The sequence below is a fragment of the Bos taurus genome, chromosome 10 (assembly GCF_002263795.3).
Source record: "Bos taurus isolate L1 Dominette 01449 registration number 42190680 breed Hereford chromosome 10, ARS-UCD2.0, whole genome shotgun sequence".
NCBI lineage: Eukaryota > Metazoa > Chordata > Mammalia > Artiodactyla > Bovidae > Bos > Bos taurus.
The window spans coordinates 81,243,202-81,488,441 of NC_037337.1; the positions used below are offsets into that span (position 1 = coordinate 81,243,202).

Consider the following 245,240-nt stretch of genomic DNA (forward strand, 5'->3'; position numbering starts at 1 on the left):
TCTCTGGGTTGGGAAGATCACCTGGAGAAGGAAATGAAACCCACTCCAGTATTCTTGCCTGGAAAATCCCATGGATGGAGGAACCTGGTAGGCTATAGTTCATGGGGTCGCAAAGAGTCAGACACGACTGAGTGACTTCACTTTCACTTTTCTTAACTAGACTCATAATATGTAGACCTGGGAAGGCCTTGGAGGAGCACTGAGGTTAACAGTGAGAGAAGCGGGCAGGTTGAAAGACAACGGGATAGTTGCTCTGTGGAGAATGCCATTTTAGGTATTACAATATAAACTTTTACAAAGGCTTGTAAAAGTTGATAAGAGTCAGAAAGTGGCTCGCCTAGGAGGGAGTGAGGAGGGGACGTTGAGTAAGCATGAGCATGAGGGAAACTTCTGGGGTGATGGAAATGCACTGCATCTTGCCTTGGGTGGTGGTGACTCTGTGTATCAGTTCAGTTCAGTCGCTGACTCTGTGTATACATTCATCAAATAAACTTCATCCAACAAATACTTAAGATGGGTACATTCTGTCATACTTTAATTATACCTCAATTTTTTACTTTTTACTTTGGCAAATTAATAAAGTTTATCTATAAAGTGATTTGACACTCAGGCTACCTATTTGCAGTGCTGGAGAAGACTCTTGAGAGTCTCTTGGACAGCAAGGAGATCAAACCAGTCAATCCTAAAGGAAATCAATCCTGAATACTCATTGGAAAGACTGATGCTGAAGCTGAAGCTCCAGTACTTTGGCCACCTGATTTGAAGAGCCGACTCACTGGAAAAGATCCTGATGCTGGCAAAGACTGAGGGCAAGAGGAGAAGGGGAAGACAGAGGATGAGACGGTTGGATGGCATCTCCAACTGGATGGACTGAGTTTGAGCAAACTCCACGAGATGATGACGGACAGGGAAGCCTGGCCTGCGGCAGTCCATGGGGTCTCAAAGAGTCTGACACACGACTTAGTGACTAAACAACTACCTATTAGCAAACCTCTGTTCCAATCGGACTTATTTATCTTACAAGTGAGGCATCAAGAACCCCTGAGGAGGAGGGTTTTCCCAAGAGCTCAGAAGAAACCTGCCTGCCCAGAGATGGCTGCGGCGCCCCGGCCAGGGGTAGGGAGACTGCAGCCTGGTTCAGCTGGCTGCCTCCCACCGCGCAGATTCGCTTCCCTGCGTTTGGAGCGGTGCCCATAGGCGGCGGTGCTAACAGAATCTCTCCGCGGGCGGTCCCCAGGGTTTGGACAGGCGTCTGCTCTCGTCTGAAAGTGAGACGATCACCTAGAGCCGCCGAGAGGAGCGGAAGTGGATGGAGCGCCAGGCCCCAGGGAGCACAGGCCAGCGCGCAGATAAATCACGGACACCAGCGGCACGGATCGTTCGGGATTGGCACTGAGTGCCAAATTCCAACGCCGGCAGCCAAGTTCTGGGAAGGGAAATCTGATCCGGATCGCGGCAGCGGTGGTGCAAAGTGAGACCCACCTGAGCCGGGCGGGGAGGGGCTGCCAGCCGTGATGGAGTCTCCTTTCCCGGCGGGAGCTCGGGCACCGGCCGAAGTCTCACCTGGCTCCCTGCCCTGCCCGAGGAGGTAAGAGGTCTCCGCTCTAAAGGAGAGAAAACTAAGGCTCACTGCCGCTTCCCCGAGCCTTGTAAGGACTGAGATGGGACTCCAAGCCCAATCGTCTGCTCTCCCGCATCCAAAACGAGTTTAAGGATCTGCAGGAGTGACTCCAAGCCCGTCACAAAGCAGACGTGTCCCCGGTTTCGATGTAGGCTCCCCACGCGAGAAGGAACCCGGGGAGAAATGAGCCCGCGGGGCGGGGGTGGGGAGCTGGGCTGGGTCCCGGGGCCAGGCTACCCGCCGGGACCTTCCGGACGCACTGAGCCCGGCCCTCCCGCCGGCGCCCGCACTGATTGGCGCTCGCGGCCGGCCTCCAGCCAGCTCACCTGCCCCTCCCAGCCAATCGGGGCCACCAGAATTGGGGCTGTCGCAGGGAGAGGGGGGTGATGCCGTTGACTGGAGGCTGAGCCTTCCTCCCCGCCGGGCCCGCCGCAGCCTGGAGCCCGAGCCGCAGGCTGCGCGCCCCCTCGTCCCTAGCAGCCGCGTTCCGGGACCCGCGCACTTGAATGCCGCAGCTCCCGGCCCGCGCCGCTCCGCGTCTCCGCCGGCTGGGACGCGCCCAGACGGCGCCCGCCGACGTCGCCTCCCCTCAGCCTCGCGCCGAGCCCGCCCTCGCCCAGAGCCCCGCGTCCCTGCCGGCCCCGGGGAGCGGGTGGGCCCGGCCGCGGGTAGCCCCGCCGAGGCAGGATGTTCACGTCCAAGTCCAACTCGGTGTCGCCCTCGCCGTCTCTGGAGCAGGCTGACTCGGACGCGCTAGACATCAGCACCAAGGTGCAGCTCTACGGTGTGCTGTGGAAGCGGTCTTTCGGGAGGCCGTCGGCCAAGTGGTCCCGGCGGTGAGTGCCCCTCCCGCGCCAAGTGAGGACCACCTGGGGAGGGAACCAGGGCCTAAGGACCCCCTACCGAACCCCTCACTGCCGTCCTGCGCCTGCCTTCCTTGTGACCTTGGCCTCGCCCCTTTTCGCTCTTCGGGGGCTTCTCCTGGAAGATGTGGATCCCAACCCTGGACCGGGTCATCCCTGCCCGAGGCTGGTCGAGCCGCTGAGTTCTCTGTGGAATGAATCTAAGTCGGGTTGGGGAGAGGGGGCGCGAGCAGAAGAGATCGTGGCCGTGGTTGGAGCCCAGTTGGGTCAGACTGGGCCGTACTCTGCAGCGGAGAAAGAAGCCCTGTCTTCAGCCAAACAGCCTCCCTGGGACCCCGCCCCCAATGCCATCATATTCATATCCCTCTGCCCCAGGCTTCTAGAAGTGGGCGTAGAGGTGGGGCATGGGTGTCCTCCCTTCCACCCCCCACTTCCACCCAAGCCCAACAACCTGGTACACGCAGGGAGGGAGCTTCTAAAAGGCACTGGCCAGGGGAGAGAGAAGGGCCTGGGAGAGTCTGGGTCCACCCCTGGAGGAGTCTTATTGGGAACTGGGGCTTCCCAGGTGGAAGCTGGGGCTTCTTTAGTTGTAAAGAACCTGCCTGCCAACGCAGGAGATTTAAGAGACTGAGTTGGATCCCTGGGTTGGGAAGATCCCCTGGAGGAGGGCATGGCAACTCACTCTAATTTTCTTGGCTGGGAAATCCCATGGATAGAGGAGCCTGGCAGGCTACAGTCCTTGGGGTCACAAAGAGTTGGAAAGGACTGAAGCGACTTAGCACGCACATGCAGTCATGTGTGTCTTTAAACTGGGCCTACAGAAGAGAGACTCCGGTGCTTCAGGCAGAGAAGCTGGGACAGAAAGGAGGGGCTCTTGGGGGTTGGGGGAAGGGAGATGGGGCAGGACTGAGCATGGATGGGTCCTGTCAGAAGGACTGATCCTGTGGAAGGGGTGGTGGGTAAGGTCAAAGCAGCCTGGGTCTTCAGCCTCAGCTTCCAGGTCCCAGCTCCAAGGCCACTCCTCAGAGGATGGTAGCTACTCATAACTGAGCCTGGAAGGTATTGGAGGAAGGGGGAGTTCACAGCCCTGAACTTGCAGGAATCTCCCAGTGCTGGTTTCAGGAGCAATGGGCCATCTTCTGGAAATTTTTCACCTTCAGGGCGATCTCAGCTCTGAGATTTGCTGTGTGATGGCCCCTGCCTGGAGGCATGACCCTGCCAGGAAACTAGGAGGGGGTCCAGATGCCCCATCCATCCCACCCTGTGCATCTGCCCCTGAGCACGGGGGCTCCCTTTGTGCCCAGGAACACAGTCCAGAGGGACATGGTTATAGTTGGTTTTGATGTTCTGTTTTGATGAATAATTTAATATGTCTACAGAACAAATGGAGCTGTGGATGCTGTTTCACATTTTACACACCTGGTTTCTGCTGGACTTCTCTTTGGGGTTTAATGGGGTGGTGGCTCCTTGAGTTCCTCCAAAGTTAAGCTTATCTCTGATCCCCTGAGGGGAGGCCTGGGGCAGCAGAGAAGCCATGTTGTGAGGGGTTTCCAGGGCTGTGTAATCTGAGCGGCAGCTCTCAAGCACCAGGAGCAGGCTTGTCTCTACCAAGGGCATCAAGTGGGTATGGGGAGGCAGCTTATAAATTCAAGAACCGTTAGCAGAATGCACCCCACCACCCCCTTCTACCTCAGTTGCTCCAGGCAGACAACTCCTCTGTTGGGTCTAGCTGCTGTCCTTGGTATTACCTTTGGGTCTTGTCCTCCAAGACGTCCCTTTCCATGCATTTTCACCTGACGGCATTCCTAGTAAGTGCTGGGGATCTGCAGCCCCCAGGTCTGTCCCCAGCGCCCCTCACCCACAGGTGTGGGGACTTGGCCACTGCATCTGCAGTTGATTCCAGGCCTGGGAGGCACTGGGGGCAAAAGTTCCCCAGCCAAAAGCACAGTGATGGAGCCCGGGAGCCTTGGAGAGCTGTAGCACCGCCCCCCCTCCGCCCCCCACCAAGAATCTCCACCAGTAGCTCCCACAGCCACTCAAAAAATCATCCAGCCCAAGTCAGAACAGTGTATACACTCTGCAAAGTCAAGTCCTCCAGCCCCCTTCCAAGGAGATTTTCATACTCTTGTTCCTTCATGGGAATTCTGGAGTTGCCCCTGTGCGAAGATTCCTCCTTCCCTGGGACTCAGGAAAGAGGTAACATTCCCTTGACCTCTCTAGGCCTCTGTCCATCCTCACAGATAAACACACACACACACGTGATTTAGCCTTGGATCAGCAACAGCCGGCCAGAGAGGGTCTGGAATGGGGCGGGGGGAGGCCTGATGCTAAGCTTAGCCCCTTCACTTCCCAGCAGGGCCCCTTGGGCCCCACTTACCTATCTGTGGCCTCTTTGGACTCCAGCTAATTAGCAGCCACAGGAAGGCCTGTGGAGGGGGTACTCAGGCCTGCCACCGCAGAGCCCTGCCATTAGAGCGATCGATACCATGGTTGAGGGGGGAAGCAGCTAAGAGGAGGGGGCCTGGAAAGGCTCCTGAGCTGCATAAATAACTCATGGGCAGGATGGGAGCGGCTGCGGCCGGCTGGGTTCTGTAAAGCCTCTTCTGCCCAGGGCCTGTCTCGGGGCCTGTGCCGCCAGCTCCTAGTGCCTGAGTAGCCCTTCCCTTCCCGGGGTGGGAAGATGCCCTTGAGCTGAAGGGCCAGCTTTTCTCCCCTATGAACAACAAAAAGAGAAAGGAATCCACAGAGTTTTTTAGCAGTAATCAGAGGATCTGGGAGGTGTCTAGAGGGTGACTCCTCCCCCTCACCTGTGAGCAGTGGAGACACAGGTGCTCAGAGACAAGTAGAACAGGAGTGAAGCCTCTCTGCCTGGGCCATTGTCAGCCACGCAGTGGCACTGGTCTAGCAGACAGGCCAGCTCTCTCCCAGGGCTTCATTCTTTTCCCAGCATTCCAGTTGTTGTTCAGTCGCGAAGTCACGTTCGACTCTGAGACCCCATGGACTGCAGCATGCCAGGCTTCCCTGTCCTTCACTGTCTCCCGGAGTTTGCTCAAACCCGTGTCCATTGAGCGGATGATGCCATCCCACCATCTCATCCTCTGTTGCCCACTTCTCCTCTTGCCCTCAGTCTTCTTTTCCAGCATCAGGGTCTTTTCCAATGAGTCGGCTCTTCGCATCAGGTGGCCAAAATATTGGAGTGTCAGCTTCAGCATCAGTCCTTCCAGTGAATATTCAGGGTTGATCTCCTTTAGGATTGACTGGTTTGATCTCTTTGCAGTCCAATCCACTCCCTAATCGCTCTCCACATCTCCCAAGGCTGGAGCCTCTGATGAGGAGGGCCCAGCTGACTCCTTCCTGCACCTGGGACATCTACACTCGTGTCCCCCCACCTCCCCCGGGTATAAGGTGACCGGTGGGCCCTGGGCATCAGCTGACTCCTGTGGAGCATCTGCGGGTCCTGCCTCAGGGAGCTGAGACTCATGGTGTCCACTAAGTGCCAGGGGAACCCTGGAGACGAGGGGGCCTTATTTCCCAAATCAGGTGTGGAAAGATGATCTGTGCAGCTGGTGTTCATCCCGCCAAAAGACTTGAGGAGACTTTCTTCCCACAGAGATTTGGGCCCGGGAGTTTCAGCCTTGGCTCTGAGCACCGCTTCCTGAAGGCGACACTGTGACACTGTCCCAGAGGGCTGGGGCGGGGAGAGCTGGCCCGTCCCCTCCACTCAGGCTCAGCCTCACTGCAGTGACACCAGGACTTGGTCTCGCTTCCTGGCTCAAATAGCCTTTCTCACGGCTGACTGGGAGGTGTCCCCCCAGCATGGCTGCAGCATTTCTGCCTGTTCTATCCCAGTCTGCAGGCCCCTCTTTTTTTTTTTATAATCAGCTTGCGCTTTCCCAACTTCTTTCAGAATGACTGTTTGGGTGGGCAGTGGCCAGGTGGCAGCTCAGGGTTCTCCCCAGATCCATCTAAGATGGTGGCATCAAAGTTGTTTTGAGTCCTTAGTTTAAGTATGATCTGGGTACAGTCTCCAGATCATAGCATAGCTATAAGATGAAATGGCACCCATTATGTCAGGCTTCACTGGGGTCACGTGACGATTTGCCTGGCCTGAAGTTAAATGAGTTGCTTATGCAAATAAGACATACTTCTCCCTCCCCACCCCCAGGAGCTGTCATTAGAGGGTACTGATGGGTTGTCTGAAAACAAGGGCCAGAACTCAAGCGGAACACTTTCAGGCGATTCACCTGCCTTACGTCCAAGACTTGGAAATATAAAGCAGTTTCTTTTGAGAGCAGTTGTGGCCCTGGTGGCAAGTGAACCCAGGCTCAGAGGCAGGTGCCCTGAGTTCCAGTCCCAGCTCTGCAGGTGACCAGCTCTGTGACCCAGGCCAAGGCACAGCTGCCTCACATCTCACTGGCTGGCAGTGTCTCATCCGTCAAATGGAAATGGATCCAATTGTGACGTTTACACTCTGTTCCATGGTGATTGTAACGGTGCCTTAACTCCACCACAGGGAGGCCGGGGGCAGAAGGTGGGTTCCACGGTCCCCTCCTACTTCTCCCAGTGCCTCTGCATTACTGCCTGCTTGGCATAGTAAGCTTGTCTTTACTATGTTGTTCAAAGAATTCTGCTAACTTGTTTTTTATTTTTTAAAATTGGAGTATAATTCCCAGGTGGCTCAAGTGGTAAAGAACCCACCTGCCAAAGCAGGAGACGCAAGAGATGTGGTTTGATCCCTGGGTTGGGAAGATCCCCAGGAGGAGGAAATGGCAACCCACTCCAGTATTCTTGCCTGAAAAATCCCATGGACAGAGGAGCCCGGTGGGCTACAGTCCATGGGGTCACAAAGTCAGACATGACTGAGTGAGCATGCACACAATTGCTTTATGATGTTGTGTTAGCTTCTGCTGTACAACAATGTGAATCAGCTATAGGTATACATATATCCCCTCTGCTAACATTTTTTGGAGCCCCTTGGACTTGGTGATCTTTGCATAAACCCTCACTTGTCATCACCCATGTACTTCACAGGCAGGATTTTTTGCTGTCCTGCCATTTCAGACCTAGAGCCAGACAAGTAGCAGAGGCCAGGGTGGGCATTCCCTGAGTGTACCAGGCTGCCCGGAATGAACAAAAAGGGATATGCACTGGGAGCTGTCATTTCTGCCACTTCTAAAAGGGACACTTCTGATAAGCCGTCCTTCCCTGGCTCTAGGATTTACTTGACTCTGCACCCCACACCCCCTTTCTCAGTGCCCGAGGAGCTCAGGGCTGAGGAAGCCTGGGTGCTGCTCCTGTTCTGGATGTTGGTGTCCCCAGGAAGAAGAGGCCGCCAGGCTGGGTGTCCTGCCTTCCTGGAACAGGTAACCCATGGCCTTTCACACTTCCACAGGCCAGGGTTTCTGCTGATCCCCAGGGGCTCTAAGTTCTTGTTTCCTTGTCTGTGGATGAACTGGCTGCCCAGCGTAGGTGCTCCTTGTTGCATTAGCAGATGTGGACTCTGGCTCCTTCCTCAGTCTCCCCCCACATCCCCACCGCCACACTGATGCACCAGCCTCCACACAAGCTTTCTGGGGGCCTTGTAGACTGTGTGAAAGGAAAGTAAGTGTTTAACTCTTTGCGACCCCATGGACTGTAGCCCACCAGGCTCCTCTGTCCATGGGATTCTCCAGACAAGTATACTGGAGTGGGTTGCCATTTCCTGCTTCAGCGTGAAGAGAAGGTTTGTCAAAGAGCAGGGTGGAGAGGTATTTAAATCCCAGAGGTGCAAGCACCTGGTTGGGTCAGTTCCCTGGTTTCCTGAGCCTTCCAGATACTGCATCTCACTACCACCAGGGCTGGGATTGTTCGCTGCTGTCTCTTGACCCTGTAGGGCCCAGGCTGTTGGATCTTCCCTGCATCCTCTCTTCTCTGCCCTCTTCCCTCACCCCACCTCCCTTCTGCCCTCCAGGATTCCCCCCACTCCAAGTTTCTCTCACTCTGTGATGCAACGCCCTTCCCAGCCCCTACACTCACACTTGGCTTTGCCCCTCCAAACCTTCGGAGCAGTGTAGATGGGCCTTGCTTTGCCAGGACCCATCCAACTTAGAAGGTACCTGTGGGTCTGCTGCTGCTACTGCTAAGTCGCTTCAGTCGTGTCCGACTCTGTGCGACCCCATAGACAGCAGCCTACCAGGCTCCCCTGTCCTTGGGATTCTCCAGGCAAGAACACTGGAGTGGGTTGCTATTTCCTTCTCCAATGCATGAAAGTGAAAAGTGAAAGTGAAGTTGCTCAGTCGTGTCCGACTCTAGCAACCCCATGGACTGCAGCCCACCAGGCTCCTCCGTCCATGGGATTTTCCAGGCAAAAGTACTGGAGGGGGTGCCATTGCCTTCTCTGACCTGTGGGTCTAAGTAGCCTTTTTTGCTTGCTTCCAGCTGGATCTACTGTGAGGCCCATGTTGACCATCACACTCTGCTTGAGCCCTTGTTGCCTTCAGGGCACTGAGGAGGGGAGTAAAGGTGGAAGCAAAGCTGAGGAAAACCTTCCTGGGCTCCCTGGTTCAGCTCGGACGGCACCTTGTCCGCCTTGCACCTCAGTTAGTGTCCTGGCCCTCGTGTCATCCCAGACTCTGCTCTCCCTCCCTTGTCTATTCAGCAAGCTCTGCTGACTTTTATCAGCAACAACCAAGAACTCTAATCTGCCCCTCTGCCCAGCTGTGGCACCCTCTGAGACACCTTCTCCATGTCTAAAACTGCAAGGTGACCTCACAAGGGCCCTTTTGAAGCCCACTGGCAGCTCCCGTCATCTGCCATAAGGGGCCCCACCTTCTCATAGGGACCACAAGCCCCACCCGTGTCTGGTCCTCACTGCTGTCTTTGACTTGAACTCACCTCTCACTCCCCTCCCCCACACCACTGCTCACCCCTCTGGCACTTAGCTGCCAGTGATACCTGGCGTGTTCTGATAGCCTTGAAACACAGTGTTCGTTGCATCTGCTGTGCCTTCTGTCTGAGATGCTTCTCCACTTCCCTCGTCCCCTAGACACTCCTATGCATCCTTCCAAACCCTGCTGAGTTGTCACCCCCTCTCGGAGAACATTCCGGGCTGGACACCCAAACGATTCATTCCTCACCCATCTGTCTTCCTGTTTCTCATACAAATTTACAAGGTGGCAGGGTACCCTGGTGCTTTACAATGTTCCCAGCTCCCCACTTGCCAGCTGTGTAACCTGGGGCATGCTACTTAACCTCTCTGTTCTCCGCTCATTTCATCTGGCTCATGTGAGGAGTAAATGGTTAACAACCATTCTGATGTTATTAAAACAGTGCCTGGCACAAAGGAGAAGCTGTAAAAGCATTGGCTGTGTTTTAAATTATTGATTTGTACAATCAGTGTTTGCCTGTAAGCTCCCTGAGGACAGGAAATCATCAAGCCCAGACTGTACCAGGAGATTCGCTCATGCTCTCTGACCTGAGCTGGCCAGGGGCTTGCAGTCACCTTGCAGAGAGAAGCTCTAAGAAGACAAATCACGATGCCAGGTCTGAAGCAGTAAGGAGAGCCAACAGTAGTGGTGAGAGGGGCTGGGCATCAGAGAACAGAGCAGCTGAGAACCTGAGCTCTGTCAGTGTGTTACCCAGCCAACTTTGCTTACCAGCAAGCCAGATGCTGAGCCACCCAGCTTTGCAGCAGAGATAAGGTTTATTCACGAGGCAGCCAAGTGAGGAGTCGGGAGAGTTAATCTCAAATCTGCCTCCCCAGAGGCAAGCAGCTTGGGGTATTTATGGTCTAAACAAGAAGGGAGTCTGAGGCATGGGGGGAGGTGACTGGAGGAAGGAGGTGAAGCAGTCTGTGTTCTGCACAGGCGCATCTGAGTTACATGCTTCTTTATGGAAGGCATGTGCAAATTCCAGGGAAGTCTGATATGGAGGGAACCTGGGCTGTGACGTCACCTGTGGGGCGAGCAGGTCTATTCTGTGCAGACTCTGATCAGATGTGTTGGGTCCTCCCAGTTTCACCCAGTTTGTTGTGTAACAAGCAGAGGGCTTTTAAACAAGCTCTTCCCTTATCTGGTGGTCTGTTAAGACAAGCTCAAGAATTTGCGTTAGTCACCAGTTTCTGTTACGGATTTTTCAGCCCATGGCTCATGCTTTCAGTCCTCCCCTATCTCTTGATTCAGTTCCTCAGCTTTGGCAGAAGAGGACCACATTCTGCTGATAAGGGTGGAAAGCCTTTGGAGAATTAGAGGAATGGAATTGTTTTGCGTTTGATTGCAAACATGGGACCATGTTTAGGATCTGGGTTTTTTTCCTCTTTTGAAGGCAGGTGCTTTAGTCTTTATGTTGAATAATCATCATATGAATTAGAGTTTGGGGCTTAAGAATACGTGGCAAAGAGCAAGTACAGGGTTTTACCAAGAAGGAGTATAAATCCTAGCCAGCTCACAGGAGAATGACAGTCTAGGGGACTTCCCTAGTCGTCCAGTGTTTAGGACTTTGCCTGCCACTGTAGGGGGTGAGGGTTCAAACCCTGGTTGGGGAGTTAGGTCCCACAAACCCTGGGGCCAAAACACCAAAACATGAAAAAACCAGAAGCAATATTGTAGCAAATAAAAGACTTTAAAAATGGTTCCATATCAAGAAAGAAAATCTTTAAAAAAAAAGACAGTTTAAGTAATCCCTCAGATATAGACCTAGTTCCTTACAGGATCCACGAGAAGATATTTCCTAAGAATCCAGGTTCTTCGGGTGACACTTGTTGGAGCCAAGTTGCATAATTTTTTCTCAGTAGGTTTTAACTTCCAACGTGGTGTTAGTATACACATAACATGAGCTACTGGCTGCCACACACGTGCTCCTTCTCTGCTGCAAACCTCGGCGTCTCAGCATTCGGCTTGCTGCACGTCAGGCTGACGAACCTGGTCTGGTAACAAGCCGGCAAACTGAATTCCCGGTCTGCCCCTTCCTAGCTGCTGAATCTCTCTGTGCCTCAGCTCCTTCACCAGTGAAGTGGAAATACAGCCCCAACTCTCAGAGTTGTCGTGAGAGATTAAATCAGATAATGTCAATAAAACACTTAGAAAAGTGAGCGTCTTGGTACCTGGTAAATTTTCCTTCATCTAGAGGTGAAATTCTTTAAGACCAGAGAGAAGACGCAGCCAGGGCAGACACAGACCCTTTACTCATGTACACGCTCTGGGCTTCACTGAAGCTTAGGACTAGACAGGGAGACCCCAGGGGCTAGGACTGGAGACCAAGCTTTGCCCAGGACTGAAGTTGGCCTGGGTAGAAGGGTGAGCTTTGGACAGGAGGGAGGGGCGGGTGCAGGAAAGGGCTGTGTATTTGGAGGACAGCGAGTTGGCCAGCTGGGCTGAAGCCAAGAGCTCTTGCCAGTAGTTTTTTGAGCACAAATGGGAAAGGAGGTCAGGGGAGGCAGTGGCAGACACTGAACCTAATAATAATAAATATTAGTAGTAGTAATAAAAGTAAATGTTTAAGGAACATTTACCATGTGTCACACAATGTTCAAAGACTTTATGTGAACAACTCTTTTCGTTATCCCAACAACCCTAAGAGATATATGTACTATTAGTGTTTTCAAGTTCCCCTGGGGGACCAGAGCCCTAGAGAGATCAGAGAACTTGCCCTGGTCACACAGCTGGTAAGTGGCAGAGTTCTGATGCTTGTCTACCCCAGCCTTGAAACCTACTGCCTTTGGCCCATCTGTTTCCTGCCCAGGTGATGGCCCAAAGGCCAAAGCAGCTTCTGAGGCAGTGTGGTATGGGAGTAGGAACAGAGGCTGTTGTCTGTGTTTCCAGTCCCAGGTCTACCTCTACCCTGGCTATATGACCTTGCATGTGTAGCTTCATCTCTTAGCCTCAGTTTCCTCATCTGTAAAATGGGAACAAAAAGCCCTACCTTCCAGGATTATTACATGGATCAAATGCTGATACCTAGGGCTTCCCTGGTGGCTCAGACAGTAAAGAATCTGCCTGCAATGCCAGAGACCGGGTTCAATATCTGGGTCAGGAAGATCCCTTAGAGAAGGTAATGGCAACCCACTCCAGTATTCTTGCCTGGAGAATTCCATGGACAGTGGAGCCTGGTGGGCTACAGTCTATGGGGTCGCAGAGTCGGACACAATTGACCAACTAACACTTTCATTTTTTCTTTCACATCCAGCATGGAAAGCAGCACATGAGAACAGCTAAACAACCAGTGTCTATCTCCAGCCCTTATTCAGTGAGCCCAACTCGGCAGGACTCAGAAGGAGGCAGCCCCTGGCTTGTGGTCAGAATGAGAACCCCGGGAGTAAGGGGATGTTGGAGGAAGGGGCAGGAAGAGGAAGCATCCTTCTGTGCAGGGCACTCTGACCTTGGGCCCCCACCTGCTGCAGAGAAGCTGAGAGTCATCGGCTGGAGCAGCGGGCAGGCACTGAGACAGGGTTACAAGCAAAGCCAGCCCTTTGGGTCCTCGAAGTGACCTTGCCAGATGTACCCTTTGTTGGACGATCCTCCTCCTTGCCAGCCAGGGAGTCACCCTCCTCCTCCAGATCCATGCCAGCTCCCTTCCCTTGATTCCCATCCCCACCCAAAGCAAACCAAGAGCAGCTGCAGCCAGACCAAGGCTTGGCATGCATGGCACGTGACCCTTCATGACCCCTGTAGCCATGGGAGCCCCTAGCTCTGCTGAAGTCTGGAACAAAGCATGCCCTGGACATCCGTCTTCCCCTGCCTCTCAGCGGGCACAGAGAGGAGGGCCGTGACATCCTACGTGGCAGACGGGTGTGGAGGACTTTTCATGCCTTCATCCCCTGGGTCCTTTCCTGTCCCTCCTGTGGCCCCAGCCCCGAAGGGATCCCATGCATGACCCCCTAGCCCTCCAGCAACGGTCTGTCCTCAGCCCAGCGGCTGGACTGAGCCTTCTGCCATGCAAATTGGATTGCATCGCTCCCCTCAGAACCCTCCAGTGCCTGTCCCTCCTACTCAGAGGAAAAATCAGCCTCTATCAACTAGCAGTCTGATTTTCAGCAGGTCATGTCACCTTTCTGCTTCATTTCTGCCCATAGAAAATGTAGACACCTGCCTCATAGGATAATAAAAGTGTTAGTCGCTCAGTCATTAACAACTCTTTGCAACCCCGTGGACTGTAGCCTGCCAGGCTCCTCTGTCCACAGAAATCTCCAGGCAAGAATACTGGAGTGGGTTGCCGTTTCCTCCTCCAAGGGATCTTCTCCACCCAAGGACTGAACCCAAGTCTCCCGCATTTCTGGCAGATTCTTTACTGTCTGAGCCACCAGGGAAGCCCTTATTGGATAATGCTGCTGCTACTGCTAAGTCACTTCAGTTGTGTCCGACTCTGTGCGACCCCATAGACACTGGAGTGGGTTGCCATTTCCTTCTCCAACGCATGAAAGTGAAAAGTGAAAGTGAAGTCGCTCAGTTGTGTCCGACTCTTCGCGATCCCATGGACTGCAGCCTACCAAGGCTCCTCAGTCCACGGAATTTTCCAGGCAAGACTACTGGAGTGGGGTGCCATTGCCTTCTCCAATTGTCGGATAATAGTGAGTGTTAAATGTATTAACAGAGGTAACTACTTGCAATAACATATTGCTTGGGGTAAGTGCTAAATAAACGTTAGCTTTATCATTAATGCTATTATAGTAGCCAACAGGGCCTTACACAATCTGCTTTCTACCTGGTTCCTTCTGCTGCAGCCACATTGCAGTTCCTTCCAGAACCAGGCACACTTCCCATTCCAGGGCCTTTGCACCTATGGCTCCTCTGCCTGGAACACTTACCTTTCCACAGATAATGCCTTCAGGCTCTCCTTGACCACTTTGTTTAATATCAAAACCTCGCCCACCCACCCCTCACCCCATCAATTCCCCTGGTTTATTTTCCTCTATAGCATTTATCAGCATCTGGTACTTTGCAAGTCTTTCTTTCTAACTTAGTTACTGTCTGCCTCCCCACTACACACACTCAAGTATAAACTCTATGGGAACAGGGATTTGTGTCTCTCTTGTCCACATCTCTGTCCCCGACACTCAGAACATTGCCTGGCACAGGTGGGAGTGCAGCGATTATTTATTGAACCAATGAACGTTTCTTCAGAGCAGCCCCAGGAGACAGGTACTCGAAGCCTCATTTTGTAGAGGAGCTTTGAAGGGAAGACCCTGCAAGGCTGGGAGCCTGCTGGAGGCTGTGGCTTGAGGGATATGGATTGTTTGCCTCCAGAGCCCTGTTCTCTCCCTGCCCGTGTGTCTAGTGACCATCTGTCTGCCACCCTCACCGAATCCCCGGTACAGTGCTTTGCTCTGAGTGAGGAGGAGTCTCTAGAAGTGTCACAAAGGCAAGGAAGTATTTATCTTGGTCAGCTCAGGCAAATACCGTAGCTTGAATAAACAATCTGTTACACTGTTAAACCCTTCTGCTCAACAACAGAAATTTATTTTCCTAGGAGGCTGAAAGTCTGAGATCAGGTGCTGACGTAAGCAGGTTCTTTCTGGGAAGGACTCTCTTCCTGGCTTGTCGATGGCTGCCTTCTCACTGTGTTCTAAAGGGGCCAAGTGGGAGAGCAAATGCTTCATCTTAATAGGATCGGATTGTGGCCCCACTTCTTGACCTCATGTAACCTTAACTACTATCTAAAGACTACTTCCAGGGACTGCCTTGGTAGTCCTGTGGTTAAGAGTCCACCTTTCCAATGCAGGGGCTGCAGATTTGATCCCTGGTTGGGATGGGAGAGCTAGGATCCCACATGCCTTGGGACCAAAAAACCAAAACATAAAACAGAAGCAATATTGTAGCAAATTCAATAGAAACTTTAAAAATGGTCCACATCAAAGAAAAATCTAAAAAAAAAATAAGACCCTGTCTCCAGATACGGTCACATTGGAGGTTAGGGCTTCAACTTATAAATCTGGGGGAATACAGTTCATTCCATAGCAGTATTTCAGTAACCACTGAAAGGGGAGGAGAAGGGTCTCTAAGAGGCGGTTCTGTGTCCCCTGCCTCCCATTTTCCTGTGGGTGACAGGACTGTGGAGATGTGCCACTCAGTCCAGTCCTGGCTCTTCTTCAAATTGGCAGAGTGATAAGCACAGTCTCATCTGATCCTCACAAGAACCAGACGAGGTCCATGTTATCACTCCCATTCTACAAGTGAATAAACTGAGGCTCAGAGAGGCAAGCTTACTTGGTCTAGCCCCTCCCCCTTCCCCCCCGACCCCAGGCTGAGAAATGACAGGTCTGTGTTCTTATCTACTCTATAAATTTCCTTTGAAACTGTCAGGGGACATCTCACTTGTCCCACAGGGCCGAAGGACCATGACAGGTCCTCCAGATAAGAGTGAGCACCCAGGGTGCGGCAGTGGTGCTAAGTGCCAAGTGCACAGCAGGTCAGCACGTACAGGAGCTGGTCTGGTCACCAGAGGGTGGGCATTCCTGGGAAAACTGTGCGGTCTCTTTCTCAGGATCGTGCAAGACAGAGTGAGGCGGGAGGCAGCGAGCTTAGTGTTCATGGGGCCAAGGGGCTAAAGGGCAGAAGTGGCAGGAAGGCTGAGAAAATGGGCAGGGGTCAGGTGCTGGGGGGCCCAGAACGTGCCTGCTGTTCTGCAGACAGTGGTATTCGTGTGTTCTTCCTCCACTGGAGGGTGGGGTTGGTGGCGGGGTGAATCGGCTTTAGCAGGAAGTCACCTCTGAGGTCCACAGCTGTCCTCAGTGTCTGGGTGGGCCGAGAGGGTCCATGCAAATAAAGAGCATGGGTGGGGTTGGGTGCAGAGCAAAGGACAGAGCTGAGCTCCTTTCCTGGGGGAGGTGAGACAGCAGCTGTCGGCAATCACAGCAACCCTCCCACTGTAGCTGTGGCCTCGGGAGGGTCCCCATGGCTGGTGGCACCTTCAGAGATTCACCAGCCCCTTTTCGAGTCCCTCCCAAGAGGGTGGGTCCAACCAGGGGTGTGCCGGTGAATGTTTAACCACTTGCTCTCTTGGGGGTGGGGTGGGGTGGAGCCCTTGATGTTTTGTAGCATTTGATGATTTCCATGGTGTAAATATTCCCACTCTGACTGATATCAGCTACTGGTATGATGTCACTGAACTCAGAGCAGGGGAGAGTCATGCTATTGGCCGTCATGAGCCCATCTGAGTGGTGTTTCTAGCTCCCCCTAGTCCCGTGGCTCCAACAGCAGCATTAGCAGCTGCCCCAGGAGGATGGAGCTACCACTCTGGGCTCTCAGGTCCAACTGGATCTTCTCCTGGTGTCTTATCTAGTCATCAGACCTGTGAGAGTCCCCTGGGTGGATGCAAGAGCTCCGCCTCTGGGCATCAAAGTCAGAAAGCACCAAGGGCCTAGAGATCCCAAAGTGAAAGTGTTAGTCACTCAGTCGTGTCTGACTCTTTGCAACCCCATGGACTGTAGCCCGCCAGGCTCCTCTGTCCATGGGATTCTCCAGGCGAGAATACTGGAGTGGGTAGTCATTCCATTCCCCAGGAGATTTTCCTGACCCCAGGGATCGAACCCACATCTCCTGCATTGGAGGTGGATTCCTTACTGTCTGAGCCACCAGGGAAGCCCTAAGTTAGCCCCAGGGCCCAGAAAGGAGGCCTTGGAACATCCAAGACCAAAGGCAATGCAGGTGTCACATGTAGGCTGCAGGCCTGGCCTCACCAGCCTGGTACCCACATGCCATTTGATTGCCAGTCTTCAAGACCACTTGTCAAAAGACCCACTTTGGAACTGTGGGTCCTCCAGCCCTTCTCCTGCCCCTCCTGGGGTAGACTCACAGGGCTGAAGGTACCTGAGGGGAAGGACCACAGATACCCCCCTGTGCCAAAGGGGGTGGCTCGGCGGCTGGAGGAGCCAGCTGTGGAGGCTGCCTGTGGGCCTCCCACTTCCGCTCGTCCACTGGCGTGAGGGTGGGCTGCCTGTTGGTGGGGGGCTGGCCAGCTGAGGACTTTGCCTGGATGTGGCACGTGAGTTGGCAAAGATGAGTCTGCACAGTGTCCTCGTGGGCTCCCCACGTGAGCACAGATACCCCAAGGGTGCTCTTGTCATCCCAAGAAACCTCACCCCTTCCCTCCTGTTTGCCCCTCCTCCCCACCACCCACTATAGGTTTTGCATCATCAAAGAGAGCTTCCTTCTTTACTACTCTGAGAGCGAAAAAAAGAGCTTTGAAACCAATAAATACTTCAATATCCATCCCAAGGTGAGGGGCCTCTCCCCAGGGCACAGTTGGGAGGTCCCAGTGGGAACAACAGGGGACGGTATCCTCTGAGGGGAGGGTGCTCTCCGGTGTCTTGCTCAGGTCCCACAGAGAGTCTTTGTCGTGGGGCGGAGGGCGGGGGGGGGGGGCGCACAAGCCACCCTGGCCCCCTCCCAGGCTGTGTCCCTCCTGTGTCCCTCTGGGAGAGTTCTGGTCTGGCTTCTAGCCTCAAGCCTTTAGCAACACCTGGATATTGGCTGAGGCTCCCAGAGGCCTTTGGTGACCTGGGCTGGGTGGGGAATGGGGGCCACTGTCCTGGTTCTTTCTCAGGGTGTCATCCCTCTGGGCGGCTGCCTGGTGGAGGCCAAAGAAGAGCCCAGCATGCCCTACGCCATGAAAATCTCCCACCAGGATTTCCACGTGAGTAAGGCTCTCTGCTTGGCCTGGGCTCCGCAGAAACAGAGCAGATTCCCTGGGACCCCAGGCTCCCTGGGGGCATCCCCTCCAGTGGGCTTGCCTGAGAAGAGTGTCAGTGACTTGGGGACATGGGTGAGAGCATGGAGCAGGCCTGCAGAGGCCGAGTGGTGGCTCCTGGAGTGGCTCCTCTCAGGCACACCTGTGTCTTCTCTTCCTGGCAGGGGACCATCTTGCTGGCCGCCGAGTCGGAGTTTGAGCAGACCCAGTGGCTGGAGATGCTGCAGGAGTCTGGGAAGGTGTAAGTGCACGTGGGCAGGAAGCGGGGGCAGCCTGACGGTCTGGAAGGGGAGAGTGTGGGCTAAGCCAACCCTGACCTCCCTGCCTCTCGACTGGGATCCTGGTGGGCATGGAGACACCCTGGGAGAGGGCAGGGTGGGAAGCACAGGGCTGGGGGGAGCTGGTTTGTGTGGGGAGTGGAGATGGACCAGATTTAGAGAATCTTTGGGGAGTCTTCTAAATAAGATTCGAGCAAAGTGAGCTTTGCTTGTTTAGAGTCACAGGTGGCATACGTAGACACCATTTGTCTCCTACTCTCGGGAGCAAATCCAGTGTCACTATTGAGAAGTTGGCAGCCTCCTGACACCCATCCCATCTCCCCAGCCCCTAAGTTATCCTAGCACAGACCAGTGGTTTGCCCAGGTACAGAAACCTCCAGCCCAACACAGCCCATTTGCACACAGACCCCTGTCTCAGCCCCTGCCTATTTGTGGTGGGCTGTGCTTTTGGTTCCACAGATGATTCTGAGTGGTGCCCTGGGCCAGGCCTTGTGGCAGGTGGTGGGCGTTCAGTGATCTAGAAAGCAGCCCAGGAAGCAATCTCTTTCCTGCTCCCAAAGTGCTATTGGCCCAACCTGTGGTGGCCCACTTTGCAGCCTGGGCCAGCCTCCGGGGACTGTAGTGGATCGATGCTGGTGGCTCGCCCAGAGTCACGGGGCCCAGGGTGGGTGCGGCTGGGATTCTGGGGAGAAAGGATGACGAGGACACACTCTGCACGTTCTCTTTCTCCTCCAGCCTTCTGTTTTAACAGTTGTGTGTGTCTTCCTCTTCTCTCCTGTTCCATCTGCCCTCCCTCCCCAGGACTTGGAAGAATGCCCAGCTGGGAGAAGCCATGATCAAGAGCCTGGAGGCCCAGGGGCTGCAGTTGGCCAAGGAGAAGCAGGAGTATTTAGGTTGGCTGAGGGATGGGCTGCAAACAGGCTCTCTGGTGATAGCATTTCAGGGCCAGGGGCTGCAGCCCAAGGTTTGGCGCAGGACTGAGGGAGCGTGTCTTGGGTAGGGGTTTAGCAGGCTCCAAGGAGCCGGAGACCAGCCCAGAGCCTGGGGGGCTATATGGCATGATACGAGTCCTCTGGGTTGGCATGACAGGAGGCAGGAGAGCCTAGTGGTTAGGAGCCTGAGCTCTGGACCCAGCTTTGTCATTTATCCATCAGCTGTGTGGATCTTTAGGCAGCTCATCTTAAGCCTCAGTTTCCTCACCCTTAAACTGGAGACAAAATTAGCCCCCAACTTTTAGAGGTGGTGGAAATGCCTAGAAACACCTGTGTCCGGTGTGCAGCAAGGGCCCCACAAATGGAGAGGATGTTGCCCCCAGACCCCAGTTCTCACCCCCAACCCTCTTTAAGGTTCTAGGCCTATGTGCCCCTGATTGGCTAGTGGTTGTTGTCCAATTGTTAAGTTGGGTCTGACGCTTTGAGACCTCGTGGGCAGCAGCATGCCATGGACTGCAGCACGCCAGTCTTCCCTGTACTTGATTGTCTCCTGGAGTTTGCTCAAACTCATGTCCATTGAGTAGGTGATGCCATGCAACCATCTCATCCTCTGTTGCCCCCTTCTCTTCCTACCCTCAATTCTTCCCAGCATCAGGGTCTTTTCCAATGAGATTAGCTGGTAGGCATGCTCTGTTTGAGAAAGAAGACAGTAAGTCTGGGAGGTTGGTCCTTTGCCTGCGACCCTCTCCCTTACTGCCTCCTTAAACTTGTGGGGACCAGAGCACTGACTCCCCCCTGCCTGCTCTAGACACCCTCTGCTCCCAGGACCTGCCTTACTTCACTAGCCAGACATCAGTGCAAAGGTTAACAGCACAATGGGGGTGCAGAGACGCACTTGAGCTTCAAAGATGAGATGTCTTTTTCTTGTGAATGTACAATGTGGGGTCATTGCCAGGAGAGGAGGGTAGCAGATCAGGCCAGCACAGAGTTTGCAGCCCCAGGAGCTGGCCCCTCCTGGCCCCTCAGTGGCCAACCCCGGCTGGCCTTGGGGCCAGCAGTGCCAACCTCATCCTTGGAAGGAGCTGGGGGCAATGGAGGCGTGACCCCTGAGGCAGTGACCCCTCAGGACTGGATCTGCAGTGAGCATCTTGTGAGAGTGTGTATGCTTGCTTTGGCAGACAAACTGATGGAAGAGACCGAAGAACTCTGCCTTCAGAGGGAGCAGAGAGAGGTAGGGGCACGTTGAGGCCACTCCCCACCGCCTCCCGCTCTGTGGGCCCTTTCACAGCCGCTGTGCGCTGACCCATGTTCCTAGCATTAGGGAAGGGTGTAGGGGAGACGGGTTCCTAGACAACCTGCTGGGAAATCAGATGGGCAGAGCAGGGAAGCCACTGAGATGACAGTGCTTGGGACTTGCTGTTGCTTTTTGACAAGAAGTGTGTTTCTCCTTACCAATCCCCAGGGAGGAAAGTCAAAAGAGTAGGTGTTCACTTTCTAAAGAAAGAGCCATTCAGAAATTTTATAAGCTGTGTCAGGAGGCAACGAGCTTCTTGTCACTACTGATATTCACAGGAGGATGAGGTGGCCTTTTTCATCCAGAGGGACTTCTGGCCCCATAAAGGTGACTGGGTTGGAAGATATCAGAGGTTCCTTCATCCTCTAAATGTTAACAGACAAGTTTTAAGGAGGCCAAGCATTGGCCGGAGGCAGCCTGTGGGGTGAAGGAGACCCTTGCCTCGTTTGAAGACTAGGGCTGCTGAAATCCACACTATTTGGGATCTCCATGAAACCCTGGGCCTTGCCTGTTCTGAGGAGCCTGTTCTGAGGGCAGGGTAGGGTAGTGGTTATCAGTGCTGACTTGGAGCCAGGCTGCCTGTGTCTGGATTGGACCTTCACTGCCTCTGACTGTGTGACCTTGGGCAAGTTACTCCGCCTCTCTGAACATTAATAGCCTTAAGTGAAAAATGGAGATAATAATAGAACCCATCTTATCAGGTATGTTTTGAGGATTAAGTGAGATGTGATATATAAAGTGCTTAGCACAGAGTACATGCTTAATGAACATATGTGTTCGTATTACAATCGTTAACTGTGAGTCCATCCTACAATTGAACTGCCCGAGGTCCAAGCCGCAGAGTGGCATGCCCCGGCACACCCACAGAAGGAGGGCCTGATTTAGTCCATTTCTCTTTGCCTGGTTCCTGTTGCTTATCTCTCCCAGGCAAGTTCAGGGCTGGGCTCAGTGCCTGCTTCTCTGACTTGATTCTCACAAACCTCTTGCCCTTCCCAACCACCCTCCCGGGGCTTGGGAACAGACTTGACAGTCAAGAAGCATATCACCGGGAAAAAAAAAAAAGAAGCAGCCTCACGGCGATGTTGCACCCTGAATACTGCTGGGGCCTTTCAGAGTACCTGAACTAGGATGGGCGCTCGATAATGCTGTGGAATGACTTAATATTTTTAATTCTTATAATTTTACATTGCATCTTGATTTTTAACCAGTAGGACAGTCCACCCTCATTTTTCTTCTTCCAAAATGTTATCAGATATTCTCACCCATTTTTTTGTTCCAGCTGGACTTCAGTGTCATTTTGTTAATTACAAAAACACAACCAACCAAACAGACAGAGAAGGAAATCTGAGGATTTTTATTAGGATCGCATGGATTTGAGGATTGGCGTGGTGACAGCATTGAGCCTTCTCCCCCCAGCTACATGTGGCCCCTAGGATCAGGCTCTCAAATGGGTCCCTCCTGTATTAGAGTGTGGGCATTTTCTTTTGACTGTTCTGTACATTTTGAGAAGTGAAACGGGGTAGATTGTCAGCAACTTAAAGGCAGGTAATTTAGGAAGCCAGGGGATGGGATGGAGTGACAGATACAGCCACTGGCAGGGGGAGACAGACTTATCCATCAGAGAGGCTAAATCTGGGGCAGCAGTCAGCCCGAGGAAAATTTAGACACTCTATCTAGGTCTTTAGCCAGGAAATGAGGCCAGCAGAGACCCACTGCTCACAGGCCTCGCTTAAAGCCCTAGCACGCTGAAGGAGAGAGGCCGGCCAGCTGTGAATTTCCTGGGTTTTAGGTACAAAATGTGAGTGAGACTCACTAGAGTCCAGCTGGTGCCCCGGTGAAGGCTGCCCCGGGGTGGCAGGAGGGAGAGGAGGGTGTTCAAGTTCACATTTCTGGGGCAGCTGTGTGCTCTAGATGGAGAATAGAACTCCCTGAGTCATGCTGTCCAGGGTTTCCCTCCCTTGCCTTGTTCATCTATATTATGGATCCACCTGCCCCCGTATCCTTTCCCATCTGCATCAGGTCACAGAGATGCTCTGGGAATGCCTTGCTTGGGCCACTTAGAAAGGCATGTGGTACCCTGGCCCAGTGATAAGTGGAAGATTCTCTGATCTTTAAGAGGTAGTTTGGCTTCAGAGGAGACGCAGGGTCTGGTACCAATCTATCACTAACTGTGTGACCGTGGGCACGTTTGCCTCCGTGTTGCTCCGGTAAGAGTGATGGCTATACCTGGCTGGCTCCCAGGTTGCTGTGGGGCTCATTGAAACAGAAGGCAGGGGGTGCTTTGTGGACCGGTAAGGCCTGGGCCGATGGGCGCTGTGTGATCGTGTAGCTCTGACATCCTCCGCGTGGTAGAAAGGGCCAGGAACTCAAGGGGCACGAGCTGAGAGTTCAAAAGGCACTGTCCTGGGCTCTTCTGCCCTGAGATCAAAAGATAATGCCTTTAGGACTTCCCCAGTAGTCCAGTAGTTAAGGTTCTGTGCTTTCATTGCAAAGGGCGTGGGTTCAATCCCTGGTCCGTGAAGTTCCGCCTGCCGCGTGGTGCAGACAAAAACAAAATAAAACAATGTTCTGCCTTTCTCCAGAAGACAATGCCCTTCCTTGGGCACAGGTCCCTCAGGTGTCCCTGGCTCCTTTGGGCATGGTCGCATCACTCTTATCCCCTGGGGGAGGGCAGCTGTCCTGCCTTCCCTCTTCTGATTGAACTGTGAGAGCTCAACCTTGCACGTGGGCAGGCACACGGGAAATCAGAAATGCACAGGACCCTTCAGGCAGGGTTCTTGCCTGTGGAGTGCTCCCAGTCAGAACTCAGACTCTTGGAGCTGGAAAGGACCTCTCCCTTTCAGGTGAGACTCTCAGGTGACCTCCCTGATGGGTGTTGATCGTGATTCTGCCACGGGCAGCTTAGGAGATGTCCTTTGCATTATTGTTCCATTATTTGAAAGCTCTACTTTCCTTGAAACTGGAATCTGCTTTCTACCGACTTCTTTCCAGCCTCATACTTTGGCAACTTAGTAAGTCCAACAGTCACTGACAGACGCATGATGTGGTGGATGAAGACTTGAGCTGCTGTGGGTCTTAGCTGACCGCAGCCTGTGGCAGGGGGCCTCAAAGACTCGTGCCGTCTTGGGCTGCATGAACAGGAGCTTCTAGCTGCTTCAGGCTTATAGACTGTGTGTGCCACTCCAGTCAGCATTCTTAGGCTACACTTGGACAGCATTTAAGAATCATCTGGATGAAATGGAAGATGGGAAAGAAGTCAGCATCCAGGAAGAAGATTCTCTTTCTTTTTGCTCTTTAATATAGACCTTTCTCCCATAATGGTAGAAATCATGCTTTTTGTAGAAAACTTAGAAAACGTGAAAAAGAAAACAAGTTTTACCTTTAACCCTACAACTCCACAGACAATTACTGTCAATTCAGCTTTTTTCTTTGTCTTTGTTCCTGTAGATTATTCTTATATATATTTTAAACCTAATAGGGTCATATTAGATACTCAGTTTTATGGGCTTTTTCATGATATCTTTCATTTTACCTTCATTAACACTATACCTTCAGCAATTTTCCATGTCATTCAATATTTTTTGAAAATATCAATTTTAATGACCAAGCACTGATTGTGATGTTCATTAATCTTCTACTTTTGGACATCTAGGCTGTTTTCACTATTATAAATTATGCCACAGTGAACATCTTTGTATATAAATCTTGGTCTACTTTTCTAATTATTTCCCTAGGATAAATTCCTATAGGTGGAATTACTGACTCAAAGGGCAAGAACTTTTAGACCTTCTGATGCATATGGCCAAACTGCTTTTTAAAAATATGTACCTATTGACACTCCCATCAGCAGTGTATGGACATTTCCATGGGGTTTTAATAATTTATTTTCTCTCATTTTCAATTATAAAAAGATACCACAGAGTAATAGTAAGTAAAGGGAAATATTTGCAAGTTGAGGTATTGGAAAAAGGGGTCTTTCCAGGCCAAGAGGCTGAGACCATGGGAGGGTGTCCTCCAGTCAGGTCCTATCTGATCTGTTCTGAAGCAGCAAAAGCCAGGTGCCCATAAGAGCCAAGTGCCCTTGTGACTTCTCAGGTCTAAGCCCAGGGATGCCTCCAGGCTGTAACAGCCCTGCCGCAGCAGGTAGAGGCCACCAGAGAGAGAGAGGAAATACGAATCTGAGGCCACATCAGTGTTTATCGTCATTCACAATACCATATGTCAGCTACTGAGAATGTATGAGAACAGAGGCTTTCCAACTTTTTGAAGCTCTGAACTCTTCTTGGATTAAAAAGAGGGAGGTCTACAAGAATAAAATTTTAAATATATTTATATTATGTCTGCATGTGGCTGTGTCTACTGCCATCACACACAACCCCAAAATATTAGTGGTATTGAAGGGCAAAGGTCTATTTCTCACTCAGCTACATGGCTCAGCCGGGGCTCTGCTCCATGCCTCCTCGCTTGGGGAACCCAGGCTCATGGAAGCTCCACTGTTAGCAGCAGCATTGGCTGACGTGGCAGGGAAGGGAACACAGCGTGTCACGCCCTGTCTGTAAAAGGCATCTGCTCGGAGGGACACACTTCTGTTCACGTTCCACTGGCCTCGGCCAGGCCCATAGGCCCCCACCAACTTTTACAGGTGGACTGTGGCCGTGCAGTGTTCCACGAGGACATCAGAGTCCTGTGAGCAGCCCCAGGGATGACCACTTATGAGCCACACCTAAAATGCCAGTAATAATTATAAGGGGAAAAAATAGCAACTTTTTGGGTAAAAAGCTTAGGGGTGAAGGACATAGGGTTTGGAATCGGACTCTTCCCTTTCCTTGGATTTTATTCCTTCTCTGATTCTCCTCAAGGCCAAGGGCAATTTCCCCCTATAGGCAGCGCCCAACCCCCCACCGACTTCCCTGGCGGGGTTTGCATTATCCTTGAGAACAAAGCCTCTGGGTGAAAAATGAGGGCGTAATTCAGAACTAGAAGATAAGAGAGAATGTGCATCTAGAAATAATATTCTCCCACAGAGTAATATGTGGAGGAACAAAGCAGTTGTCACAAAATGCTTCTAACCACCCTTGGCTTGACGTGTACCCACCAATACTACCTGTTACTGAACCCCAGGAATACAGGTCCCCTGGGGGAGCACCTGCTTGCTGGGAAAACACTTGTGCTTGCCAGCAGATTTGAAGGAACTGGTCCGGTTCCCTGGGTCAGCTAGTCCTGGGCTTTCTGCCTCACCTGTTCCCTTGGGGGTGAGTCCAGGGGAAGCTGCCACCAATGCTCATTGTTTCCTGGATGCCTTGAGAAAAAGTCTTTATTCTGTGACTTTGGGGTTGAGAATGGCTTTTCTTAGTCACTTTTAACAAATGCCACTCCAGAGATCTTGAATGGAAACGTACACCCACACATTTCACTCCAGGGCTTGGGGGTCAGCCAACACACCTTAGGTGCGAGTGACTGGAGCTGCCCAGCAAAGCGGACATCTAAAATTATCGTAGTCTGTTGTAGAATGCTCAGATGCTCAGCTGTGTCCAATTCTTTGCAACCCCATGGACTGTAGCCCACAAGGCTCCTCTGTCCATGGGATTTTCCAGGCAAGAATACTGGAATGGGTTGCCATTTCCTTCTCCAGGGGAGCTTCCCAACCCAGCGATTGAACCCATGTATCTTATATCTCCTGCATTAGCAGATTTTTTACCAAACATCCAGTCATAAGAGGGCTTCCCAGGTGATGCCAGTGGTAAAGAGCCCACCTGCCAATACAGGAGGCTAAGAGACACCAGTTCAATCCCTGGGTGGGGAAGATTCCCTGGAGGAGGGTATGGCAACCCACTCCAGGACTCTTGCCTGGAGAATCCCAGGGACAGAGGAGCCTGGCAGGTTACAGAGAGGTCTGACATGACCTAGGATGCATGCACGCCAGCCGTAAGAACTAATGTTGGGATAATTTCTAAACCCTGCCCTCAGCATGCTAAGTGTGTTTTTGTTTCTTTTTTTTTTTTTTAATTTTATTTTTAAACTATACATAATTGTATTAGTTTTGCCAAATAGCAAAATGAATCCATCACAGGTATACATGTGCTCCCCATCCTGAACCCTCCTCCCTCCTCCCTCCCCCTACCTGTTTCATTTTGTTTGTTGATTGTTAACATTTTTATTGAAGTATAGTTGATTTACAATGTTGTTTTAGTGTTGGGCATACAACAGAAGTGATTCAATTATATGTCTGTATATATATTCTTTTGTGAAGTGTTGTAAATGAGCCCAGCGCATCACAGATCTTGGTTTCACTGAGACTGTGTATCACTGAGTGGGATCAGGACTCCTCAGGGCTTAATTCTAAGTCTGGTACCGATTGTACTGAATCCCAGGGTGTCCTCTGGGTTAGAGCGGGGGTTCCTGACCCCATGGCTGCTTTGCTGTCTCTGACTCTTTTCTTCCTCTCTGATTCTCTCCAGGCTCTTGAGCGCCTGAACCAGGTGCTGGAGGCCGAGAAGCAGCAGTTTGAGGAGGTGGTACAGGAGCTGAGGATGGAGCAGGAACAGATCAAGAGGTGGCTGTGGTGCGCTGGTGGGGCGGGGGTAGGGAGAGGAGGGTGCGCCCAGGCTAGGACCTGTAGGACCTGTGTGTCCCGCCAGGCTGGTGAGGCCTCCCCCCAGGAGATCCTCACTGGTCAGTGACTTAGTTTGGACCCGTCCAGCGTCCTTTTTCTAGGCCCCCCAAAGCTCCAGGCCTTGAGGGGCCTAGAAAAAGCCATAGAGCCCACACCAAGGGGTCACTTCTGCCCAGGGGAGTGTGAGACATGGGCAGGTGCAACCAGACATCCCCACCGGCAGCGAGCCCCTCCTGCTGGGTCACACCGCCCTTACCCCAGGGCAGACAGGACAGGCTGGTCTGGAGGTGCCCCTGGCCAAGACCCGACCCAACATTCCCTGTCTTTTCTGCACAGTCTCTTCACGTTCTGGCTAATGATGCCTGTCCCTTGGGATTTTTTTTTTTTTAACTGTGTATGGTTTGCAAACCCAATTGTACATTATAATCATCTAAGAGGATTATTAGGGCTTCCCCCATGGTTCGGCAGGTAAAGAATCTGCCTGCAATGCAGGAGACATAGGAGACACAGGTTCAATCCCTGGGTCGGGAAGATCCCCTGGAGGAGCAAATGGCAACCCACTCCAGTATTCTTGCCTGAAAAAATCCCAAGGACAGAGGAGACTTGTGGACTAAGTTCATGGGGGTCGCAAGGAGTCAGACACAACTGAGCAAGGAAACAGCACACACAAGAGGATTACTAATAGAATCTGCTGAAAGTAGAACCCAGAAATCTATATTTTAAAAAGTTTTCCGGGTCATTCTGATGCAGTCGACCCATGAACTTGGAGACAACCGCTCTGGGTACTGTAGGTGGTTTTGGTTGTAGTCACCACCATCACCACTACTGATTATCAGTGATAACCCAGAAGGATATTTTTCTTGTAACACCCTTATAAAAGAAAGTCACTGGACATGTATTTTGGGGCAGAAGAAGCTCAGAGAAACTCACCAGCTAATAGCCAGCTAATTCTGGAAGTACCTGGAAGTAATACTTCCATAATTGTGCCAGATCCTGGAGTGGAAGATAAGTCTCCTCCCTTGAGGATGTGGTTGGGAAAACCAGACTCACACCCAGGAAATATCAACAATACTTCCCATAATGTGCAAACAGGTGCTCAGAGGTGTAGCACAGACTCCCTGTGTTATAGGAATTAAGATATATGTGTGATCCCTGTGGGCTTCAACAGGTTAGATTGAGATGGGCCTTGAGGGGTGGTAGGAGTTTGAAAACTGGGCAGAAAGGAAAAACATCCCAAGCAAGGGGAAGGGGACCCAGGCTTATTAAAATAGCAGCAAGGAGTTTGTCACCCCAGAGAAGGGCCTCAGCCACATCCCATGTCAAGGTGAGTAGGTTCTAGCAAGAGCTGTCCTGGGAAGACAGGGAGTGAGGTTTTCATTTCTCCAGCTCTCCTCTCTGCCCTTGGGGTGGCCTTGGATTTACTCTGACAGATTCCTGTGTACCTGGAGCAGGTGACTTCAGACTCACTTGGCCGGAATCTCCTTCATTCAGCCCAGGGCCCCTACAGCTGCTGGCAGGACCCAGCCATGTGAGGAGCTGGCCTTCAGAGAGCCCTCTGAGCCATACAGAGAAGTGTGGCGGAAGCCACAATGGGGCTGGGAGGGGTGGGCACTGCCATACCCTGCCTTGTGTCCCCACAGGGAGCTTGAGCTGACTGCAAGATGCCTCAAGGGCGTGGAGCAAGAGAAAAAGGAGCTAAGACACTTCACAGAGTCCTTACAGAAGACGCTGGAGGTGAGGGGCCCCTGGCGGGCTGGTTGCCTGGAAGGAGGCAGGGTGGTCGGTTGGGCCACATGATGCAGTTTTTTTCCAACAGTGTTTCTCTAGACGGTTATCTGCAAGGAAAACAGGGCCTGAAGGGGTGCTGATCTAAAGGGTCTCATCTCTGTGGACCATTGGGAACTCCAGCCAACACAGGAGGCCCAAAGCAGGACCCAGAAGGGCAAATTCAAGTTTGCCTTTATGGTGACTATGGCCTTAAGAAATCCACCGTCTTCAGTGCTTATATTTTTACACCAGATGGAGGATTGGTTAGGGAGGGGGGCAGGGTGACCCACCGCTTCCTTCCTGTGACTCATTCACTTAGCTGCTCCGGGGTGACATTGAGCAGGAGGGAAAATCCATTTGATTCCCCAGAAGTTGTGAGGGAGGAGGAGGTGGCATGTGCAAAGGAAAGAGTGCAAACACTTTAGCACGGCCAAGTGCCCACTCCCGTCCCAGCCTCTGCTCCCCTCCTGTCCCCTCTCCCCCTGCTGCCCCTCCCAGCACCATGATATCCCAACCCCAACTTCAGACCACTGACCACACGTGCCCCCAGGAAGCCATGCCTTTCATCCTCCCCATCTTTGCCCACACTGTTCCTTCTGCCCAGACTGTGCTCCACCCTCTTCTCTGCCTGGAGAACGCTCTCATCCTTCTGAGACTCAGCCCGAGTATCACCTTAGTCAAGCCTCCCTGACTGTTCTAGGGGAGGGATTTGCTCTGAGCTCTGGGCCCACAGCACTTAGTGCGTCTGTGAAAGCGCCTATCACGTGAGGTTGTGTTTTCCAATGGTGGGCATCACTAGATTGTGTCTTAAGGTCCCTCCAAGTCCAGTGCCTTGAGTGAGCCTGGCATGTTGTGGGGCATCCGTGATGGTTACAAAATTCAAGACTTGTAGACTGTGAGGTTTCTATTCTCCCTTGACCGATGGGGCTTTGTTAGGGGCGTCTTTCATGTGTTCATCTTTCCCTGTCCCACATCACAGGAGGTGGTTCTCATGGGTGGTTTCAACTCCAGAGTTTCTGAGTAGTACAAGATCCCCGTCTGATAAGTGGGGAGCATGTCTAAGTCTGCTCTTGGGCTGGTTCCTGTTAGGTGTTTTTCCCATGAGCCCAACACCCTCCCTCACTTGTCCCTGGAGGAACAAGCACCCAGAACCTCGAGGCGCCCTTGGGCCTTGGGTCCCCATTGTAGTAGGTGCCGTGTCCCCTGGAAGCCATGCTGGGCTTTTCCCTGACTCCCTCAATGGAGGAGTAGCCTTGCCTCAGTGGGAGGAGGGAGACTCTAGTTGACCTTTTCCCTCAAGGGATGAATGAAGACATTTCAAGTGTCCCTCAGAGGATTAAGTAAGAAGGGCCTCACTGGCCAGAACTGAAAGGCAGGTGAAGGCAGAGAACCTGACCTAGGCTGCTTCACTTCCTCTCCTTCCTCATGCCAGGAGCTCTCCATAGAGAAGAAGAAAACCCTAGAGATGCTGGAGGAGAATGAGAACCAGCTGCAGACGCTGGCCAATCAGAGCGAGCAGCCGCCTCCCAGCGGAGGTCTCCATAGCAACCTGAGGCAGATTGAGGAGAAGATGCAGCAGCTCTTGGAGGAGAAGCTCCTGGCGGAGAAGCGGTGAGGGAGCCCTGAAGGCCTGAGCCCACGGGGGTAGCTTTCCTTGAACCTGGGCCCTTGGGTTCCAGTTGGCCTTGATCTGATGGATCACTCCCTTTTGCCTAGCTCTCAGGTTCCCCACCAGGCAAGTGGGAAGCAATCCTTCACTATCCTAAGCTAACTTGAAATGATGTGAGTCATTAGGACTGTCTGATAGACAGGCTGAACAGGTCCTCCCAGCTGCTTTTTACTGATGAGAAGTCTGAGACTTGGAGGACCTTCCTGAGCTCACAGAACTAGCAAGACCTGAACCCAGGATTCCTTGCACTGACCAGGTCACTCCCATTACCATCGGGGTGGGGGGACAGGACCCAGCCCAGCTCTGGGGCTCACCAAGCAGGGTCTCTGGGTTTCTCTAGCCAGCTCCCTGCACAGGAGCCACCCTCTTACCGGATGCCCCATTGGCAAATGGGGCCCTGAGTGAGCGCCTCTCCCCGGGGGGCAGGATGAAGGAGAATGAGGAGCGGTCCAGGGCCCTGGAGGAGGAGCGGGAGTTCTACTCCAGCCAGTCCCAGGCACTGCAAAACTCGCTGCAGGAGCTGACGGTGGAGAAGCAGCAGGCTGAGCGTGAGCTCAAGGTGCTGGGTCACTGGGAGCGTTTGGTGCTCGGGGTGGGGGGCCCTCCCCTCCCCTGGAGTCTTACTTCCCTCACGTCCCTGCCCTCATCAGGCAACTTCCTGAATTATCCCTGCCAATCTGACCAGCCAGGCGTGGGCAGTGCAGCCACCCTGAGGCGAAGCCTGCCGCACATTGTGCGGCATCATTATAGACACCTGCCCAGTGCAGGGGCCAAGTCCAGGCCATCGGATGGAGGGCATAAGACACCAAGCAGAACGCGGTAGCTTCCATCCAAGTCTGGAGGCAAGAAAGCCCACTTGAGCCAGGGGTGATCAGAGAAGGCTCCCCGGGGACTGGCAGCTGCCCCCCCTCCCCTGCCCCAGGACCCACTTCCCTCTCCTCGCCCCTGCCCTCAGGCTGAGGTGAAGGTCCGCATGGACCTGGAGAGGCGTCTGCGGGAGGCAGAAGGGGCCTTGCGAAGCCTGGAACAAGGGCTCAACTCCAAGGTGCGGAACAAGGAGAAGGAGGAGAGGATGCGGGCTGACGTGAGCCACCTGAAGAGTAAGCCCTGCCCTCGGTACCAGCCCAGCCCCAGAGCTCTGCATGGCAGTCCAGGCCAGCGTGGATGGAGTTTCTGCTCCAGACGCCCCGCCTTCGGGCGTGCTCTTGGCGTGGCTGCCTTTGGCTCTTGGATCTGGGGCGGGGGTAGGGAAGCCTGTGTTTCTTCCCCCTTCAGCAGGTGACTCTGATCTTCCAAAGGATGGGGTCGGGGTATTTCCCTCTGGAGCCCACCAGGATCCTGGGAAGGGGAGGGGCAGCCGGGAAGGGAGGTTGCACTGGAACTGTGGCTGCAGGGTTCTTTGAAGAGTGTATCCGGAATGCGGAGCTGGAGGCCAAGATGCCGGTCATCATGAAGAACTCGGTGTACATCCACAAGGCGGCCACTCGCCGCATCAAGAGCTGCCGCTTCCACCGGCGCAGGTCCAGCACCTCCTGGAACGACGGTAGGTGTGGCAGCCCCTGGGCACCAGTGGGCGGGATGCTCACGGCTGTCAGTGACAATGGGCAGGAAGAAGGCAGGGTGGGGAGGTGGGGAGGCTGACCCAGCCCTGAAGTCAGACAGTGTGGCCTGAGCCCTTGTGGCCCCAGCCTTAGGCTTCCCCCAGGGTCACAGGAGCCCATGGACCAGCATGAGGAGGATGGGGAGCAGGGGGGTGGGGTGGGGCCCGGCTCGGGGTTGGGGACAGGGCTGTGTCCCAGTGGCGGGAAGGCTGTTCACGGCCAGGCCCCTGGGGCCACCATCTCCCCAGTGAAGCCGTCCCAGTCCTTTATGACCTCCCAGCTGGAAGCCAACAATATGGAGGAGCTGAAGGAGGTAGCCAAGCGGCTCAGCAGGGACCAGCGCTTCCGAGAGTCCATCTACCACATCATGGCCACGCAGCCTGGAGCCCCCTCTGCGCTTCCCCGGGGGGGAAAGTGATGGGCACCCCTCCCCTGGCCCCCCAAGGCCTTCCTCACTGGGGGCAGAGGCGTGGCAGGGGGAGGCCTAACTCCACCCAGTTCCTCTCTGCCAGTGCTCCACCTGGGGGTGGGCAGCCTCACCCTCAGAGGACAGGAGTGCCACCCCGTCCCCCTCACCCCAGATCCTACCCTTGCGTCCAGGCCAGGCCTGTGCAGGCTCAAGCTGGGTGCTGCCTGGTAAAGTGAAGGAGGGGCCTGATTGTGTGGAGAGACTTTTCTGACTAGGGGAATGGGGTGGGCAGGGCCCACGACCCTCTGTCAAGCGCCCTGTACCTCTCTGTGACTCTGCCACCCTCCTTGACCCTGGCTTCCCCAGGGTTTCCCAGCCCTCCTTTGGCTTTTGAAACCCTCTGTCAAGGCCCCTTCTGTCAACCACACTATGGGGGAGAGAAGAAAGGGGCCCGATGCGCTTCTGGGCTGGCAGCCCGCCACAGTCTCCATGGGCCCCTTTCCTGGGGGGCCCTGGCTGTAGGGCTGCTCGCTCACTCCCCTCCTCAGGTGAGCTCCCCCACCTGCAGCCTCAGCACCCTCGAGGAAGACTTGACTACTCCCCCACCCCCAAATCCCTCGCATATGTGTCCTGAGGGCCCTGGGCCGGAGCTGCGGCCAACAGCCATGCTGAAGTCTACCCCAGAGGACAGGAAGCAAGTCAGGGAGTGGAGGAAGGCAGCCGGGCTCCTGCAACATCCACTCCCAGTCAGGCGGGGAGGCGGCTCCCTTGGCCGCCGTGGTCCAGCTGGTCAGTGGGGTCCCGGAGGTCTCCCTCTCAGCTGCCCCCACTCGGATCACCTTGCCTCCTCCCTGCAGAAGCTTTACCCCATGCAACTGCCACTGCGAGCCCTGGAAGATGGGGTTTGGGCCTGTAAGAAGGCTTGCAGCCATTGGTTGGCCCAGTGTCATCAGGGGTGAAGCTGGAACATCCGTCTGCAGCTTTTGTGGGAGACACTGCCCTCCAGGGGGGCGCTGAGAAGTGCGTGTCCCTCATTCATGGACAGACCGTCTGCCCGGCATCCTCTCTGGCAGGGCCTTTTGTCCCAAACTGCCTGAGTCTGTTAGCCTCTCCCCAAAAGGAGTCCCCATGGGTCAGGGTGCTCAGGGATGCTGGTGGTATTGAAGGTGCTGATCCTCTGATGTTCGGAAAATGGAGCCGTTGGAGAGGTGGACAAATGGCTGCAGGGCAGGGGCCTGTGGCCTGCTTTGTGGGGAAAGGAATGTTACTGACTCAAAACACGGGCGTGTCTACTGCTAGGCCAGCCAAGGCCAGGAGGGCTGCCCTGCTCTGCGGTCAGGGCTGCCGGAGAAACGAACCTTAATGGTCCCTTCTCCGTGGTAGGCGGGCTTCAACCAGTCTCTTCCAAGCCTAGGTGCAAGAGGTGCAAGAGTTTCAGAGTCAACGCATCTGAAAGGCCTGAGTCTCCATGTAAAGCTTTAAACATGTAGGAACCTGCATAAACCTGGAACCCATTGATCCATCACGTATGCGAGATGGACTTTGAAATGAGGACGATTTATCAACCGAGATTACTATTTTATTCTTTGTTTTTAAAGACTCCAAATTAATAATGGTTTGCTCTTGGAGAGAGATTTTTCAAATGCACTTCCCTGCCTGGGCAATTAACCAGAGAAGAAAGTGCTTTTTCATGCATATTCACCAACCTCTAATTTCTTTCCTCCTTGCTCACTCTGTACTTTCCATGCCTCAGGCAAGTTTGGGTTTTCTTCAAACAACTGATCAATCCACAAGTATTTATTTGTTAAAAACTTACTCTGTACCTAGCACTGTATATAGAAAGAGAGTAACATCTCTTTGTGACAATATGTAGGGGTAAAAATTACTTACTGGAAATATATTGATCTGATTTTTTTTTTTTTTTTTTACAAAAAAAAAACCCTAATTCCTTGGTCAATTAAAAGCGTTTCCTGCAGTCACTCGCATTGTGGTAATTGCTAGAGAGATGTTGCCCCCTGCAGGCTGAATGTGGAATTACGGAACTGGCTGCTTGTGGCCATTTAAACCCACGTGTCCCTACTTATGGAGAAGGCAATGGCACCCTACTCCAGTACTCTTAACCTGGAAAATCCCATGGACGGGGGAGCCTGGTGGGCTGCAGTCCATGGGGTCGCTAAGAGTCGGACACGACTGAGCGACTTCACTTTCACTTTTCACTTTCATGCACTGGAGAAGGAAATGGCAACCCACTCCAGTTCTTGCGTGGAGAATCCCAGGGATGGGGGAGCCTGGTGGGCTGCTGTCTATGGGGTCCCACAGAGTCGGACACGACTTAAGCGACTTAGCAGCAGCAGCAGCAGCAGTCCCTACTTAGGAGGAAGGTTGCACGTCCAGGGAGTGGCTTCTTCAGATCAGATCAGATCAGATCAGTCGCTCAGTCGTGTCCGACTCTTTGCGACCCCATGAATCGCAGCACGCCAGGCCTCCCTGTCCATCACCAACTCCCGGAGTTCACTCAGACTCACGTCCATTGAGTCAGTGATGCCATCCAGCCATCTCATCCTTTGTCATCCCCTTCTCTTGCCCCCAATCCCTCCCAGCATCAGAGTCTTTTCCAATGAGTCAATTCTTCGCATGAGGTGGCCAAAGTACTGGAGTTTCAGCTTTAGCATCATTCCTTCCAAAGAAATCCCAGGGCTGATCTCCTTCAGAATGGACTGGTTGGATCTCCTTGCAGTCCAAGGGACTCTCAAGAGTCTTCTCCAACACCACAGTTCAAAAGCATCAATTCTTCGGCGCTCAGCCTTCTTCACAGTCCAACTCTCACATCCATACATGACCACAGGAAAAACCATAGCCTTGACTAGACGAACCTTTGTTGGCAAAGTATTGTCTTTGCTTTTGAATATGCTATCTAGGTTGGTCATAACTTTCCTTCCAAGGAGTAAGCGTCTTTTAATTTCATGGCTGCAGTCACCATCTGCAGTGATTTTGGAGCCCAGAAAAATAAAGACTGACACTGTGTCCACTGTTTCCCCATCTATTTCCCATGAAGTGATGGGACCGATGCCATGATCTTCGTTTTCTGAATGTTGAGCTTTAAGCCAACTTTTTCACTCTCCACTTTCACTTTCATCAAGAGGCTTTTTAGTTCCTCTTCACTTTCTGCCATAAGGGTGGTGTCATCTGCATATCTGAGGTTATTGATACTTCTCCCTGCAATCTTGATTCCAGCTTGTGTTTCTTCCAGTCCAGCGTTTCTCATGATGTACTCTGCATATAAGTTAAATAAGCAGGGTGACAGTACACAGCCTTGACGAACTCCCTTTCCTATTTGGAACCAGTCTGTTGTTCCATGTCCAGTTCTAACTGTTGCTTCCTGACCTGCATACAAATTTCTCAAGAGGCAGATCAGGTGGTCTGGTATTCCTATCTCTTTCAGAATTTTCCACAGTTGATTGTGATCCACACAGTCAAAGGCTTTGGCATAGTCAATAAAGCAGAAATAGATGCTTTTCTGGAACTCTCTTGCTTTTTCCATGATTCAGCGGATGTTCGCAATTTGATCTCGGGTTCCTCTGACTTTTCTAAAACCAGCTTGAACATCAGGAAGTTCATGGTTCATGTATTGCTGAAGCCTGGCTTGGAGAATTTTGAGCATTACTTTACTAGCGTGTGAGATGAGTGCAATTGTGCGGTAGTTTGAGCATTCTTGAGCATTGCCTTTCTTTGGGATTGGAATGAACACTGACCTTTTCCAGTCCTGTGGCCACTGCTGAGTTTTCCAAATTTGCTGGCATATTGAGTGCAGCACTTTCACAGCTTCTTAATAAGTAACAAAAATCTTTGTTCCCGCCATGAAGTCCTGGTCGTCGCTTTGTAACAAGGACTGTCAGCCGAATTTTCTTTTCTTTCTTTCTTCAGTCAGTTCAGTTCAGTTCAGTCGCTCAGTCGTGTCCGACTCTGTGACCCCATGAATTGCAGCACACCAGGCCTCTTGATTTTTATTTTTTGTAACACCAAAAACATTTTGTACTAGGGTATAGCTGATTAACAGGCTTCCCTGGTAGCTACCCACTCCAGTATTCATGGGCTTCCCTGATGGCTCAGATGGTAAAGAATCTACCTGCAAGGTGGGAGACCTGGGTTTGATCCCTGGGTTAGGAAGATTCCCCTGGGGGAGGGCATAGCAACCACTCCAGTATTCTTGCCTGGAGAATCCCTATGGACAGAAGAACCTGGCAGGCTGCAGTCTGTGGGGTCTCAAAGAGTCGGGCACAACTGAGTGACTAAGCACAGCACAGCACATAGCTGATTAGCAGTGTGGTAGTTTCGGGTGGACAGCGAAGGACTCAACCACACATATACATGTATCCATTCTCCCGCAAACCCCGCTCCCATCCAGGCTGTCAACCAGGTTTTCTTCTGACTTGAGCACGGACAGAAGGGACAGAGATGACTGCCCCCTTGGGAATAGCCTCAGGCGGGCAAAGGGTACCTAGTTTGATAATTTGCTCGTTTTGGTGTCCCTGCTGGAAATGGACCCTTTTACCTGCTCTGGTGAGGAGAGGTTTATGGTTTTGTTTTGCATCATGTAAGGGAAGGTGAGAAATGGTGATAACTGGATTCTCCTCCTATTTGATTTATTCCCTCACTGGGGATGGATGAGCTATCATCATAACCCTTTTTGAAATATAATTTTACTTATTTGTGTGTTTTTGGCTGGGCTGGGTCTTCGTTGCTGTGAGGGCTTTGGGCTCCTAGTTGCGGTGCACAGGTTTCCCATTTCAGTGGCTTCTCTTGCTGTGGAGCGTGGGTTCTAGGGTGCGTGGGCTTCAGTAATCGCAGCATGTGGGCTCAATAGTTGTGATTCTTGGGCTCTAGATCACAGACCCAATAGTTGTGGCACATGGGCCTGTTCCGTGGTATGTGGGATCTTCCCGAACCAGGGATCGAACCCATGTTTCCTGCACTGGCAAGCAGACTCTCCACCACTGAGCTACCAGGGAAGCCCCATCATAGCCCTTTATGTGTTGTTTCCCAGCATGTTTATTAATGACTCCCCCTTTTGCTGTTAAGGGCTTCCCTGATAGCTCAGTTAGTAAAGAATCTGCCTGCACTGCAGGAGACCCCAGTTCGATTCCTGGGTCGGGAAGATTCGCTGGAGAAGGCATAGGCTACCTACGCCAGGATTCTTGGACTTCTCTTGTGGCTTAGCTGGTAAAGAATCCACCTGCAATGTGGGAGACCTGGGTTCGATCCCTGGGTTGGGAAGATCCCCTGGAGAAGGGAAAGGCTACCCGTTCCAGTATTCTGGCCTGGAGAATTCCATGGAATGGGGTCTCAAACAGTTGGATGCGACTTTCACTTTTGCTGTTACACGTATCCCACTTTGGACGGTAATGCCATGGTCATCCTAGCTTTAGTGCTTTTCCCCAGGGAGATGTTAACAGGTGAGGCAAGAGACTTGTAAAACACCTGGGCTCTGACCCAGCCTCTGGGAAGGACCCACTGCCTGAATCACTGACAGCTCCTGGAGCCCCCGTGCTCCAGCCCTGGCCTTTGGGCAGCCCTGATTCACTGCAACTTCCCTGCCTGATCATCACGTGTCACCCAGAGATAAAGCCATGGGACACACAGCATGCTGGACTGCACCGAAACGTGGGTGGCAGTGGTAGGTAGAATTCACCACAAGGGGATGGAGTTTATTAAGACCTACCCCCAGGATCTGGGGGCTTGGAGTGCTTCCTGAACTTTGCCTGAACTTCTTTCACCCAGCAGGATGGAGAGGGAAACTCCTTTCTGGGTCAGAGAAGTTGGTAGCGATGAGTGGAAGCCCAGGTCTAGGGAAGGGAAGGGGAGATGAGAAATGCAGAGAGTCAGGACAGCCAAACCTGCAGTGTTATACCACAGCCATCCACACCCACGTGGCCGTTTGAAGAACCAATTTCTCCTAGTTACTTTGGATGTCTGGTAGTGGGCCTGTTTCCAAGTGGCAAGAATGAACAGATACCACTGTCTTTGAATGGATGTCATTCTTGGGCCCATGCATCCTATCTTGCCCAGCCCAGCATGACCTGGGCAGCCTGTGGGTGCTCAGGTACCATCCACGTGAGCCCACAGTGAACTGTGATGGTGAAACAGAAACTTGCTTAAGCCCAGGGTGTGTCAGATTTGGTCTAATTGGAAGGTAGTTAAGAAAATCAGAAAGAGAAAAACAAGTATCAGATAAGATCACTTATATGTGGAATCTAGAATAATGGTACAGGTGAATGTAATCACAAAGCAGAAATAGAGACACAGATGTAGAGAACAAATTTAATGGACACCAAGCGGGGAAGGGGGAAGGGGTGGGGGTGGTATGAACTGGGAGACTGGGGTTAACATACACTGCTGTGTGTAAAGTAGATAACAGATGAGAACCTACTGTATCGCTCAGGGAACTCTACTCAGTGCTCTGTTGTGACCTAAATGGGGAGGAAATCTAAAAAAGAGGGGCTGTATGTATACATATAGTTCCCTTGGAGAAGGGAATGGCTGCCCACTCCAGTATTCTTGCCTGGAAAATCCCCTGGACAGACAAGCCTGGCAGGCTACAGTCCATGGGGTCACAAAGAATCAGACACAACTGAGAAACTAACACTTCATTTCATAGCTGATTCACTTTGCTGTACAGCAGAAGCTAACACAACATTGTAAAGCAACTGTACTCCAATTAAAAAAAAAATTTAATACCACTAAACAAAGGAGCTCTCAGCAGTCCCTGGAGACCCTTGTGCTTCTGCCTTAAGCCAGGACAAAGCTTCTCAGACCCCTGGGATGCAGCAAAGGCTCTCCAAGCTCAGAAATCCTATGGCTTTAACTCTGGGGGGAAAGATGCTGAATTCTCCCACCCCACCCCTGGGAACAGAGGTGAAGCATGTGCTTTGCAAGGCTCTCGGAGAGGAATTAGTGATATCCTTTTGTTCTTGCCACTTGGAAACAGGCCCACTCCCAGACATCCAAAGCAACTAGGAGAAACTGGTTCTTCAAACGTCCACGTGGGTGTGGATGGCTGTGGTATAACCCTGCAGGTTTGGCTGTCCTGACTCTCTGCATTTCTCATCTCCCCTTCCCTTCCCTAGACCTGGGCTTCCACTCATCGCTACCAACTTCTCTGACCCAGAAAAGAGCTTCCTTCTCCATCCTGCTGGGTGAAAGAAGTTCAGGCAAAGTTCAGGAAGCACTCCAAGCCCCCAGATCCTGGGGGTAGGTCTTAATAAACTCCATCCCCTTGTGGTGAATTCTACCTACCACTGCCACCCACGTTTCGGTGCAGTCCAGCATGCTGTGTGTCCCATGGCTTTATCTCTGGGTGACACGTGATGATCAGGCAGGGAAGTTGCAGTGAATCAGGGCTGCCCAAAGGCCAGGGCTGGAGCACGGGGGCTCCAGGAGCTGTCCGGCAGTTGCAGAGGCAGCTCCGTGCATTTGGGGCTCATATTCTCTGCCTTGCTTGCCTTGGAGGATCTGACACCTCCCTCTGGACTGAGAGTCCTGTTATAAACAGACAACCTGCTCTGTTAGCCTGGCAAAAATTAGGACGGATGGGCCTTGGTGTGACACACAAGAAGAACCTTTCCTCTCGCAGAGCACAGCCCTCATCACAAGCACTGGGGGAGGAACTTGTCCAGCACTCTGCCTGCTGCTATCCAGGGCTTGGGAGCAGAATAGGGGCGGGGGGTGTTGTCTCACTGCTTACTGGCTCTGGAGCTTTTGATGTCACTATGCGAAATGTTTTTTGTATTTATGTATCTTTATTAGATAGGAGATAAAACTCAAATCTCATGAGGCTGCTCAGAGCCCTTGGAGGTTTTTTCTTTGTTAAAAGTAGGTACTAAAAAAACACAACAAAACTAAGATCATGGCTTCCAGTCCCATCACTTCATACCAAATAGAAGGGGAAAAAGTGGAAGCAGTGGCTGACTATTTTCTTGGGCTCCAAAATCACTGCAGAGGGCGACTGCAGCCATGAAATTAAAAGACACTTGTTCCTTGGAAGAAAAGCTATGACCAACCTAGACAGCATATTGAAAAACAGAGACATTACTTTGCCAACAAAGGTCCATATGATCAAAGCTATGGTTTTTCCAGAAGTCATGTACGGATGTGAGAGTTGGACTATTAAGAAAGCTGAGCACCAAAGAACTGATACTTTTGAATTGTGGTGCTGGAGATGACTCTTGAGTCCCTTGGACTGTAAGGAGATCAAACTAGTCAATCCTAAAGGAAATCAGTCCTGAATACTGATTGGAAGGACTGATGCGAAGGCTGAAGCTCCAATACTTTGGCTACCTGATGTGAGGAACTGACTCATTGGGAAAGACCCTGATGCTGGGAAAGATTGAAGGCAGCAAGAGAAGGGGACGGCAGAGGATGAGACGGTTAGATAGCATCACCTACTCAACGGACATGAATTTGAGCAAACTCTGGGAGATGGTGGAATACGGAAGAGCCTGGCATGCTGCAGTCCATGGGGTTGCAAAGAGTCAGACCTGACTTAGTGACTGAACAACAACGTTAAAAAATATTTACTTGGCCCCGGCCAGGTCTCAGCTGTGGCATGCAGGACACCTTTGGTCTTTGTTGCGGTGTGTAGGGTCTTTAATTGCAGCATGTGGACTCTTAGTCAAGGCATGTGGCATCTGGCTCCCTGACCAGGGGTCAAACCCAGGCCCCTTGCATTGGGAGCTCGGATTCTTACCCACTGGACCACCAGGCAGTCCCTCTCTTGCTATTTGAAATTCTATGATCTGAGAACTTGCAGCCTTGACATCAACGGAAACGTGGCCGCCACCGAAGGCCTGACCGAGGAGATGAAGTTCTCAGGGAGGACATTTCAGCTCAGGATGAACTTGGAACCATGCTGGTATCAGAAGGGATGAGAAGAGGAAGGATAATTGATTGATAAATCACCCCAAAGAGAAGGTCGCCACGACCAACTGCAGTCCCTTGGAAGGCTGTCCTGGGAAGGGAAAGATGTCAGTTCTCGTGTTCACCCTGCTGTCTGAGACCATCTGTCAGCATCATTTCTTCCCATCTTCATTCAACAAATATTTATTGTGATTCTAGTGCATAAAGCCAAGCACCTACCGTGCGCTTATTATCCCTATCACTTACTGTTTTTTTTAATTGTGGTAAAATATACAGAACATAAAAGTTACCATTTTAACCATTTTTAAGTGTATAGTTCAATAGTACATAGTGTATTGTTCAACAGTGTATATTCACACTGTTGTACAACCTGTCTTCAGAGCTCTTCATCTTGGAGAACTGAAACTCCACATCCCTCCTGTTTTGTGGATCTTAATTCCCTGACCAGGGCTTAAAACCATGCCCCCCGCCATGGCGGTATGACACCTTAATCGCTGGACTCCAGGGAAGTCCTTCATGCCCAGTAAACAACTCTCCACTTCCCCTCCCCACCAGCTTCTGGCAACCACCATTCTATCAACACTTTCTGTCTTTATGAATTTGATGACTTTAGTTACCTCGTATAACTTAATCATACAATATTTGTCTTTTTTGTGATGGCTTATTCCACTTAGTATAATGTCCTCAAGATCCATCCATGCTGTAGCATGTGTAGGAATTTTCTTCCTCCTTAAGGGCTTCCCTGATATCTCAGTTGGTAAATAATCTGCCTGCAAAGCAGGAGACCCTGGTTCAATTCCTGGATCGGGAAGATCCACTGGAGAAAGGATAGGCTACCTACTCCAGTGTTCTTGGGCTTCCCTTGTGACTCAGCTGGTAAACAATCCGCCTGCAATGAGGGAGACCTGGGTTCGACCCCTGGGTCGGGAAGATCCCCTGGAGAAGGGAACAGCTACCAACTCCAGTATTCTGGCCTGGAGAACTCCATGGACTGTACAGTCCTTGGAGTTGCAAAGGGTTGAACACGACTGAGTGACTTTCACTTTCACTTAAGGCTGAATAATATCTTATCCTACTTTTAAAAAGAAAAATAAAATGAAGCGGTATCTTATTTTTTCTGATAGATTGCTGGCCAGTGGTAAGGGCCCTGGCTGTCTTAAAGGATGAGAGTCATATCTAAGAGGAAGTTGTATGCCTATGCTTCCCTTTCTCCAGGTTTCTCCTCGTGGGGCCTTGTGTTGAGGGATGCCTTGGTGTTCACTTCCTCCGTATCCCCAGCAGGTGGCAGCATGCTCTGAGCTGGGCTGCAAAACCGGTGGGAAAGTGAATCAAGGCTCTCGGAGGGCTTTGTGACACTCCTGAGGTTCTGCATTATTGCTGTGAGTCTCCCAGCGGTTCTCCCCTTTAAGATATGAAACAAAAGTCTCTGCTTCAGCCATCATCTTTCGGCTCTGTTTTGTACCATCCACCTTCACACTGATTTATTTTTTGTTCTCACAATATCCCTCTCCTTGATTACAGAACACTGAACCTCAAGGTCACACAGCTTCTTTTTTTTTAAGATTTGAAAGAAAAAAAAAGGTTTGTTTGCTTATTTATTTATTTTTGGCTGCGCTGGGTCTTTGTTGCTGTGCATGGGTTTTCTCTAGTTGTGGTGAGCAGGGGCGATTTCATAGTTGCGGTTCAAGGGCTTCTCAGTGTGGTGGCTTCTTTTGTTGCAGAGGACAGGCTCTAGGCGTATGGGCTTCAGTAGCTGAGGTTCTCGGGCTTAGTTGCCTTGAAGCATGTGGGATCTTCTGGGAGCAGGGATTGAACCTGTGTCCCCTGCATCGGCAGGCAGATACTTAACCATTGGACCACCAGGAGTCCCACAAAGCTTCTAAGTGGAGTTTCAGGTAGTGGAGTTCATGGCTAATGTCCTTTCTAGCATATGTAAATATTAGTATGTAATTTTAGAATGTAAAATATTGTATGAATATGTAAATTTTTACATGTAAATTATTTTTAGTGAGTTTCCTCCCTCCTTTCTTTCCTTCAACAAGTATGCGGAGCTCTTCTATGTTCCATTTGAATGCAGAGTTCCAAAGAATAGCAAGGAGAGATAAGAGAGCCTTCCTCTGTGATCAATGCAAAGAAATAGAGGAAAACAATAGAATGGGAAAGACTAAAAATCTCTTCCAGAAAATTAGGGATACCAAGGGAACATTTCATGCAAAGATGGGCACAATATAAAGACAGAAATGATATGGACCTAATAGAAGCAGAAGATATTGAGAAGAGGTGCCAAGAATACACTGAACTATAAAAAAGATCTTCATGACCCAGATAATCACGATGGTGTGATCATCCACCTAGAGCCAGACATCGTGGAATGCGAAGTCAAGTGGGCCTTAGGAAGTATCACTATGAACAAAGCTAGTGGAGGTGACGGAATTCCAGTTGAGCTATTTCAAATCCTAAAAGATTGCACTCATCTCACACGCTAGCAAAGTAATGCTCAAAATTCTCCAAGCCAGGCTTCAACAGTACATGAAGCATGAACTTCCAAATGTTCAAGCTGGATTTAGAAAAGGCAGAGGAACCAGAGATTAAATTGCCAACATCTGCTGGATTATTGAAAAAGCAAGAGAATTCCAGAAAAACATCTACTGACCTGCCTCCTGAGAAATCTGTATGCAGGTCAAGATGCAACAGTTAGAACTGGACATGGAACAACAGACTGGTTCCAAATAGGAAAAGGAGTACGGCAAGGCTGTATATTGTCACCCTGCTTATTTAACTTATATGCAGAGTACATCATGAGAAACTCTGGACTGGAAGAAACACAAGTTGGAATCAAGATTGCCAGGAGAAATATCAAGAACCTCAGATATGCAGATGACACCACCCTTATGGCAGAAAGTGAAGAGGAACTAAAAAGCCTCTTGTTGAAAGTGAAAGTGGAGAGTGAAAAAGTTGGCTTAAAGCTCAACATTCAGAAAACGAAGATCATGGCATCTGGCCCCATCACTTCATGGGAAATAGATGGGGAAACAGTGGAAACAGTGTCAGACTTTATTTTTTGGGGCTCCAAAATCACTGTAGATGGTGACTGCAGCCATGAAATTAAAAGACTCCTTGGAAGAAAAATTATGACCAACCTAGCATATTCAAAAGCAGAGACATTACTTTGCCAACAAAGGTTCGTCTAGTCAAGGCTATGGTTTTTCCAGTGGTCATGTATGGATGTGAGAGTTGGACTGTGAAGAAGGCTGAGCGCCGAAGAATTGATGCCTTTGAACTGTGGTGTTGGAGAAGACTCTTGAGAGTCCCTTGGACTGCAAGGAGATCCAACCAGTCCATTCTGAAGGAGATCAGCCCTGGGATTTCTTTGGAAGGAATGATGCTAAAGCTGAAACTCCAGTACTTTGGCCACCTCATGCGAAGAGTTGACTCATTGGAAAAGACTGTGATGCTGGGAGGGATTGGGGTCAGGAGGAGAAGGGGATGACAGAGGATGAGATGGTTGGATGGCATCACCGATTTAATGGAAATGAGTTTGAGTAAGCTCCGGGAGTTGGTGATGGAAAGGGAGGCCTGGTGTGCTGCAGTCCATGGGGTCGCAAAAGAGTCAGACATGAGTGAGCAACTGAACTGAACTTCTATGTTCAGGGCCTCAAGAGTCTCTAGGAAGATATTTGCTGTCATAGGTTCTTGGGGGATTGACTCAGCTGCTTGGTAACTGACAGTCTCCCTAGAATCCTTCCTTTCTCAAAATCTGGCTTGTCCAGGGTAGCAGGCCCTGAGGGTCAGAACTTTTCATCCTGAGGGCTTGGCAAAGCAACCATGCCTTTTCTTGCTGCCTCTAACCATTTCCAGTCTGGCAGTCTCCTGACCTTCACCTTCCTTTACCCTCCCCTCCCCGTGGCCCTCCCACCCCCAGCCCAGTGTCCTCTGAAACAGAAATATTCTCTCCGGGAGGAGGCTGCTCATGGGAAGGTCCTGGGCTGAATCTAGAGGCCTGGGTGTTCCTGTAAAGCCAGTGATTAACACTGAGAGAGGGGCAAGCCAGCCGACCTCCCCTTGATTAAATGAGGGTGTGGAATTTGTTGTTGTTCAGTTGCTCAGTTGTGTTCGACTCTTTTCGACATCATGGACTGCAGCCCACCAGCTTCCCTGTCCTTCACAACCTCCCAGAGTTTGCTCAAACTCATGTCCTTTAGTGGATGATGCCATCCAACCATCTCTTCCTCTGTCGTCCCCTTCTCCTCCTGCCTTCAATCTTTCCCAGCATCAGGGTCTTTTCTAGTGAGTCAGCTCTTCACATCAGGTGGCCAAAGCATTGGAGCTTCAGCTTCAGCATCAGTGCTTCCAGTGAATATTCAGGGTGATTTCCTTTAGGATTGACTGGTTTGATCTCAGTTGTAGACCTATGCAAATTAAGACACAGAGAGGGAGGGGATTTCTTCAGATGAGGCAAGTAGAGGTGGATGGGTGGTGACTGGGAAGAATTCACTTGGAAAGAAGGAGGGCCCATCGGGACACTTCTGGTTGCTGTGACAGAACACACTGGCTTCAGAGGCTGGGAAGGACTCTGAGTCAGAGTATGAGTCACAGGATCCAGGGCTTAGGGCCTAGAACTGAGGACTCTTGTCACTGGGATGTTCGCTCTCTTCTCTGCTTATGTATTTGCTTCTATTGGTGTGTTGACCTCGCTCTCACTGCAAACATCTGGCTGGCCACTCCCAGCCCCAGCTTGGGAAGGAGGGTTACTTTCTTGACATTCCCTGTATTCATCCCAAGGAATGAATCGGTCCCCATGCTTACCACTTGGTTCAATCACTGCTGTGGGTGGGGAGAATTGGATCTGTGATTGGTCAGGCAATGCTGCTGCTGCTGCTAAGTCACTTCAGTCGTGTCTGACTCTGTGCGACCCCATAGACGGCAGCCCACCAGGCTCCCCCGTCCCTGGGATTCTCCAGGCAAGAACACTGGAGTGGGTTGCCGTTTCCTTCTCCAATGCATGAAAGTGAAAAGTGAAAGTGAAGTCACTCAGTCGTGTCCGACTCTTAGCGACCCCATGGACTGCAGCCCACCAGGCTCCTCCGTCCATGGGATTTTCCAGGCAAGAGTACTGGAGTGGGGTGCCATTGCCTTCTCTGGTCAGGCAATGCAATATATTATATATTTATATATTATATATTTATATTATATATATTCTATGTTATATATTATATTATATATATTATATATTAAATATAACATAATTTAGGAGGCGAGTGGAAACAATAAGTGCAGGGGACAGCGGCAGAGGAGTGTGTGTGGAGTGGGTTGTGGGTCTGTGTGTGTGTGTTGGGGAGGGTGTGGGTATGTGTGTGAACTACAGCCGGCTGGGACTGTTGCATCATGGGACAAGCATTGTTGACGAGTTGATGAGTAGCGGTAACAGCAGGACCACGTCTCTCTGGGCTCCGGAAGCCCGGGGTCAGCAGTGGTTGTCATGGCAACAGCCTGATGGGAATGTCTTAAGGAAAAGACTAAGGCTGGAATGTTTTGAATGGTATTTGCCTATAGATGAGCACCTCTCTTGCTAAGAGCCAAAGAAAGACCCACCCCAGCTACTTGGGTTGTCTCACTCTGAGTGGGGGAGGGCGGGATGGAGTTTGAGTTTCCCTCTGAGGCTGCAGGGGACAGGTGGCCCTAGTTCTGCCTGTTACAGGCTAACAAAGACGTGTGTTCTGCACTCTGAGAGCTCACAAGATGCAAATATGCTGTGATGAGGTGCCTGGGGCTGGTGAAATATCCTCCCATGTGGACTCCCCGATTCCAGCCTTCCTCCTCCGGCTGCTGCCCACGTAGTCTTTCTAGCAAGTAAATCCCATCAGGCTGCTTCTCTGCTTAAGTCCTGTGGTGGCCACTGATTCTTGATAGACTAAAGCTCAAGTACCTGAACTTGACATTCCTTGTCCTCATGATCTTGCCTTCTCTGGACTCTCTGCTTCACTGTCCCTCTCCTCCACTCACACTCCTTGCAAATCTGTATTCCCGGATGGCTTCATGCCTCAGTACCTTTGCATGTGCTGTGTGCTTGGACTATCTTCCTGCTTCCACTGGAGAACGTTAGCACCTTCTTTAAACAAGGTGGGTAAGGGCTCCTCCCATCTGCATGTCTCTCAGACTAGGAGAGCACCAGCCAAGAGGTTGAGCTTGAGCCTCTTGAGCCACACTTGTCCCTCTGGGTGCACGAGGCCGTGGCCAGGCCTGCCCAGCCCATCTGGCGACCCCTGGCCAGGTGGGACAGCTTTCCCTTTAGAGACAAGCAGACCCAAGATAAATTAAAAAACTCTCTCCTTAGGTTTTTTTGACCTTCAGAAAGGGGCCTCATCTTTTCACCTGACAAAGACTTGATGAACATCCCTTATGTATTAGACACTGTTCTAGACACTTGGATACACTGGTAAACAAAACAGACAAAAACCCCTGCCCTCAAGGAGCTTGTGTTCTAGCAGGGGAGACAGACAGTAAACAACAAATATAAGAAAACAGATAAATAATTTATTAAAAGGCACCGAGGGCTATGGTGAATAGGACAAGTTGAGCAAGGTAAGGGAGTCTGGGTGTCCCAGGAAGGGAGGGAGGGGAGGTTGCGATAGTAATAAAGAACCAGGATCAGTCGCTGCTGCTGCTGCTGCCAAGTCGCTTCAGTCGTGTCCGACTCTGTGCGACCCCAGAGACGGCAGCCCACCAGGCTCCCCCGTCCCTGGGATTCTCCAGGCAAGAACACTGGAGTGGGTTGCCATTTCCTTCTCCAATGCATGAAACTGAAAAGTGAAAGTGAAGTCGCTCAGTCGTGTCCGACTCTTAGCGACCCCATGGACTGCAGCCCACCAGGCTCCTCCGTCCATGGGGTTTTCCAGGCAACAGTACTGGAGTGGGGTGCCATTGCCTTCTCCACATAAGTTGGCTAAGGCAGCCATAACAAAATGCCCCAGACCTGGCGGCTTCAACCACAGAAATCTATTTCCCACTGCTCTGGAGCCTGGGAAGTCCAAGATGAAGGTGCAAACTAGGTTTCATTCTGAGGTCCCTTCTCTCTCCTTGTTGGTGGCTGCCATCTCCCTGTGTGCTCACATGACCTCTTCTTTGTGTGTGTGAGGAAAGAGAGCTCCAGGATCTCTTCCTATTTTTTTTTTTTTGACATCATTGTTCATGTATTATCTGCCATGGGGCATGTGGGCTCTTAGTTCCCTGATGGGAGATTGAACCCATGTCCCTTGCATTCGAAGCATTGAGTCTTAACCACTGGACCAACAGGCAAGTCCCTCTTCCTCTTTTTAAAAGGATACCAGCTCTATTGGAATAAGGTCCCATTCTCATCATATCACTTAATCTTTATTACCTCCTTATAAGCTACTGAAGCTGAAGCTCCAATACTTTGGCCACCTGATGCAAAGAGCCAACTCATTGGAAAAAGCCCCGAGGCTAGGAAAGATTGAAAGCAAAAGAAGGCAGCAGAGGATGAGATGGTTGGATAGCACCACTGACTCAATGGACATGAATTTGAGCAAACTCCAGGAGATAGTGAAGGACAGGGAAGCCTGGTGTGCTGCAGTTCATGGAGTCAAAAAGAGCTGGACATAATTTAGCAATGAACAACAATAAAGCTTCATTTCCAAATACTGTCACATTGAGTGTTCAGGCTTCAACATATGAATTCAGAGGGAGGGTGGGGAACACAATTCAGTCCAAAATGAGCCTTGCTGAGAAATCAAAATTTGAGGATGGGATTGTAGGAGGTGAGGGAATTGGAATATCTGGTGGGGAGGGCATTCCAGGCAATAGAATGGCTGCAGCAAAGAGCCTGGGGTGGGGATATGCCCACAAGTTAGAAGAATTGAAAGGCGGCCAGGGTGGCTGGGTTGGGTAAGCAGGGCACAGTAGTAGGAGATGAGGTTAAAGGGGTGATGGACCAGATCATGCAGGGTCTTGCGGACCACGTGAGGCTTTTCCTAGGCGAGAGATGGGAGCTGATTCTGCTTCCAAATCTCTGACCTTTAAAGTGAAAAGTATAAAAATCTGAGATGCGAGCCCAAAGTTTATATTCTGATCACCCTCTGGTTTCCAGTCTCCAGGAGCAGAGGTTCCCCTACCACCGTGCCCCGTTTTGTTCCAGGAGGGGCGTTGCCTGCCGCTCCCCCTCCCTGTGAGTCCCCTTGGCAGCCTCCCGCACCCCCATTCCCTGGCTTCCCTCCAGGTGACTTTTCTCACCTGCTCAGGCCAAAGGAGCGGCAGTCAGCCTTCCCAGCTGAGGGCAGTATACACTGGCCCGGGAGTGTGGCTCCACTCAGATCCCCAGGAAAGCAGCCCTCGGGAAAACAGTCTCACTCTTCCCCATGACTCAGCGCTGGGGATGCTCACGACTCATTTTTCTCACTCGCAGCAGAGACAAAGCCTTGGAGGCGTCACAGGATAATTAATAGTGAGAAAACTCCCAGAGATGCCCCACTTGTCCTCCCAGCAGCTTGGGAAAGAGACCATTAGGTCCTCTGCTGCTGATTAGTCAGTTGTGTCTGACTCTTGTGACCTCAAGGACTGTAGCCCACTAGGCTCCTCTGTCCATGGAAGGAAACTGGAAAAAAGTTGCTGTCTGCATAGACTGTAGAGGTAGAAACCAGGAGAGGCCAGAATGAGTCACCTTTTTGAAGGCTGGAAAGGAACCAAAGGAGAGGGATTATTCTTTATCTTGGGTCATCCTCCCCAACCCTTACTTCTCCCTTCGCAGCACCGTGTGGTCACCGGACACCCTCCTCCAGTTTCCCTCGACTCCCTGCAGAGGGTCCTTATCTTTCCTTCTACAGCTGAATGGATCTTTCTGCATTCAGTGAGATGCCATGTTTCACCTTCAGATCCACTCTGAGAATTCAAACACAGGGGAAAAAAAATCACTCTTCCACTCTTTGAATTTTGTGTTAATTATTTCTGAAATTCTGCCTCTCCCCACCCCCCGGAGTCCACCCACGAACAGGCTGGCAATATCGGCATAGAGCCTGGCACTCCCAATGCTTGTGGAATTGATTTCACTGCCAAGTGAGAAGGTCCACTTGAAGAGGTGACCCGAAAACAGTGATTCACCACGGCGTGGGAGTGGAGGGGAACCTGCTTCTGGGAGGGTAGGGTGTCAGCACGAGGACTGGGTGTCACAGAGCTTGCAAATACATCCAATATTCTAATATAATTTAAAATAATGATCACCATCCAGCATTTCTGGCCTTCTGACCACAGATAGTAGTAAAGCACACTGGAGTCTTTTTGGACCATGAGTTTAAAAATGTCAAGAATCAGAGCCCAAGAGATTGTTTGCTGGAACCTTCCTTGGCAGTGGGGATGAAGTCTCCCCTGAAGGATAGAGTTGGTCCTTGGGACAGTGACCACAATGCAACCAATCATGGAAAGAACTGCTGCTCCCTGGGGCTGGCAGCCTGGATGCGTGGGGCAGTTCTTAGGGGTTTGGCTCACTGTGAGTCTTATTAAGGAAACCCATGTCCAATGTGTGCACAACACCAGATAAATTGCATCTAACTTATTTTCTTGGTAGAAAAACATGGAGGACAGAAAAAGGAGAGGCAATAGACCGTCAGGAGAGTGAGGGTTCCCAAGATGCTCAGAGAGAAAGAGACTGTGGATAAGAAGGGCCCAACATGCAGTAGCCATGCAAGTGTGATGGAGTAACAGGTGATGGCCTGTGAGGCTGACCAATACCCACTGGTTTCACTCTTCTTACAAGGAAATCCTCTGGTCTCTCCCCAGGTCCCTTGAGTGGATGTGGGCTCTGTGCAAATGATGGGGGGCACTTTTCCAATGTAAAGAATGCATGCTCATCTGGACCAGGGGGCTGGCTGATGTGAACTTCTTTCCCATGGTGGATTAACTTCTGAAAGGGTTTTGGAACTGCTGAGTTAAGGACCAGAGTGGGAGTCCTGACGACTCCACCACAGGGTGGAGGATGCCAGGAGTCTGACTGGAGGGAGGTTGTGGGACTCAGATTCTAGAACAAGCATGCTAACTGCAGACAACCACCTATCTGCAGCAAAGAACCAGCACCAGGCAGTCTACCACCGAAGGGTGGTTCTGCATGGTATTGCCAGAGTACGTTCTGTTTCTGACAAGCATTTAGGTAACTGGCAGGCTGGGACTGTATTTCACACACAGTGTGCCCTTCCAGGGAACCTGAGGCAGCCGGAATGGGCTTGTTGCCCATCTGCACTCCAGGGAGAGCGTCCTGAAATGGGGACTGGTGGCTCCGCAATGATGGCCAGTATTGTGAGGCTCCTTGCTGTTGACAGCACGCCTTTACCTCCAGTGCCTCGGGCCCTAAAGAAACAGGGTGGTGCTTTTCCAGTTTCAGTTTTAAAGTTGAAGAAACAGAGATGAGAGAGTGCCAGGTTCAAGAGAAGTTTGAAATCTCACTCTGCCCAGCCCTGCCCATCCTCCCCTCTAGTCCCCAGGAATAGGATGTTACCAGGGGTGATCAAGGGCCTGGGGAGGCAGGCAGCGCTCTGGGCCTGCAGGATGGGCAGGGCGCCTCCTCTTGCCCTTCTCCATGCCTGGGACTTCTCTCCCTGAGTGAGCCTGAGAAATGTGGGTTGGACATGCTCTGTCTGGGTCTTGGACAGAAATTCTTGCTCATGTTTCCTTGAATGCTTTTCCTGGGACTCACCTTTCCTTGCTATGGGACTGTTAAGTAGTTTCAGGATTCAGAAGGAAAAAATAAGCTCCTTCAGTGAGCCCTCAGCCTAAAATAGGGAGTCTCTTACATAGGGCAGCCTGGTCCACCTGGACAAACGAGTTTCAGTACTCAAGAGTCTACATTTGTTTGCCCTGGGATAGGATAGGAATTTTTTTTTTTAATTCTATACACCTCATTTATTTAGAGTGAGAGGTGAACAGTAAAAAGTACATTTACTTAAAAAGCAAAAGAATGCCAAGATAGTAAGCTGAGATCCCACCCATGGTGGAAGTGGGAGGGTCTCTGGCCAGACACTGTCATCCTTATCCAGATAAAGTCACCCTGCTCAAACCACACATCAGTAACCCGCCCAAGGTCCCACCGCCATGATAAGTACAACCGGGGCTGAAATTCAGCCAGGTCTCCATCTTTTTCCTTCTATCTCTTCTAGTCTTGAGACAAAGCCAAGACAAAATGGGAGAATGTGGGATGGCCCTGCAGCCTTGGGCATTCTGGGAGGAGCTCTGCACACTTGGGGTCAAGGTTGGTTCCACGGTGGACAAGCTCCACACTCAGTTGTTACTCTCTTGCAGCTGCCCTGGGAGGCGTGTTGGCTTGGCACCACAACCTGACCACCTCTCTTCCCTCAGTGCCTGTTCCCCGCATGAGCTGAAGCCCTTGGGATCTTCTGAGACTGCTTGAAGGAGGAAATTTGTTCTATACCTAACTTTCCTTCCGCCTTGTTTCCCCCCTCCCCGTCCTCCTTCCTTTTATCTTCCTACTCTCCCTCCTCCCTCCCATGCATGCACTCAAATCTAAGCAGATGCATGCCTGCAGCATCCTATCTACTGTCTCCTGTAGGTTCAGAGGCTTCAGAAACTCAATACTTCCCCTGAGTCGAGAGCCATGCTGAATTATTCATAGGTCAAATCTGTTGCAAATTTCAAAGTGATTTTTTTTTCAAGGTTGTGGTTATGAGGCTGAGGGTGAAAGAATTAATGAATATGCCTAACTTTCAAGGAGGTCAGACATGCCCTCAGAAATCAGGTAGTGCAGGGTCTGTCTCATAAGGCCCTAGGACAAGCATACTGAAGAGAAATGCCCTGTGTAGTGATTCACAAAACCGTGGCCTTGGATAGATAGAACTCCGGACTCCCTGAACTCTTCAATCAGTGGACTGATGGATTAAACACACCAGAAGATAGCTGGGACTCACCCAACCTCTACACCTGTCTAGAATCCATCTCCCCCTCAGCTGGGACCATTCAGCAGGGGATCAGGGTACCCAGAGTTTTCTGAAGTTTTACCCAGAGGCACTGGTTGGGGGCAGTGAGCTCCCCAGCCCTGAAAGTGTTTGAGTTGGCCATGATGAACAAACACCAGGCATGTTGTTAGAGGGGCTCCTGCTTTGGGTAGTGTTGGACTAACTGTGGATGATTATTCAGAATTATCCTGTTGATCAGTTTGGGGGAAAAGATCATCCTTGTAACTGAGTGTCTTGAGATTCTAGAATGCAGTTACTAGGAATAATTTGATCTCAAAGCAGACTCTGATCATTGATTCTCAGACTCAGAAATGGTTGGCTTTATCTGATATTCTTTCTTGGATTTACCTGTCAACTGTTGCCAATACCCTCTCTGCCTCCTATTCTTCATTCATTCCTTACAGTGCCTTCACCATTGGGCACCATTCTGCCAGAGACTCCCGAAGTCCCCTATAGCCTCCCTGACCTTCTAGTGGCTTTACGTAGAGGAAGTGTAGCCTCATGGAGAGGTAAACAGGTCTGGAGTTGGGTGGACCTAGATCAGTATCTTGGCTTAACCTTTAAAGCTGTGTGACTTTGGGGAAATTACCTAACCTCTCTGACCTTCACTTTACGCTTCTGTAAAATTAGAATGGTAACACTTTTTATTTATATATAGAACTGTGAGGTTTAAATGAAATAATGTAGTTAATGTATTTAGTCTAGTGTATGGTACATCCTTTCCCAAGTCCGTTGTACTCTCTTTTGCCTCCTGCCCTTGACTATGATACATGCATAGACAGTTCTGTCCCCACTGTGACAGAGACTTCTAATTGTTCACTAGTGTCCATTCCCCCCTTCTTCCCTCTTAGTTTTAGCTTGATACATGGCAGCTTAGCCAGAGTCTATATTCTCCAGCCTCTTTTGCAGCCCAGAGTGACCATATGACTAAGTTATGGCCCGTGAGATGGAAGCAAAAGTGAGGTATGCAGCTCCTACAAGAAGAAATTGTCTTTTGTGTTCTCTCTTTTCCTGAAATGTGAAAACTGTGCTGGTGAGTTGGCTTTGATTATACACGTGAGGGAAATGCCCCAGAAGATGGCAGAGTAAGCAAGAAGGAAGCTGGGTCCTGGAGCATCTACCCAGCCTGGATCATCTGCCTGCCTATGGAATACCATGCAAGAGAAAAGCAAGCCTCCCCTCAGCCTTCTGCTCATCCCTCAGGCCTCAGCTTAGATCTCAGTTCTCTAGGAAGCTGTTTCTGCTGCTCCCAGGACCAGCTTTCACCCGTGTCCTCACTGAAGCACACACCACAGAGTCTTACAAAGATCTACTGGCTTATTTGTAACCCTCACCACCCTGGCAGTGCTTTAACGCAGGGACGGCAATCTCACACGCTCTCTGTTCTCGGGATCTGAAACACAGGAGGCACTCAGTGAGCGCTGATTAGATCAGCGGCAGGGCCACGCACCTGCAGACTGCCTTAGTTCTTCCCTGAAGGGACCTTCAACACTCCCACTGCTGAATCCCAAACAAAAGCTGAAGAACCAACCCCCATTCCTCTCTTCCTCCAAACATACTCAGGGCTTTCTTCCACAGTCCAGTAGTCCAGACCAGGCTCGGGAGAGTAGCACTCTCCCAGGGGATTGTTGACTATGGCCAGATGCAATCCAGTACTGGACCCAGTCCACGGGAGTACATTTCCACAAGAGTCCTGTTATCAGGAGAAAGTAAAAAGTGAAAGTGAAGTCGCTCAGTCGTGTCCAACTCTTTGCAACCCCATGGACTGTAGCCTATCAGGCTCCTCCGTCCATGGGATTTTCCAGGCAAGAGTGCTGGAGCAGATTGCCATTTCCTTCTCTAGGGGATCTTCCCGACCCAGGAATCAAACCTGGGTCTCCCGCATTGCAGGCAGACACTTTACCATCTGAACCACCAGGGAAGCCATGAGCTCCACCCCAATGTTAGACCTGGGAGTGTTTTGATTCCCTGATGGCTCAGACGGTAAAGAACTCACCTGTAATGTAGGAGACCTGAAGTTCAATCCCTGGGTTGAGAAGATCTCCTGGAGAAGGGACTGGTTACCCACTCTAGTATTCTTGCCTGGAGAATTCCATGGATAGATGAGCCTGGTGAGCTACAGTCCATGGGGTCATAAAGAATAGGACACGACTGAGCAACTAACACTAATAACCAACCCTCACTAGATTATCTTTGACTTGAAAGCCTGGGCAAAAAAATAGTCTTTTGGTAAAAATGGGAAAATCCATACATCAATTTTAATTAGAAAAGATATGCAAGCTCTTTTGTATTTGTTTTCAATTTATATACATCAATGAGGTCTGTTTACAAACCAGGAGCAGGGCAGTCCTGGTGGATTTCTTGTCACTGAATGCACCATCCAATGGTCCAAGGCCTTGGCAGCTGACTGAATGCAGAGGCTCTGGCCTCCTGCCAGCCTTTCCTTGAAGACATTTCCCAGGAGTGCTGGCCTTGGCAGCAGTTAGATGCTGTTGCTTTTCATTAGTGCTTCCTTGTCTTCTGCCAGACCTTTCTTTGGGGTACTCTATGTTGATGGCAGCTTTCATTGAGGTCTGTGAGTTCAAAAGATCACGGTTGGCCTGCCTCACTGTTCATCAGCCTCGGCTTTGGGGACCAAGCCCACGGCATCATCCAAATTTCCAAACATGCGGTATTGTGATCCCACAGCCCAGGAGGCTCAGAAATTGCGTCAGCTTTCCTGAGAGCTTGGTAGGTTTAGCGAGCCCCAGTCCTAAGAAGCTGAGTTTACCCCAGACCAGGGGGATGTATCATTTAGCCTAGAAAGAATGAGATTGGTGCTTTTGAGAAGAGGAGTACCACCTCAGAGTGGGGCTTTTAGTCTCAGCCACAACCTTGACCACAACAAGGAGATTATGGTGGTTTGAGCGTTCCTGGTGGAGAAGGCAATGGCACCCCACTCCAGTACTCTTGCCTGGAAAATCCCATGGACTGAGGAGCCTGGAAGGCTGCAGTCCATGGGGTTGCTGAGGGTCAGACATGACTGAGCGACTTCACTTTCAGTTTTCACTTTCCACTTTCATGCTTTGGAGAAAGAAATGGCAACCCACTCCAGTGTTATTGCTTGGAGAATCCCAGGGATGGGAGAGCCTGGTGGGCTGCTGTCTATGGGGTCACATGGAGTCAGACACGACTGAAGTGACTTAGCAGTAGCAGTAGCAGGCGTTCCTGGTGTTTGAGCCAGGATCTCACACACTTGTGGAGGGATACAAAGGGCTGAGCTTCCTCGGGTTCGGCCTCTGATGGGCCTTGTTCAGATATCCTCCCCAGTGGAGCACAGTGTGACGAGGGTGGGAGAGGAGGCCACTCTCAGATAAGCCATCAAGCGGAGTCCTCCAGGGCCTCCCCTGGGACTAGTTCGAGTTAGCTAATGTTGATCCTAGGACACTGTTTCAAAGTTCATGTTCACCTTACTTAAATGTGTTCAGGTGACAAGTCACGTGCAAATCATGAATCTTTTTGGTCTTAAACTTCAAAATGCTCAATACACTTTGGTTTTAAATGGCTACCATTTTCGACTACATTGTATTAACAATTTAGATATCCAGAAGCACCAAAGTCTTTTTCTTAAGAAAAACAGCATGGGTGGAGGTTGGCTTGTTTGTTCAGTTGCTCAATCATGTCTGACTCTTTGTGACCTGTGGACTGCAGCACACCAGTCCTGCCCACTCCTCCCCATCTTCCAGAGTTTGCCCAAGTTCACGTCCATTGAATCGGTGATGCCATCCAACCATCTCATCCTCTGTCACCCTCCTCTCCTTCTGCCTTCAATCTTTCCCAGCAACAGGGTCCTAAAATTAAGGCAGTTTATGCTTAATTTTGTCTGTGAATTGACAAGAATTAATTCAGCTTTGGGGGAGCTTAGTTGAGGGTCCACGACCCCACTCTAATGGACTGTTAGGGTCTGTGATTTGGGTTGAATACAGACACCTCCAGCCGGCCTCTCTATCCCTTCTAGCAGTTTCTTACTGAGAATGAGGCTAAGAGAAATAGTTCAGCTCATAGTTACCTCTGTTTCGACAGACCCCAACTTTTAGAAGCACCTACTTTAAAAAAAAATCAAACAATGAAATTAATCATAAAAGCAATTTATTGAGCTCACATTACTTGTCAGGCACTGTGCTATTCTCTCTTCACACTTTATCTCATGTAGCTCTTATGACACCTGAGACGTAGGTACCATTATTATGCCTGCTTTACAGATAAGGAAACTGAAGCTCAGAGAAATTATATAATTTGCTCAAGGTGATGCAAAGGCCAGGTTGTCTGTTCAGTTTTTTTATTTTTATTATTTATTTTTGGCTGTGCTGGGTCTTCATTGCTGGGCGTGGGCTTTCTCTAGTTGTGGTGAGAGGGGCTACTCTTCACTGTGGTGCTTGGGCTTCTCCCTGTGGGGGCTTCTCTTGTTGCAGAGCACTGGTTCTAGGTAGGTGCGCGGGCTGCAGTAATTGCAGCACAGGCTTACTTACCCCGTGGCATGTGGGATCTTCCCAGACCAGGGATTGAGCCTGTGTCCCCTGTATTATAAGGTGGATTCTTAACTACTGGACTACCAGGGAACACTGACCACAGTTTTGACCACTACATAATTTTGCAAAAAGTTTGATTATTGGGACTCCCTTTGTGGTACGGTGGATAGGAATCCAGCTGACTTGGCCTCCCTAGGCCCCAGCCACTGGGTCAACCAGTTGCGTTGGCCAACTTGGCCTTCCTGGGGAGGCAGCTGGTCTACCCGGCTGCCAGGCCTGCAGAGGGCAAGTAGGCCTGCCAATGCAAGGGACACGGATTCGAGCCCTGGTCTGGGAAGATCCTACATGCCAAGGAGCAGCTAAGCCCATGTGCTACAACTACTGAAACCCAGTCTCTAGAGCCCAAGCTCTGCAACAAGAGAAGACCGGGCACCACAAAGAAGAGCAGCCCTCACTCGCCACATCTAGAGAAAGCCCTCGTGCAGCAACAAAGACCCAGCACAGCCATCAATAAATAAACAAAAGAAGGCACCCTTAGTTAAAAATTTTTTAAAGGGCTGATTATTAATGAAATGGGCAGAAACCAGGTTCTTCCATTTCAGAAAGGGCTGTGTTTTATCACCCACCTCTGATGGTCCCAGAAAAATATTCCACAACCTTTGTGCTCATGGGTAGGGAAGGATCTGAATGGGAATTAGATAAAAGAAAACAACAAAATAGGTTGTCTGAATTTCTTTCTTGCCTGAGTCTGGTTTTGCAACTGTAAAGGTCCTTGTCACCCTTCAAGTTTGAAACTCCCCACATGGTGTATCTTTGGCTACAGCTTCTTCTACCAAGTGGATTTGGCAGAGCTGGCTTCATGGGGGTAGTTCTTGTGCGCCACCCGGGGCTCTGTGCTTTGAAGGGTCCTGTGCTTTTGGGCTGCTCTGCGATAGCTGTCTGGAAATGGTTTATGGTATTTTAATGAAAGGCTGTCCATTTCCAGTTTGCACTGGGCGCTGCCAGTTTTGTCACTGGTCCTAGAATTCAGGAGATAAAAATAATGTACTGTGGGACTTCCCTGGCTGACCCAGTGACTAGGACTCAGTGCTTCCACTTCAGGGGGGCTTGGGTTCAATCCCTGGTCAGGGAATCAAGATTCCACATGCCATGTGGTGAGGCCAGAAAAAAAAAAAAAGTACTATGACACAGAGTAGAGGAAGCTGTGAACTACCCCAGAGTCAAAGCTGACACTCCTGTGGCACCCCCTTGTCAACTCACTTTCTGTGACCATAGCAAGCAACCTGGAGGAGACAGCCACTCCCTGCCTTGCAGAGAGGGCTGATTTTGATATGGCAGAGCAGGAACTCAGCACTGTCTCCATCAGAAGAACGGAGGTGGAGGGAGTCCTGATGCTAATGAAAACCTCAGGAGGATGGGGGAAGGTGGCTCAAGGTTCCCTGAGTTTGGGTTTGCTTGGTGCCCTGACTGGCAGCCAATGGTCTGATTTCAATGCCTCGGACATAAACACGTCTTCTGACTCCAGACTGGAGTTCAGGGCCTTTGGCACCACCTGTTTTGCAGCCAAACGATCAAACTACCACACCACTGGAAAGGGCTCTGCTTAAACAGGTTGGGAAGGGGAACAGTGTGGGCAAGGTGGCTCCTTACTAAAAGCTACCCAAGGTCTGGGGGTCCCGCCTCTGGTTTAGCCATAAGGAAGCTAGTTTGAAGGGCGGAGTTGGGGAGGAGAATCAGTGCCATCCAGTTTGGTTCGTGTCTTCATCCTTGTTTCCAGCTCACAGATAAACCCCAGCTCGCTCCTCCGGCTTTCTCCCTTGTCTAATGCCCCCATATTTTTGATGACAAGCTCCACAAAGCTTTGCTGTGGCTTCTGGGTCTGGAGCAGCCATCTCTGCCGTGCCTGGCATTCTGCCCCAAGGTTAATGTCGTTCAATATTAGGGAGGGGAAGTAGAGCTTTTGGTTCTGAGGCTCTGGCCACTGTGGGATCAGCTAGGGCGGGGGGTGATTTGGGTCGGTGGAGGGAGACGACATCTATGAGACACACCATCTGGACAGCACTTGAGATGTATAAAGAATTTCTACAGTCACAAAACACTGGCAGCCCATTAAAAAACCCAGGTCCTCTCTTTGCCGGATTTCTCTCTTGTTGTTCAGCTGTAAAAGATCATTCAAGGAGAAAAGAAGTCCATGCTGCCCTGGACTATTGGCTTTGGAGCTAACATCAGGGTTTATGAATTATCATTGCAGGCATCTGGAGGCACGGGCTCGCCACTTCCTCAGAATCTGTGGAATGTTAACCCCAGACTGCAACACTGCTAAGGCAGATTTTAGCATCCCTGGCTGAGCAGTGCCAGCTCTCTGCCATCCTGCCCCCAGGGCAGTTCTCTGGCTGCTGCAAGCTGGCAGTCTCCTTGAGGCCCTGTGTTGTCATGGAGAAGGTTTTAGAAATATATCACTGGATTGCAGACGTTTTTCTGCCACCTGGAAATGAGTGGGCTTGTAGAAAAGCGACAATGGAGGGAGAGAAAGGGCTCTTGGAGGGCGGAGCTGGCGCCAGGGGAGCCGGCTGCAGCAGAGAACCGGGAGTCTGTACTGCTGTTTGCTGTTTGGTATTCTGGGCAGGCAGCAGTGTGCTGATCAACTCACTCCCTGCGGGACTCCTGGGAGCATGCAGTCAGCCACGAGGCTATAGCCTCTGCAGAAAAGTTTGCAGATTTTAAGAAAATGAACCGCCCTGCAGCCCAGTCTGATGGAGGGGACACCAAATGGACTCTCACTTAGAAATGCTGATGTAAATGTATGCTTCCTGCAGGCAGAAAAGCTGCCTTTGCCCATGCATGCCCGCAAGCTGCCCTTCACCTGTCTGTGCTGGCTCCTTAAGAGACATCTCTCTGCCTGAGACCTGGATGTCCCAGCCATCTGGGTTTCCATCAGGAACTTCCACCCCCAGTTCCTGCAGGGGCTTCAGACAGCCCATTTAGGGCACAAGTCACCCCACTGTTTGCTGCTTTATAGGTCAAAAAACAGTTGAATATAAGTAATTTCCTATTCAGCCAAATTGATAGCTTCAGGGCAAGCTAGCTCTTTCATTGGAATTAGATGATAAGAACATCAAAGAAAATCAGTGCTAGATTTTTCTCTTGCCTAATAAACATCATCAATTACTTTCTACATCGTTCTGAACTCTAGTGCTCTGTGTACATTTCAAGCCTTCACCTTCTAAATACTGTTACCCACCATGCCCTCAAAGTTACAAAGTGTACTGTCTCTTTTCCTTGAGTTTTGTTTACTTTTCCTGCTACTTGAGGTAGAGACTAGATCTGTTCTGGGCCCACGCAGAGAAGGTATATCTCAAAAGTACCTTCAAATGGATTCCAAGCATCTGTTAACTGGCTTAATCACTAGCACAAGAAATTAAATACATTCTTTTCTTAGAAGTTTTGGTGACTTTTGGAAAGCCCCTTAGAGACTTCTAGCCTACCATTTCCTTTGTAAATCTGACAGGTCTAGACTATGAACAAGTTTGAATTGGGACTATAGCTACTATCAGTACCTAGGACGCCTTAGGTACTTTCTCCTTTCTCCTCCCTGGACCTTGCTTTGGCTGCCTCAAGATAGCTCCAGTGGTAGGCCTCTTACTCCTTGACTGAGGCGTTGACTTATTTAGCTATGCTCAGATTCACGAGACATAGATCCCACCTGAATTTTTCTTTTCTTTTTTAAAATGTTTGTTTATTTGGCGGTGCTAGGTCTTCATTGGGGCATGCAGATTTAGTTCCCTGACCAGGGATTGAACCTGTGCCCCCCTCGCCCACATTAGGAGTACAAGTCTTAGCTATCAGACCACCAGGGAAGTCCCTAACCTTGGATTTTGCTGTCTCTGACTTCTTCCTAGTATTCTCCAACCTCTTTTTTAAATTTCCTTCCTTTTTTCTTCCACTCTCACTGCATCTTATCTTTGCTCGGACGTAATGATGCTCTCACTTATTTTAATGACCCTTCATAAATCAGCCCTTTCCTTTTCCAAAGAATCTCACTTTCCTCCCTCCCCGTCATTTATTTCCACTTATTTTAGTGGCTGCAGAAAGTGGGAGCCCAGGCAGAATTCTCCACCCACCCATGGCAACAGAAGCAGACCACGAAATGTAGGGCCAGAGCTTTTGACTGAGCCCAGATCAAACAATTAAACTCTTCCACGCCTATCATTCTTTTTCTGTAAATCTCAAGAGGCAGAAAAGGCTGGTCTAGTAAGGGACATGTGTACCAGTTGAAGTTAAGCCCATTTAAACTGAATTCTCTAAACCAGATTCTGCCCAACTAGCTGTGTGACCTTGGGGAAGTGACTTAAACTCGGTGCCTCAATTTTCTCATTTGTAAAGTGGGAATAATAATGTCCTTACCAGTTACAGCTTAAGTGAGGATTAAGTGATTAAAACAGTCAGCTGTCCAATGGAAGTGCTTAGCATGTTAGCAAATTGCTCCCTTTGGTTCCATGTTTTTCTTACCCTGAGGGTTCTCTTCAAACAAGCAGATATTCCTAGGAGGCACCTTCCGCCTACTCTAAGGTCCACTGTGGTCTCCCTCTAGGATATCTAGGGGCAGAAGAGAGGTGGCACTGCAGGGGAGCTCCCGGCAACTTGCCTCACTGGTGGTCCTCACCTTCTGATGCACAGTGTGAGCCAGCATGGCCTGCTCAGCATCTCTGTGCATTGATGTACATCCGGAGCGGGATGTGGATGTCTACAGATCCAGTCCTTCAGCTAACCTTCATGCAGCTGTGTGCAGGGCCAGGAAGCAGGGAAGGAGACAGGAGCATTTTCTGAGCCTTCTCAGACAATGTCATTTGTTGAGGATGAAGTGATGCTAATGCACACCCACCTCTCTCCTTCCTGGTCCAACATTGGTTTGCACAGCGAGTCCATCGGTGCTCTCCCAGGTTGGGCTTGTCCCAGACCCTCTTCTTCATGCTCCTGGGGCCATAGCAGAGCTGGCTGCACATCTCAGGATTCCTGCCCGGTGCCACACCTTGCAGAACCAGAGCACCCCAGAACAGCGGTTCTCCCACACCCTCTTCTACTTGGTTCTGCTAAAGATGCTATCAAAGCACTGGGTCCAACCAGGACAATACACCTTCCTTTACCCCAAGAAAGAGACGCAAATCCTAAAACAGTCTGTCATTTTAGTCATCAAGTCTTAAAGTAAAATTTCAAAACTTATCATCATACAACAATTTTATTGCCAAACATTTGGTAAACATGGTAATCCCCCCAACCCTAGACTACAACACGTTACTGGGGACCCATTTTTCCAAAGCCCCTTCCCCTGGAACGGCTGGAGGACTGCCACACAGCAAGGGGTGCATACCACTGCAAAGGGCTGCCAGCCAAGCCTGGGGTCCACCAGTCCCACCAGGCTGAAGTTCAACCTACCCCAGGCCTTCTTTCACTACCTTTCCAAGTTCAAAATAACAGAATCCACAAATTGAGTGCTATCTGCCAGGGACCGTGCCGCTTTCCAAGCATTTAACTCATTTAATAACTCCCTACCAAGTAGGATTTTTTGTCCCCATTTTACAGATGACAGGAGGAGCCTGTGGAATAGTAGGCGATAGTTTGAATAAGTCAACAAAGCTTGTTCCTTTGCCGAACGCTTTGCTTCGAAGGTATGGTAGCCACAATGAACTGGATTTTTAGAAGATACCAGTCATTCTGTCATGCTGAGATGTTCTGGATGTCAGTATTTTGGCATCCAAATTCCATTTCCCAGTCAGCTTCTCACAATAAGTAGGGGGAGAAGTGTAGTGGCAATATGAAAAGCCTTTGTCACCCACATGGCACAGTGATGGAATTGGGAACATGGACACCATGCTCACCAGCCAGAGACGGAAGCTGTCTTGGAGCTGGAGGTAGGTGGGATCAGTGGACCCCCACCAAGGGGCATCTCACTGTGCCCAGCGCTTACCCTTCTCTGAACGAATGAGATGGCTACAGAACCCCTCCCTCTGCAAGACTGCTGATGCTGGGGTGGGGAGGAGGATGTGTGTGGGCATGCACGTGTATACTCCAACACAGGAGTAGAGGTGGGCCATCTGACAGTCCTTGAGCTGCACAAGTGTCTGACACAAAAACACGCCATCAATCCTGCACTAGTGGAGAGGAGAGAGGCACGAGCACTTCAACATGGCAGTTAATTTAAAAATCACTTTGGGGGGAAAAATCATTTTGGGGACTTCCCTCGCAGTCGAGTGGGTAAGACACCACGCTCCCAATGCAGGGGACCTGGGTTTGATCCCTGATCAGGGAACTAGATTCCATATGTCCCAGCGAAGACCTGGCAGAGCCAAATAAATAAATAAAAATATTTTTAAAAAATCACTTCAGACTAGTTTTTTGTGCTCAAGTGGGACATGATGGTGTTTGATGCATCAGCAAGTTAACAATACTGTAAACAGTGATTACCAGTGTTCCTCAGAAAGAAACCACCCTCCACCTCTATATCCTAACACCTGCTACTAACCATACCCTCTGTCCTAACCCTGACCTATGTGAAGCCAAAGCAGCACCAGGGAGAATATAAGGGGCTAGGGGCACGTGGGGGTGCATAGGCCTGGGAGGAGGTGCGTGTGGAGAGCACCAGAGCTCCATGAACAGAGCAAGGACGTGAACAGACGTAGTGCTCTTACGAAGAGTCATGCAGCCAAAGCACGTGATCAGGCATAACGCTGCAGTGCCGCATAAGATACCCCAGCCAACGTGTCACATCTAAGGCCTAAATAACATTTCTAGAACCGGGAGCTGTCTGCTGCATCTCTGAAAGCCCCTTCCCAGGCTGTGTCGAGAAACGCCAGATTTCCTTATGCTCCTCTGCCCAGTGTTTCCCAGGGTCCTGCAGGGTGGAGATGGGCAAGTCTCCATAGCAACCCAGGGGGTAATCTCAATCATCTAGAAGCTTTACGAGGTGGGATATTCTGGTTCACTGAACGTTCTTAGCAATTTAGTACGAATCAAAAATCTCTTTTTTGGGGACTTTAAAACTGGAAATGCTTCTGAAATGTTGAGTTTCTTATCTCAGCAAGAAGAGTGGAATGATGGAGCTGGTACCGTTTCGGTGATCTGGGACTCTGCAGGGCCTGAGGCTTGGTTCTCTGCGTCGACGATCATTATTTACACTGCCTCTGTTAAAGGCAACACCAATAATGCCCTTGAAGGTAATTAATCTTTTTTTAACTGTAATTTAAAGTTGATTAAGTACATGACCTTACAAATTTGACCTGAATAATCAGGGCTCCTCTAAGGGAAAGAGAACAAGGGCCAGATGATAGTAGGCTGGAGGATGGCAAGCCCCAGGAAACTCCAAACACTTGAAATTGTGCTTGAAGGACTATCGGGTCTGCCTGTGGTTGGATACCACGATGGGAAGGCAGTTAAGCCCAGCAAGGAGATAAAGGTGTCTGCTCATCTCATGATATTATGTTCTCCAGGGTCAATATCAGAGACCTTGTCTTCCCAGCACTAAGAGCAATGCCTGGCCCCCCTGGTAGGTGCTTGATACTAATTTGACAGATGAAGGGAGGCCTCCATTCAATCCATCCTGTACGGATGTCCTCTGGTTACCATTCTCTGACCACCACCCATCCATTGTCTATCCCTCTTCTCCATCTAGTATTTACGTGCTTATTATATAAGAGGTGCTAAACCACGGGCAGACTCAATGGTAAATAAGATATAGCCCCTTATGTAGAGCCAATCACCCCTCTGTTTTAGTGAACTTTTTAAAGGAAGGGGGATGCTAAGTGGTGGGCTTTGCAGAATGGCCTGAGCACAAAGGGCATTCTCGTGTACCTTCACTACCCCACAGACTCTTTGCCTTTGGAAAATCCTAATTACTGCTCCCACTATAGACTCACAGTCTGTGAGCTTCTGAAAGCAAACTTCCATCTTCCTGTCCAGATGTGGTGTAGGCACTGGTCATTGCTTGAGCAGGACCATGGGTTAGCTCAACTGATGATTCCACCTGAAATGGTTTGGTCCTGCTTGTTTCCTGGGTAACGAACCAAACTAAAGTTTTTCCCAACCCTTCCCATTCTTCTTCATCCCATTTCATGCTCTTTCTGCTCTGAGCAAAGGGATATTCCAAGAGGGCAAGTAGGAAGGTCTGGGGTCACGTCAAGTCTGTATTTTCCTGGATGGTAGGAATTTGCAGCATGGAACCCAAATTCTGGGCATTTGGTGAGAATGTTCACATCAGGAGGAGTAAGACTTTCTCTGTCCGTCATCCCCACCATGCCCCACTCCTCCAATTTTCTCTTGCTGCATTTCAGAGTAAGAAACACTATTCCTCTCTACCATAGATTCAAAGAAAAGACTATAAGTAAAGGGCACACATACACAAAAGGGTCCTGGAAATTTTTCCTCCTCAAAGAGTAACATGAGTACTTATCCTAGAATACACAGAAGCCCCATACTCTAGAGGATGATCAGGAGGTTGGAAACTCGGAAGAACCATTCCTTACTGTTACAAGGTTTAGCGTCTGGTTTTGCTTGAATTTTATATATATATTTAAAGAATCCCAAAGTCTTGTTTCCTTTACACTGTGCTTTTCGCTAAGCGCAAATCTCTAATTTGGTGACATTCAGACCCGGACCCTCACATCATATGTGGCATTATGATCCACAGTGTGCTTTTCGAGAACATTTCTTTCTGCACTAGGTCACAATGGCACATTACACTCTAGGCATAGTGCAGTCACATAATCCTTGATTGCAGTGATTGTACCTGCTGTTCCAAAGTCCTAGAACTGAGAGCACCCCTTTGATTCTGATTCATCCCCACAGTGTTTGTGTGAGGAGGGCAGAAGTCCCGATCCCCACTTTACAGGTGGGGAAACCAAGGCACACAGAGGCGATCTACCCAAAGTCACTCAGGAAGTCAGAAAACAAACTGACTACAGGGCAGGTAAGATCACCTTTCAGCGCCTTGTCAAAAAAAAAAAAAAAACAGACTGTATCCTTCTCAAACAAATGCATATACCCTAGAAGGAAGTGGTTTTAGGTGGAACTTTCTAGTAAGGTCTCAGAGGCTCCTCTGTCAAATCAGGAACCACCAGTTAAGAACCAGTATCACACTAACATTTTAGTTAAATACCCTTGACTCACCGACAATGCTGATTATTATAGCTCACTGACAACCTGGTTACCGACATGAAAATGTGAGGAAAACTTCATCTATTCAAGAAATAAGCCTTGGCACAGCTCCTTTCCTGGTTTCACAGCATCTGATGTGTAACAGCTAAGCACTGCTTCCTTCTACACAATACTCCTGTACCTGTTGGCATTTCATTGGGGTGGGGGTGGGGGGAGTCAATAACAGAAATGTGTGCGTGTGTGTGCATGTGAGTGAGACACCAGACACTTTAGGGACAATTCTGCCAAACAGAATATACATGAACTATGTCTAATACAATACTTCTCTACCCTGATTCTTCTTCTCTTTTGGCAATTTTTATTTCTTGATCCTGTTCATGTAAAAAGTAATATTTTACTCCCCACCATCCTTGATGAAGGTAGAGTCCTTGGGTGGACATGCCTGGGGGCTGATTTCAGCTTCGCGGAAGAGAAGCACTTGAAGGGTGAAAGTTGCCGAAAGACAACTGAACAGGACTTTTTGGATCAGAAAGTGTCCTGGTCTTGCATGTATTTTCCCCCAGAGGCTAAATGACCACCTGTCCATGACACACTGCCAGGAATCCATAGTCCTGGAAACAAACTAGGCCAACAGCAGTCCTCCTGCCTCCCAACTCCAGGTCAAGAAAGGCACAAAGAAGACCAACAAATAATACCGAGGCGGTGCTTTGGATCTGGGAGGCCTTGAGGTACCGGGAGAAAGAAGAGGACCGATGGCCCCATCTGGACGGTAGGCAAGTGAGGCACGGAGAAACTGACTTAATACTTTCAGTCCTAGGGGAGAGGGAACCGGCAATGTCGGGTAGGGGTGGGTCCTCTTTTTCCTCACTCGGGGAAGGAGAGGAGAGGAAGATACACTGTCAAACCATAGTGAGAACGACCCTCACCGAAAAGAGGCAAATTCCAGCTCTTCTGCCCACACAGTAAAGTAACTGCACTCAGAGTAGCTGTGATGATCCCTTCACAGAGGGAACTGGACACCCCAAACTCTCTGGGGCCCACTCTTGGGACTGCATCCAGGGCTGGAGATTGAGGCAGAATCGGCCTGGGCAGGCACATAGGTAGCTCTGCTTCTTAAGGCATGGATGCTGTCTGCGAGGAGTGGGCCCCACACTGGGAGGTGTCCATTAGACACTACCTCCCCTGAAAATACCCTGCAAGAAAGCTCAGTGGGGTGGAACACTGATGCCTAAGGAATCCACATCCCCGGGCTGGGGACTTCCACTAAAGCTAAACAGCATCACCAAACCTGTGTCATTTGGGGAACATAAGAAAGACGAAAAACCTAAACTGATAATTACTGGCAGATGATTGTCTAACTAGAGAATCTAAGGGAAACAACAGAAAACCTAGCAGAACTAAGACCACAGTTTGCACAAGTGGCAGATTAAAAATCTAGCATACAAAAGTCAATAGCTTTTCGGTCACTTGAGGGTGACCTAATACCTTGTAAGAGCTGTGCTTTTCTGTGAGGCCTCCGAGCTTTGTGCAACTTGCCACATTTTAAAAGATGGAGGGGAGCCAAGGAGATGCCTCCTCTGCTGCAATCTGTGCAGACGCCTCAGATACCAAGTTTGTGAAGACGCCTGGGGTGACTGCGGCAAGAGGGGCCAGTCACTTCGGCACTGTCCCCTTGGGGGCCCTGCCCGACTCTCGACCCAGCCCCTTTCTCCCAGCTCTTTTCCTTTCCAACTCAACAGACACATTGGGAACCTTGGCAAGGACCAGGGTGGGAGCCAAGAAGGTGGGATGTGGTGGAAGATTGTGCTATGTCATTTCCAAACAAAGCCGATTTTTAAAAACAAAGGCGGCGGACTGAAGGGTCTCATACATCAGTCCTCTCATCGCCTCATTGGTCAGAAGCCTGGCGACGCCACGGTGCTGTGCCCCGACTGGCGATTCCCACGGTCCGGACAAAATGGCGCGCCGCGGGGCTGACCGTGGCAGTCTGGCCTGCGCACTGCGGCGGTCATTTACGGTCCAGGCTGGCGTGCAGCTGGGCCTCGCGCACCATGCGATCGAAGGAGCGCGTGTTGGTCTCCTGGCGCACCTTCTCGCGCACGTGGAAGGAGGCGCGGGCTGTGGAGCGAGCGCTCTCTAGAGCGCTGCGCCGCTCCCGAGACAGCTGCTCGCTGCGCTCCAGCTTGCGACCGATGGCTTGGAGCAGCTCCCGCCGGCGGCAGTCTTCGTCCCTCTCCACCTTCTCCTTGTTGGCGCGCTGGGCCCGCTCCTTCTCCATCCGGCTCTGGCCCACGCGCCGCGCCTTCTGCTGCACCGCCTCCTCGGCCGCCTGCGCCGCGTGCTGAAGCCGCCGCTCGCCTGCCCGGGCCAGAGCCTCCAGGTGCGCCTGATGCTCGCGCTCCTTGCGCTCAGCAGCCTCTTTGGCCCGCCGGCCCTGCAGCTCCTCCCGCCGGGCCCGCTCGCGCAGCTCCCGCGTGCGCTGCTCCACCAACTGCTCGTAATTCTCCTGCGCGCGGCCCAAGCTGGCCTCCAGGGAACTCCGCAGGCCCTCGCGCTCCTGGCGTTCCTGCCGGGCCCGACCTTTCAACAACGCCTCGTGGCGCGCCCGCTCCACCCGGCTAAGCTCCCGTTTCTCCCGCTGCAACTGGCCCTCCTGCTGCTGCTTGACCTGGGCCGCGCGCTTAGCGCGCTCCCTGCGGACCTGCTCGGCCCGCTCGCGCACCTCCTGCAGACCCTCCTCCCGCTGCTTCAGGTTCTGTTCCTGCTGCAGCTTGCGCTGCCGATCCTCCCGGGCCGCGCGCTCCGCCCGCTCCCGCCGCAGCAGTCCCTGGCGCTCGGCCAGCTCCCGCCGCCGCTCCTCGCTGCGCTCGCACTGTCGCTGCCGGCGCCGCGCCTCCTCGCGTTCCTCGCGACCCCGGCGGCCGCGCCGCTCCTCCACCTGCGCGGCCCAGGCCCGGCGGCCCTGCTCCAGGGCGCGCTGCTTCTCGCGCTCCTCGCGCTCCCGCCGCTGCTCGGCGCGGACGCGCTGCTGCTCCCACTGGCCGTGGGCCGCGGCGCGCTGCTCCAGCAGCAGGCGCTCCTCCTGGTGCCGCGCCAACATCAGCGCCGCGATCTTCCGGTCGCGCTCGGGCACCCCGCGCAGACCCCGCTCGGCGCGCACTTGGCGCACGATGCGCTCCACGTGCTGAGCTGTCTGGGGCGAGTGGCTCAGGTCGCCGAGGCTGAAGCTGCGGCCGGTGAGCGGAACCAGGGCCAGGGCGGATGGGCGGCCCAGGGGGTTGGGAGCCGAGGCCGCCGACCCCGCCGCGCAGCTGTTCCTGGCCGAGGCCCGCGGCGGCCAGTGCAGTTCCCGCAGGCTCTCTCCGCTGTAGGACGACGACGACGCTCCGGACTCGGAGCTGAGGGCGCCCTCCCGCCGGCGGGACAGGGAGTCCAGTGAGTGGCTCTTCCTACCTGCCCGCGACCCCGCGGGCGGTGGTTGGGTCCGGGCCGGGGACGGGCTGGAGGAGGCCTTGCGAGCGGCGCGCGGGGCAGGCGAGGCCGGGAGGCTGGCGCTGCTGCAGCTGCTGCTGCTGCCCGCGCTGGGGGCCGAGGCCGCGGCGGCCGCGGGGCCCAACGGCGTGAAGAGGCGCCGCTTCTCCTCGCGCACGATGCGCTCGCGCTCGGCCCGGCACTGCTGCAGCTTGGCGCGCCGCTCCGCCTCGTAAGCCTCATACAGCCCAGTGGCCACTCGCATCGAGCGGCCGGGGGCCTCGCGCACCAAGTCCGCCAGGGCCCGGGGCAGCAGCTCCACAGGCTTAACGGCGCAGCGGGCGCAGGCCTCTAGCGAGCGGGGGCTGGTCAGCACGTACCGGCTGCCCTCGGCCTCCGGACAGTCGAAGTTGAAGAGGTCGAGGTGCAGCAGCGGGGACTGTTCCCTCTGCCCGCCTTCTGCCGCGGGCGGGACTTCAGCCTTGCGGGGCGCCACGGCGGAGGCCGAGGCCGAAGACGCCGTGGGCTGCTGGGCTCCCTGGGAGTCAGGGGGCACCGAAGCGGCGGCTTCGTCCCCTCCTGAGCCTCCGGGCTCGGCTCCCAGCTTCTCCTCTTCAGGCACGGGATCCACCATGGCTGAGCCCTGTCCCTTTGTGGAGTCACTGCGGATAACAAGGGAGGGACATCAAGGAATACATTTAAAAGCAGTCCACCCCCCCCCCAATCCCCCATTCCTGTTCATCCCCCCCCTCACCCAACTTAATCCGCTCTGGGATTAGGCTCAAAGGCCCGGTGGAATGTAAGTCCTAATACCGATGCCCTGAAAACCCAAGCGGGCGGGAGGATGCACAGCCTCTGCTTCCCTCAGCGCCGGAGTGCGGGGCGGAGGCCCGTGGCCAAGCTCCCCCCGGGCGTCTGGCCCGCTAGATGCATCTCCTCCCTGTTGCAGGTTAAAATGAAAAGATCGAGGTGCGGGCGCCAGCCGACCCGAGAGGCTCTGGAGGATTCCCGAGAGGATTAGCGTATTCATTTGTCGCTTAGGCGGGCGACCGGGGAGGCAGCTTTGCAGAAACAAAAAAGGAGGTCTGTGCATCTTCACAGTGCACTGCTGTGAAGACCCCATTTGCCCAGGGAAGAAGTTTATAGTTGATTTCCCTTTTGCCAAAGGAGACCCAGGCCGTAGGGCCCAGAGGTGACGGTAGAGAGGAGAGAAGTGCCTCTGCCCGAAAAAGACCTCCCCGGGAGGGCTGATCGATCCTTGCTCCTGCCTCTTGGGCAGGGCTTGCAAGGAGCTGTGCCCGCCTTCCCCGCGTCCCCACCACCGGGTTTCGCCCGGGGTGATGAAGGAGCCTGGGTCTTCCCAGATGCACCCGATTCTCTCTTAAAGCCGTGCTAAAAGCGCCATCCACCCCAGTCTAGGCTCGGACACCTGTCCCCAGACGTCCTCCGAGTGGCCCCACCGTATCCCAGCGAGGCTGGGCTCCTGGAGCTCAGTGAGCCCGTCCGCTTCCCTGGTGCCCGGGCCGGTGCGCTTACCCCACGTCCCGGGCTCGGCCCCGCGCCGAGGCTTTTGTTCGCAGCTCGCCGCTTTCCCTTGTGCCTCTTCAGTCCTTTCGCCGGCGGGGTCGGATTACCGCCGGCCGCAGCCGCTATAGTAGCCCCAGCTGCCGCCGCCGCCACCGCCGCCAGCGTCTCTCCATGGGGCCGCGCACACCCCAGACGCTCCCTACCCGCAGGAGGGGGAGTGCGACAAGGTCTCCCTAAAATAACGCAGATCTGCTCCCTTCCCTCACGCTGATTCTTAAAAAAGGAAGCAAGCCGGGTTCCATCGCTGCTGCATCCACCGCCGCCTCGCCAATCGCGAAGGGACCGCAGGTCTTTCGACGCCCCCTGGCGCCTCCTGGTGGACGCTCAAGGGTGTTGATTTGCTTGCTTAGAAAGCAAAGAGAAGTTGGGGGGGGGTGGAATGTATATAAATGATACATTATACATACATACCTAATATATATATAATATTTTTATTAAGAAACCCTATTCTATCAGCACCTTAACTAGGCAGAATGAAGGACTTGCTCAGATTGTTTCTCAGCCTGACAAGCTAACAATCTTGATGGCAATTTGGTAGCACTATGGCTCCTGATCCGAACCATGACTTTATTTTTTTAAAGAAAAATCAAGGACATTCAAACAGGTTTGAGGCAGGCAGAAGATGTGTTTAGGGTTTAGCGCAACATTTTAGGACTTCCTGGTTCCAGACAATAGCGATTAAAACCAGTCAGTGCCAGTTATGAGTGCTCTTTAGAGACACCTCCTCACCACCTCTTTTGCAGTTTGAGCGGCAGTGGCTGCAGCAGACAGATGGAAGGGGTACTTAAGGGAAAGGGTTGGAGGGGGAGGGGGACATAACATTTAGAGAGCATGGTGAACTCTGTCGTTAATAACCGTGACGTTTCGGACAGGCAGTGAGGGAGATGACATGATTCAGTTTATATTAATACTTTAGGAACATAGCTCTGGCAACGATGGGGTGAAGGCTTTGGGGGGCAAAAGGGAGGCAGGAAACCAAGTTAACTGGGCACTACAGTCACCCAAGGCAGGAAGGATTGGGGCCTGAGGAGAAACAACAGGAGGCCTGGGCCTGGTGGGAAGTGGGGGTGTACAGATTCCCGAGAGTAAGAGAAACAGTACTCAAAGGGAGCTTGGCTGTGGGGTGTGAGGAGCAGCGAAGGGGCAAGGATGGCTTCCTGAAGCGACAAGCTGGCTGAGTGTGCCACAAACCGAGAGCCTGGGTCCAAGAAGGAGGATTAGGTGGTGTGAAGGGCCAAGGAAGGATGGGTTCCTTTTAGGACCACTTGGGTTTGAGGTGGAGCCACTCAGCTGGGAAGGTGAGTGGTAAGGCGCCTAGTAAGTTGTGTCACAGGTCTGGACTAAAGCTAGAGTTTATCGCATCAGTTTTTCCAGTAGTCGTGTATGGATGTGAGAGTTGGACCATAAAGAAAGCTGAGTGCTGAAGAATTGATGCTTTTGAACTGTGGTGTTGGAGAAGACTCTTGAGAGTCCCTTGGACTGCAAGGAGATCCAACCAGTCAATCCTAAAGGAAATCAGTCTTGAATATTCTTTGGAAGAACTGATGCTGAAGCTGAAGCTCCAATATTTGGGCCACCTGATGCGAAGAACCGACTCATTGGAAAAGCCCCTGATGCTGGGAAAGATTCAAGGCAGGAGGAGAAGGGGACAACAGAGGATGAGATGGTTGGATGGCATCTCGACTCGATGGACATGAGTTTGAACAAGCTCCAGGAGATGGTGATGGACAGGGAAGCCTGGCATGCTGCAGTCCATGGGGTCACAAAGAGTCGGACATGACTGAGCGACTGAACTGGACTGAATTGAACCATATTTCAGGTTCTCAAACAGTGTGAGTGAGATCATCCAGGGAGGGCAAGTGAAGCAATCGGGAGGTGGGCAGGGCATTGATGGGGCTGCTAAGGGAAGAGGAGTCCATGAAAGGGACCAATAAGGACAGAAAAGTTCGGTCTCGTGGAATCTAATGGTAGCGCACTTCGGAAGGAGGATATGCCCCTATTGTTAAGGCTGCAAAGGTTCAGAAAGGTTTGTCTGAATCAGATACCCACAGAAGCCAGCAGAAAGACAGTCTTTGGTGACATCAGCAGAAATAGCTTCAGTAGTGTCCTGGGAGCTGATGCCAAACCACAGGAGGTTGGGGGGCAGTGGGAGGTGAGAACCTGAAAGTTACTATTTTTGACATTTGGGTGAAAGTGTTAAGGACTGTGAAGGGCATGAGATTTTATCCTACTTTCATGCTAGTAAGTTAGCCTGCCACCATTCATAGATGTTCATGGAAGACATGAAACTGGGTCAGAGACAAAGGACTTTGTTATTCAGGTACAGCAGATGGCATGAAGTTTGTGTTTTTGTTGATCCCTCTTGCTCCCCAAGTGTCGTGGGGCAATGGAGATGTGGGTTCAGATAGGGGTTATACATGGGTTTGTGTCACAGCTGAGAGAGACCCTAAGCTTAGTAGAGGCCGTACCTGCTAAATTGCTTTAGTCGTGTCCTCCTCTTTGTAACCCTAGGTGGCGCTAGTGGTAAAGAACCCGCTTGCCAGGTAAGGAGATGTAAGAGATGCAGGTTTGACCCCTGGGTCAGGAAGATCCCCTGGAGGAGGGCATGGCAACCCACTCTAGTATTCTTGCCTGGAGAATCCCATGGACAGAGGAGCCTGGAGGGCTACAGTCCATAGGGTCACAAAGAGTCAGACATGACTGAAGCGACTTAGCACACATGCTGCAAAGTTGAGGGTCGCTCAGCTGTGTAGACCATACCCTTTTAAAGGCAGCTGCTAGCAAACCTGTTTAAACTTTGCCCCTGAGGGAGGCATTATTTTTGTTATCCTGGGAGAAAACAAATCTTCCCTCTCACGTTGAGGGAAACACTATCTCTGTCTTCTAAGGAGGTTTGTTGTACAAACATCCTTGAAAAGTAGTCTAGAATAAAAGCCTTTACAAGACATACGGAAATGCCATGAACTGCCCTCCGTAGAGAAAAGGAGTGATTGGTCAGATGGCTAGTAAGAGATAAGGCTGGGCTTTAGACCTGGCTCAGTCTCATCCTGAGTGGGTCCTGTGCATTGTCTTTCCACTCCAAATTAAACCTCTGGAGAGACGTGGATTCAGATGGAGATAAGTGGGGTGGTCAGGTCAACCTCCTCAAACCTCTTTACTTCAATTTTCCCCTCCTTACATAAGATCCTACCAAATTGCTTACCTCAAGAATTAATAATGTCTGCTATGTAAATGTCACCTTTGTTCTTAAATAGAGACAGTAATAGCCACCTTTCAGGGTTGTTGTCAGAACTGGAAATTAAGCAAAGTACCTAGACTGACACGTTTCAATGAACAGTAATAAAATCATTGCTATTTTTTTATGAAAAAAATTTTTTAATTTAATTTTGTTTGCTCTGGGTCTTTGTTGCTGCTCGCAGGCTTTCTCTAATTGTGGTGATGGGCTTCTGAGTGTGGTGGCACTTCTCGTTGCAGAGCAAGGGCTCTAGAGTGTAGATTCAGCAGTTGCGGTACACAGGCTTAGTTGCTCTGAGGCATGTGAGATCTTCCTGGACCAGGAATTGAACTGGTGTCTCCTGCATTGCAAGGCAGATTCTTAACCACTGGACCACCAGGGAAGCCCCCTTACTATTTGTTTTGAAAAATCTCATCTAATAGGTGTGATCAGAATAAGGACACGTGTAGTGTCAGCAATATATTAAGGGAAAGCCCAACAAATGTTGCACCCTTGATTAAGAAATGATTCTTTATCTGGGAGGGTTACTGGAGCAGAGGTCACTAGGACAGTGACCTAGCCAGACAGTTCAGCATCAACTTGGTAATTGATGGGGCGCCATTGAAAAGTCAGATAGCACTCAGCTCTCATCTCTAAGTGCCCTGGACATTTCAGGAGATGGGCTTATCACAGGTTAAGCTTTGATTTCCTCCAGGTTGGGAGTCCCAGCCTGTCAACAATCAGGATCATTAAATCCAACTTTATTAGGGTACCTAGCCAAAAAAGCAGCCCAGCTGGGGAACACCCACCTGTCCCTTGCAAGAGGGGCAGTAGACACAGCAGTCTTAGGCGTCAGTTTAATCACTCAAATTCTGGCTCAGCTGGCCTTTATGAGTTGAGGCAAGTGTCTTAACCTCTCTCAGTCTCAGCTTCCTGAAAAGAAGAAGGCACAACATGGCCTTTGTCTTGCAGAGACCCTTAGAGATAAAAATGTATTAAGTACCCCCACTAGATCCTTTAGTATAATAGCTCACTGTCTTAGTCAGTTTGGGTTGCTATAATAAATTACCATAGACTAAGTGGTTTAAAAAACAAATTTATTTCTCACTGTTCTGAAGATGGAGAAGATCAAGATACCGGCAGAGCCAGTGCTTGGTAAGGACCCACTTCCTGGTTTCTAGATGACCGTTTCTATGTATCTTCACATGGCGGAGGGCAAGCCCTTTCCTGTCTTTTCCTGTAAGGGCATGAAGCCCATCATGAGGGCTCTATCCTCATGCCCTAATTACATCCTAAAGGCTCCATCTCCCAACACCATTGCATTGAGCGTTAAGGTTTCAACAAATGGATTTTTTTTGGGGGGGTGGGTAGCCACAAGCATTCAGTACATAGCACTCATCTAATTTGGACAAAATAAAACACAATGTTGGTATTATCTCCATTTAAATTCCTTTTTCTTAGCCTCCACCACCCACCTCAGCTCTGTGCATTCATCCCCCTTCCTCTCTATGTAATCCCCTTCGCAGAACAGATGATTCAATCTAAAGTTCTAAATCAGGAGTTGGCAAATGATCTGTGGATCAAAACCACTGGCTATTTTTGTAAATCAAGTTTCATTGGAATAGCGATGCTTATTTGTTGACTTGTTGTCTCTGCTGGTTTTCATGCAACAGTGGCAGAATTCAATAGCTTTAACAGAAATTGTATGACTCAGAAAGCTTAAGATATTTACTATCAGGCTCTTTATAGAAAAAGCTTGGCAACCCCTATGCTAATGACTGATAACAGCTCGTGCCAGTTATGAATTTATTGCCTTGCACCTCCTAATTTACCGGTCAGTACTTGCTCTGCATAATTCCCAGGTGGCCCTAGTGGTAAAGAACCTGCCTGCCAGTGCAGGAGACATAAGGGATGCGGGTTCGATGCCTGGGTCAGGAAGATCCCCGGAGAAGGGCATGGCAACCCACTCCAGTATTCTCACCTGGAGAATCCCTTGGACAGAGGAGCCTGGCGGGCTACAGTTCACAGGGTCACACACAGTTTGACATGACTGAAGTGACTTAACACACACGCACGATGCTGAGGTTTCCAGGTGAGGGAGCTGCAGGATCCTTGCAGGAGGAAGACAGCATCTCTCCCTGGTCGCTTTTTACCTTTTCTTTCTTCTGCTCCATAGTGAGCAGTTCAGGTGTGTGGGACTGTTCTGTGGGCCCCCCACCCCCAACTCCAGCTGCATACTCAGGACAGTCTCTTGGCAACCTTGCCGCCCTGGCTCAAGCCTGGGGACCAGCTTCCCATGCCTTCCTGAGGCAGACACCACGTGCTCCGAGCCTTGAGCCTGTAGTGTCCCCTTCACTCCCTCTCACCAGCCTCTGTGCGCCGGCGACAATTGTTTCCTGTTCACCCAGCAACTGCAAAGCACCTCTGCCCTAAACTTCTTTGCCCCATACCAGTGGGCTGCAGCCACACCCTGTCCAGGGCGGTCTGAGCCCCAACCTTGAGGAAGGGGCACCCCTTCCAAGTTGTCTTTCCTTGAGGACTCCCCTCAGCCTTAGGGAACCTTCGAGCATTTGCTTTATATCTTCATATTTACTCTCTTTTCATAGCTCAGTACCTCTTTATATTCAGCTTCCCCTTTAAATTACTGTGTGGGCCTCCCTGATAGCTCAGTTGGTAAAGAATCCACCTGCAATGCAGGAGACCCTGGTTCGATTCCTGGATCAGGAAGATCCTCTGGAGAAGGGATAGGCCACCCATTCCAGTATTCTTGGGCTTCCCTTGTGGCTCAGCTGGTAAAGAATCTGCCTGCAATGCGGGAAACCTGGGTTTGATCCCTGGGTTGGGAAGATCCCCTGGAGAAGGGAAAGGCTACCCACTCCAGTATTCTGGCCTGGAGAATTCCGTGCACTGTATAGGACATGGGACCACAAAGAGTCGGACATGACTGAGTGACTTTCACTTTCACTTTAAATTACTGTGTAGTTTCTGTCTCCTGATTAGACACAGAGCAGTATGCAGTGTCAAAAGGAATCATTCCCAGTTCTTGAGAATAAAGCCTTAAGAAGAAATTTATCACACAAACCAGCAGGTAAAGGTAATAGTTGTTAAACATAAATATGTTTTATTTCATACTTCATTGAAATAATACATGTTTATCAGAATGGGAAATTAGAAATACAGAAAATAGGAAAGAAAAAAAATTACCTGAAGATAAATAATTACCTCGGAGAAGGCAATGGCACCCCACTCCAGTACTTTTTTTTTTTTTTTAATTTAACGCCTTTTATTGCCATAGCTCATTTTACTGTGCTTTGCTTTAGTGAACTTTATAGATACATGTTTTTTTTTTTTTTTCCTTGTTAATTTTCTGTTTAGTTGATCTATCCATAGGTGTGAGTGGGGTATTAAAGTCTCCCACTATTATTGTGTTATTGTTAATTTCTCCTTTCATACTTGTTAGCATTTGTCTTACATACTGCGGTGCTCCCATGTTGGGTGGATATATATTTATAATTGTTATATCTTCTTCTTAGATTGATCCTTTGATCATTATGTAGTGACCTTCTTTGTCTCTTTTCACAGCCTTTGTTTTAAAGTCTAATTTATCTGATACGAGTATTGTGACTCCTGCTTTCTTTTGGTCCCAATTTGCATGGAAAATCTTTTTCCAACCCTTCACTTTCAGTCTGTATGTGTCCCCTGTTTTGAGGTGGGTCTCTTGTAGACAACATATGTAGGGGTCTTGTTTTTGTATCCATTCAGCCAGTCTTTGTCTTTTGGTTGGGGCATTCAACCCATTTACGTTTAAGGTAATTACTGATAAGTATGATCCCGTTGCCATTTACTTTATTGTTTTGGGTTCGAGTTTATACACCATTTTTGTGTTTCCTGTCTAGAGAATATCCTTTAGTATTTGTTGGAGAGCTGGTTTGGTGGTGCAGAATTCTCTCAGCTTTTGCTTGTCTGAAAAGCTTTTGATTTCTCCTTCATACTTGAATGAGATCCTTGCTGGGTACAATAATCTGGGCTGTAGGTTATTTTCTTTCATCATTTTAAGTATGTCTTGCCATTCCCTCCTGGCTTGAAGAGTTTCTATTGAAAGATCAGCTGTTATCCTTATGGGAATTCCCTTGTGTGTTATTTGTTGTTTTTCCCTTGCTGCTTTTAACCGCTCCAGTACTTTTGCTTGGAAAATCCCATGGACGGAGAAGTCTGGTGGGCTGCAGCCCATGGGGTCGCTAGAGTTGGACACGACCGAGCGACTTCACTTTCACTTTTCACTTTCGTGCATTGGAGAAGGAAATGGCAACCCACTCCAGTGTTCTTGCCTGGAGAATCCCAGGGACGGAGGAGCCTGGTGGGCTGCCGTCTATGGGGTCGCACAGAGTCGGACACGACTGAAGCGACTTAGCAGCAGCAGCAGCAGCGAATGATTACCTGGAGCCCGCCAGCCCAGTTACACAGCTTGGTGTGTAGGCAGCAGGGACTTCGGAGCTGTGGGAGGACCGGTCCAGGTCTGTTTCTGCTCACAACTGCTTAGAGCATGGTGCACCGTAGACCCTCCTGATCAATGCATCAGCAAAAGGGAACAGGGTATAATTGGTGCACTTTGCCCACCGTATGTCCCATGAAACTGGCCTTGTCACAGTATTTTGAGCTATTAGGCCACTTGGATGAATCTTTAGAGTTAAGTGTCTTAAGCAGATGATGCTCATGTTTGAGGACTGTCCTGTGGGAGGTGTGCCAGCAAGGAGATCTAGAGGGAGTCTTACAATTAACCTAGTGGGGTTTTTCCCTTACTCCCAGAAGGGCCACACCTCATTCCATTTTGTATGATACTGGAGAAGTGGCCTCAGTCCTCAGTACAGCCAGATCCTGGGGGTCCCCTGGGCATTTTGACTGTGAAACATTTAAGGGTCTGCTCAAAAGAGGGGCTCTTGGGACTTCCCTGGTGGTCCAGTGGCTAAGACTCCACACTTCCAATGCAGAGGGCCCTAGATTCAGTCCCTGGTGGGGGAATTAGATCCCACATGCCACAGCTAAGAGTTCACATGCTGCAGCAAAGACCCAGAACAACCAGATAAATAAGTAAAAATAATTTTTTGCAAAGGAGGAGCTGTTGCTCGTGACCCAGACTTGTCTTCTGTCTCTGCCTCTCTTGCTGGGTCATCTGTCTCTGGCATGAAGCCACCTGCCTGCTCAGTGCTTCAGGCCACTTCTGTTTTCAGAGGGATTACTCTGTGTAGCTCCTGTTCCCACAGGCCTTTCCCCCAACTATCTGGCAACACACACACACACTCTGACATACACACACTCCTTTTTTTAAAAAGGGGAAATTCTAACACTGAACACTGTGCATCGTTGTTGTTGTTCAGTCACTCAGTTGTGTCCAACTCTTTGCAGCCCGATGGACTGCAGGAAGCATGGACTGCCAGGCTTCCCTGTCCTTTGCCATCTCCTAGAGTTTGCTTAAACTCATGTCCATCGAGTCGGTGATGCTATCCAACCATTTCATCCTCTTTTGTCCCCTTCTCCTCCTGCCTTCAATCTTTCCCAGCATCGGGGTCTTTTCCAATAAGTCGTCTCTTCACATCAGGTGGCCAAAGTATTGGAGCTTCAGTCTTAGCATCAGTCCTTCCAATGAATATTCAGGACTGCTTTCATTTAGGGTTAACTGGTTTGATATTCTTGCAGTCCAAGAGACTCTCAAGAGTCTTCTCCAACACCACAGTTCAAAAGCATCAATTCTTCAGTGCTCAGCCTTATTTATGGTACAACTCTCACATCTGTGCATGACTACTGGAAAAACCACAGCTTTGACTATATGGACCTTTTTCGGCAAAGTGATGTCTCTGCTTTCTAACATGCTGTCTAGGTTTGTTATAGCTTTTCTTCCAAGGAGCAAGCATCTTTTAATTTCATGACTGCAGTCACCATCTGCAGTGATTTTGGAACCCAAGAAAATAAAATCTGCCACTGTTTCCATTTTTTCCCCATCTATTTGCCATGAAGTGATGGAACCAGATGCCATGATCTTAGTTTTTTGAATGTTGAGTTTTAAGCCAGCTTTTTCACTCTCCTCTTTCACCTTCATCAAAATGCTCTTTAGTTCTTCTTCGCTTTCTGCCATTAGGGTGGTGTCATCTGCATATCTGAAGTTGCTGATATTTCGCCTGGCAATCTTTCTTCCATCTTGAGCTTCATCCAGCCCAGCATTTTGCATGATATACTCTGCATGTTAAGTTAAATAAGCAGGGTGACAGCATGGAGCTTTAACATACTCCTTTCCCAATTTTGAAGCAGTCTGTTGTCCCATGTCTCGTTTCAACTGTTGCTTCCTGACCTGCATACAGGTTTCTCAGGAGGCAGGTAAGGTGGTCTGGTATTCCCATCTCTTTATAGCAGTGGAACCCTATTGTCATGGAGTGAATAATGGGGGAGATGACTGTAAATCGATCACACAAGTGCTGGTGGAAGGAGAGAGACTGCCGGAAGAGCATCCAGTCAGTCAAGAGATGGCCTTGGCCTGGACTAAGGCAGCAGTGAGAATAGAAAAATGATAAAGATATTTATGAGAGAATCACAAATTGGTGAGTGATTAGGTATGGGATCAAAACTCTTAGAAAGCTGGCTTAGGCAACTGGATGTGGGCAGGGTAGTACCATCTGCTGGGATGGAAGTACCATCTGCAGGGGGAAGGGGAAGATTTGGGCAAAGATGATGAGTTCCTTTTTGGACCTGTTTAATGGCCATATCCATCGGGTGTCTAACTCATCGGTTGAGAGCTTGAGCTTCTGAGTCCACAAACCTGGGTTCAAATCCCAGCTTTTCCGTGTCCTGGCTGTGTGATCCTGGGAGAGTTAGTCCACCTCTCTGAACTGCTCTCTGTTCACCACAAAATAAGTACAGTAGTATCTCTCTTATAAGGTTGTTGCTGAGAATTAAACAAGAGGGACTATGTTCAGCATATAGCACAGCGTACCCATGTGGCTGGCACATGGTAAGCACTCCACAAATAGAATATCATTATTATTATTGCTAAATTTGAATGAAATGATGAGCAAGTCCAAGCTTTTTGGCTAATTTCCTTTATGCCTGTAAGTCATGTCTTTAACTTGAATTTCAGTTCCTCTCTCCATTTGGAAATGTTGCCCGCTACTCATTTCGCCTTTTGTCCCTGGAGATTAGGGGCTTTCCCTGATGCTCAGCTCTTTGATAAAGCTGAATGGCAGGCAGGATTATTTTGTTTACTGAAGGCAAATTTTGAGGAGGAAACTCGATGCTCGCTTCACACTGTGGCCTCCAGGTGGCGCCCTTCCTCCGCTCATCTGGTAGTTCTCATGCTATCCTCAAAAGTGAGAAATCAGGACGGAAAACAGCAAACCCAATCCCTAAAGCCCAGAGGAATGTTAAATCGAGGGACAATTCTGCAGAAGAAATTGAAGGAAGCATCTTCCTCCTTTTGGCCATAGGAATTGACAGTCAGTTCAGTCATCAGTTCAGTTGCTCAGTTGTGTCCGACTCTTTGCGAGCCCATGGACTGCAGCAAGCCAGGCTTCCCTGTCCATCACCAGCTCCAGAAACTTGCTCAAACTCATGTCCATCCAGTCGGTGATGCCATCCAACTATCTCATCCTCTGTCGTCCCCTTCTCTGCCTGCCTTCAATCTTTACCAGTATCAGAGTCTGTTCCAGTGAGTCAGTTCTTCGCATCGGGTGGCCAGAGTATTGGAGTTTTAGCTTCAGCATCAGTCCTTCCAATGAATATTCAGGGTTAGTTTCCTTTAAAATTGACTGGTTGGATCTCCTTGCAGTCCAAGGGACTCTCGGTCCAAACAATTCCTTGCAGTCCAAGGAACTGACGTGCACTTACAACTCTCTCGGGAGGCCATGCTGTTTCATACTTTGGCATCTCTCTCTGCACGTAGCCTTTGCCGGCAATGCTTATTTCCTGCCCCTTTGCCCCATGAATTCTGTCCTGTCTAGAAAAACTCAGCTCAGATGGCCCCTCCTCAGTGACACCTCGCGTGGTTGGCCCTTCAGTCTGGGTTGGACACCCCTCCTCTGGGCTTTCTTCACACCCTGAGTGCTGTGTTTGAATGGAGCTACATTTTTTTTTTCTCCAAGGGGGTAAGAATGACTTTATTTTCAATGGAATATTACTCAGCCATTAAAATGAATACATTTGAATCAGTTATAATGAGGTGGATGAAACTGGAGCCTATTATACAGAGTGAAATAAATCAGAAAGAAAAACACCAATACAGTATACTAACGTATATATATGGAATTTAAAAAGATGGTAATGATGACCGTATACACGAGACAGCAGAAGAGACACAGATGTAAAGAACAGTCTTTTGGACTCTGAGGGAGAGGGCAAGGGTGGGATGATTTGAGAGAATGGCATTGAAACATGTATATTATCATATGTGAAATAGATTGCCAGTCCAGGTTCGATGCATGAGACAGGGTGCTCAGGGCTGGTGAGCTGGGATGACCCTGAAGGACGGGATGGGGTGGGAAGGTGGGAGGGGGGTTCAGGATGCGGAACACATGTACACCCGTGGCTGATTCATGTCAATGTATGGCAAAAACCACTACAATATTGTAAAGTAATTAGCCTCCAATTAAAATAAATTAATTAATTTTTAAAAAGTAAGCAAGGTGAAAGAAAAAAATATAATTCCTTCTAGATTAAAAAAAAGAATGATTTTCTTTTTTATTTATTTTTAAAATATGTATTTATGTATTATCGGCTGGGCTGGGCCTTCACTGTTGTGCAGGCTGTCTCCAGTTGCAGCAGTCAGGGCCTTTCTTCATGGTTGTGCGCAAGCTTCTCATTGCAGTGGCTTCTCCTATTGTGCTGCATGGGCTCAGTTGCCGGGTTGTATGTGGGATCTTAGTTCCCAGACCAGGATCAAACCCGTGCCCTCTGCATTGGCAGGAGGACTCCTAACCAATGGGCCCAAGGGAAGGCCCTACAATACATATTTTTAAACATTTTATTGTAGAGATCTTCAAACATTTTTAAAAATTGAGTGAATGAACTAACAGCATCAGTTTTGCTAAACTTAATGTCTGATTTTCTTATTCAGTTTACCCACAGATAAGGATGTCTATGAGGGAAGGACTTGTATTTTATGACATTTTGTCCCCAACCCCTGGGTCTGACACAGATATCAAGAAGGTTTGAGGAATAAATGGACACAAGACATACTTGGTCTCATCTCTCTATTCATGCTCTCCCCCTTCTTTCCTCCTCTCTGGGGAGGGCCTTCCCATCATTGCCTCATTTTTGAGAGTCCTGCGGAGAGGCAGCCACGGGCATTGCCAGCAGGGCTCAGGGCTAAGGCTCACCAGGACGCCGTCCTCCACTGAGACTTGGCTTCGGGACCACACACACCTCCCTGTCTAAATTTCGGATCTTATTTTATGAACACAACAAATGACTGAACATCTCTGAGCCTCAGTTGCCTTATGGAGAAGGTGATGGCACCCCAGTCCAGTACCCTTGCCTGGAGAATCCCAGGGACAGAGGAGCCTGGCAGGCTGCCGTCTATGGGGTCGCACAGAGTCGGACATGACTGAAGCGACTTAGCAGCAGCAGCAGCAGTTGCCTTATCTGTGAAAACAGAAATTGTTTGCTTTGCAGAGCTGTTGTGAGAATTAAGTAAGATACCCAACTGCTTGGCACGTAGTAGGTGTGCAATAAATACTAGTTTCCTTCCTATGGGGTTTTATGTTGAATCCAGGGAAGTGACTTCATCCTTGGGGAAGAATGGCTGTTATTCATTATGCAGGTGGAACAGTGACAACAAGCATCTTTGGGAAACACCGGCTTCCCTTGCCTGGCACAGGAAACAGGCCAGCCTGCCCTCTGTCTCTGCCGGGAGGCCAGGTGGGCGGAGGCAGATGTGCAGGGCAGCGGGGCCTCTGCACGGCGCCCTCCTGCTTTGATTGTCCTTTTTCCCATTCGTTTGCTCCTTCAGCTGACACTCTATGCTCTCGAGGGGCAAGGTGCTGGGGCTGGCGGTGAACAGGCAGACGTGGCTGCTGTCCTCATGGAGCATGTGGTGTTAGTGGCTGGGTGGAAAGAGAGACAGGTGCATGTTGCAAAGAGGGATGGAATGAGTGTCAGTCGCTCAGTCGTGTCCGACTCTTTGCGACTCCATGGACTGTAGCTTGTCAGGCTCCTCTGTTCATGGGATTCTCCAGGCAAGAATACTGGAGTGGGTTGTCATTTCCTACTCCAGGGGATCTTCCCAACCCAAGGATCAAATCCAGGTCTCCTGCATTGAGGCAGATTCTTTACCATCTGAGCCACCAGGGAATAAGGGCTATGAGGGAACAAAGGAGGATATAACCTAGTCTGGGAGAGGGGAGAGCTTCCCTGAGGAAGGGACTTGGAAACGGAGACAGAAAGGATGGCTGGGGGTGAGCCAGGCCAAGTGCAGCTTACTCACTCTTCCCCATCAGCTTGTGGGGGACTCCAGGTGGGTACCCCACCCAGAGCTCCCTGTCACAAAGCTCCACCTGAGCCAAGCCCCCGCAAACCGCCTAGCCCAGCCCCTGTGGCCCTCTTCTCAAGTGGCTGCAGGAACCAGAGGCTCTTTTTCACCAAGGAAGTCTCCCTAAGATGACAACTGGGAAATGTGTCTGTTCAGGGAGCACTTGCCTTCTATTCAAGGATGCACAGAGAGGACCTGTCTTTAAAGAACAGCTTCCAAACACTGAGCATGTCAGGCACTTTCTGCTCAGTGTTGGAAAGTCATACATGGCTTCCCTCCCTCTCTCTCCATCACGGTGCCCTTAACTTCTCCCCACCAGAGCAACCCACCAGCCCCCGGAGCCTTTCCTTGCTTTGGCACAGCCAGATGCCAGGGCCCTGGGCAGCCCAGGGGATTGGGCAGGGACCTGCAGACTTTCTGTTGCCAGGCCACATGATCTGGCCCAGCCCAGGGCAAAAAGTGAACTTGACGTCAGCCCAGGGTGGGGTCCGACAGTGAATGGTCTGTGAGCCTCAAAAGGAAAAGAAGAATCACCAAGAACAGAGCCCAGCTGCTTTCGTTTCCTTTTCTTGACAAGGTTGGCAGATCAGGGCAATACTGGCAATCCAAGGCAAGATCCTGGACACTCTTTGTGGATGGGATGGTGAAGCGTGGTCCCAGTCAGACTCCTGCCAGTCATTCGGTCTACATTTCCAACTTGGATAGAGTCACAGTGGAATTACTGGGATAAATGATGCAGACTTTTTTTTTTCACTTTTTGTTGTATTAAAATTTTTATTTTTAGAAGGGAAAATGTATACATGGTAAAAAAAAAAAAATCCAGATCGTACAAGATATACACAATGAGAAGGAGGTCTTTCTGACACTGGTTTCCAATTTCCCACTCTGAACCAAAATTACTTTCTTGTGCATGTTTCCCAGAGATAATGGGTGTAAACAACAGTTATATGTCTGTATAATCCACGTTTCTTTAGAAAACTAAAATTGATATACTATAAGCACATCTTTCCCTTTTTTATTGATACATTAGTGACTGAGCACACATGCAATATATCTTGGAGATACTTCCTATCCTTATCACCGCACAGTATTTCTTGTTAAGGATGGACAATAATTTAATAATTTAACTAGTGGGGCTTCCCTGGTGGCTCAGACAATAAAGAATCTGCTTGCAATGCAGGAGACCCGGGTTCTGTCCCTGGGTTGGGAAGATCCCCTGGAAAAGGGAATGGCTACCCACTCCAGTATTCTTGCCTGGATAATTCCATGAACAGAGGAGTCTGGTGGGCTATAGTCTGTGGGATCGCAAAGAGTCAAACATAACTGAGCGACAAACAATTTCACTTTTCATGGGTGTTTTGAAGATGTTTGATGCATATCAATGAATCAGCAGAAGTGAGCTCTGGTTTACAACGAGAAGTCCTTTAAACCCAGCTAATCAGTGAAACCAGGATTAAAATCCAGATCAGCTCAAAGCCATGCTATGTCTGCACAGATGTTCAAAGACCAACAGCCCTGGAGAGGGAGTCAGTTGCTGGAGAATACCCTCCTCATACCTCCCAGAGAAGGTTGGACTTAAAAATATGTGTGAGAAGTAAGGCCCATCATTTTTTAAAACAATTGTTAGGCTACCAGCCAGATAATTGTATCCTCTATAGCAAGTGCTTGCAATGCAGAGTGGACGGTCCGCCCATGGCAGCATGAGAATGGGCCTGCTCCACCTAAAGATACTCAAGTTCAAGCACATTATTAACTATGCTGAGCAACGTCAGCTTGAGACCGTCTCGGTGGCAACGAGATCAAACTGTGCAATACAGAGCAGAAAGAGCAAGCCCTGTGCGCACATGTGGCTGGATTTCTGGTTAGGTGGACAGGACCTCCATCAGAGCCCTGAGGATCTTCTTGAGATCCTCTCCGATATGGTATGGAGAGGAAGCAACACTGCTGAAGGCCTTCCCAAAGTGGCAGGGAGAGCGGAACATGGCCTGCAGAGGACCTTCTTGGGGGGACAGAGCTTATCTTTGTCCCGTGCCCCCTGCAGCGGAAGAGAAGAGTCCTAACCACTGGACCACCAAGGAATTCCCCAAACTGCTGGGACTTCTGACGGATTACTTCTGTTTTTTTTTTAAAGTGTCTATGTTATCCCTTGTCACAAAAGTTTTATCTTCTTCCAAGACATGTTAGAGAGGACTACTTTAATCTGCGAAGCTGGGGAACCTGGAGAGCAGTACTGTAGACAGAGCATCTTTGTTCATATGATTACAAAATATCAAAATGCCTATGACTGGATGAAAAGGCGCATTCAGAGACATCCTTCTTAACTCCAAATTCCCTGATATACTGCTAGAACTGACAACTATTTCTGCCTGAGGGTTAGTATCCAAGTTGAACTGTGACTATGTAAGTCACATCTGTCAGCTCCTTGGGGTTGTATGGAGCCTACAGGTGCTGGGCGGAAGGTCCTGAGCAAGTGTGTACAGGCCCTTCTGCCTTCTCATCTCTGGCCTCCTTCTTCCATCCCCAGTCCTTCCAGCTCCACAGAGATCAAAGCCGATCCCTCGACCGTACAAAGCCATTGATGGAAAAGCCGCAGTGATGCGGCAGCTCTTTGCTGACTGGGGCTGGGAGTGGTGCCAGGCCAGAGATTTTAAAAGGGAAAGCTTCCAAAGGCTGGATTAAGCCTCTGGAGCAGACGTTGCCTGTGGCTCGCCAGCATTCCGAGAGCTAGACGGGCGGCGGGCATGGATGGGGATTCAGCTAGCTCACAACACTGTTGAGTAAAGACCTGGAGAGTCTGTTCTAAAAGGAGAGGCCAAGGAAGGGTCAGGTGTCAGGGGTCTCCAGGCGAGCCCCGCTCAGTGCCTTCAGAGACTGGCATCACAGTGACTCGTTTCAGACAGAAAGGGCACAGAACAGGTGTTCCCATGAGTGCCTCCCCAACACCCCACCCACATGGCACTCCATGGATATCATTCCTTCTTGCAGTTTTATACGCAGCCTCCGCATTTGGAAATGGGGAACAACTGAATGCCTGAAGTTTGCCAAGGAGTGAGACTTTGATAAACAGTAGAAATAATGTAGGGACATATCCATAAACCATGGTATAGTTTTATTTCTTTTTGGCCGTGCTGTGCAGCAAGTGGGATCTTAGATCCCCGACCAGTGATCGAACCCTCATGCCTATAGAGGAAGTATGGAGTCTTGACCACTGGACCACCAAAGAAGTCCCATAAATCATGGTTTTGTACACAGAACACAGCAGCTCAGACAGAGCTGATCTTGCCCTTTGGAATAGGTGAATGAGGGACCAGAGAGGTGTGCCAACCAGAAGACATCTCTCTCCACCAGCATGTTCCCATGCCTGAAATTCCACCACTGCCAGTTGGTAGCACTGGGTGGCCGTATCAGGTCAAAGAAGACCCAAAAAGAGAGGCCAGGAGGCTGAAAAAGATGTGGGGAAAGATACACTTTGCCGACTGCGCTGATCTGCTTAAGGGCAGCTTTGGGACAAAGACACGTTATCCCACGGTGCACACAACTGAACGGCTGAACAGAAACAGCACAGAACAGATACCGGACTTGGGAGTCAGGTACACCACCGTTTGAATCCTGCCTCTGACAATTCCTGGCTCAAGTAACTGACTTTGAGCCTGTCACTTGACTTTTCTGAGCCCCTACTTTTCCATTGCTGAAGCAGGGAACTGACTCCTGCCTCACAGGATTGCCATGAATGTGAACATGCCCTTTTACGGAGACCCTGAGCACACGTGTAATTTATCAGTAGTGGCAGCCCAAACATCCGTGGCACTGTTGTGGACGGGATGTTCGACTTGCCTCGCAGATTCTCTCTGCTGTGATCGCTCTTCTCAGCCCAAGTCCCCTGCTTATTCTTGGGCAGTTCCTTCCGAAGCTGTGGTGACCTTCCATGCAAGCTATTGAGAGGCTGGTGTTAGAATTTCACTCAAGTTTTCCAAAGGTATTTGCATTTTGAGGCCAATTTTCCTTTGCCATGTTTCCCCCCCCCCCCCCCCCCGCCCACTTATCTTCGGCCTTGGGGAGAAGGTTTCCATCTTTCTGAAATTAATCTTTGTATGGAAGAGTTTCTTACCACCAAGACAGATCTAGGCCTGCCTGCCCCCCCCCCCCCCGCCGCCCCCCCCCGCCCCCCCCCCTCCCGCCCGCAACCTCCGCATACACACATTTGCAAAGGAGGGCAGGATAGAGGAGGAAGAGGCAGAGAAAAGTTGGAGTGAAGTTAGGAAAACAAATGATGTGAAAGCAGCAAATAGAGAAGGTGCAGGGAAATAGAGGGCAGAGGAAGAGGTCCTTGAACCTGGAGGGTCTCTTCCTGAGTAACCGTGGGAGCCAGCAGTCCCTGTGAACAGGCTTTCTCCCAGCGCCTCCTGTCCCCACCAGAGCAGCCTGCCTCCATGGAGCTGTGCAGGGCCTGCCTGCCTGTGGATTCTAAATTCAACTCCTAGTGCCCCCAGAGTCTTCTAGCTCTCTCTCTCTTTTTTTCCCCCAACTGTTGCATAGGGAATGCCAGATCTTAGTTCCCCAACCAGGGATCGAACCCATGCCCCCTGCAGTGGAAGTACAGAGTCTTAACCATTGGCCCACCAGGGAAGTCCCTAGTTCTCCTTTCCGCAGGCCTTCCTGCTGCCTCTGAGAGGCCTGTGGGTTCTCCTGGTAACCGCTCTCTCACTAAGCCCCATTGCCTGCACCAGCCAGTGTGGGGTCGGGTTCCTGGGTGTGCAGCCTGGGTGGTTATAACAGGTCCTATGCTCAGAAAGAGCATTAAATCTGCTTTGATTTAATGCTCTTTTTCTGTCTCCATCTTGAAACTTCTAATAATTTAATCTTTGAAATGGGTAAGTGTTTTGTAAGTGAAGTCCAATGACTTGATGGAGCATACCTGAGACAAGACCCCAGGCGGGCAGGCAACAGGAACACAAGGCTTAGTGGCCCTGCAAGTATATGCATGCCTGGCAAAGTCTAGGGGACCACTGGGCCCCAGTGTGGCCCAGTCAGACCTGGACCCATACTGGTGGCAGTGACAGTGGCGGCGGCAGAAACCACAGGAGCGGGGGGTGGGGGGTGGGGGGTGGGGGTGGAGGGGCTCACAGGAAGGCAGCACCCGATACCCCCGGGGGGCCTGCTTCTGCCCCTGGAGCCCATCCTTGCAGTGTCTGGACAACTCTTGGATCTGAGCTCCCAGAAAAGAATTGCTGGCCTTCAGGCAGTAAATTTTGTCAATAAATTATTACAAAATAATGGCATATATATAGATATTATAATAGAGCATATCAAGGAATTATTAGAATTCTTCAAGGAGTTTAGATAATCTTCAAGAACTACTACAAAATTACAAAGCAAATATTCACAGGCTTACAAAGAGAAATTAGATTCAAATTGAATTTTTTCATTCAATGGAAAAGAACACTATATTCATATGAAGCTTGAATTAAACCAGTTATTAACAAGCAAGGTGACTTCAAAATTAAGTTTTCTTGTCATTTAAGATACAATGAAAGAGTGCATAAATAGGTGTTTTAAATTACATGCCAAAAATGAGGCCACTTTCAGTTTCGTATTTGACCTCAAGGTACAGAAATAGTCAAAGGAAACATTAAAGAGGCATGGTGTAAATTTATGTTTAAAACCAAATTCAAACTTACATGAAACTGGCTTGTATGAAGAATTAAATCTGCCTAGAAAGATTGTTCCATGGAAATCATCAGATCTAAATGTACCAAAATTTATATTTTGAAATAATTTGTTAAAAATGTATTCACAGGCCATAAAATATTCTTAACAGCTTCAGTAACAGCTGCATCCGCAGAAAACTCCTTCTCAAAATAAAAAATTATTGAAAATATTTACTATCTTACATTTGCAAGGGCAACTAACGTCACTCTCCATTATACTGACTGAAAATAAAGTTGTGAAAATTATAAATTTTGGTGACCTAATAAATGAACTTGCAGATAAACAAGGCAGAAAATGCTTATGCTCAATCAAGATCTAACATTAATGAATTATCACTATATATTGCATTATATCTAGATAGCATATTAAAAAGCAGAGACATTACTTGCCAACAAAGGTTCGTCTAGTCAAGGCTATGGTTTTTCCAGTGGTCATGTATGGATGTGAGAGTTGGACTGTGAAGAAAGCTGAGCGCCAAAGAATTAATGCTTTTGAACTGTGGTGTTGGAGGAGACTCTTGAGAGTCCCTTGGACTGCAAGGAGATCCAACCATCCATTCTGAAGATCAGTCTGGAATATTCATTGGAAGGACTGATGCTGAAGCTGAAACTCCAATACTTTGGCCATCTGATGTGAAGAACTGACTCATTGGAAAAGACCCTGATGCTGGGAAAGATTGAAGGCAGGAGGAGAAGGGGACGACAGAGGATGAGCTGGTTGGATGGCATCACCGACTCAATGGACATGAGTTTGAGTAAACTCTGGGAGTTGGTGATGGACAGGGAGGCCTGGTGTGCTGCAGTCCATAGGGTCGCAAAGAGTCAGACATGACTGAACAACTGGACTGAACTGAACTGATTGCATTATATAAAATATGACACCAAAAATACTTTTTTACAATTTGTTAGTTTGTTACTTATGTATCTTTATTACCCCCGATAGATTCCATAAGTAATAAAAATATTTGTAAAGGCAGAACTTTTACATTCTAGTACCTTTAGTGGCATGTTTTTCTTGCTTTTTGAACAGGGACTCCCACATTTTCATTTTGTACTGGGCCCTACAAATTACGCAGTCTTCCCTGCTCAGTACCTTGAAGGCTCTCTAAATTTCAGCAAAGCCCATAGACATATAAACTCCACATTTTAAGAGTTTCTCCAGACTCCAGATCAGAGGATTTCAACCAAGAGCGATTTTGTCCCTCCTTCAGGGGACATGTGGCAGTATCTGAAGACATTTTTTTAATCATCACAAATGGGGGGCTGTGGGCTTCCCTGGTGGTGCTAGTGATAAAGAATCCACCTGCCAGTGCAGGAGACGTGGTTCAATCCCTGGGTTGGGAAGATCCCCTGGAGAAGGGCATGGCAACCCACTCCAGTATTCTTGCCTGGAGAAACCCATGGACAGAGGGGCCTGGCAGGCTACAATCCATAAGGTCACAAGGAGTTGGACACGACTGAAGCAACTTAGCACAGAACTCTAGGGCACTGCTATCAGCATCTAGAGAGTATAGGTCAAGGATGCTGCAATATCCCACAATGTTCGGGACAGCTCCCCACAGCAAAGAATTATCCGGTCCACAATACCAATAGTGGGGCAGTTGAGAAACTCCTATCTGGGGTCTCCATGTGTGATTCTGGATCAGCAGAACAGCATCCCTGGTGGGTTTGAAATGCAAACTCTCAGGCTCCACCCCAGACCTGCTAAGCCAGGATCTGCGCTTTTAACAAGATAGCCAGGTGATTCGTGTGCACAGAGAAGTTTGAGAAGCACTGAGCTAGAGGACATGAATGGTGTATTTTAGACATGTGAAAAGAGCTGAGAAGCTGTCTCTGAACCCTTCAGTCGTGCCAGGTTAGACCAGCCCTGCAAGGACTCCAAGGACTATGCTGCTCCTGCCACTTTATTGTCTCTTCTTGTTCATCTCCTGAGCCCCAGTCCCCAGACGTGTGATAGATAATCCCAGAGGCAAGGACACTGTGGTCAGGGTCTGACAGCACCTCAGTCCTGGCAGTCGCTCTGATTTTAGACTATCTCAAGTCAAGCAAGTATGCAGAGAAAGACAGCAGGCTGATCTCAGACCTGGGAACTTCCAAGTTCTGGCCTGGCTTCCAGCTGGTCCCAGGCCACCCCCTGTTGCAGTGGCCCAAGGACTCTGCCGCAGGCCTCTATGTCCTAGCGACTGGTCCTCAGGCACGCCCCTGCTTCAGACCACAGCCACTAAACACACCGTTTCCTTCTCCAGTGAAATGTCCTTTCTCTCTCTCTTTTTTTTCTAACTTTTATAGTTATTTATTTTTGGCTGTGCTGGGTCTTCATTGCTGCATGTGGGCTTTCTCTAGCTGCAGCGAGTAGGGGCTACTCCACGTTGCAGTGTGCAGGCTTCTCACTGCGGTGGCGTCTCTAGTTTGTGGAGCACAGGCTTTAGGCTCGAGGGCTTCAATAATTGTGGTGCATGGGCTTAGCTGCTTCGTGGCATGTGGGATCTTCCCAGACCAGGAATAGAACCTGGGTCCTCCTGCACTGGCAGGCAGATTCTTAGCCACTGGACCGCCAGGGAAATCCCTATCCTTTCCCTCTTTATTTGCCTCCCAACAAGCATTCAAGGTGGCTTCCCAGGTGGCTCAATGGTAAAGAATCTGCCTGCCAATGCAGGAGATGCAGGAGACACGGGTTCAATCCCTGGGTCTGAACGATCCCCTGGAGAAGGAAATGGCAGCCCATTCCAGTATTCTTGCCTGGAAAATTCCACAGACAAAGGAGCCTGGCAGGCTATATATAGTCCAAGGGGTCGCAAAGAGTCAGACATGACTAAGCATGCCTGCAATGAGCATTCAAGACTCACTCACCTGCTTATCCTGGAGACTTTTCATTTTCCTTGGGGTTCCCATAGCTACCAGCAGCCATATCTATGACAGTGGCCCCAAGCTCCAGGGTCCTCGAGACAGGGGGAAGTAAATGAAGGCCAGGTGGAGGCTGTGGCAGATGCAGAACTCTCAACCAGACACACAAACACAGGCCCAGTGTGTACACAGCTTTGGATTTTAAAAGAGAAGCAGAAAGTCTTGCTTTTTATGCGAAATATCCTTTTCAAATACTAGTAACTAAATTAAAAAATTAAAACAAACCGAAGGCTGACCACACTCCTCTACAGGAGGCTAGCATCGCCGATAGGCAATTTGCTAGTCTATGTAAACACTTGTTATCTTGTTTTGTCACTATCTGTGGACATCTTTGTCTTCCCACTCAGCCTGGTAGCAACCTGAGGGTGAGGCCTGAAACAAGTTGTCCTTAACATATGGTGGGTGAGTAAATGAATGAATGAATGCTGCTGCTACTTCATGTAAGCCGTGGTCATCTGGTGGGTTTAAAACCATGGTTCATTATGGGCAGTGTCACCTCCTAGGAGTTGTTTGGACAACTGTGAAGGTATTTTTGGTTGTTATAAAGATTAACAGTACCATTGGCATTTAATGGGTGGGGGTACTCAGAATAACATGGATGGATGTATGGATGAGAGAGCTGAACCATAAAGAAAGCTGAGTGCCAAGGAATTGATGCTTTCAAACTGTGGTGTTGGAGAAGACTCTTGAGAGTCCCTTGGACTACAAGGAGATCAAACCAGTCCATCCTAAAGGAAATCAGTCCTGAATATTCATTGGAAGGACTGATGCTGAAGCTGAAACTCCAATACTTTGGCCACCTGATGCGAAGAACTGACTCACTGGGAAACACCCTGATGCTGGGAAAGATAGAAGGCAGGAGGAGAAGGGGATGAGATGGTTGGATGGTATCACCAACTCGATGGACATGAGTTTAAGCAAGCTCCGGGAGATGGTAAAGGACAGGGAAGCCTGGTGTGCTGCAGTCCATGGGGTCACAAAGAGTCGGACACGACCGAGGGACTGAACAGCAAGTCAGAATGATGAAAGTAATTTTAAGCACTTATTTTGTGCTCACTGTGTGCCAGACTCTCTTCCAGGTATTTTATTGAAAGGAACTTATTTAATCCTTATGACAGTCTTACAAGGTAGATACTGTCATCATACCCATTTCACAGTTGGCAAGGTGGGTGAGGGGAGGCTAGTAGGTTGGCAGCGGACAGAGCAGCCTTGCATCGTAAGAAACTGCAGTTTCTTGGATGCTCCATTGAATGCTTATGCAGGAAAAAAAAAGCCTCTGTTTATGACCATCAGAAATACAACAATCACATAAATGAAGAGTTTTATTTTTACTAACTGCTGAAAAGAGCTCACCATTTCATAAAAATCAACAGGTAGCAACATTGCTCAAGGCATTTGGGTCTCTAAACCCATATCCCTACATCCATCTGTGTTCACAGTTACCAAAGTTATGATGATTCTAGATGCAAGCACTGGATTGATTGATTTTTTCTATTAGTAAACTTGGTATTGAATAACTATGAACTTCAAAGAAGTGAACGAATCATAAGTATACACCTCATGAGCTTTTGCAAAATGAACACTTGTGTAACCAGGACTCAGATCAAGAAACAGAATGTTCTTAGCACTCCGTAAGTCCCTTCTAGTCACAATGCACCCTAAAGGTAACTAGCGACCATCCTGACTTCTAACACCTGACATTCATTTTGCCTATATATCTTTGAACTTTATATAAATGAAATCAGGTAGTATATGCTTCTTTAGTGTCTGGCTTCTTTTAAAATTGTGATTCAGCCACATGGTTGTGTGAACTGAAAGTCTGTTCATTCTTGTCATTGCGTAGTATTCCATTGATGGACATACCACGCGGATCTATCCCTTCTGCTGTAGGTGGACTTTTGAGTTGTTTCCAGTTTTGTGCTATTGCAGATAATGATGCTGTGAATATTCTTTTGATAGCTGTCTTTTGGTAACATGTATACATTTAATTTCTGCAAGTATGTGCGTAGGAAGTTTATGGTATCTGTGATTTTCATCTCATAGTAGGAAGTTGTTGTTCAGTCATTAAGTCTTGTCCGACTTTTTGCGACACCATGGACTGCAGCACGACAGGCTTCCCTGCCCTTCACTATCTCCCGGAGTTTGCTCAAACTCATGTCCATTGTGTTGATGATGCCATCCAGCCGTCTCATCCTCTGTCACGCCTTTTTCCTGCCTTCAATCTTTCCAGCATCAGGGTCTTTTCCAGTGAGTTGGCTCTTTGCATCAGGTGGCCAAAGTATTAGCAGTAAGAGGGTGTTACAAAATACTATCCAAAGGAGGTATCGGTTTGAGGGAACAGTTGAGACTCTCTGGTTTGAAGCAGAGGCTCTGTCCATGGCCCATTTTCTGTCCCACAGAGATTGTCCCTGCTGCCATGTGCTTCCTGCTAGGGAGTGCTGTGGCTGAGCTCTGAGGAGGGAGTCAGAGAATCTTGTCTGAGAATCAGTCTGAGAATCTTGTCGTAAGACTAAAGGGCCGGGACTTCCCTGGCAGTCCACTGGTTACGACTTTGTGCTGCCAATGCAGGGGGCATGGGTTTGATCCCTTCTGGGGAAACAAGATGCTGCATGCTACTGCTGCTGCTGCTGTTAAGTCGCTTAAGTCGTGTCCAACTCTGTGGGACCCCATAGACGGCAGCCCACCAGGTTCCCCCGTCCCTGGGATTCTCCAGGCAAGAACACTGGAGTGGGTTGCCATTTCCTTCTCCAATGCATGAAAGTGAAAAGTGAAAGGGAAGTCGCTCAGTCGTGTCCGACTCTTCGAGACCCCATGGACTGCAGCCTACCAGGCTCCTCCGTCCATGGGATTTTCCAGACAAGAGCACTCCCCACCAAAATTAAATTAATTAAAAATAAACAAATAAATAAAAGACTGAAGGGCAGAGACCTGCATTCTCACTTCCACCACTAGAGGCCAGGCATTCACAAGGGACAGGGACTGGCGGCCCCTCTTCATTCAACCTTCCTTTCAGGTTCCTGTCCCTTCATCCCTGGTAACTGGGGATCCAACTCTGCCAGGGGAATTTAAACAAAATCTTCTTAGTGCACCTCAGAGGAGGCAACGGAATCAACACACTGTGGGGGCATCAAATCTTTTCCACCCAGCCTTCTCTGTAAAATGGAGACTCTCTAGGGTCTGGCTGTCTCTTAGGGGTAACCCATGTTCTCTGTCACTCACTGGCTTTAATGGGAAGTGTATCCAACCCTGGGCCATCTCTGCTGGATTCACTGTTCCTACATGGTGACTTCTATAGACACACACATGCTGGTAAATGTTTACCAACTTGTTCTGGGAGTTGGGGGGTAATTTGTAGTGTTTACTAATTTCTGTGATGTAAATACTTTCACTATGTCTGATTTCAGTTATTAATGAGATGTCACTGAACCTGGAATTGGGAAGAGATGCTAAATAGCATAGTCGTCATCACGCATATGTGCTCAGTCGTGTCTGACTCTTCGCAACCCCATGTACTGTAGCCTGCCAGGCTTCTCTGTCCATGGGATTCTCCAGGCAAGAATACTGGAGTGGGTTGCCATTTCCTCCTCCAGGGGATCTTACTGACCCAGAGATCGAACCCCTGACTCCTGAAGCTCCTGCATTGCAGACAGATTCTTTACCTGCAGAGCCACTGGGGAAGTCCAAATAGCATAATATGATATAGTATTTCCAACATACATGCATAATAGATGTAAATAAACTTGAAAGCGTAGATAAGAGTACAATGTAGTAAAATTAGGAAGTGATATGTTTTGAGTGTGTGTTAGTTTAAAACTTTTGTTTTAGTGTAGTGTAAATGCCATTATTTGGAGAAGGCAATGGCACCCCACTGCAGTACTCTTGCCTGGAAAATCCAATGGACAGAGGAGCCTGGTGGGCTGCCGTCCATGGGGTCGCTAAGAGTTGGACACAACGGAAGCAACTTAGCAGCAGCAGCAGCTTTCTTTACAGTCCAACTCTCACATCCATACACAACTACTGGAAAAACCATAGCTTTGACTAGGCAGCCCTTTGTTGGCAAAGTAATGTCTCTGCTTTTTAATATGCTGTCTAGGTTGGTCATAACTTTTCTTCCAACGAGCAAGGAGCTTTCATTTTATGGCTGCAGTCACCATCTGCAGTGATTTTGGAGCCTCCCCAAAAAAGTCTGTCACTGTTTCCACTGTTTCCCCATTTATTTGCCAGAAGTGATGGTACTAGATGCCATGATCTTACTTTTCTGAATGTTGAGTTTTAAGCCACCTTTTTCACTCTCCTTTTTCACTTTCATCAAGAGGGTCTTTAGTTCTTCTTTGCTTGGTGATGTCATCTACATATCTGAGGTTATTGATATTTCTCCTGGCAATCTTGATTCCAGCTTGTGCTTCATCCAGCCCAGTGTTTCTCATGATGTACTCTGCATATAAGTTAAATAAGCAGGGTGACAATATACAGCCTTGACATACTCCTTTCCTTGTTTGGAACTAGTCTGTTGTTCCATGTCCAGTTCTAACTGTTGCTTCCTGACCTGAATACAGATTTCTCAAGAGGCGGGTCAGGTGGTCTGGTATTCCCATCTCTTTAAGAATTTTCCACAGTTTGTTGTGGTCCACACAGTCAAAGGCTTTGGCATAGTCAATAAAGGAGAAGTAGATGTTTTTCTAGAACTCTCTTGCTTTTTCCATGATCCAGCGGATGTTGGCAATTTGATCTCTGGTTCCTCTGCCTTTTCTAACAGGTTTCTCAGGAGGCAGGTAAGGTGGTCCAGTATTCCCACCTCTTTAAGAATTTTCCAGTTTGTTAGAGGAGGAAATTGAGCAGGGAGGGAGGGTGTCCAACTTCTGCAGTGAGTCTGGATCTCGGATGTTAAAAAACAAAATTCAACCCAATAACTTTGAAGATCTAATTGACTTTATTCAATGGTTCAGGAATCAGGGAGAACCCCATCTAGCAACTATAAGGGCACTCAGAGGGGCTGTACAAAATGGAAGGTTTTTTACAGGAAAAAGGGTGGGGCAAGGGACCTATTGTTAAAAGAAATGAAAGTTGGGGGGTGGGGGGGAGAAGTGCCAAGGGTTTTACTATGTAGATGGTTTCTTCTTCTCTTCGGGAATGGAGAGGGTCCCTGTGACAGATTATTATGTGACAGCTTCTCATTGGTGCCAACCAGAAAATTCCAAACTCGTTAAGATTACATTTATGGTAAAGATTGAAACTGCAATTGGGCTCGGTATTAAATCTAGCTTTGGAATCATGGGCTTTAGCACAAGTGACGCCATTTTGGGCCTGTGGGTTTTCTCTTTAACAGAACTTAGGGAGCAAAGAAGGCAGAACAAGGACAGACTTATGGAAAAGGAAGCAGCAGCGGTAATGCAGGCCCCAGAATGGGAGGGTTTCCTTGCTGCTGCTGCCAAGTCGCTTCAGTCCTGTCCAACTCTTAGCGACCCCATGGACTGCAGCCTACCAGGCTCCTCTGTCCATGGGATTTTCCAGGCAAGAGTACTGGAGTGGGGTGCCATTGCCTTCTCCAGGGTTTCCTTGGGATAGGTGTGTATGCTTGGTGGTGGACATTCTGCTTGCTTTGTTTGAACTACCTCAAACATTTGACTTGTTAATCACAGCACTTTTTTAGAGAAGCTAGCAGAATTGGGCTGGGTGAGAGACCCTGAGAACCTGCCTGACCCAAGTTGCAGCAGAGGCTCTGAGTCCAAGCCCAGACTCTGGCACTGCCTATCAAGTAGGAACGCCTCAACATTAATTGAGCACCCCTGAGACAAGTATTGTTCAAGACCCTGGGACGCAAAGATATAAAATCAAAACTTTTTGTCATTAAGGGGTTATTCTCTGGTGGCGCAGTGATAAAGAATCTGCCTGCGCATAGAGGAGATAAGATTTCATCCCAGGGTTGGGAAGATCTTCCTGGAGAAGGAAATGGCAACCCACTTCAGTATTCTTGCCTGGGAAATCCCATGGACAGAGCAGCCTGGTGGGCTTCAGTGCATGGGGTTGCAAGAATGGGACACGACTTAGCTACTAAAACAACAACAATAAAGCCCTGTAAACACAAGCAGAGGACTTATCTCCTATGGCCGCAGGGGGACCACCTATATATAGAGAGAGATGCTATAACTATAAAGTGCTCAAACTGGTTGCATACTGTATGTTGGAAAATAGCCCTGGGAGACAAAGCTCAGGCTGGGAAATAAAGCCAGGAGTGCGGCGGGGTACTATAGCCGACTCTGACAGCCCTCGCGCTGAACTTGTTTTCTGAACTTTGAGATCCGTTGCGTGCGTTTAGAATGCCGAGGAATCCCTTTTAGGAAAGCCTGTTAAAATAGATTTTTAACACTAACGGCTTAAACACTCCAGTCGTAGCCTTTCTGAATCAGAATGGCTGAACGAGGGACCCTAAATCTGCATTTTTACACCCCTACCCCCGAGACAATCTGATGCTGGTAGGCTTCGCAACAACAACAAAAACAACAGCTTAGCGACGGGCCTGAAGAGAGATTCCTAAGTCCTAAGCTAAGGCAGCAGGAACGAAAGCGCCTAGTCGACCGGAGAGCAAACCAATCCTTTGCAAATAACAGTACTCCAAAAAAATAAATCCTAGCCGAATAATACAAATAATAATACAAACAATAAGAGCAGAAGAACTGAGAGGCTAAGCGCAAAGCCGTCGCAGTCAGCCCGCAACACCTCCTCCCAGTCTACTCTGGCGGAGTCGGCGTGACGGTCCCTTTAAGAACTCCCTTTCTTCCTCTGTCTCGCCTGCCGCGAGGCGTGAGGCGTGCGGGCCGGCCGGCGGCGCGTGCGTGCTGGCAGCCGTCTACCGGCCGGGCCTTTTCCCCAACGGGACGATCGCTGCGGCCGACGCCGGCGCTCGTTACGTGCGCGCGCGTGGCCCCGCCCCTCGCCCGCCCCTTCCCCTCCCCCCTCCGCGGCCTCCCCCGCCCGCGCCGTACAGCTGGCCCAGTGACGCGAGCACTGCCACTGCTGCCGCCGCGGTGTTCCATTCTCCTCAGCCGGCGACAGCCTCGTCCCCCTGCCACCGGCCTCCTCCTCACGCAGCGCCGGCCAGACGACGGCACGCGCGCGGGGGCTCGTCTAGACCCGAGAGGGCTGCGGGCGCGCGCGGGCGACGGAGCGGATCCCAGCGCCGCGGAAGCTGCGAGCGCCCCCCTCCCGGAGGTCGCCGCGCCGTCCCCCCGGTGAGTTGTCACCGCGGCCGGGGGCGCGGCGCGGGGCCGGGCATTGTGTCACAGGAGCGCCCGACCGGGCCGGCTGTCAGGGGCGCGGGGCCGGCGCGCACAGCCCAGGAGGGGGACGGCTTGGGGAGCCCGGGCAGCCGCCCCGAGTCGGCTGCTGTCCGCGCTTCCTGGCCCGGCGCCCCGGGGTGTCACCCCAACTCCCCGGGCGGCGAGCCCCGGTGCTTGGCGTGGGCCGGGAGGGCTGGCGGGGTGGGCTGTGTGCCAAGGCCGGGAGGAGCACCGACCGGCAGGCTTACGGCCGGGAGCTTGGTGGCCGGGACCGGGGCGCGCTGCCCAGGGGCCTCTCCGGTCGTGCGGGGTCGCGCTCCGGACCGGAGTTCAGGGTGGAGACCGCACTTTGCAGGTCGCAGGAGAGGAGGTAGGCAGAGGCTTTCTTTTCTTTATTACTTGTTAACCGTTTTCGCGTCAGGGCCAACGAAAGCGGCGGGTCCCGAGCTGGGGCAGGGTCGGCTTAGCGATGGTGGACTTCGCAGGACAACCTTGGAGCCGAGGTGTGCAAGCCTCGGAGCTTCATGGAGCTCCCGCGTCTCGTCTGGTCTTTAATCTCAAAACTTCATTATTATCCGGGCTGAGACGCACCGAAACCACTTCCTGTTTGTGTATGTAGACTTTTTTTTTTTTTAATTTCTGGTTTTTAGAAGCTCCAAATATTGGTGTCGGTCTGACCCTCCCACAGGGTTGTGACTGTGGGGGCAGCTGAAGTGGGAAAAGTTACCCCGTAAGGGAGGTCAGGAGAAGGAGGTGGTTTGGGGCACCGTGAGACCCAGGAGAAAAGCGTCGAAAACACATCTTTAGCTGGCTCGAGGGAAGTTCAGCAAGGAGGCCTGATGCTGCTGTTCCCATAGAATGTCCTCTGGTGGTAGGTACTTCCTCCGGCTATTTCTCAGATCACTTGCATCCTTATTTCTTTTCTCCAGGGTACACATTGATGGTATGTTTGCACAACATTCACTTGTTCATACATTCTTTCTTTTCTTTAGTTTCACGAAAGTTTTTGTGATATAGGATATATGCCAGGCACTGTGTGCTAGGTATTCGGGTTACTGCAGTGAATAAGACAGAACCCAGCCATTCCTTACAGAGTTCACAGTTTTTAAATCAACTCATTTTGGATTATGTTGTTAATTTTCACTGGTGGCCATTGCTGCTTAAGGAAGTTTTGCCCAGTGTGTTAATAGGGGACAGTACTGGTACAAGACCTGATAAATAGAAATCCCTGTCCACAGAGTGGCTTTTTGGATACTGTAGTAGAAGTGTTCTGTGAAACCAAACCTCACCTACAGCTAGATGGGGCAGGTCCCTGATCAGAGTAAGACATCCCAGGGCTCCCCCACCGCCGCCACCACCACCCTGCAGTGCTTAAACCCTCAGAGCAAACCCTTTGTCAGATGGCAGAGTTCAGCTTATTTGCTTGAGGCTTGCCTGCTCAAAGGTCAGAATTTGGGCAGATAGAAACGAAAGGAAGAAAGGTAGAATGAGCTATTACAGATGCAGGCTGGCAGACGATGAGCCCTCAGCACTTTGTCTGGTCTCCTGGCTGGTCTCCATCATGTGGTGGTTGAACTTGTGCTGTCATGTAATGGTCTCTTCGTAGGGGATTTCCTCCCTTGCGATGGCCAGGGCAGCAATCTCTATAGCTTCCTCCCCACCCCCCATAACACATGTATGCACCCTCCAAAGGGAATTATTCACCTGACTTCTTAAAAGGAAGAACGTATTTTAAGTTTACTGCTACTCAGCATTATGCATTTCCATCCTCCAGGAAAAAAATTTGCCTTATGTTTAAAATGTTTCCTTGTTCTCTTTTTCCACATTCTTAGCTCTTTGATAACCAGATAACTACTGGTATCTGTCTGTGGCCCAGAGAATTATAGTACTGTGTCTTTGAAAAAATTCGTGAGTCATGTAATCTTCCTTATTTCTGTTCCAAAACAGTTGAACTGGGGAGAATGTCTTGAGCAGAGCCTCTTGCAGGCGGAGAAGGAAGGCCAGAGAGCACATGTCCTCGTCTTCCTCTCTAGTTCTCCGTTTACCAAGGGGCGATTTGCAGAGAGGGACATGATGCCTGTGTCCAGGCCTGACATGCCCACTTGGAGGCCTGAATGTCTGCAGACCCACCAGGCCCAGTTGTGTAATTGCCATGCAGGAAGCACTTTCCTGAGCTCCTGAACTGACATGTGATCTCCTAGTGAAAGCTGACTAGCAGGATTCCTTTTCCCTCTTCCATTCTCCTGGACAGTAGGGAAGTCTTGTCTGGGGGTATTCCCTCAGGCAGTAGGAGAAACAGGAGAAGGGACAAGGAGAGGGAGAAGCCCAGTGCCTTTTTTGTTTTTAACTTTGCAGGCAGATACTACTGTGGTACAGACTTGAGTGCAAATTTGCTTCTTGGGTTAAGAGTAAGCATTGGGACAAATGCTTGTATGTTAATAGAGACTCTTTTCTCCTGGTCGAGATGGCTTCAGGCTAGGGTCCACTCACATATCCAACTGTGGTGAGGCTTCACTTAATGGAATGAGTTTAAAAAAAATTAATATTCTTAAGTTACATTGCCACATTGCAGGAAACTTGAAACTAGAGCAGTGAGAAATAAGGCCCATGATATGCCAGTGTTGTTTCCTTATTGGTTGGAATGAAGGCTGCAGCTCGAGGCTGGGGCTGGGGGATATGTGATGGGTGTTGGAAGCTGCTAACAACTATGGATCTGAGACCAAAGAAGCAGTCTCAGGACAGCTCAAGGACCATCCTTGAGCATCAAGACACGTTCACGCCTGCCCTGGCTAGGATTCATGGCAGCAGCCGTTCTACCCTTAGATGGCTATGAGTTCTGGTGTCTCTTTGTAAAATCTTTATCAGAAAAAGTAGAGATGCTGGAAAGAGGCACCTCAGACAAGGGCTAGGTTTTAGCAGCAGAGTCTGTGGGCACCTACGGATGTTTCCCTTTTCTTGTGCTCACCTGTGTCTGTGGTGCTGGCCTTTTTCTTTCCCTCTTAGTTCCTTGGCCTAGAAACCGGCAGGATTCCTCTATTTGCTCTCTGATCGTCTGGTTCATACCTGAGTGTGGAAGTCTCCACTCCTTTGGTAGACTTTGCAGTGGTGCTGAGCTGGGTTGCTGCAGCTGTGGAAGGCCACCTGTGCTGTCGTCAGGGCTAGGGGACGGTTGAGTCTCTGTGAAGGTGCTGGTACAGCAGGAACAGGAAACGCAGCTACTATGGTGAAAACTAAGTGGGTTTCACAGACTCTGTTGTTGCCTGTGATGTATTCTGCCTCCCTGACTCTTCCATCTCAAAAGAGGAAAATAGCCACCCTTGAAACATCAGAAGCTGCGTGCCAAGAATTCATGCAGTCCTCCAGAAACAGGATATTATTGAAGCATTTTTCTCAAGCAGAAACAGATGTAGTTCCCTGTTAGTGTCGCCAGTGTTAGTGGATCCTTATAAAATTACCTGATAGCAGTGTGCCCTTAAGTGTACCCCCCAACATGTATACAAGCATTATTATTATTATTATTATTATTTTTGGCAGAGCCTCATTGCTTAATCTGGGGAAGGTTAGCCTGGGATTCCTGATCAAAGTTAGCCTGGGTTTGTAGATGCAGAGGTTGTGACTGACAGTTCCTTATTACTCAAGAGGATCTTGTGTGGTGAAAAATTTGATGACTCAGGATTCTTTCCTCCTGTAGTTGGTGATTGAACACAGAACCTCAGGGAAGAGACACAGATAGGGGTTTTTTCCCCAATTTACCCTTTCTTTCTGTCCTTTTTTTTTTTTTGTGGAACACTTCACGAATTTGCGTGTCATCCTTGTGCAGGGGCCATGCTAATCTTCTCTGTATAATTTCAGTTTTAGTATGTGTGCTGCTAAAGCACTCTTTCTGTCCGTTTTTAAGAAGGGGAAAGTCTAATCTTTCCAAATCCAGCCTCCTGCCAGCAGTGACTTGCCTTCATTCACAGAAGTTGAAGACTAGAGTGTAAATTGCCCTATATGTAGACTCTCCTTGCTGAAATTTTGGCTAGACTAGGCTAATGATGCGAAGAACTGACTCATTGGAAAAGACCCTGATGCTGGGAAAGATTGAAGGCAAGAGGAGAAGGGGACGACAGAGGATGAGATGGCTGGATGGCATCACTGACTCAATGGACATGAGTTTGAGTAAGCTCCGGGAGTTGGTGATCGACAGGGAAGCCTGGCATGCTGCAGTCCATGGGGTCACAAAGAGTCAGAAACAACTGAGCAACTGAACTGAACTGAGGCCAATGAAACATGCTTCTGGGAATGGGAAAGGGGTATTCATCCCTTTCTTCCTTCTTTGGGTTATTCTTAGTTGATCTCAGTAAACTGAGTTGATGGGAGTTTAAAAAAGAGAACTTGAAAAAGAGAACAAGGTGGTTTTGCTTATTTTGCATTTTAAGTTGTCAAGACAAACTGAGGGGAGAGGGGAGACTGAGGCTTTTTTTTTTTTAATTGTTAATATGCTGGGACAAGATTACAGAAGACTTGGAAAATAGAGGAGGGGAACCACTGTGATTCTACCATGCTAACACAAACATCATGTCCATGTATGTATTCTGTGGTAGTCCTGTACATTCGATTTTCTATTTCTTTTTATCATCCAACATTACAGCATAAACATTTTCCTGTAATGACACATAACTTTTATAATTATTTTTAGTGGCTTTATAAAATTCCGTTAACTAGATCAGCTGTGATTTAAATACCCTTTTTTATACATCTGCTTCCCCGGTGGCTCACATGGTTAAGTGTCTGCCTGCAGTGCGAGAGACCTGGGTTCGATCCCTGGGTCAGGAAGATCCCCTGGAGAAGGCAGTGGCACCCCACTCCAGTACTCTTGCCTGGAAAATTCCATGGACAGAGGAGCCTGGTAGGCTGCAGTCCATGGGGTTGCAAAGAGTTGGACACGACGGAGCAACTTCATTTTTTTTTTTTTTTTCATTCATTTTATACATCTAGATTATTTCTAAGTTGGCTCAAGGAGATTTTTTTTTTTGGAGGGTGATTTTATTTTGTCATGACATTTTTAAAAGACAACTTTATTGAGACATAATTTATATATCATAAAGATCATCCATTTCAAATGTACAAGCAATGGATTATACTATATTTAGCATTGTCCAGCGATCACCATAATCTAATCTAATCTAATCTTAGAACATTTTCATCACCTCCCAAAGCAACTCCATTAGTAATCACTCCCTATTTCTCTACAATTCCTCTGGTTCAGGGGTACCACTAGTCCACTGCTCTGTCTGTAGTTTACGTATTAGGACATTTCATTTGAATAGAATCATATATTATACAGTCTTTAATGATTGCCTTCTTTAATTTAGCATAATGTTGCTGAGGCTTATCCATGTTGTAACATATGTCACTACTTCATTCTGCTTTATTGCTGAATAATCTGTTGTATAGATATACCATATTTTGTTTATTCATCAGCAGAAAAACATTTGGGTTGGTTCTGTTTTGGTGATTATGAATAGTGCTGCTATGAACTCATGGTTTTTGTGTAGGCATAGATTTTTTAATTTCTCAGGGAATTATTTTTAAAGCTGCATCTGTATTTTTATTTTGGATTTAATGTTCTACTTGGTTATGTTGTTTGTTTGGGTAAGAACAGTATAGTGAGATCTCTTGTCGAAAGATGTTGAAGGTATTGCCCTGAATTTAAGAAGAGGTGCTCTATCTCTCTGTCTATATCACATATTTAAGAAGTTTGAACTCTCCAATAGCATTGTTTCCAGGTCTTTGGTGCAGAACTTTATAAACAGCAGCGAGAGCTAATAGATGCAATAGTGCTTAAATTCAGTGCACATGTACTGCTACTTAAAAAAAAAAAAAAAAAAAGGGAGCGGGGAGAGGGGTGGGGTGGTGGTTTAGCATGAAGGCTCCCAGTTCTAAATCACATCATCATGTCTTTTGGAAAGAGAGTTACCATGAACCCCACAGAGCCTTCCTTATCAATGTAATTTATAGTTCTCAAAAGTTTTTCCTCTCTGTATGAAAAATTGCATGCAAGGGCTCTGTGCACCTGCTTGAGGCTGCTGCTGGGCTGGGGAGTGGCGTGCCTGATGAAGAGAAAGCCAGCCAGTGATGGGGGAGGGGGAGGGGCTGTGTAAACACAAGTCTAGAAAAAATATTCTTTAGAACAGCTCTTACAGGCAGACCTTAGTTGCACCCAAGGTTTAAAATATAGATCATGCCAGACACAAAGAGGAACAGATGGTGCTGCTGGGAGTGTCATTTCCTCCACAGAATCTACCCCTGGGTGGCTTTGCATCATAGCAGCCTCAGTACTGAAATAGTGGCATGCCTACTTTCGCCCTTGTCTTAATTGGAACTCCTAGCATTTGTGATTAGTAGCTGTTCTTGCTTCTCCTGCTCCTAGATTCCTACCAGAATCTCTTGAAAGTGTGCATGTATAGGGCACCTGAAGATCAGAGAGTCCAGAAAGTTCTACCTCAGAAATATGTGGGACACAGGCCACATGCCTTTTGTCCACAAGCCAGACAAAACCTAGGAAGTTGAGTTATTTTCCCTTGTACCTGTTTCAGGTTCCTGTACCTGTAGCTAAGTCCCCGGACCAGTTCTTCCAGAAAGTTCGTGTATGTGTGTGTAAATGTGTATGAGTGCAGCCATAACTTCACAGCCACTGTTCACTGCCAAAAGTTTTAGATTTGGAGTAGGCTCTACCTGTTAATGGCTTCCCTTGTGGCTCAGATGGTAAAGAATCTGCCTGCAATGCAGGGGACCTGGGTTTGATTCCTGGTTTGGGAAGATCCCCTGGAGAAGGGAATGGCAACCCACTCAGTATTCCTGCCTGAGAAATCCCATGGACAGAGGAGCCTGATGGGCTACAATCCGTGGAGTCACTGAGCAACTAACACTTTCACTTTCACTACCTGTTAATTTAAATTCTGTTCCTAAGTACTAGGAGTCTCAAAAGAGTGAGGACACAGTATCCACATGTTACTTGCACAGTACGTCAGGCATGTGACCAGAGAGAGCTTGTGAAATGCCGGAGTTGGAACAATGGGGCTTGAGGATGGTCTCATTTCACCACCTCACTTTATAGAGAAAAATGGGATATGGTTGCTCAGAGCTCATTTCCTTGAGTGCTGACGGGGCCAGGGCAGAAGCCAGGGCTTCAGATTCCTAGTCTGGTGCATTTTCTGTCCCAGTGTGATCAGCTTCTTTTCCCTGGGCCTCTTCCAGGAAAGAGGGCTGGAGCCCAAAAGGGTATGTGGTTCATATCGTTAGAAACAAACTCATATCCCTCTGTGATTGTGGCTTTTGAGTCTTTAGTAGTGAAATTACAAGAGAATGAGCCTCTAAATTCAGTTCTTCAGAAGAACTGTTCCTTAAAATGGGAGTTGTTGTGTTTAGCCTGGCCTGCTTAACTCTTCTATCTCTGTACTGTGCTTCCTTACAATTTAAAAAACACTCTGACTCCAGGCCGACGGGATGTGTTCTCTGAGTCATTTTCCCCTTGCGGTCTCTCTCGCCTAGGTGAGGCGGTGGCAGGTACTGGTGGCATCCTGGATGTAGGAGGACTGCCCAGTATTTGAGAACATGCTGTCTGGGCGAGCTGACTGCCTCTCCTTCCCACCCTGTTAGCAGACCGAAACCCTTTGCAACCGTGGTTCTGGTTTCCTCAGGTTTATTTCATGTGGGTCAGCCACCCGTCCACATGCATGCAGTGTGAACAAGGTCTCTAACTGTGTCTTTAAGCAGCGAGGAAGGAAACAGACTTCTTGGGTTGAGTTGTCGCATATACTATCTTTCTCCAGATAGCCAGTGAGCAGTTTTGTGTTCAGTGGGTGCTGTTCTTTCAGTTGGCACGCCCGGGGCATTTCTAGAGGGTTAACACATGGTGTGTTGGCTAGTCCACACCTTTATCAATCCTTGATTCTCATCCACCCCCAGGTAGAAACTGTGCCATGGGAAGGCGGTCTACCTCCTTGTTTCAGTCCTGTGGGGGATTTTGCTTGTTACACAGCAGGATGGCAAGAAAAACAGGCTCTGGGTTTCATAAGATTTCATTGGTCCATCCTAGTTTCCCCTTTACATGTGCCCTCAAGTCCTAATCATTTGTGAGCTGAAAGTCTGGTTGGGCTGTGACGTCAGACTGGTGGGAGGTGGGCAGAGGGTTGCTACAGAAACCAAGAGGAAGGAAGGAATCAGGTCATTTGTGTGGCAGGTACTTAGTGAATGCCTGTGGTTGCTCAGGCATTGTGAACAAAGAACAAAAAGGACACAGCACTTGCCCTCATGAGGTTAACAGTCCGGGGGAATACCCGGGGGTTATTTAATATGACAGTAGTGCTGGAGGAATCTGTTGTGTAAAGCAGGCGTTCAGCTTGGCTACTCAAAAGGAGTGGCTCTGGCTTTTTCAGGGACATTTGTGCTCCAAACCCACAATCACCCTGGAAAGGAGGAGGGCTTGAAACATTCTCTTGGCGAATTCTACCTGGCCTCCCTAGCAAGAGAGCAAATTGCCTTTCTCTGTAGAGCAAGCTCGGTCTAGGAATTTGGAGTCTGGACTCCCATTTTCTGGCTTTACTTGAGTGCTGCACAGTCTGTGGGATCTTAGTTCCCTGACCAGGTATCAAACCGGTGCCTCCAGTGCCTCCTGAAATGGAAGTATGAAATCTCAACCACTGGGCTGCCAGGAAGTCCCAATCAGTTTTTAATGTGTGAATGTTTTCTGACCCTGAAGTATCTTCCCTTCACCCGCTCCCCCACCTTTCTTTTAGTTTAGAGAGAAAAGCCTGTGTGAGTTTAACAGTGAGAAATTGGGAGGGAAGTAGGATCAGTGGTGTGCATTCTTTAGGGAATCTTTTCTTCTCCTTTTCCTTTAAGTCTCAGTTTTAAATAATGTTAATTTGCAGTATCTCTTCCTATTATGGGGCTTTCCTGGTTGCTCAGCTGGTAAAGAATCCACCTGCAGTGCAGGAGACCCTGATTCGATTCCTGGGTCAGGAGGATCTGCTGGAGAAGGAATAGGCTACCCACTCCAGTATTCTTGGGTTTGCCTGGTGGCTCACCTGGTAAAGAATGTGCCTGCAATGTGGGAGACCTGGGTTTGATCCCTGGGTTGGGAATATTCCCTGGAGAAGGGAAAGGTTACCCACTCCAGTATTCTGGCCTGGAGAATTACATGGACTACAGTCTATGGGGTTGAAAAGAGTTGGACACGACTGAGTGACTTTCACTTTCACTTCCTGTTATATCTGGCTTTATAACCTGCCAGGGTGGTAAGGCCCCAGTACACTACTGGCGCAGATAAGGGTCCCAATAAGCACATTTCCCACGTAGGCTCAGGTTCTTGGCTAAGATTCTAAGTTCCTCAGGGTCAGTGCTTGTCTCGTCCACTTCTTTATACTCAGCTCCTGGATTAACTGGTTGATAAGAATTGACCAGATGTAGAGGATTAAAGTAAAAAGGGTGAGAGGGCAAGGTGACTTTGAGCCTTGATGACAAGAAATGTAAGAGTGGCATTATTGATAAAATTCCAGAAAGAAACATTTTGAGGGAGGCCTGGCTTGAGTGGAAAACAAATATAAACAGGGTGATAAGAAGCTGTTAACATTCATCAAGTTCATTCCGACTGGTGGCTGGAAAAGAAGAGAGCTCAGGACCCGTGGAGGTGGAGGGAGGGAGGGAAGGAAGGAAACAGAGGATATTGGTTGTCCAGAATGTTTCAGTGAGGCCAGTCAAAAACAAATTACAGGACCCGTTACGAATTTTGATCCTAGACCAGAGAGTTACCCCTTCTGATATTCAGGTGCAGGACTTTGTTTCTGGGAAACTGTCATTCTTTTAAAAGCCTCAAGAGGTATCAGTCACACCCTTAATCCAATTTACACGTGTGCCATCTACTTGTTTGGCCTTTTTTTTTTTTACAGATACATAACATCCACTGCACATCTGGCTGCAGGCAAGGAAGTGGTTAACATAAGATGGCTTGTTTTCTGTTCTCCGGAACCAAGCTCTTCTGGGTGCATGCTCAGTCGTGTCCACCTCTTTGTGACCTTGTGGACTGTAGTCTGCCAGGCTCCTCTGTCCGTGGGATCCTCCAGGCAAGAATCCTGGAGTGGGTTATCATTTCCTCCCCCAGGGGATCTTCCCAACCCAGGGATTGAACCTGCATCTCCTGCATTGCAGGAGGATTCTTTACCACTGAGCCACCAGGGAAACCTGATCTCTTCTGGGTTGGTACTTTTACTCCTGGAATTATAAAATAGAATTGTGTGGGTCATCTGCTTTGAAGATCTGTGTGTGGTTTGAAAAATCACGCCTTTGAAAGAACGGCTGCTCTCTGCAAATGCTGACCGCTTTCTTGGAATGTATGTGAGACAGTGCACGAACAGATTTCACAGCCTTTCGTATTGGTAAAACTTTCTGTGGATGGTAACAAGTAGATATTTTTCAAGCAGTGCATTGGAACTCATTTATTAATTGAACAAGTATTGAATGCTCTTTCCCACGTAATCATCTCCCCACAGGGATTATTTGCAGCACGGTATAACAGAGGTTTTGAATCTTTTGTCAGTATTTGGTTAGTCTTTTCCTCTCATAGATTTCAAATCCCTAGAGGAGAGAAGGGCTGGTTTAAGTTTCTTCCTCATTTACTTAAGCAGGTTGAATGTTCATATTAATAGCAATAAAGATCTGTTTATTTTACAAAGTACTTTACATAAGGAATCAGATAATTACTGTGAGGAAGATTTCAGTCCCATTTTACAAATGGGACAGCCAAGGCCTTTGCTGACCAGTGGGCATTTAGAATTCACTGTGCTGATAAATAGGGGCGCTGAGTCAGCTGGGGCTGAGGCTGAATCAAACACTGGTATCCTGCTGGGAAACAAGAAAACTCCTGGAATTGCAGACTTGGTGGATTTTAACTTGTGCATGAAAAGCAATGTAGCAGCCCCTTTCCTCGTCCCTACCCCTGTGTCGGCGTGGGTGCTCTCCAGATCAGTATGTCAGTATGTTTTTGTGTATCAGTGGGACAGAGATGTGAAAGTATGTGTAATTCAAAAGGGCACATTGCATCTCCTAACTAAGGAAAAAGCATTGCTGTATAGTCTGAGAAGATTTCACTTTTATTTTTTCAGAGGAGCAGGGAGGCCACAGGGGCAACACCCTGGTATTTAGAAGCCTGTGCAGTTTTGGGGTTAATAGAGGGTCCATTTGGGAGTGAGCCAGAGCAGAAATTCTAAGTTCCTAGGACTCTGTGTGGGGATCTTGAGGGCTCTGCAGTTGTATCCTGTATCAGCGTTGTTGCAGTCCTGTTCTTTCTGCAGGTGTGTTCTGACTGGGACACCAACTGTGGGTCCAGAGCCCCCTGAGACGCCTCCCACTCCTAGGCCGTCCTGAAGAGTGTCCTTTCTTGCTGACATGGGGATCCAGGGTCTCCTGCACGCCTGTCCTGACCTCCTCTTCTCTTCCCCATTGTCCTGCCTCTCTCCCTTTCAGAGGCAGAAGAGCCTGTGTGGACAGTGAGCGGGCTGGAGGGGAAGAAGGTCCTGCCTCGCCCAGGATAGCTTAGATTTGAAAACACGAAGCAGCACTAACGTTGCTGGGGCGGGGTGTGCTCAGACCGCTCTGGCTGTTTTTCCATTTGGTCAGGAAAGTGGAGGAGTGAGACTGGCTGCGGGCCAGGCAGAGTTTCCCCCTTTCCTATGGCGAATGAAAATGGACGATTGTTTGGGGGAGTGGGTATGAGTGGGAGGCGCGGAGCAGGCCTTGTCCTCATGCTGGCCCTGCTCAGCCACTTCCCAGCTTCATGACCCTGAGCGGGCTTAACCTCTCAGACGTGGAGTTTTATCCCTTGTGAAGTGGAGGTGAGAATGTTCCCACTGGCTGGCTCTTGACGGGTAGCCACCAGAGTATTAATAATTACCTGGAATGGGGAGTTCTGGGGTGATAAAGGGTAACAGGAAACTAGAATTTCTTTTTGTTTTAATTTATTTTTTAAAAATTGGAGGATAATTGCTTTACAGTGGTTAACTATAACTTCTTAAACTTGCTTTTTGTTTCATTCGAATTTTCACCATTGGCATGGATAACTTAAATGATTTAAATTATGTTGAAAAGTAACCCCTCCTAGGATTGTCACAAAAATAAAATGGGATAGTTAAAACACTCGGTATGGTGTCTGACAATTAAAAGATAACTCATGGCATTTTATTTGGGGAAAGAGGTGATGTTTAGTAGTTGACCCTTGCTTTTTGTAGCGTTAGGTTTTCTGTCTGACTTACGTACTTTGGGTGAGTCTCTTTGTTAAGCCCCAGTTTGTCAACTGAAAATGGGGTTAAAGTCAATATCTGCTACATACAGGGGTTTGGAGGAGACACGCAAAGCAGCTAGCCCGGTGCCTGGCTCCTAGTCGGTGCTCAATAATTATTGCCTGTTAGCCTGTTATCCTCTCAGTCACCCTGGAAGTGAGGAGAGAGTGGTGCCCACTTGAAAGCTTCAGAATGTGAGGCACAGAGTATAGTTTAGGCCAGGTGTCCTGTCTTAAGGCCAAGTGCTGAGTTAGCAGCAGAAATGGTGATGCCAATGCTCTTGTGGCCTATTGGCCCCTCTTGCAAACCAGAGAGGTCTCACCAGTGGGCAGATGGGAAGCCCCGGCCAGGGCTGTGGATGTGAAACACGCCGCTGGCCTGGAGAGTGGGGGTTACTGAAGGTCAGTTTGTCCGAGAAGGGCAGAGGCTGGTTTAGGACCACTTCCTTTCTCCACTCTCCAAGGCACATGGACTGCATCCAGACTGACAGAAGGGAGGGGCTCGTTTCCTCTTGCTTTTCTTTCACATCCTCCTGCTTGTCTTGTGGGGGACTCCTGAATACTGCCCTTGTAGTGGGTTCAGTTTTCCCAGCTCCTTCAGTCTAGCCTTCTCTGCTAACCTGCCCTGCCGCTAGTCCACACCAACAGCCTCCCAGGCCTCCTCCTCCTGTCCTGGAAGGCTAGCACAAGGCCTCTCAGCTTCTCTCTCCACACCCCTTGGGGGCTGCCGGTGACTTTCCACCTGCTCCTCAGCTAGCTGCCTGTCTGTGCGGCTGACTGGGTGAGCTGAAGCCAGACTTGGTGGGAAATCAGTGTTGAGCTTCCTTTTCTGTGTATTCACATTTTGAGAGGGAAAAAAAAAAAAAATAAAGACCCTGAGTGATTTCTGCCCAGTCTTGTTTTCAGGAGAATGAGAGGTTCTAGTCACCAAACCCACTTGTGGGGCCAGAGCTGATTTTGCCCTGGCTTCTCACCTTGGGTTTGTACAGTATGCTTCTCACCCTCCCCTTTTCAGTTCTCTTTTTACATAACAGGCGTGACCACATTTGCCTTGCTCCCTTCTTCACAGGGGTCACGAAGTCCTTACCCAGAATTGGTGAACAGTATAGGCATTGCAGTGTTTGCAGCTTTAGCAGCCCAGGTTTGTCTGGCGTACTGGAAAAAAGCGTGTGCATACTTGTGCAGAGTCTTGCCCTTGATAGCTTTTATCCTGTTACCCTGTGTTTCGAACACACCCTTTTCCATTTGCATTTGGTGGTGGCTGGTGAGCCTTGTAGTCCATTTTTCCTTGGAGTGTATCCTTGCTGTGGGTGTTGAGTTCACATTTTATGCTTAATTTCCCATCAGGATCTGAACAGTGGGCCTGCTGTGGCGCTACCACCAGCCAAGTCATTGCACCTTGAGACAAGTCTGCTCTGACTCCCAGGCTGCTTTCTTTTCCTTATTTATGGCGGCCTGAAGGCCTCATGAAGTGCATCAAAGTTTCCTGTTGGCTTGGTGAAAGGAAGACACTTGGAGGACCTTAAAGGCCTCGTGGAGGGGACCCTCTTACAGTTAGCTAATCACAAATTTAAGACTCTTGAGTGAAGAAGTAGCCCTCCCACCCACTCTGTAAAAGCCCCTCTGAAACTCAAGTGGTTCAGGCTGTTTGTCATGTTGCTGTAGTATTTATCTGGTTTTTGAAGACAGACTTGCCTAAATTAATCCTGATTGTAAGGGTAGTGCCTGGAGGTCTTAGAGGAGAAACTTAGGGAAGAATCAAACTCTGGGTTTATTTCAGGCCTAAGCAGGAGCTGGCAGCAGCGGCTCTGGGGCTCCAGGGAGGGGGGAATGGCACCTGCCTTGGAGCTGTCATCTAGGATGCCACCTTTTGGGAACCAGACTGTAGACAGTTCCTGGCCCGTGTGAAGTTGTGCCTGGGCCTTATCAGAAGTGAACCAGATGGTGTTTCTAGCAAAACTGGCAGGTGTTCTTGCTGTCAGAATTAATTTGAAAGTTTTACATGTAAATGTGGAATTATGGGAATTTTTCTTTTGGGGTTTTAATTGCGTGTGGAAGTGCTACCCTTATCTTAACAACTTTATTCATCTCCTGCCTCTGGCCAGAAGTGACTCCCAACTCCATGTCCTCCTGTCCCCTCTGGTTGCTTTCCTCCTCAGATGGGTCCTTTGTGGTGAGGAGATAGAGGGTGACCTGTCTTGAGTGTAATTTGAAGGTTGCTGATGGGACCGGCTGCCCGGAATGTATCTGTTCCACAGATAACATCAGTGACTAAAACGTTCGTCATTTGAGTCACTCCTTTGAGTTGAGACCTTTGGATGTAGGAGGTATGATACCTAGAAATAATGACTGTATCAGAGTCTCAGAGCCCAGGGAAGAGGAAAGAAGAAAAATCCTGTGGGGACTGGGACAAGGCAGGAGGACCTGAGCGCATGCTCTGTGCCAGGCCCTGTGCTGGGTGCTATTCCTAGGTGGGCCTGTATCCACTTTATACATCAGAAAATCAGGCTCTAAAAACGTTAAGTATTGGGGTTTCCCTGGTGGCTCAGTGGTGAAGAATCCACCTGCCAATGCAGAAGACACAGGTTCGATCCCTGATCTGGGAAGACCCCATCACGTGCCGTGGAGCAACTAAGCCCGTGCACAGCAACTGTTGAGCCTGTGCCCTAGAGCCTGGAAGTCACAACTGCTAAGCCCACGAGCCCTTAGAGCCCATGCTCTGCAACAAGAGAAGCCACCGCAGTGAGAAGCCCACACACCTCAATTAGAGAGTATCTCCTGCTTGCTGCAACTAGAGGAAGCCCACGCAGCAATGAAGACTCTGGCACAGGCCGCCCCCCCCCCCAAAAAAAAAGTAGTGTAAGTGTGTGTACCTCAAACCAAGGTTAAAATGATTCCAAAGTCTTTGTTGTTTTCATGGCAGATAAAAATATATACTGATGAAGAAGTTGGGGTGGAGGATGAGGTGGTGAGGGAGACAGGGGGAGCCTGGAGAGACCAGAGTGCGTGGGGGAGCTGCTGTGGAGGGGTTCTGGGGAGTGGATGGTCCTGGGTGAAGGATGTGGAAAGGAGAGGCTGGCCAAGCTGGAAAAGAAGGAAAAAGAGTTTTGGGTATTGCTTTGGAGGGGTTGACCATTGGCCGATGGCAGCTCTAACCTGAAGGACTCGTCTCGGAGTCTGTTTGGGGTCTGGAGAACCAGAGAGCCTTTGTCTTCAGGCCAGTGGCAGTTGGGCCCGGCAGGAAGCCTTTTAATCCCTGGTATTTATAGACTGGCCTGTACTCTACTCTAAAGCAACTCCATTTCGGTTACTGAAGGCAGCATTACCTTGCCTTTGAAGTGCCACATTTATGGGTCCCCCATTTGGCCCAGCGGGAGGGGCTGGATAATGCTGCATCATATTGTCCTGATTCCCGGCTGCCTCAGAGGTTGTGCAAGGGCAGTTCTGCCATTTCCCTCTAAGTGACCTCTGGCTGCCCCTGCTCCTGCAGCTGCTGCTTTTCCTCTCGGGGGTGAGGTGGGAGTCAGGACTGGGGAAGTCAGCCCTCTTGTCTGTGTGTTCAGGGTAGCTGGGAATTCCCTACAACAGTGATTCTGATTTGTTCCCCCAGCGCCTTGCAACAAGCCTGGGGTTGCTTGGCTTATAGCACGGGCAGCCCTTGCCGTAAACCCTCAGTCCAGCCCAGCCTTGATTTATTGATACCTGCTGGCGTGAGTGTGGGGAGTGGTAACCAAAGATGACGGAGATGGGTCTCTGACCCAGTACCTGGAACTGATGAACACGCAGCTCACGAGTAAAGATCAGGTCAGTTCCTTTTCCTTATAGCAGGACGTGTCCGTAAACCTTTAGTCCTGTCTATCGTAAACGATTATTGTGAGGGCTGATTGTAGCAATAATGAATTGAGACTGCTTCAGAAGTATAAAACTCTAGGTTCACGCAAAACCTTGTTAATATTACACGGTGGAGTCTTAATAAAAGGTGACATGTCTTGAGTGCCTTCTGAGTACCAAGCACTCATGGTCTAAGTGACTTATATAGTTTATATAATCTTCACAGGAGCTTCAAAATAGGTTGATTATATTATACCTGATTTACAGTTATGAGAATTGATGCCAAAAGAGGATAAAAAACACCTTTCTAGGATGAACAACTGGTAAGTAGCAGCAGAAGCAGACACTCTGAAGTCTTGGCTGCACTGTGTGACCTTTCTGAAAACCCCAAGGAATCATAATGGGGGTGGGTGTCCCTCCTCAAAGGGAGGCGGCAGCCAGGACTTACCTCAGAGACCAGAAAGGATCAGGGAAAGGTCAGCCTGGGGCCCAGAAAAGCATTAGCATTTCTGTACAACCTAATCACATTACCGAAAGCAGTCCTGAACTTGGAGCCATCTTTCTTGGATAGTAATGCAATTGACATAGATAATTTAAGCCAAAGAGGAAGGGCGAACTTGGTGAGCTCGAATATGTGGATGGATACCTATTAACTAAAACACTGAGAGGCAAAACCTCACAGCAAGTGCCTCTGTCTTCAGTTTACAAATGAGTGCCAAGACCCAGGCAACATGCCCTGTGTTGGGACTTTAAAAAAAACAGACATTAAAAAAAATTTTTTTTCTCCTGTCAGCCTTTTTGTGTTGGTTTCTATAAAGGATATCTGAATTTGGTCATTAATACGCAGTGTATCCATCTTTGGCAGTTACTTTTCAGAGGAATCAGGCTCATTTTATGGGGCAGCTTCTAGCCAGGTTATTTCAGTTGTGGAAGGTGTGGGGCAGATGGCTCCTCAGATGCAGGTCTGTAAAGAAAAGAGAGCTTTGGGAATTAAAGTCTCTGAATTCCTGCTTCCCTTCACTCCATTCTGCCAACAGCATTCTTCACATGCAGCGCCTGTGACTGAGGTGATGTGTCTCATTTGCAGTTCGGGGGAATTAGCCGTCAACATCTAATGACCTAGTTCTCAATTTCTTCAGTGGCTTCAGAAAGTTTCCTAGAATACCCCCAAAGCAGTATTTCTCAAAGTGTGCTAAGTCACCTGATCCACCTCTAACTGAGGAATTCTTACCTAGAATCAGTCTGCAAGTTAAAACACTTTGCTCTGCTGAGGTTCTGAAGTAGAGCTGGGAATCCAAGTCCAAGTCCACTCAAGAAGGGCTAGAGCCGCAAGCCGCCCTGTGAACAGTCTTCAGAACTTCCTGTTTTTTTTTTCTTCCCAGAGTGAATGGGAATTTTTCCTTTTATTCTATAATACATCTAGGATAATTTTAATATTTGAAATGAATTACATAATCTAGCAATTGATTTGAACCTCTACCAAGATTATATGCTTTGGTGTCATATTGATTCATTTGTAATCTTGCTGTCGTGAATTGCTATCTCTGTGGCCTTGGGGAAATTATTTAACTTCTCTATACCTTGTCCAGATAGAGAGTTGCTCTCCAAAGAAAGAGTCGCTTGGTCGACTCTGCAATCCCATGGACTGTAGCCTACCAGGCTTCTCCATGGAATTCTCTAGGTGAGAATACTGGAGTGGGCTGCCATTCCCTTCTCCAGGGGATCGGATCTTCCTGACCCAGGGATTAAAGCCGTGTCTCCTATGTTGCAGGCAGATTCTTTATCATCTGAGTCATTAGGGAAGCCTGGAGATAGGAGTAGTACCTTTTAAGGTTCTTATGAGGATTAAATCAGATATTAGATGGAAAATGCTTAGAGTCATGTGCAGTGATTAGGCAGTTAGATTCCAGGTAGTAATAATGATGTGTTATTTTTCTTATCCTGAGGTTCCATGTCACTGGGAGTATGACCACCCCAGTTACAGAGTCGAGTCCTGCAGGATAACAAAACATCCCTCTTCCATTGGTACAGCCAAGTCACGGACTTCTAAAAGGCCTTTTGCCGTCCATAGGAAGCCTAAACCAATTATTGGGAAAATGTTTTGTGCTAACATATCCTCAGCACCCCAGTTTTAGTTCTCCGAGCCCCTGTGTGGAGGGTATGGGTGGCTGTTCTCAGGCAGTCAGGATCTGTCACAGGTGGGAGGGATGCACTTGTTTGGAAAATGTCGGGATCCACCGAGTTGTTTTAACCCGCAGCTGTTTGTTCTTCATTCAGTCTACACGCTCTTTTTCCTCTTATTCTTGTTTAATGGTTAGGAAAGAGGGCTAAGCTGCACTTTCACTTTAATGATGTGTGTGTATTTGTGTGTGTGTGTTAGTCGCTCAGTCGTGTCTGACTCTCTGTGACCTATGGACTATGCTTTAATGGTACACATGTCAAATTCATTTCTCCCACCAACTTACTTGTTTTAAAAAAAATTTAAGAAATCACAAGTTCTACTTCCTTCTTTTTTTAAATGGACTTATTAGTTTTTTTAAAAAAATATTTTTATTTATTTATTTGGCTGTGCTGGGTCTTAAGTTGTAGCACACAAAATCTTTGATCTTTGTTGTGACACGTGGAGCAAGTGGGATCTAGTTCCCAGACCAGGGATTAAACCCAGGCCCCCTGCACTGGGAGCTTGCACTCTTAGCCACTGGACCACCAGGAAATTCCCTCTACTTATTTCTTGAAGAAAGATTAGGAAATACAGGTTACTTGATTCATGGAAGAAGAAAATCACCTGTGATTTCCCTTCCAGAAGTCACCACTGTTCACCTGTTAACTGTGCTACTTGTGTCTAGGATGGCCGGGGACAGCAGTGGCCGGCAGCGTGTCGGGGTTCAGAGGAGGGACTGCCTTTCTGAGAGCTGGGCTGGCCCTCCTGTGGCTCAGAGCCTTACACTGGGCAGCTCTGCTTTGGGACAAGCACTTGGCAAGTCCTCAGGTGTCCTCCCGCCTTGAGAGCAGTTACTGTGGGAGGCCAGCTGCTAGTTTCCATTGATGCCGTGTACCCAAGCGTTCTGGGCCTTGTTCATGTTGATTCTGCCCTCCTGATTGTGCGTTCAGTTTTCACATAGCCAGGTGGGGTGGGGTCTTGGGCCTCTTTTCTCTGTAGGAACTGATGCTGGCTCTTAGGGTTGGTGGTGCTCCATCTCTTGCCTCTGCCTTGCTAAATGTCTCTGGGAAGGCTCTGCCCAGGAGGAGAACTCACTGGGTAAGGAGAACACTGCCTCACAGCTTTTAAAATGTAATGCCTCCTCCCCCTGTTCTCTTCCCGAATAAGAGCTGCCACTAGAAGTTTAGTGCTGGACCATTGAGATGTTTTTATTACTGTGTGATGGACAAAGGAATTGTCAACTCATTCATCTCCTTCACTCCCTTGCAAGTGGGAATTACAGGAAATCACAACTAGCATAAAAAACTGGGCGAGTGGGAAGGATGCAATGTGTAACCCTTATTCCCAAAAATGGGCAGAATGTCGGAGCTGACTGACCTTAGCCTTAGGCGATCAGTGGGCCAAAGCATGGCCTGAAGCTCTCACCATCTGGGAATTGACACTGAATCTTGCTGCTTTCTGACTTTGTGTCATCAAGACTCCCCTCTTCTGAGCCCCTCCTGTCTGATCAATAACGAGCTCCTGCCAGTTCTTTCTGCTGGAGGTTTCTGTCACCACTACCCTGGCCCAGACCTTAACATCCTGTCTGGCCTCCCAGGCTGCTTTAGTCTCCCTTGCCAGGTTCATGTCCCCTGAACATTTTTCTTATCTCAAGTAAAACTAGGTAAGAGAATGCAGCCCTATGTGTGCGGGAGGTCATATTACCGTCCCTTCCCCCATGCTCCTTGAGGACAAAGACTGAGTAATCTGGTGCCTCTTACATAGTAGGCCTTTAGTAAATACTTGTTGAGGTGGATGAAGTCATGTTTCCTGCTCAAGAACATTCATTGGTTCCCTACTACCTATGGATCCAAAGCTGAATCTCTCTGCCCGTTTTTTATAGATGTACAGTCTGGCCTTATTGTAAGTATTCAGTGGAATACTTAATTTACTTTGTGGAATAACCAGAGTCTGGTAAGTAATAGATACCAGGGAAACCGTAAGAATTGTGCCTTGCCCTGAAGGATCTCAAATGGATTTTTTTTTCTGTTCTTCCCTGATTCTTGGCTTCTTTCCCCACCCCTGCCTTCCCAATTTATCATGCTTATTTATGCCTTTCAGCCCCAGAAATTCCTTCTTGTTGTCTACATACTAATTCAGCTCTCAAGGCTTTCAGGTCAAATCTTCCTTCCTTCCTTTTTAAGGTCCTCTCTCTCTGTTTTTAAATATTTATTTGGCTGTGCTTGGTCTTTGTTGTGGCATACAGGATCTTTAGTGTCAGCATGCAGAATCTTTTTAGTTGGGGGTGTGGGATCTGGGCTTCGAGGTAACTCCATGGTAAAGAATCCACCTGCAATGTAGGAGATGCAGGTTCTGTCCCTGGGTCAGGAAGATCTTCTTCAGGAGAATATGGCAACCCACTCCAGTATTCTTGCTAGGAAAATCCCATGGACAGAAGAGCCTGATTGGCTGCAGTCCATGAGGTTGCAAACAGTCTTACACAACTGAGCGACTGAGCATGCATGCATGTGGGATCTAGTTCCTTGACCAGGGATTGAATCTGGACCCTTTGCATTGGGAGCTCAGAGTCTTAGCCACTGGATTCCCAGGAAAGTCCCTAGGGCCCTCTTTAATTGTCTTGGTTCAGGTCCATTTCTGTCTCTCTCCCTTTTTTTTTTCATTATTCTGTCCATAACTCACAAGTAGTTGCTGCTTATTCTTCCTTATTTTCTGAAATGCATACCTCACGATTTAGTGTTTTATTGCACCCACATAGACTACTGAAATAGACACTCTTGCCTTACTGGGTGCCTTGATTGTTTGCTGTCAGGTAGGCAGCTTCTCCATCTCCACTGAAAGCGGACTGGGGCTTGTGGTTTCTGTGCCTTTTGCAGGCTTCACGTAGGACATGGTGCTGCACAGAGCAGACAGAGGTGGAAGCTAATGTGATGTGCTTGAGAGTGTGGTTCCTGGCAGGATTTTGGGTGGCCTGAGGCTGGAAGACCATCAAGGACTTTTTTTAGGGCTCTGGAAACCAAGACCTGAGAGAAGATGGAAAGATCAGAGAGGGTCCAGCTTGTCCCCCAAGAGTTTGTCCCACTCAGAGATTTTCTTGAAACCCCAGTTCACGTGGAACTGTGTTCATTCTAGAAGTTGGCCAGTGTTCTTGGAAATTGTGGGGAGGTGCATGTGTGATGAATCCTCTCTAAAGGAGGATATGAAAGGTGCCTGGCCATAGGGAAGCTCGTAGCTTAAGGGAACAGACCATCTGGGGCAGTGGTGAGCAGATGCAGTTCGATTTGTTTGTATTAGAGGCAAATTGATTCCTCTGGGAAGTTTAGGGATTTAAATAATATTCTATAAATACATGTTTTTCTTTGCTTTGTCACTGATGAGGTTTATGGCTTACGTTACATGTTTCCTTCTAATAATAGAATCTTACGTGAAATTAAAAGCAGTATCTTCCTCTTCTGACTCAGACAGAATTATAAGTGTATTGCTGATTTCCTACCCTGCTTTTATTTCTTACATTCAACCAGGACTGTGCAGACAGGTTGGTACATCTGTGGGCTGAGACCAGTTTCAGCCAGCTGAATTCCCTGTAATCCAGTCTGCATCTGAGAGGCACATCTAACTTACTGGAGTTCTAGGTAGGAAGTGTGGTTAAGGAGGCAAAACCATTTAATTGCAGCTTGTTTGAAAATAAAACCAGCTTGAGTTTTCTTCTCACAAACTTTCTCTGAAACATTTCTTTAGATCTTTTATTTTTGGCAAATGGGTTTTGGGGTGGCAGCCTCATTACTTGTGATGGAGAGGTAAAATAAGCCAGTGGGTGATTTCCCAGAATCCTGAGCCTTTGAACAGTGCAGTTCCTTTTGGAAGTGCAGAAACCAGGCTGCCCGTCTCAGATTTATACCCTCTTCCCATTCTTATCTCAACTAGTAAATACTGTGGCATCAGTCTGCCTAAAAATGTAACAGCTTAAATTTGTTTAAATGTCTATAGCAGTTTGGTGATGAAGTTTAGCCCTTTAATGATAATGATGATGATAGTGATGATAGTAATAGACAAGCAGGCTGACTGAGTTGTGAATTAGTTCTTTTAAGGTTCCCAGGAAGAAAATTACTAACTCACTTTTCTTGTCAAGGTCTTAGTGTTGAGTAGAGCAGGGAGCAGCCTAGAGAAACCATCTGCCCAAAGGTTACCCTTCAGACAAGTCCTTTACAGGAAATTGTGTGTTTTCTGTTTGGAATGGGGTGTGTTCATTCTTTTGAGAAGCCTTTTTACAATAGTATAATGGTTCCTCTGGAACTCCTAGCAGTGTTCTCTTTCTGCCCTCTACTGTATTTACAGCTGCTTTTTCCCTAGGGGAGCATTCATCTGTTTTAAAAAACAGAGAGAGAAAACAAGAAGTTCTCTCTAACAGTGAGGTTTGGAAATCAAAACCGTGTTTGCCCTTCAGGAGGGCAAGTTCTTGAGGGGCTGTTGTTGGGGTGGAAGACAAGGAAGTCCGGCTGTAGTGTCCTGATTCCCTGCCCTCACTGCACCCCCGCGCCCCTCTACCCGCAGCGTGCTTGTGACAGATGTGAAGGGGTTTGAGCACAGGGCCCATTATGACCCCTTGGTTGTACTAGATCAAACATTGCTTTTCAGCCCCTGAGTAAGGCAGTTTTTCTGGCAGGCCACTGTCTGGCCCCGCATATCCATGTCCAGAGTCCTGGACTGATGTTGGGCCTGAAGGGCAGGAGGAGCCTATGGTGATTGCCCTGGAGTGTGGAGGCAGCAGCAAAGCCACAAGCGTTTAGGAAAGACCTCTCATCCTTAGGATGCTTTCATTATACTGATGCTTCAAGGCCTTGGAGCTGGGGTTTGCCAGGTCTCTGGGTGCAGTTAGTCAACGAACTTCACCCCAGTACTCCTTAGCCTCTTTTTGCCCAGTTTTAACCACATAGCTGGTTGTGGATGTGCACCTTTGTTTGATGAGGAGAAGAGGATTTCTGCTTTGCAGTTGAGTAACTGTGCCTTCTATTTAGGTTCTGTAGAGGGTTATATTTGAAAAGCTAATGAGTGTTTTTTTCCACTCTGCACACACAGTGATCCAGAGTGGGCTGCAGCGCAGGTGCTGTTGAAGGCAGATGTTGAGCTGACAGTAAGGGCAGCTGGGCCCTGAAGCTCCAGCGGCCTGGCCCCCTGGCTGACAGCCCATCCCCCAGGGCCAGGTCGCCAGAGAGGGCTTCAGCTTCCCTGAAATGACTGCTTCTTATGGCTAGTGTGACCAGCCAGAGGAGGGGGTGGGTTTCCTGGGGAAGAGGGTGGGAGAGTCTTAATTAAGCCAGTCTAGTTTGGCAGTTAGCTCCGACTTGCCTCCAAGTCTGTGTTGGCTGATAATTCCCTTCAGCTCTCAGAACAAGCCTTTTTCGTTTCCAAACACACACCGCCCCCCACGCCCCCAAAACTACAGCCTTCCTTGAGTGTTAACTGTGTGTACCTTCTGCTTCCTTTCTGGAAGAGGCAGGTAGCTACTCGTGAATTTTTTCCCCTGAGCTGCTCTGGCTGCATTGGAGTTCCTGGAGACTCAGGGCTACCGGACATTCTCATCTGGCAGAGGCCTGGCCAGGAGCCATTCCTGGAGGGCTCAGTGGACAGAGCACTGGGAACAGTGCTGGGGCTGGCACTCAGTCTGGGGGGCTCGGTGGGAGGTATTTGGGAAACCTTGCTGAGTGAAGAGTTGGGAGAGCTGAGTTTTGGTTCAGCCACTAACAAGCCCTGTGTTCCCGGGGCAAGCTGTAGTCCCCCTCTAGGCCTCAGTTTCCCTCTCTTAACATGGATAGGTTGAACTTTAGGCTGAAATGTGTTAGGATCCCAAGACAGACCCCATGAGTCTGCTCCTAATAAAAGATGACCAGAGGCAGCAAAGGTGGGTGCAGAAGAACCTTGGATGATACTAGAGATGTTTTCCAGGTTCATCTCTTGGTGGCAGAGCATTGGGTGTCTTTGCCATCCCACCCCCAGGGTGGTCTTTGGAGGTGATGCTTGGCTTGGGCCCTGCTCCTTTCGTTTCCTGCCCTGGGGAGGGGCGGGCAGGCACGTGCAGTTGGCTGTCTCTGCCAGCTGCCTGGGGCTGAGCCATCTGCTGCTTAGGCCCGCGGGTGGGGTGGGGGCTGAGCCCCAACCTAATCTCCTCTCCCGCACTAGCCGCTCAGCAGAGTCTACCCCTTCTCCCCGCATTCTGTCCTGTGTTCCAGCGCTCTGTTAGGCTACCCTTCACCGTGGTCTTGCTTTGTTCCAGCTGCCCCCATCCCCAGGAGAACCCTTGCTGTGTTTTTGTTTACTCTGTGTGTGTGCTGTGCCCTTTAGCCTGTGCCCCAAGAATCTTTCTGTAAGTAAGGCAGCAGCGGCGGCAGGAAAACAATGAAACTTTGGACTCTGGTCGGTCTCTGTTCAGATGCAAATGACGAGTCTCTTCCCATCAGAGTTTGTACCTTTGGGTTCTCCATCCCACCTCCTGAGGAGTCTTTGAACGGCAGGGGTGGGCTGAATCAGTAGCTCAGAAAAGCTCTGATTTAGCCTGTGCTTCAAGTCTTGTTTCTTTCTGGCCTTGTGTGGATGTAGGCACGACTGAGTGACTTGACTTTCACTTTTCACTTTCATGCATTGGAGAAGGAAATGGCAACCCACTCCAGTGTTCTTGCCTGGAGAATCCCAGGGACTGGGGAGCCTGGTTGCCAGCCGTCTATGGGGTCTCACTGACTCGATTTAGCAGCAACAGTGGATGTAGGCAAGAGGCAAAGAGAAAGGAAGTTGTCCTCCTGAGTGTCGGTGACTCTGGGTTTGGAAGTTCTGAACTGGTGTGTATGTGTGTGTGTGTACATGTGCACAAGCTGTGCAAGGAGGTGGAGTTAGGACGGAATGTGGACAGTCTTGAAAGTCATCTTTACAAGTGAGGAGATGACAGAGCAGGGAATAAAAGGGCAGTATATCCTAAACCAGGGCTTCTCAAACTTTTCTAACTTCTCAAACCGGAGGAATCTTATTAAAATGCAGATTTTCATTCTGTAGATCAGGGATGAGGGAGAAAGAAGTGGCAGCCCACTCCAGTATTCTTGCCTGGAGAATCCCAGGGACAGAGGAGCCTGGTGGGCTGCCATCTGTGGAGTCACACAGAGTCAGGACACGACTGAAGTGACTTAGGAGCAGACCCTGAGACTCAGTGTCTCTGTTAAGCTCCCAAGTGATTCCAGGGCTGCTCTTCAGTGGCCCGAGCCTCCCCCTCCTCCTCTTAACACTGATGAATAAGATTGACCTGAAAAGGCAGAAGGGAGACTTTCTTATGTATTTTAAATCTGAGAGCCTGGGCTGGGCTTTAAGCAAGTGTTTGCAGAGCCTTTTCTGGATCGCTTGTACCTGAGCTCCTGGCTTCTCCGGCGCTCCCCCTTGGCTAGATTCTGTCTCTACAATAGCAGAACCTCTGTCCTTCAGGGGTGGATGTGCATACTAAGCTGGATCCTTTCTCTTTGGCTCATGATAAGGACAGATAGCATTTCAAATAGAATTTTAGAGCTGGAAGAACTCCTCAGTCATCTTTTCCAAGCCTTCTATTTTAGAGAGGAGGAAATGGGCCCAGAAAAATTTTGTGGTATGTAACAGCCAGAATCAACAGCTAGTGGCCGAGATGGGGTGAAAACCCAGACATCTAAACTCTTAGTAAATTCTTCTCTCTGAGGGATGTAAGCCTGAGTTAGGGACACCAGCAGGATCAAAGCGTTGCCTGGAGACAGGTGATAGGAAGAGACTTGCCAGCGGCGGCAGGGAATTTACAAGCACAACTGCTGATACCTGCTCAGCACCGTGCTGATCCCACTCAGGCCAGGGTTCTCAGCTGCAGCCTTTTTGACATTTGGGGCCAAATTCTTTGTTCTGGGGGGCTGTCTTGTGCATCATGGAATGTTTGCTGGCACCCTGGACCTCTGCCACTTGGATGCCAATAGCATCCCCCAGGTTAAGACCGTCAAAAAGTCCTCCAAATGTTGCTAGAAACCTTGGGACTGGAGTGGCATGTAAAATTGCCCCCACTGAAAACCACTTGTTCAGGCAGTAAGTTATTTTGGGGAGGAGAGTCCCTCTTGGGCACCTGTACTAGGGTTTTTTGAGAGAGTCATGGTCTCAGAGTTTACAAAGAAAGCACAAAAAAACAGATAGAGCTCCAGCCTTCCCGGGACCTTATAGTTTATTAACTACAGTTTACTGGAGAGACCAGACCAGCCAATGTTGAAAACAGATAAATTGCCATTTTAATGGTCCCTCCAGGGTAGAACCCCAGGCTGGACTCTGAAGAATGGGGTGCCTGCCCAGGGTCCTTAATGAGAAGAAGATTATGTTACCCTGGACTGGGTTGCATAGCTAAGAATTGAGTAACTCTATGTCATTTCTTGAGTTACTTTTACCTCTTCTTAAGGAATATTTCTTTCATTCTGAAAAAATATTTTATCTGAATCTGTAAAGGTCCATCAGACACATTAACCAGTAGATGTGTACACTTGAGGGAGGGAGGCCTCTTCAGGACTAATGCTGGTGAAGCTGACTCTTTCCATGATGGGGTTTACTTTTTCTTTCTTCCTTGATTTTCTTCAGCTAAGGCATGGATCCTCTAATAGACCTTTCTTATCTCTTTTCCAGTATTTTAAGGAATATGACTGTATAAATAAGCTTCAGTTTGTAATGTTCTGAGTACAAGAGTATAAAACGTGTCTCTACGAAAGTAAGAAAGGGTCTTTACCCCTTTTTACTCCTCATAGAATACTATACTTCCAAAGAGCTTCCCTGGTAGCTCAGTGTTAAAAGAATCTGCCTGCCAATGTTGGAGGTGCTTGTTCGATCCCTGGGTCAGAAAGATCCCTTGGAGAAGGAAATGGCCATCCATTCCAATATTCTGTCTGGGAAATCCCATGGACGGAGGAGCCTGGTGGGCTACAATCCATGAGGGTCACAAAAAGTTGGCCATGACGTAGGGGCTAAACAACAACAAGTACTTGCAGATGTTTGTAAGACCACTGAGTTTACGTCTTGTGCTCAGCACAGGCCTCCCTGAAAAATATTACTGCAGAACACAAAAAACTTAGTGATGGGAACTCATAGTTCCTGTCAGCTTTTCCTTAGGAAATGAGTGTCAAATTGATTTTTTCCCCAATACTTTGAACATGATGCTCTGTTGCCTCCTGGGTTGCATTGTTTATAACAGGAGACTTGCTGTGATTCTTTGTTTCTCTGGGTGCATTGTCTCTCCTCCTACCTCCTCATGGCTGCTTTTAATATTTTCTCTTTAATGATCATTTTCATCATTTTGATTACAGTGTGCCATGCTGTGTTTTCTTGTTGAGGTACTTCTTCTTGTGGTTTGATGAGTTTCTTGAATCTGTGAGTTTATAGTTTACATCAAAAAAATTTTTTTGTGTGTACCTATGTGCGCTTCCCATGCCTCAATTATGCATGTGTTAGGCTGCTTGATACAGTCATACTTCTGACTTATGTTCTGTGTATATCTCTTCGGATAGTTTCTATTGCTGTGTTTTCAAGTTCATTGAATTTTTTCTTCTGCAGTGTCTAATCTGTTAATCCCCTTCTGTATATTTTTCTTTTCAGGTATTCGTATTTTTCCCTCTAGAAGTTTAAACGTTTGAGTCTTTGTGGTCTCATGCCCGTCCCTTCCTCTTTTCTCTTGAGCACACAGAGTATATTTGTAACAGAGATTTGAACATCCTCTGTGTTCATCTGTGTCATTTCTAGGTCTGTTTCTGTTTGTTTATTCTCCTCCTGTGACCATAGGTCATGGTCATAATTTTCTGCCTCTTTGCATGTCTGCTCAGTTTTGATTTGAAACTAGACATAGTGAGTTGTATGTTGTTAGGTGCTGAAACTTTCTGTATTCCTTTAAAAACTTCTTGGCTTTGTTCTCAGAAGCAATTCAGTTACTACTTAGAATTGGTTTGATCCTTTCAAGGCTTGGTTCTCAGCCTTTATTTATTTATTTATTTTTGTCCTTTTTCTTTTTTGCAGACAGCCTTTAGTTGAGGGCTAGGATGGTCCCACTACTGAGGCCAACACTTGTGAAGATCCCTTCCGGTGCCCTGTGAACCAGGAGATGTTTTGTTTCCACTTTGGCCCATGGGAACGTGTAAACTTCTGGCTCCGTGTGAGCGCCGGGGGTTAGTTCTTTCCTTTGGTTCTTTCCTTAGCCTTGCTAGTTTCCTCTAACACGTGCACAGATCAACACTCAGCCTCGGCAGATTGTTAGTTTTTTCCCTTGGAGCTCCCTCCTCTCAGTTACTTTGCCCGGCACGTTCTAGCCTCCTTGACATCCCCCAGTTCCCAGCTGTCTCTCTAATGAAGTGAAATCATTGAACTCTCAGGTTTTTATTTGCCTACTCTCTGGTCTGAAGATGCCTTTAGGGGGTTAGTTAGCAGGTTAGCCCTGCTGGGGCACCAGCAGGACTCTGCATTTCTTTCCCTTTTTTCAAGGATCACTGCCCTGTGCTACCTATTTTTAAATGTCTGAAAACCATTATTTAATATATTATATCTGACTTTCTAGTTGTTTAAGGAAAACGTAAATCTAGTCTCTGTTATTCCATTATGACTTCTGTGTCCCTCAGGCTAATTTTTAGGTGTCTTTTGCCTCCTGTGTTCACTTGTTGAAAAATTAATCCAGTGAGACAGATTTCATTGGGAATTCAACCAGGTTCAGGTCATGTCACTGCACCAAACATTTACTGAACAGCTACACTGTCCAAAGGAACAGCATGCTGTAGTGTCATGCAGTATGTGGTGTATAATCTGAAACTTCACCTGTATTGTGATGCCATGCTTCCAAGCTGAACACTGAGTGTGTACTTCCAGGTTTATCCTGACGTGAACATACGCATATATACGCTCTGAGCCTCGTTCCTATGCCTCCTGACCATAGTGCCATTCAACCTGGGTGACTGATTGAACTAATAGGCACAGTTGATGAGCAAATAGCGGATGCTCAGCTGTCTGTCCATGAGTGAGGGTCCAGACAGCTCTGTGCAGACGCAGGAGCTCTAAATTCCTGTGTGCGGTGGCCCTGCCAGCATCTCACGTCTCACTCTGGACCCGATATTGTATTAAACTCCAGAAATGCGTGAATCACGGACTCGTCACAATTCTGTGAACTAGGTATTGCTACCCCAACTTCGTATATGACTCACAGGAGGTAATGCAGGGCACCTAGGTACCTCTGAAAAACAAGAGGCAGAATCAGGATTGAACTCCCTATGACTTTAAAATCCATGTTGTGATTAATTCTTTAATTGACTGTTTCATTTCCTTCTGCTGGCTCCACCTTACTTCCCTGTTTTCTCTTTGGCACTTTGACTATATATCTCTCTTGGGTTTTCACATTTTACCTCATCGTAGTTACTTATGTATGTGTCTTACCTCCCCTGTAGACTGTAAACTCTTTAAAGGTATGAGCTTTCCCCCACTTTTATACCTTTTGTGGAATCCAATATAAGTAGGTGCTCTTTATATGTGTTGAATGAAGTTAGTAAGATATGTGTTAAAATTGGGGGAGCTATCAGATTCTCTCATCAAATTACGATGCTTCTTTCTCATCTGCTGAGTTTTATTACAGTCCCTCTTAACATAATCTTAGATGATACATGGACTTTATGAGATTCTTCATTTGATACCTCTGCCTGAATTTTGACTAATTTGAAATAAGTTTTGAGTCTGTATTTAGAGATTTAAGGGAATATTCCTTCTTGTGCATTAATCAGATCCTTTCTTCTCAGGTCCTGACTTTGAACTCCGTATTGAGAGAACCAGAGGTATGGTTGGAGCTAGACCTAGAGCATGCAGGCCTTGGTGGATGGCTCTGTACCGTGAGAGGGTCATGTCAGTGCAGAGGTGGTGCTTGGGCGTGGGACTAATCAAAGGGGAAGGAACAGTAGGCAAGTTCCTGCTTCTCCTTCTTGCTTGGGGCCTCACAGTCCAACCTTGACAACTTACAGGAAGTTTGGGTAATATGTGAGGAGGACGGGAAGAGTCATGGTTTGCTTATAAATTAGGAGGCTTCTTGGAACTTAACACAAGATGAAGAACATTTGGACTAGAAGACAGTGTCTTGCTTGGGTAGGGGTGGGGGGAGTGTCTCAGAGCTGCAGTTCTAGAAGCTTTAACTGAAAACCTTAGGTTAACTGAGAAGGTACAACTCTCAGAATTTGTAGTACACAAATTCTTTCTAGCCATCATCCCATCTTTCTTCTTCCTTCTTTTCCAGTTCCACCATCCTTCCCCCCAGTAGTTTTGCCCTTATTGTCTGTGCTTTCTCACTTTGAATTCATGATCTTCCCTCATGACTGTAATAAATCTGCTTTTGAGGAGGTCACTAGTGATAACTTCGTGATCAGATCCAATGGATGGATGTCTTTTAGGCTTCATTTATGGGACCTTTGTTGCGTCTGCCACTCACCCTCACATTCTCCTTGAATCACTGTGTCCCTCCTGTGACAGCTCTGATGCATAGGCTCCTGGTTTCCTTGTACTTTTGGGAGGGTCTTTAATGATCTCTCTTTCCTTCACATTCTGCTTTAGAAAGTTAGTGTTTCCCCGAGGATCCTGTCTTGACTCTCTTCTCACTCAGCTCTCTCACCAGGATGAGCTCTCATCTCTTTTGCATGCTTTCAGCCAATCACTTTCAGGCCGATCACTCCAGGGCTGTATCCTGAGTTTGGAGCACTTTGCGGAGTTTCATACTCGTTTCTAATTTGCCTGCTAGACCTTTCCACTTGGATATTCTCCAAGTACCTGTAGTTCAGTCCTTCCAAACATAACCTGCGCTACATTCATCACATGCTTCACCAGCACCTGCTTGTCCACATATGTTCTTTCCTCTTGTGGTAGCTTCTACCATTCACCCAGTCACGGGCCAGAAACCTCGGTGTCATCCTTTGTGGTTCTCACTCGTCGCATCCTATTAGTTTCTGGCATCCTGTATAGTCTTTAGCATGTTATGAATGCTGAGCGAATACAAGAAAATGCCTATTAATTTCATCTGAATTTAATTTCAGTCTAGCACTTCGATCTTGTTACTATACTCTGATTACACTCTTAACTTTTGGGGAAGGGCGTTAAATTTTTGACCACATTCAAATTATATTAAGGAGAAGGCACTTTTTTGTTTAAAACAGGACTGCTTTGCAGGGGGGATTAGTCATTACTAGAAGTGTGTTGATTGGCCACGTGCTCACTTTTAGGACGAGGAGCTGCACAACAGGTAGAGATGAGGTGGATGAAGTTGCACTGTGCTGGCCCTGGAGGGTGTTGTGCTTCACGAACAAGGCCGTAGAGGCAGCAGGTGTACCCATGCTGTGGCTTCAGTGTGAGTCACAGCCAAGGCTCTTCCCCAGGGAGCGGAGCATGCCTCTTTCAGCTCATTGATGAATTTCCTTAATTGTGTTGTAGTGTATCGAATATAAACATTGAGGATATATTGGTAACTGTCATGCTTCTCCAAGTTGATCTCCCTTCCTTTCCATCTAACTGCCTGAAAAGAAAAAAAAAGAAGGGACTTATCTGGCGGTCCAGCGGTTAAGACTGTGCCTTCCAGTGCAGGGGGTGTGGGTTCAATCCCTGGCCCTGGTCGGGGAGCTAGGATCCCACGTGCCTTGAGGCCCAAAGATCAAAACATAAAGCAGAAGCAATACTGTAACAAATTCAGTGAAGACTTTAAAAATGGCCCACATCAAAAAAAGAAAAGAAAAAAAGGAGAAGGTGACTTAAAGAACCAGAGGATTTTGGAGCCAGAGAAGCTCTTCAGGTAGTGATCCATCTAGCTCAGCCTTTTACATTTTCAGGTTATGATGACAATAATAGATGGTGAAAACTAGAACACCTATTTTTGACGACTTACTGAATACAGGCAATGTGCTAAGTGCTTTACATGTAATTCCCATGTGATACTTACACCATATGATATACTTACACCATACTCATGCCATATGATAACATGTATTACATGATATGATGCCTACAAGGTAGCTATTGTTAGTGCTAGTTTATAGATAAGGATAATGGAGGTCCAGAAAGATTGGATAACTCTCTTGGGGTTAATGCTGAAGCGGCTATTGTACAGAGAGGTGAAACATCATGCTTTTTCAAGGTCAGGTTTTCCAGTTAGAGGCAGAACATGAGTAGAATCTAAATCTCCTGACCTTGAACTCAGTAAGCCTGTATTTTCATTTTCACCTGAGAATCCATTCTCTGTGGTCATTTTAGTCTCATTGCTTGCTGAACCCCTTTTAATTCCAGTGAAATCAAATGAAGCAAAGTAAAGAGTGGTTTGGAGTTGGGGGTTTTGGGTGAGTTTTTACAGTTTATTTTTAAATAGGCAGCATTCCCAGACTGACTGGGAATGTAGCAGAAGGCCTGAGAACCAGGAAGTGACACAGACCTGTTTATACCCTCCCACGTGAGAGCCTTTGGAAAGTGATCCACGGTGATGGTAAAAGTAAACACCACTGCTTCAGCCAGTTCTCTTGGGTTTGCTATTTTTGACCTGGAGGAGGTGTTTTCCTGCACAGCCCTGAGTATGTATTTAGAAGACCAAAATCTAGCACCTAAACATCCCCTTCAGTGAAAATATATAGATATGTTTATTTCCTGTTGCCAGACAGCAGCAGTCAGCAACTCTTGGCAGAAAGAATTATCACTGTTTATTTTTCCTCTCTCCCTCTGCCATCCTTTCAGTGAATTGTTCTTCCGTTTCTTTTTCTTTCTTTATAATTAGACCTGTGGATGCAGAACGGGCCAGAGAGCTCACTAAATCTGTTCATGATAGTCAAGGTCCAGCTCAAAGCTTCCTCTTTCACCTCCCCCTACTCCCAACCAGAATCCTTTGTTCTTATGGCCTCTGTGTCCTCATGGCACTTTAAAAAAAAAAACCAAAAAAAAAAAACCCTAGTAACAGTTTCACAGTGCTATATGGATAAACACATAATTCCTGTCATGGAGATTGTGAATTCCTTAAGAGTAAGAACTATGCCCCACGTCATCTCTGTGACCACCCAGGCCTTGCACCGAAGACAGCCAGTAAATATTTGCTGAATTGCAGTATAGTTACTGCAAACACAGAGCCCTGAGAAATCAGATTTAGCAAATCAGCTTCCCAGCCTTTATTTGCCAAGTTAGTATTGAAACCTGCTCTGCTCAGCTCTGATGGAGACCAAGCAGAGGGCTGTGATGACACGTAGACGTGTCTTTGGGTCCAGGAACCAATGACAGCCATGTCTGTCAAGCATCTGTTTTCCTGCCTGGCAAAACTTCCAGGATTTATCTATCCTCTCTTCCTGTTTTATATCTGCTGCTACTTTGCCATCTTGTATTTCCTACACACATTATGGGGTTTGGGGTTTATCTTTATTTTCCCCTTCTGTGAACAAATAAATGTTGAACACTCTGGGGCACAGAAAGAGGCAGTTGGTGGGCTCTGCAGGAATTTACCACCTGCAGTAAATGTAGTATACAACAGTTAAGTGACTGTGAGTGGTCCACAGGGAAGGTTATGATTCGTTCTCCCAGTCTTCATGCAGTGTTGCTGGGGGTTCAGAAGAGCTGTCCCATGCTGTGGGCTCAGTTGATGAGTTTTCCCAGAGGAGATGCGAATAAGCTTGACCTTGTGCTGGGAAAAAAGAGCAGGGAGCCCTCTGCAGTATGAAAGCAGGAGGAGGAAAGACTTCTAGGCCCCTTTGATTGCATTTATCTGTAAAATAATGGCACAGTGGCACCTATGTAATGAGGTAATGAGAGGGAGAGTATGTGTGTGTGCATCTCAGTCATGTAAACTCTGCCCTTATCCTGTCCTGAAGCATGTTTACACTGTGGGACATATTTAGGGAAACCTCCTTGGTCCCTTTAGACACATAGCACTTCAGGATGCTCACGTACAAGGTTATATAATTTGGAGAGAGGCATGTTCAGTTCCTTAAAAATATATATTTTTAGAACTTCATGGGAGAGACCTCTGGAGGTTTACTTGTTTAAACTCGTGGCTCTTCTTTCTTCTAAACTAACTGTGTTTTGAGCCTTGTCTCAGGACAACAGTGCCCTTTGGGAGTTTCATGTGGGCTCAGTCACAGCCTGTTAGAGCAGGAAGGGGCCTCCAGCAGCGCTAATTTGAGGGCCCAGTATTCCAGACGCTGTTCTGATCCTTCACGTTGATCCTGTTTCTACCTCCCAACAGCCCAATGAGGTGGGTATTATTTACCCATTTTGTAGATGGGAACTGAAAATAACTTGCCCTGGACTACCTAACTAGCAACATCCATGCAGACCAGAGGTTCTTGCCCAGTCTGCAGGAATCTTTCCATGGATCCATCCTCTCTGAGTGAGACGAACATGAAACTGTTTCCGTTTTACTGATGAAGAAACAGAGGCATCGGGAGGCAAAGTATTTGTCTTGGTTCAGGCCATCAGTCCAGAGAAGAGATACTTTCCTGCCTTCAGGGTTGGAAATGTATGGCCTGAGCCGAGGCGCTCTGCCTGGTCTCTCCTTTTTCCTGTCCTGAGTCTGTCTGTCTTTGTTCTTTTCCATCCTCTCTTGCGTTTTTCTGTTTCTCTCTGGGCCCTTACAGCTCTGTGGTGATCCTTGCCTTTGGGTGTGTGGAGGCTGGGTTTTTTTTTGTTGTTGTTGTTAGTTGTTTGTTATTTTTGGAAAGGGCTTTAGGAACACTGGGTATGAATGGCCTATGCAAATGTGGTGATGGATTGATTAAGCTCTAAATGGAAAAGCGGCATCTCCTGAGTTTGTTGCAGTGCAGAGGGAGGTAGATGCTAGGCTATGTCTGCTCTGGGGAATAAAGAAGAAGGATTTCACATTTCTTCCTTCTACTCAAAACTTTTGTTGACTTCTGTTTCAGAGGAAATACTTTGAGGCCCCTCCTTTTCCCTAGAAGACATTCCAGAGCGCTTAAAACTGAAAGGACATTGGGGGATCATGCAGGCCCTGAGTGCCAGGAAGAATGAACGACTCATCTGAGGCCCAGCCACTGCTGGGTGGTGGTGCTGGGACATGAGGGCTGTCTCCTGCCTGCAGGTCCATGCTGCAGTCATCCTGCTGGCTTCTAGAAAAGAGTCATTAGAGATGATTATAGGGAAGGTGCCATGTATCTGCTGGTGTTTCTGCTGTCTGAAGCCTGAGGAACAGGGTAGGGAGAACAAAACAGCAAGAGGCTGTAGTGAGCAATTTTGGGAAGAAAGATAAGAATACAGGGATATCAGAGCAATTCAGAAAAGCCTCCAGTACCTGCCTTACCCTGGCTTCAGTGGTTCCTGAGAAAGTGAAAGTGTGAGTTACTCAGTTGTGTCTGACTCTTTGCGACCCCATGGACTGAAGCCCGCCAGGCTCCTCTGTCCATGGAATCCTCCAGGCAAGAATACTGGAGTGGGTTGCCACGCCCTCCACCAGGAGATCTTTCCGACCCAGAAATCTAACCTGGGTCTCCTGCATTGCAGGTGGACTCTACCATCTGAGCCACCAGGGAAGCACCAGGAAGTTTTTCTGAGAAAACCTGAGGATTATTTTTGTGATTTATAAGAGGTAAATTTTAACAAGACCTCTGATATTTGTGTCCTTTTGGCTTTGGGACTGGAGATGAAAAGGAAATGGATAAAGTAACATTATGACTCTCAAGGATCTCAGAGTTCAAAAGACAACTTCGTGCCTATTGAAGTACTCAGCTGTTGGTGGCATAAAAGAAAGGGGAAGATACAGAGGTTAGCAAAATTGGAAGGAGCCATTTATCCCCAGGGAGGAAAAAAGTGAACTGAAGACATCTAAAAGTAATATAATTTTGACATTTTATGGGGGAGGAGTGGGAGGCATTTAGGTATCTTTTTCTGCTTTGGCCCAGAGGAATCAGGATGAATGAGAGTGAAGCTGGGAGGCACCACTGGGAGAAAGGGAGAAGCAAGGAGGGCCCCACGGCATGTTCCCTGCTCTTATCACAACCTTTGAGGAGCTCTGAACTCCACAGAGCTAACACTTATTTTCCGTACAATCTGAAATGCAAGGGTTAAATTCTGTTCTGACTTCATGAACTGTTGTCTTCCCCCCATCACATGGTAGTATGGGGGTTGGTGAAGATGGTTAATCAAAGGAACAAACTTATTCTAGATTCTCCATCACCACCATCCCCTTTCCAGACTAGCCTGAAGCAAGGAAAGGATTTCTGTTGGTCTTACCTATTCACTTACCTCTTATAACTAAGGGAGAGATGGCCGTGACTTAGGAAATAATCTGTCCTCAGTGACTCATGTAAACTGAGTCTGAGCCGTAGAGAAACTCAGGTAGCCTCTGGGAGGCTGGCAGGGCTGAGTCAGAACCCTTAGCCTCCACAGAGGAGGGCTCAGTAGAGTGTGACCTGACCGCGCCTGCAGCAGGACTGTGACATCCTCGACCTGAGGAGCAGGGAGAATGGAGCAGTGCGTGCAGGAATGGGCCCCAGGCACAGGGGCTACAAGGGGCTGGGTCCTGGGTGCCCCGGCTGTTCCAGGGTTCCCCCTGACCCCTGCTGCTGCCTGTCTAGGCTGTGAGCGACTCTTAGGATACCTTTAATCTTAGCAGGCTCTTTGGTTCATCTGGAAGCATCTATGGCAACAACAAGTAAGCAAACTGTGTGAACTCGGAGCTCGTGTTACAGGCTGTCCTCAGCCCCGGAGGCGTGCCATGCTTATTGTCATCGTTCTTAAGAGCAGTTTTCTCAGGTCACCTTCTGCTGTCTTGGCTTAGAGGCTGAGACTGAATAGAAGGTCTGAGTCTTACCAGTTCACAGAGCAAGCAGTCCCTTTCATTTTGTCTCTTTTGAGCCTTAACTAGAACCTAGTGAGATAACCCCGGAGAAGGCAGTGGCACCCCACTCCAGTACTCTTGCCTGGAAAATCCCACGGATGGAGGAGCCTGGTAGGCTGCAGTCCATGGGGTCGTGAAGAGTCGGACACGACTGAGTGACTTCACTTTCACTTTTCACTTTCATGCATTGGAGAAGGAAATGGCAACCCACTCCAGTGTTCTTGCCTGGAGAATCCCAGGGACGGGGGAGCCTGGTGGGCTGCCGTCTCTGGGGTCGCACAGAGTCGGACACGACTGAAGCGACTTAGCAGCAGCAGCAGTGAGATAACTCAAGCTTGGTTTTCACAGCTTCCATTTTACAGCTGAGGAAGCAGAGGTGAAGGCAGTGTCTTTCCTCTTGGCTCTGGACAGGAAACGAATGTTTATGACCATCACATTCAGCAGGGCACAGTCACTGAAGCTTTTGACATTTGGGTTCACAGAGGTGGGAGGGGCCCGATGGCAGTCCAGATCATGGTGGTCTCCTTTTACCACAGGCTGTTGAGGTGGCAGCAAGAATCCCAAGAAGGAGAATCAAAAGGGTGAATGTAGGTTTTTCCATGACTCTTCCTCACCTCATGTTTTGGAAGGGAACGCTGGCTGTTGGAGGAATCAGTGAGTTGTACAAAGAGAAGCATGGATGCGCTCTGGAGGATTCTGTGGCTGAGAGAGGCTTTAGAGCCGTTTCTAGGTGTGAAAACAGAAGCCAGAGAGCGTTCCTGACTAGCAGGCTGGTTGGTGGCAGTTGGTCCTCCAGATCCTTTCCTCTCTCCTCATGTCTGGTTTAGATGCTACATGCCTTGTAAGGATGGGTGTGAGCGCAGGCTTTGGAAGTAAGCATGATTAGTTCCCAGTTCCTCTTAATCATAATTTTTCCAGTTTTTTTTTTCTTTTTTTACTCTGGTAAAACACACATAAAATAAAATTTACTGTCTAAACCATTTTGAAGAGTGGTATTAAGTACATTCATAATGTCAAACAGTCATCACCACTGTCTGTCTCCATAATTCTCTTCATCTGACAAAACCTTAAATAGTAACTCTCAATTCCTTCCTCCCCCCAGACCATGACAACCACCATTCTACTTTCTTTCTCTAAATCATAATTTTTTAATCAGGAGAAGTCGTCACTAAAACATCCCCCTCCCCCCAAAAAAAATACTGAAGTGAAATGAATACTTTTTTTTTTCCCCAAGTTTTCACCTATAGGTTTTTTCTAGGCATAGTAATGAATACTCAATCTTAATTTCTTTTCAGTGTTTTTCTTTTTACTTGGTCTAAAGCCACAATTCAAGGACAGTTTTTTTAAATTCTGCATTCAAAGCAGATCCTTTCTTAAAATGATTAGGTGTAGCGTGACCCTTTCTCTATAATAGCTGAGTTTTCCCATTTTGGGATACTCTGGGACCGTGGGGACTCACTTTTCTCCAAGTTATTTCTAAAGCACTACCCTTGGCTCAGCCTTGCGTGTGAACGTTCCTTGACTCTTCCTCTGTTCATCTTTTCTCTCTGCAGAGCCCTAATTTCCATCACCCCATTTGTTCTGCACTTGATCAGGTCTTTGACTCATGGTGGAATTAGTCCCTTGCCCCAGGTAGCTGCTTAACAGTAAGGGAGGAACCACCTGTTTCTTCAAAACAAAACATGAGCTTATATGTATGCATCTTTTCCCCAGTTCCATACTCGCTTCTCCCCATAGTATTCATGAGTTCAGCAGACATTTGCTGCCTGCCTGTCTGGTGCCAGGCCCTGTGACGGCTTTTGAAAATTCCATGTTGAGTAATTCACGGTCCCTGCCTTCAGAAACTTTGAGCCTGGTGAAGTAAGACAGATAAACAGATGTAATCACCTGATAGAGGTAACGTCAGAGTAGGGTGCTCAGGGCACTTGGGGAGTAAGAAGAGGGTTATTTCTACTGGAGGTGGGTGTGACATGTCAGAAAAGAACTCCCCCAGGAGATGACCCTTGTGCTGAGCCCTGCAACCCACTGTATTCCTGGCAGGGAAAATCAGATTTACTGGCGTGTCCATTCATTTGTTGAGAAAGGAAGTGGGTGGCCTATGGGAAGGCCTTGCTGCATTAATTTTATTTTGTATTTTATCTATTTGATTAGGTAATACACAAGGTACAACACTCAAGGCGATGAAAAGGGAATACGTTCAGTGAACAGTGAGCCTTCTGCCCTGTTACCCCAGATCCCTTCCCTGACAGCACTTGGTAGCTGCCAGTTTCTTGTGCATCAGTTCCAGAGAGAGACTTTCAGTGCATACAAGAGTGTGTGTGTGTGTGTGTGTGTGTGCGTGCACACGTGTGTATATCTTAAAAACACATGCACACATGCACATGGTTTTGTTCACGTACTAACTTTGGAAGTGATTCCATATTAGTACAGACTGAACTGCCCAGTTCTTTTTAAACCACTGCGTGTATTCTGTTATGTAACTTATTTAACTAGTCCCCTTCAGTCTTGTGCCAGTATAAATAATGCATTGAATATCCTGCATATGTATCATTGCACACAAGTGGTTTCTGAGGACAGATTATAGGAGTAGAATGGATAAGTCAGAGAATATGTGCATTTGGGGGCTAGATATTGTCACATGGTTCTCCAGAGAGCTCTACTTTAATTGTTGTTTAGTTGCTAAGTCGTGTCCAACTCTTTTGTGACCCTATGGACTGTAGCCCATCAGGCTCCTCCGTCCATGGGATTTCCTAGGCAAGAGTCCTGAAGTGGATTGCCATTTTCTCCTCTAGGGGATCTTCTCAACCCAGGGATTGAACCCAGGTCTCCCTCTTGGCAGACAGATTTTTTCCCACGGAGCCAATGGGGAATCCCCTACATTAATTATAAAATGCTAAATGTAGGATTCTTTACCACTTGGTAACCCTCCCTCATACCAAGTTACCCTCCCACTTGGTAACCAGTCCTCTAAAATCTGTGCCACAGTGATCTTCCTGAAAGAATTTGGTGGTAGAACTTCCCTGTGTATAATCCTTGGAAGCTCCACATGGTCTTCAGTGATAAAGTTTTTATTTTTTAATTTATTTTTATTTATTTGACTGCACCAGGTCTTAGTTGTGGCGTGTGGGATCTAGTTCCCTGACGAGGGATGGATCCAGGCCCCTGCATGGGAGCACAGAGTCATAGCCACTGGACCACCAGGGAAGTCCTGGTCTTCAGGATCGATTTTAAATTTAGCCTAGCACCTGCCTCTAGCGTCTCCTGGGAGTGTAGGGTTCCATTGCTCCCAGCCACTTGTAGTTAATGTGTTCCTTCTCCACTGGACACTTCGTTTAGTAGTCTGTCTAGCATCCCCTCTCCTGGGTAGTCTTTCCTGATTGCCTCCACTCATGCACGGAACAGTGAGCACCACCCTGATCTGGCCTCGTCCATTCTCTGCAGAAGTGCTTCTGCACGTGCTGTCATGTGGCAATAGCAGGTGTCCTTCTCCATGATCCACTTGTTCTTCCCTTGCGGGGTGGTGAGTGCCTGCCCAGGTTACCCGCTGTGGCTGCATGTACAGTGGCAGCACCAGGGATCCATTGCTAACTGGCTGGCGGCCTGGGCATAACCTTTTAACTCTCTGAACCTTAGTTTTGACTTCTTTCAGAAGAGGAGATGAAGCCTGATGACCTCTAAGGTCTCCTCTGATGCTCAGATCTTATTCATAATTATGATAGCAACAGGTGCCATTGTTTACTGAGGACTTGCAAAGTGCCAGGCACTGTTTTGAGCACTTTGTCTGATCCTAAGGTGTTCATTGGTAGGACTGATGTTGAAGCTGAAACTCCGTTACTTTGGCTACCTGATGTGAAGAGCTGACTCATTTGAAAAGACCCTGATGCTGGGAAAGATTGAGGGCAGGAGAAGGGAATGACAGAGGATGAGATGGTTGGATGGCATCACCAACTCAATGCACATGGGTTTGGGTGGACTCCGGGAGTTGGTGATGGACAGGGAAGCCTGGTGTGCTGAGGTTCATGGGGTCGCAAAGAGTCAGACACTACTGAGGGACTGAACTGAACTGAATCCTTACATCAGCCCTATGAAGATGATTGTATGGTTACTCTCTCCATTTTACAGATGAGAAAACTGAGCCTCAGAAAGTAAATTGGCCACAAGTCATAATAGAGGAAAGAGATTTGAATTCTGGCATTCTGACTCTACCATTCTTAGCTACATAACTCTTTTTACACATTTACACACACGTGGTTTTGTGTACCCTTTTGGGTCACTAGCAGACTCCATCCCTAGACCTCTCCATGAACCATCCCTGTTGGCCCAAGTTGGAGTCTGGGTAAAAGCTGGGGACAGAGGACTCTACAGTCCCAACCATTGAGGGGTGGTGAGTGAAGACCCAGTGGCTAGCTCTCTTCGTGAGCCCCTTGGTCATGCTCATTGAAGACCCTCATAGCTGCTTTTCCTTTAGACTAAGGCAGTTCATATTGCTGTCTGCAGTACCTCTCTTTAGAAGGGCTGTGTAGGCCTGAGCCAAAGGTTTCATGCATGGATTAAAGTCAGGGCTGGGTGATATCCCTCAGGGACATCCTTTATTATGATTGTAGATGGCAGGCTCGCGTATCTGTTTACATAAACCTGTACTGGAGAAAGAGGTGTGTATGGCGTTTAAGGAGGAAGTGTAACCTTATATTTGGAATATCTTTTATAAACTAGGATAAATGATATCAAATGAGTTAAGTAAAATATAATAGATCTATATCAAAATATATGACCAACCGTTCTGCTTTCCTGAAAGCAAGTGGGAAAAAACCCTTAGAAGTCTTGATCCCTGATTTTTTTTTTTTTCTTCTTTTTTAAAGATACTGGTTCCTATTCTTCTTTAAGTCTTTGAGCCAAAGTGGATGGTCAGGCTAGTCAACAGTTAAGCCTCGTTCTCCCCTCAGTGTTTGTCCCATAAAGCCAACAGATGCGGCCTCTGGGGGCGCAGGTGTGTTGGGTGAGCCTTGAGTAATTAGTCCATTTTTGAGATTGGTGGTGGGAGCCAGGTCCCCAGGGGCTCCTGCAGCCTCTGGTGGTTGAGCAGGCCCAGCCAGGGGCTCTTGGCGCCGGCTGTGGCGTTCCTTCTCTAGGCGGTGGTTTCTCCGTCTTAGACACGTGTTCTCTCTTTTTTTTCCGGTTAGTTGAACTTGCTCTGAGTCCAGTGGCAAAGGCAGAGGCAAACTCGGGTGCAGCACTCTCCACGTGAACAACCATCTCTTTCCTCCTCTCTGCTGGAGCCCCCACGGCAGGCAGGCAGCAGGGCACTTTCTGAAAGCTATACCCAGCTTGACGGATCCCCAGGTGAGCCGGCTCTGGTCTCCTTGTCTCGTCACAAGGATCTGGCTCCCAGGTGGTAACCACGCCTGTGGCAGCTTACTATGGGCCTTGGCATTTCCCCAGGGAGGAGTTGAAAAGCCACTTACATGCTTGTCTCTTCTCCTGGCAGTAGGGATTCAGTTGCTAGAATTCTTTCAACTTTGTATGTTACCAAGGCTTCCCTTATCATAAAGGAAGGCCTATTATAACTAACATAGGCTAAAGCTTTCACTTATGTCCTTTTTTTTTTTTTTTTAAACTAGGTGAATCTACCTGAGGCTGACTTCAGAGTTGTTCCTTCTGGCTTTTACATTTTTCCTTTTAAAAATAACTTGGACGGATAAAAGATGTGCCATGGCAGGATAGCACCAAAGAGCACCTCAGCGTTTGCCGTGGCCTCCGTGGGACATGGAGTGTTCCTTCCCCTGGTGATTCTTAGCACCCTCCTTGGAGACGGACTTGCCTCAGGTAAGCCCCTGCCTGCTGCCTGAGTATGCGAAGGAAAAGACTCAGTACCATTGTTTTCCCAAAGGCTGGGAGAAGAGGATTCTCTGCTTGTGGAGCAGTTAATGGGAGAGCAGAGGGTGGTGGCTTCAGTGCTGGTCCTGCGATACAGCTGAGAGCCAGTCCTGGGGGGCAGGGGTGCTCCAAGGGACCTAGGGAGCCAGCCGGAAGTGGGGGTGTAGGAGCCTACCAGGGGTGACTTAACCATCCCCCTCCCTTAGCCATAGTCACGTATGGGACCGAGGTGTAGAATTCAGAGTGTGATGTGCAGGTAAGGATGCGCACTTTGGAATCCTCTGTGTTCAGGGCCCAGTCCTGCTCTCGCTAGTTCTGTGACCCAGAGCGAGTCTCTGCTTCTGTAAGCCTCAGGTCCCTCACCTGTGCTATAATGACAGAGTTGGGTAATAGTGACATGGACCAGGTAGTGCCCAAAGCCTAAAATATTTACACTTTAAGATATTTGGCCCTTTATGGAGGAGGTTTGCCAACTTACCCCCAGCCCAGAACAAGCGATGCTCACTAAGAATGTGTATGAATGGAGTGGCTGTCAGAGTAAGAAGAAAGAAGGGACTGGGCAGAGCTAGGACGGACCTCAGAGGCTGTGCACTGGCCCAGGGTCGGGCTCACGGCAGCCCTGGGACCAGAGCCCCGCCCAGTGCCTGGCGCACCAGCACGCATGCTCTTCCCCGGCTCCGCTGGGGAGGCGCCCCGGCCTTCCATGGCCGTGTGAGGGCAGAGCTTCTGCCTTCGGCCTCTTTAGCTTCATCGGGCCATCCCTTGTACCCCACCACTTTCTTTTATGGGCTTCCCCCCACCCTCCCATTCCCCACCCCATTTTCCAGCTACCCACACCTTCCCAGCCTTCCATTCAGGGTCTGAAATCAATTATCAGGGACTGATGGTCCCAGACTGGCTGGATAAAGGGATTATTATTCTCCAGTATGGAAAAAATATAAGTCTGTAGTGTGGGCTCAGACCAGGATGGGAAAATTGGCTCTGTTGTTTTCTTTCCCTCCCCATCTGCAAAGAATCCTTCCTCCCCTGCCGTCCCACCGCCTCCGCCCAGTCTTTTTATTCCCCATAAAACCTGTGTACTGGCGTGAGCAGGGTGCAGACAGGGGAAGGGGTTTCACCATTACTTCGTTCGAGTGCACCAAGTTGTGATATTTTTTCCTCTCTGGAGTGGTTTCTGGTGGAAGGAGGTGCCCACAGCTTGGCCTGAAACCCAGAGCACACCTGTATGGCCGAGCCTGCATGAGTGGTGTGTCAGGCAAGCTTGCCAAGAAACCAAGACTCTCAGATAATCTGAAGTCGAGGAAAGGCATTCAGGTCAGGAAAGGTCTCTTCCTGCATTTCTTACCTGTTCCTATAGCTGCTCTTAAACACCCATTCCAGAGGCATTATAATGAGATGCTTGTTACCCAGAGAGCTCTAGTAGATATCTTCATGTGTCCTGGCACAAACATGACTGCAAGAGTCTCACTGGGCAGAGGTCAGCAGGCGTCCTCTGGAGGTGATTGGTCTGCATAGTCTCTGGTTGTAAATACCACGAGCATGCCTAGTATTGGTCGTAATTGCTCAGGTTTAGAAGAAAAGCATCATGAAGAGGCACTTGAGAGTTCTGGGGTAAAGCTCTACGTAAAGTGATGTATGTCATGTCCCTAGTTCAGTTTTCTGTCCTGGTTTCTCTTATCTGCAGCCATCGATTTGGAGTTATAATGGAGATAGGGTTACAGAGGATTGGTTCAGCTTGCCCCTTGGTCATATCTTTAGCAGAGACGGAGAGAGTTACTGAAAGTTCCCTTTTTCAGAGTGGCAAAAGGAAGCGTGTCTTACTCTTCATACCTGGGCACAGTCTGCAGGGGAAGACCAGGTCTAAAAAGAAGGCCTGTGCTCATGCTACCCAACTTGCCTTTCTTGGGCTGGAGAGGAATTAGCATCCCCGCTGTGTAGGAGCCTCTCCCAGGTCTCTTTGCTTGTGACTTTAAGAAACTTGCTGTATGTATGACCTCAGGTAAATCACTTGACCTCTTGGTGTCACCTATAAAACGGAAATACAACACTTGAGGATGTTAGGTGGGTGTTGTGTGGACTAATAAAAATGATTGGAAGGCGCTTGACATATAAAGTGCTCTGTGTAATTTTAAATAATAACAACAGCAGATTTGGTATGTGACCTCCTGTTGAGTCACTCTGGGCGGGAGGCTTCATGTGGATGACGTCCTCTTCTGTCTTTAAAAAACAAAACCGGAGAGACTTCCCAGGTGGTCTAATGGTCATGCTCCCAATGCAGGGGGCCTGGGTTCGACCCCTGGTCAGGGAACTAGATCCCGCATGCCACAACTAAAGATTCCTCATGCCACAACTAAGACCTGGAGCAGCCAAATAAAGTAAATAAATATTTAAAAAGCAAAACAAAACTGGAGATGTAGAGTCACTTCTTGGGTTGAGGATAAGGGGTTGGGAGGAAGTGTCAAACCTGACCAGTTAGGGAAGGATTGATTCCGTCCAGAATCCCTTTCGCCTTCCATGTTTGCATAGTTGGATGGTCCCAAGCCAGCTGCCTTGCTGACTTGTATAAAAAGCTTTTAATTTCCATTCTCTCTCTGTTCTGAGCAATTTTATTGAAAAAACTTAGTATTTTGTTTCTGATTTTTTTTCCGTTGCTGTGACACTTAATGGCTGTGTTCAAAATCACACAAGCACCTAAAGCAAGGAAGGCAGAGTGATAAAGCTAGGTGCTTAGTGTTCACTGAAGATGGAAAATGTTGAGAGCTCGACTCTCAGGGGGATGGTGTGGCTTTGGCCCTTAGCATCACTCTGGCAGAGAGATGTTGGCAGGTGGCCCTGGCTCACCTCACCGTCTCCGAAGGGACTTGGAGTCCGAGGTAACATACACTGAGCTGGGAAGAGAGGACAGGTAGGGAAGTGATGTGTACGGAGCATCATTTGCGTGTCAGGCTCCGTGGTATCACGTAAAAGCTCTCAGAATGCCCGTGATCTACATGGTCCTGTAACGTTTTTACAAATGAGAAACCGAGGCCAAGGGAGTTTCGGTAACTTGCACTGCCGAGGGAGTTTCAGTAACTTGCACTGCCGGTAAGCGGCAGACAGTTGTAGGTGGGGAAGCTGGCTGGGATTTGTACCCAGTCTGTCTGACTCTGTTGCCCATGCTCTTGCTGAGAACCACACTACCTCTGCTGAGTGGCCGGCTTCTCTGAGACCTGTTTCTTGTACTGCTCTCTGTTGGAGCGCTCAGATCAGCATCCTTCAGAGGATAACTTTGACAGAGGAAGAGAGACACCATCTGTTTTCCTTTCTGGATGAAAGATGCAGGAGTCATCTCTGGGTTACCCTGTCTGCCTCTGTGGTTGTCTCTGCTCTTTTCTGTAATGACCCGTGGTTGTTTGGGTCCCAGTTCAGGCACAGGGTTTGCCAAGGCAGTTCTATTTTTGGAAAGGAACAATAGGGACCACAGCAAATTGTTTGCTAAATGAAGTTCCCAAAACATCCGCAGAGCATCTTCCTGTCAGCTGCCAACCATGCTGAGGACGTGATGTAATCTCTCCATGGTGTAATTACCTGTGACTATAAAAAGACTTGGGGATTGTGGTAGGAGGCTGGGTGGGTCATTATAGAGCTGGCTGAACCCTGGCATCATGAAAAGACGTTGAGAAATTGCCCTCTGCTTGCTGATTGTTGTGCCATGATTAGAACACCGCCAGTGCATGGTATGAGCTTTGCACTGTGACTTCCGAACAAAACAAGCCACAAGTCTACCAGACTGAACACCTCAGTGACTCTCCTCTGGGTTAAAGCCTCATTAAACACACATTCCACCTCCCAAACAAAGGTGCCCCACTACTCTGGTCCTTAAATACAAGCTTACAGGTTATCCTTACCCACATCTTTCTGTAAAAGAGGGTCACAGGGTGCTAATAAAAAAAAAAAAACAACTAGGTGAGTGCTCAGTCTTTAATTGTTCTAGGTAGGTTTGTAGATGAATTCTTTCACCACCTCTCACCGACTGGGAGATTCCTTTCTTCTTCATCACCCCAGCAGCACCTACAAGGGTGTGAGCAGTCCTCCCATTCCAGGTGGCTGATACTGGTGTAGTCAGCTGCCTGGACTGTGGCCAGATCAGGAGTGACCTTGGCCGCCGCGTGTTCAGCTTTGGAGCCTAGAGGAACGGCAGTGTTTAGCGACGACTGTTCCGCAGTGTGCTGTGACTGAGAGGGATGCCTGCTGCTGGGTCTCCCTGCCCTGTTTACCCAGCTCACCTTAAGCCAGCCTACAGTTTGAACTCTCCACGAAGAGGATGAGTACTGCCTCGGTGCCTCACTGCCTGCCTTACCTTGGATAATCTTGCTGACCTCGTTGTCGGTATTTCGCTAGAATAGGGAAGACAGTAGATAATCTTACTTCATACAATTGTTGTGAGGATTAAATAAGATGGTACATACGAAGCACTTAGGACATTGATTGGCGTACAGAGAAGTAATTGCCAGGTGTGAGGACCAGACTCTAGCACCAGTTGATACCAGTCTGCACTTTTGACACCACAGCTGATTAGCTCTGTTGGAAGGTGCTCCTTGTTTCTTCCGTGTCTCTTGGATTCTTTTGGATTCAGTTTAGCGCAGCATCCTGAGTATATTTAGACACATACGGATGAGTTCTCCCCAGTTCGCATGCCCCTGATTCTCAAATGCCGCCTGTTGGCATCTCACACGTGAAGCCAAGCAGAAAAGAGCAGCGGTGGCCCTTTGCAGTGCTGGGGCTGAGAGTCAGCTGGGTCATCTCACAGTCAGTCCTTCCCTTCAGTGAGGCTGTCTTGTTGGCATCTCAGAGCCGGGATTCCCTCAAAGCTGCTGGTACTTTTGTTAGGTACATTGTTAGGAATGTCCAGAGGGTTTTTGAAACCTTAACAAAATGAGAATGCTAGAGGTCTGTTCTTTGATTTTTGGACTGTGCTGGGTCGTCGTCGTGGTACGTGGCTTTCTCTAGTTGTGGCCCGCCTTGTTGCTTCTCTTGTTGCGGAGCACAGGCTCTGAGGAGTGCATGAGCTCTCTGGTTGTGGCAGTCAGGTTCAGTTGTGGCTCAGGGGCTTTAGTTGCCCACAGCATGTGGGAATCTTAGTTCCCTGACCAGGGATTGAATCTGTGTCCCTTGAATTACAGGGTGAATTCTCAGCCACTGGACCACCAGGGAAGTCCCCCAAGGGTCTGCTCTTTAAAGAGGTATTTCATCAGCACAGTGATATGAAAGAAGGGTTATATTCTACAGAATTTCTAAACACATCTAGGAGAATACAAGATAGAATTAAAAATTAAGAACTCTCTTCTCGTCTCTCCGTTTTGGTAGTGCTTTTGCCTCCTCCTACTTTCCTTAGCTGTGTTTGACAGCATTCATTTTTGTAAGAGTCTTTTTCCTACCCAGGTTCACTTGTTTCCCTAGAGACAAGGTTTTCCCCCCGTTTTAACTGCTTTAACTTGTTAGCTTTGCCAGTAGCCAAATCTTTTAAAAGTACAACTGTTTAATCATTCAGAATTCTGGGAAGTAGTGCAGAGAAGATAAACAGATTCTCTTCAAGGTTTATTCTTTGCACAGCGTTTTTTCTTCTCAAATTCACAAAAAGTATTTTAGCTGTTTAAGCCAAGGAGGGGAAATGTGTTTCAGGAAGTTATGGCCAAGAACTCCTGCAAGATTGTAAAATAATTTGGCTCTGGCCTTTGTTACTCTGAGTAGCCAGCAAGTGACACTTTATATAATACAAATGTCCTGACTATCAGTTCTTCACATTCAGTAGATACAGGTCTCCCTGGGAGAAGGCGGGACCTGTGTATTTATTATCACTGGCTTGAGTTCCAACAGCTCAGCCTTGTTGACTCTGGCAGTGGGAGGCTTAAGAGAATGTTGTTGGGATTGTCATGCACCAGACAAGGACAAACAGGGCGTGGGCAGCCACCTGTCAATATTTGCCGAGCACCTATCTCGACACTTCGAGGTGCGGGGCCAACAGGAGAGGAGCCTTGGATGTTTCTGCTTCCCAGTTGGTCTCATTACTTTGGAGGCTAGATTGCAGAGGACCCAGTGCAGCCACACTCAGGCTCCTGATGACGATGCATGCTTGCTCCAGATGGCTCACTTATGGCCTATGAAGTTAGCTGGTGACATCAGTGGATTGTGTGGCCCTCTGATTTGTCCCCATCATGCAGTGGAACTTAATCTTAGTTCATGTTCTTTCTTCTTGGCTTTATGAAAGTTTGCACATAAGCTCCTTGAAGTCAGGGACAATGTCCTTTGTACTTTGTTATAACCAGGCCAGGGATCGTCCTGGGGAGGTGGGGGTGGGAGGGGTCACTCCTGGTAGCCCTGTGCAGGGTCATGGTCCGTCCTGTGTGTGAGGACAGGCAGGACGAGTCCCTGGCCCTGTGAGCAGCAGCAGCCTAATCAATGGTTCCCCGTAAGACTCTCTCCATCCTTCCTGGCAGTGGAGAAGGATGTGGAAGTGTCTTCATGCTTTAGAGGGTGAATGTAGGGGGGTGGGTCTTCTGAGAGGAAGGGAGTGGGGCTGGGCAGGCCGCCCAGACGAGTTCATCATCCAGTGTGTTAAATTTCAGCCTGAGCGAGAGTCTCTGAACCCAGTGAGGGTTCCCTTGGGTGACAAGGAGCAAGGAGAGGTAGGCTTTCATTACATGTGGGAGTGACGTCGTGTGCAGTAATGGATGTGCGAACCGTGCTGGCCCTAAACTTACCCTGACATTGGAGAGGGAGACGGCAGCTGGATGGATTTGGCTTCCCTTCCCCGTCCACAGCTCCCTCTACCTCTGTCCTTAAAGTCGAGGCTGAGGGGACTCCTTATTCCCCTTTCCCTGAGCACTAGAACCTTCAAGCCTGTCTTTACACTGTTCTTTCAGTGGCTAGATTTCCTGTAGCTAGAAGCCCGCTGTCTCCCCTCCCTCCCCTTCTCCCTTCACTTCATCCTTTAAGATGCAGTTCAAAGTCAGCTCCTCTGAGACAGCACCCATCCCCTTACTACTAGAATAAATAAGGTCTGAGGGAAGGAGAGTTAGGCTACATGTGTATTTGCTGAATGGTATAAGCAGGAGCTCTTGGTCTCAGCCCTTTCTCTTTGGAGAATGTCAGAGAGTTTTCCCTATGAACAGGATTCCGATTACGAGGGTCTTGACCATCTTTGATTATTGAAGGGACTAGACAGCTCATTAAGGCTTCTGGGGAATTCCTGCTTTGGGGAACCTGAACCCTTTGTCTGCAGATCATGATACACAAACCCCATGGACTTGTTCCAGACCCTAACACCCAGGGTTGCCATGGAACAGATTTGGTTTCGTGTTTTCGTAAGCGACATCAACTCATTTAGCAAGTGTGTGTTGATGATATAAGGCAGGCCGGGGTGGGGTGGGGCAGCTGAAGATAGGTAATGCCTTGGAGGACTTTCAGGAACTGGGTACTGGACTGGCTCTTGTTGGAAGTTGTCACATGTAGTCGATCCTCATGGTCAGCCCGTGAGAGGCGGGTGGCTACAGCCAGGAACAGGACTCTACACCAGAAGGAATGCAGGCGGGGCGGTTTAGACTCTGATATGTCCACTGTTTCTTGTTGAGCTCCCGCCAGGGTTGTGATGGTGCCGGCTCCAATTCTGTAAAATACTCCCTGTGGTCGCTATTGCTGCCCTGGAATACCCACAGGCAGGGCTCTGCTCACGTGCGGATGGTTGAAAGGCCTCTCTGAGGGAGAGGAGTCTACCTAAGACCTGAGGCAAATAGGGGAGACAGATGGCATAGTCAGGTTAAGAATGCAGTCTCTTGGGCCGGGTGGGCCAGTTGGAACCCTGGTTCTGCCGCTCGCGTGTTGTGTAATTTTTAAGACGTCTCTCAGTGTCCCTCAGTCTTGCTACATAATGACGTACATACCACGTGGGGTTATGGTGTGGCCGTCATCACTGTTGTCACGTGATGCCTCAGCCAGCCTGTCGGGGCCAGTCTGGAGGGAGGAGAGGTAGAGAGAGAGAGAGAGAGTTTCGTGTCTGCTGGGCTCACTGGGCTATTCCTTCCTTTGGAACTTGCAGCATCACTTCTGTTGAAACTTTGGAAGTCTGGTATACTCTGTCCTCTAAACTCGTTTGCTGCTTTACCATACTGGTTGAGTGAGTGGTCTCTTCTATTTTGGTGGAGTATGTTTAGAAGCCAAGGTTTCAAAAAAGAAAAGAAGCATAGCCTTGGCCTAAGAGTTCAGAGGTTGGGCTGAGCATCACCAAAAGCACAGTTTGGGGGAAGTACCCAGAGGGGTAAGATGCTGCTGGTGGAGGCAGGTAGGTGCTCTTCCTAGCTGAGTTGTCAGAGCAGTAGAGGAGGGAGAGGGTGGAGGAATAAGCTTGGTGTTAAAGGTCAAAAGGTTAGAGAAAAAAACAAACACCAGTTAATGGATTAAGGGTTGAATGAGTCTAAACAAAGAAATGAGGAGGACTGGAAAAGGGTGTTGCTTTTGTACAAGTCCATGGAGAAGATAGGGAGGAGAATGGACTCTTTGCCTGTGGGGACTGGAAGGGACTGGCTGAGTGAGGCCGCCCCTCCAGGCTGGTCCCTCATCCTCTGCGTCTGCCCAGCCAGCCCGTGGGAGGCCTGCCTGACAAGAATGACTTATTTCAGCCAGTCTGGTGCACTGCACGGGGTCCCACATCAGGAATTCCATGGGGAAGTTTCCTCAGGCTTGAGAAGGGAAGGGAGAAGAGGGGAGGAGCGGCTGGCCATGGGCATGCAAGTGTATCCAAGACTGGTCAGCTGGTATCCGGCCAGTGCCTGGAGCTGTTGGGGTGAGGACTCTCCTGTGATTTGATGTGTCCAAGTACAGAGAACCGTCGTGCCTTCTAGTGGAGATGTGTTTCCGCTTTGGCCACCTGGGATGCAGTTCCTTGACCAGGGATCGAACCCCTGCCGTCTGCAGTGGAGGAACAGAGTCTTAACCCCTGAATCACCAGGGACGTCCCCGTGTCTCAAATTTCTTATGAGAGACCTTCAGCAGAGGAACCCGTTCTCCATGCTATTGCTCTCAGCACCTCCTTGTCAGGCACTTGAGAAGCTTTGTGGTCCCTCTTGTTCAGAATTCTGTTACTGGTAACAGAAAGCCCTGGCCCTGCAGGAATAATTAACATTATGAATGATAGGATTAGGTGAGTTAGTACATGTAAAAGTTCTGGGTAAACCATAAAAGTCTATTCCAGTGGAAAGGATTACTGTAATGCTTTTTTTTTTCCTTTAGAGAGCATCTCTTCTCTGAATTGCTCGAAGCACTTGGTTAACACTAACTGGCTAATCCTTCATCCATCCCTGGGCAGAAGGCTGGCTTTTAAATAGCTCACTTTGTATAGATCAAACTAAAGTTTCCAACAGAGCCCCAAATCTTGAATCTAAAGCCCAAATCTGTGGAGTCTAAAGCTTGGATCTCCCAAGTGTGAGACTGCCTCACTCCTGGGAACAAAGAAGGTGAGAGAAGAAATGGAGGGATCCTTTAAAAAATTTTTTTTAATTTCCACTGACGTAGTCATGTCAGACAAGGTGGCTGTAGTCAGGATTTTGAGAAGCCTAGAAATCTTCCTCTTGGAAAGACCCATGTTCCTCTTGGAAAGCCCCAGAGTCTTGTTGGGAGTGAGGGCCTGGCATCAGCTAGGGAAGCAGAAGGCTAACCCAGGCACAAGCTAACCCTGGACACAGAGTTCTCTTTAGGCTGTGGTTGGCGGTACCTGAGGCTCCAGATTCTGCACCATAGTGCCAGCCCCACCCCCACCCTGGTACACCCCCATGGAAACCCAGCGTGTCCCAGGATGTGTCAGGGCACGCACCGCTGGTGCCTGTTGCCTTCTGCAGGTCCCATGGCAAGGCCCCAGGGAGGTGGGATCAGGTACCTCCCTGAGTGTCTGGCCTAGGGCAGTTTTCCTGCAGAACAAATACTGCAGCCTGCACTGGGTAGGATGGCATCTGGGCAGATCAGAGTCATGACAGCTCTCTAGTCAGGAAGAGGCCTGGGCTCTTTGACTCACCATTGTCCCTTCTGACGTCTGGTCTCAGCAGTGTAGAGCTGGCAAAGGGAGGTTTTGTTGTGTTTTCATTGCTAGGTAAGGTCCTCCAGGACCATCCAGATGTTTCTTCCCAAGCTCGTGCTTTCCAGCCTCTGGTCACAGCTTCAAGGGCAGTTTGTGTACTTTCTTGTACAAGGTCTTGAACCTAGAAGCAAGGGAAGACAGGCTGAGTTGGAAAGTTCCTCCTTCCTCCAGTGGCAGCTCCGTGGGCTCCTAGCTTGAAGTTCAGGTCATTCAACTGTGCCAGCTAAGAGTCACCGGCTTGTGAGAGAAGCAGCCAGCTGACCCTTATAGATTATATGAACAATTGGGTCTCAAACTTGAGTGTGTGTTCGAATCCTCTGAGGGCCTGGGTTGCTAGGCCTCACCTCCAGAGTTTCTGATTCGTCAGGTCTCAGGTAAGGCCTGACAGTCTGTGTTTCTACTAAGTTCTTACGGACTGCTGCTGATGGTCTGGGGACCACACTCTGAGAACCACCAGTTTGCACTTGGGCTAAAAAAGCCCACTTGACCTTTCCAGAGCAAATTTGATAAGATGTGAACAGAGAGTTGGAGAGGTCACAAACTGCTGGGGATAGAGGAAGGTCAGAAATAGGATGCTGCAGGTGGATCAGCCTAACTTAAAAACTGAGAAGAGGTTAAATGATTAAAGAAGGTGCTGGCTGGGCTCTTACCTTCACCAGTCCAGTTCTTGTCCTTTCCAGCTATCCGACAGAGGGAGGGGCCAGGCCTGGGGAGCCCCAGCGGCATCACTTTGGGCATCTCCTCCCTCCACTTCCTATTCTGCCCTTTTAAGCAGTGGTGAGCTCTGGAAGTTTGTGTTTTAAGTCTTTCCACAGCTTGAGGTCCATGGTACGGAGAGCAGGGTGCTGAGCTGGGGTCCCACGGATCAGCCTGTGCGCCACCTCTCAAGAGCAATAACTGAAGGCCCCTCACTTTGCTCAGGGGCAAGCGCTCTCCAGGGTCCTTTGAGCTTGGATACCCAGCATTCTTTTTTCCTTTTTTGGTTGTGCTGGGTCTCCATTGCTTACGTGTGGGCTTTCTCCATCTGCACAGAGCTGAGGCTACTCTCTAGTTGCAGTGCGTGGGCTGCTCACTGTGGTGGCTTCTCTGGTTGCAGAGCATAGGCTCTAAGCACACGGGCTTCAATAATTGCAGTGCGTGGATTTAGTTGCTCTGCTGCATGTGGATCTTCATGGACCAGGGATTGAACCTGTGTTCCCTGCTTTGGAAGACGGATTCTTACCCACTGTACCACCAGGGAAATCCTACCTGGCATTCTTTAATGCCTTCTCTGATGGCTTCCTCAGCAGGGTCAGGAACTTCCGCTTGCTTGTTAACTTGTTTTTTTTTTTTTTTTTTATTCTTTAATTTGTGTGGAAACTTCTGTTGATATTGAACCAGAATCCCATTGAGGGACTGACTGTCTGAAAGTGAAACCAGAGAAGTTCAGAAATTAGAGTAACTTTACTTTTTAGAGTCTCTGGCCTGTACAGTTACGCTGTCCCATAAAACTGTCCACAGAGGGCTGACTTCGCATCATTGTCAGGTGCTGCTCCCTGTACCCCAGGACGTCACACTCATTGCCAGCAGTGTTTCTGGATGTCTGAGTTCTCATTTCCAGGTGCCCGGAGATGTTGGCCTCCCTTCTGCACTGCCCAGCACAGTGCTCATGGGAGGCCCGTGGAAGTATTGGCTGGTGTATGGAATAGAGGGATGCACCCATGCGCCTCCTTTCCTTTGATTTCTCCCTTCTTACGTTGTGTTCATTGCCCTCCTTTGCCCTCCTCTCTCTCCTCCCTCTCTGCTCGCTTTACGCACTCTGTGTTCTGGCACAGCTGGCCATCAGTGTCTGTGCACTGTGCGTGGAGGGGTTGGGTGTGCCTGGGGAGTTCCCAGGGGTCCTACCCTAGCCATCTCTGTGAGGAGCACATCCAGGCTCCCTGGTCTTTCCCCTGTTCCCTTCTCTCTTATGCCCACTTTGTGGTAGCTGTGAGTTACAGAATGTTTTCACCATCCTAGGAGAGGTTGCCACTCTTCAGATTGAGTTGGACCCCGTTTGCAGTCTTTATTTCCTGCCCGCTGTATTGGCAAGCTGAAGGACTCCTGGCCTGGAGAAAATTAGCATGTCCTGCCTCAGAACCATCGTCTGGCCCGTCTCCCCAGCCTCTGTCTGGCCCGTCTCCCCAGCCTCTGTCTTGGCTGACTGTCACTTAGCCGCTCTGATCCTGCCTGGGTGGCTTTCAGGCAGCTCAAGCAGTGACTAGCCTGAGGTCTCCCTGGAAACAGGGGAAGATTGAGGCTGATTTAACTCATTTTAAGTGAAATCACCAGCCTTTTGATGATTCCATTAATTTCCTCCCTTCTGAACACGCTCATGCTAGCAGTAATTGGAAATCCTGACTCTGTTTCTCATTTCCCCCCACTCCTCTGCTTTAATCTGAGGCAGCTGGATACTGCACTCTGCTTTTTCATTTACTGGAAGAGCAGTTTGAGGATGATTTTAATGACCAGCTTTGACAGTACTTCCAGAAGCCGAGACTGTTGCTGCTCTTCAGTTCACACCCACTTGGGGGCCTCTGGCTCACTTACCTTGCTCCTATGAAACTCTGCTTTGTTCTTGGTATGCAGGTGGGAAGGGGGCTGTGTGAGAAGGGGCCCCAGGGGGAGAGGGCCCTGGGGCTCTCTTGTCCCAGGTAGTGTGTGCAAGCTTTTCATCACTCAACATTTGCAGACCTACGAGGTGTGCCAGGCACGGTCTAGTTACTGAGCGTTTCCCTGCCCCCTCTTCCCTGCCCTGGTGGAAGCACAGAGGCCTGAGCCCGTGAGGTTCCAGCAGAGCTTGTGACTAACCACAGACCTTGGGAATTGTCTCCAAGGCTTTCTCTCTGTGTTTGTATGATAGCGATGCCTGTTTCAGTTTTTACTTTCTTGGCTCTAAAGAGAAATAAATAATATGAACCACCTCCCAAGATCAGAGAAATAATGGTTGCTTGCTGCTGTTGGCAGTTGACAACTGTCTTGGGTATCATGTCACACTGGTGTCCTCGCAGTGACTTACCACAGCCAGGAAAGGATAAAGCTGGTTTTGAACCCAGGTCCTCCCATTGCAAGTGAAATGCTCTTTGTACTACATTGTGTTTGTGTGTGTGTTTAACACTGACTTTCCAATGTCATTGTCTTTAGCAGATCAACCACATAAGTGTTAAACTGTTACGTATGCACTGGGCCTTCTGCCAGAAGCTGAAGTCCTCACAGTCTAATTGGGGGAAAAGATAAGATAGAATGCATCTTCATTCCCTTGAGCGGTTCAGGTACTGAGTGCCATTAGAAGGAAGAGAATTAAGCCTGACATCATCCAGGAAGGCTTCCAGAGAGCTAAGACTTAACGCTGGGCCTGGTGGGAAGGCAGGATCCAAACCAAGGAGAGCTGGAAAGGAGAGTTTGGCATTTGGCCGCCTAAGATTCTGGGATGCAGAAATGGTGATGAGATTTTAGTTCTTCATCAGACTGAGAAAACTAACATCCTCTGGGTGATGCTTTCCCAGCTTCCCTGTGCTTTTAAAATCAGGTTCACATACCCCATGCCCACAAAGAACCATTCAGTTTGTCTGGAGTGCAGCCCAGCAATCTGCATAAAAGTTTTTTTAAAATAATATCAAACAATCTCCCCTCCTTTCAGTTCTCTTTCCTGAACAGAAGAAAACAAGGGTGCAGGTTTCATTTGTTCCAGAGGCAGAAGCTATTTAACACACTGTTTCAGGTGGTGAGGTTGGCCACACTTTGAGAAACATTGTACCCTAAGCAAATGCCCTCTCCGCTGCAGGAAGCGTTAGGGGTTAAGAATCTGGGTTTTGACACCATAGGAGCCCCACTCCTGAGGACTAAGTGTTTAGGATAACTAAGGGGGAAGGGGAGACTTGGTATTAACTGATGTAAGTTTAAGGTGATTCTGATAGCCACTGGGTCAGTCGGGGTGCTCTCATGAAGGCAGGTAGGTGGTGGGGGCATTGAGGCCGAGGACCTTTAAACAGGTCATGCTTGGGAGTTAACTGCATGTGCCTCTGACTCTTAAGAAAAGCGTTTTTATAGATGCTGTGTGGTAGCTTAGTTTCAGATGGATGTTGGGGGTAGAAGCAGTCAGGGATCAGTCAGTGGGTGGGTGGAAGCTGGTCTGGGATTCAGGATCGTTTACATTGAGAGCCCTGGAAAAGGTAACGCTGTGTCTTCCATAGGAGTTGGCAGTCTTGGTGAATCTTATGATTTTTCTGTCAGTATTTTGGCACCAGATGGGACCTGGGGTGGCTGTGAAGATTAGAAAACTTACCAAGTTACTAAACACTCTGTTAGGAATTAACATGTCTTGGGATTTCCTTGATGGTCCAGTGGTTAAGACTCTGTGCTTCCATTGCAGGGGGCCTGGGTTCCATCTTTGGTTGGGCAGCTAAGATCCCACATGCCTAGGGGTATGGCCCAAAAGAATGATATGTCTTAGTTTGGGGGTGTTGTAAAATACCTATAGTAAATGTGTGATATATTTCAACTAATAGCCACTTTAAATCTGTTATCCCATTCTTAGTCAATGAAAATTTTCAAATACTAAAAAAATACAGGGACTAATACACCTGGATATTTGCCCCCACATTTCATATTTTGCCTCATTTGCTTCATATGTTTTTCTGCAGAGATATAGCCAGTATCCTAAATCAATATGTATCCTTCTAACCATGCGTCTTGTATTTTTACATACTTACATGTGCATTTACATCTAGTTTTTTAAAAGGCCCTCAATCTGTGGAAGTCTGATTTCATTTGTTTTTTTGCATTTTGTATATTACAAGTTTTACATACTTACTCATGCGTTCCTAAGTGATACAGAATATTGTTTTGTGTTTTAAAGTGGGTATAATCTTCTGTAGCTTCCTTTTTTCACTCAACATTGTTCTTGAGGTTTAGCTAAGTTGATAAATTTGTTTTACTTAGGGTATAGCATTCCATTTTTAGTTGGAATTCTGGTATACTGTTAATATACCAGAATATTTGTAACCACTCTCTCATTAATGGACATATAGGTGACAAGTTTTTCATTGTTAAAAACAATACTGCAAGGAACATCCTTGTACATGTGTCCACGGTTTCTCTGACATACACACCTAGCGATAGAGTTGCTGGATTGTTAGAAGTATTCAACTTTCTGTGTATTACCAGGTAGCTTTCCAAAGTAGTTGTTTGAGTTTTCACCACTAGTGATGCATATGAAAATTCATAGTTCTGCCCTGGTGGCTCAGATGATAAGGAATCCACACGCAATGCTGGAGACCTGGGTTCAGTCCCTGGGTTGGCAAGAGCTGCTGGAGGAGGGCATGGCAACCCACTTCAGTATTCTTGGCTGGAGAATCCCATGGACAGAGGAGCCTGGCAGGCTACAGTCCATGGGGTTGCAAAGAGTCAGACACAACTGTGTGACTAAGCACAGCACCATATGTTTTGCAACAGCTAGTATTGTTAGATATTAATTTTTGCCAATCTGATGGATATAAAATGGAATCTCTTGAGTTTTATATTTCTTTGACTGTCTTCTAGTTTGCAGATTATTTTAACTTTTATCTATGGCAGTGGTTCTGAAGGGTCATTGGGGTCTTTTCAGGTGATTGACAAGGTTAAAACAGTTTTCGCATTACTACTAAGATACTGTTTGCCTTTTTTGCACTCATTCTTTCACAGGTGTGTAGTGGAGTTTCAGAGACTTACATGATATGTCTTGATACAATCACTGCGATTTTATTATTTTTAAATGAATTTGTAAATTAGTAATAAAAACTAGTTTTATTTTCAACAGTGGTGTGTGTTGACAGATGTAAGACAGAGACAACTTTGAGGATTCTCAATAATTTTTGATAGTGTAAGGGGGACTTGAGAACAAAGAGTTGAGAACCACTGCTCCTTTATTCATAATTTTTTCTATCTGAAATGTGTTTTCTTTGACTTTCTTAAGAAATCCTCTTCAAATTTCATAAAAGATGGGCTCATATTTTCTTCTAGAAGTTTTTTTTTTTTTTTCAATTTCTTTCTTTCTTTATGGCTGCCCTAGGTCTTCCTTGCTGAGCACAGGCCTTCTCTAGTTGCGGAAAGCGGGGGCTCCTCTAGCTGCGGTGCACGGGCTTCTCTCGCTGTGGAGCAGGGGCTCTAGGGTGGGGCCTCCATAGTTGTGGCGCACAGGCTTAGTTGCCCCGCAGCGTGTGAAATCTTCCGGGACCACGGGGATTAAACTGGCGTCTGCTTCTTTGGCAGGTGGATTCACCACTGGACCACCACAGAAGTCTTTCTTCTGGAAGTTTACTAGTGTACTTTTGTGGGTGCTGTCTGCCGTTTCCCAGGCCCTTCAGCCACTTAATTTTATACCTTCTCAGAACATTTGTAGAGCCTTAATAGAACATTTTCCATGCCTTTTTTATAGCAGAATTTTTTTGAGCTTTTTGGGGTGTGGGGAGCAGTGTGGATGGAAGGATAGGCAGGGATTTAGTCACCTTTCCCAGATCCTTTGTTCAAGAGAGGGTCCCAGCATTCTGCAGTTTATTGCTGTGTCTCCTTGAGATGCTGGTACACTCTGATTTTGGATCCTTGTGTTTATTAGTTCATCACAACTTGCTGTCCAAGGACCAGAACTCACCAGTGACAGGGATTCTGGAAGCGCCTACCCTCTCTAAAGCCCCCATTTTCCACTGGACGTTTGAGTTCCTTTTAGAGAAGGAACCAGGAAGCTCTCTTTTTCCTGGTTGTGTCCGGGCGGGCTGGCTGGGCAGGGGGGTGGGGGCAGTGTGCAGGCAGGCAGCTGCCAGGTTAACTACAGTTGGGGGCATAAATGGTAGCCCCCTTTAAGGGGAAAAAAAAAAAAAAGTACTGCTAACATCCAAGGCCTCACCTTTCACTAGACTCTTAACTGGTTTTTCTGTTCCCAGTATATTCCTTACCTCCCTCCCCTCAAATCTGTCTTCTACCCTGCAGGCAGCATAACTCAAAGTCTCAGACTTAAGCCAGAAAGAAAAACACCAATACAGTATACTAATGCATATATATGGAATTTAGAAAGATGGTAACAATAACCCTGTATACGAGACAGCAAAAGAGACACTGATGTATAGAACAGTCTTTTGGACTCCGTGGGAGAGGGAGAGGGTGAGATGATTTGGGAGAATGGCATTGAAATATGTATAATATCATATATGAAACGAGTCGCCAGTCCAGGTTCGATGCACGATACTGGATGCTTGGGGCTGGTGCACTGGGATGACCCAGAGGGATGGTATGGGGAGGGAGGAGGGAGGAGGGTTCAGGATGGGGAACACGTGTATGCCTGTGGTGGATTCATTTTGATATATGGCAGAACCAATACAATATTGTAAAGTTTAAAAAAAAAAAAATCTCAGACTTAGCATGATTCTTCTCCCCTTAAAACAAAAACAAACTCAAAGCTTGCTGTGAGGCTGCTGTTAAGGTCTGTACCCTCACCTGTGCAATCTCTCCAGCCACTTCCCTAGCCTATGCTCCGTCCAGGAAACGCCACCGGGCGTTTATTCCCATGACACACCATCAGATGTGCCCTCAGTGCCTCGCTGATGCTGTTCCCTCCACCTCAGATGCTGCTTTGATTGCCAATCTTTTCAGTAAAGCGACACCGTAAATTATATTATTTACCCCTTAGTTATGCTCTAGAGGTGTTTGTATGTGCCCCATGTGTCAGGGGAGAGCTTGTTTGATTCTTAGCCAGGCCCCACAAAACTCAAATACAGATTCTAAGAAGATGATCCCTTTCATCTTTCATCCCTACTAACTCCGCCTTTCCAATTAAAATGAAGACTTGGAGTTGACCTCTTTTTAATCTTTGTTTCACTTGTGGCTTTTCTGGGGGACAGCTGCTCCATCTCCTTCCCTTCCCGCAAGTTCCTTCCCCATAAATTGTTTACTGCGTTGACTCCTGTCACTTTGCACTCCGGTTCTTTAGTAACCGCAAGCGAAGGGGATTTCTTTTTTGTGGTTAAGGAGCTGATGTAGACATCCTAATAAATTGTCTTCCAGCATGTCTTACTTGCAAGGGCGGGAATGTGCTGAACAGACAAACGAAAGCACCTGGTCCCCCACAGTTACTGCTTGTTTTGAAAAAAATAATAAACTGACATTTATTTCAAATTGACTAGCGTATTTTGAAAGTGATGCATGAGTTGTATGTATGCGATAACGCTGCCAGCAGAAAGGCGCTGCTCAGGGAAGGAATTCTGGATGGTGTTGTGTTTGCCATTTAGCCACACCCAGACTCCTGCTTCCCCTTCAGCAGCTTAAAAAAAGAAAATTCCACAAACTCTGGAAATCTGTTAAAGATGCAGACTAGGTAGATTAACTTCTTTTCTGAAAGAGCTTTGTAGCAGGAATCCACATGGTTCTAGAGAAACGGGGCTCCCACATGAACTCCTGCAGGCCTGTGTGCTTGCTGTAGGAGGTTGGGGTGGGGACCTAAGAAGGGGCTGCAAGTCAGAGACTCTGAGCTTGCAGGAGCCTTCTTCACATCATTATTGTGTCTGAAAGACGTGACTTTCTTTGACAGCTTGTTTAATGGCCCTTTCATTGGTTCTTGAGAATGGTCACTAGGTAGATTGGGAGAGTAAGAAGCAGAAGGGGACAAGTTATTCTTTGCTCTGTTGCTGATAAGGGCAAAGCTAGGATTGATCTGTTGCACGCTGCCTCCTGGTTCATGCAAACAGGCCATATGGGCATGAATTCTCAAGTTCAGGGAGAAGGGGCTTATGCCAAAGTGAGGTCTGAACACATAGATGCTGGTTACTGGGTATGAATACATTAGGCCTTTATATGGACATGGACCTGAGTGGTTTCCTTTGCGGGTGATGCTTTTCTTTCTTCTTATTTGAAAAGTACTGCTAATGTTGCTGTACTGTTTGATTAGCAGTAGTTATAAAGATGAAAGATGAGGAGTAGTTAGGTAAGCCTTGCAGATCAAGCAAAATGATATGAATTTTCTCCTCCTAACCCAGTTTGTTCATGCACCCTCCCCTGAAATGCAGACACTCTGGAATATGTGAGAAAATAATCCTTATGATCAAACATAATGTATAAAATACAAAACATACCGACCGCCCCATTAAAAAAAAAAAGAAGAAGAATGCGATTATTGCAAAAGGATTTTACCATCCTCCAAAGGAAGTGGCAATCCATTCCAGTATTCTTGCTGGGAAAATTCCATGGACAGAGGAGCCCAGCAGGCTGTAGTCCATGGGGTTGCAAGGAGTCAGACACAACTTAGTGACTAAGCAACTCCTCCAAAGGAGTTACCATAGTTGTTTGTGTGGTGCAGCTTGTGGGATCTCAGTTCCCTGACTGGGGATCAAACCTGAGCCCTGTCAGTGAGAGCACCCAGTCCTAACCACTGGACCGCCAGAGAATTCCCTGTGCGGTTGCTTTTAAGTGGAAGTACCTCTGGTGGGTGTGAAATACTGCATTAGCACCCAGCTTGACGGGGTCACATCTGCTGTTGAAGGAGTCCAGGAAGAGAAGGAGGAGATGGGGAGCTTCCACGGCACCTTGGCAGAATGAAATGAGGCATTAGGTAGGGCCACCAGCTCTGAGAAGTGCTGCACTCTACGCCTGGCCAGGAGGATTTGCCTCCTTCCCTCTCCCCACCCCCCACAGCTTGTCTCTCCTGCTCCTGCACAGCAGGCTTCTTTGCCAAGGATGAAGAGCTTGGATGTCAAATTCTTTCTCTCTGCCCTTGGCAAGGCAGGGTGTTATATTTGTTTTTTAAAGAAGCCTTTTTGCACTTGGGGAATTTTTTTCTTTTCTCTTATGGGAAGTTGCTTCATCATTTCCCAAAAATATACCGCACCTCTTGTTTAAACAGGGTGCCCTTGAAGAGCTTTGGAGCCTGAAGTGGGATGGGGGTGTTGTGAAATCTTTTGTTTAACGCTTTGATGAGAGCTGGAATGCTCGCTCTCTGCAGGCAGAAGTGTCAGGATTTGCCAGGACTGGGTCCAGGAGTTGGGTGTTGAGGGGGAGAGACTCCCTGAGATGCAAGAACTGGGGTCTTTTTAAGCATTTAAACAGTCCATGTTGTAAGAGGTATCAGCCCTTCTGGGCACAGACTCTATCACGTTTTTGTCCAGTGCCTTCAGTGTGCCCAGGCTGGAGAACGTGGATTTGCTGTTCTTTTGAGATGCTGATGGTACCCTGGAGAGGCAAGACCAACTCACGCATAGCAACGGTGAACAAAACAGTAGTAAGTGTGGGCTAAATTGTGAAGTCGTGGGCACTTCATTTCAGAGAAAGGGAATTCCTACAGAAGAGAGCACTGAGGCCAGGCCTTGCACTGTCGGGGGAGGGGGGTGTTAAGCTGATGTCGGGTAAGAAAGGATATTTGAGAGGGGAAGGAGGAGCTGAGAAGAGCCAGCAGGCTGACCTGAGGCCACGAATGTGGGTGAGTAAGCCCAATGGTGGGGGTAGCCTAGCGGGACTTGACGTCGGAGAAACAGGACAGACCAAATTGTGGAGGGCCTAGCACATCCAGGAGAAACATTTAGACTTACAGGAAGAAATGGGCAGCCTTTCTCAGATTCTGAGAAGAGAGTAGCAGCATTAGGAAAAATGTGGCTTTGGGGAATATTAGCTGACCAGAGTAAGCTAGAATATGCCTTCAGGTGGGCAGGAGGAGAACCCCAGCTCCATCCACCGCTCTTGGGAGGAAGTCGTACTTGGGTCCTTGGAGAGAGGGATGGCCTGGTACATGGCTTCTGTCTTGGGTGAGCGTGGTCGCACATTGCCCGTGGCCTATGGCCGCCTGCAGCTTCCCCTGGCAGGGCACAGCAACTTAGGCCACGAGGTTAGTGCTGTCTGGCTAGGAGCAGGTGTTAGGTGCCAGCTCGAGCTAAACTTTGACTAGGGCCCCTGTGGAGGTGCTATGCCCAGGTGGGCCCAGTGGAGCCAGGCACGAAGTGTGGTGGGTTCCATGCTGCTCGTTTTAGGTTGGGATTGACCAGGGATGATTGCTCAGATCCAGACAACATGGGTCACCTTGTGCCTAATCAGGAGTCGGGGTGCATCATGCAGAATCCTTGCCCGTGCTGAGTTCTGTGCCCTCCACCCATGCCCTCCACCCGTTCACAATCGTAAATAAGGAGTTTGGGTAGCTTTGGACTATAAATAATACCAAAGAGGATCAGTCAGAAAGTATTCTTCTTAATAGACTACTAGTAGCTGCTGTTTATAGAAAGTGAAAATTGAGAAAATAAATTATTGTTGAGGGAGATTGCGTCAGTGGGGACAAACACATCATCGCAAGATCTATTAAGTTCCAATAGAAAGAGGGAAGAGTAAATGATTGCCAAGGGAAGTACTGCCCAGTTTGCCTAAGTCAGGAACATAGTGACAGTTTCCATACCAGCCACTGGGCCTGGGCGGGGCCTGCCCCTCCCAGCTGACCCACCCCAAGCTCCCTGGCACGGACCCAGAGCATGTCCAGGGCAGGCATCAGGTTTGGAACCCTGGGAAGTGAGCGGCTCCTCTTTGGGGATCATCCCAGCCTGTCACCAGGGCAGGGTGTAGGCCAGCAGAGGCTCAGCTGCCACTCTGGGTATGGGCCCTGGTGCAGGAGAGGGACGAGGGCTTAGCTTGAAGCCTCAAGACATTAGCTTTGACATCATGTTGCTGCTTTTAAAGACCAGTGGTTTTTTCCCTTTTTTTTTTTTTTTTGTGAAAACTAAGGCCCCAGACACACTGTTCAGATTGCTGGTAGATAAATGCTAAAACCCATTCTGAGTAATCGCCTTTTTTTTTTTTTTTTAACAGTTGAGTAACAGAGTAGTCCACAAAACAAGATTTGACTGTAATGGGCCAGCCCACATTTGCAGAAGGCCCAGCTGTCTTTGGGCTTCCCAGGTGGCACTAGTGGTAAAGAACCCTCTCCTGCTAATGCAGGAGACCTAAGAGACGTGGGTTTGATCCCTGGGTTGGTAAGATCCCCTGGAGGAGGGCATGGCAACCCATTCCAGTGTTCTTGCCTGGAGAATCCCATGGACAGAGGAGCCTGGTAGGCTGTAGTCCATAGGGTCGCAAAGAGTCAGACAAGACTGAAGCAACTTAACACACACACACACCTCTCTTTTTTTTGTTGTTGTGTTTTTTTTAATGCTTCATTTTATTTATTAATTTTTAAATTAATTATTTTACTTTACAATATTGTATTGGTTTTGCCATACATTGACATGAATCCTCCACTGGTGTACATGTGTTCCCCATCCTGAACCCCCCTCCCACCTCCCTCCCCATCCCATCCCTCTGGGTCATCTCAGTGTACCAGCCCCAAGCACCCTGTATCATGCATCAAACCTGGACTGGTGATTCCTTTCACATATGATATTATACATGTTTCAATGCCATTCTCCCAAATCATCCCAACCTCGCCCTCTCCCACAGAGTCCAAAAGACTGTTCTATACATCTGTGTGTCTTTTGCTGTCTTGCATACAGAGTTATCGTTACCATCTTTCTAAATTCCATATATATGCGTTAGTATACTGTATTGGTGTTTTTCTTTCTGGCTTACTTCACTCTGTATAATATACTACAGTTTCATCCACCTCATTAGAACTGATTCAAATGTATTCTTTTTAATGGCTGAGTAATATTCCATTGTGTATATGTACCACAGCTTTCTTATCCATTCATCTGCTGATGGACATCTAGGTTGCTTCCATGTCCTGGCTATTATAAACAGTGCTTCGATGAACATTGGGGTACACGTGTCTCTTTCAATTCTGGTTTCCTCAGTGTGTATGCCCAGCAGTGGGATTGCTGGGTTATATGGCAGTTCTATTTCCAGTTTATTAAGGAATCTCCACACTGTTCTCCATAGTGGCTGTACTAGTTTGCATTCCCACCAACAGTGTAAGTAAGAGGGTTCCCTTTTCTCCACACCCTCTCCAGCATTTATTGCTTGTCGACTTTTGGATAGCAGCCATTCTGACTGGCATGAAATGGTACCTCATTGTGGTTTTGATTTGCTTTACTCTGATAATGAGTGATGTTGAGCATCTTTTCATACATTTGTTAGCTATCTGTATGTCTTCTTTGGAGAAATGTCTGTTTAGTTCTTTGGCCCACTTTTTGATTGGGTCATTTATTTTTCTGGAATTGAGCTGCAAGAGTTGCTTGTATAGTTGTGAGATTAATTCTTTGTCCGTTGCTTCATTTGCTGTTATTTTCTCCCATTCTGAAGGCTGTCTTTTCATCTTGCTTATAGTTGCCTTTGTTGTACAGAAGCTTTTAATTTTAATTAGGCCCCATTTGTTTATTTTTGCTTTTATTTCCAATATTCTGGGAGGTGGGTCATAGAGGATCCTGCTGTGATTTATGTCAGAGAGTGTTTTGCCTATGTTTTCCTCTAGGAGTTTTATAGTTTCTGGTCTTACGTTTAGATCTTTAATCCATTTTGAGTTTATTTTTGTGTATGGTGTTAGAAAGTGTTCTAGTTTCATTCTTTTTTTTTTTTTTAACAACTGATTATTGATTTATTAAAAAGGTTGATTTAGGCATCGGCAATGGTGACTTCCACCTTGACTCCCGGCTCAATAGTGATGGAAGTGATCTGCTTGACAACTTCAGAAGGACTGTGCAGATCAATGAGTCGCTTGTGGATCCTCATTTGGAATCGATCCCAAGTCTTAGAACCTTCACCACAAGGAGTTTTCCTCGTAGTTATTCTCAGAGTCTTGGTAGGCATCCGAACTGGTCCTTTAACTTTGAGATTCTTTTCCTTCACGCCTCCGATCAGGTCAACACACACCTTCTCCAGAGACTTCACGTTGCGGCTGGTGAGGGTGATCCTAATCCGGTGAATGGCCACCTCTGGCTCCACGGGAGTCTTGCCGGTGTCTTTAAAGGCCATGGCTGTGGCATGGCTTCCTGACTGACTTGTTCCTCGGCGAGAGCGAACAGCGGTGAGTCAGGAGCAGGAGCGGGCGGCACAAAGGTCCACGGCAGCCTCGACCACGTCTTCCTCAAAGAGCTAGTTTCATTCTTTTACAAGTGGTTGACCAGTTTTCCCAGCACCACTTGTTAAAGAGATTGTCCTTTCTCCATTGTATATTCTTGCCTCCTTTGTCAAAGATAAGGTGTCCATAGGTGCATGGATTTATCTCTGGGCTTTCTATTTTGTTCCATTGATCTATATTTCTGTCTTTGTGCCAGTACCATACTGTCTCAATGACTGTGGCTTTGTAGTAGAGCCTGAAGTCAGGCAGGTTTATTCCTCCAGTTCCATTCTTCTTTCTTAAGATTGGTTTGGCTATTCGAGGTTTTTTGTATTTTCATACAAATTGTGAAATTATTTGTTCTAGTTCTCTGAAAAATACCGTTGGTGGCTTGATAAGGATTGCATTGAATCTATAGATTGCTTTGAGTAGTATACTCATTTTCACTATATTGATTCTTCCGATCGGTGAACACAGTATATCTCTCCATCTATTTGTGTCCTTTTTGATTTCTTTCACCAGTGTTTTATAGTTTTCTATATATAGGTCTTTTTGTTTCTTTAGGTAGATATATTCCTAAGTATTTTATTCTTTTCTTTGCAATGGTGAATGGAATTGTTTCCTTAATCTCTCTTTCTGTTTTCTCATTGTTAGTGTATAGGAATGCAAGGGATTTCTGTGACACACACAGCTCTCTTTGCTCTTTATTATCTCTGTCCCTCAGAGAGGTGAGGCTGGCTGGGAAAATTGAGAGGATTGTGTGAGAGAAAGCAGCAGGCCCACAGTTCAGAATCAGTTGCTCTGCAACTTCTCTGCCATCTTGGAGTGTATGGTTTCATTTGGTTTTGCACATGGACTGCAAGTACAAATAGACTAGCCCCAGAGGATTGCCCACCCACTCCTGTGGAGTCTATGAAGCACGTGGATTCTCTTTCCTGTAGGCCTAGTTACTCCCAGCAGCTGGGGGTGAGGTGGGGAGGGAGAGACTATTGTTCTGCTCACATTATTCCACTGCGAGAAGTACCTGCGAAGACTCAGGATCGCCACTTGCACATGTAACAAGCCTTTTCCATCAACAAGGCAGAGAGAATCGGAAACCCAAGATGAGTAACAGGCCTATGGCGTGTGCCGACTAGCTTGGCTTCGCTTGGTGCCATGCAAACCTATGCACCCTGGCTGCAGTCCTGGCTTCTTTGTGAAGTGCAGGTATGTGTGTGTTGCTGAGTGCCAGTGATCCTTAGACACATTCCTCATTCATATTTGGGCCTTTGGGGCTAGGGTGTAAGGGGCAAAAGAGTGCAAATCGGATACCTCGTGAGGTGGTTCTGAAACAGTGCTGAGCAGTCAGCTTTTAAAAGTTTGTCTTAGAAACAACCTGTACTTTGGTACATTGTAAATTGACACCGCAGTTGCCTTTTGAGTAACGAGTTTGGACTTTGGTGCAGCAGCTGAGAAGGAAACCTCATGGGCGGTGGGTCTGGGGTGTGGCTGCCTGCCAGCTTGCAGCATGCTCTGAGCAGCTTCACAGACTCCATCTGTGCAGCCGTGTATGTTGCAGCAGTAACTTGGATTTGGGGCCCTTTATTCTCTATGGATGAGTTGAAAATGGGAAAATGACATTGCTGATGGTAGTTATAAGAAGGGCAGGTCTTCTAAAGCTGATAATAATTGAGGAGAAGATTTTGAAGTTCAGCATGCCAAGAGCCAGGGATCATTAGTGTTGGTTGAGCATTTGCTGACTCTTAAGTCAACGGCCCTCCTCAGTGGTGAAGAGGAAGAACATAGTTAAAGAATAGTGTAAAAAAAACCCCAAAAACCTGAGTTATGCTGTCCAGGAGTATAAAAGCCAAAGCATTATTAGGCATTTTAGCATCTCGTTTGGCTTCCTGAGAGCCCATCTTCTTTATATATATTATAATATATAAACCTATCATTTGACTTCAGGGGGGCTCTCTCTGGAGAAATGGAAAAACTATAACCAGGTTCCCCTGTGATCAAGAATTGTGCAGAAACAAAACCCTGTTTGTAAGGGTGCAAGGCCCTTCTGGGCTTCTGGGGCTGAATCTGTCCCTTGGAACACAGTCCATGTTGACCTACTCTCAAGGCCTTTCCTCTGGCAGTTTACTCATTTATATGCTGATGTCTGTCATCTTTTTTCTATTTAGATACTTTTAACCTATGATTTTAAGCTGTCAGATGGGCTGCGTTTATTTAAAAGGCTAGGCTGCTCAAACACTGCTGGCTTTCTCTAACTGGAAAAGTCCCAGGTTTGGGGAGGTAAGAGAAAATCAACCACCAAAAATAAACTAGAAACTCGTGCCTGGACTGTGAACTCTTTCGTATACTCCAGTCTCAGTCCTTGACTTTGTGAGTATAGAGTTTTATTATGTGTGTGCTTTAAACAACTAAGTTTTTAAGCAAAAACCACTGACATCCCACACCAGGGTACCATTATAATGGAAAGAGAAAAATCTTTAATTATAGCAGCGTTGTGGCCTTCTCCCATGCCTGGCTAGCCAAGGCATGGAGTTGATAAGCATACAGTGTCTTTCATACTTGCCATTACAACATGTTAATTAAGAGAATTCAGCTGTGGCACCAGCTGGGGATGTCTGGCTTTGTGGAAGATTGCAATTAGATGCTTTATTTTCTATTTTCTTTTTCCCCTTTCAACTTTGGTGGAATGCCTTTGAGTGGGGGCTTTTAGTCTCAGCAGTATAAATACTTTAATGTGCCTAATTATGTAATCATACACTTACACTCCTCTGTGTACACACACACCGTTTTATGGATTTTTATCCCCTTTTCCAGTACATGGGGCATCTCGCCTGCTTTTTGGTTTGGTTGGTATTCTGTGCCATGGGCAGGAAGACGAGGAGGGCCAGAGACAGTTTGGGGTTTTCCTCCAATTATGATCTGTCCCTCTGCTCCCTGCCCCCGCCCCCACTCTCCTTTATCTCTCAAATAATTAGCATCTCAATAGTTTCCTAGCAAAGTCAAGGTAATTTAAATGAAATTGGACTTTATAATACTATATCTTTCCGTGAATTTGCAAGTGCAGTCTTTCAAAGTGTATAGTTTTATTTTTCTCAGTCCTCAATTCCAGGCAGGCCTAGGGCATGAGCCTGGACATGAGAGCTCAGGCACAATGGAACCCATTGATTTCTGGCATTCAGCTTGCGCGGAGAGGTCCTGTGACCCCAGCTGTTAGACCGGGATCTGGGAGCAGCTGTTTTCCGAGATTGAGTCCTCCAGGGATAGGCCATCTGCTGCTGTGTGAGAGAACCCTGGGAACGAAATTGACCGCAGGACATCTCTGTACTCCTTTTCTCTGCTCTAGTCCCTGCAGTTTTTCCCGGGCCCCCTCACCTTGGCACACTTAAGACACATGATGCATCTGCACCGGAGAGCTCACATGGTTTCTTTCGGTCCTTCTGCTGCCCTGGCTCTGCCACACCTGCACCCCAGCTCCACTGAAAACTAGTTGCCAGAGTTGGCAGGGAGATTCAGATGGCTTCTTCAGCTGGATTAGAAACATAGAGCCGGCTTTTCGTTTTATTGGTAGTAATAATAGTAGTAGGGAAGAAGAACCCAAGAGTTTTTCATTATTCAGATTTGTATTTGGGGCCCTCCCTGATTTTCTGAATTTCCAGCTATGTCCTGCTACACACACACACACACACACACACACCCTCTTCTTGCTCCTCTGCTTATGCCCTTGTCTCCCCCTTGCTCCCCCTTGCATGCTCTTCCCCCTCCTTTATGCAAGTCACAGTCTTTCATCCCATGTCACAGTCCTGTTTACCTCTAGATTTGGAGTTCTGGTATCATTTCTTTCTTCCTTTCTGATCTCTTCCCCCGTTGAATTAACCCTTCTTCAGAACCTCCTAGTGTAGCCCAGATTGATTTCTAACATGTGTCTCCTGTGGTTATTTATTAGACCACAAGCTCCCAGAAGGTAGGGTCGGTATCTTTGTTGCCTTCCCAACCCTCCTTCCCCATTGCCTGCCACAGTGCTGTAGTGCTTAGTAAAAACCTATTGAAAGAACAGATGGATACATGCAATCCTTAGGTGAACTCTAGGAGATAGAGTAGATGTTACTATTATTATAACCTACTTGGGGCGCCTCATCTGTACCCCCAAAGAGTGTGAAGTCTCCTCAGGAACAGTGAAAGTCGCTCAGTTGTGTCTGCCTCTTTGTGACCCCGTGGACTGTAGCCTGCCAGGCTCCTCTGTCCATGGAATTCTCCAGGCCAGAATACTGGAGTGGGCAGCCATTCCCTTCTCCAGGGGATCTTCCCAACCCAGGGGTCGAACCCAGGTCTCCCGCACTGCGGGTAGACTGTTTGCCGTCCGAGTCACCAGGGATGTATTATTTACTCTCGAAGTTCTATCACCAACCTGGCACACTGGTCGGGGCTCATAGATATGAAAATGTTATATTGAGAAAGCATTCCTAGTAGAAAGAAATCCAGAGGGAATAAGAATCAAGGTTTGCAAGTGTTTTTTAACTCTCTTCTAATGGGTGAAAGTCATTAAACCATTCTTTGGAAGACAAAAGATTAAAGGATATTTTCTGTTCACCTGTGTGATGTTTGGACACAGGTATCTTCTGACGCACAAATGACTGAGGCTGCAACAGGCAATGTCTTCTGACCCGGAATCTTGTCTGGTCAGTCACAAGTGGCTTACCAGGCGCAGGGGCCCAAAGACCTGAGAGAGGCAGGGGAGGCAACAGGAAGGTGGGGCTCAGATGGACAAATAAAAAGCACGGTTGAGACTCTGTCCCTGAAGCTCACTAATCTGTTTTGCGTTTGCTTTGTTTAATGATCAAGGGATCTTGACAGCCTGTCACAGCCAGGCTAATAAATACTCAAGCTAAAATCAAAGGGGAAGCAGGTCCCAGACATGTGAGAAAGCGCTTGAGGGCAGGGGCCCTGCCATGGACCTCACAGCGGGTCTGATGTGAGTGAATTCACAGGAGGTGAGAGAAACTCTGGCCTTCCCTGCTGCCTGGAACAAGGAAAGGGATCTGCCAGGAGTCCTCTGGCTCCGTCTGGCCCAGAACTTTAGAAAGACTCACAAACTGAAAGTTCAGTTCAGTCGCTCAGTCATGTCTGACTCTTTGCGATCCCATGGACTGCAGCACCCTGGCTTCCCTGTCTATCACCAACTCCTGGAGCTTGCTCAAACTCATGTCAATTGAGTTGGTGATGCCTTCCAACCATCTTATCCTCTGTCATCCTCTTCTCTTCCTGCCTTCAATCTTTCTCAGCATCAGGGTCTTTTCCAATGAGTCAGTTTTTTGCATCAGGTGGCCAAAGTTTTGGAGTTTCAGTTTCAGCATCCATCAGTCCTTCCAGTGAATATTCAAGACTGATTGCCTTTAGGACTGACTGGGGGTAGAGAAGAATAAAACTCCTCTGGGGAGACTTCTCACCACCCTTGATCAGCTGATGATAGCAGAGGGTGGGAAGTTCCCTTTCTAGGAAGTGCAGAGGAAACCAAGAAGGCCGGACAAGCTCCTTTTCCTGTGGTGGCTGTATGAACAGTGTGGTTAAACTGATGAAGCATTTAAAGAAGAGACTCTCCTTCCTCACAGATGGAGGAAGACTCTCCAGATGAATAGATTTTGTAACTTTTGACTCCATCTTCCCATGGCCCATCGGTCACAGTGTTCCTCATTTTTGTTGGCTCAGAGGTGATTAAGGCAATGACCCCTGGCCCTTGCCACTTCATTCCCCATGCCACGCACCCCACCCTCCAAAGAACCGCCTTGTCTTTTCCCTTTTATATCTCCTAATCTCGTGGTAGGGTCAGGCCTGACACAAACCCCCACGGAATGTGCAGGGCTCACTTTATGGCCGGCCTTCGACCTGTAGTCTGTTATTTGCACCTTGTCTGTCACAGCAAGATCCATCACATCTCTTTCTTCAGAAAAGATGATTCAGACCTTTACCCCTCAATTACTGGGTGGGTGTTTTTCCAAGAAGTGTAGCGCTTGCCAGTTACAGGTCACCTCCATCGCTGATTTCTGCCCCCTCAGCTGATTTCTGCCGCGCTCTGTGGCTAGAGTTTACCAGTTGCTCCCTTTCGTTCACTGCAGGTGTGTGAGCCTGGGCAAGCAGCAGTGGCTTGTTGAGCACCCAGCATAAGCAAGGCGCTGCCTGACTCCCTGTTTGGAGGCACGCAGCAGAGGCTGTTTATTCTGGGCCTTGGCAAAGCTGCCCTGGTGATCCTCTGTATACTAGGCGGTGGGCAGAAGGGCAGCCCTCTATCTAAATGTAGCTCACACCCCCGTTCTGCACTCAGTGGCGGGCTTCCTGTCATGTATCCCTCTTGGAAGGTGGGTGTTCCCAAGCTGAAAATGCCCCCATGCCCTCTCCCACTTGCAGCTTTGGGATCCGTGCTCCTTAAATAGCTCCATTGTTTGTAATGCTCACAGATGACTAAAGGAAACCGTCTTGCCTTTTCCCCCCAGCTCTCTGGAAAAATGTGGCCCCACTTGAGATATGAGCTGAGTTCTCTGGGCACAAGTAAACTCACCAGTCCACATTCTTCGCCAAACAGGAATTACTGCAACTTTTTGTCAGATGGACCCCACCCCCATGCTACACTTTTGTAGGTCTTGGGGTAACTTTTTTGGTGGCATCTGTAGTCAAGGAGCTGGAGAAAGGCATGCCAGAGTTTCAATCCAGACTCTACTACCAGGTAGATTTGTAATCTCAGGCCACTACTAAATTGCTCAGAGCATCACTTTCTTCATCTGAACAAATTGAGTATGACACCACTTTCCTCATAGGATGGGAGAGTTAAAAATAGGATAGTAACTTTAAATTGCCTCTCATAGCGCCTGGTGATAAATGTTAATTCTCTTCATCACTTCTACCCTGTTGGACAGCAGAGATCTTTAAATTTGTTTTAAATTTAAATTTGTGTTTCTCGAAGGCCTACTGTGTGTGCCTGACACCAGACTTGGCATAAGGTATTTCCATCAGATGGTGGACTGGGAATGAAACCACAACTCTGAGTCCAGCCCTGTCGTAAACTCCCAGCCAGACTCTGAAGTCAGTTATCACTCGCTCATCAGTTCTCCTTCTGAGGTTGCTCAGTGCCTTAAGCAGCTGACTGGGGCCTTCCTGCAGAGGACCAGCCTCCATCCTCCTAGAGGTGGGGAATTCTGAGGGCAAGAGCAGACACGTGGGCAGCTTCTTCAATGATAGGATAAAGGAGATGAGACCAGGAAGTAGCAGTCGCTGATGAGAAAAAATAAACATCTGTTTTCTCTTAACCCTTTACTGCTCTCAGGGGAACGTAGTATCATTTGTTAAGCACGTGGAATGGCCTGTCTCCTTAGCCCTGCTGGCATCCCACCATCCTGGGGTGGAGGCGGTGGAAAATTGTGGGTGCTGCTCTCTTAAGTCACTGCGGTGGGTGGGAGGGTTTTTGATACTGTGAGGCCCAGGCCTGGAGCAGCAACAGGAGAAGGGTCCTCCTGCCTGCTCGTCTTCTCAGTTGTACAGTAGGGGTGGGGTGAGGGTGTAGCCCCAGGTGGCCGCGTGTCTCTCAAGTCCCTGAGCTGTGAGAAAAGGGGTGAAAGGGTAACAGGCCATATGGAGGCCATTAATCTTCCCTGGTGGCTCAGAGGGTAAAGTGTCTGCCTGCAGTGCTGGAGACCTGGGTTCAATTCCAAGGTTGGGAAGATGTCCCAGAGAAGGCAATGGCAACCCACTCCAGTACTCTTGCCCGGAAAATTCCACGGACAGAGGAGCCTGGTAGGCTACAGTCCATGGGATCACAAAGAGAGTCGCACATGACTGAGCATCTTCATTTCTCTGTCAGCCAAGAACAGCTCAGGCTCTGCTGAGAACACAGTGGGGCAGGGGGCTGGCATATTACTGAGCTGGAGGAGGGGACAGCAGGCAAGCCAGAGTGCTCATCCTACTCCTCTCACTGCCTGTCCCTCTCCAGACATCAAGAAATTTCTGAAGCAATCCCTTTTCTTTGCTGGAGTCTTTGCCCTACCCTATTCCAAAAACCACAGGTAAGAAATTAGTTTACATTTATACAAATCAGTTTACATTTACAAATCACATTTATAGTGTGAATAATAAATGTAAAGAATTTAAAGAAAGTGCCTACTGTGTGCCAGGCATGATGCAAGACACTTTCAGGTACATAGTTTCATCCATCCCCTTAAGCACTTCACGAAGGTAAGTATTGGCTGCTAGGAAGTAAGGCCCAGGAGAGGGCAGGCCCCCAGGTCAAACCCTGATTCACCATCAGACCACGCTGTGACTCTGCATGGCCCGATTCTGGTGGCTGGGAGTGTATTTTCACGGGGAGATGGCAGTTTAGAGAACATGAGATGTCCCATGCCGAGGGCGTCTCTCCCTGCTAGAAACCACGCAGCTCAGATTAGGATGGAGCCCAAGGTCTTTTAACTGACATCACACACCTGGTCTCAGGGCTTAATGAAGCACAGGTTCTTGACGTCTGATTGCAGAAAGAATTCAGTGAGAGACAGAGTGATAGGTAAGAAGTAGATTTATTTACAGAGAGACACAGTCCACAGACAAGAGTGTGGGCCATCTCAGAAAGCGAGACTCCAAAATGTGGTGTGGTTATACTTTGTATGGATTGGCTGATTTCATAGATTAATAAGTGGGAGGGTTATTCCAACTGTTTTGGGGAAGAGGGCGGGGATTTCCAGGAACTGGGCCACCACCCACTTTTCAGCTTTCTATGGTTGGCCTCAGACCTGTCATGGCCCTGGCCGGTGTGTCAATTAGCTGATGCGTTACAGTGAGTGTATAAAGAGGCTCAGAGTCTCCTGGAAGTTTCGTCTTCCACCATCTTGGGCCTTGTTAGTTCTAACCAGTTTTTTGTTGTGTCCTATGACTATGTCATTCTAAACATTGTGCCCTGCCTGCCAACTTCCCTCCTGTTTCAGCTGTTATCCGCTCCTGATTCATCTCAAATCAGAAACCATGTGACCCTTTGCATTTAAAAAGACAGTGCCTTGAAATGTGGGCAAAATTTTGTAGGTGAAGTCAGTTTCTGCCAGTTTCTGTACTGAGATCTGGGAATACAAGAAGCAGAACAAATGCTTACCCTACAGCTTGGGTATGTGGGTGGGTTAGTGGAGAGGTGGGGTGGACCGACCTGTGAGAAAATAATTGCAGAGACAACAGTACAGCCAGTGCTTTATGGGGAGGCAGGAAGATGTGTGGAGAAAAGAGGAGGGTGATAGAGCTGCTGTTTATTGACTGCTTGGTGTGTGAGAGGCATGATTGTGATGAATCTGCACAGCGCCCACGAGGTACACACCTTTACTGTCCCCCTCTTACAGGTGAGGGAACTGGGGAATGGGAAGACCCGCCCAAGCCCACGCAGTGGGGAACTGTCCTAGCTCACCCGGCTGCTCTCACTGTAGGCCGGGGGTAGGCTCTGCCCGTGCCGCTTAGTTCTCTTTGGGACGGTGTCCTGGGCAGGCGACCTGGGAGCCAAGTCTTGACAGTTGGGTGGGGCTCCAGCTGACCCTTTGTACTTTCAGGTCAGGGTTTCCAGGCCAAGGAGCAGCACTGCTTCCTTCAGAACAACTTTGGTGGCCACTCTCAGATGACAGGAGTTTTCATGTTTGGGGCAAGGTGCCATAAAGAAAATGTTCTTCCTTCTTGTAGGCTCTGACCTGCCGGCTGGCATGTCCCCTCTCCTGTGAGGTGAGGGGAGTGAAAGATGCAGGCCTGAAGCAGGAGGGACAGCCTCTGAAGCTGGACCTGCTTGTGAGCCTCAGTCCCCTGGAGCGGGGCTTGGGCCGGGCCTCTGCGAGAGGGCAGCCTGAGCCATGGTGGCTTCTGCTGCTGCTCACCCCCACTTGCTCTGGAACCACACCCTGGGAAAGGCTGGAGCGCCCGCAGCTGGCCCTCCCCCGAGTTTGGGAAGTTCTCATGAGAAAAGGGATCCTGGCTGGACAATGGGCTTCCTGTCTGACCGCTGGGAAGGTTTGTCTCAGAGGAGAGGAAGGTTGCAAATGGCATGAGAAATCATCTCTTCCCTTTCGTTGCATGCTGCCTGTTTTAGACTGGTGACTAGTTTGACTAGGGGATCAGGAAGGCAAAGCGCGGGGGAAAGCGATGGACAGAAGCAGCCCCTGGTTCTCTCTGGAGAAGCCAACCTCCTCTGGCCTGGTTCTCCACCCCCGCCGTGCGCCCAAGGTGGGACTCTGCCCTGACATGGCTGCGGGCGCTTCTGCACAGATAGGACGCTTCTCCTCGAGCCTCCCACACGGTGCTCAGTTCAGAACTGGAGTGGCTGCAGGACTAACAGGAGAGGAATCTCAGGGGGCGATGAGGCTGGCCATCCACCCAACTTGACGCAGGTTTGCAAATGGCAGACAAGACCTCAGAGGCCTTCTGGTTCAGCGCCTGCATGTATGGAAATTGAGACCAGGAGAGACCAGTGTCCACAGGCAGCACACAGATCGCCTTTGTCACTGGGCTCCCCTCCTTGTGGCTCACTTTCTCAGGTGGGCTGTGAGAGGAGAAGCTGGACACAGAACCCTTGTTACTGCCCAGTGCCATGGAGCAGAAGCCAGCCTTCCTGGGTTCAGATCTTTACTCGCCGGGTGACCGTGACCAAGTTTTTTAAGCTCTCTCACTCCATCCATTTGCTCATCTGTATAATGTTATAACAATACGTTTCTTATAGGGTTTTTGTGAAATTTGAATGTGTTAAGACATGTAAAGTGCTTAGACTGATACTTGGCATATAGTAGGTGGTCAGTGAATAGGAGGAGCCTGGTAGGCTACAGTCCATGGCATCGTGAAGAGTCGGACACAACTGAGCGACTTCACTTTTCACTTTCATGCATTGGAGAAGGAAATGGCACTCCAGTGTTCTTGCCTGGAGAATCCCAGGGACAAGAGCCTGGTGAGCTGTTGTCCGTGTGGTTGCACAGAGTCGGACACGACTGACATGACTTAGCAGCAGCAGCAGTGAATAGGAGCTGTTATTACTGAGATTTCTAAGGGAGGCCTTAGAAGAAACCTTTATACCACAGTGAGATGTGGTAACCCAACCACTACGCCCACCCCGACCCCAGCCCCTTGCATTTGTCTGTAATACCCAGTTCCAGCTTCCTTGAGAGGCTTTCTTGAGGAGAATCACCTCCCCGTTGAACTAGCGAGCTCACACCTTTCCCAGAGCAGCGAGATGTTCCAGAGGTCCAGGCCTAGTCCACTGGGGGATGGACTGGTACCCTCGCCTCCTCTGCAGGTCTGCCTGGACTTCTCAGTCAAGCCTGCAGCTCAGGAGCCAAGCGCCTGTTGAGTCATTTAGAGATGAGCGGCTCGGAGGAAATTACTCAACTCAGCTAAGGCTCATTGTTTTTAATCGGTAAAATGGAAAAAAAAAATTAAGCCTCATTGTTTTTAATCTGTAAAATGGAAAAAAATATAGTACCTGCTTTGTGTAAAGAGAGAGCTCAGAAGAGTGCCTGGCACAGGTAATAATGCTTTTCGCAGTAATTATTATTTTCCTAGTCTTACGTCCAAAAAGAAATTTGCACATTTGAATACCTTTCCCAACCCCTACTCCCCGTTTTGCCTTGCTTTCTCTCTGGCTCTCTCTATTCCTAACAGAGCCTTGAGGGCTAGAAATAGAAATTAAACCTTCGTGTATTGAGAAAGGGTTTTGAAAGCAAGCATGTCAACAGTGCTTTAAAGAACAGCCTGAGGGACCCTGCGTGCTCCACGGCATCTTCATCTGCTGTTTACCCTCCGGTCTCACACCTAGTGGTGTGGTCTGAACCCTTCCTTCTGTTCTCAGACCCCCATCATTTGTGCCATCAGTACAATGGCCACTAGCCTCGAGTGACTGTTGAGAACTTGAAATGAGATTTGTTTGACCTGAAATGTGCCATAATTGTAGAAAAGAGTATTATCAAATATCTCATTAATAAATTTTTATATTATGTATTGAGATAGCAAACGTGTATTTTGCATATTTTGGTTAAAATATATCATTAAGATTAATGTGACTAAGAAAAATCTAAAATGACCTCTGTGGCCGCATTGTATTTCTAGGGGACAGTATTGTGCTCGGTGTTTGCTTCCCATCCATTCCTTCCTCCCCTTTCTATTTTTTTGCACCTGCTTCTCTTTGCCTGGGCCCTCACCTTCCTCTGGTTGCCAGCAGTTCTCAGATGAACAGAAAAGATGTCCCTGCTCAGAAGGACACCCAGGGCCAATAGAAGAGCTCAGCTTTGAGCAATTTGCTTCTTTCATTTACGAGAGTTAGCCCTGCATGTCTGTGTCCTGTCGACTGTAATCTTTCTGAGGGTTTGGTCCTGTCACGCTTAGCTCTGTGGCCCTGCTAGAGCATCTTAGGAGGAGGGGTGCTCTGATTGTGTGATGGAGTTACAGCCACGCAGGGACACGTGTGTGTGATGGAGTTACAGTCACACAGGGACACGTGTGATACCGCCTCTGCTGCGTTCCTTGGTGACCACAGCTGCTGTGTTGATGTGCTGGGTTTGGGGGAACCTCTTTGTTCTCCTCTGAATTCCTAGAAGAGTTTTCTCTGGCCATCCTTTCTTTCAGCACCTTCACTAAGCACCTATTTCTCTGTGCCCATTGTGTTATAAATGCCACTACACTGGTTTTAGTGTAAAACGACATTATTTCAAACCTGCAAGTGGATACTAAACACAGTTTCTTAAGCCCAGGCACTTAAAGTCACAAAAGAATCAGACGCGACTGAAGCAACTTGGCACGTACGCACGATGTGAGGGAGTTGGTGGGGGGTGTTGTTTTGTATTTTGTTGGGGTATAGTTACTTTACAATGTTGTGTTTCTGCTGTACAGTGACGCGAATCAACTATATGTATACATATATCCCCTCTTTTTTGAATTTCCTCCCCATTTAGGTCACTACAGGGCATTGAGTAGAGTTCCCTGTGCTATGCAGTGGGTTCTCATTATCTATTTTATACATATTTGTGGGAGTTTAGGGTTTTCTTGATGACTGACATCAGATGGAAGTCTCTTCTGTTGAGTCTTTTTAACTGAACTAGGTATTTGCATTCTGCTTCCCTTCCTCAAGCTGATCTTCACCATCCCTGCCCTCCACACCTCATTTTAAAAGGGGCTCTTGGAAGGAAAGTTATGACCAACCTAGATAGCATATTCAAAAGCAGAGACATTACTTTGCCAACAAAGGTCCGTCTAGTCAAGGCTATGGTTTTTCCTGTGGTGATGTATGGATGTGAGAGTTGGACTGTGAAGAAGGCTGAGCACCGAAGAATTGATGCTTTTGAACTGTGGTGTTGGAGAAGACTCTCGAGAGTCCCTTGGACTGCAAGGAGATCCAACCAGTCCATTCTGAAGGAGATCAGCCCTGGGATTTCTTTGGAAGGAATGATGCTAAAGCTAAAACTCCAGTACTTTGGCCACCTCATGCGAAGAGTTGACTCATTGGAAAAGACTCTGATGCTGGGAGGGATTGGGGGCAGGAGGAGAAGGGAACAACAGAGGATGAGATGGCTGGATGGCATGACTGACTCGATGGACGTGAGTCTGAGTGAACTCTGGGAGCTGGTGATGGACAGGGAGGCCTGGCGTGCTGCGATTCATAGGGTCGCAAAGAGTTGGACACAACTGAGCAACTGAACTGAACAGTGTGTTAAACTCGACACTTTGACTCCAAGGCCATTCCTGGAGCTTCTTTTGATTCATTTGTTATGGAATCTTAGAATTTGTTTTGTCTCTGATTCCTCGCTTCCTCTTAAAAGTCTGGTCCCCAGAACAGCAGAAGAAAATCACATTATCTGAGGGCTGATTGGGGGCTCTTACTGGTTTCTGCTCTTGGTTTAGGCTCAGGGATGGGAGTACCAGCCAGATCATTCTGCCTCCTCTCCGTCTGCTGCCTCCCCATCTGGTCTGTGTCTCCTGCTTCATGACAGCTGTGCCCTGGGCACTCCACAGGCACCCTGAAGAATTACCTTGCTGATTCCTGTGCTCATGGGAGGCCAAAAAAAGTGGCTGTAAGAGATAATGGGAAGCAGAGAAGGAAGCTAAAGAGAGCTAATTGATTTTTTTTTTTTTTCTGTAAAATTTCTATCTTCTGGCTTTCTCCCTCTTCTTTTTAAAATTATGCAGCTTTGCCAAATCAGATGAGTTCATTGTCTTCTTGGGGCTAAGAACAGATCTTGAAACTCCCTCTGCGGACCTGGGGTTGTCAGAGAGAGCAAGCCTGATGCACAGATTAAGTCAGCCTCTTGCCCAGAACAGTGGCTCCCGGAAGCCACCGAGTGATTTATTTGATCCTCCTCATGTTCTTCCCAGTCCTTTGACGCCCAGGCGTCCCTGAGACCCTCTCCCAACGCCTGCTCCCTGCCAAGGCGCTCCCACTCTGCTTTCTGATTGGGCAAGAGGGCTGTATTTTTTTCCTTATGTTCTTGGCATCTTAAAACAATCCTGCCTTTTTCTGATTTTTCCTTCTGAGACCTCCTTATTTCTTCCTTGGACTTGGGGTGGTCCCTTCATGATGCTGAGGCTGTTCTACCCTAGTTTGTCTCTTTTGTATGGTCCTCATAGAATGTTTTAATCCAGTTTATTTCCCCATGCAAGGGTGGCTCTACTGCTGACCTTCTCCAAAGGTTTTTTCCTCCTCTCTTTGACTTACATCAAAGTCAGCTCTTCTTGTGATTTCACCCATTGAATATGGTATGAACACCTCCTATTGCAGCCAGGGCCCCTCTGCAAAATGGTTTCTTCACAATATTATTACTTCTACTACTACTGTTACCATTATTTTATTTATTTATTTATTTGGACAAATTTTCTCATGCAGTCAAGCTAACCTAGGCTACCTGATGTTCTCTGGGCTTAATCTACACTTTGCTGCTTTGGAGCATTCGATTCAAACCGCCACCTCCTTTCCCGCTGAAATCAAGCCCCATTGAAAATGCCGCTTCCTCCAGTAGCCATTCCTGGCCCTTCCCCACACAAGGTTGATCTCTCCTGCTCTGAACTCCCCCTCATGCAGCACTAATCTCATTCTTTGACATGTATAGGGTAAAATCTGTGTGGAGTATCTCTGGGAAGAAGCACTGAGTGACTGGGAAAGAGGGCTTACTTTTCTGTGTTCACCCTCCTACTTTTTGAATTTTTTTCTAGGTATATATTTCCTATAATTTTTTTTTTACCCCTCCGAAGGTGTTATTTACATAACAAAGAACCAATCTGTAAAACTTGAGAAGAAAATATTGGAGAGTATGTTTAGAAGAGTTTCCTAAACATACTCTCCAAAATGTGTCACGACATAAAACTCAGAAGCCATGAAGAAAGAAGCTTTTAAAATACACATGTGGACTTATTTGTCATACCCCTGTTTGGCTACAAGTACCCGGAGTGCTTGGGCTTCCCTGATGGCTCAGTGGTAAAGAATCTGCCTGCAGTGCTGGAGATGCAGGCTTGATCCCTGGGTTGGGAAGATCCTCTGGAGGAGGGCATGGCAACCCATTCCAGTATTCTCACCTGGAGAATCCCATGGACAGAGGAGCCAGGTGGGCTACAGTCCGTGGGGTCACAGAAGACAGATAGGACTGAGCAGCTGAGCACACATGCGCCTGCAGTGTGTATCTTTTTATCCTTTTTCAGAGCAGAGCACAGTGATCCCTGCCCAGTCATCAGTAAATATTAGTGAACCGGAATGAATTGTACGTAGCGTCTTTGTAGACCTCACTTTTGGTACTGATGCAGTGAGTGCCAGGTGATGTCCAGGGTCCTCTCAGGGGTTCCGTGACGATGTGGGCTTTTTGGGCAGAAGTGCCCAGCAGAGCCGGAATGACTTGAGAATCAGCAATCCTTCCCCTGGGACTGTCCTCCCCCGCACACTGGACCTGTGTGAGTCCTGCCTGCTTTTGGGAGCTGCTGTCAGATGCTCACCATTAATTACACTGAGGAAATGAACCAATTAGACACAATCTGGAGAGAGCCAGGCGATCTCTGGCAGGCTTGTTGCCCTGAACAAAAGAGGGAGAGTGTACAAGGTAAAGTGGTTTGCTGAGCTTCCTTTGGCAATCCAGCTGGCCAGCTCTTTGAGCACCTTGGCCAGAGTTTAGAGAGGCACCAGGAGAGGTGTGATGCCTGTGTCTGCCTCCTGTTCCAGCCTTTGGGCGAGCTGGGTGGCATGGGAAGAGTCTAGAGATGATGGTGTGTCCTTAGAGGGCGCTGAGTGGGCTTATTTGGGCTCATATACTAGTTTCAGAGAGGACGTTCAGACTTCTCTGATACCTGTGGACCTACCTCATTATTTTAATAGGTTAAGTAATGGAGTCTTTTCTCTGAATCTCAATGATAAGTAGCCTGAGGGCAGGGAACCATCATCTCTTTTTTTACTTCATATCCCCGCCTCTCCTGGTTGGCAGTCATCTTACATAAGAGCAGTTTGCAGGCTGAAGGGAAGTGGTATTTATTTGGTGAGAGTGGTGGGCATTCCCATGAAGGGAGAGTACCTTATCTCAGACAGTCAGAAACTCGGTCTATTAGAGGAAGTGAAAAACAGAAACCCAGCAGGTCTTATTTTCATATTGATGTCCTGGTGATATCTTGATGGGGACAGGGTATCTGTCAGCAAAATCTAAAGTCCTTTGGAGACTTTCATCTTTCCTGCATTAGTAAGGCTTGGGGTAAGCTGAAGTTTGTGGGTGCCTGGCCATCTGCCAGCATATCTTCTTCCAAACAGTGATCCCTGAGGGAACCTGTTGTCCCCTTCCTGTTTTTGCGAGGCACACCCCTTGATCTATTGCCTGGGGACTTGGGTTCTGCAGTGTCCATCCAGGCGCTTCACGTCCTCCCCAGGCCTTGGAATTGGAGGCCGCCTTCTCCCTGGGCCGCTCCAGGGAGCTTGTTACCACAGCTTGTCTCCATCCCAGTTCCCCCAGCACTTAGGTACCGTTTGCCATTTTCCTTGTTCAGAGGGAGGTAACCTTGACATACACAGTTCTTAAAGGCCCGCTCACTCCTGGAGTGGAAGCAGTGTCTGCTGGTGGGAAGAGCAGGTTTTGAATCAGGAGACCCAGCTCTGTTCCCCGGTCTGCCCTTGACTCTCTCTGCCTTACACTTGGCTCAAAGTCATTTAACTTTTGTGGACCAGTGTCCTCATCGTCAAAGGGGAGGCATGATGACTACTCCACAGAGATTTTAAAACTGAGCAGACCTACCTCAATGAAAAATACAGGCTTCACTGTAGGATGGAGTTGAGTGATGCCAGTGACCACACAGTTCAGGGAATGCATGGTGCCGGGGGCTTGGGAAGCCTCCCAGGAAACGCATCAGAAGCCAAGAAGGCACATTTTATCACACAGAGGAGTCCTTTCTGATCCTGATCTGGAAACAAAGCTAACATTTCCCCCTCGCAGGTTACTGGTGTTTTACCACCTGTCACTTGGTTTCATTGTGTTCCAGTAGGTTTTATTAAAACTGTATTACACACTAGGTCTCTGTGAATCTAGCTTGGTCAGACTACTGTTGAGTGAAGGATGCGGTTCTCTGCAGGCAGTAGGGAGGGGGAGGGGAGGGGTGGGGGCGTGGTGTTGGCAGCCCGGCTTCCCCTGTTGCCAGGGCGCCTCCTTCTGTCTTTGGCAACCTGATCTTCCAGTGTTCCGGCAGCAGCCTTTCCAAGGGTCTGGCGCTCTGCTCCTGAGGTGTTTCCTACCGAGGCCTTCAGCACTGCCCCTCTCCGTGTTGCCAACGGCACTCCCGCTGGAAAACCTCATCAAGGTACCTCCTCTCTCTCCATCTCTGCAGTGTGTTCCCTGCCACCGGAGCCAGAGAATGGTGGCTACATCTGCCACCCCCGGCCCTGCAGAGACCCCCTGAACTCCGGCAGCGTCATTGAGTACCTGTGTGCCGAAGGCTACATGTTGAAGGGTGACTACAAATACCTGACGTGTAAGAATGGCGAGTGGAAACCAGCCATGGAGATCAGCTGCCGTCTCAACGAGGGTCAGTTTGGCAAGCGAGAGTGGGGTACTTGCTGCTGGGCTCCTGCTTCCCTTCGGGCTCCCAGGCAGTGGCACGCACTCGCTCCAGAGGGCCCTGTGCCGTGGGGGGCAGTGTGGTCCCTCTGGCACCCTGCAGCCTCCCCTCCTCTGGGGTTCACGTCTCGGTTAGACATTTGGATTGCTGATGCGTGTCCCGCGGCGTTTCAGCTGAGCCACTGAGGCGTCTGCTGTGCGATGCAAAGTCCCTTGATGCTCTAGCCCAGGGCTGGTGACCTCTGGCTGTGTTCTGCTAACACAGGGGCACAATGCGGGCACCTTCTGTAGTGTCTGTGGTATATTTTTTTTCCCTGAATGGAAGGGCGCTGTTTTGTTACGGAGCTGCAGTCCAGCTGGACAGGAGCACGCTCACCCTCAGCCTCCTCCTGTCGTACATGACATGAGGTCCAGCCTCCTGAGGAAAGTGTGTGACATGCAGCCATCTCTGGGCTTTTCACTCCAGTTTCAGGACTGTGACACTCTGGAGAAGGGTGGGGACCGGCCTTAGATATACAGCTAAAGATGCAGGACCTTAGAACAGAGGGTTATTACAGCCCTGTTTTTATAAAGTTTGCTGCCACATGGGCGGAACTTTAGATGGTGGAAAGATGTGTGCATTTGAATGGTTCATGTCTTTGAACCTGCTGTTGAGGACAGGATCAGCTTGAGTTTATAAAGGTAAGATCTCTAGGGTTAAGTGAATTTAGGTGTTAGATGGTCCTCAGCAGTCCAAGGTGAAGGGAATTTTAGTTTCAGGAACAGAATAGGGAAATGTCCGTTTTCCTTGACATAAAAGCCATTTGGCTCTGCACTGTTGCTCCAAAAGCGACCCTGGCCATACCTAGCACGTCTCACTGGGGCACCATGCAGGGGGCCTTTGAAGGTCAGCCATGAGGCTCGCGTTCCATGTGTCTGGGTACAAAACACTGGTGATGATGGCTTGTTTCCATAGACAAAGATATCCACACTTCGCTCGGGGTCCCCACGCTGTCCATCGTGGCTTCCACTGCCAGCTCCGTGGCGCTCATTCTCCTCCTCGTGGTGCTGTTTGTGCTGCTGCAGCCAAAGCTGAAGTCTTTCCATCACAGCCGGTGAGCCCAGTGGCGGTGGCAGCAGGCGTCACTGTTGGGGGCTGGCCCTGGACTGGCAGAGGGGTGCTGGTGGGCTTGCTGGCCTCTGCTGGTCCATGTGTGCCCAGGGAAAGGGGAGGGCCCTGCGTGTGTTAAACTTCCAGGTGTACCAGGCAGTGTGCTTTTGCTTCACATCCATCATCGTAATCCTCACAGGATCATTGCAGATTAGGAAACTGAGGCTCAGAGAGGTAAAAGTCAGAGAGGGTCATCCCTCTAGGTCAGGGGAGCCCCCCCCAGCCCCCACCTCTGGGCCACAGACCAGTAGCTCCTGTTAGGTCAGTGGCAGTGTTAGATTAGAGATAAGGTGCACAGTAAAAGTGATGCACTTGAATCTTCCCCAAACCACCCCCTGACACACCTCTGTCTGTGGAAAATTATCTTCCACAACATCAGTTTCTGGTGCCAAAAAGGTTGGGTGCCACTGCTCTAGGTGACTACAGAGCTGAGACTTAAACCCCAGTCTCCCACTCCAGTGCCGTTTTATTTCTGCTATGTCAGTGGTTCTCACATGTGGTCCCGGCAGCAGCAGCATCACCTGGGAACCTATTAGGAATGCAGATTTGCAGGCCCCACCCAGACTGACAGAATGAGAGGCTCTGCCTTTCGTCAGCAGTCCAGGCGGTTCTGGGGCAGGCTCGTGTTTGCAGGCCGCTGCCCTGTCTCCCTGGTCCCCACTCCTGGATGCACAGAGAGGCTCCAGTGGGGAACTAAACACAGGCGCCAGCACCTGGGCCTCCATCCCCAGATTTATTTGGTTTGGGGTGGGAGCCTGTGTATAAAAGTGATCCAGAAAAAAGGTATTTGCACGGCTGAATCTCCCAAACATAATGTCGAGTAAAATACAAAACCACACACGCCTATTCTCACACAGACACACACATTTATTATCTCTATCTCATTCATAAAAGGTCACAAAACCTCAAAACTAAACAATGTTGAAGAATTCATGCTTAGGCATTAAAGTTACTAAAATAAAAGTCAAAGGAATGATTTTAATGTAAGTTAGGATAGTGGTTACTTTTGGTGGTGAGGTGATAGGAATGGTCATGGTTATACACTGGCATTATTGTTTAGTCGCTCAGTCATGACTGACTCTTTGCGACCTCCTGGACCACCAGGCTCCTCTGTCCGTGGGATTTTCCAGGCAAGATTATTGGAGTGATTTACCATTTCCCTCTCCAGGGGATCTTCCTGACCTAGGGATCGAATCTGCTTCTCTGCATCTTCTACACTGCAAACAGATTCTTTACTGCTGAGCCAGTAGGGAAGCCCATACACTAGTATTACCTTTGGAATAAATCAGGTATACATTTTTCTGTGTTTTATTTCTGCTATGTCAGTGGTTATATTTGTGTTATAATCCACAGGGTTTTTTTAAGTTTACAAAATTAAAAAAATAAAAGGCAAGTAAAGTGACTTGAGTCAAAAGAACAGAATTCTTCCTTCAGTTTTCGAGTCCAGTGTCCCATTTCAAGATCACGGTGTTTCTTTTCCTTCTCCTCTTTTTAAAAGGACCTTTATGGAGATGTAATTTGCTTCCCTGGTGGCTCAGCAGTGAAGAATCCACCTGCCAATGCAGGAGACGCAGATTTAATTCCTGGGTTGAGGAGATCCTGGAGGGGAAATGGCAACCCAGTCCAGTGTTCTTGCCTGGGAAATCCCATGGACAGAGGAGACTGGTGGGCTCCAGTCCACAGGGTCGCAAAAGGGTCAGGGACGACTTAGCAACTAAACAACGAGTGTACGTGCCACACCGTGTGCCCGCTGGAAGTGTACAGGCAGGTGTGTTCACAAGTACACGCAGCCACCGCTCTTCCACTTTCCTGGCTTAGCTGTGCTGAGCCCGTGGCTTTATTTCTGAGTCTCGAGCTTCCTGGTTTTTGCACAGGACCAGAGGGCCAGGTGCCTGTATACCCAGAGGCTAGTAACATAGTCTCTGGAAGCAGGTGGAATGGGTGCACATCCTAGTTTCCTCCCTTACCAGCTGTGTGCCTGGGCAGGTTGCTTAGCTCCTCGGAGCCTCATCCACGTTCTTGGTGAGGGACTCAGGTGAGGATGCAGTGGGGTGAGTGTATAAAGCCCTAGTGCCGTGCCTGGTACATAGTAAGCCCTCAGAAACGGTTGGTATTGTTGGTACTGTGATGCCTACTTGTGTGCATGTTCTGATTCTTCCTTTGTCCTTTCCTTCTCCGGACGCAGGCGTGACCAGGGAGTGTCCGGGGACCAGGTCTCCATCATGGTGGACGGAGTCCAGGTTGCGCTCCCGTCGTATGAGGAGGCTGTATACGGCAGTTCTGGTCACTGTGTGCCGCCAGCAGACCCCAGAGTGCAGATTGTGCTGTCAGAAGGGTCTGGGCCCAGCGGGAGGAGCGGGATGAGGGAGCCGCACCCGCAGGACCAGGGGGCCTGTTCTTCTGCAGGCAGCGAGGAAGAGGCCCCGGGCCAGTCTGGACTGTGTGAAGCCTGGGGCTCTCGGGGCTCAGAGACTGTGATGGTGCACCAGGCAACCACCTCTTCCTGGGTGGCCGGCTCAGGGAACAGCCGAGCGGCACACAAAGAAGCCCCGGATTCAGAGAACAGTGACATACAGAGCCTCGCGTCAGAGGACTACACAGATGGTAGGTGGTCTGTGCCGGTGCCCAGGGCCCTTGCTGGGAGTGAGGGAGGGCAGTGAGCCTTTCTAATCATTGGTGTGCCTGGGGCAAAGAAGGATAGTACCTAGGGGATTATCGTACAAAATAGGATTTTACCCTAGGTGGGCCTTTGGGCTCTGTATTGGGAGACTTTTTGCTATTGTCTGTGAGTCTTAATAGGTTTGGAGTCTCTGAAACTATTCATGGCCTCAGGGAAATACTAAATCAAAGGGTAGACAGCCAGTTGGAGGTGGAAGTGGGGCCTGTCCTCTTGTTATAATTCTTATGTTCCTGAAAGGACAGGAATGACAAGGAGGCGTGGGGTCTTAGAAAAACTGGAGCCTGTATCTCTGCCAGAGCATTCTGCTGCTTCATTCTAACCAGGAGCATGTCAGCTCCTGTGCTGTTTGGTTTTCTTGCACTACCTCAGGTCAGACCTCACGGTGATCCTGAGAAGTAGGTGTTGTAACCAACACCAATTTACAGATAGGGAAGCTGAGGCTCCAAGAGGGTAAGTCTTGGTAAATGGCTGAATTGGGATTTGAAGCCAGATGGATCTGCTCCCAAGCCTGTATCATAATCCATGGTGCCATATTGCCTCCCAGGTAACTCCGGGGCCTTTGTGGTAAAGCCGTCAGAGGATGAAATTGCTCCCTCCTGACACCTCTGCCTTTACTGGAGCCTGGAGCATCAAACACTGGGATTGACTCTTGTCACTTTAAAAACCATCTTTACATGAAATCCCACTGTGGTTCAGGATGCAGAATAAACCTAGATGTTTCCCTTTAGAAAGTCAGGACTTCCATGCTTACCAATCCCGTTCCCCCCCCACCACTGCCCCCCGACCCCTCTGCCAAAAGTGCTTTAGAGCTCTCCCCTTCCTGCGAGTCCTGGCCACAGTTAGTGTCTAAGGTTTAGAATATCTGAAAGCCAAGAAGTTGGAAATTTTTAAGTGCAGATCAGGTTTCGGGTTTCCTGAGTATCACCAGTATGCCTCCTATTATCTTGGTGGGATGTAGAGCTAGGAAGGGGCCATTAAATCTTTGGGCCAGATTTAAAGTTGGAAGCCAGTGGCCCCAGGGCAGCCAGCTGTACATGCTGTGTGTCTGCGTGTACTGACGTAGACCTCAGCCCCTGTCCTTCATAAAGAGCCCTGGGGTGCCAGCTCTTCTCCCTTCTCCTTGTCCCTGGCTTTGTTCCACGTGTTGAACAAGCATTATTCAGACAGAGCCCATCTTGTGCCTGGTGTTGGATTAGGTTTCAGGTGCGATGGAAAGAACCACAAAACATGCTGTCTGCATGCATGGACTGTCAGTCAGTTGGGAAGATGGAGCATATACCTGAGAGTTAGAGAAAAAAATGGAACCAAATGGTAGGGTCCATGTCAGAATATTGTTGTTCGGTTGCTGTCGTGTCCGACACTTTGCCACCCCATGGACTACAGCACGCCAGAGTCCTCTGTCTTCCATATCTCCCAGAGTTTGCTCAAATTCATGTCAGTTGAATTAGGTATGTCAGAATGAGGGGTGTGCAAAACCAGACACAGAGGTTATTGAGTTGGTTGCAGGTTAAGCCCAAGTTATCTGGGGCAGACAGTTGTGCAGGAAGCCAGGCCCTTCAGGTATCAGTCTAGCCCAGGTGACGTGTGAGATGACTTGAGACCCAGAGAAGGGGATTGATTTACTCAGAATCACACAGCTGAAGGATGGCTTTCAGAAGGAGGTGAGACTTACCAGGGCTCAGTAGCCTCATAAGATGAGAATAAGGGTAGAAAGAGAAGCAACTGAACCATCAGCATCCAAGCGGAGGAGGGTGCGGGGGGCAGGGCCAGAAAGGGTTTGAATACTGGACTGGCTGTTCAGGTTTTCTCACACAGACAGACGGAGAGATGAGCAGGAAGGCCTGGAGAAGGGGTGAGGGGTGTAGACTAGCTAGGAGTGTGCGAGGGGCCCCCGCAGTGGGGTGAGCTGCGCTGCCGTCACCCACACGGGTAACCACTCTGCTTTCCGTCTTCCTCCGCCCGCAGATATCCCACTGTTGAAAGAAGCATGAGGGCTGCCACGGGCTTCTCTCCTCTCTGCCCTTCCTCCTCTCCCTGTGGGTTTGAGCACCACGTCCTCCAGCCGCCCTGCCCGGAGACCTGAGCTGCCCACCTGTGTGTCTGTATCTCCGCACCTCTGAGGGCCCACAGGCCCACTATGCTGGAAACTCCAGGAAGAATCTCGCCATCTGCCTGCTGGACGTCTGGAGGAGCTGGCTCCCTGTGCGCCCCAGCTTTTCCACCTGTGTCGGGGACGTTATCTGAACGTGTGGGTTGACCCCTTCCCTCCCCGGAGCCCTCCAGTCCCCTGCAGCCAGCTCCTGGGTGGCAGCCCCCCGGCTCCCGTGGCCCGAGCGCACCGTGTTTACTTGTGCCTTCCTCCCCCCGGTCCGGTCTCCCTGTCACGCGGGCTGGTTGCTGTCCTACAAGCCTTCACGGCTGCGCTGCTGCTCCCCCAGGGGGGCCAGGCCTGGGTCTGGCCCATTTGCTTTGGAGACTGGCACCACTGCCCTTAGCAGGAGCAGATCCCAAAGTGGCTTCAGGTGGGGCCAGAGTGTGGGGCCCTGGGCCTGCCATTGGCTGACAGCAGTGGTGCGCTGCCTCGACTGAGGACGGAGGCTGTGAAAAGTCACCCCGCAGCCATCCTCACTCCAGCTGTCTAGCTCAGAGGTGGCGGCTCCTGGCCCTGGTGAGTTTCTGAGAAGCGTCCAGAAGATCCCAAGGGAGGGAAGGAAGGTGGCTGTTAATGATTTGTCTTCCTAATATGCAAGTCCTCACTTCCTGCTTCCAGCATCTGGCCTTCCTGGCCTTGTTTTTTTTTTTTTTTTTCTCTTTCCCTGGAGCCTAAGGGGAAGGTGCCTGCTGCCTCCTGGGTGTGACGCCGTGTGGCCCTGGCTTCCTTGCTGGCCAGGGCCAGCGGCGTCCCCCATGGGACTTGAGAGTTCTGAGATGCCGTGGGATGCCCCACTGGTCACTGGCAGTTGGGGGCCAGTGGCCTCGTCCTGGGTTCGTGGTGATGGAAGGGGGCCTGCGGGGCACCGACCGAGCCCCCAGACGGCTGCAGGCAGCTCCGGCCCGGTCCTGAGGGTCCTCGTCACCGCAGTCACGTGCCTTAGTAACTGTGCCCGGGAAGCATGCTGCCGCTTGCTCGCTGCTGCTTCTCCTCCTCCTCCCGCCCTCCCCTGCTGCCTTCCACTCGTCACAGCTGACAGACGACACCCCTGGAGACATCAGCACACACCCCCACCCGCTGCGTGCGCTTGCTGGTGGGGACGGTTTGGGAGCAGCCTGGCTCCAGGGCCCTGGTGTGGAAGGAGTGGCCAGGGCCCTCGCTGGGGCTGCTCCCTCGGCGGGCTGCTGCCTCTTCATGAGATGTGGCATTAGGGAGTGCTTGTTGTTGCTTTTGTTCCTGAAGCGCTGCCCCTCTGCTCCCCGCTGAGCCTGAAAATACTCGAGCCTGGGGCGTTTTCAGTTCCTGACCTACCAGGTAGCTCCGGTGGTCTTCTCTCAGCCTCCCACCCCCTTGCTCAACACTCGCACTTTATTCCCGCTTATCCTGGCCTCTCACCCCTGTAGTCTTCCTTCCTCTCAGGTAAGGGCAATGCCTGCCGAGCGTTTCTCTCTCTCTCCTTCCCACCTGGTGCCCACAGCCCTGGCCCGCAAGGAGGAGGTGCCTAAGGGAAAGTGCAGAACGGAGTAGGCCTGCCCTTGGCCTCCAAAGAGGCCGTGTCCAGAGATGCGCCTGCCAGCTGTGGCTGGCCCGGGGCCCATCTGGAGGGCAGGGTCCCCACGACCCCAGTCACTTCAGCCCGCACAGGTTCTGCTCCGCCCGTGGTACCCTTGTCTTCCTCCGGAAGGGAGCAAGGCCCGGTAGGGGGATGGGCTGGGGGTGCCTGCAGAGTCTCACTGCTGAGCCCGCAGCTTTCGTTTCCCCATCTTCCAGCACCTGAACTCGCGTCTAGAATATTTTTTTAAACGGGGCTCTTACCCTTTTTTTATATAAATACTCTGGGGGTTTTCCCCATGAGATTGCACTTTTTGTTTGCGGTTTATCCAGCCACAGAGATGATCCGCCTGCCGCTTGAAAAAAATGAAAAAGCCTGCCTTCTGAACCCTTCTTTCACCTTGCCCGCCCACCCTGCGGGGATCACAAGCCCAGACTTGCCACCTGGGAGGGAGGAGAGAAAAGTTGGGAGGCTCCCCTCCCCTGCTCCCCTGTCCCTGGCTTTGATGAAGCCTGCCTCCTGGAGGCCCCTGGCATGTGGGTACCGGGCCAGCCTCACCTCCCTGCTTACCCGCCGTGATGGCTTCCCGCAATTAGTTCTCGTCTCCCAAATCAGCCATGAACTGCTGTTTCTAGAGCTTCTGGCCCTTGTTTCAGATGTGAAGGATCAGGGCCTCCACGGTGGCCTTGGGGTGGGGGCTGGCTGAGAGACAAGGTGGTGTTGGGGGCCACCAGAGGGGCCTGGAGCAGTGGGGAAAGCTGCCCTGGTGTGGCTTCCCTGGGCTCACCTCTAGGGGAACCCAGCAGAGGACTTGTACAGGAGAACAGTTGGCACCAAAGGACTTTTAAGAAGCGTTTTTTTCTTTTTATTTGCGTACACGGGCTGACTCAATGTAGGTTTTATATCTTGGCAACTTGCAGTCACATTCCAGTGACTTTCAAGGGCCAGTATATGGTGAAAAATCACTTAAATTTTCTAACATTTTCAATGCCTTAGTTCAGCAGGTAGGCTCTATCTTTTGCCATTTTTGAGTTTTGTGTGCTGTGTTCCCATTTCACTGGGTGTGAACTGTGAAATGGGCCAAGTCCTGGCCACTTTGTGAGTTCTTCTGGTTTTATAAGGCATTTCAACGTACATCCTCCCAACACTCCATTTGCAAACAGAACTTAACTCCTGTCTCATCCCCATTCTTCCTGCCAGCCATGAAGCTTCATGGAGAAGCTGATGGCCAGACAAAGGTATACTTTTCCTGCTAAGTCAGTGGTGGCACAGGAGCCCTAGCACTTGACCTTTCCCCTCCCCACCCCTGTGGAGCTCAAACCACTGCTTCCCATATAACTGTCACTTCCATTCCCAGGGAGCATCGCTACATAGAGAATGAAAAATGCTGCAGACATTTCTAGATCCTTGCCTGTTTGTTATTTCCCCCCCTCTCCTTGAAAATATAGGGCCCAGAAGGGAAAGGACACAGGCTTGACAGCTTCATTCCAGATGTGCTTGCTGAGGACAGAGTCCAGGAGCTTCCCTGAAGCCTGCCGGGGCTCCTGGCCTTCAGCACAAGGCCTGTTGTTACTGGAGTCCGGTGAGGGGCTCGGAGAGGATTTTGTGTGGCAGGTTTGTAGACCGAGTGGTAGAGTAGCCAGTTCCCCAGAGAGTGAAGGGCAGGCTCAGCTTTCCTGGGAAGCAACTCCTCTTAACCGCCAGTTGAAAATCTAGTAGAATTTTGAACAAGAACCCCAAGGTTGAGCCCTGTGCTAGGAGCTGGGGGATGTGCCTGGGCAAAGCACTTGGACCATCATGCAGGGAGAAGAGAGGGTTGAGGGTGGCCTGGCGGCTCATCACGCCACTATGGAACCTCAGCAACAGTTTCACATGACACGCGCATCATTGACTGTGCAGGATGTCACCCAATCAGTTTGGGTTTGCTTTATTTTATTTTATATATATATTTTTTGGTATCCTGTACATTGCAGTGGGTGTGACGATAGTATTTTAATATTTGTACAAAGTTTAATTTAATTTTAATTGTTCTCTGTATATAACTGCATTTCTAAATAATAATAATAAAAAAAAAGTTCTTTTGAAGGCAGTTGTGAGAGATGTGATCCTTCCAGAAAGTTTTTGCAGAAACCCTCCCAGGGGCAGGAACTCATGAAGGGCATGAAAACACCAGCTCTGAGGGGAAGAGATGCCTGATAAGAGGAGACGGGACAGGGAGGTGGTGTGTGGAACGAGGAGGAGGGACCACAAACCCAAGTGAAAGCACGTCAGTCCCCTCAGCGTGCCAACCACTGTGCTCAGGCTGCGGTTCAGCAGTGAGCCACATGGTGAGTTGGGGGCCTGCGTGGAATTCCTGTCAGGAAGGAAGACAGAGCAGCAGCCAGTGATGGCCGTGGTGACAGAAGTTATGTTGAGGGGACAGTCAGGAATACCTTATGGTTGAAAGGCCATGTAACTGAGAAGAGGGAAGCTAGAACGGTGAGACTGAGGGGCAGGACCCAGCGTCTGCGTGGGCAACAGAAAAGCACTTGGAGTTTGAGAAACCAAAAGGGGTCTAGGGCCGCTGCAGGGGGCTGAGGGCAGAGGGCTCAGGGACCGCTGAAGGAGGCAGACAGAGGCTAATGGTCGGAAACCCTTGCCAGCCACGCTGGGGCGTTTCACTTCTTCCTGAGGACAACAGGAAGTGCCCTCGTGGTTTTAATCAATAGAATGACTTAGCTCCACTTTGTTTGCGGAAGCTATCTCTGTCTCTTAAGAAGAATGAATTTACGGGGATAAAAACATACATAAGAGAGAGACCATGTAAGAAGTTGTTGGTTCTGTGGGGAATAAGGTAGTTTGAGCAGCGAGGTGAACAGCAACACCATTCTCTGAGGGGGAGAGGAAGTACTGGAGACCTAGAGCTGAAAGAGCAGGAGGTGAAAAGAGGTCACTGCCAGGTAGGAGAGGTCAACAGTACTCAACAGGTAGTAAGGGTATGAGTAGAAAGATGTACCGGGTACTTCGGGGTAAAAATTCAGGCCACCCTTAGTTTTGTCCCCCTGGGAAATGGTCAAGATGTGTTTACACACAGTGTCATGTGGAAAAGCATTCTAGGGGTATCTGTGCCCAACACCCAGTCTCAAGCTCAGAACACCCATCTTCAGTAGGGTCTGCCCAGGCAACACTGCCATAACTGCAAGGGGGTGGAGAGATGAGTGGTCCAGCTTTGAAGTGATGGTGATAGTGGAAGTGAAGTGAAAGGCACTCAGTTGTGTCCAACTCTTTGCGACCCCATGGACTGTAGCCCGCTAGGCTCCTCAGTCCATGGAATTCTCCAGGCAAGAAGACTGGAGTGGATTGCCATTCCCTTCTCCAGGGGACCTTCCCAACCCAGAGATGGAACTCAGGTCTCCTGCATTGCAGGAAGATTCTTTACCATCTGAGCCACCAGGGAAGTCTGATGGTGGTAATGGCTGGTCCTTAAAAAAGCACTTACTCTGCACCAGGCAGGGTTCTAAGTGTTCCATGTGTATCAACTCAGAGCCCTGAATCACATAGAATGGAAGTGAGGCCTAAAGAGGTGAACCGACTTGCCCAAGGTGGAGCCAGAATTGAATTCGAACCCAGATAGCCCTGAAGGAGTGATCCCCTCCCGGCCCACTTCCCACCCCATCAGATTCTGCCTGCCTCTCAAGGCCCTCATCCCCTTCCTACTGCCTTTCAGAGTCTGTTCTCAGCAGTGAGCTTCAGATAGAGGAAGAACTCTTAATTTCAGAGCAAGGAAATGGCATTCTGTCATGAGGACAATACGGTACCCTCATCTCAGAGGATTGGGATGTGCCCTTCATGGCGTTGAGGGAGGAGGCATTTAAGCTATGCAAAATGCGATGAGAAATAAATTCACCAAGCAGCAAGAGTTGTTCCTCCACGAGAAAAAAACACAGACAAGACCGCTTGTTTCAATGAGAGGTAAGTCATCTCTCTCTCTGGAATATGGGAGAGAAGCATATTCCATCAGGTAAGAAATGCTGGGGAAGGGAGTTTTGTCCAAACAGGGTCAGCCACAGGTTGGCAGCCCTTCTCTTGATGACAGATGAGAGGAACAAAAGAAACAGCCCACAAAACCTGCAGAACTGCTGGGGGAAGGGCTGTCTTTGAAGTGATTGGCCTAGATTGGAAAGGAGATGGAAGGGGAGAAAATAAATTTTCTACCCTGCTACTGAAGCCCCATTTCCCAGTTTGGAAAGCCGAGACTCCCAGACAAGGACAAAAGTAACAATCTCCAGGGCAGGGCTTTCTCAGACTACTTAAAATATCTTTAAATATGCCAAAGTAACACACAGTCATTTCAGAAAATTTAGAAAGAAAGTTAAAATCACCCATAATTCCACCTTCTACTGACAATGTTCTAATCATAAGATTTCATTGACACCATTTTTAACGGTTGCATAGACCCTATCATATTGGTAATCTGGACTTTTAGGTTGTCAAATTTTTTTTTTAATTCTTATAGCCAATGGGTTGATAGTATTTTAAATTACTTCTCTGGGATAAACTGCCGGAAATGGAATTGCAAGATCAGAAGAAGCACATGTTAGAGGCTTTTGAGACAGCTCAAATTGCCCACCAAGAAAGTTACTCCAAATTACAATCTCATTAGCAGTGTTCATTTCCCAGTGACCTCACCAGCCAGCATGGGTTATTTTGGTTTTTGTTTTTTAATGTATTGGCTGCACTGGATCTTCATTGCTGCACAGGGACTTTCTCTAGTTGCCACCAGCAGGGGCTGCTCTCCAGTTGTGGGGTGCAGGCTTCTCATTGCAGTGGCTTCCCTTGTTTCTGTTGCGGAGCGTGGGCCCTAAGGCTCGTGGGCTCAGTAATTGTGGCACAGGGGTTTAGTTGCCTCTAAGCATGTTGGATCTTCCCAGACGAGGGATCAAACTCATGCCCGTTGTATTGGCAGGTGGATTCTTAACCACTGGACCACCAGGGAAGTCCAGCATGAGGTATTATCTTTTTTTAAAAAAATAAGCCAGTTGAAAGAAAATGGCATTTTGATCTATAGTTGTTCATTATTCCTGAAGTTGAATTTTAAAAGAAGTTGGAACTGTCCAAGTTTGAGGTTCAAGACATCCAGGTTTGGGAGAGAGAGAGAACTTCCTGAGGCAAGAAATGAATCTGTACCTGGATAGACATGGCACATTCCCACAACGACAGGCCCAGGTTGTTGCTCTAAGCTCTGTGGAGGTAGGGGAGCATCACGGCTTGGGGACTGTCCCATCCCACGCCCAGAGGTGAACAGCTGTTTGGCATCTCAGATTTCCCATGATGCCCCAGGGCCACCAGAAAAGGAAATTTCATAACACAGGAATGTCCTGAACAGCCTGTCTGGGGTAACTTGAACTGTTCCCGAGCCTGGGGTGGCTGACGACTCAACTTGGCAGGAAGCTGCGGAGGCTTTGCAAGTATGGACTTCCCCACCGTGGAGCTTGCTGGGGAAGTGGGTTGTCCAGCCTCCAGCAAAAGGCAGCATGCTTGCGGGTTCAGCCTGCTGACCTGGGCTGAGCATCTGAGGTGATCTTGGGTGTGTGAAGGAAGGACTTTGGCTCCACACAAACACACCAAGGATGGGGGCTGGTGCTGTGACTTCTAGGGTGGTCTCAAAGCCCTTGAACATTGAGCTCTGAAGACTTTTACAGAATTTGGTGCTGTAGCCATTTTATGGAGAAGGCAGTGGCACCCCACTCCAGTACTCTTGCCTGGAAAATCCCATGGATGGAGGACCCTGGTAGGCTGCAGTCCATGGGGTCACTAAGAGTTGGACACGACTGAGTGATTTCACTTTCGCTTTTCACTTTCATGCATTGGAGAAGGAAATGGCAACCCACTCCAGTGTCCTTGCCTGGAGAATCCCAAGGACGGGGGAGCCTGGTGGGCTGCTGTCTATGGGGTTGCACAGAGTTGGACACAACTGAAGCGACTTAGCAATAGCAGCAGCAGCAGCCTTTTTATGGGATGGCCATTCTCACTCCTAGTCATTCATTCATTTGCCAATTTACTCAACAGTTTTTTGTTGTTGTTTTAAAGCTTCCCTGGTGGCTCAGATGGTAAAGCGTTTGCCTGCAATGTGGAAGACCCAGTTCAATCCCTGGGTTGGGAAGATTCCCTGGAGAAGGAAATGGCAACCCACTCCAGTATTCTTGCCTGGAGAATCCCATGGGCAGAGGAGCCTGATAGACTACAGTTCATGGGGTCACAAAGAGTTGGACACCACTGAGCGACTTCACTTTCACTTTCTTTCTTTGTTTCTGTTTTTTTTAGAGTTAGCTTTACACAAAATCTGGTACTAAGTCCCAGGAGTACAGCAGTGAGTAAGAGTCAGTCTTTGTCCTCAAGGAGTTTGCAGACTAATAGGGGAGAAAGAGATTAAACAGCTGCCTAAAATTTAAGGCAGAACTTAAAGGAGGCTATTGGAGCACCCGCAAAGTGCCTGGGGAGTGAAGAGTGAAGAGTTCATTTCTTGGGAGATGAGCAAAGATTCCCCAGGGAAGGTGCCATTTGCTTTACGTCATAAAGGATGAATTTTATTTTAATACTCTAGGTAGAAGAGTAAGTCAACAAGGAGCTATAAGGTGGGAAGTGTGAAGAAGCAGTTCCTTCAGGCTGTGTGTGTGTGCTCAGTCATTCAGTCGTGTCCTACTCTTTGCGACCCTATGGACTGCATCCCACCAGGCTCCTCTGTGCATGGAATTTTCCAGTCAAGAATACTGGGATGAACTGCCATTTCCTACTCCAGGGATCAAATCTGAGTTTCTTGTATCTTGCGCATTGGCAGGCAGATTCTTTACCACTGAGCCACATAGAAAGCCCATTCTTCAGGCTACAGAGACCTATAGGAGCAAAGCACCAGCATATAAGACGAGGAAGCATCTGAAATCGCCACTTCTGCAGGTTAATTAAAGAAGGTCAGTGTGAGCAATTTCAACCTAAAACTTAAGATCTGCCACAATTAGAAATGCCTTTCTCCTCTGGGTTGATTAAACTTTAATTATTTTAATCACAAGAAAGAAATCCAGGATACCCATAGACAAGTGTCTGAGACTTCCTGTCCCAGAGTCTGTTCCCTACAAAAACAGAGCACTGAGCATAAATGACTTGCTGCCAACCTGCCAGCTCCTGCTCCTGCCTGCAGGGGGCGTCCTCAGAGATACGCGAACGCGTCCAAGTCTCTAGTACAGGGCCGGTTCACTAGCTCTTTGGGGACAGACGGGACACCCAGTGCTTGCAACCAAGTTTCTGCCAGCAGCAGCCAGGCAGCCATTTCAATGTTGAGAGGTGTTTTTGCCCTTTCTGTCATTTCCTTGAAGCGGAATTAAGGGACAGTGGTTACATCCAACTACAATAGTTTTTCCTTGTCACGTTTCTTTTTCATTAGAAACGTTGGAAAATAAGCTGCCTTATAATGAGTGATACATGTTAAAACATCGGAAGTAATATTTTTTTCACATATCAGTTTGGCAAAAGGAAAAGCTTAAAAATATCTGCTGCTGCTAAGTTGCTTCAGTCATGTCTGACTCTGTGCGACCCCATAGACGGCAGCCCACCAGGCTCCCCCGTCCCTGGGATTCTCCAGGCAAGAACACTGGAGTGGGTTGCCATTTCCTTCTCCAATGCATGAAAGTGAAAAGGGAAAGTGAAGTTGCTCAGTCGTGTCCAACTCTTAGTGACCCCATGGACTACAGCCTACCAGGCTCCTCTGCCCATGGGACTTTCCAGGCAAGAGTACTGGAGTGGGGTGCCATTGCCTTTATCTAGTGGGAGTGTAAATTGGTACATTCTCCATGGAGAGTAATTTGGCGACAACCATCAAATTACAATGCAGTTCCTCTTCCCTTCATTTACTGAACGGTTCAATTCTAATACCAGTTAAGTGGGGGCAGAATTACACAATCAGAAAAGGAAACAGGATGAACACAATGAACCATGCAGTGTCAGGTTGGAATGGTAAGATTTCATGGTTTCAATCTATATAAATATAGAAATATAAATAATGCATGTATGCAGGTACACACACACATGAGCTAGATATTCCCAAGCTCTTTCCAGAGGATTTGGGATCAGTGACACTTCAACAGCAGCTAGCACACCTGAAGTTTGGATCTTGGCTTTTAAAGACTGTTTTCCACTAAAAGGAACCTGGGCTCCTTGGAGAAATGGCTGATTCCAGAGCCCCAGCAGGAAGATTACTAGATGAACTTGCAATATCTTGATGTATCAGAAAGTTAAAAAAAAAAAAAGTGCTAAAAAAATGATGGGTACATGTCCAAAGTACTCCCACTCGCACGGGCATCTACTGACCGAATCAGGAACGACATGAGCATCAAAATAATGATAATAATAAAATAAAAAAAACATACAAATAATAGAATCAGTTAAAAAAAATAATGATAATAGATTTTAATCCATTGCATAAAATAGAAGGCCACAAATCCATATAGGTAAACTGAAGTCCTGGTAGATACTACTTCATTCAGGGGGACAAATCAAAAATCATGTACCACCTGACAGAATGCATCACGTCCAAACACGTCCACCAAACTCAACCTAAATCTAATCATGAAAAAATGATACAAACCCAGACTATTTTTTACAAAAATGGGCATATAGTCCTCAAAATGCCAAGTTCACACAGAACAAAAAACACTGAGAAATGCAAAGCATGATTCTGAATTGAATCCTTTGACATAAAAGACATTATTGGGACAACTGGTGAAACTTGAGTCCAGTGTGAGGATTAGATGGTAGTGATGTATCTGTGTTAATTTCTTGTTCTGTTGGTTATATTGAGGTTATTCAGGGCCATGTCCTTGTTCGTAGGGAATACATGTTAAAGGAGATCCAACAACATACTCCCCAAATGAGTCAGGAAACTCTATAAATTTGTTTCTAAATAAAATTATTTACTTAAAAAATATTACAATGTACTCTTTGACCCAGAAATTCTCCTTTCAGGAATTTTTTCTGAAAGATGTTCTTGCATAAAAATATCAAATGTATACAAGCTGTTCATTGCAGTTGTCTAATCACTGCAGATGGTGATTGCAGCCATGAAATTAAAAGATGCTTACTCCTTGGAAGGAAAGTTATGACCAACCTAGATAGCATATTCAAAAGCAGAGACATTACTTTGCCAACAAAGGTCCATCTAGTCAAGGCTATGGTTTTTCCAGTGGTCATGTATGGATGTGAGAGTTGGACTGTGAAGAAAGCTGAGCGCTGAAGAATTGATGCTTTTGAACTGTGGTGTTGGAGAAGACTCTTGAGAGTCCCTTGGACTGCAAGGAGATCCAACCAGTCTGTTCTAAAGGAGATCAGTCCTGGGTGTGTTCATTGGAAGGAGTGATACTAAAGCTGAAACTCCAATACTTTGGCCACCTCATGCGAAGAGTTGACTCATTGGAAAAGACCCTGATGCTGTGAGGGGTTGGGGGCAGGAGGAGAAGGGGATGACAGAGGATGAGATGGCTGGATGGCATCAAGGACTCGATGGACATGAGTTTGAGTAAACTCCGGGAGTTGGTGATGGACAGGGAGGCCTGGCATGCTGCAATTCATGAGTTTGCAAAGAGTTGGACACAACTGAGCGACTGAACTGAACTGAACTGAATAAAGCCAAAACTTCAAAATAACCTAAATGATCATCAACACAGGCTAAATACATATGATACATCAAACATTAAATGAATATGGTGGAGGAGGCAGGGGAAGAGAATAAAACAGCTCTGGACTATTCTGCAGGATACATTGTTGTAAAAAAAAAAACAAAAAACAGGCACAGAAGAGGGTGCTGGAACACTATCATTTGTATACCAAAAAAAATCTTTTAAATGTGTCAATGTGCAACCTTTTCTTTTCACAGAGAATCACTCCAGATATGGGTAACATTGAGAACCTCTTGAGGAGAGAGAGTGACTTGGGAGGAAGGGTCACTTTCCATACCTTTTGCACTTTTGAATTTTGTAGCAAGTAAATATATTGCCTCTTCAATAAATTATTCCTTAAAAAAGCAAAATGCCTGATACCTAAGCACACAGAAAATATTCTCAAAGAATGTTGAAAATGTATCTGATCTGTTCATTTGTTACAAATTAGTAATCTGCCTTCTGGAAAGGGACACACAGCTCCCCAAAGAGCTTTGCTTAAGAACTAATAAACCATATTCATTGCCTGTTATTTCCATCTGCCTTTCTGGAGAAAATAAAACTATTTACTAGAATCTTTAGTATTATGAACTGAATTGTGTCCACACCCCCCTGACCAAATGCATATGTTGAAGTCTTAATTCCCAGTATCTTGGAATGTGTCTGAAATTGGAGACAGCATCTTTAAAGGCATAATTAGGTTAAAATGAGGTCATTAGAGCGGGTCATAATCCAGTATGACTGGTGTCCTCATAAGAAGAGGGAATTTTAATATGTATACACAGAAGGAAGAGGGCTTCCCTGATGGCTCAGTGGTAAAGAATCTGCCTGCCAAAGCAGGAGACGTAAGAGATGCGAGTTCGAGCCCTGGATTGGGAAGATGCCCTGGAGGGCAACCCACTCCAGTGTTATTGCCTGGAGAATCCCATGGACAGAGGAGCCTGGTGGGCTGCAGTCCATGGGATTGCAAAGAGTTGGACACGACTGAACGACTGACTTCCACTTTCCCTTAGGCAAGTGGGAGCCATCAAAGGAGCAGACTCATTGGAAAAGACCTTGATGCTGGGAAAGAGTGAGGGCAGAAGGAGAAGGGAATGACAGAGGATAAGATAATCAGATGGCATCGTCGATTCAATGGACATGAGTTTGAACAAGCTCTGGGAGATGGTAAAGGATAGGGAAGACTGGCATGCTGCAGTCCATGGAGTCGCAAAGAATTGGATATGACTTAGAGACTAAACAATGACAACAAATACTATGGTGAATAGTACAGAAGGAAGAACTGACGCTGAAGCTGAATCTCCAATACTTCGGCCACCTGATACAAGGAGCTGACTCACTGGAAAAGACCCTGATGCTGGGAAAGATTGGAGGCAGGAGAAGGGCACGACAGAGGATGGATGTGTGTTAGAGCAAACTCTGGGAGATGGTGAAAGACAGGGAAGCCTGGTGTGCTGCAGTCCACGGGGTCGCAAAGAGTTGGACACGAATGAGCGACCGAACAACAACAAATAGAACAGGATCTGAGGTTGGTTGAATTCACAGATGGGGAACCTTGGATATGGAGGGCAGACTGTAAAATTATGCTCAGATTTTCCACTTCTGAGCATGGGCACCCCTAACCCCCATATTGTTGAAGAGTCAACCTCATAGGAAAAGGAGTACGTCAAGGCTGTATATTGTCACCCTGCTTATTTAACTTATATGCAGAGTACATCATGAGAAACGCTGGACTGGAAGAAACACAAGCTGGAATCAAGATTGCCGGGAGAAATATCAATAACCTCAGATAGTCAGATGACACCACCCTTATGGCAGAAAGTGAAGAGGAACTAAAAAGCCTCTTGATGAAAGTGAAAGTGGAGAGTGAAAGTGTTGGCTTAAAGCTCAACATTCAGAAAATGAAGATCATGGCATCCGGTCCCATCACTTCATGGGAAATATCCTGGCATCCGGTCCCATCACTTCATGGGAAATAGATGGGGAAACAGTGGAAACAGTGTCAGACTTTATTTTTTTGGGCTCCAAAATCACTGCAGATGGTGACTGCAGCCATGAAATTAAAAGACGCTTACTCCTTGGAAGGAAAGTTATGACCAACCTAGATAGCATATTCAAAAGCAGAGACATTACTTTGCCAACAAAGGTCCGTCTAGTCAAGGCTATGGTTTTTCCAGTGGTCATGTATGGATGTGAGAGTTGGACTGTGGAGAAGGCTGAGTGCCAAAGAATTGGTGCTTTTGAACTGTGGTGTTGAAGAAGACTCTTGAGAGTCCCTTGGACTGCAAGGAGATCCAACCAGTCCATTCTGAAGGAGATCAGTCCTGGGTGTTCATTGGAAGGAATGATGCTAAAGCTGAAACTCCAGTACTTTGGCCACCTCATGCAAAGAGTTGACTCACTGGAAAAGACTCTGATGCTGGGAGGGATTGGGGGCAGGAGAAGAAGGGACGACAGAGGATGAGATGGCTGGATGGCATCACTGACTCGATGGACGTGAGTCTGAGTGAACTCCGGGAGTTGGTGATGGACAGGGAGGCCTGGCGCGCTGTGATTCATGGGGTCGCAAAGAGTTGGACACGACTGAGTGACTGAACTGAACTGAACTGAAGGAGGAGAAAAAGAGGAAAGACAGAGAAATACACAAAGGGAGTACTGGAGAGTGTGTAGGGAGTCTTGCAGAGGGTTCAGGAGTGAGGCTGAGGGTCCTGGACTCAGGGAAGGGTCATCACACTTGTTCAGGGAAAGAACTAAAGCCTGCCCTAGGGAATTGCTTCTGGGGTGAAAAAAGAACTGGTTGGCCTCCCACAGGAAGATTTGGGGAACGCCAAAGGATCGGAGCACACCTAACCTGGGAAGGCAGAATCTGGAGGGTAGGGTGGGGGGTATCGTGGGGGCATGGGGGCAGTAATCTGGTTCCTCTTATTTCTCCTCCGAGCAACTCAGACTGAGGCTGGGAAGGATGATTTGCAGGCAGAAGGATCTGATTTCCTCTCTCTGATAGAACAAAAGCCAATTCTTGGGGAAGAACTTGAAGTAGTTGATGCCTGGTCCTTGTCTTGGCCTCGAAGATCAGCCCACAGTTAGTGGGGAGTTGGGATGGCTCAGCTTGCTGGCGCCATCTAGTGTCCACCTGGTGGGATTCAGAAGATCTGATGCTTTTGAACTGTGGTGTTGAAGAGATCCAACCAGTCCATCCTAAAGGAAATCAGTCCTGAATATTCATTGGAAGGACTGATGCTGAAGTTGAAACTCCAATACTTTGGCCACCTGAGGAGAACTGACTCATTTGAAAAGACCCTGATGCCGGGAAAGATTGAAGGCAAGAGGAGAAGGGGACGACAGAGGAAGAGATAGTTGGATGGCATCACCGACTCGATGGACATGAATTTGAGCAAGCTCCGGGAGTTGGTGATGGACAGGGAAGGCTGGCGTGCTGCAGTCCATGAGGTTCCAAAGGGTCGAACACGACTGAGCAACTGAAATCAACTGAACTGAACTGAACTGAGACACTAGTCCTCTGCCCGTCAGAGGGGAGGCTTAGGCTAGGCTGATGGGATAAAACTGGAAAGTTGGGGTCCAGCCTGCAACAGAGTTTTGGGCAGCTGTGGCCTCCCGGGGTGATGGAGAGGGAATGTGGCCAAGAGTTCATGGGCAATGAGCCTGGAACTCTGTATTAGTTTCCTGTACTTCCTGCATTCCCTCTATCTCCACCGGTAGTCAGATTAGGATCCGCCTGATCCACTATGACCTCATCTAAACAGGAGGACATCTGCGAATCCCTGTTTCCAAGTAAGGTCATGTTCACAGGTCCTGGGGGTTAGGACTTGAACCTACCATAGTGGGAAATGCAACTCAATCTATAACAGACTCCTCTCATCCAACAGTGTCTGCAAAGGGCCAGGCCTGTGCCAGGGCTGGGCTTGCAGGGCTGAAGGTGTGGACACTGCTGGGGCCTTGAGGCTCCTTAAAAGTCTTGTCACTGGATCACCCTTGACTCCTCAGAGCCCAGCAGGGCAGGTCCAGAGACTCAGTGTTTCACTGAAGTAGGAAAAGAGGATGGAGGAAGGGCAGGAGAGAGGAAGGAGGAGCTGCAGGAAGGATGAGGGGGGAGATGACATGGGGGAAAATGGGGAAGGGGCCGCAGGACCACTGGCTAGAGCTTTTGCAGAGAGGTGACCTTAAGCTGGGACTCGAGTTTGCCCAGAAAAGAGGCCTTCTGGGCTGAGCTAAAAGTCCGAGCAGTGACCTAGAAGCCTGAAGGAGGCTTGTGACATTGAGAGGTTTGGTGTGGCTTGAAGGGAGGGTGTGTGTGTGGTGGGGGATATGCGCCTGTGCTGTGCTCTATGGTGAAGGCTGGGTGGGCCATTCTCAGGGCTTTAAATACTACCTCTAGGTGGACAGACACCTTAGGAGGTTTTAAAGCCTGCACTAGGTGTCAAAATTACCAGGGGTAGAGACTGAAGCAGGGCTTCCCTGGTAGCTAAGATGGTAAAGAATCTGCCTGCAATGCAGGAGACCAGGGTTTGATCCCTGGGTCAGGTAGATCCCCTGGAGAAGAGAATGGCAACCTACTCCAGTATTCTTGCCTGGAAAATCCCATGGACAGAGGAGCCTGGTGGGCTATAGTCTATGGGGTTGCAAAGAGTCAGACTGAGGGACTAACGCGCACCCACACAGAGACTGAAGCAGGCAGAGACTCATGAAAAACGGCTTCAGAGGGCGTCCTGGATAAAAATGAAAATATCCAGTCTCAGAATTGCCCCCATTTTCTGAGAGCATCTGCTGCTGCTAAGTTGCTTCAGTCGTGTCTGACTCTGTGCGACCCCATAGACGGCAGCCCACCAGGCTCCCTCGTCCCTGGGATTGTCCAGGCAAGACCACTAGAGTGGGTTGCCATTTCCTTCTCCAACGCATGAAAGTGAAAAGTGAAAGTGAAGTCGCTCAGTCTCGACCCCGTGGACTGCAGCCTGCCAGGCTCCTCCGTCCATGGGATTTTCCAGGCAAGAGTACTGGAGGTGGGTGCCATCGCCTTCTCCGGAGAGCATCTAGTGCAGAATAAAACCACACTGCCTTGAGACTTACCCCAACTACTTAACACATGCTTCCAAAACAAGCCCCTCGTAGTGTGCAAGCTCCTTCACAGCAGCAAATACCAAGAGATCCAATCTGTGTGACTTCAGATGTGTCCCCCATAGGCTGTGGTTGTAGGTATCAATGTAGTTAAGTAAGTGTCATTTAATTTCTAGTTTGCTAATTGTTGTTAATAATTAATGAGCGTTTGACTTCATGGAATACTTTTTCTGCTAGAATAGATAAGATTTAACACAGTTTTCTTTAATCCATTAATGTAACTCATTATATTGAATAGTAATAGAATTGATTGCTATTAAACCATCCTTATATTCTTGCTAAACCCAACTTGATTAGGATAAAAGCACGTGTGTGATTGTGTGTTTTAAAATACACTGCTATTTTTGTTTAATTGACATCTACTGCCAATTAAAAGCTGTTGATCACCATCTGGTTTTGCAAGAATGAAGCCACTGTTGCCTGCCGTTGCAGACCCTCCACACACCCCAGAAGGAGTTCCAGGCCAAAGATCAGGAATGAGGCCCTCTGTGCTCTGGGAAAAGCTGGCAGAACAAGCCTTCAGATACTCGGACATTTTCAGAAGATGTTATGAGCTCAATTTCTCACATCTTCTCATAGCTAGAAAAGGACTAAAATTCTTAATAGAAGCATCTGCTTCTCATGACCCACAGCAATCTTCTGCCAAAAATGTGTGCCTGCTTGTATGTATCCCCCCTTCACCTTGCGGCTCAGCTGGTAAAGAATCCGCCTGCAGTGTGGAGGACCTGGGTTCAATCCCTGGGTTGGGAAGATCCTGGGTTCAGTCCCTGGGTTGGGAAGATCCTCTGGAGAAGGGAAACCGCCTGCAGTGTGGAAGACCTGGGTTCAGTCCCTGGGTTGGGAAGACCTGGGTTCAGTCCCTGGGTTGGGAAGATCCCCTGGAGAAGGGAAAGACTACCCACTCCAGTATTCTGGCCTGGAGAATTCCATGGACTGTATAGTCCATGGGGTGCAAAGAGTCAGATACGACTGAGCAACTTTCCTTTACTTCCTTCCTTCACTAAAATCATATATATACTGTGACTGCCCACCCCTGGCCCCGCCTTCAGAGCGGGTCCTCAGCCCTTTCTGAGCGGAGGTATCCCAGACTGTAATTCTCATTTGGCCCCAAATAAAATTTAACTCACAGCTCTCATGTTCTGCATTTTTTGAGAAGTTCTTTTCTTGTCCTTGATTGCCACAGAGCTATGGTAACCCCATGTAACAGTATTTTGTGACTTCCATCTTTTTAACTTTTGGAAGCTTATTGGTTTCTTAACAGTCGGATGAAAATGACCTATAAAACCATATGTGCAATTTCCTGAATGATTATTGATTGAATTAGGTTTTCCATTTTATTGAAATAATTTTGGTGATTTTTTTTCTATAAAGTTCTCTATTTCAATGTATGTTTTTTAAATATGTTGGCATAGAGCATTTTGATTTTAAAACTTTGCTATCTGTAATCATACCCCTTTAATATTTCTCAATTTCTAAAATTGTTTACTTGTTGTGACTTTCACTTTTTCTTGAGCAATCTTACCAGAGTCCTTTTTTGTTTTTGAAGAGTTCAAGACCTGTTTACCAGAGTCTTACCTTTGGCTTCATTTGTTTTAGTTGGGTTTATTAACAGCTAGTTTTATACAGTAAAATTTACACTTCTTCATTTTTAGTTTTGACACTAATACAATCACGTAATCACCACTACAATTAAAACTGTTCCATCACCCTCTAAGATTTCTTCATATTCCTGTGTAACCACCCCTTCCCAACTCTAGCCAGAGGCTAACACTGATTTGTGTTGCGTCTATAAAATTTCTGCTTTTACAGAATATCATATAAATAGAATCGTACATTATGTAGCCTTCTGAGTCTGGCTTCCTTTACTTAGCATAATGTGTCTGATTTTTGTCCATGTTTTACATGTATCAATAAGTTCTTCCTTTTTATCATCAGATAGCCTCCCATTGTACAGATGTACCAGGGTTTTGTTTGTTTTGTTTCAACAAAGTTTGGTAATCAGCTTTTAAAAAAAGTGATGTATTCTTTGGAGAAATGTCTATTTAGTTCTTTGGCCCATTTTTTGATTGGGTCATTTATTTTTCTGGAGTTGAGCTGTAGGAGTTGCTTGTATATTTTTGAGATTAGTTGTTTGTCAGTTGCTTCATTTGCTATTATTTTCTCCCATTCTGAAGGCTGCCTTTTCACCTTGCTAATAGTTTCCTTTGTTGTGCAGAAGCTTTTAAGTTTAATTAGGTCCCATTTGTTTATTTTTGCTTTTATTTCCAATATTCTGGGAGGTGGATCATAGAGGATCCTGCTGTGATGTATGTCAGAGAGTGTTTTGCCTATGTTCTCCTCTAGGAGTTTTATAGTTTCTGGTCTTACGTTTAGATCTTTAATCCATTTTGAGTTTATTTTTGTGTATGGTATTAGAAAGTGTTCTAGTTTCATTCTTTTACAAGTGGTTGACCAGTTTTCCCAGCACCACTTGTTAAAGAGATTGTCTTTAATCCAAAACTGGAAATAGAACTGCCTTATGATCCAGCAATCCCACTGCTGGGCATACACACTGAGGAAACCAGAAGGGAAAGAGACACATGTACCCCAATGTTCATCACAGCACTGTTTATAATAGCCAGGACATGGAAGCAAGCTAGATGTCCATCAGCAGATAAATGGATAAGAAAGCTGTGGTACATATACACAATGGAGTATTACTCAGCCATTAAAAAGAATTCATTTGAATCAGTTCTAATGAGGTGGATGAAACTGGAGCCTATTATACAGAGTGAAGTAAGCCAGAAAGAAAAACACCAATACAGTATACTAACGCATATATATGGAATTTAGAAAGATGGTAACAATAACCCTGTGTACGAGACAGCAAAAGAGACACTGATGTATAGATCAGTCTTATGGACTCTGTGGGAGAGGGAGAGGGTGGGAAGATTTGGGAGAATGGCATTGAAACATGTATAATATCATGTATGAAACGAGTCGCCAGTCCAGGTTCGATGCACAATACTGGATGCTTGGGGCTGGTGCACTGGGACGACCCAGAGGGAGGGTATGGGGAGGGAGGAGGGAGGAGGGTTCAGGATAGGGAACACAGGTACACCTGTGGCGGATTCATTTCGATATTTGGCAAAACTAATACAATATTGTAAAGTTTAAAAATAAAATAAAATTTAAAAAAAGTGATGTATCATTTTTAAAAACTTTTTATTTTATACTGGAGCATAGTTTGTCACGGTGGCTTACACAGTAAAGAATCCTCCTGGAATGCAGGAGACCTGGGCTCGATCCCTGGGTCGGGAGGATCTCCTGGAGAAGGGAATGGCTACCTAGTCCATTATTCTTGCCTGGAGAATTCCATGGACAGAGGAGCCTGGCTGACCACTGTCCATGGGGTCACAAAGAGTCAGACACGACTGAGCGACAAACACTTTCACTTGTTCCATAGTTGATTGACAATGTTTTGTTAGTTTCAGGCGTACAGCAAAGTGATTCAGTTATACATACACATGTATCCTTTTTCAAGTTCTTTTCCCATTTCAGTTGTTATGTAATACTGAGCAGAGTTCCCTATGCTATGCACTAGATCCTTGTCGGTTATCACTTTTAAATACAGCAGTGTGTACATGTCAATCCCAAACGCCCTAACTATCCCTCCCCTCCACCCCTCCCTACTGGTAACCAGAAGTTCCTTCTCTAAGTCTGAGTCTGTTTCTGTTTTATAAATGAGTTCATTTGTATCACTTCTTTTTAGATCCTGAATACAAGGGATAGAATACAATATTTCTCTTTCTCTGACTTATTTCTCAGTATGACAATCTCTAGGCCCTGGATGTACCAGTTTTTTAGTTGTTCGTATTTTGTTGTTTATTCATTTGGCTGTGCTGGGTTTTCATTGCTGTACACGGACTTTCTGTAGTTGCGATGAGCAGGGGCTACTCTTTGTTGCGGTGCTTGGGCCTCTCACTGCGGTGGCTTCTCTTGCCGTGGAGCACAGGCTCTAGAGTACATGGGCTTCGGTGGCTGTGGCATGTTGGCTTAGTTGCCTCTTGGCACGTGGGATCTTCCTAGACCAGGGACTGAACCTGTGTCTCCTGCATTGGCAGGTGGATTCTTCACCTCTAAGCTACGAGGGAAGCCCTGAAGTTTCCAATTTAAATGAAGTTCATAAGTTAAAAAAAAAATATGATGAGATTGGGGGCTTGTCAGTCCCTCTCTATTGTGTTTTGTTGTTGTTGCTTTCTAGTGTTATCGTATCATTTAAAAATTTCCTTCTTTGGTCTTCAGTTCAGTAGTTCAGCCCCTCAGTCATGTCCAACTCTTTGTGATCCCATGGACTGCAGCATGCCAGGCCTCCCTGTCCATCACCAACTCCCGGAGTTTGCTCAAACTCATGTCCATCTAGTCAGTGATGCCATCCAACCATCTCATCCTCTGTTGTCTCCTTCTCCTCCTGCCCTCAGTCTTTCCCAGCATCAGGGTCTTTTCCAATGAGTCAGTTCTTCACATCAGGTGGCCAAAGTATTGGAGTTTCAGCTTCAGCATCAGTCCTTCCAATGAACATTCAGAGTTAATTTCCTTTAGGATTGACTTGTTTGATCTCCTTCCTGTCCAAAGAGCTCTCAAGAGTCTTCTCCAACACTACATTTCAAAAGCATCAATTCTTTGGTGCTCAGCTTACTTTATGGTCCAACTCTCACATCCATATATAACTACAGGAAAAACTATAGCTTTAACTATACGGACCTTTGTTGGCAAAGTAATGTCTCTGCTTTTTAATAGGCTATCTAGGTTGGTCATAGCTTTTCTTCCAAGGAGCAGGCATCTTTTACTTTGACGGCTGCAGTCACCATCTGCAGTGATTTTGGAGTCCAAGAAAATAGTCTGTCACAGTTTCCATTGTTCCCCAACTATTTGCCATTAAGTGATGGGACCGGATGCCATGATCTTAGCTTTTTAAATGTTGAGTTTTAAGCCAGTTTTTTTTACTCTCCTCTTTCACTTTCATCAAAAGGCTCTTTAGTTCCTCTTTGCTTTCTACCATAAGAGTGGTGCCATCTGCATAGCTGAGGTTACTGATATTTCTCTTTGGTCCTAATTTAGGTTTATTAAGTATTTCTGTTTGGCTCCATTTGTTGAGTACAATTTATGTATTTTAACTTGATTTTCAGGAAATGCATTTAAGGCTACCAATTTCCCTCTAAATACTACTATAACTGCATTTTGAAAGGTTTGATTAATAGTATTTCCATTGCTCATTTCTAAATAAGTGTCATTTCCCCTTTAACCATGAGTTATTAAAAAATAAAACTTTAAGTTTTCAAATATGAGTTAAAAACACTTTGTTTTAGTTATTGGTTTTAAATTTAATTGCATTGTACTTCTTAGAGACAGTGACTAGTATAACAGATTACTTGAACTATCTTGAGATTTTCTTTGTGACCTTATAGCTGGTCAACAATTGTGATGGTTTTTTCACACTTGGTATAATGTACGCCTCTATTATTTGGTGCAACGTTCTGTATTCAAGCAAAATACTTGGAATGGTGCCAGGCATGTAAGTTCTTCACTGTTAGCTGATAGTATTGTTTTTTATTTTATAATTTTTTCTTCATGACCTATTGATTTATGATAGAGGCTGTTAGGTCCTCCCACTAGGCCTTGGGATTTGTCAATTTCTTTTTATAATTATGTTAGTTTTTGCTTTCTGCATGGGCTTCCCAAGTGGCTCAGACTGTAAAGAATCTGCCTGCAATGCAGGAGACCTGGGTTCGATCCCTGGGTTGGGAAGATCCCCTGGAGGAGGGAATGGCTACCTAGTCCATTATTCGTGCCTGGAGAATTCCATGGACAGAGGAGACTGGTGGGCTACAGTCCATGGAGTCACAGAGAGTCAGACAAAACTGAACAAGTAACTCTTTGCTTTCTATAATTTAAGACCGTCTTGTTTTTTGAAAATAATTTTGTTTGTTTATTTTTGGCTGTGCCGGGTCTTCACTGCTGCACGGCCTTTCCTCTAGTTGCAGTGAGTGGGGCTACTTTCTAGTTGTCTTGGGCAGGCTTCTCATCGGGGTGGTGTTCTCCTGTTGCAGAGCACGGGCTGTAGGCACTCAGGCTTCCGTAGTTGCAGCACGCGAGCTCAGCAGCTATGGCTTTTGCTTAGCTGCTCCTCCGCATGCAGCATCTTTCTGGACCAGGGATTGAACCCATGTCTCCTGCATTGGCAGGCAGACTCTTTACCACTGAGCCACCAGGGAAGCCCAAGGTCATCTTATTAATTACCTGCTACTGTATAACAAAATACCCCCTGAATTTAATGGCTTGAAGCAACAATACACATTTACAGTCTTGTGGTTTTTGAGTCTGGGATTCATACATGGCTTAACTTGGCAATTCTGGCTTAGGGTCTCTCATGAGTTGTTGGCAGGAGTCACTGTTCTCCAAAGGTGAGCACAGGTCTGGGGACCTGCTTCCAAGCTCACTCATGTGGTTGGCAAGTTGGTGCACCAGTCTTCCCCCACAAAGACCTCTCTGGGACTGTAGGAGTGTCCATTGACATGGCAGCTGGCCTTCCCCAGGGCAAGTGATTCAAGAATGTACATACACATCAAGGAAACAAGAATTGAAAGAGACACGTGTACCCCAATGTACATCCCAGCACTGTTTACAACAGCCAGGACATGGAAGCAACCTAGATGTCCATTGGCAGATGAATGGATAAGAAAGCTGTGGTACATATACACAATGGAATATTACTCAGCCATTAAAAAGGATACATTTGAATCAATTCTAATGAGGTAGATGAAACTGGAGCCTGTTACACAGAGTGAAGTAAGCCAGAAAGAAAAACACTAATACAGTATACTATCACATATATATGGAATTTAGAAAGATGGTAACGATGACCCTATATTCGAGACAGCAAAAGAGACATAGATGTAAAGAACAGACTTTTGGACTCTGTGGGAGAAAGCAAGGGTGGGATGATTTGAGAGAATAGCACTGAAACATGTATATTACTGTATGTGAAATAGACCACTAGTCCAGGTTCGATGCATGAGAGAGGGCGCTCAGGGCCGGAGCACTGGGACAACCCAGAGGGATGGGATGGGGAGGGAGGTGGAAGGGGGTTTCAGGATGGGGAACACACGTACTGCTGCTAAGTCACTTCAGTCATGTCCAACTCTGTGCGACCCCATAGACGGCAGCCCACCACGCTCCCCCGTCCCTGGGATTGTCCAGGCAAGATCACTGGAGTGGGTTGCCATTTCCTTCTCCAATGCATGAAAGTGGAAAGTGAAAGTGAAGTCGCTCAGTTGTGTCCGACTCTTAGGGACCCCATAGACTGCAGCCTACCAGGCTCCTCCATCCATGGGATTTGCCAGGCAAGAGTACTGGAGTGGGGTTGCCGTTGCCTTCTCCAATGGCAAAAACCACTACAATATTGTAATTAGCCTCCAATTTAAATAAATTAATTAAAAAAAGTGTACAATGAAGAAGCTGTGATGTCTTTTATGATGTGATTTTGGGAACCACATGCTTCACCATATTCTACTCATCAGAAATGAAATCTCTAAGCTCAGCCCATATTAAGGCAGGGGAGTTATGCTCCACCTTTTGAAGGAAAGAGGGTTAAAGCATTTGCATGCATACTTAAAAATAATTCAGCTGCCCTTTAATCTATCCAGACTTATAATGTCCTCTTTTCTTAATGGAGTATTTCTTTATTATGTACTTCTCTTCTTTATGCCTTACTGATTTTTTTTTTAATTTAACATCACGTGGTTTATTTATTTGCCTGTGTTAGGTTGCTAAGCCAGGTTTTCATCCCTTTATTTTCAAATATTCTTTCTGTTTTGTTGTTAGATATCTGTCATGAGTAAGATATTATTGGATTTGTAGGACTTTAATCTGATAAATTATTTTACTGTATGAATTTATTATGTTTATCTTCCTTATAATTATTAATATATTTGAACTTACATCTATTAGTTTGTATTACCCTCTAATTGTTCTTCATTTTACTTTTCCTGCTTTCTTTTGGATTGAAAATGTTGTCAATTTTCTATATTCTCTTACACTTCTCTAGTTGGGAAGCCATAATATTGTATTTCCATTCTTTAGAGGTCACCAAAGTTTTTGAAAAAAATGAAGTTATTATTTCCATCCATCAATGTTTCACCACCTTTGCCTGTCTTGAGACTTAAAAAAAAACCAAACTACTTTTGTTATACATTTCTAATTTAATTGCTTTGTCATCAAAGAGTACAGTCTGAATGATAAGGATCCTTTGGAATTTGTGGAGGTTTCTTTTGTGGCTTACTGTTTTAAGGGGCTTCCCTGGTGGGTCAGCGGTAACGTGTCCACCTGTAATGTAGGAGACATGCGTTCGATCCCTGAGTCGGGAAGATGCCTTGGAGGAGGGCACAGCAACCCATTCCAGTATTGTTGCTGGGAAAATCCCATGGACAGAGGAGCCTGGCGGGCTACAGTCCAGGGGGTCACAAAGAGTCGGACACAACTGAACACACACACACACATATACTGTTTTAAAGGTTGCATATCTCAAAAAAGTGTATGCATTCCTTTTTTTTTTTTCCAGTTCAGAGTGCTGTATACAGCTAATAACTCAGTCTAGTAAGTGTATTGCTTGACCTACAGGAGTGTGGCAGTATTTCAAACTGCAATATTATTATTTTGTCAAGTGTTGCTTGCCTCGTGCCAAGAGGCTCTCCTGCACTGTCACAGACACAAACCACACTGGTTTTTCAGTGTATTTATTGAACTTTAATGCCAGGCTCTATTCTTATTTGCTCCATTTGGACCGTTTATTGTCCAGGCACATTATCCTTCTTCATATTAAAATAAAAACCCTGGTGAAGGTTAGAAATGGGTTCAAGTCGGTACTTTGTGACAACCTAGAGGGGTGGGATGGGGTGGGAGGTGAGAAGGAGGTTCAAGAGGGAGGGGACATATGTATGTCTATGGCTGATTCATGATGATGTATAGCAGAAACCAACACATTATTGTAGAAAGCGGAGCGCCAAAGAATTGATGCTTTTGAACCGTGATGTTGGAGAAGACTCTTTGGGAGTCCCTTGGACTGCAAGGAGATCCAATCAGTCCATCCTAAAGAAAATCAGTCCTGAATATTCATTGGAAGGACTGATGCTGAAGCTGAAACTCCAATACTTTGGCCACCTGATGCGAAGAGCTGACTCACTTGAAAAGATCTTGATGCTGGGAAAGATTGAAGGCGGAAGGAAAAGGGGACGACAGAGGATGAGATGGTTGGATGGCATCACTGACTCAATGGACATGAGAGTTTGAGTAAACTCCGGGAGTTGATGATGGACGGGAAGGCCTGGCATGCTGCAGTCATGGGGTCACAGAGTCAGACACAACTGAGTGAACTGAACTGAACACATAATTGTAAAGCAATTATCCTTCAATTAGAAATAAATTTTTAAAAATAAATATGTTCAAGTTACTAGAGTGGTGGTCAGATACTGAAAATAGATTTGGTAATGAGAGATAAACCTGTTTCCCAACATTTATAGAGCTTTCCAGTATCTGACTTGAGGTCAACTCCAGGGAGACAGCATGCAATGCAATTTGTCCACCAGGTGGCGCACTAAGCACATAGTCTAATTCTGAGAGGAAGAAACGATCCCAGTAAGAAATGTAAGAAATGGGACATTATCCAATGAAAGATCAGGACTTCATAGTCAAGTGTGTGTGTGTGTGTGTGTGTGTGTGTGTGTGTGTGTGTGTGTGTGGTGTGTACTAGACCAGGAACTTACAATAACAGAATCTAGGATCTGGATTGGATCCTCGGTGTCTTCTCCCTTAACCCTCTTCCCAGAAGAGATAATCAATTCAAAGGATGAAACAAATGGTTTGATTCATAACTAACGTAAATGTAGTTAAGGTGTTTTATCCATTACTTCTTTCTATAATGCAACATTTGTTTTATTTTAAATTTTTAACACGGATGATTTTATATTTCCACTTCTGAGAAACGTGATGCATTGTTTTAGCTATTGAAACAAACACAGAAAAACTCACTGAGGACTTCTCTGGTGATCCAGTGGTTAAGAATCTGTCGTGCAGCGCAGGGGACAATCCCTGGTCTGGGAAGATCCCACATGCCATGGGGCAACTAACCTCGTGTGCCGTAGCTACTGAGCCATCGCTCTAGAGTCCGCAGACTTCAACTGCTGAGCCCGTGTGCCTAGAGCCTGTGCTCCGTAACAAGGGAAGCCACTGCAATAAGCCCAAGCACCACAGCTAAGATGCAGGGCAGCCAACAGATTAATTAATTAATCAATTAATTTCTAAAAAACCCACTGAATTGTTACATTTACATTATCACCACCCTCCCCAAACTGTTGTTCACTTAGGACACCTCTAATTTTTTCCATTCAGGCACTTTGAACCACAGTTATAAAGCTTCTGTTGCCACATTGAGAATGCTTGTAGTATGACAGGCAACAGAAAAGAAGGCATAAGGTAGATTTGCAGTCATTATAGTCATGTAAAGACATGTGCTCATATGAATGAAGGTTGGAAGTGGATGATGGAGAAATAAACATGTAGTTTTTTTGGGGGAACTGGAATTGTGTGTGTTTCTTCCTCTATTAAAAATCATATATATTTATAATAAATTGATAAGGAATAAAAAGTGAAGCCATATATATATGCTTTGACGTGAGAAATACAAGACAAACTTCATTGTGGTCGTTTGTTTTTTTTTCTGGCCATTCTTATTATTGGTTTCATTCCATGATTCTTGATGAAAATAATTTTGTTGTATAGAAGAGGATACAAAAATGTTCAAAAATGATCTACTTTAGTGGTCAAATATACCAGGTCTGCCGCTGTTGGCGGTGAAGATCCCCTGGAGTAGGAAATGGCAACCCACACCAGTATTCCTGCCTGGGAAACCCCACGGACAGAGGAGCCTGGCAGACTATAGTCCAGGGGATCGTGAAGAGTCGGACACGACTGCGCACACGCATGCTGCTGTTGGCAGTCTGGGTCTCCTCTGCCTCTTGGGAAAAAGAGCAGGACTGTGTGAGAGTTAAGTGATCTGCACCGCTTAGCTGAAAGAATCACTTTACATTTATTCAAACTTAAATGCATGAAGCTGAGAAAGCCTTGCCGAAGGAGAGCGGCGAGTCTCCCCAGACTTTTCCCCGGAGAGCACCCCGTGGTTGAAGCCACCTGCAGGAGTGGGAACAGGGGTGGCTTTGCTGCTGGTGTCAGCTGGACAGCAATGGGAGCTCCTTGGCCCTCCCTGCAGCTGCCACAGCAAAGGTGCTGCTTTTCCTGCCACCTGGGGGCTGGAGTCCACAGGCGAACCGAGTCAGTTCAGCTTGGGAGTCAAGCTCAGAAAGAAGGAGAAAGGTGAAGGCCTTAGAGGAGGGGAGTCTCAGGTTAGCCTCTCCCTTCTGGACAGGAGAAGGAAATGACAACCCACTCCAGTATCCTTGCCTGGAAAATCTCATGGACAGAGGAGCCTGGTGGGCTGCAGTCCATGGGGTCACAAAGAGTCGGGCTCGACTGAGCGACTAACACTTACTCTGGACAGACAGACTGGGTGGGCGGGGGCTCTGCCAGCCTTGGCCAGGTGGGCGGGGAGAGGCCTGAGGGGTGTCCCATGTGTCTGGCTTTGGGACAGAAGAGCGCAGGGCACAACCTTTAAAATAATGACATGGTCATAGGACGCGACATAAACTGATTAGAACCAGCTAGGTCCAAGATGGCAGACTCAACTTCCACTTGACTTCGAGCCTCAGTACACGCTCGTTGTGGGGGTTTCCCAGGTAGCACTACTTGTAAAGAACCCACCTGCCAATGCAAGAGACATAAGAGACACAGGTTCGAGCCCTGGGTCGGGAAGATGCCCTGCAGGAGGGCTTGGCAATCCACTCCAGTATTCTTTCCCGGAGAATCCCAAGGATAGAGGAGCCTGGCAGGCTACAGTCCATGGGTTGCAGCGTCGGACACAACTGAAACAACTTAGCAGGTAGGTACACAAGCAGGTAGGTACACAAGCAGGTAGGTACACAAGCAGGTAGGTACACAAGCACGCCGGCTCATTGTAGGCTTCTCAGGGGGTACTAGTAGTAAAGAACCTGCCTGCCAATGCAAGAGACGCAGGAGACGCAGGTTTGATCCCGGGGGTGAAGATCCCCTGGAGGAGGGCATGGCTGCCCACTCCAGTATTCCTGCCTGGAGAATTTCATGGACAGAGGAGCCTGGTGGGCTGCAGTCCAGGGGATCGCAAAGAGTTGGACACAACTGAAAGACTTAGCATGTAACACACGTAACACTTGGCTCGTCGTAACATACCCCAGGTGCCATGACCATAAAGGCCAGAAAGTGGGCAGCGGCCCAACTCCTGGAAATCCCCACGCCTTCCCCAGAATAGCTGGAACACTCCTCCCACTCACGAGCCTATGAAACTACCCACCCCTATAAAGAATGGCAACTCCACAGCTTTGGAGGTATCCTCTGTCAGCGGAGTGTGTTTCCTCTCTGAATAAATCTTCTTTCACTTTACTATGGCTTCCCTTGAATTCTTTCCCGTGTGAAGCCAAGAACCCACACTTGGTGGCTACTCCAGGGACTCGGACGTGACCTGGGAAATGACCATCCTCTCGTGCCCCACTCTCTTTCCTGAAGCAGCTTCATTGCCCCGGTGCCCTCTCCATGGGTCCAAGGCTTTTCCTGGGGGGCCAGCACGGGGTCCTGCTCCCAGGACTTCTCTGCCTGCTAGTCTCACCTTCTTGGATTGCTCTCCAGGCCTGTGCACTCAGCTCAAATATCTGCACTGTGTCCTCCCCGCCCTGAGGATGGAGAAAGCCCATTTTACAGATAAGGAAACTGAGGTGGGGGCTTTAATGTCTTCAGGATAGGGGAATTCCCTCAACCAGCCAAGAGGCTCCTTTCCTTGGTGCAAATACCATCTTGTTCTGGGGATAACACAAATAGTACAGGCCTCGCTGGATCATGAGGAGCTGGAGTCTTGGTCTGAAGAGGGAAGATTCAGTGTGATCAGTGGTTAGACTGTGAGCTCCCTAAGGAGGGAGACTGGTTGGGTCATCTCTGTCCACAGTGCTCTCAGATGCTCAGTCATGTCCGACTCTGCAACCCCATGGACTGTAGCCCGCCAGGCTCCTCTATCCATGCAATTCTCCAGGCAAGAATACTGGAGTGGGTTGCCATTTCCTTCTCCAGGGGGTCTTCCAACCCAGGGATTGAATCTAGGTCTCTTGCATTGCAGGCAGACTCTTTATTGCCTGAGCCACCAGGGAGATGAGCTATGGACTGTAGCCTGCCCTAACTGGGAATTAATCGGTGATAGGAACCACTGTTACATCAGAATAAGTACATTTTTATCTTACTAATTCCAGTACCATTGTATTTGAAAGCAAGAAGTACCACCAAAAAATAAAGAAAGGACTTCCCTGCAGTGCATGATTAAGACTCCTCACTTGCACTACAGGCGGCACGGGTTTGATTCCTGATCAGGGAACTAAGATCCTGCATGCTGTGTGATGTGGCAAAAAAAAAAAAAAAAAATACCACCAACTGGCCAAGGGGTTCTACATTCAGAGAAAGGAGGTCAAGAACCGGGAGAACCAGTCTGAAAACTACCTTGTTTCGTCATGTGTGAACGAGCGTAGAGGTGGGGCATTGTGTAAAAAACAAAACAGGTGTGGGCATTGTATAAAAAACAAAACACCCCACAGAACCTGGGGAGACATTGGGCATGGTGTGTGTGTGGGTAGGGGGCACTTTGGACAAGTAGACCTGACCTGGCGCAGGAGGGTTGAGAGAAGCCTTGGCTCCTGATAACATAAGTTTCTCTTCAAAGAGCCTTTATGTGATTTGTGCATGAGAAATGCAACAAAGTCCAGAAGTAAAGCCCTGACAGAGGAAAGACAGCAGAAGTCTTAGGTAAGCAAGCAGTGCTCGCCTATCACTGGTGAAAAAAAAAGAACCTGTGACTCTGGGCAGAGTTAGACCCTCCCAGACTCGGAGCCTCTGTGGTGCTTCTATGGGGAGGAAACCCATGTGGTCTGAAATTTAAAGAAAACTATCCAACTTTTAACTGGATGCAGCCCATGCAGCAGAAGGAAAGAATGACTTTACGGGAAACCTAGGTTAAAAACACTAATGCTAACAATGTTCCTACCACTAGGAAGAGCATCTGCCATTTATTTGTTGAGTGCTTATTATGTACTTTGCATATATTATCTCATCTAACTCTTGTTACCACTATGAACTATAAAATTGTGTGATTTGGTACTAATGACATAGGGCCGAGAACTCTGTTCTCTAAAGTCCATGGACCATGAGAAACTTTACTACTTTAACTCTTTTCTATAACAATAGAACATTCCAGGGTTCTGAGCCATGCAGGTCACTGTAACACACAGAGACTGTGATTTCCATCCTAGGCGCAGAGCTTGGCTTAAAGGGTTTGGGGATGCGACATTCCACGTGTGGCTTCATTTTGTGGAATGGAAACCAGATCCTGAGTTCACTTCCTGGCCCTGGTGGTAGTCAGATAAAGTTTCTACCAACACCTAAAACAATGTTTCTGAGGACTTCTCTGGTGGTCCAGTGGTTAAGACCTCACCCTCCACTACAGCAGGTATGGGTTTGATCCCTGGTTGGGGAGCTAAGATCTCTCATTCCTCCTGGCCAAAAAACCAAGACAAAAAAAAAGAAATGGAATTGTAACAAATTAAGTAAGGACTTTAGAAATAGTCCACATCAAAAAATCTTTAAAAGAAGAAACAATGTTGCTAAGGGCCCCTGGCCAAGGTCACACAATCCCAGTATTTCTGAATCATTATTACTTTCTTACTTATGACACCTTAATTTCTCCACTGAAGGAAATTTTCTTAAAAAAAAAAAAAAGGACCTAATTCAAAGACTTCTTTCTTGACAGAGACATTTTAAAAGGAAATACTACAAGTGTTTAAATCTCTGCTGTCTAACACAGTACTCAAGCCTCACACGGCTGTTGAACATGGCAAGACTGAGTAGAGATGTGCCCAGGAGTAAATCAACACAGCAGATTGCCAAGACTTAAGATAGAAAAAAGGTAAAATATCACATTAATAATTTTTATATTAACTGTGTATTGCAACAATAATATTTTGAATATATTGAGTTAAATGAAATATATTATTGAAATTAATTTCACCTGTTGCATTTACCTTTTAAAAAATATGGCCGCTAGAAATTATTAAATTATGTGTGTGGCTTGCATTTGTGGCTTATATTTCTCTTGAAGAGTGCTGGTTCAGATAATCATGGTTTTGTTTTGTTGTTTAGTCGCTAAGATGTATACTTGACTCTTCTGTAACCTCATGAACTGTAGCCTGCCAGGCTCCTCTGTCCATGGGATTTCCCAGGAAAGAATAATGGAGTGGGTTGTTATTTCCCTCTCCAGAGGATCTTCCTGATCCAGGGATTGAACCCTCATCTCCTGTTTGGCAGGCGGATTCTTTACCCCTGAGCCACTTGGGAAGCTCAGTCATTGTCGCTGGTTGCTGTTGTTCAGTCGCCCAGTCGTGTAGGACTCTTTGCGACCTCAGGGACAGCAGCATGCAGGCCTCCCTGTCCCTCACCTTCTCCCGGAGTTTGCCCAAGTTCATGCTCATTGCGTTGGTGATGCCGTCCAGCCATCTCATTCTCTGACTCCCTCTTCTCCTTCTGCCCTCAATCTTTCCCAGCAGCAGCATCATTGTCATACCAGTGGCAAAAGAAGAGAAAAAAGAGATTGAAGAGGGGAAATGGAAGAAGACGGGGGTGGGAGAGCGAGAGTGAGAAAGAAAGGGAGAAGGAGAGGGCGGGGAGAAAGATGTCCCGTTAAAGATTATCAGAAACCTCCCAGGACTGGTTAAAGGTCTGTAGAATCCTCCCAAGATCATGGAAGGGTAGTGAGATTCCAGAAAAGGTACTTAAACCTGTTAATGTATACCAGAAAATTGCTTAAGTGTTTTTCAAGATGCAGAGTTCTAGAAAGGAACAGCTATACCAGACGAGAGTTCCATTCCCACCTGAGTTCCGGACAGGTTCTTTCTCAACCTCCAGAGAATATCATTCCATGGGTCGAGGAGGGCCCTGAAATCCCGTGGTTTTGTTGATTCTCCTATGGCTGATTCTGTGGTTACGTGAGTTTGAGAGTTGTTGACTTAGAAGGTGGTTGTATAGTGTCAACTATAAATTGGCCCTTACCAAGAGCATGGCCAGAAAGGCATCAGCCATCTGCCTCTATGGAGATTGAACCCTATGCTGCAATAGCTGTTGACCTTCAACAACCCCTGAGGGAGTTCAGGGTGGAGTGAGGCACTCTGTGCTCCAGGGAATCTGGTGGGACAGGTCTAGTTGGATGTTTTTAGAAACAGATTTTATGATCTCAATCCTTGCATCTCCTCATATCTAGGGAAGTACTAAATCCCTTCTGGTGACATCAGATCCTCATAACTAACAAAAAACCTTTTGTAAAATGAATGCTTAATGGTATTGAGCTCCCCCTTCCCCAAAATCTTATAAATTTATCTTCCCCTCTGCCACTTTGGAGCAGTCTCTCAGAGTTATCTGAGCTGCTGCTTTCTGGGCTGCAGTCGTCAGTACAGTTCAGTCACTCAGTCGTGTCCAACTCTTTGTGATCCCATGGACAGCAGCACCCCAGGCCTCCCTGTCCATCACCTACTCCTGGAACTTACTCAAACTCACGTCCATCTAGTCGGTGATGCCATCCAACCATCTCATCCTCTGTCAGCCCCTTCTCCTCCTGCTTTCAATCTTTCCCAGCATCAGGGTATTTTCCAATGAGTCAGTTCTTTGCATTAGGAGGTCAAACTATTGGAGTTTCAGCTTCAGCATCAGTCCTTCCAATGAATATTCAGGACTGATTTCCTTTAGGATTGACTGGTTGGATCTCCTTGCAGTCCAAGGGACTCTCAAGAATCTTCTCCAACACCATAGTTCAAAAGCATCAATTCTTTGGTGCTCAGCTTTCTTTATAGTCCAACTCTCACATCCATACATGACTATTGGAAAAATCACAGCTTTGACTAGACGGACCTTTATTGGCAAAACAATGTTTCTGCTATTTAATATGCCATCTAGGTTTGTCATAGGTTTTCTTCCAAGAAGCAAGTGTCTTTTAATTTCATGGCTGTAGTCACCATCTGCAGTGATTTTGGAGCCCAAGAAAATAAAGTCTGTCATTGTTTCCCCATCTATTTCCATGAAGTGATGGGACCAGATGCCATGATCTTAGTTTTTTGAATGTTGAGTTTTAAGCCACCTTTTTCAACTCTCCTCTTTCACTTTCATCAAGAGGCTCTTCAGTTCATCTGCACTTTCTGCCATAAGGGTGGTGTTATCTATATATATGAGGTTATTGATATTTCTCCTGGCAATCTTGATTCCACCTTGTGCTTCATCCAGCCCAGTATTTTGCATGATGTACTTTGCATGTGAGTTAAATAAACAGGGTGACAATATACAGCCTTGACATACTCCTTTCCCGATTTGGAATCAGTCTGTTGTTCCATGTCCAGTTCTAACTGTTGCTTCTTGACCTGCATGCAGATTTCTCAGGAGGCAGGTCAGGTGGTCTGGTATTCCCATCTCTTTCAGAATTTTCCAGTTTGTTGTGGTCCACACAGTCAAAGGCTTTGGCGTAGTCAGTAAAGGAGAAGTAGATGTTTTTCTGGAACTCTCTTGCCTTTCCTATGATCCAGCGTATGTTGGCAATTTGATCTCTGGTTTCTCTGCATTTCAGGATTTGGAATAGCTCAACTGGAATTCCATCACCTCCACTACCTTTGTTCGTAGTGATGCTTTCCAAGGCCCACTTGACTTCACATTCCAGGATGTCTGGCTCTAGATGAGTGATCACACCATCGTGATTATCTGGGTCGTGACGATCTTTTTTGTACAGTTCTTCTGTGTATTCTTGCCATCTCTTCTTAATATCTTCTGCTTCTGTTAGGTCCATACCATTTCTGTCCTTTATTGAGCCCATCTTTGCATGAAATGTTCCTTTGGTATCTCTGATTTTCTTGAAGAGATTCCTAGTCTTTCCCATTCTGTTGTTTTCCTCTATTTCTTTGCACTGATCACTGAAGAAGGCTTTCTTATCTCTTCTTGCTATTCTTTGGAACTCTGCATTCAGATGCTTAAATCTTTCCTTTTCTCCTTTGCTTTTCGCTTCTCTTCTTTTCACAGCTATTTGTAAGGCCTCCCCAGACAGCCATTTTGCTTTTTTGCATTTCTTTTCCATGGGGATGGTCTTGATCCCCGTCTCCTGTACAATGTCATGAACCTTATTCCATAGTTCATCAGGCACTCTATCTATCAGATCTAGGCCCTTAAATCTATTTCTCACTTCCACTGTATAATCATAAGGGATTTGATTTAGGTCATACCTGAATGGTCTAGTGATTTTCCCTACTTTCTTCAATTTCAGTCTGAATTTGGTAATAAGGAGTTCATGATCTGAGCCACAGTCAGCTCCTGGTCTTGTTTTTGCTGACTGTATAGAGCTTCTCCATCTTTGGCTGCAAAGAATATAATCAATCTGATTTCGGTGTTGACCATCTGGTGATGTCCATGTATAGAGTCTTCTGTTGTGTTGTTGGAAGAGGGTGTTTGTTATGACCAGTGCATTTTCTTGGCAAAATTCTATTAGTCTTTGCCCTGCTTCATTCCGTATTCCAAGGCCAAATTTGCCTGTTACTCCAGGTGTTTCTTGACTTCCTACTTTTGCATTCCAGTGCCCTATAATGAAAAGGGCATCTTTTTTGGGTGTTAGTTCTAGAAGGTCTTGGAAATCTTCATAGAACCGTTCAACTTCAGCTTCTTCAGCATTACTGGTTGGGGCATAGACTTGGATTACTGTGATATTGAATGGTTTGCCTTGGAAACGAACAGAGATCATTCTGTCGTTTTTGAGATTGCATCCAAGTATGGCATTTTGGACTCTTGTTGACCATGATGGCCACTCCATTCCTTCTGAGGGATTCCTGCCTGCAGTAGTAGATATAATGGTCATCTGAGTTAAATTCACCCATTCCAGACCATTTCAGTTTGCTGATTCCTAGAATGTCGACATTCACTCTTGCCATCTCTTGTTTGACCACTTCCAATTTGCCTTGATTCATAGACCTGACATTCCAGGTTCCTATGCAATATTGCTCTTTACAGCATCGGATCTTGCTTCTATTGCTAGTCACATCCACAGCTGGGTATTGTTTTTGCTTTGGCTCCATCCCTTCATTCTTTCTGGAGTTATTTCTCCACTGATCTCCAGTAGCATATTGGTCACCTACCGACCTGGAAGTTCCTCTTTCAGTATCCTATCATTTTGCCTTTTCATACTGTTCATGGGGTTCTCAAGGCAAGAATACTGAAGTGGTTTGCCATTCCCTTCTCCAGTGGACCACATTCTGTCAGACCTCTCCACTATGACCCGCCCATCTTGGGTTGCCTGAAAGATGATGCTGTGAAAGTGCCGCACTCAATATACCAGCAAATTTGGAAAACTCATCAGTGGCCACAGGACTGGAAAAGGTCAGTTTTCATTCCAGTCCCAAAGAAAGGCAATGCCAAAAAATGCTCAAACTACCGCACGATTGTACTCATCTCACACGCTAGTAAAGTAATGCTCAAAATTCTCCAAGCCAGGCTTCAGCAATACATGAACCGTGAACTTCCTGATGTTCAAGCTGGTTTTAGAAAAGGCAGGGGAACCAGATATCAAATTGCCAACATACGCTGGATCATGGAAAAAGCAAGAGAGTTCCAGAAAAGCATCTATTTCTGCTTTATTGACTAGGCCAAAGCCTTTGACTGTGTGGATCACAATAAAATGTGGACAATTCTGAAAGAGATGGGAATACTAGACCACCTGACCTGCCTCTTGAGAAATCTGTATGCAGGTCAGGAAGCAACAGTTAGAACTGGACATGGAACAACAGACTGGTTCCAAATAGGAAAAGGAGTTCGTCAAGGCTGTATATTGTCACCCTGCTTATTTAACTTCTATGCAGAATACATCATGAGAAACCCTGGGCTGGAAGAAGCACAAGCTGGAATCAAGATTGCTGGGAGAAATATCAATAACCTCAGATATGCAGATGACACCACCCTTATGGCAGAAAGTGAAGAGGAACTAAAAAGCCTCTTGATGAAAGTGAAAGAGAAGAGTGAAAAATTTGGCTTAAAGCTCAACATTCAGAAAACGAAGATCATGGCATCCGGTCCCATCACTTCATGGGAAATAGATGGGGAAACAGTGGACATAGTGTCAGTCTTTATTTTTCTGGGCTCCAAAATCACTGCAGATGGTGACTGCAGCCATGAAATTAAAAGACACTTACTCCTTGGAAGGAAAGTTATGACCAACCTAGATAGCATATTCAAAAGCAGAGACATTACTTTGCCAACAAAGGTTCGTCTAGTCAAGGCTATGGTTTTTCCAGGGGTCATGTATGGACGTGAGAGTTGGACTGTGAAGAAGGCTGAGTGCCGAAGAATTGATGCTTTTGAACTGTGGTGTTGGAGAAGACTCTTGAGAGTCCCTTGGACTGCAAGGAGATCTAACCAGTCCATTCTGAAGGAGATCAGCCCTGGGATTTCTTTGGAAGGAATGATGCTAAAGCTGAAACTCCAGTACTTTGGCCACCTGATGCGAAGAGTTGACTCATTGGAAAAGACTCTGATGTTGGGAGGGATTGGGGGCAAGAGGACAAGGGGACGACAGAGGATGAGATGGCTGGATGGCATCACTGACTCGATGGACATGAGTCTGAGTGAACTCCGGGAGTTGGTGATGGACAGGGAGGCCTGGCGTGCTGTGATTCATGGGGTCGCAGGGTTTGGACACGACTGAGCGACTGATCTGATCTGATCCTCTGCCTTTTCTAAATCCAGCTTGAACATCTGGAAGTTCACGGTTCATGTATTGTTGAAGCCTAGCTTGGAGAATTTTGGGCATTACTTTGCTAGCATGTGAGATGAGTGCAATTGTGTGGTAGCTTAAACATTCTTTGGCATTGCCCTTCTTTGGGACTGGAATGAAAACTAATGTTTTCCAGTCTTGTGGCCACTGCTGAGTTTTCCAAATTTGCTGGCATATTGAGTGCAGCACTTTCACAGCATCATCTTTCAGGATTTGAAAAAGCTCAGCTGGAATTCCATCACCTGAACTAGTTTTGTTCATAGTGATGCTTCCTAAGGCCCACTTGACTTCACATTCTAGGATGTCTGGCTCTAAGTGAATGATCACACCATCATGGTTATCTGGGTCACGAGGATCTTTTTTGTACAGTTCTTCTGTGTATCCTTGGCACTTCTTAATATCTTTTTCTTCTGATAGGTCCATACCATTTCTGTCCTTTATTGTGCCCATCTTTGCATGAAATGTTCCCTTGGTATCTCTAATTTTCTTGAAGAGATCTCTAGTCTTTCCCATTCTTTTGTTTTCCTCTATTTCTTTGCATTGATTACTGAGGAAGGCTTTCTTATCTTCCTTGCTATTCTTTAGAACTCTGCATTCAAATGGATATCTTTCCTTTTCTCCTTTGTCTTTAGCATCCCTTCTTTCTCAGCTATTGGCAAGGCCTCCTCAGATAACCATTTTGCCTTTTTCCTTTCTTTTTCTTGGGGATGGTCTCTGCCTCCTGTATAAGGTCAGGAACCTCTGTCCATAGTTCTTCAGACACTCCGTCTATCAGATCTAACCCCTTGAGTCTACTTGTCATGGATTCACAAATGGCAGAGTTGAAGGACGTGCACTTATCTTCTCCTGTGGAAGCTCCAATATTACAACTCTTTGCTGAACAACCATCGACAGGAGAATGTTGGATCCAAGGAGAGGCCCCAGCAAGATGGTAGGAGGGGTGAAATCACATTTTGAATCAGACCCTATACCCGCCAGAGACACTTGGAGGGCTCAAACAAACTTTGTGTGCGCCAGGACCTAGAGACCCCAAAGAGACTGAGCCAGAACTGTGTTTGAGTGTCTTCTGTGGAGGTATGGGTCAGCAGTGGCCTGTCACAGGGACAGGGGCTCTGGATGCAGCAGACCTGGGTGTGGCATAAGCCCTCTCAGAGGAGGTTGCCATTAACCCCACCACAGAGCCACCAGAACTTACACAGGACTGGGGAAACTACTCTTGGAGGGCACAAACAAAACCTTGTGTGCACCAGGACCCAGGAGAAAGGAGCAGTGACCCCACAAGAGACTGACCCAGACTTGCCTGAGAGTGTCCAGGAGTCTCTGGCAGCGGTGTGGGTCGGCAGTGGTCTGCTGCAGGGTGCGGAGCACTGAGTGCAGAAGTGCGTGCATGGGACGTTTTGAAGGAGGTCACCATCCATCATCTTCGTTACCTCCACCATAGTCTGGCCTCAGGTCAAACAACAGGGAGGGAACACGGCCCCGCCCATTAACAGAAAATTGGATTAAAGATTTACTGAGCATGGTCCCGCCCATCAGAGCAAGACCCAGTTTCCCCTTCAGTCAGTCTCTCCCATCAGGAAGCTTCCATAAGCCTCTTATCCTTCTCCATCAGAGGGCAGATAGAATGAAAATCACAATCACAGAAAACTAATCAAACTGATCACATGGACCACAGCCTTGTCTAACTCAATGAAGCTATGAGCCATGCCATGTAGGGCCACCCAAGATGGATGGGTCATGGTGGACAAAACATGGTCCACTGGAGAAGGCAATGGCAAATCACTTCAGTATTTTTGCCTTGAGAAACCCACGAACAGTATGGAAAGGCAAAAAGATAGGACACTGAAAGAAGAACTCCCCAGGTCAGTAGGTGCCCAATATGCTACTGGAGATCAGTGGAGAAATAACTCCAGAAAGAATGAAGGGATGGAGCCAAAGCAAAAACAATACCCAGTTGTGGATGTGACTGGTGATAGGAGCAAGGTCCGATGCTGTAAAGAGCAATATTGCATAGGAACCTGGAATGTTAGGTCCATGAATCAAGGCAAATTGGAAGTGGTCAAACAGGAGATGGCAAGAGTGAACATCAACATTTTAGGAATCAGCGAACTAAAATGGACTGGAATGGGTGAATTTAACTCAGATGACCATTATATCTACTACTGTGGACAAGAATCCCTTAGAAGAAATGGAGTAGCCATCTTAGTCAACAAAAGAATCCGAAACACAGTACTTGGATGCAATCTCAAAAACAACAGAATGATCTCTGTTTGTTTCCAAGGCAAACCATTCAGTATCACAGTAATCCAAGTCTATGCCCCAACCAGTAATGCTGAAGAAGCTGAAGTTGAACGGTTCTATGAAGACTTCCAAGACCTTCTAGAACTAACACCCTAAAAAGATGTCCTTTTCATTATAGGGCACTGGAATGCAAAAGTAGGAAGTCAAGAGATACCCCAAGTAACAGGCAAATTTGACCTTGGAGTACAGAATGAAGCAAATCAAAGGCTAACAGAAGTTTTGCCAAGAGAACGCACTGGTCATAGCAAACACCCTCTTCCAACAACACAAGAAAAGACTCTACACATGGTCATCACCAAATGGTCAACACTGAAATCAGACTGATTATATTCTTTGCAGCCAAAGATGGAGAAGCTCTATACAGTCAGCAAAAACAAGACCAGGAGCTGACTGTGGCTCAGATCATGAATTCCTTATTGCCAAATTCAGACTTAAATCAAAGAAAGTAGGGGAAACTTCTAGATCAGGCCTCCATGTCCATCCAACTCCCAGAGCTTGCTCAAACTCATGTCCATCGAGTTGGTGATGCCATCCAACCATCTCATCCTCTGTTGTCCCCTTCTTCTCCTGCCTTCAATCTTTCCCAGCATCAGGGTCTTTTCCAATGAGTCAGTTCTTTGCATTAGGTGGCCAAAGTATTGCAGCTTCAGCATCAGTCCTTCCAATGAATATTCAGGACTGATTTCCTTTAGGATTGATTGGTTTGATCTCTTTGCAGTCCAAGGGACTCTCAAGAGTCTTCTCCAACCCCACAGTTCAAAAGCATCAATTCTTTAGTGCTCAGCTTTCTTTATAGTCCAACTCTCACATCCATACATGACCACTGGAAAAACCATAAAACCATAGCTCTGACTAGATGGACCTTTGTCGGCAAAGTAATGCCTCTGCTTTTCAATGTGCTGTCTAGGTTGGGCATAACTTTTCTTCCAAGGAGCAAGCATCTTTTAATTTCATGGCTGCAGTCACCATCTGCAGTGATTTTGGAGCCCAAGAAAATAAAGTCTCTTACTGTTTCCACTGTTTCCCCATGTATTTGCCATGAGATAATGGGACCAGATGCCATGATCTTTGTTTTCTGAATGTTGAGTTTTAAGCTAGCTTTCTCACTCTCCTCTTTCACTTTCATCAAGAGGCTCTTCAGTTCATCTGCACTTTCTGCCATAAGGGTGGTGTCATCTGCATATCTGAGGTTATTGATACTTCTCCAAGCAATCTTGATTCTTGCTTGTTATTCTTCCAGCCCAACGTTTCTCATGATGTACTCTGCATATAAGTTAAATAAACAGGGTGACAATATACAGCCTTGACATACTCCTTTCCCAATTTGGAACCAGTCTATTGCTCCATGTCCAGTTAACTGTTGCTTCTTGACCTGAATACAGATTTCTCAGGAGGGAAGTAAAGTGGTCTGGTATTCCCATCTCTTTCAGAATTTTCCACAGTTTGTTGTGGTCCACACAGTCAAAGGCTTTGGTGTAGTCAATAAATAAAGCAGAAGTAGATGTTTTTCTGGAGAAGGCAATGGCACCCCACTCCAGTACTTCTGCTTGGAAAATCCCATGGACGGAGGAGCCTGGTAGGCTGCAGTCCATGGGGTCGCTCAGAATCGGACTGGACTGAGCGACTTCACTTTCACTTTTCACTTTCATGCATTGGAGAAGGAAATGGCAACCCACTCCAGTGTTCTTGCCTGGAGAATCCCGGGGGCGGCAGAGCCTGGTGGTCTGCCATCTATGGGGTCACACAGAGTCGTACACGACTGAAGCGACTTAGCAGCAGCAGCAGATGTTTTTCTGGAATTCTCTTGCTTTTTTGATGATTCAGTGAATGTTGGCAATTTGATTTCTGGTTCCTCTGCCTTTTATAAATCCAGCTTGAACATCTGAAAGTTTTTGATTCATGTACTGTTGAGGCCTAGCTTGGAGAATTTGGGGCATTACTTTGCTAGCATGTGAAATGAGTACAATTGTGCAGTAGTTTGAACATTCTTTGGTGCTGCCTGTCTTTGGAATTGGAATGAAAACTGATCTTCTCCAGCCCTGTGACTACGCTGAGTTTTCCATACCTAACCAACAGTGTTTCTAGTGGTCTCTTTGTTTGGTGCCTGGTGGCTCAGACAGTAAAAAATCTGCCTGTGATGCAGGAGACCTGGGTTCCATCCCTGGGTTGGGAAGATCTCCTGGAGAAAGGAATGGCTACTCATGCCAGTATTCTTGCAGGGAGAATTCCATGGACAGAGGAGCCTGGCAGGCTACAGTCCACGGGGTCGCAAAGAGTAAACACGACTGAATGACTAATAGTTTGGTGCCTTGGAGGCACTCTTCTCCCACTGAACAAAAGTTACCCTCTCACTCCTCCTGAAGATTTGTCTAGGGGGCGAGGGGACTTTGGAAAGGGGATGCTTGGACCAACAGGAGAGTTCACAATCAGATCTACTTGGGAAAGCGTTCACATCACAGCAGAGAATTGTCACAGACTAATGTTTGTGTACCCCCCATAGTCATATGTCAAGATCCTAGCCCCCAAACAGATGGTATTTGGAGCTTGGGTTTTGGAGAGATAATTAGGTAATGGGATCAGTGCCCTTATAAAAGAGACGCCATTGGGCTTCCTCTCCCATCACCATTGTGAGGACATGATGGGAAGACGACCATCCATGAACCAGGAAGTGGGCCCTCAGCAGACACCCAATCTCCTGGCATCTTGATCTTGGACTTCCCAGCCTCCAGAACAGTGAGAAATAAATATTTGTTTAAAAGCCACTCAGTCTGTGGTATTCTGTTAGAGCAGCCCACATTGACCAAGACAAGGATGCCGAATGGCAGATGGATCTCTTAAAGTGGAATTTAGTGCCCAGATATCCCTTGGGAAGTCTGGGTGTGTCCCCCAGGGTTTCACCTGCCCCAGGCATTCACATACAAGCCAGATGCAGTAGCTGCTGCAGATGAGAATGGTGTAAAGATAACTCGACCCACTGGTGAGAAGGTGGAAGTTGCTCCCAGGAGTGTTCTGGAGCGCCTCGCACCCAGAGCTGCCTCTCAGTTCAGCTGGTTTCCCCTCCATGGGAAAATGGTTCCTCGGACTCATCCTCCCCCTTTATGTGACAAATTCTTTGCTTTAACTTCTCTGGGTATGTCCTTAAATTTTTCTTCAGCACATATCCAGTATTTATTGCTTTGTCATGGTAGTAAACGTTTGAGCTCTCTGAGATAAACAACTTGAGTTCAAATATTTACTTGTTGTGCGACCTTTGGAGGTTACTTTCTCTAAGCCTTGGTCTTCTCTTACAGAAACTTGTTTTGTTGCAAAGTTTCAGTGACTGAATGCACAGGATGTTCTGAGCACAGTGTCAGGAGCAGTGAGCATGCCATAAATGTGAGCTGTACTAAATAATAAATGTATTATGATTGACAGTTGCCCTACATTTGGCCTTTCAAGTCTTCCTGGGACAGGCAATGCTCCTAAAGAGAAGTCACTGTACAGGTCTTCAACCCTGTTGTTTCATCATGTTAACTCTGCTCCTTACTGACTCTGCTTTCCTGGGGAAGGTGGGGTCAGAGGGGCAGTGTGCTGAGTTAGGGCTTGGGGGAGTCATGTCCGACTCAGAAAGGAAGCAAGTCTCCCAGTGCCTGAGCCCTTTCGTCTGAACTCAATTTCACCCTCAACTTCTGCTTGCTGAGGCACCTGAGTGCGCTCTACCTACCCCTCTGATCCATACTGAAGGTGACCTTGGCCGTGAAAAGAGGTTAGACCAACTAGGGGTTTGAATCCTGCACTGTGATTCCCAAGTTGTCAAACTTGGGAAATAGACCTCTTGGGACATAGCTCCTCTCCTATACAATAGGTCCAGCAATATGCATCTTAGGGTTAAGGTGAAGGTCGAAGGAGATAAGTCCATGAAACCCCTGGTACAACACTTGGCACATGGCAGGCCCCCACTTATTTCTGAATGCTACCCAGTATAGTAGGTAATTATTAGGTTATCTTTCTAGTTAGACATAGCGAGGAAAACAGGCAGGACTCAGGTGGGTGGGATGGTTTCACACACCCTTGCCCAAACAGAGCCTGGTGTAGGAAGATAGATAAGCTGGTTTGGCCGGCTCCGGTAGAAGAGTGGTGGGTGGTTGTGAGTTAAATCCAGGGCACACTGGGCCATTTTGAAGTCGAACTGCTTGCTAGTTCAACATGCGGGGTGTCATCCTAGCTCACAGACTCTTTTATGAGGTGGGCTCTCTGACGGCCGTGCTTGTGCCATGTGACTCATCTTCTCTGAGGGGATCAGGACAGACACCTCATCCAAAATGCGCTAATCAGATTTTCCTCTCCAGGAAACTTGGAATTGGGATGAAGAGGTTTCACCTTCATGCTGGGTTCTGCTTGTGGGTGGAGGAGATACCAAAACTGGGTGACATGGTGGGCGGGGCCTTCTTCTGCTGTATGAATCAAGAGGTAGGGAAAGCCAGGCTGCCAGAGGGGAAGAAACGAAACAAAACCAAAAAACAGATAGGGGAAAGGGAGACTTTCTGAGTTCTTGACAGTTCCCACTTCCTGTTTCCAGACTCCTCTTACGTGGGCACATTCTCCTCCTGGGATTTCATGAGACGCTGCTGAATCTGTAGGGATGAGCCTGTATTTGAGGCTTGCTTGATAATGTTGCTTGTTAAGCTACTTTGTGCTCAAGTTACAGAAAGCAACTTGAGCTAGCTGAAATACAAAGAGGAACTTTCTGGAAGGTGTTGGGGTATCTCCTGAAATTTAGGAAGTTCGAACCAGTTTCAGGAGGTGCTGGCATCAGGGCAGCTCTGGGTATGTCAGCCACAGACTGGGAAACCGACTTCTTTCTGACAGCCTGCCGTGAAGATGCCTCAGCGTGGGGTGTTTCAGCTCAAAACTCTAAATTCCTGTGGTGGAGAGAACCCCATTGATGGGTGATGGGTACATTTGCGATACCCGCGGGGAGCTCCAGGCTGAGCAGTACAGTTGCTGAGAGAATGTACTGTGAGGTCAGGATGTGCTGCTCCCCAACAACAAGGAGTGGGCACTGGTCAGCCAGTGCAAGTGATGTCTTATGCAAGCTGGTTCTTACAATTGACTGCACACGGGGAATTATGCATCTCATCGAGTGGGCTACAAAGGTTTATAGAACAGGGTCTGTAATATCAAAGAGCTTATCAGTTCAGTTCAGTTCAGTCGCTTAGTCATGTCCGACTCTTCGCGACCCCATGAATCACAGCACGCCAGGCCTCCCTGTCCATCACCAACTCCCGGAGTTCACCCAGACTCACGTCCACCCAGTCGGTGATGCCATCCAGCCATCTCATCCTCTGTCATCCCCTTCTCCTCCTGCCCCCAATCCCTCCCAGCATCAGAGTCTTTTCCAATGAGTCAACTCTTCGCATGAGGTGGCCAAAGTACTGGAGTTTCAGCTTTAGCATCATTCCTTCCAATGAACACCCAGGACTGATCTCCTTTAGAATGGACTGGTTGGATGTCCTTGCAGTCCAAGGGACTCTCAAGAGTCTTCTCCAACACCATAGTTCAAAAGTATCAATTCTTCGGTGCTCAGCTTTCTTTACAGTCCAACTCTCACATCCATACATGACCCCTGGAAAAACCATAGCCTTGACTAGACGAACCTTTGTTGGCAAAGTAATGTCTCTGCGTTTGAATATGCTATCTAGGTTGGTCATAACTTTCCTTCCAAGGAGTAAGCGTCTTTTAATTTCATGGCTGCAGTCACCATCTGCAGTGATTTTGGAGCCCAGAAAAATAAAGTCTGACACTGTTTCCACTGTTTCCCCATCTATTTCCCATGAAGTGATGGGACCGGATGCCATGATCTTCGTTTTCTGAATGTTGAGCTTTAAGCCAAATTTTTCACTCTTCTCTTTCACTTTCTTCAAGAGGCTTTTTAGTTCCTCTTCACTTTCTGCCATAAGGGTGGTGTCATCTGCATATCTGAGGCGATTGATATTTCTCCTGGCAATCTTGATTCCAGCTTATGTTTCTTCCAGTCCAGCGTTTCTCATGATGTACTTTGCATAGAAGTTAAATAAGCAGGGTGACAATATACAGCCTTGATGTACTCTTTTTCCTATTTGGAACCAGTCTGTTGTTCCATGTCCAGTTCTAACTGTTGCTTCCTGACCTGCATACAGATTTCTCAAGAGGCAGGTCAGGTGGTCTAGTATTCCCATCTCTTTCAGAATTTTCCACAGTTTATTGTGATCCACACAGTCAAAGGCTTTGGCATAGTCAATAAAGCAGAAATAGATGTTTTTCTGGAACTCTCTTGCTTTTTCCATGATCCAGCGTATGTTAGCAATTTGATCTCTGGTTCCTCTGCCTTTTCTAAAAACAGCTTGAACATCAGGAAGTTCACGGTTCATGTATTGCTGAAGCCTGGCTTGGAGAATTTTGAGCATTACTTTACTAGCGTGTGAGATGAGTGCAATTGTGCGGTAGTTTGAGCATTCTTTGGTATTGCCCTTCTTTGGAATTAAAACAAAGAGCTTATAATTTCCCACAAATAATGCTCTAAGGCAGCTGCTAGAGGACACCTACAAAGATGAAGCACCACAGGAGTTTAGAGACAGGAGCGATGCCTTTGAGCCATGGGGACTACAGCCCAGGCTCCAGGCCATGTCAAGATGAGCAAAAGACTTATTGAGTGAAACACTGAAAATACACTTAACATGCTTTATGATAACAACCAGAAGGACCAGGTATTTACAAATAATTATACGTTAAATGCAGTTAAACAAGAATGCATTTTTGATGGATGGATCCAGAGTGTCTGAGCCGTGGTGACACAAGCAAATGCACCAGGTGAAAAGTAGACACACTCTACTGGGCCAGGGTCCTGCCTGAATTTGAAGGCAAAGTAGCACTATCCCAATATTTTGGCCACCCAATGTGAAGAGCGGATTCATTGGAAAAGACCCTGGTGCCGGGAAAGGTTGAAGGCAAAAGGAGAAGAGGGTGGCAGAGCATGAGATGGTTAGATAGCATCACCAAGTCAATGCACATGTGCTGGGAGCCACCACGGGAGATCCCACCCATGACAAAGGTCATGCGGAGAGGACCTGACAGGCAAAGGCAGAACGGGATTCAGAGGGATTCCCTGGATCTGCTCGAGCATCTACCCCGAAACTAAAATCTGTCTGTCTACTGTTTATTATATTATGCCTTTCACCAACTCTTCTGACATTTACAGGGGGCTATCCCTGACCTCCTTTCTCTGAAGAAAATCAACTTAGGGCTCTAGTTACTAAGTCTCCTGGGCTTGAAAGGAGCATTTTTACTTTAAACCCTTTGTTACTATTTTAGCTTACCTGGCAGGTTTATCCACACTCTTGAAACTAACGCACATGATTGTTCACAACACCCCAAGCATAACCTTCGAGCGATAAAAAAGCTTTATTAAAATAATACTGCATTGTTGAGCCAATGTTTGCTACCTAGTTTCCTTGTCCTTTGCCCAATGTGCGCCTGGGAGTGCATCAGCAAAAATAGTTGGTATGCAAGGAAAACAAGCAGCAGCCTTGGCATTAGCAACATAAGACCCTTGAGTTAATAAGTTCTTTCTTTGTTGTAACCCACTGCCCTTTGCTCCATAAGAATGTAGCTCTGTTTCCTGAGGGGGACTGCAGACTGGAAAGATAAAGGGAAAGCAGGTTTTCTGGGTGACCAACCTTTATCAAGAAAGAGTTACAAAATGTTAGCAGGCCACAGGGCCAGAAGATGATGTGCACAACATAAGACCCTTGTTTATGAAAAGCTATGCAGAAAATGTCCTGGTTTTGATAAAGGTGAAACTGATGTAATGTTGAGCTGACTCTGTATAACTCTGTATCTTTTACTTCTGGAAATGTGTAACTTAGGGTATAAAAGCTCCTTTTGAAAATAAAGTTACAGACCCGGCTTCATCAGAGCTTGGTCTCCCCGTGTCATTCTTTTTTTCCTTTTCTCTCCTTTTCTCTCTCTGTTCTTCTTTCAGGATGGCTCCTGAACAGGAGTCAGGAGGCAGGAGGCAGGAACACAGGGGCTTTATTGGCTTTCTGTGTAAACCGAGGAAGATCAAGCCTCTTTCTCTTCTTTTGTATCTATTCCTAATCGCCAACACCGTTCTCCTGAGGGAATCCCTGGATCCTGCTGGGGCTGGACCCCAGCACACATGGATTTGAGAAACCCGGGGAGATCAGGGAAGCCTGGAGTGCTGAAGTCCGTGAGTTGGACACGATTCAGAGACTGAACAGTCAATCAGTCAATAGTCCTATTGCTATACCCTTGGCCCCAGCCCAGATTGTCGGCCTCTGGTCATCTAGTCTCCCCTAACCCTTGTTCTCACGGTGTTCGTGCTTGGGATTTTCTGGGCTGATGCCTTTCCCCCACTAGTCACTGGAAAGATCCTTCCAAGGTGAACACATTCTTAAATCTGTTCACAAAATACTCCCTTCATGTCTTTGCCTCATCAAAAACCTGGGTGATTATTTTTATTTTCTTGTTCACATACATGAGGATTCCTTTTAACGTGATCTTAGAAACTGCTCTCTCCTGTATCTGTCTCCTATACTTCAGACCTATATGGATCCTGCTGCTCATGGACTCTCCTCCCAGGATGTTCCAATGAAACTAACCTGAGCAAGCACATAGGCTTTACCCCTTTATCCTGTATCCTCTTCTGTGCCCATAATACAGCCTGGAAGTGAAATTTGATCCTTATGGCCCCTACCCTCCACATTAAATCAGTTCCCAAGTTGTTATAATTTGTCCCCTTCCTCTACTATTGCCCCATCAATCCCATAATTGACTTAATGCACAACTGCTGATTTTGCCTCATCATCCGTGTTATCTACTGCTATGTGACCAACTACCCAAAACTTAGTAGTTTCAGACCACAAAAAAATATTATCTCCCATAGTTTCTGAGGATTAGGAATTTGGGAGAGGCTTGGCTGGGTGGTTTTGAGGGTCATTTCCAAGGCTGCAGTCAAGCTGTCAGCTAGGGCTGTAGTCATCTCAAGGCTTGATTAGGGCTGAAGGAGCTGCTTCCAGGCTCACCCACGTGGTTGTTGGGAGGCCTCCCTTCCCTTATGGCTGTTGGTTGGGGGCTTCAGTCACCCTCCCAATAGGTTGTCTGAGGGTCACAATTTGGCAACTGCCTTCCCCCAAAGGAAGTGGTGAGTGTGTGTGTGTGTGTGTGTGAGAGAGAGAGAGAGAGAGAGAGAGAGAGAGAGAGAGAGAGAGAGAGAGCATTCTAGATGGAATGCTAATTATGTTTTAAACAACATAATTAGAGAAAAACACAATAAGGGACTTCACTGGTGGTCCAGTGGTTAAGAATCCACCTGCCAATGCAGGCGGCATGGTTCAATCCCTGGTCCAGGAAGATCCTACATGCTGTGGAGCCACAGCTACTGAGCCTACACTCTAGGGCCATGCTCTGAAACCAGAGAAGCCACTGCACCACAATGTAAAGTGGACCCTGCTCACCACAATTAGAGAAAGCCTCAGTGCAGCAACCAAGACCACTGCAGCCCCCAAAATATATATTTATTATATTTATGTGTAGATACAAAATAAAATCTTAAAAATTAAGTTCGTTTCTTTTTTAAAATTGAAATACAGTTGATTTACAATACTGTGTTAGTTTCAGTATACAGCAAAGTGATTCAGTTTAATATATATATATTCAGATTATTTTCCATTATGTATAGGTTACTACAAGATATTGAATATTGCTCCCTGTGTTACATAGTAAATCTTTGTTATGCTTTTACTTCTTTTTTTAAAAATATTTTTAAAATTTATTCTATTTTTCGCTGTGCTGGGTGTTCTTTGCTGTGGGGCTTTCTCTGGTTATGGTGTTCAGGCTTCTCACTGTGGTGGTGTCTCTCGTTTTGGAGCACAGGCTCTAGGGTGGGTGGGCTTCAGTAGTTGCAGGGTGTGGACACAGTAGTTGTAGTTCCCTGGCTCTAGAGTACAGGCTCAACAGTCATGGCTCATGGGTGTAGTCGTTCTGTGGCCTGTGGGATCTTCCATGACCAGGGATTGAACCCCTGTCTCTTGCACTGGCAAGTAGATTCTTTACCACTGAGCTACCAGGGAAGCCTGTGTTTTTATTTCTCATTAATGATTTTTTGCTTTTTCCTTCCAGTTTTACTGAGGTATAATTCACATACAGCACTGAATAAGGTTAAGGTGTGCAGCATAACAATTTCACTTACATACATCATAAAATGATTATCATAGTTTAGTGAATATTCATCATCTCATTCAGGTATAAAATTAAAGAAATAGAAAAAACCCCATAATATTTTAGAACTGAATTTCCAGCATTTTCACTTTGGCCATATTCTATTGGTCATATAGACCAAACCTGGTATATGTAGAAGAGTGTATGTGAATATCAAGATGTGAGGCCCGGGGGCCATCTCGGGAGTTGGCTACTACAGCATCCATTTATCCTCTCTGTTGGGTAAAATGAACTCTTGCTTTTCCTTTGGGGAACCACCTCTCCCCCACTGTTAGCTACAGTTTGAGTGGAGTTGCCTCACCCCCTTTTCTGGTGAGGGTCCCCATTTGTAGTGTGGGTCCTGTTTAATGAAGGTCTGTATCAGCATATTTTGCTATGGACTGAATTTCTGTGTTCCTCTGAAATTCATATATTGAAACCCTATCCTCCAATGTGACGGTATCTGGAGGTGAGGACTTTGAGAGATAATCAGTGTTAGATTAGGTCATGAGAGTGGGGCCCTCATGATGGGATTCAGTTCAGTTCAGTTCAGTTGCTCAGTTGTGTCCGACTCTTTGCGACCCCATGAATCATGGCATGCCAGGCCTCCCTGTCCATCACCAACTCCCGGAGTTCACTCAAACTTATGTCCATCGAGTCAGTGATGCCATCCAGCCATCTCATCCTCTGTTGTCCTCTTCTCCTCCTGCCCCCAATCCGTCCCAGCATCAGAGTCTTTTCCAATGAGTCAACTCTTCGCATGAAGTGGCCAAAGTATTGGAGTTTCAGCTTCAGCATCAGTCCCTCCAATGAACACCCAGGACTGATCTCCTTTAGGATGGACTGGTTGGATCTCCTTGAGAACACCATGAATAGTATGAAAAGGCAAAATGATAGGATACTGAAAGGGGAACTCCCCTGGTTGGTAGGTGCCCAATATGCTACTGGAGATCAGTGGAGAAATAACTCCAGAAAGAATGAAGGGATGGAGCCAAAGCAAAAACAATACCCAGTTGTGGATCTGACTGGTGATAGAAAAAAGGTCCAATGCTGTAAAGAGCAATATTGTATAGGAACCTGGAATGTCAGGTCCATGAATCAAGGCAAATTGGAAGTGGTCAAACAAGAGATGGGAAGAGTGGATGTTGACATTCTAGGAATCAGTGAACTAAAATGGACTGGAAAGGGTGAATTTAACTCAGATGACCATTATATCTACTACTGCAGGCAGGAATCCCTTAGAAGAAATGGAGTAGCCATCCTGGTCAACAAAAGAGTCGGAAATGCAGCACTTGGATGCAATCTCAAAAATGACAGAATGATCTCTATTCATTTCCAAGGCAAACCATTCAATATCACAGTAATCCAAGCCTATACGCCAACAAGTAACGCTGAAGAGGCTGAAGTTGAATGGTTCTGTGAAGACCTACAAGACCTTTTAGAACTAACATCCAAAAAAGATGTCCTTTTCATTATAGGGCACTGGAATGCAAAAGTAGGAAGTCAAGAAACACCTGGAGTAACAGGCAAATTTGGCCGTGGAGTACGGAATGAAGCAGGGCAAAGGCTAATATAGTTTTGCCAAGAGAACGCACTGGTCATAGCAAACACCCTCTTCCAACAACACAAGAGAAGACTCTACACATGGTCATCACCAGATGGTCAACACCGAAATCAGTTTGATTATATTCTTTGCAGCCAAAGATGGAGAAGCTCTCTACAGTCAGCAAAAACAAGACCGGGAGCTGACTGTGGCTCAGATCATGAACTCCTTATTACCAAATTCAGACTGAAATTGAAGAAAGTAGGGAAAACCACTAGACCAACAGGTATGACCTAAATCAAATCCCTTATGATTATACAGTGGAAGTGAGAAATAGATTTAAGGGACTCAATCTGATAGATAGAGTGCCTGATGAACTATAGATGGAGCTTCATGACATTGTACAGGACACAGGAATCAAGACCATCCCCATGGAAAAGAAATGCAAAAAAGCAAAATGGCTGTCTGGGAAGGCCTTACAAATAGCTGTGAAAAGAAGAGAAGCGAAAATCAAAGGAGAAAAGGAAAGATATAAGCATTTGAATGCAGAGTTCCAAAGAATAGCAAGGAGAGATAAGAAAGCCTTCCTCAGCGATCAGTGCAAAGAAATAGAGGAAAACAATAGAATGGGAAAGACTAGAGATCTCTTCAAGAAAATTAGAGATACCAAGGGAACATGATGGGATTAGTGCCCTTATAAAAAGAAAGAAGGCA

General features: G+C 48.0%; 3 protein-coding genes, 1 non-coding gene and 1 pseudogene across 12 annotated transcripts; 2 read left to right on the forward strand and 3 right to left on the reverse strand.

Annotated features, from left to right (window-relative positions):
• Positions 1-2,308: 2,308 nt before the first annotated feature.
• On the forward strand, positions 2,309-33,065 carry PLEKHD1 (pleckstrin homology and coiled-coil domain containing D1). Its single transcript, NM_001205482.1, has 13 exons — positions 2,309-2,457; positions 17,580-17,673; positions 18,001-18,090; positions 18,309-18,385; positions 19,224-19,315; positions 20,533-20,585; positions 27,107-27,201; positions 28,902-28,995; positions 30,461-30,639; positions 31,124-31,256; positions 31,653-31,797; positions 32,091-32,240; positions 32,547-33,065. Exons 1-13 carry the CDS (start codon positions 2,309-2,311, stop codon positions 32,714-32,716), a joined length of 1,521 nt encoding a protein of 506 aa, NP_001192411.1. The 3' UTR covers positions 32,717-33,065.
• Positions 33,066-63,314: 30,249 nt separating this feature from the next.
• On the reverse strand, positions 63,315-72,679 carry CCDC177 (coiled-coil domain containing 177). The gene has a single exon (XM_024998100.2). It carries the CDS (start codon positions 71,347-71,349, stop codon positions 69,253-69,255), a length of 2,097 nt encoding a protein of 698 aa, XP_024853868.1. The 5' UTR covers positions 71,350-72,679; the 3' UTR covers positions 63,315-69,252.
• A 28,917-nt stretch (positions 72,680-101,596) lies between these two features.
• On the forward strand, positions 101,597-196,717 carry SUSD6 (sushi domain containing 6). Of its 9 annotated transcripts, XM_059890907.1 has the most exons (8): positions 101,597-101,867; positions 102,337-102,526; positions 144,251-144,410; positions 144,689-144,893; positions 186,869-187,066; positions 188,054-188,192; positions 190,434-190,852; positions 192,894-196,717. In XM_059890907.1, the coding sequence occupies exons 4-8, from the start codon at positions 144,773-144,775 to the stop codon at positions 192,917-192,919; spliced, it is 903 nt and encodes a 300-aa protein (XP_059746890.1). In that variant the 5' UTR covers positions 101,597-101,867; positions 102,337-102,526; positions 144,251-144,410; positions 144,689-144,772; the 3' UTR covers positions 192,920-196,717. The 9 variants fall into 9 exon arrangements, with proteins under 9 accessions (XP_059746890.1, XP_024853869.1, XP_005212143.1 ...); XM_024998101.2 differs by lacking the exons at positions 102,337-102,526; positions 144,251-144,410 and adding an exon at positions 130,259-130,407; XM_005212086.5 differs by lacking the exon at positions 102,337-102,526.
• On the reverse strand, positions 105,691-105,793 carry LOC112448653 (U6 spliceosomal RNA). Its single transcript, XR_003037027.1, has one exon. It is a non-coding gene; the product is annotated as a U6 spliceosomal RNA (small nuclear RNA).
• On the reverse strand, positions 168,554-169,051 carry LOC614945 (40S ribosomal protein S20 pseudogene; annotated as a pseudogene).
• Positions 196,718-245,240: the final 48,523 nt, after the last annotated feature.

Excerpts from the sequence above, each read along its gene's own strand:
- PLEKHD1 (NM_001205482.1), top strand. The coding sequence starts at position 2,309 with ATGTTCACGTCCAAGTCCAACTCGGTGTCGCCCTCGCCGTCTCTGGAG. Across the intron at positions 28,996-30,460 it reads CCTTACAGAAGACGCTGGAG|GAGCTCTCCATAGAGAAGAA; the intron begins GTGAGGGGCCCC and ends TCCTCATGCCAG. Across the intron at positions 31,257-31,652 it reads AGGCTGAGCGTGAGCTCAAG|GCTGAGGTGAAGGTCCGCAT; the intron begins GTGCTGGGTCAC and ends CCCTGCCCTCAG.
- CCDC177 (XM_024998100.2), bottom strand. The coding sequence starts at position 71,349 with ATGGTGGATCCCGTGCCTGAAGAGGAGAAGCTGGGAGCCGAGCCCGGA.
- SUSD6 (XM_059890907.1), top strand. The coding sequence starts at position 144,773 with ATGTGCCATGGCAGGATAGCACCAAAGAGCACCTCAGCGTTTGCCGTG. Across the intron at positions 187,067-188,053 it reads CAGCTGCCGTCTCAACGAGG|ACAAAGATATCCACACTTCG; the intron begins GTCAGTTTGGCA and ends TTGTTTCCATAG. Across the intron at positions 190,853-192,893 it reads GTCAGAGGACTACACAGATG|ATATCCCACTGTTGAAAGAA; the intron begins GTAGGTGGTCTG and ends CTCCGCCCGCAG.